We start from the raw sequence: 288,358 nt of genomic DNA, 5'->3' as shown, positions 1-288,358 counted from the left end.
ACTTTAACCTTCTTTTGCTCACCCTTTCCCACCTACCTAGTCAACACCAATCTATTAATTGTAGAAAATTCCCAGACACTAGCTGGGGTGGCCCGGCCAGGAGCACTACGTATGCATGTTTCTCTCCTCGTTCTATCCATTTCATTCCAACACAGTGGCCTCAGGCTTCTGTGTAACCAGAAATGACACACTCCCTGCTCTTAACCATGACATAAGACCTAAAATTAAAGCCCAAGAATCTGTGTGCCTGGACATCTGGCAATACATGGAGGGCCTCAAATGGCCTAACTGGGTGTTCCCCTCCCCATTCTGCTCCCATGGACACAGTCCTCTTCCAAACAATGCTCCTCATCACAGGCACCAAACACAGTGCCTCTTCATTCCCCAGGATTGGGATTCACGTCCCTGGAAGCTCACAGAATTATTCAAACAAGCCAATCATATCCCTCCCTCGGGAATCACCCTTCTGATACCACAGAGCTCCTCCCACAGCCCCAGCTGGCTCACTGTGCTTCTGCATGCAATCAAGGCTACTTTAACTCTTTACACATTCCATCCCATTCTGCCCCATTGCTTATAAATGTACAAGCTATTTAGAGTAACATGGGTACCAAACATTAACTACCCAGATGAGTGTAGGATATTTCTCATCCCAGTGCCATTGAATCACTAGGAAGTCCTCCACTTTGGGACATTACCTCTCACAAACTATCTCAGTGCCTTCAGTTTTTATTTTAACGTCTTAATGTTTTCAGAAACTACTTTGCGGCGATTTTAAATTTTGCATTATTTGTAACAGGAGACACTTATATATTGATATTGTCCCCATTCCTTTGATGGAAGAACTGAGGGCATGTCAAAATCTAAACTGAGATTAAAATTCCAAAGTTTTAGATCCCAAGATTCTGCCCTGGTCATCATACTTCGCATACCTGGATTTCCTTCCAGAAAGAGCTGGCTGACAGGCAGCCATCTGGGATCTTCAGCTGAAGGAATCTATCCATATCCCATACTTGGTGCTGTGAAATGTAAGCCAATCTAGATACCAGCTATTATGACAGGAAGCAAAATTAAAACTTCTGTGGTGTGTCCTATATTCTTATCCAGATAACACATCACTTGCCATTCATGGAGGAGATTGAGTTTAACCCAGGAGGTGATGGGAGAGACTGAACATTAGGGTCATTCAAGGACATTTGTTCCCAGACAGACGAAGCCTTCCTTGCCTTAAAAGAGGATGAAAGCGAGGATCCCTGGGTGGTGCAGCGGTTTGGCGCCTGCCTTTGGCCCAGGGCGCGATCCTGGAGACCCGGGATCGGATCCCACGTCGGGCTCCCGGTGCATGGAGCCTGCTTCTCCCTCTGCCTGTGTCTCTGCCTCTCTCTCTCTCTGTGTGACTATCATAAATAAATAAAAATTTTAAAAAAAAGGATGAAAGCTATTGATGTTTTATCTTGAAAACAAGTGAAACCAACTATATAAAGTCATTTTAATTTATTTTACACAATATATAAGTTATAATTACAAGTATGTAATAATCCTTAGACTCAACAATAAATGCTTCTGGTGTTACTGGATTTTTTCTTTTCTGGAACAATTTTCCCAAGAAGATAGAGCAGGATCAGGTGTCTTTCAACTTTCCACACTATCCTGCAAAGAGCTGTTTTTGCAAAACTGATGGAGGCCTGCCTCATCCCTCCTTAATCACTGGATGTGTCTTGATGCTACTGTGCCCTATTCCTTAGTGAAGACTTTTCTGTAATTTGTGTTGTGGTAAGAGGTGTATCAGTGGCGATGAGAACATCTGTGACAGGTCTTGGATGTCACTGCCATTGACTTATGAGATCCCAGATTGCCTGCAAGGTTCCCCATCCTCTCTGACACTGACTTATGCAGAGCTCCGGCCTCGATCCTCACACAGGTGAGGCCTCTTCTCTCCTGGACAGCTGTACCTGGGGTACAGACCCTGTGCCCGGCCACCATCAGGTGTTGCAAAGCCCCTACAGGTGCACCAGGCTCAGAGAAACAACCCTGACAGTTGTTCTGGCTTGAATTATGTCCCCCCAAAAGCTGTTGAAGTCCTGGCTCCAGTCCCTGTGAATGGACCTTACTTGGAAATAGTCCCTGCACGTGATCCACTTAAGGTGAGGTCATTAGGGTGGACTCTGACCCAGTGAGACTGTGTCCTCACCACAAGGGGAGATTTGGACATGTGGACAGAGACAGACATGTGGGGGGAAGACCATGTGAAGATGAAGCCAGAAATGGGAGTGGGGCGCCCACAAGCCAAAGAGCACCGTAGACTGGAGGAGGCCCTGGGACAGCCTCTCCCTCCTGGCCTTGGAAGGAACCAGCTCTGCAGACACCTTGACCCTGGGCTTCCAGCTCCAGAGCCATGAGCCAGGAGATTCTTGTAGTTTGAGCTGCTGTCTGTGGTGCTTTGTGACAGCCACCTCAGGAAACGCCTGCACAAATGGAGGCCAGTGGCTGGGCTCTCAGTCCCCAGGGATCATTGGGTCTCTGCGGAGGGAGGGGTGCGCTGTCTTATCCCCCTTGGGTTGGCAGTACCCAGAACCCCACTGAGCAACAAGCCACCGAAGAGACAAACAAGAGTCATAGAGGCAAGGAGAGGGTGGTTGGTTCAGAGAATGGAGAGAGGAGGGTCCCCTGGAGCTTGTGGCCAAGCAGAAAGCCAGGGAAGGGCCAAGAAGTCTCCTGAGTGGGGGTCCCAGGGACACAGGGAAATGGACACTGGTTCCTCTCAACAGCTTGTTAGAGGCAGGGCCGGTCTGCAAGGCATCACTTCGGCCTGCTGTGAACCTGCCTTTGCTCAGGCTCCCCTGGTCAGACCTAGGAGCGGTGGGCCTCTGTGCTACATCAGCTTGAACCTGGGTGACCAATTACAGGCAGGACTACACTTAAACATTCTCGAGCCGGTGGCCATTTCAGCTACTCCTCCAACCCCCCCAAGGAGAAAGAACATTCTCCTGGCTTCTTTGCTGGTGTTTAGAAACCATAGATGTCACAAACCACCTGCCCCGTCCTCCCCGAGAGGCAGGGAGCCAAGGAATGTGAGGGCACACGGGCACAGTGCTTGTTCAGAAATCCGTCTGCACCTGCAAGAGAACAACAGATTTTTCTTCTGGCATTTTCACATAGACATACATTCTTCAAGACACACAGAGCAACGAGCCCAGCCAGTCCTTCTGGACGCTTCCACCTGCCTGCTTATGCAGGTCTGCCACAAAGTAAAACTCCAGTTGAGTGTTTTCTCGTAGTTTCTTTATCCCCAAGGCTTCATTTATACAAATATCAACATGACATTTAAAAAGTCTCCATCTCGCTATCATTCCCAGTGAGTTCTGTGCTGTTCAAATCTGGGTGCGTGTTTGTAGAGGGTTCCTGTGACAATATACAAGGCCCTCGCAGAGCCTGAGCGTTTTTTCGAGGCTTTGGAATGAATCCTTCTATAGGATCCATTTTAAACCATAAGCCTGGTTTCGCGGCGCAAGCCAACATCTGGAACAACGGAAGACGATTGGATAACATTGTGAAATATAAAATATGAAACTTATTAACTTTTTCCTGTGTTAAAAATATTCTTAAATAATGGAAGCAATCTGATAGCACATTGAAAAAAAAAAAACTTAACTGCTCAGAAAATCCAGAAAGAAGAAGAATTCAGTCATTTTAGGGTTTATTTCATTTCTTTTTGCTTGAGTTGCACTTTTTCCAATTTTAGAACATCATTACCTTTGCAAAAATGGATTTTGCTTTAAAAGCATTCTCACACATTTGCCTTTTTGTAGGTACTAACATCACATTGAGCCACAAAAACAATAAGCCACATACATCACTGAGGTAATGAACAAAACAATCCAGCAGTGAGAGGGTTCCTTATCATCCTGGTCCTGCTCAGATGCAACTGCACAGAGGGAGGGCAGGGTTTTGCAGTCTTCTGATGGTCTACATGTGTGAGCGCCACGTGCATGTGCAAAGTAGCTCTCACTCAAATTGCTCCAGCAGCCAAGGAGCACAAGGAAATCTTAACCAGGGCTATGACACTCCCCAAGGGTCCATTTGACCCTCATGGGGGTGGGGGGGGCTAAAAAGTGGGCAGCAAGAAGCAAATGACCTGAACAGATCTGCCTCGGGATTGGTCACCCGCCTCTCCTTCCACTACCTGAAACCCGAGCGCCAGCCATAAATATCCTCAAGTCAAGTTCAAAGTATAAAACATCTCAGCAATGTTGCCTGCACACAGTCCCCCCCCCCCCCCCCAAGAAAGATACTCTCTCCTAGAAAGTATGGAAAGACAAAGAGACAAAGTGGCACACACACAAATGGGCTGCAAACATGAGTTCTTTAATTAAACTATAAGAGATTGAATAAATCTTTAGCACAGAAACACAGAAAGCCTGCCTCTTCAGCAAACAGTGAATCAGCAAATTGTTTTTTCTAGCCTTCAAGTTTAGTAAAATCGACCTCTCGCTCTAGCTAAAGCATATCTTTGGCTTCCTAACGTTGCAAAAGCTTTAGCGAATTTATGAGGCAATATTCCAGCCATTGGAAGGCCAACGCCTCCCTGACGTCTGACATCTCAGAGAGCCAAGTGAGAAGCCCATGCAAACGTGTCGCTCTGAGTAGCAGAAAATATCAAGATCACAGACCCAGTGCTGGCTGGGCGCCAGACACCCTGCAGATCCTGTTAGGAGGCTGCCCCTCAATAGCTTCCCCCACTCCCGACGGGACCCTTGCCAAATAGGTACGAAGGTGTCCATTTCATGGATGCAGAAATGGAGGCTCAGGGAAGCAGAATAATTTTCCCAAAATAACAGAGAAAGGAAGAGGCACAGATAAAATTCTAGCCCAAGTCTCTCTACATTCTGCTATGCCCGTAACAGTCTTCTCTAAAATGGTAAGTAACGACATATTAATGACAAACTGCTTTTTCATTATTTGAGAAATAAATTGCTACAGTTATTTCCACCTTTAAGAAAGAATTAAGGACAACAGACACAAATGCCTGCTCATCTTGGCCTGGCTCACACGGAACGGCAGGTGGGCTGGCTGGACGCGCCCAGAGGTGGGTCATGACGGTTGCATTATTGAGGTCACCCACACGGGTGCTTCGCAGAGATTGTGCCACACGTTTTAGCACTGGTCGTTATAAGTGTCCATTCACGTTCAGACAGCGAGTGTGAGTCGTTTTCTCATTTTGCGAAGGAAGAAACTGCAGTTCGGACACGTTAAATGCTTCACCTGAGATCACGCGGTTGGAATCTGAGCCTAGTTCACTGAATGCGAGATTCCGCAACCTTGAAAGAGAATTAACCTCCAGGAGGCATCTCCTCAGTTATTCCCATTCTGAAAGGTTACTCATAAATTCCCGTTTCCTAAAGATTTTGGAAAATATTCTGGGGAAGGTATTCATGCGGTGCATTAGCTCCATAAAGTAATGATTTTTCCCTGGTTATTTATCACTTACAACGGAAGCGTTCATATGAGCCACTGCCTCAGCTGGGGGCATGAGGCAGGTGGCGCTCTGGGGGCGCTCCGCCGCTGTCACCCCTGGGTGGGCTTCCCACTGACACACCAGGATGACTAACCTGCTCCTGCCAAATAAAGTGGGTTCGGGTAAGACTCCATTTGCACCCCTCACACCAGCTGACTGAGGCGCGTCTGCCCGGCACAGGTGCGAGCCAGGCGGCATTGTTTCTGGTTGCACCTACCAGGTCCGGGGGCCTTCCTGACTCTGGAGCACCCGGTTTCAGGTTGGCGCTGCCCATCTCTCCCCATGGGACAGGATCGGAACCAGATGCTTCGCAGAGCTTGGCTCTGGGGGCGGGCGCCGGCTTTTCTGGTGGCAGGTGGGAGCGGGTGCCCAACGGGGGAATGATGAGCACACAGCGGGCCGTGGGTGGGGGCCACGACGTCTTCGTCCGCTCGGACGGCCAGACACCCCGGGGTGGGCCCCTGAGAAACACACTCGACTTCTCACAGTGCCGAGGCTGCAAGTCCAAGATAGGATGCTGCCGGATCTGGTTTCTGCCCAAGCGTCTCCCCTCTGCTTGAAGACACCACCTTCCCGCTGTGCCCTCGCCTGCAGCGCGTGAGCAGCGCAGGAAAGAGCCGGCTCTGGTGTGACCTCCTCTTCCTAGGGATGTCAGTCTGGCTGGGTTGCAGCCCCACCCCAAACCGCAAGATCGGTGGATCACCTCCCACCTCCCACCTCCAAACACAGTCCTGCTGCAGGGCGGGGCTTTAGCGCAGGGCTTTGGGGAGACACAGACATTCAGGCCCAGGCACCGAGAACTCCCACTGCCCCAAACTCGGTGTGTGGGAAGCAGGCCACAGACGTCAGGCGGGCTCTGGCCCCGGGAAGGGCAGGGGCGGGGAAGGTAGGTTCCCAAACCAGGCCTCTTCCAGAAAGACTCCACCCCAGAGGGGCAGAGGCTATCCCCATAGGCTGCTGGGGGGTGGGGAGCCGTGGGGTTCCAGGGTTTGTCCCTGCAGATCCCACTGTGGCCCTGTTGAGACTGACCAAGCCCTCCCCACCAGCGAGACTTGGGGCCCCCCACCAGCGCATCAGCCAGGACTGCACATGGTCATGGTCCCACGAGCCCAGAATTCCTCTAGGGACACAGAAGGGAACTGGACTGACACACCCATGTGTCATTCTATCCCAGACAGAGGTGGTGCCCGTCCGCAAGGGGCCACCCCTTCTCCACGATGCTCACACTTGCCATCCACTGTCCTACCCAGCAGGTGTCTGGGAAGGTGGTAGGAGTGAGTGTCATGTAGTCTGGAAGGGAAAGTCCAGGGACAGTTGGAGCAGAGCCCAGCCCTTTGCTCACTGGACGCTCTTCCTCCCAAGCCCTGGCCCCACGACCACCAAGACAGAGGGGACCCCGGGCCGCCCTCCCTGCACGTCTGCCCCAGGCCAGGGAGAGCAGGACGGTGACCAACGTGGAAGGACAGTGCAGAGGTGTCAAAACACCATCTGTCACACACACACACACACAAACGTGACTGAGGACGTAGCTCGCTTTCCCACTCGACTCCGCCATGGGTTCTGAGCGCGGTAGCCGATTGCTCGCCAAGGCCTGGCACCACCGCCCTGGGCTGGGCCTCCCTCCGCCCCGCCCCAGTGCTGCTCGTCCTCTAGGGCAGGACCGGCAGGTGTGGGCACGTGGGACACAAAACACACACACAGGAGACACACACACACGCAAAGAGGGAGCCAAGCATATGTGGGCAACAACTTTATCGGTGAAAATAAATCACCATCTCCCTGGTCCTCCACTCATTTGAAAGAAACTGTTGTCAGAAGCTACGAGAATTTGAGGGCACGTGGGTGGCTCGGTCAATAAAGTGTGTGACTCTTGATTTCAGCTCAAGTCATGATCTCAGGGTTGCGAGATTGAGCCGCGCAGGAGGCTCTTCCCTTGACGGGGAGCCCCTCCCTCACCATCTGCCCCTCCCCCCTTGTGCTCTCTCCCTTAAATAAATCAATCAATCTTAAAAAAAAAAAGAATCTATTAGAATTTTTAAATCATCTTTCTTTTCAATTTCACCTCTGACTCTCTAATTCCTTTTTACTTTAAGACAAGCACTTCAAGCACTAACTCAACTGATGGTTATGCAGAGATGACCATTGCTAAGAACCTTCTAGAAATTTCCACACACACACATGCACACACACTTCTCAGCAGACCATACTATCAAATCAATGCTAATTGTAAAAAGTGAACAAATTAGCAAATTTCAAGGGTTTAGGGCAGTACTTGGGGCATGGTGGGTACTTGATAAAAGTCATTGTTGCTGTTACATTGTTAGTTTTATTACTCTTTCATTGTTTACACATCATCAATAATAAGGAAGAGTTACTCATTCCCTTCTGGCTCTGTCGCTGACCTGTGTTCATTTTCATCCATTCCTATACTTGAAAACACAGGCAACAGCCACAGCACCGTCTCATACATTCCCACGTTCTCTCACTTCCTGATTGACTCGGTTAACGACTTCCATGCCCACGACATGTGTCCTGAGCAGCCACAGACTGTGCAGGCCGGAAGGGATGACCCACAGGCCAGGGGAGATGACCCACGGGCCGGCGTGTGCACAGGTGCTGGGGTGTGCACAGGTGTTGGGGTGCGCACAGGTGCTGGGGTGCATACAGGTGCCAGTACACACACAGGGGCCAGTACGCATGCAGGGGCTGGTGTGCACACAGGGGCCAGCGTGCACAGAGGTGTGGCATGGACGCAGGTGCTGGCATGCACACAGGTGCCAGTACACACAGGTGCCAACGTGCACGCAGGTGCCGGGGTGCACACAGGTGCTGGTGTGTGCACATGTGCCAGCATGCACACAGGGACCGGCGTGCACACAGGTGCGGGGCCCAGAGGGCATCTGGACTGCTGACAGGTGGGGTTAGGACCCCGGGTGGGGGCTAAGCAGAAGGCAGGACCTGGGGAAGCAGCTGAGTGTTCACTAACCCTAGCAATAGGAGGCAACATGACAACCCAGCCAATGCCACTGCTGCCACCAGCCCCAGACATGCAGCTTGCAGATCAGCTGGTGCAAAGAATCAAAGAGAATCCCTCTGTGGCATCTATCTGTTGTCCTCATGGGACATTTGACAGCAGGTGCTCCCTCCCTCCCTTGTCACAAGAAGACTTGGAGGCCCTGCAGAGGCCTGACCACGACCAGCGGGCAGACCAGAACCACAGCCTGGAGGGAGCCTCCACCTGAGACCAGTACAGGGATAAACGGAGGCTGAATTCATAGTTCGGGATCTTGGGAATGATACTGAGCTGTTTCTTGTCATTGGGAAATGAGTTGACACACCAGCCCTGGATCAGGGCAGGATTTGTATGGAAGGATTTTTATGGGAAACAAAACTACTTGGGGTCAGAGGTACTGGGAAGGGACTCTTGATTCACAGGGTTCCTTTGGGGTGATGGACATGGTCTCAAAGGTTAGTGGCATGGTCACAAAACTCTGCAAATAGACAAACCCCACTTTCAGTAAGTGAACTGTAAGGTGTGTGAACTACGTGTCAGTGGCTGACAGAACCAGTGGAGAGCACATGGATCGCGAGAGGCAGTTAGGGTCCACCCCAAAATGCCCCATGTGGAAGCCCAAGGAGAAGACAATCTTTCCTGAGTGATGGCCTGGAAGACCACATCTCTGGAGCCGCCCCCAGCCCTGATAGAGGGGAGGTCCACCTGCATTTTCAGTCATACCTAGGGCGAGCTGACCCTGCCTGTCCTGTCCTCATCATGTGAACCAGTACATGCCCTCCTCACTTTTGTAAGCCTTAAGTTAGTTTGAATTGAGTTTCTGTCACTTGTGACCAAAAAATCCCATCAAATGCAGTATTATGATGTCACAAAACTTTTTCCAAAGCCCATTTAGCACAGATTTTGTGGTTTCTCATTTATCTTAATTTCTGACTTTAAAATTTTAGAATACCAAGTTCCCATTAAACAGGGAAACTACCTTCAGAGTTTATTATTTTTCTACATTTGATGATACTATTGTAATTGAGAGCTGTAGTGAAGAATTAAAAAAAACACAAACAATAAAAACATGACATAATAAAGAGGATAAATAACAAGATAGAAAGAGCTGAAGAATGAATTAATGAGCGAAAATATAAGATTGAGACATTTTCCCAGAAGGCTACAGGAGAGGCTGGAGAGATTGGAAATATGAAAAGAGTAGGGAAATGACAGTAAAAATACCGATATCTGGGCAATAGAAATTCCAGGAGGGGGGATTGATAAAACCAGAGAGGAACAAACATTTGGAAAAACAATGCAGGCATATTTTCCAGAAAGAAAAAGTTCATAGAACTTTTTAAAAAGATGGAGAGGATAAGGAAAACTGCTAATGTAGATATAATATAGTGAAATTTCAGACGACCAAATACAATGGGAATATTCTAAAAGCTTCCACAAGTAATGAGCAGTTCACCTATAAAGAACATGGCCCAGATTGCCTTCCAACTTCTCAGCAGCAGTGCTGACTGCAGAAGAACAATGGAGTGATGCTTTTAAATAAGGAAAGGAAAATAGATTTGAACCTAGAATATTATTTCTAGAAAAGCTGTCATTCAAATTTGAAGGCATAAGAGAAGCAATCCCCCGAATAGGTCTCTGGTAGTGTGCCATACGGAGACCCACTTCTTGTGAGAAAACACTTGGGGGAAAGTACTAAAAATAAGAGAACTTAAGCCCTAGACAATTGTGACAAAGAGGGGATTTGAAGGAACCAAGCATTTTGGAGACATTTATTCTGTGAGAGAACCGGAAATCCAGCCTGTAGGCGGTGTCAAAATCAAAGGTGCAGGAGGAGAGCACCAAGAGATGTGGAAGTGCAGTGACTTACTTCCTCGTGAGGAAAACAACGCAGATATTGATGAGCTTACATCAGGAAGGATCGATTCACATGAGAACTTGCCTGCAGATAAAGGCAGCTGTAAACACAAAAATGCCGAAGCTTTAAGCCAGCGGAAGGAAACTGGGCTCATATACTAGGAAGCAGAAACAAAAATGAAAAGGAGGAAATAAGAGGTTCAGCAAATTAAAAATATGAGATATCAGAAGTGAGCTTTTTCCTGTGAGTAATTATGATAAAAGCAAATAGGTTAAATCCACCAACTAAAAGACAGATCTGAGGTTAAAAGGAAGAACATACAAGAAAAACACTGAGGACAAAAAGACAAAGAAATGAACATAGAAGAGTTAAAATCTCATAGTAAGTAAATATGAACCTAAAGGTAGTTGTGTAGTTATCTAAATATCTGACAAAATAGACTACAAGGCCAAGAAAACAGTGAGAGCCAAAGGGTGACATCACCTGCTGGTCAAAGACCAGAGACCCAGAGTTACATCCATGGTAAACGTGAATATGGCCCCACCGCGTGCAAACTACAAGTGATGGGACCTCAGGGTGCAGTACCTAAGTCCATGATCATCGATGAGACTTTATTTAGCACACGTATTTCAAAAATGGACAGAACAAAAAGATAAAATCTCAGCACAGCTGACAAAGACCCAAACAATGTCCTCAATCAGCTTGAGCCGTTACATTAAAAAAAGAACTGTGTTCCAAAGGATGCACACACCACATCCGTGAAACATTTACAGAGATAGGCCGAACATGGATCGATGCCACTCAGATTCTGTTCCACAACAACGTTGGGATAAAAAATAGAAATTACAGCAGTGCCTGGGAGGCTCTGTCGCTTAAGTGTCCGACTTTTAGCTCAGATCATGATCTTAGGGTCGTGAGATTGAGTCCTGCACTGGTCTCCATGCCGGGGTGGAGTCAGCTTAAGATTCTTTCTCCTTCTCCCTCTGCCCCTCCCCTTCTCTCTTTCTCTCTCTCTGTGTGTCTCTCAGAAAAAAAAAAAAAATTAAGTGTACCATTCAATTGCTTTAGTATGTTTGCAGAGTTACACAACAGTTACCGTAGTCTGGTTGTAGAGCACTTGTAGCTCCCCAGAAGAAACCATCAGCAGTCACCATTTGCCTCTCCAACCTCACCTCCCCACCTGAGCCCTAAACAAACAGTAATCTACTTTACTTCTCTTTTGATTTGCCTTTTCTGGACATTGCACGTAAATGGTTTTATACACTGTAGTCCTCCGTGACTGACTTCCTTCACTTTGCATAATGTATTCAAGAATTGTCTACATTGAAGCATATGTCAGCAATTCATTATTTTATTGCTGTCAAATAACCTTTGATCATATGGATGTACCACATTTTGTTTATCCATTCATTAGCTGATGGAAATTGGGTTGTTTTCACTTTGGGGCCGTCATGAACAATGCTGCTATGAATGTTTGTGGACAAGTTTTGTATAGACGTATGTTTCATTTCACTTGGATATACCCTTACAAGTACAATTGTTGGGCCATATGAAAACCCTATATTTAACATTATTAGAAACTAACAAGCTGTTTTTCAAAGTGCTTGCACCATTTTATATTCCCACTGGCAATGAATGTGTGTTCTAGTTTCTCCACATTCCCATCAACTCCTGCAATTGTCTGTCTTTTTAATCACAGCCATTTGGGGGAATGTTAAGTGCTATTTCATTACTATTTTTATTTGCATTTCTCTGGGGACTAATAATGTTCAGCTTCTTTTCATATGTGTACTGCTCATTTATATGTCTTCTTTGCAGGAATGTCTATTCAAATCCTTTGCTCATTTTTAAATTATTTGGTTTTTTATTTTTTGCATTGTAAGTGTTCTTCTCATTTATATAATTTACTAATATTTTCTCCCAGCCTATGTGTTGTCTTTCACTGTCTTGACAATGTCCTTATAAAAGCTTATAATACTGTTGACATCCAATTTGTAAGTCTCTCTTTGATCACTTATGATTTTTCTGTGTGGTGTGAAATTGGGATCTAATTTTATTCTTTTGCATTTGGGTAGCCAAATGAGCCAGCACCACTTGTTGAAAAGATGACTCTTCCCCATTGAAGTGCCTTAACATTTGAATAAAAAATCAATGGACCATAAATATTGGATTTTATTTTTTAAATTCAGTTCTGTTCCATTCACTTAATAGCAGTACCATACTATTTTAATTACCGTAGGTTTGTAGTAAGTTTTAAAGCCAGAGAACTTGAATCCACCGACTTTATTCTTTACCAAGATTGTTTCTGTGATTTTGAGTCCCTTCCATTTCCATTTGAACTTTAAGTTAAGCTTGTTAATTTCTGCAAAAAGTCAGGTAGAATTTCACAGTGATTGCATTGAACTGTACATAAATGTAGGGAATATTTCCATTTTAACATCAAATATTCCTCTCCATGGACACAGAATATCCTTCCATTTATTCTGGTCTTTGATTTTTCTTTCAGCAACATTTTGTAGTTTTCAGTGCACATTTTGTAGTAATGTACACCTCCACTGTTAAATCCATTCTTATTTCATCCTTATTGATGCTACTGTATGTGGAATTTTAAATTTCACCTTCAGATTGCTTATTGTCTGTATATAGAAATACAACTCTTTTTAAAATTGATTTTATATCCTATAATATAACTTTGCTGAACTTGTTTATTAATTCTAATGCATTTTTAGTGGTGTGGCAAACTTTTAAGAAATAGTTATGTCTTCCTACACAATTCTTTAAAATAGAATACAGTGATGAATAAAAAGTTGCCCACCTCATTTTTATGAAGCTTATATCATTTGATTCCAAAATCAAATAAAGATAATATAAGAAAAGAAAATACAGTTTTAAAAAATCCTAAATAAAATATTAATCAAAAGATTCCAACATCATATTTAAACAATCATAAACTGTGACCAAGAAAGGTTCATTTCAGTAGTTCAAGGATAGTTGAGTATCAGAAAAGTAATTAATGCCTTTCTTCCACTAATTGTTTAAAAGGGAAAGTTATATGATTATCTCACCAAGTCAATGATGCAAGAAGGTATTTGATGACTTACCTGGGAGGCTCAGCTGGTTGAAGAACTGCCTTTGGCTCAGGTAATGATCCCAGGAGCCCATGTCAGGCTCCCTGCTTGACATGGAGTCTGCTTCTCCCTCTTCCCTGCCTATACTCCTTTCTCTCTCTCTCTCTCTCTCTCTCTCTCTCTCTCAAATAAATAAAATCTTTAAAAAAAGAAACAACTTTAAATGCATTCTTTAAGTTTGGGGGAAAAACAAGAATACCACTATCATATCTCTATTTTAACACAGTAATAGCAGCCCTAGCCAATGGTATAAGGAAAGAAAATTAATAGAAGTTAAATCAGAAGGAAAGAGATTAGGCCTCATTATTTGCATTTGCTATGATCAATTATCTAAAAATAAAAAATACAGTAGATACTAAAATAAGTTAGAAGCTTTAGGGACGCCTGGGTGGCTCAGTGGTTGAGCATCTGCCTTCCACTCAGGGTGTGATGCCAGTCCAGGGATCCCTGTGAGGAGCCTGCTTCTCCCTCTGCCTGTGTCTCTGCCTCTCTCTCTGTGTCTCTCATGAATAAATAAATAAAATCTTTTAAAAAAAAGTTAGAAGCTTTAATTAGGTTGTTGAATATAATTCTACAAAACAGAAAAGCATTTCTCTATACCTGAAATATCAAACTAGAAAATAGACATTTAAAAAAAAAATCTATAATAAGAACAAAAATTTAGAAATACACAGGTACCTTATACCTAGCCCCAAGATTTGGTTTCTAAATACCATTCTCCAATAAAAAGAATAGGAGTTTTCTTGAAGAAAAGGGTGGGGCAGGGAGAATGTGAGATAAGCTGAACATGTGGTGTGAAGAAGTAAGGAAGTGCTCAAGGAATAGTGAGGCATATCCTACAGGAGGAAACAGAAGTCATCTTGTATGGTCAAACCTGGAGCAGCAATAAATAATGGTGGTAATAGATTATTATCCATATACCAAAATTAATATCCATGAGTTCATGCTGATATAAGAAACAATTGAATAAATAAATCAATGGGGAGGAGAACACACAGCTGTTCCTTATAGTAGAATCCCAATTAATAAATATAGAGGGAATGATGGACATATAAATCTCATTTTGCAAACACTCCAGTAATAATTGTTGCAGGCAAAAAAAAAAAATCATCAATGGATGCTAAAATGAGCAGGTGAAAATGTGATGAAAAACAGAATATTTGCACAGCCTCAAAGTATCTCTCAATATGCTCACTAATTAAAAAGAGAAAAATAATAACTTTGCATCAGAGAAACCTGACAGACACCATTTTAACCAAGTTACTAAAGCTAATGAGAACTATCAGAATTATGTGCCCCTTGATCTGATGCCCCAAGAGAGACCCGGAATCATTCATGCACAGGCTTCTCAGATTTGACAAATCAAAATACAGAAGGCATAGTAAAACTTGAATTTCAAATAAACAACGAAACATTTTTTAGTATAAGCTTGTCTCATGCAATATTTGGGTGTTCTGTTTTATATCTCTCAACCATAGTTTTATGGTATTCTTGCATTTGATCATGAGGACATCTGAATTTAATCATGAGGAAACAACACATAAACCCAAATAGAGAGACATTCTACAAAATAGCAGTCTGGTTATTCTTCCTTCATCACTACATCTTTCAGTAGTGTTAAATTTATGAAAGGCAAGTAAATACCAAGAAAGTGCCCTAGATTGGAGGAGACCAAGGAGGCATGATAGTGAAGTGTGATGGGGTGTCCTGAATTGGATCTTAGGCCAGAAAAAGGACCAACGTGTGGGACAATTGGTAGAGTTTCAGTAAAATCTGCTGAGGAGTGACTAGTATGATTTTGATCTCAATTTCCTGATTTTTTAAAAGAGTATTTTATTCATTTATGCATGAGAGAACAGAGAGAGAGGCAGAGACACAGGTAGGGGGAGAAGCAGAGATCCAGGACCCTGGGATTACAACCTGAGCCCAAGGCAGATGCCAACCACTGAGTCATCCAGGTATCCCTTAATTTTCCGATTTTGATCATTGTCCATTAAGTCAACATCTGGGGAAGTTGAGTGATGGCATAGAGAGAACTTTTTATACGTTTTTTGCCACTTTTTTATAAGTTTGAAGTACTTTCAAAATGAGACATTTAAAAAGAAGAATAGAGATATAAATGATATGAATACATCTCCTCTTGGCAGTATAGTGCATTTTAAATGCTTTAAATTATCCTCAAATTATTCTATAAACTCAATGCAATATCAGTCAAAATTCAAGTTGGATCCTTTTAAGGACCTAAAAATTGTATATTAAAGGATAAATCTCCACAAAATAGTAGGTCAGTCTGAAAGGAGTAGGAAGAGGGGAATTCTCTCTGCTTTAGAGTAAGCAAACCCCAAATCCACCAGGGATAGTAATGGATATTGGTGCAGAAACACACAAACCAAAGGGAACAGAGCTGAGGGTCAGCGGCAATTTGTGCTCACCCTGACCTGTGAAGCCATTTTCTGTGTTCCTTAAGTGACCTGTGTACACCGGAGCTGCTCTGGTGGTGTGCTTGGTGGAGCCACCCTGCAGGGCCACCTCGCCCTCCCGACCCACGGGAGCACATGCACACCCTGCACACCACCCCATGACCCAAAACTTGCTCCCAACAAAATGCCCTCTCATTTCCACAAGGGCCTCATCCACAAAGGTGTTAACTATGCACAAGGATATTTATCCAGGTGGGGTCTTTTGGTAGCTGGAAGTTGGAAGGAATCTGAGTGCCCACACAGGAAGAACGGCAAGGTTATTCTGGAAGGAACTCGCGCCGTGGAGCACTCCCCACAGCTAGAAGCTACAGGTGATTTGTGCACAGGGTCAGAATGGGTGGATGTTGAAGACAGAATCCTGAGCCAACGACACAAGCCCCAGAATGAACAGTGTGATGAGAGCCCATTCACACTTATTAGAAATACTCAAATACCAATGGACATACTTTTCAAGAAAACATAGGAACAAAAAGGCACAGGTGAAGCACATGAAGGTGGTCGCCAACTGTAGGGGCGGCAGTCGGGGTCGGGGTCGGGATGAGGTTAAGGATGGGTGGGGAGTGTGGATGCTGCTTAATGAATCACAGACAAGGAAGAGCCGTGGTGACCCGGTGCCACTATGAGGAGGAAATATAATTAACTCAAGGTCTGCCTGGCTCTGCCCAAGCCTGGAGGATTTGCTCTCCGGGGCCCCCATACTGCCTTCGGTTCCCGGAGAGCCCCCAGCAGCGCTGAGCTTGCCCGAGGGAACCCACGGTCCCTGACCAGCCCTTCCACCTTCCACTGGCGAGAGCCGGTAACTCCTTCCATATATGTGGCTTTAGATAAATTTGCACTGTGTGCGACGCAGTCACGCTCTGCCTGAAGATAGACTATTAGTGAAATTTGTGTTTGCTCTTGAAATCTCAAATGTATAGTGAATGGGGGGGGGGGGCAGAGGTTTAAATCCATTTCTATGGGTCTCTCTCTGAGGATGGGATGTATCGAATGGAGCCCTGCAGATTTCCCAGGCACATGAGGGGCCCTTGCTCATTGAGAAATGCCATTGGCCACTCAGAGGAGAGATGGCAATGGGGGGGGGGGGGGGGGCGGGGAGCAGCAGCAATGAGCAGCTGAAGGTTTCCAGAGAGCTGCGGGGAGGCCCCCTCCTGCCCTCCTGGCTCAGAGGAGGGTATCGGTGGGAGTGGATTGCTGGAGGAGAGCGTGGGATCCACTGTTGCATGAGCCTCAGAGGTGGGGCAGTGGGGAGCCGCCAGCTACAAGCCCCAGGCACACAGAGTGTGCAAGAGCCGCCCCCCCTCGGAGAGCAGGACCAGGCAGGAAGGCTGGGCTGCAGGCTGAGGCCCATGACAGCAGTAGAAATACGGTAGGATTACGCTCCTTAATTGAATTCCCTTCCCATCCTATGCTTTGGGCGTGATGACATCATGCGGGATTTTGCTGAGGCGCATGTCCTCAGGTTTAGAATTCTGGCCCGTCTTTCCACGTCAAGATTAATTGCACAGTCACATGAGGCGAGCTCGGGGCTCCAGGGCGCAGACGCTAAATAAAATACAATTCTGTGCCACCGGCCTCCTGATTTCTGCCACGGCCTCGCCATTAATTCTGGGTCTTCCCAGCCCCCCTTCCCGGGGTTTGTGGTGGGGGAGGGAGGGACAGCGTGGAAGCCCTGGCCAAACAAGGTTTGCCCAAAAACAGGAGAAAAGAAAGAATCTGGTTGACAGAGAGGCCTGGGGCAGACAGAAGAGCAGAAGCAGAGCGACTGGACGGGCTGGGCACCGGCGCCCGCCCCGCCCTGAGGTCGCTGGGTCTCCCCCCCTCTCGATTCCAGCCGCCCGGTCTTGAGGCCGCCGGCAGACCCAGAGGGGCCACTGCCTCGGGGCTGGCTCGCGGATCTTGGGCGAGGAGCAGCAGGTGTAAGAGCGCGGTGTGCGTCCTGCAGGGAGGGGCGCCCCAATCCTTTCCATCCCTGGCTCTGGACACATTTAAAACAGAAAACAGGCCTGTCTGCCTGCGCATGGCTGTTCCTGAAGTCCTGGGCGGAGATGCTGAGAGGAGAGAGAGTCCCTCGTGGGAACGATCGCCCCTCGCCCCCCCCCTGGGGTAGGGGACCCCGCTCCGCCCGGACGGCGGACAGGTCTGGGGCAGCAGGCCGAGGGCCCTGAGGAATCGTCGAGGCCCTGAGCTGCCGCCGAGACACGGGGCCCAGGGCTGGGCCTTCCCCGCGGAGGCCGGGAGGGGGACAGAGCACGACACCTCGGGTTTGCTCCCCCGGCTGTGGGAAACCACCGGGCGCCTCCAGTTGATCCCGGTTCTGCTGCACGTGCTGCAAACGAGGCCCCTCGTTAGACACAAGGAAGTCAGAGAAACGCGCCGACGCCAGGTTGCGGGGCAGAGGAGGTGCGAGCTGCGCGTCCTCTGGCCCCGCGCCCCAGCAGCGCGGGTCTCCCCCAGGCGGGGTGGGGGGCTCGGGCAGGGCAGGGCAGGGCAGGGCAGGGCAGCCCCCCGCTGCTTACACCCCGCGGCCCCCACGCCTTGCGGCTGGACCCACCGACGCTCCGAGCCGCTGCGCACACCTGCCCCGTGTGGTTTCCACCGGCTCAGGCCCCCACGGCCTGGCCCCGAGCGCGCAGGCTCTGCCCGGGGCGGGGTCCCCGCAGGTCGGACGGCCCCTCCCAGGGCGCGCGTCTAGAGCATCCCCTGGAGACAAACCAGGCGCACCGGCGTCCCGTCATCTCCACCTGTGGGACTCCCTCAACTCAGGAGTCGTCACGACAGAGTTGATCTTTTTAAAATGGTTTTCACGAGTCACATTTCTTCAAAAACATTGTCCCAAAGGGGATCACCCCCCTAATACTGAAATCTCCGGATTCGCGGTGATCGGCCTAGACATGCGCGTGCGCGCGCGCCACAGGTGCAGGGAGGTGATGGACGTTGTTCAACCTTCGAGTGACTTAGGGCAGCTCAGAAGCAGGTGGACTCTGTGAGGTAGATGGTACTGTCGCCATGTGACCCGCAAGGAAACAGCGGGGACAGGAGGCTGGTGGCCCTCTGGCCAGCAAGGGAGCGGGCGTGGCTTGCAAAGCCGCACCTTTCTCATTCTGCTGCTTTTCAGCACGTCTGGAGTGTAGGACAGTTTATGTGTAATCTCTTTGAGGAGAAGATGTAGAAAAGCAAATGCACACACACAATGACCTCCTGGTCCTCCAGGGACCTTGGAGAGCCATCCGGAGAAGGCAGGGAGAAGTTTGTTGGAAACCTTCCCTCCAGGTTTCTCTGCTCCTCCTCTCAGACATCCTTTCCTTAAATTTATTTCAGCCCTAAAATCCTTCCTGCCTCCTCTGGCCGGCCTGCCCCGGGAGGCCTGAGTCTCAGAGCCAGGAGGTAAGCTGATAACCAGTTCACACTCAGCTGCTACCGGGTAGTAATGACTCCAGAGGTGCCCCCCCCCACCCCGCACGGGCCATGGCTCAAAAGCACATGCCGGCCTACAGTAGCCCTTTTATCCTACCAACTCCATGTTCACTAATGGAATTTCACAAACTGGTGGCAGGTGATGCCACTCAACCCATCCTACATGGGGTCTCAACCCATCCTACATGGGGTCCTCTGCCCATTCATAAAACAAGTCCTCAGGTGAGCACACACACATACTCGTGGGTTCATTCAACACACATTCACCAAATACCTTCGTGCAGTGAGTGTAGGGAATGCAAAGATGAAAGATAGGTCTTGCCCACCCAGAAGACCCTCCTGGTCACGGGGATGACATGGAACTATACACCAGCAAAAATAGGCTGTGATCAGTGAAAATGCACAGCAGCACATACCTCGGGGAGCCCACAATGGCTGTGGGGCTGTGTCTTGGGCACTGACACAGACCTGCCCCCACTGGCGACTCTGTGCACATGCCCCCGAGCCTGACGCTGTCATCACTTTGGGGATCGCAGCCTCGGCCTCAACCTATAACTTGCCTTGGAGGGCTTCTCCAACTCTGGGTTGTGGTGCGTTCACCAAGGCAACCGGCTACGTCGTTGCACAAAGAACCAGACAGTTCCGCTAGAGCCCTGCTAAATGGGAGCCCAGTGACTTCCACATGCCCCTCTCCGAGAAGAGGTCTGTCCCTCTACAACCAAGGGGACAACCCAGCAGGCTGGTCTTTGCCTGGGGAGTAGAGTGCTCATAATATGGGATATCTCCTCACAAAGGCAAGAATGAGAGTTGTGTCCAGATTTTGGTTAAGCAAATAGAAGCATTTCAAGTTGGGAGCATCATGCCCTCCCCCCCCAACCCCAGTCCCGCTTACACCTGTCACACCTGCAACCTGTGTGGTAGCAAGCTAGAAATACTCAGTGGATGGCAGGCCAAGAGGCCCAATGAATCTTTCCCTCATTTCTGTGGTGGTGGTGGGAGTGGAGCTCGGTTGCTTCAGGAGCACGGATGGCAGCCCCAGGAAGGGCAAGCAACCCAGCCCTCACAGTGCAGACAGAGGAGAGTCATCCAAACCCCGTGTGAAATAGATGGGTCCCAACGTGGAAAGAGGGGAGCAACATATAGTTTTTTGCTTAATATTTTAAAGCTGATATTTTTTTTTCGGTCTTATTTATGCTACAGCAGAACTGTGATTTCTTATCTTTTTATATGCAAATCTGATGGAACAGTGGGGCCCTTGTTCACTGGAGCCACTCAATATGCATGTTGTATGAGGGCGGGAGGCCTAAGGATGGGGGCAAAGTACTGAATTGGAAATCAGGAAATAGGAGTTCCAGTCCTGGGTGTGTGATTAACCTCTTGGAGACTCAATTTCCATATCTTAGAAATAATGTAAGATTAACGATCTCTTAGATCCTTTTCAGCTCTAAAATGCAATGACATGGAACATAATGTGAACTGTTTAGAATTAGTGTAGGCACCAATAATTATTGCAGCTTTACATTTATGGCATCATATTAATCGTGGGTACATCATTTGACACCAATTTTTAAAAAGGAATATAATCTCCAACTGAAACATTGCCCATCTGAAAAAAGTATGCACCTGCACCACATGCAATTGCTGATATTTGACCACTTTTGACTTACACAATGGTGATTTCATGTGGTTCAGCTAATATCATCTCTTAAAAGGATCTACTTTAAGACATGATTTCTTGATATAATGTGATTTTTTTTAATTTTATGAACTGACAGCATTTTACATGGAACTAGAACAAACAATACTAATATTTTATGGAACAAAAAAAGACCCCGAATAGCTGAAGCTTCCCTGAGAAAGATGAGCAAAGCTGAAGATTTCACAATTCCAGATGTCAAGGTAAACCACAAAGCTGTAGTCATCAAAACAGTATGGCATTGGCACAAAAAGAGACATAAATCAATGAACCAAAATAGAGTGCCTGGAATAAACCCATGCTTACATGGTCAATTAATTCATGACAAAGAAGGCAGTAAGATACAGTGGGGAAAAGACAGGTTCTTCAATAAACGGTGCTGGGAAAACAGGAGAACCACACGCAAAATAATAAGACTTGATTACTTTCTGACATCATACACAAAAATAAGCTCAAAGTGGATTAAGGACCTACATGTGAAACCTGAACCATAAAATCCTAGACAAGAGCAGGACAGAATGTCTCTGACATCAGTTGCCGCAACATTTTTCTAGATGCAAATCCTGAGGCAAGGGAAACAAAAGCAAAAATAAACTACTAGAACTACATCAAGATTAAAAGCTTCTGCCTAGTGAAGGAAGTAACCAAAAAAACCTAAAAGACAACCTGCTGAATGGGAGAAGATATTTTAAATGACACACATGATAAAGGGTTAGCATCCAAAATATATAAAGAATGGATACAACTCAACACCAAAACAAACAAACAATCTGATTAAAAAATGATCAAAGGACCTGAATAGACACTTTTCCAAAGAAGACATCCAGATGGCCAACAGGCACGTGAAAAGATGCTCAACGTCACTCATTATCAGGGAAATGCAGATCAAAACCACAATGAGATATTACCTTATACCCGTCAGAATGGCTACAATTAAAAAGACAAGAAATAACAAGTGTTGTTGAGGATGTGGAGAAAAGGGAACCCCTGTGCCCTATTGTTGAAAATTAAAATTGTTGCAGCCACTGTGGAAAACTGGGGAATGTTCATCCTCATTGCCTCCTCCTGTCCTGCCCACATTCCTCAAAAAGTTAAAAAATAGAAATACCATATGATCCAGTAATTCCACCCCTGGGTATTTACCCCAAGAAAGCAAAAACACTAATTTAAAAAGATATATGCACCGTTATGTTTATTGCAGCATTATTTTTAATGGCCAAGATACAGAAGCAGCATAAGTGCCCATCAATAAACTAATGGATAAGGAATATGTGGCATATACGTATAAACACATGCACATGCACACACCACACATGCCTACACAGGTGTGTGCACGCAGGAATATTATGCAGCCATAAAAAGATGAGATCTTGCCATTTGCAGCAACATTGATGGAGCTGGAAGGTGTAATGCTGAGTGAAATAAGCCAGAATAAGAAAGACAAATACTATATAATTTCACTCATACATGGAATCTAAGAAGCAAAACAAACAAGCAAAGAAAAGAAAGACACATAAAGACTATAAAAAAGACTCTTAAAAACAGAGAACAAACTGTTGGTTACGAGAGGGGAGGCAGGTAGAGGGGTGGGTAGGTGAAGCAGGTGATGGGGGTGAAGGGTACACTTACTGTGATGAGCACTGAGGAACCTATAGAATCATTGAATCACTATATTGTACACCTAAAACTAATAATCATGCTAGAGATTAATTTCACTCAAATTAAAAATTAATAAGTGATAAAATAAATGATTAAAAATGAGATAAATGAATAAACGACAAATGAAAAGCAGGATTAGACCATAAAAACAGAACAGGGACGCCTGGGTGGCTTAGTGGTTGAGCATCTGACTTTGGCTTGAGTCATGATCCTGGGGTCCTAGGACCGAGTCCTGCATCGGGCTCCCCGCAGGGAGCCTGCTTCTCCCTCTGCCTGTGTCTCTGCCTCTCTCTGTGTGTCTCTCATGCATAAATAAATAAAATCTAAAAAAAAAAAAACAAAAACAAAACCCCAAAACAGAGAATAAACTGGTGATTGGTGGGGAGTGGTAGGGAGATGGGCAGAGGGTGGGAAGGGAGGCGGGAGGTCCAGGCTTCCAGTTACAGAATGAATGAGTCACGGGTAGAGAAGGCACAGCACGGGGAATGCAGTCCATGGTGCTGTCATAGTGCCATCCCCGAGTGGATGGTCGCCACGCTTGTGAACCTGAACGTCGCATGGAGAAGCTGAATGGCTATGTCGTGCCCTTGACACTAACGTGACGTCGTGTGCCAACTGTACTCACATAAAAACGTATTTGAAAAACTTCATGGAGGCCAATAATGAATGCTGAGAAAGGAAAATAATATATTATAAAACAGTCTCATGGGGATCTCTGGGTGGCTCAGCGGTTAAGTGCCTGCCTTTGGCCCAGGGCGTGACCTTGGAGTCCCGGGATCGAGTCCCGCTTAGGACTCCCTGCATGGAGCCTGCTTCTCCCTCTGCCTGTGTCTCTGCCTTTCTCTCTCTGTGTGTGTATCTCATGAATAAATAAATAAAATCTTTTTTAAAAAGGTAAAATTAATAATTAAGAAATTCTACCTTTAAAAAAAAACAAGTCTCACTAGGATTTTTCACACTTTTCACTGTGTACCTTCAATGGAGTGAAGACTTGCCCTTCCCGGATCCTCTAGTAAATAGTCACTGCACGGGGAAGAGACGCTGCCCACGCCTCCTCCTTTCCAGGTTGGCCCTACCCAGCAGCTGCCCAGAGGCCAATGGCCAGGAAGAGCTGCTGACCAGTTATGATCTCCTCTCCCAGGAGGGAGCACTGGTGGCCAGGAAGGACGTCCACACGCCCGGACACCCTGAGCTGGTGGATGCAGTGGGACCAGTCTTCACAGTGTGAGGGCCACACGGCCCCTCCAATCACCAGGCGTTTGTAGTGACCTTGTCAACTAGGGTGTCCAGTAGCTCTGTGATGACCCCCATGTTGCGCAGGAACCATCCTGGGACGGGTGGGCCTGGGTCCCAGGTCTGGGGAGGGGGTGGCCTGCCAGGCTCGCACCGGGGGAGGCTCATGGGGACACCAGCAGCCGAAGTGCAGTGCCCTTTGGGCCCTGAGAAGGCTGAGGTCGGGGCTGGGTCAGCAGCCAAATTCCACTTTGGAGGCGGGTGTGGGCATAAGCATGGTCAGCCATCTCAGTAAGGTGGGGGACAGGGTTTGTGTTGAGTAAATCTGTAGCCAGAAAAAAATTAAAAAAAAGAAAGAAAGAAAGAAAGAAAGAAAGAAAGAAAGAAAGAAAGAAAGAAAGAAAGAAAGAAAGAAAACAAACCATAGAGTGAGTGCTTCGTCGTCTGGAGCAGCTGTCACAGGTCATATTCAATCACCTGCAGGAAGTGGGTGTAGCAGCACTTCAATGTTAACAGAGAGGAAACTGAGGACTGGAGAAGTCATCTGCCCCAGACACCTGGTTGCTGTCAGGGTTCAGACCCCAACAATGGAGCTCCAGAGGTCTTGCCCTCCCTGCTTCTGTGCAATGCTCAGCAAATAAGGAAGAGGTCGCATTGTCGCTTGTCACTAACCAACTGGAGAAATTGCTGGTCCTCATGTACAAACGTGCAGGATCCACATCCAGACCATGGCCATTGCCTAGGATGCAGGTTGCCCTCTGGGGTCCGTGGTGTGTTCTCAGAGCTGGCTTACTCCGGGAGTCCCTTCAAGGGTGTTCCTGGCATAGCTGGAGACAGCACTCTGCTTGCCACCAAAACTTCTCTTTTGGGAGATTGGTCCTGGCAACCGAGGCAGGCCCCATGCTCCATCAAAAGGCTTCCTGGAAGTGTCTCAACAACATGGATTCTGTCAAAGAGACAGTAAATTTCCATCAGAAGAAAATGTGATCGTTTGACAACTCTCTGACTTTAAGGACACAGGATCCACCTGATTGTGTTCATTTGCCACCAAAGGGAGGGTCCAAGGTTGCTGTGACCAGCGCCAAATGTTCATCCTCATTGCCTCCTCCTGTCCTGCCCACATCCCCTCCTCTGCCCAACTCTTAGGGGGAAGGGCCCCAGGGCAGAGCAGGCTGGGTTACCGACTACCCCAGTCTCAAGGAAGGTGGGGCTCTGCCCCTAGGATGCAGTGAGGGGGGGGGCCTGTATAGACCGTCAAGGGTGTAGGGGCCACCTTCTCCCCTGTTCTGCTGGGGAGGAGGTAGTCATTATTTGTCCCAGCCTGGGGCCCCCCATCTGGTTTCCTATTTGCAGTTACTTGAATACAAAAAATATCCTTTTCTGGAAAAAAACAAAAAACAAAAAACAAAAACCTCTACAACTATGAAATAGTGAAATTCCAATTCACAGACCAATCCATGTAAGTAAAGTTCATACCCAGTGGCACCTGAGTGACAAGAAGGAAAAAGAAAAGGAAAAACCCCAATAAGCTCTAGGTCGAGTAACACGAACACCATTTAATGATCTGTGTGGGGCTCCAGCCCCTCACAACAGGTGCTGACTTCCACTCCAGGCCGCATCGGGGGTGCTGTGCCTTGGGCTGGGAGGCCGCAGGACCTCTGGGTAGCTGGGGCACCGTCCCTGAGACACGCAACCCAGGGACCCACAGCCAGAAGCCAGGACCCACACCATGGCCTTCCCCGGGCGCTACCTCGTCTCTACCTTTCTCAAGAAAAGCCCAGCACAGGATTTATATGTGAAACCCATGTCTGACTTGGCACAGATGAGCATGGGTGGATCCCTGGGATTCCCTCTGTGGATGGGCTGGGCAGTTTCCCAGCAGACTTTATTCTGGAATCTAAGACAGGCCTGCCTGGACCCCAGTAGACTTCTATGGAAATAAAGACACAGAGGTCACAGACTACAGACAGTAGATTCTTAGATTCTGGAAATGTGGCTTGCTTTTAAAAAATGGAAAGTAGGGGTGCCTGGCAGGGGCAGGGGGAGGCGGCAGTGAAGCATCTGCCTTCAGCTCAGGTCATGATCTCAGGGTCCTGGGATAGATCAAGCCCTGCATCAGGGTCCCTGCCTCTCTCTCTCCTCTGCCTGCCACTCCTCCTGCTTGTACTCACTCTCTCTCTCTGTGTCAAATAAATAAAGTCTTTTTAAAAAATGGAAAGTCTATTGTGAAAACTCCACTTTAATTAAAAAGATATCAAGTGATAATTCTTTTGAAATGAAATGAGTGAAATTTAAAACTTCTCTGTAAAGATCCACTGATGTTAGCAGATGAGAGCGTCTGCCTTTAAACGTTCATGGTCCAACATGAGAAACAGCACACATGCAAACATAGTCCATGAGAGAAACACAACGTGGTCCTATGCGGGAGCAAGAAGACCCAGGGTGGAAGGACGATGACAGACCAATGCCATAGAACATGCCCCGTGCACCCATCAACCCTGTCTCCCCAGTGGAAGGTCCTCCGCCACCCTGGGCAGACCAAGAATAAGACGCAACCATGCCTTCAAATGTAATGTGAGGAACTCACCATAACAGGAGAATTAAATAATTATTTTTCATCCATGCTTGAAGCAATGTGCAGTGGGTGCAAGCAGGGTAGAGAATTCAATATGATTCACATGCTTATGGAAACTTTCAGAGCAGAGGTGAGATTGAGGCTGGTTTTGGAGGATAGGTAATTTGTCACAGGCAGAGAATAAGGTATCAGAGGTACAATCCAGGTAGAGAGAAGGAGCAGATATAGTAAAGAAGAGGAAGGACTCTGACTCGCTCCAGAACCCATCCACTGCACGGGTCCTGAAACAAGAAATTTTAAGAAGTCAGGGCTCCATGCGGAAGTTTGCACTTTATTTGTCTGGAATAGAAAACCACTAAAAGTCTATGCAATGTGGAGAGGCTTGGTTAATTCAACATTTATTCAGCAAATTTGATCTTTGTGTTCCTTCTAGTACTACGCTCAGCGGGAAATGTCAAGCTGAAATGTTCATGGATCCTTGAGTTTAAAGACTTCTGGGGAGATACAGAGTAATCCAAGACAAGTCAGAAAGTCATAAATATCTTCAGAGTGGTATATACTAAGCACTGTGGACGTTTGAAAGTGAGAAGTCGGCCCTGGGCACCAATTTACAAAAGGTGCCGAAATTCAGACTTAAAATACCACCTTTTTTCTGAAATCGCATGTACCTATTTGTGTAAATTAAAAACATGATTTTGTCTTGAATGAATGTGAAAACTCTGCCACGATTTTCGGAACTGTTTTGGGACTTCCTGAGTCTGTGTGGAAGAGGTAGCAGAAAGACCTTTCCTGTGGAGAAGCCTAAGAAGTCAGGGCCATTTGGACGGGACCTGGAATGATCAGCCCGCATGGATGGAGAGGAGGGCAGGTTGGGGTAGGCAGCCTAGCAGATGAAAACCAGGGTGAAGTACAGCCAGCTCCTGCCCACAGGCCACCAGGTCAACCCTGAGCAGGATGTGGTCACCTCATGGAGAAAAGGACTCTGGCTCTGGAGAATGAGATGCTTGGCTTCGAATCCACCCCTTCCTGTTCTAGCATTCGCTGGACGAGTGACTATTTCTTCATCTCTAAAGTGAGGAATGGTATGACCTAGAAGCACGGTTTGCAAGTGTCATAAAGACTCAGGACAGGGGCCTGTGCTGAAGACATAACCCATACAAAGGACCTCATGACCATCTTCACCCTCTTTGCCCTATACTTTGCTTGTATGAGCATTATGAATCTCTGCTTTTGTTGGGAAGGCCCAGAAGAGCGTACTGGGCCTCAGTCTTGAGCTGAGTCTTTGGAGAACAGGGTGGTGTGGCCTCTCCACGTCCACCCACAAGTGTTTTGCAGGTCTGGTGGATAATGAGGAGTGAATGTTGCATCGCTAAGACAATGCTCCTAAAAATGGTGCTGATTATAATAAACCACAGAGAACCAAGGAAAAGCAAAACCCTAAAAACAAATCGTTTGAGCTCTAAGAATATAAAACCACCTAATTATTTACTTTGCTTACCCTTATTGCCTGATTATTAGGAAAACCAACAGCAATTACACATATCATTAAACATGTGCCAGATTGGCTTGTTACTTTAAAAATCATCCTAAATTTGTTTTTGTAATTTTTATGTGCTTTATAACCCAAGTTCACAGGGGATCATCAGTTATAATTCTGGAATATGCAGCGAGGTCCTCTGGTTGGACCTACAAAGTGTTTGAAAGGATCATTGCTCAGAACCCAGATCGCATGACTAGTCTCTTTGAAGGCAAGAATACCATTTGGGTTTATTTATTTTTTTAATTATAATTTAAAAATACCATTTCCTGAGCAATAAATTCTCAATGAAAAAAACTCAACCACAGAAGAAATCTATTAAGTACAAGTATATTGTCTTGTAAAAAAAACATTAAATGCTCAAGTCTGTTAGGTGACAGGTTAGAGCCTCCCCCACCTGCCCCCATGTGCTCCCCACATATCCCCCGCATGCCTCAGAACCTGCCCATGCTGGCTGTGCCCAACTGTGGCCTTCAGCTCCCTCTGCACCAGCGAGTCTCTAAGTGGGATCTGCAGGCCAGGAGTGTCAGCCTCGCCTGGGAACTTGCCAGAAAAGCAGATTCTCCAGCAGCCCCAAATCTGCTGAGTCGGGCATCCTGGAGGGGACCCAGTGATCCATGTTTTAGTAGGGCCTGCAGTGATTTTAACTAAGCTATACCTGCAAACAACATGAGTACTTGAAAGCAATAGAACTGTCCCCAACGACTGTCCTGTAGCCTCTATCTTGGACTCAAGTTTTAAGGAGGAAAAGAGATGATCCAGGTCTATCCAGTGAAGAACTCTGTAGGGCTTGGGACAAACAGGACACTACCTGCAGCTGGGCATTCAGGGAAACGTCCTCCACGGCCCCACGGTCCTGGGATGCTCCTCACACGTGGAGGAAGATGTATGTGAGCAGGTTCACCTCAACCTGGGGAAGAGCACGACCATCCAATGCCTCTGCTCCGATCGCAGCTGCTCCTTCCAACCTCAGACCCATAAAGCAAGATCTCATCAGGGTTCAGGAGGGAAGCCAGGTTGCCTTCACTCCCCTCCCGTGGAGTCAGCTGACATCATTCCAGAAGACACAGAGCGACAGGGAGTGCCCTTCGGGGACTCTGGATATGGGCTTGCTCCCCCCTGGCAGGGGTGGAGGCTGCAGGGCCAGCAGGACAATCTCTGGGAAGCTGAGGACATCCTGTCAGATGGGACTCGACAGTTCACTCCACAGACTCAGCAGTCTTGTATCAAATAAAATAAAAGTAGCACCTGCACAGTTTGCCTCTTAATGAACCTGAGCTCCATCCCACATCCTCTGCCGCTAGGCATTACTTTCTGTCTGGTAAGTTTAAAGCAAGTTTAAAACTTGCTCCAAACTCAGAGAAAACAAAGATACTTGTGCAAACAGAGGTATTGAAAGTGCAGATGACAACCACACTCCCGGAGAAATCTCACTTGCCCATGTCTGCACTGCTTAGTAGATGACCCGGTGACTTTCGGTGCCAAGAGTCTTGCAGAACCTACAAGGTCTGCATAAGTAAGGGACATCATCTTTTTATGGGGTTTTCAACTAAAATGCTTTTCTCTTGCAGTGCAGAACCTGATTTTGTGCTTCCAACGCTCAGAGCACAAAGGTAACAAAATGGTAAAAAGTCAAACTGTCTATTTCTTGTAAATACACTGAAAATGTCAGATCTATCTATTTTTGGACCTATTTTCCTCACTCACTATTATTTCTTTCCGACACTTAAATTACACACTAGGTAATGTTCTAGTTCCCAGGAAATGGGTGAGATCCAGCAGGGACGTAGGGACTGAGTTTTGCTCTACATACAAGTAACCTCTTTAGTCTGCGTCCTATAAATCCGCACTCAGACATGGACACGTGCAGCCCTCCTGGGTGAGACCCCCTTGCCACGATGCTCGTCTTGACTTTTCAAACATTGGTCCCATATTGAAGCTGACCTTGAAGTGACACAAAATGTGACATAGAAGCAGGGCTAAGGCGGGGGGGCGCCTGGGGGGCTCAGACTCTTGTTTCGAGGTCACAGTCTCAAGGTCATGGGATTGAGCCCCACGTCAGGCTCCATGCTCAGCATGGAGACTACTTGAGACTCTCCCCCACCCCGATCGTGCTCTCTCTCTAAAATAAATAAATAAATCTTTTTTAAAAAAGAAGAGGAAGAAGAAGAAGAAGCAGGGCCAAAGGGAGCATGACTGTATCTCATTATTGGCAGGTGGGGGTCTACAGGTAACATGTCTATTTGGGGCTGATTTACTGAAATTTCAGAATAACCCCAGCTAGCCCTCGCCCATCTGAGGTTTAAAGGAAGTATATCCAGCTGGCTATTACCTCTGGCCATGTCTATGCCCGGGAAGGGACCCCAGGGCGTGGGGAGGGACGGTCATGAACTGGAACATGGATATGGATGGACACAGAAACCCAAAGGTTGGCAGCTTTCCCTCCCTGCCTGACACAACCCTGTCATCCATCACTCTCTACTCCCTGTCACCTCCTCCTCCTGCCCCTCGGTTCCCAGCCAGGGAAACGAGCCCCTCTACCACCCCTCCCCTGCAAGCCAGCCTTGTGTCACCACGTCCCAGGATACTTATTCATCCGCACCAAAGCTAGAATCAGCAGGACTGCGCTGCCCGTCCCACCCAACGGCCACTTTCCCCAGGAGCCTTCCCAGCTCTCGCAGGTAACACAACCCCTTTGCCTCCTCGCAGCATCACTTGCCACATTCCCCGTGACCCCGAACCATGCAACCAGATCCCCACCTCCCTTCCTGGGTGGCCAGCTCCGCAAGAGAGGGACACTATTCCCATTTCCTGGCCCTGCACCCTGGGAGGCATTTGCAGTGCTTGCTGAATACCATATAAACTCCGGTGCACTGCCAAATTTGTACCGGCTGTGGGTGTTTTTGTTGAACTTTACAGAGGATCTGTTCTAGATGGTCCCATCTACAATCCCAGTTAGAATACACCACGCTGATTGCCTCACTGAGGGACCCCAAGGACGGTAAACCAGTGATCAAAAATAGCCACGGCTGGCATGATGAGGCAGATATTGCTCCAGAAATCCACATCTTGGGGTGCTTCCTATGAAATTTTAATGTTGCCTTTGTGTAGGTTTGCAAAGGTAAAAAATGTTCATTTAGGTATTTGTATTTTCCCGGGAGATGTAATGAATCTTTAATATTGTGAGCAGATTCAATTGGATACTCCTCCTGGAATTCGCTAAGACTGGGTGGCATCCTTCGTTCTGACGCCAGTTCTCAGTGGCCCCGGTGGTGATGGTTTGCCACTAAGCAAATCATTTGGGATCGGGAGAGACAGGCTCTGTGTGCTGGCCAGTGTCATACTGACATGTCCTGCTCTCTCCGCAGACAAGCGCACGGCCACTGCGCAGAGAAGAAGCAGTGCCCTGGGAAGGGTCCAACCTGGTGCCACCGGCCCCTCTGGTGGGCCACCTCCTTCCCCCGGGGGCGTGTGCACTGGAGACACACCTCCTTTTCCACTTGTGATGTAGCCTGTTAGCTCCACTGGGGACTGTCCCGAAGAGAAACAAAGAAACATGGGGCACCCGGTGGAGCAGTCAGTTGAGCATCCGACTCTGGGTTTCGGCTCAGGTCATGATCTTGGGGTCATGCTCGACAGGGATGCTGCTTGTTCCTCTCCCCCTGCGCGTGCTCTCTATCTCTAAAATAAACAAATAAAATCTTTAAAAAAACAAGAAAGAAAGAAAGAAAGAAAGAAAGAAAGAAAGAAAGAAAGAAAGAAAGAAACAAAAGCCAGTTATGTTTGATCTGCCAGCATCATGAGACGTGCTCTTCCTTGAGGTTTTCCTGGGGTCTGATTGTGTCCTTGGCCAACTTTTTAGGGAGCAATTAATCCCTGGGTGCCCACACTTAAAGGAATGCCCACAGACACACACGAGCTCTCAGCAACTGCATTTTTACGTCCAGTTTACAAGTACATGACCTGCAATGGCAGGACAGAATGGTTTTCTCCGTACGACAGATCGAGTTTTGGATCCTTTCCTGATACTCTTCAAGGTGTTTGTCATATATCTTCACACCAGGTTTATTTTATTGTGCCTTTCTGTAGCACTTATTTCGTGTTGAGCCTTGTTCCAAATACTTCCAGGACACCAGCTCACTTATACCTCACAGCAGGCTTATGGATCGAGGTACCAAGGTGGCCATGCCATCACCGTCTTCAGAGGGAGACATGGGCACAGCAGGCTCACTCACTGACCCACGGTGGCACAGTTGGAGGTGGCCTGCCGCGCCATGCTGCCTCTGATCAACTAAGCGCAAATATCCACGTTCCCATAAAACTACACCCTGCGCTTCATTCTTGTGTCTTGCATGCAAAAGGTTCTATCCTAACAAACCCATCCACATCAGGCTACAACAAGCGGTGTCCCTCGAACCAGAACAAGGTGAACTTGGGTGCCGGCCTACGCCCTCCCCTCACCCATGCTGGCCTGCTACGGGCCTGACACCGTGGCCCCACCTGCCTGGGCCCTCACCCCAAGATGGCCAGGTCTAGCAGCAGCACACAAAGCCCCCTCCTCCTCACAGAGATGAGGAAAAGGCACAGAAAGTTATTTTGAGGTTGAGGGAGATTCAGCCAGGGGCAAAGGAACAAAACCCAAGAATGACTAAAGCCATGTGGAGCCTAAGAGAAGCTGGGAGCCTGGGTCTGCAGTGTATCCATGGGGCAGACTTGTCCTCAGCTCTCCACCTGGTCTCAGGCTTGAGGGAGGAGGGAGCAGGGCATGTTGGCTCAGGGTGTGCGTGGCTGGGGCCAACAGCGAGGCAGGTAACTGAGCAGGGGCAGGAGATCTCACTCCGTCCACGGTCTGCTTGCTTATGCTTTGCCCCAAGTGTCCAGGTGCACCGTCCTGCTCTAGGCCTGAGATGGGGCAAACCAGGGACCGGAAGAGTGTCCAGAACACTGGAGGCTCTGGGTGCCGTGAGCTGGAAAGGCTCTTGGTGCCGTGTACTTCAGAAACACAGGTGTCCCTGTGGCAACAGAGGGGCAGGTCCCTGCCTATTGCGTCTCCAAGAAAATGAATAGGAGAGACTTTCCATCCCCTGTAGAGTGCCCCGGGCTCCCCCAGTAGCCTGGCCACTGTGGCAAGGAAGCCGGGGGTCCCTGCACCCACAAGCACCTGACTCAGAGCACCAGAAAGCCAGGCACATGTCTGTGGGTGCCCCCTTGGCTGCTCCCAAACTCATGGTGCAGCCAGGCTCGGGTGGAGCCCACCGGGCAGGGCCTGTCCTTACCGTGACGGGCCCTTGGACGCCTGGAATGTGGCCACCTATGCCTTTCACAAATTACAAGACACCAAGAATGTGATGAACAAGAGAAGAGGCAGAAGAGGAAGCTATTAATATTCTATGACAACAACGAAAAGGAAATAGCATGGAACTCATTGCTGACGTGTTGTTGTGATTGGATTTTTGGACAAATTATATTTGTGGAATAAATATAGCAAACGGGGATTTAAAAAAAAAGTGTTGTTTCATAAGATTGTGTGTTTGTGCGTATGTGCACATGTGCTTATATGGCTGTAGCTCCGTCTATATGGGCTCATATATATACAACAAGCTTACAGACACGTATCAAATTACGCGGCTAGAAATTATGTAGCTCACCCTGTTCTTGATACAGAACACTGACCAACAGGAGTCATTGAAAAATGCCAAGTGTGCACCATGGGAGCAAGGAAGACCTTGCATTTGGCATTCTGGAATGTGCCGTGGCTGCTGGCCAGCCTCTCCCATCGTGGCCTGGAGGCCGAGTGCAGAGGCCGGCAGAGTATGGCCCGCCTCGGGGGTGGAGCTCCGAGGCAGGAGGACTTTGCACGAGGTGCGGGTTTTGTGGGTGCGGGGACACCCATGTCACACACTGGGGTGAAAATTACCTGCTGAGTGCAGTTTGGTGCCCACTTTGGCGGCTGCTATGGAAACCTCTCCTGGCAACTGTGTTTTCAGAAAAGCAGGAAGCAAGCCAAGAATATTTGCCAGATTCGTGGCTGGGTCAGTCCAGCTCTGCCCTCGGTCTTGGGACCCGGCGAAGCTTGGACATGGGAGGCACCTGCTCCCAGTGGGGCCCCCGGACACCTCCTCCGCCTCCCCCTTGTCCCTCACTGAAGGAGACCCAGTCTCCCTGTGTTCCTCCTGCCCCTTTGTCCACCATAGTGGACCCATTTCGAATTACCCCTCACTGTGGATGCCTCTTGAGGAATGTCCTTGCCCACAGCAGGCCTCACGGGAGGGCCCGGCCTGCCCTGGATGCCAGCGCCTGGGTGTGCCGGCCCAGCTTGCGGCCAGGAGCCTCCCCACCAGGTGCCCCCCCACCAGGTGCCTGTGCAGCTGTTACTCCCCTGCTTCTGCGCGCCCCAGTCCCTCGGGGGTCAGGGAAGGTCAGGCTTCAACCTTAGGGGTGACAGTAGCATGGAGCCACACAACAGAAACCAAATGAGTGTCCATCCACTGACCACTGGGCCAAGGAGCTGCGGTCTGCCCATACGATGGAATGTCATTTGGCAACGTAAAGGATCGAAGTCCTGACACATGCCGCTGTATGGACCAACCTTAGATAGAGCCTATGTGAGTAAGAAGGCCCATCACCAAAGACCACGGGCTGTATAATTCCACGGATACGGAATGTCCAGGGTGGGCCAACCCCAGAACCAGTGCTTGCCAGGGGCCGGGGGGATGAGAGAGTGGGCCATGGTCATTCAAAGTCCAGAAGGGATTTCTCCTGGGGGCAACACAAATAAATGTTCAGACAGTTGACAGAGCTGGTGGTTGCACCGCACTGTGAATGTATCAGATGCCATTGAAGTGTACGCTCTACATAAAATGGTTCATCTTAAGTGATTTACCTCAATTAAAAAAAAAACACCCTGAGATTTAGGGCTCAGAGAGATATAGGGGGTTGGAGGGTAAGGCTTCAGGATTCAGAGGGGATTGATTAAGGGACTTAGGATTCTAAATATATTTCCAGTGTCACTGGGTCAGCAGGCGGCCTCTTGGGGCTGCCTTGGAGCCCAACCACAGTGAGGAACATTGTTCTCTGAGAAAAAGCATTCTGAGTTTCAAACAGCCGAGTCATAAACTTTTGGGATAGAGCCCTTTCCTTTGTAACTGTTGGGGACGATCTGGAAGTTCATGTCTTGAATATAGTCAATGCTTGGCTCTTGTTCTGAATTAATCAATAAAAAGACATCATAGTGGTAATCTTTGGGGAGGCAAAATTCAATTTAATCCATTTTTTCTATTTGTTAGCTCATCTGGTAATTGGTTTGATGGGGAAGAGGTTTGAAGTTATTGGTTAAATAGAGGTTTTTGGATTATCTGTGAATTTCAATTATCCATGCTTCACCTGGCCCCAATTAGCACTAATAATTGAGTTAACTGAATAGAAGTCATTTCCCATCATATCAGTTTTACTATAGGCTTATTTATTGTTTCACTAATGGAGCCCCTGAAACACAAAGCCCCTTTCTGCAGCCAGCACTCCCACCCCCCATCCCACAATTTGTCAAATCAATGCTGTTTAACGGGCTCCAAGTTAGCCGTGTAGCTCATAGTACGAAGCCAACGCTCTTCCTAGCAAACCCCAGTAGCTCAGGAGGGTGACCAGAAATTTCCAAAGGGCACATGGTAGTGCCAGCATTCCAGCCAGGAGGTATTACCAGGCATTCTACGGTGGCCCTCAGAAACGTTAATCAACATTTCCAACTCATTTGTTGTCAATCTTTCTTTCTTTCTTTCTTTCTTTCTTTCTTTCTTCTTTCTTTTCTTTCTTCTTTCTTTCTTTCTTTCTTTTTTTAAGATTTTGTTTATTTATTCATGAGAGACACAGAAAGAGAGGCACAGACACAGGCAGAGGAAGAAGCAGGCTCAGTGCAGGGCGCCCCACGTGGGACTCGATCTGGGGTCTCCAGGATCACACCCTGGGCTGAAGGCGGCGCAAAACCGCTGCGCCACCGGGCTGCCCAGTATTGTCAATTTCAATGAAGATTGTCGCTGTCTGTGTGTGTCGTCATTTAAATTAGGACAGCTTTCCAAGTGCCGGTGGCATCACCAGGCTGGCACACTCAGATGTGTCCTTTGTGTCCACCAGCCGCCCCTACATGTTTGTTAGGGTTCCAGTTTCCCTTCTTGGACACGTTTGTATTTATATTAAACACAATAAATATCCCCCATTCCAAGAATCTCCTTTTGATCTCTGAATCCCAAGGTCCCCAAAGGCCTCATATGAATGAGCCCAGCCCCTCCCGTAGGGCGTAGGGGCTGGGGCACAGGGGTGCTGGAGCACAGGGCACAGGAGCACAGGGGTGCCGGACGCAGGGGCTGGGGCACAGGGGGCGTGGGGCTCAGGGCCCTGAGGAGCCGGCTCAGCTCTGGGCCTGGGCCCTGACGGGGCCCTTATGCTTTCCCATTGCCATGGAGATGCAGCAGGGCAGGCCCGGCGCGGGGCACGGTCCGGCTAGGTAGGGCTCCGGAGCACTGCTGACTGCACAGCAGGTCCTGGGGGTGCGGGCCCGGCACGAAGGGCCCCCCCCCCCCCCCCCCCCCCCCCCCCAGCTCCCGGCGCGCAGGGCTGCTCCTCCCGGATGCCGCCGACAGGTGACCCTGCGCGGCGCTGGGCTGTGGGCTCAGGCAAGCCCACAGGGAGCTCTCGCAGGTGGGAGTGTGCAAGCTTGAGTGACCCCACATCGCCGGCTTCTTGTGAGTAAAGAAACGGGGAGCCGCTGAGAGCCCTCTTCGGACAGCTGGCTCCGTGTCCCCCCACCCCCCAGCCCCGTGGGGTCGAGTGATGACTGTGCTTTCCCTGACCCTGGGAGACAGCCCCTGGCTGGGGCAATTTCTCTTGAGAATTAATACACTAAATCACAGTTCTTTTGTCTGGTTTCTAAAATAATAAAGCTGCCTCTGCAACCATCTGAGAATCAGATAAACAGGCAGTTTATAAGTTTTGCTTTTCTTAGTATCATGTGTGCCTTTTATTTTTATTTCTTTTAATGATGTATTTGATTTTGGCTAAAGGGCCACTGATCAGTCTCTAAGGGACATAAAAAAGTTGGAAGACGTAAATATTTGATAAGGACGTAGGTGGACATTTTCATTTAAAGACGTCAGTAACATTTTTTCAGATTGGCGAGCTACAGATTTCTAAATGCAAAAATTATATGGTGAAAGCTAAGAATTAATAATTTATTTAGTTACTTTGGAAAATAGAAACTGATGACAGGTGACATCTGAGGCCAGTTGGGGAAGTGATACCCGTCTCCCCTGCACAGTGTTTGGGACACCTCTGGGTCACTCTTCTTCAAAGTGTGAGTGAATTCTATGTGGGCTGGGTGTGCCGTGAGTGTGCATCCTCCTGTGCTCTAATCTACTCGTAGTTCTATTTGATTCAAGGGTTGAAAACCCCAAGGCTGTCTCACACATCAAGAAGACACACTGGTGGAAGAGGGTCAGGTGCCTGACATCAGGCCTTGCAATAACTTTTTAAAATAATTTGCCAGTTCATCTTGACAGTTGCAGAGTACTTTTTGGTATTTATTCAACAGAATTATAGATGTTAGAGATTTTTTCAAGACAGCAATTCTTCTCATGCCTGGAAATAGTTTTTATCCCAATTTTCCACTTAAATTTTAAAGAACTGAAGTGTTCCTAACTTCCCTTAGAAGTTGTTTCCAGGTAACAGAAAACAGTTTAAAAACGTTAAAGTCGACTTAATCTTTCTTTTCTAAGTTAGCGGGTCACTTTTTCAAGCAAGTCGTTCCCTTTTGGTGGGAAGACCTTGTGGGTTTGTCCTAATCAAGATCCTCATCCCAGATGTTGAACCTGGCTAGCTTCTAAGGGAAATGCTTTCTTAAAATGTTGACGTCCCCCAAATCATTGTAGGGCTTTTGCTGGTGCAAAGTTGATAAGCCTGCAGATTTATTTATAAGAGAAGGGAAATCACTAGAAACTTCTCTGCATGGTCTGCTGACAGATCATAACACTAGTGCTGGTGATGACCATCCGCGGGGCCTTGGGAGAGGGGGAGATGCAGAAAGCGTAGTTGAAATTTCTGATTGTTGGCAAATACTCATCTTCACAATTTCAACACCTGTTTCCTAGCAACTAGGAAAGCCCATCCTTAGTTTCAGTTTTCTTATGTATTACAGAAAATAAAAGTACAGAGGAAGAGAGTAGACCATCCTCACTGGGTTCTGGCATTATGGCCCTTCCGCGATAATTATTTGAATAATTGTCAATACTATCATTTTTAAGTGATCTCGATACCATTAAAAAGGACTTCTGGCAAGCATGCATGTATGATGTGGCCGCCGGGACTTGGTCTATCATATCAGTGTTCACCAGCGTCGGGTTCTAGGAATGACGCACTTTGCTTGCTTTCAAAACAAACCGAAAAAGCAGCTTACTGCGCACCGGACCAGGAGCTCTTACCTGCTGCTGTGCCTGAATACAATTTCCACTTAGGCCAGAAGCACTTCTGTGAGTAGAAGGCATCTTGATTCAGCATGAAAGGCCATAGGCCCCCAACACTGAAAAGAAAGGCAGCCTTTTATACAGCAGGGGGTTCACCAGCCCCTTTGCTGAATGGATCTGCTCTCTCCCCATGTCCCCCCAAGCTTCCCTACCCCATTAACCGGCACACATGGCAATGTTCATTACAAATAGAGTTTATTCTTTGTCCAGGGGGTCCCTCGGGTTAGGATGTTGTTTAAAGTTCACATGTGTATCAGTGTTAACAATCTCATGTCATTCGGTGAATGTCATGGGAATCTAAAAAGATGCTTCTGTGAAACCTCTGCCTCCCAAAGCCCTGTATCTCAATGTCCTGAAAAGAGAACCCCATAGATTCCTTTGGATGTGGCTTATGGACACCCTATTGCTTTGAATTCTCCGAAATCAGTTGCATCCATTTAAATTGGCATTGTTACTGAAATAACAAAAGAAATCTCCCGGAAACCATTTAGAGGCACTTTGTCATAAAGTTCCCAGTGGTTTGATTGTACTTCTGTTAGCGTGGAGGCCTTGATCTAAACAGCGACCCCCAAACTTTGCTAGTTGTAAATGTAGGGTGTGCTCCTGATGCAGCGAGCGCTTCCTGGTTGCCCCCCCCCCGCCCACCCCTGCCTGTGGGAGAGCCAGGTGCACCCCTGGGTGTGGCCCATAAAGGCTCCTGGGTGCCCCTGCTCCTGGCGTGGAGCATGAGTGCACCCAGTAAACCCATGTTTCCAGACTGAGAAATCCGTTCAAACAGGGTAGCAATCCAAAAGAAAGCCTCACAATCCATCGTGTACATTACGACAAATAAACCGGCCCAAGAAACCTAGAGCCTGCCAAAATGGTAGGAATGAGATGGTTTGAAAATAGCAAATAATCTCTTTTTCTTTTTTCAAGAAAGAAAGGGACTTTATTTAGCAGGAGAAATGTCAGCTGTGAAGCTTGTCATTGCAATGCAAATACCCTTCATGAAATAAATGTCCCCTCTTGCGACAGAGACAATAGATAAACGGCTCTTTTGAGCGTTGTGGTTTCAAATGTTTTTTCCACTTAAAAAAATATATGATAGTTTTTAACCATATAGTTTAGTGTATATAACTAGCCTCTTAATAGGTTGCCATGAGCAAATACTATTATGTAATTGTTAAGATTCACTGACAAAGAATGCTATTAAGGGCTTAACGAAAGTGGGGAACTATGCAGAGGTTTTCAGGGAAAAGCATCTTTTCCAGTTTTACTCAGAACAAGGGAAGATAATCTTTTCTTACAGAACATGGGAGCTGTAGGTTTGCCCTCTGCTCCCACTTTACTGGCTGGGGCCCAACAGCCAGGCGGGGACTCCGAGTGCTTGGCTGGTGTCAGCATTTTTTACTTTTGGGGCTGAGATTTGGGCCTTGCAGTTTTTAAAGTTAACCATTAACTTCTCTAAGGTCTTGATAGCATTTCAGTGGAACTACAAATATGCTATTTTTTCAAGCAGTCTTTCTTATAGTTTCCCATTTCACCCCCCAAAATCTAGTTAGAAGCTCATTGACCCAAGTCGGTGTAGGTGGAGACCTCCTCTTCTTATTTCAACAGAGCATTTGGGTCAAATAAAATGGGTAACAGGAAAAGCGAGTACCCTTATACTGAATACTTCATTTGCACATTAAAAGCTGATCATTAATCCTATATTTTAACACTACAAATGTCAGAAGCTATTATTTCCTGGGGAGTCTGACAGTTCTACAGATAGACCGCCCTGTGGCAAAGCCCATGAATAAACCTATGAACAGATTCCGTATCAAACTTAAAGACCTTTAAATAATACTTGAAGAATCAGTCTGTTCTCACATTAAGAGGAAGGGTAGAGCTCTTAGAACAAATTATAAACAAAGTAGAATCACAGCTGGAAGATAACGGTGATTAAAATCTGATTGTAATTATAATTATAACATCTATACGTACATATATGCACATATTACAATGTTACAATGTGCGTCTGTAGTTTCATGTCATGGAAATAAAATAAAGATAAGGCTTCAAGTGGCCAAAAGACCATTGGTTTGTTTTTTCAGTGTTTGAGGAAACCCAGAAACAGCTAGCCAAAGGATGTTTTCAAGTGATTCAAATATAAATCAATATGACCAGCAACAGTTTACTTAATTCTGAGGAATCTCAAATCAAATAAATAAAAAAAGCTGTCTTTGGACCAAATTGTAGTTTCTAACAAGACTGCCTACTGAGCATTATGTGCCCGATCATTAAGCTTTGAAAGCCGGGATTCGCTAATGCCACTTGAAAGGGGTGGCCAACATGCAGTCCAAGGACGGCACAATGCTCTCCCTAAGCTTATTAAGTTCAAGTTTTGTACAAATAGCTATTTAAAATGATTTGTTCATAAATGTGCACATGGCTTTCAAAATAACGATCTTCACACACTGTTGCCAAAAAAAAAAAAAAAAAAGTAAAGGGAAAATAAAGCTGAACTAGCAGCAAGAAATTAGGTCGTTGCTGATTTTGTTTTGAAATCAGTTCCTTCGGATGTCTCTCTCAGACCTTCAGATGACTTTTCACACACAGTGGGTCCTGAAGAAAGTTTGTCAACCAACTAATTGCACGCGACACGCAAACTGCCAGTCTGAAAAAGTGGTAGCAGAATGTGGCAAATTTCCTCCTCCAAACATTTGATTTTATAACCTTTTAAACCTCATCAGAAGGCGATGATCTTTGTCAGAGGAACTTTGAGGTTGGGTTCGTCATGTGCCAGGGCTTACGTGCATCCACTGTGTGCCCAGGGATATACATGCTCATCACGCCGAGCTGGCTGCAGGGGTGAAGCGTGTGCTGAGGCTTCAGCTCCTTTCAGGAGAAAAGGGAACCTGTCTTCTTAGCCCAGTGGACGTAGGGGCGGAGGCCAGAAGGGAACTCATTCTGCATCCTGGAGTCCCAGAGCTCAGAAACTACTGGAAAGCCTTAAACTCCCCCACTTCCTATCCTCAGTTCAAGGTTTTATGCAGGGCCGTTTGGAGAGCTGCTTCACTATGTCAGCGATTGAGAGCATTGTTCACAATTTTGTGTGTCAATAAAATGAATAACATTCATGACCCCGCCCCTCCCCCCTGCAAGGCCACTTTACTGCATTTCATCTAGTTTCTCTAATTCACACACCAGAGTTGAGAAACTGGATTCCACAGGTGTTCCTAACTGGTTTTGGACTCTAGCCCAAAATTCTCGTGTATTCCTCAGTTTGGGAAAAGGTATAGAGCTCCAAAATCTTACAGCCAGAATACAACCAGGTACAATCACATGGTGGGGGAAAAGGAGTAAATAAGACTCAGACCAGTGCTATTCTGTCTCTAACCCTGAAAGAGGAAGGAGCCTGAGCCCTTCTCAACAGGGCTCGGAGTGGGGGGCACAGTGGAGGAACCCCTCCTCCCTCCCCAGAGGCCCCTGGGGCAGGAAAGTTGTGATCAGAGGGAAATTCAGCAGAGCCCTGGCAAGGACAGGGCCTGGCTCACCCCACATTGTTCACTGAGTTCCCCTCTCCCTCTCTCACCTCTCAAGACAGATTTTAGTATTTTGAAAGAAACGCAAAGAAAGCACAGAGCTAAATAATTAAAGTCTGCTGTTATAGGCCCAGGCGGCAATTATTAACCGGAGGATATGTACGCCTGTCAAAGCTTCTTTTGAAATACTGAGAGTGTTTTTTTCCCAGAGAAACTGTAGTACTTTCTAGCATTTGCAAAAAACCTAAATATATATCAATTCCCAAAACACTAGGCACATCCGCTTATCTGAAACTCGACACTGCTGTGGCTGTACCGTTTTGTATAACTCACTTCCTGTCTTTATACTTACACAACAGGATATTTGAATAACAAAGACAATGAAGAAGCCAGGCAAAACCGAGGTGCTCCTGACACCAGACACCACGTGTGCCTTGCTTCATTTCCTAATCCCATCCACGTAGGGCATTCTCAGGCACAGAAATAATCAGCAAACACAAAGACAGGTGCAGGGTAGCGGTTCCGCAGCCGCACGACTGAACAGGTGAGGGAGGTGTTTGTCCTGGACCCCTCCCTGTGGCACAGGGCTTCCCTCCCAGGGGAAAAGCCGCTTGTGGTCCCGCTCACTCTGGGCGCGCTGAGGTCCACTCTGACCTCTAGATCAGCTTCCCAACCATCATGAGCAAACACAGGGAGGCCCATGTGGGCAGGTGTTTGTGATCCTCCCAAATCTGCCACGACACTTGCCATATCCAACAATATTTCGATCTTCAACTATAGTTTCCTTTACTTCTTGAAAATCGTGATTTTTGTTTCAAGCTCAAAGAGATATTATGTCATTTCAAATGTCCACACTAAAAATACTTCAGTCAAAGAAAACCTTTTCCATTGAATTAAAGTGCTCTCTGCCTAATGTAGATCACAGCTTCCTGGTTTGGAAATCTGAACTAAAAGGTCTTTGCTGTTTTATTACTTCCTTCATCAGCACATTACTGCATGTATATTGTAAATTATTTTACCACAGCTTTCGTCTTGTCATTAGTGCAGACCTATCGTAAGGAACCAAGTTTTGCATAACAAACTCTCAGATGAAGTATTTTTCTGACTCTTCCCTTCTAGTGGGAAAGATGAGTGTCTGTAAATTAAGTTAGCACAGGCACATACATTATGAGAGGCAAAGTGATGTGCCAAGGATTATATTCAATTTGAAAACCAAGAATGTGTTTAAACAAAGAGAATTTAATTCTGTATAAAAGAATTCCAACTTAAAAAAACACCGAGGGGGGCAGTGCCGGGGCGGGGGAGGGGGGGCGGCAGGGGCTCAGCGGTTTGGCACCACCTTCAGCCCAGGGCATGATCCTGGGGACCTGGTATCGAGTCCCCCATCGGGCTCCCCACAGGGAGCCTGCTTCTCCCTCTGCCTGTGTCTCTGCCTCTCTCTCTGTGTCTCTCATGAATAAATAAATAAAATCTTAAAAAAAAACACTGAGGGGTTTCAAATATCCACTTGTCACTGGAAAATTATAAATGTCTTGCATCTGTATTTATAGATTTAGCAGTCTTGTATTTCAATCAAGTTATCACACTTTAGTGCAATACGAAGCTTTTTGAAATAAAACTTTCCTCCTGTATAATATTAAATATGCTCCCGTAAAGAGGAATTGAGAAACACACATGAGTAAAACACTAATCACCATCACACAAATCAGCCACAATTCACATTTTGTCATGTATTTTATTTTATTTTTTATTTTTATGACTGAAAAAAATTTAGAGGAGGGAGAGAAAAGGAGAATCTTCATCAGGTTCCATGTCCAGCCAACATGGAGCCTGACTCCGGACTTGATCCCAGAACCCTTGGATCATGACCCGAGCCAAAGGCAGAGGCTTAAATCCACTGAGCCACCCAGATGGCCCTCAAGGGTTGGACATTTAACCAACTAAGGCCCACGAGTATCCCAATTTTGTTACATATTGTAAAAAATTCTTAAAAAATTTAAAAATACAGTATCTTTCTGCTTTCATAATTATGTTTGTATTAAATATGTCATTTTAACCCTAAGTCATAAAATTCTAACATAGGAGGATCTATTCAGTTTTGGCCTCTCATTTTTCAAGGTGAGCTGTCTAAAGCCCAGAGCAGTTAGAGACTTGCCACAGGTCACAGCTAGTCGTATCAACATCAGGGCAAAAAGTCATTGTTTTCATCTCTCTCCTCCAGATGCCAGGCTAGCACTCTTCACAACTGTGACCTTGGCCTTTCTCTAAGTGACCAGAAGACCAGGGAAGTTGGGAACACCTGAGAACAACTAGCTTGTGCTGTAACATGATAACTACACAGTTGCATTGTCTTTCAGGTCATTACATTCCCCTTTGGGGCACCTGGGTGGCTCAGCCAGTTAAGCATCTGCCTTCAGCTCAGGTCATGATCCCAGGGATGGAACCCCGCATTGTGCTCCCTGCTCCGTGGGGAGCCTGCTTCTCCTTCTCCCTCTGCCCCTCCCCTCTGCTCGTGCCCCCCCTTCTCTCACTCTCAAGTAAATAAAGAAAATCTTTAATAAATAAACCCCCTGTGCATAAAGATAAAACCATTGGTAACAACTCTGTCAATTTTTATAAATAACAGCCTTCTTGAAATATAATTCACTTGCCCCACGACTCCTGTATTGTATAATTCCACAGCATTTAGCACATATGCAGTATTGTGCAACTATCGACCTCCATCTACCTAGGACCAAAACAGGGTCATCACTGAGCCCCATCAGCAGTCACCCACATTTCCCTGCAGCTCCCCAGCCCCTGGCAACCTCTCGACGTCCCATGTCAATGGCCTCATATGATAGGTGGCCTCTGGTGCCTGACTTCCTTCCCTGTTCTCCAAGGTTCATCCATGCTGTAGCGTGTAAGAGGGTGGCATGCTTTCTCATGGCTGAGTTGTGTCCCATTGTGTGCACAAACCACATTTGTTTATCTGTTCATCAGAGGATGGGTAGACATGGGTTGTTCCCATGTGTTGGCTGTTTGCACAATGCTGCTGTGGACACACATGTATACATTTCCACTCATGTGCATTCTTCCCTGCTCTTGATCATGTACCTAGGAGTGGGATTCTCGGGTCACACAGTAACTCTCTTCTACCTCCTGAGGAACTGCCTGTTTCCCAAAGCAGCTACACCATCTTGCCCCCCACAGCAGCATATGAGGATTTCCTTGCCAACACATGTTTATGTCTGGCTTCCAATTCAGGCCTTTCTAGTTAGGCAGGACACGGTATGTCATTAGGGTTTTGATTCACATTTCCTTAATGTCAAATGATGTTGATTATCTTTGCATGTGCTTACTGGTCATTTGTACATCTTCTTTGGAGAATTATCTAGTCAGATCCTTTGCCCATTTTTAAATTGGTTTGTTAATCTTTAAATTATTGAGTCATCAGAGTTCCTTATATATACCAGATTACAGGTCCCTCATCAGATATGATACATGATTTCCTCATATTCTTCCCCATTCCTTTGAAGAATGTCCTTTGAAGCCACAAGATCTTTTCACTTTGAATGAGTCTAATTTCTGTTTTCTTTTGTGCTTTCGGTGTCATACCTAAGAAGGCTTTGTCCACCCCCAAGTTCATGATGACTTGCTACTTATTTCCTTCCAAGAGTTTTATAGTTTTAGGACTTACATTTAGGTCTTTGATCCATTTTGAGTTAATTTGGGTTCCAACTTCATTCTTTTGAATGTGCATGTCCTGTTGTCCCACCACCACTTGTTGGAAGAACTTGTCATTTTAAATATGAAACAAAGAAGCATGACTTCTGGATGATCTTAATAAAATGTTCAAGGAAGAAACTGTGTATCTGAAGTAGGACACAGACCACAGTTGTCATACGCTCTTGACACCCCTCATGATAAATCTGGAATATGGTAAAAATAATGTAAAAAACATTATGTGAATTAACTGGTCTCTTCATTGATCTTAATCTTTGCTTTTCTAGACCCCGTGACTCTGCTATTTATGGATCCTCGCAGTGTAAGTAGGGAGATCTTGGATTCAGGCTGACTTTCCGTGTGTGCTATCTCTCTCCTCCATGTTGAGTCCTTCCCAGAAACTGTCTCCTTTTCTGTAGGTTTGCCCACAGCCTCATTGAATGACCCTGGCTGATCAAGATATGAATTGACAGTCCATAAATACAGTCACTTCAGCGAATTATGTGGGGGGAAACGGGAACACCCAGAAGGATTAAATGAACACTGTCCACAGCTGACCTTGGCATGAGAGAACATGGCAAATTCCCCTCGACAGGAAGTGTGGGTCTGTCCTGATGATGGTCCAACATGGTTGGAAAGTCCTTGTACAGAAAAAAAAAAAGATTTTTAAAATATTCATATATTTTTTAAAATGGTCAGGCTAATCTCAACCCGGAAAGCTTATACTTCAAACCTCAGTTTTCATTGTTATTCAATCAGGCTGGAGCTGGCAATCTCCTCCGTGTTGCTGGGGCATTTGTAGAAGGACCTTGTTCTGTTGTTTCATTTGAGGTCTTTCCTCCAACATTATGGTGGAAGGTGTGTTTCCAGTTGTTAAAATATTATCTACAGATGTTTATTTCTTTGCACAAAGGGAAAGTTGGCCCTAAATATTCAGCAGTATACTATGGTACAATTGAATACTGTGCATCTGCTATATTTTTTATATGGGATGAGGTCATGACACCAGGTGGATGTGAAAAAGTAAGTCATAGACCCATATGTGCCTACAAGATCTCCTTTTCGTAGACTTCACACGTATGTGTGCATTTGCCTATTTGTAGTAAGAGGTCTGCAGCTAACGGGGTTATTCCTGGGAATCGAGATTTAGATGAAGGACACAGTGAGGAGATGCTCTTTTTACTCTATATTCTTACATATGTTTCACTGTTTTATTTAAAATGAGCATGTTTTACTTCTATAATTAAAAAATAAAAATTTTAAAAAATGACCTGATTCCATAAAACTATCTAATACTATGTCATTTCAAATCAAAGCTCTAGACTTCTTTTCAAACTTTTCCATCATACTTGTCTGTTTAAGGTAACTACTTATTCTTTAGGCTAATTTTGGTAGTTTATCTCCCTTAAAAATATTTAGGAAAAATATTTCTCTTAGTTTATTAAATTTATTGATGTAAATGCATTACTCCATAACAAAAAAATATGTTCATGTAATTTACTCCTAGTTGTTGATTTTGTACATTCTCTATCTCTTGATTAGAACTGGCAAAGTTTATATGATTATCAATTTTTTTAGTTTAAGTCTTCAAATTATTGATGATTAATTTTTTATCTATTTCATGGATTGTGTTTGGCTCTCATTGTTTTCTTCTACTTTTTTGTTTTTTAAAAAAATTTTTTTTTAATTTTTTATTTATTTATGATAGTCACAGAGAGAGAGAGAGAGGCAGAGACACAGGCGGAGGGAGAAGCAGGCTCCATGCACCGGGAGCCTGATGTGGGATTCGATCCCGGGTCTCCAGGATCGCGCCCTGGGCCAAAGGCAGGCGCCAAACTGCTGCGCCACCCAGGGATCCCTTCTTCTACTTTTTTGGATTCATTTCATGTCACTTTTCTATTTTAGATAGCTTTCTGAGTATGAACCCTTGGCTCATACATCTTATAATAAATATATTTCTTAAAATTTTTAAGGTATCTTCCCTACCAGCCTCATCATACTTTGACAAGATCCCACATATTTAATATGTAGATCCTTCATTTCTTTTTTATCTAAATAGTGATTTCTGATTGGTTTTTCCCTTAAGATCTTTAAATTTATACTTCTATAAGATATTTTTAGAATTTAAGGTTTTTTCCATTTTTACTAATTTTTCATTATTTTTTTTCCAGTAGCTAGTTGACTATCTCTGTATTGTTAATTTCTGGTTGTTTGCATTGTGGCTCAGAATAGCGCCTTGATGATTTCTGCACTTTGGAATTTATCAGCAGTTCCTTGTGGCTTTTGTTTATTTATTCTCTCATTTTGTTTTTACAATGACCAGTTCCAGAGAGGCTCTATTCTGTCTTCTATAGTATTCCATATTTTGTTAACTCAACTTTATTGACTGTGTTAGTCACAGCTATTTTATTTACTAGTCCATGATTTCCATTATATATATGTTAAGTCCCCTGTTAGAACTGATGATTTGCCCATTTTCTTGAGATTTGATAATGCTTGCTTTCTGTGTTTTGAAGCTGTGTTGTTGGGTACATAAATGTTCATGACAAATCTTACAGCTTTTATCAGTTTGAAATATCCTTTGAATTTCGGTTCATCGTGACTTTCTGTCTATTGTTTCTATTGTTACATTTTATTTATTTTTATTAATATTTGCCTGATGTCTATCCTTGTATATTTAATCTTCTTATTTATTTTTGAGCTCTCTCTCATGAAGAGCAAGTAACTGGATGTTAAATGCAGCCTTAGAGTCTTCTTTCTCACTTGTTTTTATTCATAACGTGTGTTAAGTTGCTCTGCATATTGTGTGTTCCTCTATTTCCCGTCCTTTCTCAGTGTTTTTATTACCATTTAGTTTTTAACACATTTTTCTCTGATTTCCTTTCTAGTTTCAACTCAGAAATTTCAAACACGCATAATGAACTTTTCTGTCAATATCCAGTATTAATAAACTTTTTTCCACCCAACACAAACAATACCTTGACATGCTTTTTTCTACCTCCTTTGGTTGTGGGATTTGGGGGGGGGATTATTATTCCAGATAATTACTATTACGTGTCTTGTAACTAACGTTTTTTAAATGTAACAATACGTTCTCCTGGCTTCTTCACTCATTCATGCTTCTTCTACTCCTGGGTCTTCAGAAAATTTATTTATTTTTTGCTTCCAATTTTCTTTAGTCTGGATTTCAGAAGAATTCCAGGCCCTGAGCCTGTCAAAACTTGGTGAGAGGAAAATATAAAGTTCCAATTTTACATTTGGAGGGGATTTTCATGAGTGAGGAAGCAGATCGAAGCGACAGCTGATGTCTAGAAGGGGCATCAAGATGAGTCTTGGGCCTGGAGGTTAGATTGGTCCCAACAAGAGACCAAAGGCTTATTTCTGACATCCAGACCACTCAGCAGAACCCTTTCAACAAAAAGTCCCATGAATACATTTGCTCAGAGCAGGGGAGCCTGGCTTGCGTGAGCATGAACATATTTGTAGGTTGTGACCCCTCAGGTGGTTCCATCAGCCAGGAGCACAAAGAGCCTGAGGGCTATGTCCAAGAGGTCTGGATGCCCCTGTGGGGCGTCTTCATTCTCTTGATTTGCCTGCATTTCTTCAGACACCTTTGCATCTGCGTTAAATGTGCTCACACCTCTCCCACTTTCACACAAAGAGCAAGGATGGAAAGACCTCTGCCTCAACACCAAGGCCCTTCCAAGTAGTGACTGACCCAGGCTCATCTCAACAACAACCTTGCTTGGCCCCTGCAGTCTGGCTGGTGCCTCTTGTGTCCCTTGGAAGCTTCTCTCCTGAGGTTTCTGCAACAGCTGGTCGCTGTGACATGCTGCAGGTTCTTATCCCTTGACCACTTCTCTCCTTTTCAGGTGAACTTCTCTCCTCCACGACAGTACTCCCACCTGCCTCTTTCTGCTCCTTCTCAGACTCCTTCAAAACTTCCCTGCCTCTGCCCAGATGGGAGATACTCAGAGTTTTGATCTTTGGGTTCAGTGGTATCTGACCTCCTAATTCTCCTCACTGAGGCCACACAATCTTTAAAAATTAAATCTGATCATGTCCGTCTCCCGTTGAATGCACTCTTGGTGAGCCCTGAAGGCAGGCGGTCCACCTTCTGTCCACAGCCCCTGTGGAGCTCTGCCCTTGGCATGTGCTCTGACACTCGCTGGGCTCACAGGTCGGGGAGGGAAGTCACAGAGCCGAGAGCTACCTCCGAAACAGACTGCTTTCAACTCGAAGACACAGAAATCCCTGACCTGAATGGTTAAAACAAAGAGGACAAGTTACAAAGACAGGGTGTCTGCTCTGAGAGTAGGAGGTGGCCACGGTACTCCTGCTCCCACGTTATCAGTGCTCCAAGTGATGGCCTTCCAGGACCAGTAGCAGAGCCATGTCTCCACCTCAGATTCCTTTCTCCACAAGAAGACCCTTTGTGAGAAGGGCACAGATGGGCCAGTGCCTGGCAAGTACCCTGTGGCCTGAGGAGCATCCTCATGCTGAAGACTCAGGGCCTAGCTCAATACCTCACAACAGATGTGAATTCAATACACATTTCTTGAATGAATGAATGAAGGACTCTATGTCTGCTCATCTTGTGTATTTAATATATTATTAGAATTGTGATAGTGTCATATGCCATGACGTAAGTCAAAAATTAACATGCTAGGTTTTATGACTTGCATGTGGTTTTGCTGATACTGTGTGCACTTAAAGCCAGATGTTCCTCGTATTCCTTTATCCTCTGAAATATTGCTTAATATCATTCATTTTTTGGAAGATGGTTACACGCAATTGACATTGGTTGATAAAGTTGAGTCTATCCAGAAACTATCCCAAATTTGCAGTTCATCATGGACTGCTACATTTTGTAAGAAAATCTTGGTTAGAGTAAGAATCATTGTTCTAAGATTTCTCAGTGTCCATATACCAGGCAATGTAGGAGTTATACAGATTGCAACAATGACACTGTTCTGCCTTAAAACCTTAGGATGGAGCAGTGTGAAATCATACAACCACAAGGGAAACACCTTCCTGTGGTGTGAGAGGCAAATGGATTTTACGAACTCTATGCTTAGACACACAGTTCTTAAAAACATTGAATGAATTCCAAATGGTTCTGCTTCTAACTGTTAGACTGCATCACATAGGAAGTGTAATGACTTTGCTATGGATTTTAGACTTCCTTTTAATTTTATTTTCCAAGTTTATTTACTTTTTTTTTTGCAATCTTGGACCCCAATGTGGGGCTTGCACTCACGGCTCCAACATCAAGAGTTGCATGCTCTTCTGACCTAGCCAGCTAGGCGCCCCTTGAGTTTTAAACTTTTAAATGGTGTTAACGATTTCACTTTGTTATTGTGAGCAGAATTAAAATGGAGAGAGTACCTCAAAACCAATATGTGTAAGTATTATATAATTCGACAGGACAAAGCCCTCCTGGTATTTCAGAAGGAATATAACGGGCATCTACTCTGATCACAGCTTGCACAAGAAGACACAGACACACACATGCAATGGTGCTTTGGCTGCTGGGAAGTTACATGTTTCACAGTTAATGCATTCATTTGATTGTTTAGCTTTTGACTGGTAAATAATCGCCTAGAACTCACTGTCCCTACCTTCCTATCTAGGGCATTCTCTACATATTATCTCTGAGTTGGAAAATAGCATCTCTACACATGGAAAGACTTACTTGTGTCTTTATGGCTTTTACCCTCCATCCTAATGTGGACAGGACCCACCCAGACAAAGCTCCCACCACATTTTGGAAATCATTGCTCTGTGTGTATTCACCAAACAAAATGTTTTTTTACTTGGTTTCTGATAGTCTTTTTTCTCATAGTGTTAGAGAGGCAGACTTTTCACGTTCCCCTTACACACATGCTCCCTGTTTCCTCTCTGTTCAGTGAATCAAGACTAGAGTGGCCCTGAAATGAACAGGAGATTTGCCCCATTAACCTCCCCGTGATTCTGCACAGCAAGGAGGGTGAAGTAATATTGCACAACGGTGTATAGAAACACATGAGTCAACGGAAATTATATTGTTAGAGATTCTTCTGGAGCAGTTTACTTTTTATTATCCTTTTTGTATTGTAGGTAATTGAAAGAAGGTTTCATCAAAATTGTCAATTGGGGGGGGTGGTATAGGTTGAGCACATAATTGTGTTTAAAAATAAGATGAAATTTCCCGTAAAGGTAAGAGTGGTTTAACGCTTACCTCTGTAATACTTTGCAAATAGGTCTTTTTAAAATGTTGCCTTTGTATTGTTCCAAAGAAATGTTTTCTACTATAGAAATATGAGTGAAGTCATGTTTTTATTATTTCCTAAAGCATATGAGATCTACAATTGAAGTTTGTTATCAGTTTGCCTAAAAGTTACTTTTCTGCTCCATCTGGGTGAAATCCCAATGTAAACAATTGATAAGCTCAATTGCAACTAAAAAAAAAATGAAGTGTGGGAGAGGGGTAGGAACGGGGATTATCAGTTTTCCATCCTGTAAGTATGGGGTAATTTACTTTCCGGAAAAAAAGACAAAAGGAACATACAGAAAATGACTTCCTTTTAAGGATTTCTTTATTTTACCAATACCCTCAATTTACTGAGGTATTATAACTCAGAAGCAAACCAGATGAAAAAGAAGAAAACCGCCGCGCTCCTTCTGTTGGGCCACTTTGCACGGTGCTCCCGCTCGACAGGGAGACTGGGGCTGAGTGGCAGCCCCTCCTCTTTGAATTTCCTTGCTTTTGTAAATTTGTCAGTCCAGCCATGAACTTTGTTTGAACAGTTTGGTACTTAATGGAGGATTGTATTGTATTGTAACTCACAGTGTAACACATCTTTCCTGTATTTATTTTAAATAAAGGCTTTCTAGGAGCCAAAGAGCTTAAGCCGTAGGAAATAAAGAAGTAAAGTGTGCGCCCAGACCCTGCGAATGCTCCATGTCCACACCCCAGAAGTTTCTGCAAACTCAGAACCACGGGGAGGCCTCACTGGCTACAGGAGCCCAGTGAGCTCTGGAGTCCGGGATAAGCCCCATCCTGTGCCAGGAAGATTGGGGCACCACTGGGGGCGGGAACCTGACCCTTGCCCCACAAAGAGGGGAGCAGGTGGGGTGTGTGGGGGGAGCAGAATCCCAGCCCGTGTTTCACATCGTGCTTGGGAACACCTACATCAGATCCTGAGTGGAAAGATCCTGAGTTCTTAAACGTCTGTGAATTGGGGTGTGAATCCCAGATTTGCCTAGGCTTGACCTGCAATGACATCCCACCCAAACAAACCCAATTTTAAAAATCGGAAGAAAAATTGAATGGTTCTAGACATGGCCCACACTTCAAGAGAACTTGTACAACCTGGGATAACATTTCTGATGCCTTTGGATACTTTAAAACAATGTATTGGAGCAATGTGGGACTGTATAATGTCGATTCCATCAGCAAGTCCGTGGTGAGGGAGACCCCGAATATTAGAAAGAGAACGGACACGTGTCCACGTGTCCACACTAATGTACTGTTTCACAGCTGTGATTTTACATCATCAGTCCTCTTCTTCACAGTAATGCTGTTCCCAGTTTTCGGATAAGGTAATTAATGCAAATTCTTACTGTATTGCAGGTTGATGTTTTTGCTTCCAAACTATGGTGATCATCACTGTCTGAATATTTTCTGGGTAAAAATAATGTTGGAATGCAGTCCATTCTATCATCCTTTCTTTTGAGAAAGTGTAGGATAAATTTCACTTACGTACTAGAATTAGGACACGCTATTTGTCTACAGAAACATGCGTTTCTCATTTTATAGGTGCTGCAAATTAGTCAAAGTTTAGTGATTCCCTCTTTGTTTTGGATGCTAGGGAGCTCAGAGGAAAACCTGCCACCTCTAAGAACTTGCAGGATCAATGTGCGCTTATCTCAAGCCTGGGGGAGGGTATCTGGACCTGGATTTCATTTTTTTATACTCTTATTTCCCTCACCTAATTCCTCAACTGCTTATCCTACCCTTCTGTATTTTATATACTAAAAGAAAAACAAGACAGAACAAAAAACACTGCTACCACAACAGTTCAAATCCTTTGAGAAACTAAAAGAGATTTTCCTAGAGACTCTTTGTCCACCCATTAGTAAGTATTCCTGCACAAATATGTAAGCCACGCCGTGTGTGTGTGTGTGTGTGTGTGTGTGTGTGTAAGGCCAACCGTGTTCCTCTGCCAGCTTGGGTTACATAGACGGCACGGGAGGTGTAATATAACTTACACAGGAGCATGAGCCTCGGTATGAGAGGTTGTGACAAGTTCTTAAGAAGACTACGAGAAAAGACAGATTTGGCCTCGTCCATCCATAGAATTACTTTGAAAAGAGCCGAGGCCATGGTGGTCTGGCTGGCTGGTCAGTCGACATGAGGGTTGGTGGTGAGGGCCAGGGTGGTCCCCTGGGTGCTGGTTTTGTCCCCTGCAACCCCGGCCTGCACCTGCTTTCAGACCAGGTTGGGGGTACATGCCAGACTGGTCCCTTGGCACCTGTATGAAGGGATGACAGTGGCACCTGCCTCTCCGGATTATTGTAGGATAAAATGCGATAAAATGTAAGCCCACTGAGGGTTTTCTACACAGTGAGCAAATAACAAACATTCCTGACTCTCAACACTGACTCTCAGGCCAGGGTCAGAGTGTGCAAGGTGGGATGACTGGCTGATGGGGGGGGTGGGGGGAATCCACCGAAGGCACAGGTGCTGAGGATGTAAAATCTCCTGAACTCGTCATCATGTGCTTGATTTATTTATATTTAAAGATTGTATTTGTAAGTGATCTCTATACCCAACGCGGGGCTCGAACTCCCCCCCCCCCAGAGATCAGAAGCTGCACCTCCACCAACAGAGCCTGCCAGGCGCCCCCGTCATCTTGTGCTCTAAATCATGTCTGCACACTTGAAATATTTTTTTAATTAAAAACTCTTTGATTTTTTTAAACATTTTAAAACATTCTAAAATTAAAACATTTAAAAACATTTTAAAATGTTTAAAACTTTTTAAAAATGTTTCATTGCATATGAAACTTGAAATATTTTTTAATTAAAAATTCTTTGATTTTTTAAAAAAACATTTTAAAACATTTTAAAATTAAAACATTTAAAAACATTTTAAGAGATCCCTGGGTGGCGCAGCGGTTTGGCGCCTGCCTTTGGCCCAGGGCGTGATCCTGGAGACCCGGGATCGAATCCCACATCAGGCTCCCGGTGCATGGAGCCTGCTTCTCCCTCTGCCTGTGTCTCTGCCTCTCTCTCTCTCTCTCTCTCTCTCTCTCTGTTACTATCATAAATAAATAAAAATTAAAAAAAAAACAAAAAAAACATTTTAAAATGTTTAAAACTTACAAAAAATGTTTCATTGTATAAAATGCTTCAGTAACTTAACAGTGTTAATGTTCCCTCTTAACACTATTACCTACCATACAGAGAGCAAGGCAAAACAAGAGCACAGGAAAGTGTGTTTCTCAGTGACTCGGTAGAAAAGAGACCCAGCTATTTGTCTCTTTCCACAGTTCCACTTTGGCCGCCCAGGTTTAATGTAATGCCGTGGTTTGATACATGTTTGGGGCACAAACACCTCAGTCCATTCTAAATCCAAATGCCTGTTGTCATCCTGGCATGGACGCCCCAGAGCTGCCCATGGTTCTATGGTTCTGACCCACCTCAGCTGCCTGGTGCATGAACTTCCCTGTTCCTTTTGTTGGTTTTGATTTTTAATTTTTTGATTAAAAAAAACTGCAACCTTCATTTTTGGGGCAAGTTGTCTGGGTATAAGGGATAAATAAGCTGTGAAAATACAACCCCAAGAATGTTTGACTGAAATTCAGCCTGGGGTTTGCTCCATGTAGCTTCAGCTGTACTGGTCTCCATTTGGGAAGAAGATGGGGCTTTCCTTCCTATTTCTCCTGAAGCTGACAAGGAGGCAAAGACAAGCCAAGACAGCCACATACTGGATCATTTCAGGGAAGAGATGAAAAAGTGTTGAGAATTGTTTTTGTGGAGACTATACTCACTTTGTTCATCAGTTAATTTGGTAAAGTTCTTGCCTCCATTTGTATATAAACTCTGTGTCTTTTTTTTTTTTTTTGTGCAGAAGACAAAATACTACCTAGCCACGTGCTAGAGCATGGATGGACCTTGAGGATCTCACGCTGGGTGGAGTAAGCCAACCCGAATGGACAATTGCTGTGATCCTGCTTCCTGAAGCCCCGAGGGGGGTGGGGGGGTTGGCACACAAAGCAGGATGGTGGGCTCCTGGGGCTGGGGGTGCTGGGGAGCTGTTTAATGGGTATGAGTTCCAGTTTTGCAAGATGGAGAGAGTTCTGGGGTTGGGTGGTGGTGACAGTTGCACAACTGTACAACAACTGTAAATGTGCTGAACACTGGGCTGAATTGTACACTTAAAATGGTAAAAACGGTAAATTTTGTTATGTATAATTTGCCGCAATAGTCACCCCCTAAAACGTACCCAGCCTCCTCCATCGAGGAAACTTTCTGACATCTTAATTATGTCAAGGACTCATCCATATCCTGACCTCTTATTTCCTTGTTGTTCTAACTCTACCCGACTCCTAAATGCTAAATTCTGCTTTCCTTCAAACTGTCTGTGGGGCAAGTGACTTGCGATCTTGGCCAAAACCTCTGACCAGGTCTTCCTCCTCAGCTTCCCTAGAAGTGTGCCTGGCCTGCCCACAGTCAGGGAGGTCTTGCAGGTCCACTTATGCTAGGATGGTTCTCTGGGCAAACTTTGCCTAAACATGCACACGTAATCAGTTACGCATGGTGAAATGAAATGAGATTGCGGGGCAGAGAAAGTCTATGGTTGTGCTATTGTAAGACAGGGTGATGTTAATAGGTCACAACTTCTCTGTTAATTAACAGACTGTAGCTGATCATGAGAAAATATAATAAGAAAGACAGTCCCTCTGCTAACACGGGAAAACATTCCTGAGAGGAATGTTTCCTGAATTTGTCCTTCCTTAAAGGAATCCTGCTCCATAGACTCCTTCCTTTTTTATTCTTCAAACCATTAAGAACCACATCTGTGGAATTCTGTATCAGCTCGCTGGCAGCCAGCTGTTGCTGAAAGTCTTTCACTTAACTTGAAATTAAGAACAGATTTGAGGGCCCTCTACCTGCTGGGAAGTCCTGAGGTCTTTACCAGAAACTGCACATGGTAGCGAAACGTGACTGTGACCCCTTGAATCGTTGCTGTGTTTTCTACAATGCCCTCGCCACAACTGCGCATCTGCACTAACTCTATTACTGATGTCATAAATGACACCTTGGCCATTGACCAAATCGTACACATGGCAATCAGTAAAAGAATATCTGTGTTGGACTAGTGTCCCGGGTCACCACAGAGCGTGCCTCTGAGCAGACGACGAGCAGATTGGGAAGAATGCGGATTCCTTGGAAAATGGGGGGCGGTGGGGAGGAAGATGTCTGTACCACGTGTATGGGTACGTATTACAGAGAATCTTGGAGAGGTGCTTTGCTGATTATTAAACTATCTGAAAGCTCAGGTACGGCTTCGTGTTGAAAGCACCTTCAGACTTGAATACCTGGAAAAGGTGAAGAAACCTTCATACAAGTCTTGCAACACCATGCAGGTCTCCACCAGGACTAACGAAGCCTAAAGCACAGCCAGTCCAGGGCGCCTGGGCCCGGCAGCTGGTTAAGAGTGGTCTCATGCTTTCTGCTCAGGCCCTGATTTGGGGGATTTGGGATCCAGCTTCATGTTCAGCAAGGTGTAGGCTGGAGATTCTCTCTCCTTCTGGCCACGCCCCCATCCAAAGAAATAAATAAACTAAAACAAAACAAGACACTGCCAGTTTGACTCCAAATTATCCAGAATGTAAAAGATCGAAGAAGAGAAAGCAACTTAGTGAGAAGTTATGATAAATATGGGAGAATCTGGGTATATAGATCAATTAGAGAGGTGTGTGCATGTGTTTATAGGAAATGCCTATTATCTAATTCATTCCTGGAGTTCATTACCTTCAAGGGAATAAACCTAAAAAAACCAAACTAAGATAGTTTCCTATAAACCAAGAATAAGACCTTCTGTTAGTTACCTCCAGATTCATGATGTCTGAAACCATTTTGTAGAAGACTATTTAAAATAAAATCACAACTTTGTGCCCCTTCTACGCAGGGGATCGCCATATGTTAAATTCCCCCTGTTCCATAATCTAAAGATGGTGTATTCTCCCAGTTTCCAAGTTCTGTAAAAAAAAAAGAAATATATATATATATATTTATATATAAAATTATATATTTATATATTTTAGGGGATAAAAGATCAAGTTAGGATTGGGCTGATATTTATGAAACCATCAGTGACTAAACAAAGAGCCAATTTCCATTTATAAATGAAATTGTTACCTACTCCACACAATATAAAGTTGGTCAGCAGCTGTACTGCTCTTATAATGGTCTGTACCTTGGAATATTGTTGACAATTCAATTAAATTTACCCCTACTCCACACTTACCTCTGTAAATTTAAGTTGGTTCAAAGAGTGAAAATTTAGCCTAGGTGCACACTGTCATTCTCCTTTCTCAGACATAATTTAGAATATAGGGTATAAATTTGCACGGAGATAGAACTAACATTAAATATTTACTAATAAGCAGTGCACTTAAATTTTTGAGCATGCATATTTAATAAATATTTTTTAGTTTGTCTTGAATTTCATATCACAGTTTTGAGAGTTTTAGCTCCAGCTTTCAGATAGACGAGGCCTTTTCTGGGGTTTCTTTTTTTTATGTTTGTTTCTTACTCTTAGCTATTCTGTAATGAAACCCCTCCAGAACCTTTCTGATCTATACGTTCACCAACCATGTTGCCTTCTAAGCTACGGAGACAAGCCATTGAACGCTGTTTCATTAAAAAGCCATGTTCCTTAGCTTGAAGGAGCCGAGTCCCAAATGCTGAACAAATAATTCATTAGACAATCACAAGAGAAAATGTGTTTTCTTCTCCATCTATTTCATTAACCAGAATTATCATCTGTTACAAAATTGTAAATAGCCAAGTATATATCCAACTGTTATTCTATTAATATCACTAACTGTTCTCCACCCAAATATTGTAATTAAACATTTCAAACGAGGTGAAGCTCTTTTGAGGGATTTCAGGGATTTGTATTTTGTGCTGAAACAGTGTCCTTAATCTTTCATGGCTACTTTAAATATTTGAAGATATTATTAAACACTTGAAATTTTAGCAATGCTAAATATGTTGTAGGAGTAGTATGGGAACTCTCGCTAAATATTTTATTTTTGTACTTTTTTTTTTTTTTTTTTTTTTTTTTTTTGCCCCTGGAATAAGCTAATAGTGATTGACAAACGAACAACCATCAGTGACTTGGTGTACAAATGATGTAAACACATCTTGCCTGCCACGAATGCCACCCTCACCAGCAACAAAACCTGCTGGCCCTCAAGCTGCTGTTTTTCCAGAATGTAACCCTCAACCGTCTCTCAAATTACATTCTCAGATTCTGCAGGCACTGTAGAGAAACAGAGAAAGGAAATCTTTTAAAAGCACAGTATTATTGTAGAACCGCCCTGAGTGAAATCACATGTGGGTGATAAGCAGGCCACAGAAAGGAGGCAAGTCAAGGAAATCACAATTTTACATGGAGGGTTTTGGAAGTTTTACTCACCGTTCCTTGATCTAACTTGCCAATTTTGAACACATGGAAGTTACTAGTACAACACTCTAGTCTTAAATAGACCCAAGAATGCAGATAAACATAGATTTTTAGCATTGACTCAAATCCTGTCCAAAATATGACAAAAACTACTATTAAAATTCCAAGTATGCATAGTTTAATCTCTGTGGGTGCACAAACATTAATATGCCACTATTTATCTACGTCTGTATGTGCCATGCCATTCATATCTGTGTCATTAGTTCATTTGGGGGCATATTTTCATTTGTGTATTTTTACCGGGTATTGTCGGGCATTTCGGGCAGTCCAATACTTTTCTGTGAAATCAGACTTAAATTTGGTGAGGAATACATCCCATTTAAGCATTCAAACCCAAGCCTGCAACAATTGTCAACGACTATTTTACCATGCCTTGCTATCCAAATTAGTGCAGACCATTAATCCCGAGAAGCTTACATTTTAGTGTTCAAGGATCCTTCCTGCAAAGGTTCTCCGCCCTCTAGCTGCCCCCTTCCTCCACCAACACACACACACACACACACACACACACACACACACACACACACACACACACACAAACCCCACACGTGCAGAATGGCCTCTGTGTCTGAGAGGCCAGCTCGCAGGCACAAGCTCCTCCCTTTGGAGCTCTTCCCTAGTAGTTTCTGTTGTAAATGCCCTAAGTTGGAGGGCCCGAGCTGCCTCGGCAGGGAGTGTTAGCGAGCCGGGGGCACCCGGAGAAATGGCCAGGGCGGAAGGTAGCGCGGGCCTGCAGCGCTGATGGCGAAGCCGAACTACGTCGGTGTCTTGGACAGAATCCATCTCCACTGCGGAGTTATCACGAGGAGAGCAGAACAATATGGCCAGGAGCCTGGTGGGAGAAGACAGTGCCCCCCTCCGCAGGCAGCTCCCTCGGCCTGCGTCATCGCTGATTCAGGGGCGCGCCCCTTCTCTTTCTCCTTCCCTCCTCCTCCCCGCCCCTCCCCCGCCCGCACCCCCTCCCCCCGCCCCGTGGACCGTGGTTGCTTCTTGGAGTCACAGTGGGATTTCTATTCCCAGACTTAACTTGCTGCCGCTAACTACGGCCCCGCCGAGAGCAGCTGGGGGAGACATGGTTGGAAACAGAAAAGCCAGAGTTGAATTTCCCAAGGATAAAAATAAAAATAAAAGCCCACAGTCCTTTTTAAATTGCCACGGAGCAGAATCCTCCCTCCGAAGTCTCTGCAGACTTTGATCTTGAGTCGGGACTTCATCTATCGAGGACCCTCAACACATTTTACCGGGAAGTTCGGGGACGCGCAGCCCCCGGGGCGGTGGAGGGCCCACGCGCCGGGACCTCCCGGGGGATGCCCACGCGGCGGCGTGGACTCGCGGCTCGTGCTCAGGTGCCCGAGCCGGCCGCACACGCATCCCACCCGGCACGTCTGCACGTATGGATGCGTGCGTGTGTGCCCGCGCGCGGAAACAGCTTCCCGTAACGGGATCCGCGGCAGCCCGAGCCCGGCGAGGCAGGGGCGACCACTGGCCGCTGGGCCGTGATTCAGTGCTATTAGGGAAGGATTATCTGCGTCTGAGTCATCGCGAGCCTCCAGACTTTGCCCGCAGTGTGGTAGAACTTTGTGCTGATGAGACAATAGTGGAGCGTGTGCGTTTCCTACAGGGCAGACCATTCCGTGGCTGGGGGAAGCCTCGGGCCTGCGCCCGGCCGCGGGGGCCCGGCCCCCTCCCCCCGCCGCGCAGCCCCCGGAGCCCGGACGGCGCCGGGGTCCCCGCGGGGCGGGCGCGTCCCGGGCGAGCCCGGGCGGCGCGGGGAGGGGGCCGGGCGCGTGGCGGGCCCCGCGCGCCCTCGCGCGTCCCCCGCGCCCGGGCGCAGCTGGCGCGGTCGGTCTAGTGCAGCGCTCGGCTCCGCGCCTCGGGCGCTAGGCTTCACCTTCAGAGGCGCGGGGCGTGCGCGTCCTCCTTCCCGGGCCCGCCGCCTCCCGCCAAGGTAGGGGCCGGGGAGGGTGGGGGGCGCCGCGGGGCCCGCAGGGGGCGCGGGCGCGGGGCCCCTGGCCTGGCAGTGCGGAAGGGGGACCCCGGGGTGCGCCGCGGGGGCGGGGGGCGGGGAGGGGCCCCGGGGCGCCGGGAGGGCGGCTCGGCTGCCCTGTGGGTAGTTGCTCGGCTCGGCAATTCCAGGAGAGGGAAGATGCAACTTCGGGCGGCGAGGCGAGCGCCGGGAGGTGGTTTTTACCGCAGTGGAGGGGCGGGGTGGGGGCCGGGTGGGAGCGCGGAAGAGGCTCAGGCTTTGTACACTTCGTCAAAGGCGACGCGGGAGGAGGGGAGCTCGGATGCGCTCTCCATCCATTAGGAGACAAAGAGCAAATTGCCTTACTTTAAAGTAAAACGCTCCAGCTAATGAAGGTGGGTGATGGGGCTGCGGGCCCCGAGGAGCCGCTTCAATTATTAAGGGTTTGGCTGATGGGATCGATGCCCGTGGGCACGGAGCGCTGCTGCCCCGGGTACGTGTCGGCGTGTGTGTGTGTGTGTGTGGGGGTGTTGGGCCTCCCCCTCCCCTGGCCGCATGCCCATTAGCTGGGAGCGTCTAAGCGACCCTAACATTACAGAAGTGAGTGCGCCCGGGAGGGAAGTTAGGGCCGGGTGGGGGCAGGGGGCGATGGTCCCCTCTGTGACCGGGAGGGGTGGGGAGAGGGGTGGTCGGGGTGGCAGGGACTCCTCGCAGACGCACCCAGCCTGGGGGGGGGGGTCGGAGTGGGGGTGGGGGGGGAGGGCTCCACCGCGGTACACACCCGGGTGTCTACGAGAAAGGAAGAATGCTGTGGGGCGTGTGTGATGGGGGGGGGGGGTTGGAAATGCGCCTCGTCTGCCATTTCCAGGGAGAACTAACAGACGGAATAGTTACCATCAGTATTTAGAATAAACCGCCTCGTCAAGTTTTAAAGAAACTTTGTATGAATAAGTTTGTTAAACGCCAGCCGAGTTGGGTATTTAAAACAGCGGTTTATGCAGGAGGTTGGTGTGCGGTGACAATCGGTGGTGGTGGGCAGGGAAGCCAGTGGAGGCTTGCCATTAGGGACCAGGGAGACCCAGCCTTTTACCCGAAAATGTGGGTCTGTAAGTCAGCCTCATTTATTATCCGCCTTAATAAGCTCCCCGCAGCAGACCGGGATCAGACCAGGAGCTTCAGGGGTTTATGTGTCTGCATCTTACTCATGCTGCTGGCTGACTGATAAAGAATTACTTGGTCTCCGGGTGTGCAAAGATCAACTTGCTCAGCCCTCTTTTTAAATATATTCATTCTGTGCCTCATTTAATCCAGATGCACAAAAAGCCATTTGCTGCTTCATTGTTGGTTTACATTTTTTGAAAAGGCGACTGGTGTAACCTGTGGAATTTGAAATGCAAATAGAAGCCTGTGGGAGTTGAGGCAGAACAAATCAGCATTTATAAAGTGAAAAAGATTTAATGTCTTTGAAATCATTGCAGAGGAAAAAAACTGGAGGGGGGGTGATTTTTCAGGGAGTGAATTGTGACGTCAGGTCTTTTTGGAAAAAATGTTATTTTTAAGGTCTGAATCCCGGGTATGTAAAGTGCTTACAGGAAAAACAGATTACAAGATTAACATCTGTTAACATGATCGTTTATCTCCAGCCAAAAATAGGTCAGTTCTTTCTTAAGGAAACACAATTGCTGGCGCATGCTTAAATAAAAAAATTAAAATCATGAGTTCATAAATGAGGACCAGCGTTTGTTATAATCTGATCCGTGAACAACATTTTTTAATTTCGAGATCAATAAAGGTCAAAGTCTTTTTTGGGCGTTGAGAACAACTCTTCCCACTGCGTCCACCCCTCCGGATGACCCCCTCCTCCTCACCCCTCGCTCCCTCTCCGCCCCCACCAGGGATTGCTAATTTCCCTTTTCATCCATTGTGGAAGTACAAAATATATTTAAATGGATATTGTCTGACGCCCCCGTCGTTAAAGAAAGCAAACTCTCCGCGCAGATGGCTAACTTTCAGGGCTCTGCTGTTGTTTTACCATTAAATGAAACAGTAGGGAGGGAAGGAGGAAAAAAAAAAAAAAAAAAAAAAGGAAACAGCCTCGCAAAGTCTCCCTGCCCCTGGGCGTGAGTGACGGCTCCGCCGGCCAATCCGCAGCGGCTTTCTCCATCCCGGAGGTAATTTGGAGCGTGAGTGTGCGCGCGCGCGTGCACGCGCCCATGTGTGTGCACACTGTTGAGTGCGGCCAGCCCCGCGCGTCCGCGGGGTTCCTGATGGGCACAGCTCTGCGCCCCAGACGCGGAGGCAGCTAGAGGGGTGCTCGGCGGTCCCCAAGGGGACCCTGCCTCCCCCGAGTGTTCTCCTGCAAAGACTGGGCGCTTAGAGGTGCTTTCGGATTCAAGTCGAAACCTGCAGAAGGGGAAGAAAAGAGGAGTGATATGATTATGCTTCTCAGCAGCCGGGGAATCGAAACGTGCGGTTCCCTCCGTGTCTTTCCCACGCGACAGGCGCGCCGTCGCGCGTGGGGTCCGGGTGGCGGGAGCCCACCCGCCAGGCGCACGGCGCACAAAGAACGGGGACTGTTGAAATTGGCGTGAATTCCGCGGAAAAGTGAAGGACAGCACGAACCTTACAACTTCGTATTTTATTGTCTCGCCGAAAGTTCCTACTTAGTCCGTGGCAAATTCTAGAATGTGAGCCGCTCCGGGTCAGTGAAGTTCTGGGCCGCCCGAGCCCGGGGTGCGGAGCGCCTGCCGCTGTCCGCCGCACAATGGGCGCATTCAGGGGCCGAGGCGCCACGGGCCGCGCCGCGGCTCGCCCCGCGGCTCGCCCCGGCCTCCTCCGGCACCCGCTTCCCCGGGAATCCCGGTAGGGCTGTGCGGACGCGAAGGGACCAGACCTGGCCCCGGAGCATCTCCCGTGCGGTGTCGTAGATGCCGGGAGGGATGCTGCTGCCGCCCCGGACGGGTTAAGAACCCACGTGTGACGGCCCCTTCCCCGCAGAGCCCTCGGGAGACCCCTGGGAGGGCGCCGCGCCCCGCCCTAGTCCACGCACCGGGTGTCGGTGGGTCCGTGGGCGACCCCCCGGCGCACCCCTGCAAGGACCTCGCTCAGGGACGAAGTAGCGCCCGAACCCGATCGCCCCGCTCCGGCCGCGTTCGGCCCCCGGCCCGGAGTTCGCCCGGGCTCTGCGCCCCCGCCCCCGCCCCCGCCCCCGCCCCCGCCGCCGTGGACTCGCGGATGGAGGGATGGGCAGCCGGGGTGCCGCGGATTAAATCATTCCTATTTCTGTATCTCGTGGAGAGCGGCGCGGGGCCCCGGGCGCCGCTGGGGGGCGGGGCGGGGCGGGGGCGGGGGGACTTACCTGCCCGCCCCGGGGCGGGGGCGGGGGCGGGGGCTGCTTGTTGCCGGGCGCCGGGGGGCGGGCCGTGGGCGGGGCGGGCCGGGCCGGCGGTGGGGGAGGGCCCTGCCCGGCCCGCGCCAGCGCCCCCGCCCCCCGGCGCCCGCCCCCCGCCCCCGTCATGTGGAGCGGACGTCACTCGCCTGCACTGTAACCCAAGAAGTGAAAGAGACGGGACCCACGGCCCAACTTCGCACCGTAACAAAGGCGGGGGTCCGTGCGGGCCGGGGGGCCTGGCTGGGGAGGGGGCGGGCGGGGTGGGGGGACCTGGCCCGGGCGGGGGTCTGCGCGGGGCCGGGGCGGGAGGGGGGCCTGGCCCGGGCGGGGGTCTCGGCGGGGCGGGGGCGGGGAGGGGGCGTCTGGCCGGGGTGTGTGTGTGTGTGTGTGTGTGTGTGTGTGTGTGTTGGGGGGTCTGGGGGGGTCTGGCCGGGGCGGGGGTCTCCGCGGGGCGGGGGTCTCCGGTGGGGGCGCGGGCGGGGGCGGGGGCGCGGGCGCGGGCCGCGCTCCGGGGGCCGAGGCGCGGCGGAGGCCAGGTAATTGGTTTCTATTTTAAACTTCACTTTGTTCTGGCGGAGGTGGGGCGGTGGGAAAGGCGTGGCCCACGAGGGCGATTACATAAGTATTCACACCTGATCGGCCCGGCCGGGCCCCGCGCGGCGGCGGGTGGGTGGCGCCGGGCGCCCTCGGGCGGTCCCCGCGAGGCGCTGCCGCGCGTGGGGGTGGCGCCCTGCCTGCGTGGCCTCCTTCCGTGCCGGCGGCCAGCGGCCCGCGTGGACGCGGGGTCCGGTCCTGGGAGCCCAGGGGGGCCCGAGGGCGTGGGGCCCGGCCTGCCGGCGGGATCCACCACCAACAAAGGGCGGGGGCAGCGGGACCCAAGGCGAGCCACAAAAGGAACTCTGGACGGTGGTCTTCGCTGACCGTGCCTCGGGAGCGCATGTGCCTCCTGAACCTGCCGTGGAGTCTGCAGTCCCGGTTACGGATGATCTAAAAACCGGTGGCCCTGCGTCCTGTGCCCGAGCACTGAGATGCCTTGGGAGTCCTAACCCGAGTGGAAGCGAGGCTGGATGTTCCCCCAGCAGGATCCTCTCCAGAGTATTTTTTAAGCCTTCCTATTAATATGATTGGAGTATTTTGGTTTAGGAATGTGAGTGCTACTTTAAGGAACTAGGCATGCCTGCTGTTTGATAGGATACTTTCTGCTGCCGCGTAAAAAAGCTCACTTTATCGTTTGTTTGTTCCTCCTTCAATTTCTCTTACATTCTTCGATTGTGGCGTCAAAATAGCTGTGCTATTTATGTTGACACAGACCCGCTAGAATTAAATTTACCGCATGCCTCTGCTGTGCATGATTGGGAGCTTGCTTCCCCCTCTTGGTGAAATTGGGGAGCCAGTGGAGCTCGCTGGCCTGCATCCTGGGTCTGAGAGCTGGTTATCCGAGCAGGACGTCTTTGGTTTCAGCGGGCTCCCAAGCCATCTTGGACGGGCCCAGCGAGCTGCAGCCCTGAGCAAGCCTCAAGGACTTTGCTCATGAAATGAGAATTTTCATGGGCTCAGACACAAGCGAATCAGTCTCGTATTTTTCTTAGTTCATTAGTAGGACCTTGTTTTCTTCAATTAGCTCATTTGAATATACTGAAACATGGAGGGCACATTAACATTCTAAAAAAAAATAACAGTCCCAAGGGATGTGTAATAAAACTAACCCGGAGGAGTGGCAATGCCTCTCTAAAATGAAACAAAGCAGCAAAGCAGGGCATTTGGTAGGTACAGTATTCAGCAGTGGGGGGGGGGGGGGGGAAGCTTTGCTTATTTTTATTTCTGAAAGCTTTTGTTGGTCAGAATCGTCTTTCTAAATACCGAGACACACCAGATCAAGAACTTTTAACTTTGTTGTGTAACTGGTATTAATCACCGGTGAGTATAGCTTACATGATTGGTGTTAATCCCATTGTCATTGGTAAACAACCTTTAAAGGTGACTGGCCAATTTAGAGATTAAAGTTTTCCTGGGACTTTGAAGTCCTACCTGTCTAACTTTGTAAGATGTCCCAGAGACCCTCATGGAGGGAGGAGAGTAAGAGCCAGTCCATGGGAAAAGCCTGTTGTTTCCATTTCTGTAGATCAAACGTTACCTTCATTTACTTTAGTTGCTTCTCTGTGGAGATATTTGAGTTTTATAGGTGACACATTCGATGCGGATGTTGTGCAGCGCAAGTCATGTGAAGAAGGAAAGAGACTTCTTTAGAGAATACTTTAGAATGAGGTATGCTCTCCCAGACGGTTTCAGTCTTACCAAATAGGGAAAAGTGGTAATGTGACCTAGGGAGTTGAATAGAGTTTTAGTCATGGGCTGTTCTTGAAAAACCAGCACTCAGTTTAATGGGTTGTTGTGGATTTTTATGTATTCGTTTTCCAGGGTAACTATTGGTCCTCTTTGTAATTTACCAGAAGGAATCTTTTAAACGGGGCGTTATGTGGGAGTGGCTTTAAGTCTGGCTGGAGATGGTGTGTAGAGTTTCAAGTGCATTATACCTTAATGTCCTAGGAATAGGACACTGGGCTAGAGTACTGCTTTCGTTGAGCTCGAAGGAGCTTTGTCCAAATGCCTGCGTTTTCTTTTTATAATCTGTGTGTTTTCAGTGTTCAACACATGAACAACCTTGGAGAAGAGGGCAAGTGTTAATTATATCATTAAAAGTGGTGTTTTGCTTGCAACCAGATTTCTAACTGAATAAAGCATCTGTATGAAAGGTGAAGGAAACCGAACTTTTTCTTCGGTGTTTGAAGGCCAGATTTAGCTGGAGACATCCAGACTTTCTCAAGGGCATGGACTGAGGCTGAAGTAAGAGAAATAATGTAAGAAAGCAAAAGAAAGTTACATTCATTTGATTACATATCTGCATTATAAATATTTGAATATAGACGTAACATTCCTCCCTCAAAAGCAGACATCTCACTTGCTGTAAATGTTTATGTGTTTTAGAGCTTGGATGGAGCTCTTCTGACAAGATCAAGTAGTTCTTTCAGAAATGCATCTCTTTGCTGCCCTACCCCCTCCCCCTCAAAAGTTCTAGAGGCTGTGGGAAAAGTATAATTAGCTCTTCTCTTAGTGGCTGTGGTCCAGAGAAAGCTAGGGGTGTGTGCCACCCTCACTGAGCTGAGTGCTCGACCCCCCAGTGGACTGTTCTGTACTTGAACTGACTGCTGAACTGGCACCTGGGACTTAGACCTTCTGTGGGTTGCTTACCACTTGGCACCTTTGACCCTTGCTTCCCGAGTCACTGATGTCCAAACGTGCAGGGTGATTGTGTTACTGTCTTTGGCTCCCAGACCATGATTCTCTGCATGGGGAACTATATGCCTTTTGGGTTTGTGTTTTTCAGCTGCAGTGCACATTTGGGATGTGGGTGGTTCTCAGGTCTGATCAGGCGGTGGTTGGACGGCATCTCCACGTGTGTTACAGGGATCGATAGCAGGGTGGAGCATCTACAAAGGTGTGGGTGTAAAGCAGGTGTCAGTGTAGACCACCGATAGGCATCCATGGGCTGCCATTCAGTTTGCCCAGGAGTTTGGATACTAGCGATTATTCAGCTCTTGCTCTGTGTTTGGCTTGGCTCTAACTGGTGGTAGGGGCCAACCGGTGTGACTGTGACCCTCTTCTTCCTCCTATCCTAGCCTCCCTCTGGGGCTGTCGCCACCAACCTTTCTACCCGATGGACAACGACCAAGAGTGTATTGGCAGCGGCCTGTTACGGGTCTGAGTGTGTCTCAGGGCCACGAGGGTGACAACATTTTTCCGAGATTCAAGCTTTGTTCTCACTTCTCACTGGTCCCAGAAACAAGTGAGTTTGGGGTGGTGGTGGGGGGGACCCTCCCCTGCCTTTCTCACTAGAGCAGAGAGAGTGAGCTATGAGCAAGGGGGGTAGGGGTAGATACCCTCTTTATCATCGGACTCTAGCTGGGACTATCTTACAGTTTTCAGGAATATTGGTGACTTGTCACAAACCCATTTTAGGAAAGGACTCACATCAAATGTTTATTTATAGAAAATTTATTAATAAGATTAACCATATGAGAAGAATAAAGAAAAACTTTCACCATGGATTTAAAATGTCTCCTCTAGTTCTTTAAAATGCATGTTTATTTTAAAGCTAATTTTCTTTGACAGAGGACTATTTTAGGGGTATGACTTTAATAGCTACGGGAGAGTACGTATACAGGCCCTATGAATGCATGGCTTGTATTTAAAATGTGTACCCCCCACTAAGGTATATCAAGTATATTTTAGATGGACTGGTAAAAATTAGCAGTTGCAACTGTCTGTTTTGTGTATTTCTTATCCCTTGCATCTGGCTACGTGTGATTTGAACAGCTGAAGCTTTTCTTTCCAAAGCTGGAACTGGCTGTCATATTTATGTCCAGAATGAGATGTTTTCCAGTGGCATACATTCGAATTGTAAAGAAGTGTAATTTTGTGGCTCTCAACATTCCTTAAAAGTAGTTTTCCAAGAAGATCTGGCATTTATTCTTCAATTCCACTGGTACTGAAAAATCACAAAGCAGGAGTAATTAGAAATGCAACTACTCTGAGAACGTAAACATGTAAATATATGTAAAGTAAGGAATAAAACCCCACACAGGAGAGTAAAAAAAATAAATCCTTTAGAAACTCTATTGGGTTTAGATACATTTTACTGTTTATTTCAAATATGAGTTCATTCTGGTAGATTTTTTTTCTTTGTGTGTGTGTGTGTGTGTGTGTGTGTATTTGGTCAAGAATTTAATCAAGTTGTTTAATCGAAATTTCAGGCGTAGGTATTCTGTGTGATTATGAATTTCAGACAGTTCCTCAGTGGAGTGCTGAACACAGGTTAGATTTTTAATATATTTTATTTTAAGACAAAATTAATCTGGCGTGTTATTCCTCCAGAAGCAGGTAGGCTGGTCTCTGGCGGATCTGGCACCCCGGGGAGTTGCTGATGTCAGCTCAGACTTTGGATACAGCTGTCCTGTTATTTTCTTGCTCATTTAGGGGATGGTGAGCTTAGGCTAACATGTGGTGTTAGCTTTTAGGACATAGTTAAAGAGAGACTATGAAAAATTGAGGTTCTCTGTTAAAATTCTATAGTTTTTCCCCAACAGCTAAGAATTAAAATAGGATTTTCAGCATTATTTAGGAACACTTGGAAACCCCTGTTTTCAGCTTTTCCTGTATTAAAGATAAAGGATATTTGTTTAGGAATTTTTTTCTTTGTTTCAGGAAAGGGCAACATGTGTCTGTCTTTGCCATATGGCACTATTTAACCTATATTACTTGAGCTGACTTGGCACAGTGTTAGGCATTGATTGATTTCAGCATTCGAGAATGTTCTTTGAAATTTAGTACAGTGAAGGCTGCATCCAGAGTGGTGCAGAGAGACTGCTCGTGGCTTAAGCAGCTTCCTGTTCGATTGATGAGTAGGGGTAGTGAGCAAGTGTCACTTGTTTCTTTCTGAAATCATTTTTGTGGGAAATAGTTTGATGTTAAATGTTGACTGTGTTAATTCAGGAAAATCCAGAGCCCAGGGGGAGTAGTTAAAACTTCTGTGGGTTGCAAAAGGTCTGCTACTCCCTGTTTAGTTCCTGATTATTTCAGTGATTTTAAGCTAGACCTAAAAAATGTGCTTTTTAACCCCCTTAAAGACTCAGCCTTTTTTTTTTTTTTTTTTTTTTTTTTTTTTTAGTGGTCTAATCAATGAACAGATGGACAATCTGGTTTCACAGTTTAAACTTTTGTGGTGCTATTCTGGAATTATCCAGAGGCAGACCGGGATGCTTTCACTTAGTGATTTGTTTTGTTTACAGATACTGCTTTTGAATTTTTGGAGAGTCTTGTGTTTAATTCACCAGAGTGGCTGCTAAGGCGACATCCCGGGAATTTATGAAGAGGGAACAGCATGGAAGATTATGCTTCCATTGTTAACATCCTCTACGGCTGTGGCCTTGCTACCAGAGCTCACGCGTCTTTCGGTGCCCTTCTCGTTCAGTCTGTCTCATTAGCTTTAATCAGACTGTTTTTCCTGTTTTAAGGGAAGAAGTAAACACATTTATACTCATTCGTGTGTGTGTGTGTGTGTGTGTGTGTGTGTGTGCGCGCGCGCCTTCAGAACAGGGCATCTGTGGACAGGAAGGTGGGCCTGGGTGTCGCTTCATAGCATGTCAGCGGCGTGCACAAACGCTGCTTTTGGTGATGCATAATTTATATTGACATTATCAGTGACACGGAGAGAACATTTTTATGCCAGTTTGAGAAAATATCATCATTCACATTTGATAATCATATTCCCACCAGATTGAGATTCATCACACCAAAGCTTTTCATGTCTTTAGCGTGACCATTAGCATAATGACGATAATTTGTCCCTTTGAGTAACACCATGCGTAATTTACATTAGTGTTATTGTGATGAGTACAGCGCAGCCCAGGTGTTCGAGGGGTGTCCTTATTCCAAAAATGGCTTTTTACTTTTTAAAGTAAGAGGCGAGGAAGATGATCTTATTCCTAGAGCCAACTTAGAAAACACGACTGGTGGTAAATAAGTGAATTCCTCATGTAAAAGTACTTGCCATAGCAACGCAAACTTGGGGACTGTAGAGTCATGGGATTAGTGGTTTAGTGGCAGGATTAAAATTGGCCTCAGTAAATTACCCTGGTGACAGAAAAGCAGAATCTGTTAATAGTTTCACAGAAAGATTGGCTTCTCAGTTGTGTTCTAGATTGATGACAGATCACATGGGATGCTTGGATTCTGAACTTTAGGAGGGAAGGTTAATTTTTATAATAGCTGCGCATTTTTAAGTATCTGTAGGAATTGATTAAAAACGGAAGTGACTGCAGTTAGGATTTGGGATTCTGTTTGCCCACGGGAGATGATTTACAGTCTGTGTGTGGTGTTTGGCTGCAAACGGTAGAGGGGCAGTTGTCAGCATGCATTTGAAGCAGTCATTACATGAGGTCTCCAACTGTCCGTGGGAGTAATAGACCATTTTGGAGAGTGTGTCAGCTCTTCTGAGCCACAAGGGCAGCTTTTAGAAGCGAGCAGGGCGGTGGTTTCCGAAGCTGGACCTTCCTGGCTGGGGCAGAGCCAGTGTGGCTTGTTACTCCAGGGTATGAGTTTCATATCAGTGAAGAGCGTTGAATCAGTTCCATAAAATGACCGTGAAGGACAACATTTATTATTGTGACAATTTACCTTTCTTTGTAAATATATGTTATTTTTCTTTGAACTTGGTTTTAGAAGGTTCATGTTGAGGGTTCTCTTTGTGTTATAGCGGGTAGGAAACTTAGAGATGGTTTGGGGTGAATCCTGACGGTTTACAGGACCTGAAATGCAGATGGATTTAGTGATTCAGCCAGGGCCATGGCTACAGAGCAGAGCTCAAACAGGTTTCTGGATTCCCAGTCTCGACACATGCCGGAGGCTACCCAGCGAGGGGAGGTGGGTGAAAGCCCACCATCAAGGTGACTTTGTCGGCGGTTCATTTAGCTGGCAAGTGACGGGGTGTTTAGGACTGTGGGTAGTATAATGCTCCACTTTAGTTTTACCTTCTGATGCTCAGCACGAGCTCCAGAGAGAAGAAAAAAATGTGGGCTAAATGTTTGCCTCTCTCAGTGGGGATATCGTGTTAGTGTGAGAACTGGATGGGTTATCCCATTCCAAGGTCCCTGCAGCATTGCAGAGCTCAGACAAGGAGGGAAGCCCAGATCACCAAACACCTAGCAGCTGTTTGCACAGATTTCCAGCTCAGCACGGGGCCAGGATATAGATTTTCTTGGGAAACCCAATGGTAGCACCAATAATAACATCCCTTTTTAATCAGACAGTAACCATAGAAAGTAAATGACTAGCATGAGATAGAAAACCCATAAAAGAAAAAAAAAGCCACCAAAAATTTCAGGGAAAGGGACCAGAGAAGATGAATGGTAATTGTGATAAAGCGCCAGCTTCTTGTGGGCATGTGGTCCTAAACGGCAGTGGACGATGGTGTGTAAGGGTGTTGATGGAGAATATGCTAGGTGCTCTGAGAGGTGGGACAGAGGAGGACCCAGACCCAGAAAAGAGCTGTTGGCTGGAGCAGGGTAGGGGGTGGTGGGCACCTTTCCTGTAGCGGCATCCTTGGTGCATGTGGACAGCATGGCAGCTGAGAGGAAGGAAGGTGGGCACAGGAGCGAGCCAAGCACAGGGACACATTTCGTTCCCCTGTTCTTTCTCCCATGGCACTGAGGCGTGAGGCCACAGAGCAGCCCATTGCACTGGCTGGTTGCTGGAGGGACTCTGGCAACCTGACCAGTATGTGAACAGGGCTCCACCCGTCTGCCTGCCTTGGTTAAATTGAGAGCTGGGCCAGAACACAATGAATTTTGCTTCATTATGCAAGAGCTGCTCAGAAAGCCTACCCCCTTTTGCATCCTCCAGGTGAGCAAAAAGGGCTGACATTCTAGCTTTTCACTTCAGAGGGAAAAAAAAAATCAGTAAATTGAGACCTCAGTTTAGAATCTGTTTTTCCTTTTCTGAAGAAGATAATACTGAGTACTTTTTCATTGGTTATCAAAAACTATATACATCCTAGGTAGTTTGGTGCCTTTCTAGAAATAAAAAAAACAAAAAACAAAAAACAAAAAACAAAAAAACAAAACTATTTATGTTCAGTGTAAACTCAGAATTGCATAGATTTGTTTGATCAGTGTTCTACCTTATGGAAAATCATCCATAAAGAGAATATAGGCTCATTTGAGTAACTGGTAATTGAAGTCTTGTTATTTGTATGTTAGTAGAAAGAGTTTGCTGGTTTGTACCCATCTCATTCCATAAATAGGATGAGGTGTACCTGAGGTCACACGTTAAATATATAGTGAAACATTAATAGAAATCAAGAACAAGGAAATGAAATAATAGTCTGTGTGACAAGGAGAAAATAGGATTATATATCCAGATCACAGCGGTCATTTCCAGTGGGTATACTTCAACCAGAATTTAGAATTGGAGCTTTTTTGGTAGCTCTTTAAAACAAATAGTGAAACATACCATTGATTTGTTGAATTGATGACAGGGGCAAAACTCACCAGTTCTGTGGAAGGAAAGCCTCTTTTAGTGCTGACACTAAAGGAAACTTTTTACATAGATTCTCATATTGGCTGTTTTTATACAGATAACTTTTTTTTTTAAAGGTAGACAGTGCCTTCATTGATATTCTTATGGCCAATGCATAGTGACTTTGGAAAGGTTATTCTCATAGTGACCATTTTACAAAGAACCAATGGCCTAATAACAAAGTCCAAAGCACCGAGAGCTGGGTTTTGAATCACCATGAGAATATATCCAAAAAACAAAAAAAAAAAAAAAAAGAAGAAGAAAATATGATCCAAGTTACTGAGCATTACAGTTTCCCATTATATTAGAGAAGTTTAATTTTTATTACTAATGTCTTCTTAGAGACTTGAATCAAATTTGGTGAATGCCTAAATAAGCAGCCCCCAAATAAATAGCTCATAAGTGCTCTGTTAAGGCTCATTTCCTTTCTACAAACATTGATCACATGCCCACGATGAGCAAGGCGGTGGCCCACATTCCTTATGGGTGTCATTTGGTATTTGTAACAGGAGCTAAGGAGTCCTTTTGGCTCCCTGTTCCCCCAGGAGCATGCTGAGATCCACACAGGTGACTTGGTCCAAGCCCATAGCTGGGCTATCATCTTGGTGTATCATCTTGAGTTTATGACTTTCCTCATGCTTGCTAAAGGGTATGTTATTTATTTGAGAGTTGATCTGAGCCATCTGGAGTTTGTATCAGTGTGGAGATCACATTATGGAGGACCTGTCCCTCCACCCTCCAAGCTCCTTCACCTTAAGGATGGCAGGGCTTACCCAGGAACCCCTGGAGAGGAGCTGGGAGCCAGTGTGTAGGCCCCATGAGAGGGAACCAGCTGCCTGAGCCCTTGGGGACTCAGAACATGGTGGACTCAATATGTGGTCCTACATGCTCTGGACAAAGATTTTGAGTAATCTGTCAGGAAACAGAGATTTAGAGGATGGTCAGAGGATTTGAAGCAGGGAAGCTCCTGCATCAGCCCCCAGTGGTTCCAGTCAGCCTTTGCCCATTCTCCAGGTAGACTGAGAAAGGTGAGGTGCTGCCAAAGACCACCCGTGGGGGCTTGAGCTTTGGAAACTAGGGGTCTGTATTTATAAGACTCCAGGGCAGGGGTTGGTGGGCTTTTTCGGTAAAGGGCCAGATATTAAATATTTTGGGCTTTGTAGGCCAGCCCTTCTGTGTTGCAGCTGCTGTGCCTTGGAGCGCAGAAGCAGCCATAGACGGCAAGTCAGCAAATAAAGAAGCTTTATTTATGGACACTGAAACTTGAAATTCATATGATTTTATGTGTCACAAAATGTTATTCTTCTTTTGTTTTTTTCCCAACCACTTAAGAATGTAAAACACATTCTTAGCTCAGAAGCTGGACAAAACAGGTGGTGGGCAGGACAGGACTTGGCCTAGAGGCCGCAGTGTGCTGACATGGCCAGGACGGTGCTGCCTCATAGAATTCTGATGCATCTGTCATTTTAGAGTTTCTCATAACCACATGGAAAAGGTTAGAGAAACAGATAAATAATGTTAATACGTCTTACACAACCCAAGAGAGGCAAAATGTTAGTTGAATATTTAAATGACATAAAAATTATTACTGAGATTTTTTTTTTTGTTCTTTTTTTACACTAAGTCTTCGAAATCTGGCATGTTCTTAACACTTAGGGCTCATCCCAATTTGGACTAGCCCCATTTGGCTGCTGTATAGGATGGTGCAGCTGTAGGGGGTGAGATGACACGCCCCGCTCTCCACCACGGCCAGTCACTGAGGTGAGTCAGAGATCTTCACTCTGAAAGCTCAGCTGTTTTTCCACAAGGACACACCGTGGGGAGATGCTTTGGGAATGTCTGTCGAATCCTAGCAGTTTAATTAAAAGGAAGAAAGCTTGTTTGTCATCCCTCTCAAGACCTGTGCCAGGAGCTGGCAATGGCAGGGTGCTGGGGGGCCAGGAGGCCGGGGGGGGCGGGGCAAGTGGCCGGGGCCTGACCCTCGGAGCATCCCTGTGTCTTTCCCTGGCGTCTGCCCAGGTGGGCTTCTGGGAGGACGACCTCCTGTGTGGCTTGTCTCTCTGCTCCTGTGGCCAGGCCCCTGGCTGGGACCCAGCATGTCAAGGGGCAGGTCAGTCCTGGACCTGATGGTGGCCTTTTCTGAGGGCCGGCGAGGGAGGGCGTGTGGTGCTTGGCAGGTGTGACAGAAAGGGAGCCGGCTCCCCGTGCATCGAACTAGTTACAGGGTCGGCTGACTAGCAGATGAAGCCTGCCGGCCCTGAGACTGGCAGCAAATGGAAGGAGAATCGGGATGCTAGGAGTTCATTTTCTGTCTCATCTTTTGATAATTTTATATCCAGCATATAAACCCTGTGAGTGACTTGGTTATTCTTCCTTTTTGTACATTACAAAACATCATTTTTTTTTTTTAAAGAAAAGAGGTAAGAATTGTTTTATTCAGTTAGGTAGATAGTGTTTATATTGCCTAGTAAGACTTAAACCTGTTTTATTAGAATCTGAGTTTTGTTAACCACACGGGATGAAACTCAGATGGACAAAACGTGGGGTGGATTCACTGCTAGGGCTCAGGGTATATCTGGAGTGGAAACCCGGGCAGAGCTGATTCATTGTTTTGTGGGTTTTTTTGGGGGCATCACTGTAGCCGTGGCTTAGTGACGAAATGCTCTTTCTGTTGAGGGCCAGAATGGTGCACTAAGATGCTGGTTCTGCATACCGTCCCCTGTCCCCTGTTGTTGGAGGAGGAGCTCGTGGCCCCCCCTCTCATGGAGAAGCTCACGGGTTTCCCCAGGGTCCCCCCCTCCCCCAGTTGGAGTAGAGGTCACTCTACGTGCTGCCTTGAGAAAATGCTGATGCTGTGCTTTTCTCGTGTTAGGAGACCTCTTGGAAAGGCTACACTCTTTTTCTTCGAAATGGATCTGGAACAAGTATATGTGATTAGTCCTTTTTTCAGTAGGTCATTTCAATATAATAATGTTAGTAATCATGAAAATGCATATTTCCCACTCCCCCAAATGGGTAGCCAGAATGGTTCAGAAAAGCTGTTTCTCAGAAGGAAGAGCAAAGTCCTTCACTGAGAAGCGAAAGTGAAGTAATCTCCTTTAAGAGGATGCTTCTTTTTAAGGGGGTAAGGGGGAGACATCCCTCATTCCAGCAGTGTGTGGTGAGTGTGATGGGTGCTTCCCAGGTGCCAGCAGGAGCTGTGTGAGTGCAGAGAGGGCTGTGAGGTCCCAGCCCCCAGGGACTTCAGAGCAGGCCATTCTGTGAGGGTTGGCGGGTGTTTCTTGGGGGGGCAGCAGGGGCACAGGTAGAGGCTGGCAGGTGTAAAGGTGCAGGGGGAGCCCACTGTGTTGGTGAACTGGCGATGGGCCGCACACAGACACAGAACCCGGCCTTGTTTTCAGGAGGCAGGACTAGGCTGCCATTGATCCCAGGTGTCCTAACACGGCTGTTCCTTTGCTTATTCAGTTTTGTCACATTTTCAAGGTGAGGCACAGTTAAATTGCTTTGTCATTGTGGGGCTGGGCCTGTTTTTTTGTGGCTTCCCTATTATCCCCGCCTGTAAATCCAGACATTCAGGTCAGCAAGTTTATTATTTTGACTGAGGGTCAAGTTCCATTTCTTGTCCTATCAATCACAGAAGTGCTTCTTTTGAGAGTTAAATGCTGTTGAGACACACTGGGGTTCTATTTACTGTCTCGTGTGTGAGTAGCAGTATCAGTGTTAAGAAAACTCAATACTTAAAAAAAAAATAAGATCGACTAGCATTCAGGTGGAATAACACAGCCCGAGTCTGCTTTGTTCCGCTGTGATAAAAAGTGCTATTTATCTGTTTCTGTTTCAGTGGCTCAGCATAAGGGTGCTTTGGGCGGGTGCACCTTCAGGTGAAGGGGTATTTCTGCCTAACAGAGAAACGTCAGCCTTCACTGTTAGGATTGCCAGGTGCTGGTGTGCTGACCTAAAATTCTTGGAGATGTTTTGCGAATCCGCATGCATCTCATTGAGTTAGATTTCATCAGTGGGCCCTTATCTCGAAAATGATTAAAGCCTCCATAGCTGGTCACCCCCTCTTGGCTGTGCCTCTGGGGGCTCAGGAGCTTAGACCGTTTCTACCCAGGCCTGTGAACCAACATCTGCTGGTTGATGGGACTTCAATATCACGATAAAGCGTTCTGATTAAAATACCCTTTCTTGGCTGGATTTGGGGGTTAGTGGAGAACAGAAACAGAACTGCAGGCTTACGTTGAATCTCTGAGGGCATGGTTTCTTTTATATTTATGTGAAAGTCAGTTTGTTTAATTCGCTTTAAAGTCTGAGATTGGACTAAGAATATGGACGAGATCCTACATTTCAGGTGTCAGAACTGTGGCGGCTGGAAGCAGGCATGCTTCCTTTCCCAGAACCCTGCAGTGTTGATTTTGTTTCTTCCGCAGAAGTCCCCTTGTCGGCAGTGCCTTGATCTAAGTGTCATTATTCCAGGGAATTAATAGAAGCGACATGTGTTAATTATTTAATTACACAGAATTAAATTTTGACAACTAGTACCCAATATCTTACACTGTCTCTTTGTCTCGCGTTAGGGGAGGAAGAGAGACATGAGCACTTTGCTTTTTAGATACAGAGATTTGAAAAAATAAGTTACTCAGAAGTCCACAAAGTGGTAGAAAGAGGCATACTTTTGCGTTAGTACTGTGGAGGGGGCGTGGGGTGGGTGGTGTGCGATTCACAGCAGGTAACACATTACTTGATTTCTCAGCAACGTATTTGAGCAATTTAGTTAGAGCCAAATATGTAGGGTAGTGTTCTCCTTGCCCAAATTAAACTGTGTCTTTGAGGATAATTATACAAAATGCCTAGTTTGGAGACTATGAAGTTTTCATCATTTTTGCCTAGAGGATATTTACAACTTAAAGAGGAAATTGCATTTTGAGAAAAAAAGAGCATGTTAGATATTTCACAATGCAGATACCATTTTACTGTATGCCTGTTACTATTTGTTGAGCGCCTTCTGTATGTCCGTCGCTGTCTTTGGCGTTGAAATACATGAGCTCAATAAACGTATTAAGATTTTTAATGTATAAACTTTAATTCAGAACATTACAATGGGGCCACATGTGAGTTTTTCTGCAACTCATTTTTTTTTAAAGATTTATTTATTTATTTATTTTAGAGAGCGTGTGTGCACAAGTTTGCCCATGAGCAGAGGGAGAGAGAGAATCCTCAAGCGTATTCTCTGCTGAGCACAGAGCCTGACCTGGGGCTCCATCCCAAGACCCTGAGATTATGACCTGAGCTGAAATCAAGAGTATGGTATTTAACCAACTGAACCCCCCCAGGCACCCCTGCAACTCATTTTTTAAATATATACAATAATAATAATAATTGTTCTCTTCAAGAGGTGTGTAGAGTGCAGCTTTTTGCACACATTGCACTGATTTCCAAATGCCCAATGCTCAGTGTGGCCCAGCTCTCCCCCATCTGAGCAGCCAGTAGAGGCAGCCAGCACCCACCCTCCAGCGGGACGTCTGCCCCTCCTCTCTCCTCTGCCCTGTGTTTGCGCTGCTCCCCTTCCTTCATAGGATGCAGCAAACCTCTCTGATACATAGGTCTTTGTGCTTGTGGGAGTATTTTTTTAGGATGAGTTCCCTGGAGTGGAATTTTGGTCAAGAAGGAACCTTTCATTTTACTTATTTATTTTAAGTAAGGTCTATGCGATTAAGGAAGGCATGTGACATGATGAGCACCAGGTGTTGTACTATATGTTGGCAAATTGGATTTAAATATTAAAAAAATAAGATAAATAAGGTCTCTGCCCAATGTGGGGCTTGAACTCATGACCCCAGCATCAAGGGTTGCATGTTCTACTGAATGAGCCCAGCAGGCGTGCCAAGAAGGGGCATTTTAATTGTTGAGGTATTGTCAGATAACTCAGCAAAGATACTGATATGCTATGTTACATCCAGGGGAGTGATGGCTTTCTCTCTGTCGGCACTCCGTGTCATCCTTTAGGTCTTGGCCTTGTTGATCAGGTGAATATCTCGTTGTGTTAAAAATTTAAATATGTTGAGCATTTCCTTAATGTTTCTAGATCATTTGGTTTCTGATGTGAATCGCCTGCTTATTTTCTTGGTCAGTTTTCCACCCAGTTATCCAGACTTTGTTGTTTTCTTAGGACAGTGGTCCTTGTGCTTTGTGCTCCAGGTGTCTGTTTATCTCTTTTATCTCTTACACTCTGAAAATTCCTTCTGCTGCAGCAGCATCGAAATAGCCTGTGTCTTCCATGTTTCTCAAAAGATGTGTGAATTTGACCAATTTCTTTCGCATGTGAGTCCTAGAGGAATCTAACATCTTTTGATTTCTTACATGATTGTTGGTCTGGTTACTTTTTCTGTCGATTGCTGAGTAAATGTTGACCACTTATATTTTACTAAAAAATCAATTATTTCTTTCGTTCATCTCATCAATATCTTCACTCAGAGTTTTGAAAACATTGTTTTATTTCAGTTTTTATTCTTTTGTTGGTCATTACACCTAATACCCTCCCCTATCCTGACTTTTTAAAAGTATTCAAATTAGCGGCACCAGGGTGGCTCAGTGGTCAAGCATCTGCCTTCAGCGCAGGCATGACCCCAGGGTCCTGGGATTGAGTCCCACGTCGGGCTCCCTGCATGGAGCCTGCTTCTCCCTCTGCCTGTGTCTCTGCCTCTTTCTCTGTGTGTCTCTCATGAATAAATACATAAAATTTTTTTTTTTTTTTAAAAAGGAAGTGTTTAAATTAGGCTGGCTAGTCCTTTAACTCCTTTGCTAGAGTTACTAAAGGGATAGTTACTGATTTATCAGTTTGACTGTTTTTTTTTCTTACGTATTGCTACTTTTTATTTATTTATTTATTTTATTTTTATTTTTGGAGAGTGAACCATGTATTGCTACTTTTTAAAATTCAAATTTAAGACGTTTGTTTCTTTGTTACTTTTTGAATTGAGGGTTTCATTTATATGTCTTTCTTATTTTTTAATCTCTGTAGCTAAAGGTTTAGCTTTCTTTGTGTCCCAGTGGGTTTGGACCTGGGTTGGTTGCAGGAGAGGTTTTGGGTGTGAGCTCTGCCCTGGGAGTTGTCGCGGAGAATTTCAGATTTTCCAAGTGGCTGAAGTGTTGTTAGTTTTGGTCTTGCTCTTACTTGCTCCTGTTGGTGCTGTCGTACCGGGTCGTCGCGGGCTCCTGAGCAGCGGAGCCCGGAGGGGCCTTGTCCGTCTGGCGGTGGGGTTGCTGCTCGTCTGGCACGCGTGGAGGAGGCTAAGCCTGTGGGTCCTGCATGCCTTCCCCTTTGCTGCAAGCAAGTCCTTTATTATTTTTCCTTTTTAATCTGTGTTTTGGAGAGTTTCGTCATTTCTCCCAGATCTATTTTCTCTTGTTGGTCTTTCCATATACTCACTGGGATTTATGTATTTTATTCTGTTATTCGACTTACAGCTTTTAGGACAACTATATTCTTGTGATGTTTTTTTTCCCTTTAGTAGATGTGACTTCTCTGCAGTGAGTGCCTTTTTATACTGTGAATTAAACTTTTAATGGTATTTTCATTTTCATTGTTGCTCTTGTTTTTTTCTTTTTCTGGTGTATTTCGTCTCTGGGCCCAACTTTTGTGTACAGTTCCTTAGTTTTCGGTGTCTCTTGGAGAGAGCACATAGTTAGATTTTTGTTTTTCCCCAATCATGGAGTCTTCCTTAATAAATTTGTTCCGTTTATAATTTTATTGAAACAGATGTCCTCTTTCCTAAGTAAAAAAAAAAAAAAAAATTGTCTTTATGCTTTCTTCCTTTTTTCCTTTATTTTCTAGAAGTCTGTTGGTCTGTGGATTATATTTCTTCTTTAATTCTTGAAGTCAGAAGGAAGCCTGCAGAAAGTCTGATGTTTTTAGTTATGCTGGTGGTTATATTTATAACTTTTGCTTAAACCTGTGTTTCTCAATTTATCAAGTTCAGTAACCATATAATTTGACTTCCTCTTTGGGAAAGATGAAGAAATGGGCTACTTCTGTTACCTTCTGCTCTTTCTCCATCTCCTCCCCCTCCACACATTGCTCTTGCAATTCCTTTTCAGGGGATTGAGTCTACTGTTGTCAATTTATGATTTTTTACTTTACATTTTAGTTCAGGAAACATAAGAATTACGTGTTTATTTTCTGTGTAGATCAGTTATTTAGACTTGATTATATTTATGCTGCTGTGCTTGATGTAGTGATAATGATCAGATGTCTTTCATTTTCATTTTTTCTGAGTTTTTTGAGTCATCCTTTATTAGGCGCTGTTACCTTTCTAAGTAGATTGTAAAGGACGTGCTGGTGAGGACGCTAGATCCCTGCTTAGGGAGGGGTGCCAGAGCCTTGAGTGGGGTGTGTGTGTAAGCATATGTGATGCATGGCAGGTAGCCGGAGGGTGATGTTGGAGAGGTCATTGCAGGCAGAATCATGGCTCTGGACATCGGGAGGACTTGGGGCTCCGTCCAAGAGGCTGTTGTCACTAGCGGCGGGGTTTGTTCTGCATGACTCCTCGGTGGCCTGCTGCAGGGTGCTCCCCAGTGGGGAGGTGAAGAAGGGGTGTGTTCTGGGCAGATGATCCAAGGAAGATGGTGCTTGGGGCTAGTCTAGAGTCCGTGAGGCCAGGGAAGAGGAGCCGGGAGTGAGTGGTTCCCATTGGAAGGTGAGGTCCTGGTGAGCTGGCAATGTACCTGCTATCGTGAGGGCGGGGGAGGCCCAGTGGACCCCAGTGGACCCCAGGTGCCAGCGGTGCCTGGCGTGCACCCCCACGGAACCAGCTGTCCAGCTGGAAGAGCCTTACACCCTGCAGGTTACCAGCTCTCACTCTCCTGTGGGAATAGGAGGGGCCACAGATTCAGATGACAAGGCCAAGGCCACACATCCGTCCCGGGATGTGGGCGTAAGGCCCGGGGAGAGCTCCCGCTGTGGGGTTGCCTCTGTCTCTTGCCAGGTGCCAGACGTGGCCGGAGACGCACAGCTCAGCCTTGCCGTGTGTCCCGATGGTGGCAGAGGATGCCTTCCTTGTGAGTTCTCAGGGTAGAGGGTTTGGTGACCGTAATAGTATCTGGGCTGATGATACGTCATGTGTTCTGCTAAATTTTTCTTTAGTAAGAGTTTTTTTTTTTTTTTTTTTTTAAGATTTTATTTATTTATGAGAGAGACCAGGAGAGAGGCAGAGACTTAGGCAGTGAGAGAAGCAGGCTCCCTGTGGGCAGCCCGAAGCGGGACTGGATCCCAGGACAACGGGATCACAACCTGAGCCAAAGGCAGATGCTCACCCACTGAGCCACCCAGGTGCCCCTTTAATAAGAGTTTTTAATAGTATCTTTTTCCTGTTTCTTATTTCTTTTGGCCAATAGATTGATGAGGAATAATGTAAATCATCATCTTTGATGTGGGTAGGATGCAGCTTCAGAAATGTGTCTTTTAATAAGTCAGCTTACAAAAATACTTTTAAAGAAGAACACTGCTCAGAAAAGTAAGGGAAATAGAAGGAATTTCTGAAATCAGGTTTATTGAGCTTTGTGGAAACATTTTCCAGGGCAGGATGGGCCTCACAGTACATAAGGTTTATCGAAAATCATAGGTAAGACCTTCTTAATGTGAATTAAGTCAGAACTTGAGCACTTTTGGCCAAGGCTGCCTGTGAAATATTTGTAACAAAAAATGAAATGGTTTAAAATTCTCAGAATAAACCAGAGAGCACAGAATAGGACTCGTATGGAATTTCCAGGCAGGAAGAAGTGGGACATTCCAAAGCTGATTTTTCCTCAGATCCAGAAGCCACAGTGTCAGTTAAATAAATGCTGGATCTAAAGTAATTTGAACTTGGGGTTTCTCAAGCAGTGAGTGCAGAGAGTGGCTGTGGGAAGGCGTGTCGACGTGGGATGGAGATGCACCCTCTGTGGAACTCTTCTTCATGTTCTTTATGTATATGACTTAGAGTTTGTGTCCTGAAACTTTCGACATGTTCCTGAGCTCAGTGAAAAGCTGAGGGAGGGAAAAAAAATGCTTTTTTAAAGTTTGTTGGCGCAGAGAACTCCCAGCAGAGCATGCAAAGTGCAGCAGGGTGATCCTCAGACAGACCGTTCCAAATCTGGCGCGTGAAAATTGGCGGCCTTGTCTAGGGAGGAAAAAAACCCAAAACCCAACACTTTTTAAAACAGTTTGTGGATTCTGGTGATGACCTCGGACATCTACAAATCTCATCATCATTTGGGACAGTGCTGTTTCAAGATTAGCATGTTGTCCATAAGTGGGACAATAGTTTTAGATGCCTAAAAATGGCATTTATATTTTGTGTTATGATTTTTTTTTCTGGGAATAGAATATGAAGGCATTTTCAGTGACTTCGAGCATTTATAATCTCTACTTTTTAATTTAGCATTTTGTATAAGATGTAGTAGATGCAAAGTAGATGTAATGTAAAAATTGGCATTTCATGATTACTGAGTATACAATTCAGTGCCCACATTGGTTTTTTATAATTAATGAATATCAGTTGAAAGGAACCTAAGTCGACCATGTCTGGTTTTCTGAGGACAGCGGGACTTAACCTGTCAGACTCCAGAGCTTTCTAGGATAAAAATAGGAACTGAAGTTTCTGTGTCATCCCAACATTAAATTATGTTTTTAAAAATATTAAAGTTTCTGGTCAGAGGACTCCCATCACCACCATTCCTTTTATCTAAAGAGTGAATGTCTTCCCTTGGCTCAACCCAGTAATTTTATTTAATTTCTTGTTACACTGAAAGAAAACACTTTTACCCTAAATGCAGTAGTGGAAAGTATTACTAGGTCTTTGGTTATTTCAATGTAGAAGGGAAAATATGTAACTAAAATCATGAGTACTTTCTTGTAACTGTCCCCCGGGTACAATACATACATTCATAGATCTTTGCTGAAACTTATTTTTAAAGAGCCCTCTAAATATAAAGGTATGATGAGGGTCGCTTTTTTGGTAATATAAAAAAACAGGACAGCAAATCCCTCATAATAATAAGTTTGGGTGTAATTTTGGGCTGGTGACCTCACTGCTCTGCACGCTTTGCTCATTTTACATTGTGCTGGGAGGAGGCTTCCCCCCAGTTGGGGCCACTGAGGCGCTGCCCATTCTGAGCACAGAGCTGAACATGGGAGTGTTGGAGGGGGGACCTGCAGCGCCTTTCCTCACATCCTGGGCAGTGGGGGGTCCTGGTGGGGACCTCGGGCCTGTTATGGCTGCAGAGGCCCCGATCGCGTGGCGGGGCGCTCGACACAGTCTGGACGCCCAGGGCTGCCCTTTGAGGACTCGGCCCCCCCGATTCGGAGTCCCTGCTGTACCCGCAGCTTGTGAGACAGCTTTCTGAGCCACTGTGGGCCACCCCACATCACACACGTCGAAGGCCATCGCCGATCTTAATTTTGGTGTCTTTCATTTCAGATAAACTAAACATATTTCTGTGGCAGCTGAAGAAGAGCTTCTGCTTTCTATCCCGTCAGGGCGGGCTCCAGCCAGCCTTGTGGTCCTATGGCCCCAGGGGTCCCCAGACGTGGAGCCCTCCCTGTGGGGCCCAGTGCGGGTCTCACGGGCCCCCCGAGGGGCAGTCTGTCTGGGCCCAAGTTTGGGATACGCTGCCCGCCCCCTCTCGGGAGGGCGGCCCAGGGCCAGGGGGTGCTTGGGGATCCGGGACCGGCCGGCGGCAGGCCGCCTCGGGAGGCTGGATGCGTGTGGTTACTTTCTATGTGGAAATGAATTCTTTTGGGGACAGAAAAATCAGGAATTGAATGTACTTACGGTTTGAACGTGTCTGCCAGTGCAGGAAGTTACCAAACTTCTGCTTCAAACCTGAGGCCGCCCAGGCACATTGCAAAAGTGGGCATCGGACTCTCTCAGTGGATTCGATGAGGCATGTCTGTGGGGGGTCACGGCGAGAGCACCCCTGGACGGGGCCAGGGCGCGCTGCCGGCAGGCGTGCTCTGAGTTCTGAGTCGTGTTGTCACCTGCGGCCGCCGGGGAGACCTGGCTCTTTCTGCCCCCAGGTGCTTGCCATCTGGGGGGGCCAGGGAGGCCGGCCAGGGCGGGTGCTCCGCCGCTTGTTCTCTGAGGCCAGCGGAGCAGCCAACCATTCTCCATTGGTCCCGGCCCCCAGCTTCTAGGAGCGGGTCATCCCCAGGCCCGACCCACGTCCCAGGGCCCTGATCCCCGTCTGCCCGTCACCCTCTGGCGGGCCCCACACATAGCCTCTGCCCTCACCATCCCCTGGTGTCTGTGGCCCTTCCTCTCTGGGGACAAGCTCTCCAGTTCCTCGTCACCTACTCGTGCCAGGACTTGGGTGGCTTCCTGTGGCCTTTGAGTCTGATGTGAGGTGGTCTGGAGGGCGAGGGTCTTCCTCACGCTCAGTTGCTTCACTGCCTGTCCCCTGGCCTGTCTCCCTGGCCCTTCACGAACCCCGTCCTTGCCGCCTGCTGGGGTGGGGGCTGTTGTGTGTCCCTCCAGGGACGTCTTCACGGCACCATCCCCCGATTCAGAGTCCCCTCTGCCCTCTGCATGCTCTCCCTCTAGGCCAGCCCCTCCCTGACCCTGGATCTCTCGTACCCCTCTCCCGCTGGATGGACCTGGACCTCTCTGCCTGGTGTCTGTGGCTCCCACACTGGTGCTCCCAGGGTCCTGGGTGTCAGTGTCTGGCCCTCTGAACTGTCCCACGCTGGCTTCTCCCCCTGGACGCCAGGCAGGGCCTTGTTGAACACCTCCTGTGCAGAGGAAACGGCCTGCAGTGTGGACCCCAGAGTCCCAGAGGGCAGCCCGGCCAGTGCGTGGTGCCGACACGGGGTGCATGGCCCCTTGAGGAGCTCACCGGAGCTCCAGGGGGACAAAAGGCTCTGGCCACAGCGTCTCTGTCCTGTGCTTCTACAGCCTCCTGGGGTAGTTGCGGGGCAGCAGGGCCGGCGGTGGGTGGCGGTGGGTGGAGGGCCCTTGGGGTGGAGCCAGAGCCTCCTCACAGGGTTCTGGGAGAGAGACAGGTGATCCTGGTGGTGGACGCCCTAAATGAGATACCTCACAGGAGCTCGGGTTGGTATTTGCACCCACAGGACCCTGGGAGTTTCATGAGGGACCTGGAAAGTCAGAAGGGGCGTCGGTGGTTGGCGTGGCCCAGGAGCACGGCTGGTGTTTCGTGGAGTTAGTGCCTGTGCTCCTCCAGGGTGGGAGCTGAGGGATGTGGACAGCCTCTCTTCTTACCCCATCAGGACTCTGTTTCTGGCTTTAGAAGTTTCTTCCCTTGGGTCCTCCGGCGGTATTTGCCTGCTGCCCACTCCGTTCCAGCCGCTGTTGTGCAAGGTGGCATCTTGGCCGTGCAGGTGTGGAGCTGTGCTCTGCTGCTCCCCCGGACCAAGGACGCACCCACAAGCCACCCAAACCTCCCATGACCGCCAGAGGGGTCCAGCACTGAAACCCCCTGTCTGGCTACCTCCGTGCCATGTGGCATTCAACAGTGTGCTTACCCTCTCTGGGCTCAGGTTTCCTTGTCCATTATGGGGAGAGTGTCGCCATGGTTACCGCACAGGGCCTGGTGGACAGGCACCGATGTGTTTGGCATGGCACCTGGCACGTGGGAGGCGCTGTTACCTGTGCATCTGAGCAACGGCCGGCGCGGGGCCTCAGGTGAGTGCATGGAGATTCCGGAGGATGCCACGAGGGCCCGTGATCCCTGGACCAGGGGGCAGCTCTGTCTCTTGGGTTGGCCGACGGCTCCACAGCATCGTGCACCTTCCCTTGCTTGGGGATTGGTGTCCGCCCCTCACAGATTGGTTTTGTTTTTTTCTGTAACTTTGTTTTATTGATGTATTCTTAACAGGCAAAGGATACTTTATTTAAATAGGGCAACAGCTCTTTTTTTTTTTTTTTTTTTTTTTACAGAACACAAAAGTGATTTTTTTTTTTTAATTAGGAAAAAAATGCCCTATTTTAACATAAGCTCACTATTTATGAGAACACATACTAAAAGAACAGTAACAAACTGGTCTTAGGAAAAAAACAGTGTGATGACAGAAAACTTGATATACTACATCTTCGAGGTACCTGCAAGCAGGCCCACTGGAAATAAACACACAACTCCGATCACCCCCACACACAAATCTGCACAGGTTCTATCTGCAAACATTTAGAAAACACACTGGAAGATAAGGATGAACTCACCCCCCATATGTGCATCCACATGTGTATATGTGTGGACGATTTTCCAGATGCTCACGTTTTATTATTTTGAATGATCATTTTGAATGACGTGGTGTGTGTTGGCCCAGCGTACAGGGCAGCGCCGTTTCACCACCATTTCACAGTAATTCTAGGTGGACGGAGTCGTCTGGTGTTCCCGACATCCCTGCGCGGACACCTGCTGTAACTACAGTGTGTGTGTGCGCCCCGGGCCTTGTCGGTGTCCTTCCTCGTCTCCTGCCAGGGCCTCTCCTGCCCTCCCGGGACCCCAGGCTGCCTCCAGCTGTGTGCCCCGCCAACGTCCCTGCACCTGGACATGTGGAGGCCTCAGGGCAGCTGATCTGTGGACTATTGTCCATACAGTGCGGAGGCCACAGACCCGCCAAGTGTGCCCCGCAGGTTGTCTTCTGACCTCCTTGCATCTGCTGGTCATTCCAGCACCACTTCCTCTATCTGTGCTGGCTGTGCTGGTCTAAGCAAGGAGGCTGTACCTGAGTCTGTGTCCTCCTGCACATCACAGTTGATTCTGGAGCTTTCCTCCTTTGTGCCATCTGCAAAGGGGCAGCATCCACGCGTTTCTGGGATGTGCATGGACTCCTTGGCCCATGGGAGATGATGGGTCGAGTTTTTAAAATACTCCTTCCTCTGAGTTTCTTGGACTAAAGTATTCCTGCCCGAGAATAAAGGCTTTCATGTTCCTTCCTCCTTAGTGCATCCAAAGTGTCCAGGGACGGCACATGGTCTCTCAGCACTCGTAGCTCTGAAATGCTTGTTCTAGTCAGGGACATAGTCGGAAAAAAGCCAGTGCTTTGGTCAAAGGACCCACACATAGAAGAGCCACCGCCCAACGTGTGGTCTATGAGATTGCCCACTGCATGTGTCGGGCTCCAGCATCTGGCACAGGGCCTTTGGGTGCCCAGAGAACTCGGGGGCCTGTCCTGTCCTGAGGTTGCCAGCAGATGTGGGGGTGGCTGTTGCCTTCCTGGGATACAGCTGGGGTTACATCCCCCTCACATTCCCCCCTCTGTCACTGGGATGCTGGGCCCACCCACACCTGGCCCTGCCTGTGTCCCAAGGGAGCCATGATGAATCTCAGGTCTCAAAAGACATGTCACTAAATATATTTTTTTTTAAATGGGAAAAATAAATGGAAACCTGTGAACTTCTTTGTAAGTGAAGTGACCAAGCATGGGGAGCAGAAGAGGCCTTGCCAGGCTCTGGAGACTGGCACATCTCCCTCCCCGCCCTGTATCCCACATTGCCACTGAGGCTTTGCACTCCTGCCCCTGGTGACCTGGCACCTGTCAGCAGGCCTCCCGAGGTCCCCCAGCTACCAGCCTGAGACACGGCCAGAGGCTCCAGGAATGCTCCGTGACCCTGCCATGAATTCTGGTTCCTGAGCCTGGACACGAGGGCACGTTGCATGACCACAGAAAGATGGAGTGCATGAGATCTGATTTAGGAGGATATCTCCCTGTCTTCCTGTTTTTAGAAACGAATCTGCAACTTCAGGTTGCGAGGAAAGACTTCCATGCGCTGCTTATGGTTCATGCAGCAGAAATATTTTCTTTTAGATGGTAAGAGATGTTTGCAAGTGTCTTTTTTTTTTTTTAAGATTTTATCTATTTATTCATGAGAGACACACAGAGAGAGGCAGAGACATAGGCAGAGGGACAAGCAGGCTCCCTGCAAGGAGTCCAATGTGGGACTTGATCCCAGGACCTTGGGATCATGCCCTGAGCCAAAGGCAGATGCTCCACCGCTGAGCCACCCAGGCGCCCTGGAAGTGTCCATCTTAAAGCTCATTGTCAAGTATACATGGAATGCCTTTCCAGTTGGGTGAGAGCAGTGGCATGCACTGTAACACTTGCAAACCAAGCAAACTGAGATGTCAATGAAATGCTTCTTTTGATTGGCACAGCAGCCTAGTGGATAGGTCAGCATTGGTAGGCACACTCAGCCCTGATCCGAGGATCGGCTTTGTAAATGCAGGCAGCGTGGGATGAGGTGCAGGGCTGCCCTTCAGATCCATGGTCCAGCAGAAGACCAAGCCACCCATGGGGCATGGCATCTCTGGTGGCCAGAGGCATGACCTGTGTGTGGAGCATAGCACGCCAGGAGAAAACCACCACAGCTGTTTTCGGTGGTGATGAGTTGGTGGCCGGTCTAGGCGATCACAGCAGAGGCAGTTAGACACTGACCTGCTGTTCCCACTGGCCACTGTGCATAGAGGGGGCAAGAAGCCTCCTTGTCTGCAGTGGTGGCTCCTGCCATGTTCTACAGGCCTCTGCCCGAGGGTGCTTGCATGTCTCCTGAAAACATCCATGTCTGTGTATTTACAGTAGTTCATTTTTTTCTTAAAAGCAGTAGCAGGGGCACCTGGTGGCCTAGTCAGTTAAGCAGCTGCCTTCGGCTCAGGTCATGATCCTGGGGTCCTGGGATGGAGCTCAGTGGTAAGTCTGCTTCTCCCTCTTCTCCCCCTGCTTGTGTTCTCTTTCTCTGTCAAATGGATAAATAAAATCTTTTAAAAAAATAGCAAACTAAAAAAAAATAGCAAACTTTTCTTAAAAGTATAGTCACTTAATAGAGGAGAAAAAACAAAAATAAATTGGGAAGAAACTAAAAATATATAACATCTCAAAAAAAAAAAGTATCATCACTTGAAAAATGAACTTGGGACGAGCTCAGGCTGTTGGAGAGGTCCGGGGGTGGGGGCATTTCAGCTCCTTTCCTGAGAACAGCAGCCTTGGTCAGGGTGCATCAGGACAGTTTTGTTACTCTCTTGACTTGGTCACAGGAAAGTCAAATTTGGGTTGATTAGGGTGCCTTCCTGTTTAATCTGTTGGATGTGTGTTTTGCAGACCTGGGACTGAGAGTATTTAAGCTAAGACAATAGTTTTCACTTTGACCTTGGCGTGGGGTCACTTTTCCTGACATGGCAGGAAAAATGTTAGAAGGAGTTTGGTGGGAAATGGGGAAATAGCTCGACAAGACCACCTGCCTGAAGCTTACTGGAGCGTCCTGTTTATCAGCTCATGGGGATCAGAGTAGAGTGGAGCAAAAGATCAAGAATTTTTCCTGAGCGCCGGTCATGTGAGCAAATCCTCAAGCTCGGTGCTTGTGTGTGTGTGTGTGTGTGTGTGTGTGTGTGTGTGTGTGTTGAGGCAGTTTCATTTTGTTATCTGGGCAAGTGTGGCCTGAGGGACATTGTTTACATGGGAGCAGCACCTTTGCGCAGCGTCTGCTGCGGGGTGTGCGGGGCGGAGAGCATGGGGACGGCTGACAGCTGCCCGTCCCTCCTGGGTGGCGTCCCCTTGTGTGGACCCATTAATGCTGAACTCCTGGATGTCAGTCCTTCCATCGCTCGTGGAGGGAATGTCCATTGGTGTCCGTGGGGGGAGAGGTTTTGTGTTCACTGGGCGGGTCTGTACCCAGCAGATCCCAGTCTTTGCCTGCCTGCCTGCCGTGTGCTGGGATGTGCATGGGCTCAGGCCCCCATGCTGTGTTTCACCTAAAGGGACATTCTAGAAGCTGAAGTGCAGTAAGCTTGCATTCCTTATAAGGAGATGTACTGGAGCACCAACTCTTCTTTCTTTTTTTCTGGTAATTGTGTGTGTTGTCCTTTGGTGAAAGTGGTGCCATGGTGTGATTCAAATTTGCTGGAAGGAGTCTCCCAAGTTTGGAGAACTGAAGCCCCACATGTAGTCCCCTCCAGCGGGGACCCCAGGCTCACCACTGATGCCTGGAGAGCACTTTGGGAGCGAAAACACTTTGAGAATAAGTTTACGAGCCCAAAGGAGAACACTAATAAGTTTGATTTTAATCTAAAAGATATTTTGATGTCAAATAGGGTGGAAAGGAGAGCTCATAGGTTTTATCTCTGTACTTGGGGGGTAATCATTTGGCTATAGTGCCAGAGGAGGAGGGAGCAGGGAGTTTTCTTAGCATCTCCACCTGGACAGATGAGCCTAGGACCTTCCCTTGCAGGTGTGGATGCCCAGATGTGCCACACGCTTGCCCAGGTGTGAACAGCACCTGGTGGCTGCCCCGGCCTGCGGTGGGCACTCCGAATATCTGTTGACCCCAAGTAAGCAGACCTAGGATGCGGGCCTCGGGACTCCCGTAGCAGGAGCTGCTCCTGTGTGGGGTGGTGAGCGGGTACTGGGTCCCAGGTGCTTCCATGTGATCATTCACACTGCTACTGAACCTCGAAATTGGGGCCTCAGGGGAGGGGCACCTCCCCTTGCCAAGTGCCCCTTATGGCCCCGGGCACTGTTCTAAGGACTTTATGTCCATTTTCTTACTCTGTGTTTGGAATACAAGTCTGCAAACGTCCTTTGAGTACATTTCTGACAACTGTGGGACCGTATGTGGTGAATGACTCCACCTAAATCTCCTTTAAATGCCGTAAGACATAGGGTGGTCTCAAACAGTTGGTTCCCAGCACCCTGGGTCCCCTGGCTGGTGAGGAGGCCGCAGGTGGCTTTGTGCACGCGTTGCCGCATGCCGGACCAGTGCTCCTGTTTCTGGTTTGCGGCGGCACAGACTGCTGGGCATGCCACGGCCGATCCCCGGAGGATGCTGGCAGTTACCTGCTGCATAGAAAGACGGGGCCTGCTGTGGTAGGGACAGCTACCTCTTAGAAGAGCTGTCTCTCCCTGGTTCTGTGGCCGCTGTGAACCATCGCTGGCCACTGGAGTCCAGTGGGCTTGAAAAATCCTTTCTGCCCCTTCCAAAAAAACCAAGCGAGAGAACCAGTGTCCTGTGCAGGTGTCGGGCAGGAACTGCTCATGTGCGCCCAGCCACCCCCTCGGTGTGCTCAGGTCCCTCCTCGGGGTGCCCCTCTGTGACAAGAGGCATGCGTGGGGCGAGGGTCTGTGCCAGGTGGGTGGGTGTGCTGCCAGTGTGCGTGCTGCCGAGAAAACCGGGAACCTCTAGAACAATGCGACTGAGATTCTGTTCTGGAGGCTTCTCTGTAGGAGCGTGGCCCCCGCAGAGATAGGGCCGCACATCCAGCTTGGCCAAAGTGAGTTATTGCTACTGTGTGCATCCTGAGGAAGCCAGTGTGGGCACACAGGCGGCCGTGGTGCTCGCAGCACACTGGCTAGGCGTTTCCTAGGCGCAGATTTCATTTCAAACAAGCTGTGAGGCCCGTAGAGGCTTGACAGCAGGTGAGCGGCTCACCCCCTGCGAAGCAGAGTGCTATTTTCCATGTGTTTCCTAGGGAAGCTGTGCTTTCAGAGTGTGACCCTGGTGGGAATTACTCCATTAGAAGGCAAGACTGGATCGGCATCTCCCGAAAGGAGCAGATCTGTGTTTGAAAACAAGGAAAAAGTTTGCTTTTTCCAGAACCTTCTACCCCCGGCTCCACATCAGAGCCTGCGGATCTCCCCCGAAAGCAGAGTTTGACTCTTGTCCTAATGTGGAAAGGTCCCCTGATGCTTATGCAGGGCCTCTCTTTAGTACAGTTTCCCTTGGGAGACTTTAGCATGCCCGGAGAAGGTGGTCATTACCAAGAGAGCACGTGTTGTGTTCACGTAAAACACCAGGAGGTTCCGCCTGAGGAGAAGCAGCTTGACGATCCCGGACGGGTCCTGCAGCCACTTTCCGAGAGCCTATGAAGAAGGAGGTGGACATGCAAGGATCTTAGGCAGATGTTTGTTCTTTGCCACATGTACGTGGTTGGACGTGTGCGCTCCTGTAAATGTGTGAAAGTCTGTGTCTCTGTGGTGTGTGGTGTCCTACCGGCTGAGCGGTGAGGCCTTCCCGTGAGCCCTGTCAGCTTCCCTGGGTGGCACGACGCGTCGAGTGCGCCTGGTGCTCTTCTCCCTTTCCGTGGCTTGCACTGTTGCACAATTAGCAGCCAGCACCGTGCGCCTGACCCGCCAAGCCTCCGGTGCTCCGTGCCCAGGCACGGTGAGCGCAACAGACTGATTTTGGGGAAAAAAAAAAATCAAGAAACAGAACTTGGTGTAAGTTAGACATGGAAGGTGATTTGCAGTGTACGTGTATGTGAACGGCCTGTCCTGATGTTAAGGGAAGAGCCGAGAAACTCTTATTTCCGTATTTGTCATTAGGACTGGAGTGTCCCCCGCCCCCCACCCGGCCGTGAATCAGTGAATGGAGCCTGTGCATTGCATCAAATGGGTAAAATATGCGGTGGCGCCGATTAAACCAGGTCCAGAGCCCTGAGGGTCAGGGTCGATGGTGCTTGCGGAGGCAAGGTGCTGCCTGCTCACTCTGGGGCGGGGTGGGGGCCATGGCCGCGGGCGGTGACCCAAACTGTGATGTGTGCTGCCCACGGGGTGAGAGTCCGGAGGCCGTGGGGCGGGGGCGGTGCTGCCCACGGAGGCTCCAGGGGCCGCTCCAGGGGCTGACCTGCCCGGAGCTCACGCCTGGGTGTGGACGCACCCCCAGGAGTGGGGTTTGGTTCTGTGCATGACCCGGTTGCTCTTAGTTATTTATAAGTCAGAGACGGACAATTTTTTGAGGGGGACCTTTAGTCGAGGAAGGTCTCAGCTATACTTAGCTCTTTGCCTGCATTTCTCAAACAGTAATCCACACTTCCCCGAAGAGGCACGGGTGCCCGGGGCCCCTCCGGAAAGGCGGGAGAGGTGGCGCGTGGACGGGGTCAGCACCCCGGGAGTCTGGCGAGGAGCAGAGCCAACGTGAGCCTCTCTTGTCCCCGTGAGAGGAGGGAGGAGTCACCCTGTCCTTACCTGCCTTGACAGCATCTCAGGTGAGTGGGCCCTGCCCTTCCCCCCTGGGGCAGGAGGCCGTTGTTGTGGGGGAGCCGGGCACCGGAAGGGGCTCCGCTCCTTCATCGTGACTGTGAAGTAACGGAAAGGAGTTCATTCAGATAATTGAGTTGGAAACACACTTTAAAGCAATTGTATTTTATTTTTCCAGTACTTGGCTGATTTGGCGGGTGAACTGCACACCTTCCACTGTTTGCTCTCCCCCTTGGGGAGGTCTGTGCTCACGAGGGATCCGCTCCTGCAGCACAGGTGTGCTGTGACGTGGCATCTCTGTGCCACCGACTCCTGTTGGCGTGTGTGTCACGTGTGTCGTGTGTGTCATGTGCATCGTGCGTGTCGAAACAGGATGTTTACGAGGAGCTGCCCCTTCCACCAAATTGGCATTTCCAGAGTTTGTCTCCGTAAACTTGAATTCTGGAGTCATTTTCAGGGTCATGTCATTCAGGGTCCTCAGTGCGGATGGCACTGCCCTTAGACGCAGGAGCAGGCCCCCCGGCCCCGTCCCGGGTCCACACCCAGCTGTGCGCTCGGCTCCTTCGCTGGGCCTGCACACCCCTAGAACCTTGGTCTGTCCCCTGGCAGTGCCTGCCCGTCCCCCCGAGGCACTGGACCACTGGCTGGGGGACCTAGTGCGTGCCACGCTGCTGGGTGTTGGAGTGGTGGAGTGGCGGGGCGGGGGCCGAAGGGACAGAGAAGGAGGACCCTGCTGCAGTGAGCCACAGAGACACTACTGTGCCCCTTAAATAAAGCTCTGTGCTCTATCCTCTGATGGTCTCACCCGGGGCCCAGGGCAGAGATGCCTGCGGCCACCCCGAATCTCCCTCCCCAGGGGCCCCCCGGGCTCTGAGATCCGAAAGTGAGCTGGGTTGTATCTTTATCTTACCTTCACTTTTTCTCCAAAGCTGTTGGTGGATAAGATGTTCTGGCTTTGAAAGCATCCCGCCCCCATTTCTGGGAGTTCCTCCACGATCGCTTCACACATGGCCTTTCCTTCAATTCTGTAGCCGAATAACACAATACCATTCTTATGGGGAGTTAACGTGGTATTTTGCATGTTTATCCTTTTTTTTTTTGTTCCTTGCAAGAAAGGTAGACATGGTCTTTTATCTTCAGAAGTTAGAACTTGCAGGGATGTGTCATTAAGTGTGCTTGAAAATATATTTTTAGACAAGCGATGCAGGATAAATCCTAGGGCGATGTGACATCATGTTCTTGTCAAGAATTGCTCTTTGTAAACATTCTCTGACAGATCGCTCTCCTTAAGAGGCTGAAATATCCAGCTGCTCTCAAAGGTGCGTTGTGTGTTGGTGATAAACTAGGTCATGTTACAGTAGTTATTGGCAGTAATGGATCTGGAAAATTTAAGCTGGTTACCCTGTATGTGCTTTAGATCCTAACGCATTTGGGGAAGATCCGTCCGTTTCTAATTTTGATCCTCCTAAAGTATCGATTGGTGTCCGCACAAGGGCAAACAGGGTCTTAAATAATTTCTTGCGTGGCATGCCTTTCTGCCGTCCTACCAAAAGCAGCTCAGTCCAGGGTATCTTTACAGAAAACGTTTGGTGTGCTGTTGCTTAGAATTCAGTAGAATTGATCACGGAATGTTTATTTCTCAGTGTGTGCTCTTAAAGAAGGGATTTTTTTGGTGGGCTGGCTTCTCTGCTAAACAGCACTACCTCGGAAGGTAATGTTTAACAGAATGTTTTATGGTTTACTGCACATAATTATCTCTCTTTGTATTCTTGGGCACAGTTCTTTATTTGACGGCTGTTCACAAAAAGCAGAGAGGAAGGCGATAATGTTCGATAGGTATTCATTGCAGACTGTGTTCTTAGGCTGGGAGAAAAATGTTGGTTTTAGGTAAAAGTCTGGAAAAATAGGTCAATGTGAATGTGTTGGGGGGCAAGTACTGTCTTTTGTTCTTGGTTTCCATGGAGTAAAATACAGTTCATTTATAGGAACTTACTTCTGTTAAAATACGGTTTACAGTCCACTGACACAGATTTCAGAAAGCTACGTCCAGTGGACCAGGAAGTGTCACCTACTGAGAAAACATGGCAAGTTTCTACACGGGATTATTTTATTTTCACAGTTGACAATTTCTGTTAAAAAAAATTTCTGCCAGGCACTGACTAGGTTATCGTTTTTACACTTTGGGGTTTACGCTCAGTAAAAACTTATCCTCTGCTTGTAAATGGGATATATTTTTTTTCCCTTGCAGTTTACTAAAGCCTTCTCGTCTTCCAGGTTTGTTTTAAAACCAGAAATTTATGAGTCTTGATTTTTCTCTGGTATCCCCCATGTTTTCAGCACTTCTGAATTGATCAGAACTTAGGCTTTCATCCCCTTGATGCAGCATGGAAAAAAAGTCAACATAAAAACTTGACGGCTTTTGTGGTTCATGTAATGAAGCGAATGATTTACTCTCTATTTTTGTAAAATGCTGAGCAGCCTCTGGTGGCTGCAGACTTCACCCGCGCGCCCAGTTTGGGGGATGTGAGCTCTTGATGGAAAGGTTGACTGGATCAGTAGCTGTACTGGCAGTGGCGGTGGGGTTCCAGGACCGCATGTGCCCTCAGGGCCCCGGTCTTCGCGCCCAGCCAGGGGTCCAGCCGGACATTGATCTGCAGAACCTTACAGAGCAAGCTCTGGCTCCTGTTATTTTTCATTTTTTTTTCCTCCTTTTTCTTTCCTCCTTCCTTTTTTTTTTTTGTTTTTCCAGTTTAGAGAAGTTCACTTTTTTAGGGACAAATAGATTGATGAAGTCACTACGTCCTATAAGACTTGGACATAGTAAATAGCCAGCGACAGGGATGTGTTGATTTTGGAGAGCAAAGGAAAAAGAACTAGGAAAAGCATGCTTCTTTCTTTTTGGTATTAAAACATCCAGCCCCTGCTTATTTTCACACGGATGCCTCTTATTAAAGTCTCCATGACTACTTTGGATTTTTCTGGATATGTTATTAATGACTGGGGAGGGAAGACCCCCATATCCTCCCCCATCCATTCTTGGGCTTTCCTGCATGTAATCAATAATTAGATTGTGTTCATCTGCTTTTTTCATCCCCCCATAAGGTAAGATTTGACTGCCGGTCTTTCTAGTTTAGTAAAAGGACCTATGGGCAGTGTTTATACTGATGTTAACTCATATTTTCTTTTGGAACTGTCTGGGCATACCGTTGTGAGCGGTGTACTTTCTATTTCCACTTTCTCTTGGGAGGTGATGATGGAATCTCTCTTTTCAGGACCAGGAGTTGATTTGGGTGTTTGACAGATTGTGGTAAACAACTTCATACATAAAAGGGAGCCTCCTCGCAGTCACAGTGAGGTCGGAGCACACGTTTGTGCTGTGCATGGAGCCGGTGGCTGCAGCCTGGGCCTGAACTACAGGGTTGCGGTGAGTCTGGCCACAAGGCCTCGGAGTTTGCGTAGTAAAGCCTTATCAAAGACAGTTAACTACATTTGGGGACTACCGAGTATGTGGGCTCTTGCTTGCTGTGTTGGGTGCTAGAGAATTCACAGGAAACCTTTGTTTGAGAAAATGGGATTTCGTCCTCGTGGCCCTGAGGGTCTGGTCTCCTGCCTTCCGTGCTGAACAAAGCATGTTTGAGACTCACCTTGAAAACAAGGGCCTTTGGCAGAAACGTCCGGCACATTGTTCTTGGCTGTTGGGACACAGACCTGCTGTGCCCGTGGGCGGTTGTGCGTTCCTTAGGCCCCAGGATAGTGGGTTTGTGTCCTCCTTCCCCTCGTGGGGGAGGTGGGGTGGGGCTCCTTGTGAATGCCGCTGATTCTGGTAGCCCTTTATTCATTTCTTCTTATTAGAGTGGAAATGTAGTTTGCTCATAATGGATTATTGATTGGCCTGAGCCAGGCAGCCTCAAGGCCTTGTCAGCGACGGTCCTTACTCGGAGCAGTGAATGCATCACTTCATGCAGTGGCTCGGACTGGGCTGCGGACTATAAGCCTGGGATTGTTCATGTGGGCCAGATTGGTGTGTGCAGAGAGGAACTCCTCATTGTTGTGGGACTTCACCCCATTTGTTCAAAGAATGGGCGTTTTGTCTCCGCAGTAGATAAGCCTGTGCACGATGTTAATGATGTATTTGAATTCCTGCCCATAATACTACAGTGTAAGGAGTAGAGCTCCTGTCATTGTCTTCGGGCGAACAGACGGGCAGTGTACCGAGCCAAGGGGCCCAGCACCCACTGGGGCCCATGTGCTGGGCTTGCCCTGCAGCGAGTCCTGCCCGCCAGGGGCCTCGCCTTCAGACGTGCACTGCCAGGCCAGGCCAGGCCGGAGACTCATTCTTTTTATTTTATGACTTGCCTCTTGGAGCCATAATACTCCCGTAAATATCCCGAGCTGTGTGCTGAGAACTGTTTTCTTTGTAAGGGCATCCTCCCGGCCTCCCTGAGACTTTTCAGATTTCACCAACTCTTCCCTTACCCAGGCCAATCCTGCCTCCCTCCCCGGAACCCAGCCCCTGCCCTGGAAGGTGACCAGGGAGGCAAGACGAGTGACCCCTGGGTGCCCAGGAGAGCAGACCTACTTCTTACTAGCATGATACGGTTAACTGATGAACCAGAACTGAACAAGTACCCTACTGGAGACTTCTTTGAAAAACAGAACAGGCTTCAGGTTCTGCTTCCCTAAACTGAAAACTCTCAGCTCAGAGCAGAAGAGGCCTCTTCCAGTTGTCCAGGAGCCCCTTGGACCCTCTGTATGCCTCCTGTCCAGCTTGGGTGGGTTTAAAGAAACTTGCAGAGTTGTTTTGTTATGCAAATTACTCAAAATATTAGACGTGACTTGAAAATCAGCCTTTGGGTTGCTTGTGCTGCATAAGATGTTGATAGAATTATCTGTGATAGTTTTAGGGAAATCAGTTAAGTACAGAATCCATTGGTGGATTTATTTCACAGAGCAGAATGGCAAGATTTCCTGTAGAGTCAGAGCTGTGCTTACTGTTTAAAAATACAGGAAGTTTTACCTTTTTTCCCCTGGCGATGCCATATTTAACGGGTTAGAAAATGATTGGTTAAAATGTGGGAAAGAAAACTCAGCTGTATGACTGTTTTTTTTTTTTTTTTTTTGCCCTGGGAAGCAGTGGAAAGGGTCACTGTGAGTCCCAGGAATCAGCTGGGGTTAGTTCATGTGGCTGGAGAAGCCACTGTGCTGTCTGCAGGAAGGCTGTGAGCCAGCTTGGCATGGATTCCTGAGTGTCTCTGGGCAAGCCTCTGAAGCATCAGCAAGCAGTCTCTTAAAATACTACTTTTCATCCAAACAGTTTACTACTCAGATGATTGATCTTTTCTTTTTTCTTTTCTTTTTTCTTTTCTTTTCTTTTCTTTTCTTTCTTTTCTTTTCTTTTCTTTTCTTTTCTTTTCTTTTCTTTTCTTTTCTTTTCTTTTCTCTTTTCTTTTTTTCTTTCTTTTCTTTTCTTCTTTTCTTCTTCTTTTCTTTTCTTTTCTTTTCTTTTCTTTTCTTTTCTTTTCTTTTCTTTTCTTTTCTTTTCTTTTCTTCTTTCTTTTCTCCTTCCTTCCTTCCTTCCTTCCTTCCTTCCTTCCTTCCTTCCTTCCTTCCTTCCTTCCTTCCTTCCTTCCTTCCAGTTCTAGAATCAACAAAAGGTAGTGTTCTCAAACTGCATTCCTCAAAGCTCTCTGAGCTTCCTCCAGGACCCGAATGGGGGGAGGAGTGTGGGGGAGGGGAGGGAAAGAAAAGGCGGGAGGGGGAAGGCCCACCAGGCTTCCCCAGAGCCAGTCTTTGAATTGTGTTCTTTACTGGGGTTGCAAGTGGGAGTAAATCTTTTTAAACTTCTTTTGTGAAAAACTTCCAAAAACCCATGAAAACAGGAAGACAAAGAAACATACATAGAGTCTCCAGCAATTAACAGTAAAAAAAAATGATATAGAGGTGCTTCATTTACATTTGTTTACTTTTGACTGAATAATATTCCAACATTCTGTTTTTTTATGAGGTGCAATTGGGATATAACACGATGCTCACATAAGGTGTGCAACATTATAATTTGACATCTGTGTACACTGCACTGTGATTGCTACCAAAAGACGAGTCGCCATCTGTCTGCGCACAGTGACCCCCATTTCGCTCACCCTGGAGTCACTACTGATCTCTGTATCTATGAGTTTGTTTTAATACTGTTTTATTTTTTTCAGATTCTGTATGTGAGTGGAATCATGGTATTTGTCTTTGTTTGTCTGACTTACTTCGCTTGGCCTCATCTCTGAAGGTCCACCTGTGTTAGTGCATGCGGCGAGATTCCATCCTTCACGGCCGAGTTGTATTCCATTGTGTGTGTGTATATGCACCACATCCTCTTGACCCATTCATCCCTCGATGGGCGCTGAGGTTGCTTCCAAATGTTGGTTACTGTCAATAGTGCTGCGTGAACATGGGGGGGGGGGTGCACGTATCTTTTTGAATTGGTTTTTTTGTTTTCTTCATGTAGGGTAGACACCTAGCAATGGAATAGCTGGATCATATCATAGTTCTAATTTTTTTCAGAACTCTCCATACGGTTTGACATTCCCACTGACAGTGTACAAAGGTTCCCTTTTCTCCAACACGTGTTATTTCTTGTCTTTTTGATAATTGCCATTCTAACAGGTGTGAGATGATATCTCGTTGTGGTTTTGATTTGTAATTTTCTAATAATTAGTGATGTTGAACACCGTTTCCTGTGCCTGTTGACCATCTGTGTATGTCTTTGGAAAAATGCCTCTTCAGCTCTTCTTCCCATTTTTCCTTTTTTTTTTCCTTATTCTTCTTATTTTTCTTCTTCCCATTTTTAAATCAGGTTTTTTTTTAATTGTTGAGTTGTAGGAATTCTTTATATATTTTGAATATTAACCCCTTGTTGGATATATGATTTACAAATATCTTTTCTTAATAGGTTGCCTTTTTGTTTCGGTGATTGTTTCCTTCTCTGTGCAGAAGCTTCTTCATTCGATGTGCTCCCACATGTTTATGAGCTATTTGGGGTCTTTTGGATTCCATACAAATTTTAGAGTTATTTGTTCTAGTTCTTTGAAAAATGCCATTGGAATTTTGATAGGGATTACATTGAATGTGTAGATTGCTATGGGTGATATTGATGCTTTAGCAATATTCTTGTGATCAATGAGTGTAGGATATTTTTAAATTTGTATCTAACCATTTGTAATTTTCAGTGTACATGTCTTTATTCCTAGGTATTTTACTCTTTTTGATGCAATTGTAAATGGGATTGCTTTCTTCTTTTAAAGATAGATTTATTTATTTATTTATTTATTTATTTATTTATTTATTTATTTATTTTTAAAGATTTATTTATTTGAAAGAGAGAGAGTGTGTGCACGCATGCATGAATTGGGGGAGGGACAGAAGGAGGGAATCTTAAAGAGATTGCACTGAGTGTGGAACCTGACATGGGGCTAGATCTCACGACCCTTGAGATCATGACCTGAGCCGAAACCAAGAGTCGGCCGTCCAACCAACCAAGCTACCTAGGTGCCCCTGGGATTTCTTAATTTATCTTTCTGATAGTTTGTAATTAACATATAGAGATGCCACAGATTTCTGTATATTGGTTTTGTATCCTTTAATGAGTTCGTTTAAGAGTTTTTTGATGAGTCTTTAGAGTTTTCTGTATTTATATCATGTCATCTACAAATAGTGACAGTTTTATTTCTTCCTTTCTGATTCGGATGCCTTTTATTCCTTTTTATTGCCTTATTGCTCTAGCTAGGACTTCCAATACTAGGTTGAATAATGGTGGAGAGAGTGGAAATCTTTGTCTTGTTCTTGATCTTAGAAGAAAAGCTCTTAGCTTTTCCCCATTGATTATGATGTTGATTGTGGGTTTGTCATATATGGCCTTTATTATGTTGAAATCTGTTCTCTCTATACCTGCTTTGTTGAATTTTTATTATAAATGGATGCTGAATTTTGTCAAGTGCTTTTTCTGCGTGTATTGAGATGATCATGTGATTTTTATACTTCATTTTGTCAATGCAGTATATGTATCACATTGACTTATTTGTGGATGTGGAACCATCCTTATATCCCTGGAATAAATCCTACTTGATCATGGTGTATGAACCTTTTAAAGTATTTTTTTTTTTCCTTTTAAAGTATTGTTGAATTCCATTTGCTAATATTTTGATGAGGACTTTTGGATCTCTGTTCATCAAGGATATTGGTTGATAATTTTCATTTTTTTTGTCGTGTTTTTGTCTGGTTTTAGTATCAGACAAATAAAAATACCCACACTTACTATCTAGATCCAGCAGTTGTTAACATTTTGATGTATTAGCCTTTCTTTTTTTTTTGTAAACCACTTCTAAAATATTTAATAATGTTTCCAAAAAAAACTAAGAATTTATTAGTTTATTAGAATTAGAATATTATCTATATTACCAACCTAACAAAATAGTAATCCTCAAATATTATTTAATATTTAGTTTTTATTCAAGTTTAGTTTTTATAAAGAGTTTGGGAGCTAGAATGTGTTTGAGCATGTCTGCTGTGGGTAGTTATAGCTGGTGGAAGACTTTATAGAGTTGTATTGAGTAACCTTTTGTAGTGGACCCATCAGACCCCACTGAACACATAGGGGTCACTAGTGATTTCTAACTCAGTTTCCTAAGCTTCTATTATTTTGTCCTTATGAATTTATTAAACTGAATATTGTCACTGTCAGTGAGTAGGTATCTTTGCGTCCTGCACTGACATTTCATTTACTTATCTAACAGTTATTAATAATAATATGTAACATGCTAGCCATTTACCATGTGTTAAATATTGTACCTAGAATGCATCAATTTAAAGCTCACAAAATTACTATTATATAGTTTATCATTACCATCATTTACATTTAAAAAGTGAAGTGGACTGAGGATCAGAGAGATTAAGACAGGGGTCATACGGCTCATCTGAGTGAGTGGCATAACTGAGTTTGGAGCTTGGGTAGTCTGATCTGAAACTCACGGGCTACAGCACCTCGGTGACCAGGGCGTGCTTGGCTCTGTGCTTGCACGGGGCATTCTGTGGGGGGAAAACTTGTCCTCTAACATACAGGTGATCAATCGAAGAAGCAGTAACAGTAACATGTACAGATGTGGGCTAGGGTAGTGCTGGGGCCATGCAGAGACCTCGGGGAGGGTCCTGATGGAGTCTCATGGGTACCAGGGGTCAGGTGAGATGTCACGTGGGTAGGTGGGCTGAGAACCATGGTAGGCCCAGAGGTGAGAGGGAGTGTGCATCTGCCTGGGCATGTAGCAGAGCTCACGGTCATTGAGGGGATCTGGCACCCAGCAGCACAGGGGCTCAGGCCCTTGTAAGTCCTGTCGGGGATTTGGGGCCTCATCTTCAGGGCATGAGCGCTGTGAAGGGCAGATGTGTCAGGCCGGCCCAGGTCTGCACCTGGAATGTCTTTAGGCTTGAGATGCAGGGTGCGTGGATTCAGCAGTGCATTGAATGGCCTGCCAGCAGGCCGTCGACGGGTTTACTGGGTGTTGGTGGGAAGAAGGAGAGAGGCAAGGTCACATGGGACCATCGGGATTCCTGGTTGGGTCCCTGCCTCGGGAGAGTTGGTTTCTCCGCTCAGTTCTGCTGCATTCCGCATTCTGGAAGGAGCCTCAACTTCTCTGAAATACCGAGCCAACTCTGTCAATTCAGGTCATCATGTCCCTCCCTGCCCTTCTGGAAACATCTACCTGTCCTGCTGGTGCTTGGGCAGTACTGCCAGTACATTGTTTTCTGTGTGTTGACATGTTTCCCTTTCTGACTTCGGGTTTTCTCGAGCTGAAGGTGGTTTCTTACCTTTGAACCCTTAAGTTCCTGTAAGTGGCCCAGGGCCCTGTAGGCTCTCAGGAACTGGGATGAAACTTTTGTTAAACAGGCCCTGCTGTTGACCTGTGGGGCTGACCATGAGGCGCTCACCCGGGAGGGGGCTTGGGCCGTTAGCAGGGACAGCAGGGGTGCACATGGGTTCTTTCTAGGTCCTTCGGCTGTCCGGCTGTCCCTGTCTGTCCAGGATGTTAGGTGTGCAGGGCTTGCTCGTGCAGGCATCCCTGGAGGGCAGGGGGCTGGGGCCCTGCCTGGGTCCAGGATCCTCACTCAGAGAAGTGATTTACTAGTTGAAACATTTACCCACAGAGCAAATTGATCCCAAATCCAGTGAGTGCAAGCAGTCTTGAGAAAGTCCCTTCATTTCAGTTGTGCTCTGCAGGCCTGTGGAGAGAGGATCTGTGGAAGGTGTGACAGCGACCTTGCGTCTGTGGATTTAGACCTAGTAGCTTATTTATGTGTTCACACAATTGCTCGGTAAAGTTTAGCTGCATGTCTTACTTTCACAGCTTTTCCATATTGCCTCTTAACACCTGTCTCCATTTCCACTGGATTGCATTTTTTAATGTTATGAATACATAATTTTATTTTCTTAAAAACTTTACCTTAACCTATTTTTTTATAAATGTGATGAAATTACATTTTATAAAATGACATTTCAAAAACTGTAGAAGATATTTTTAAAGAGTGGCTTCAGACCATTCTCAGTAGAGAAGCACACACACACAGGGAGTGATCTATTGGAAATCTATTTTAAAACCCTAATCAGCAAGCCATTTTTATGCATAAACAATTAAATTATAGTCTTGCCTGGCAAGTTTCCAATTACAGCCCCGGAAAAAGTTTGTAATACGCGACGACAAGACTGGTTTATTATGGGCAAGCAGTGTGTTCTGATGGGGTTGTGGTTTGTGTATGTGTGTGGGTGCTGTGTTGTCCTGTGTCAGCTAAAATGCATACGTGTTTGCTCCTCCCCTCCTTGTATTCATGCCTCTGGAAGACGGATCACTCTGGTTCTGCATCAAGAGCTCACATTTATTCATACATTTTATAATACAAGTTATCTTTAGGTTAATGTGTTATTGTGGGAGAAGTTGGAATGGTAAATCCTGTTTGGTATGTGCTTGTCCATCTGGGAGAGTCAAAGACAGGCGGCTCCATACGGCCATGTACCTGACTTGGACGGAGCAGGATGACACTGCCTCCCGTGGAGGTGTTGGGACATGACCCGCACCCCATCAGGGAACCAGATGAGCGTGACCATCTGAGACCCCACAGGCCCAGCCCACGGCCATGGCTGGGGTGGTGTTTTCCAAAGGCTGGCAGAGCAGAGCCAGCAGCCCTGGAGGGCTGGTGGCCTCCCCATGAGCCTCCTAACTGGGGTGGCTGCCTGGGGTGCATTTTTAAGTTGAGAGCTCTGATGACAGCATTCTTGTTCTTTTTTGGAAAAGAAGCGATGACCCTGTCTTAAATAGCAGTTTTTGCTTGCAGCTAAAAAGAATATCAAAGATCTGTTGATTTGGCCGCTGATGAAGGAGGGCCAGTTGCTGGGAAATCACTTTCTGACTGTTGCTCTAAAGGTTCTCAAGGAACTTTGTTAGTGGACTGTGGGTGTCAGGAAGGGGGCCATTTAAGGACCTTTTTTAAGAGGAGCCAGTTTTGTTGATGTTACGATTTCCTTAAGATAGTGGCATTTGGGGCTTAAGTTATTACTCCTGTTACAGTGATCCCCCCCCCCCCCCCATTTCCACATTGATATATTTTCACCTTGGTAATAACTCTGAGTTCTTTCACACTGTGCCCGAGCAGCTCTCCCAGGGATTTACAGCAAAGCTTAGTTTTGAAAGGTGGGGGTGGGTGAGAAGAGGAAAACAAAAGAAAGAAGAGCTTGTTTTGCTGATGGCAGGGGCACTGCTCATGTCCTTCCTTGAGGATCCTCCTGGAACTCACAGGCCCCGTTGGCTTGGGGCTAACGCTTCTCAGCTGGTCTTGGAGGGCGCCCGTGAGAACCGACCCTCTGCCGTGTTTGGGCCCCGAGGGAGGGTACCCAGGCCTGGGCGGATCGGGCTGTTGGGAATCAGACACCTCAGGAGGCCAGGCCTGGGGAGGAACCGGCCCTGTCAGGCAGCGAAGATGGCAGCCCTGTGTGGACAGTGGGGGACGAGGACCCTCCTGGAAGGGAAGGGTAGTGCAGTCACTTCCCTTGGACTGGCAGCCCAGCTGCCCAGGCTCTTGGGGGCCTGAGACCACCTGGCAGGTCCTGCGCCTGCGCCCTGGTGGCCTGGTGCACACACCCCTGCGCCTCCCCTCTGCGGCTCACAGGGCCTGGGGAGGCAGGGCATCAGGGTGGCCGGATGCATGTATCCCTGTGCCTCCCCTCTGTGGTTCACCAGGGCCTGGGGTGGCTAGGCAGGATGCCGTCAGATGTCCCATGGGAGGTCTGGCCCCAGTAGGTGCTTGCTGCCTACGGATGGGTGCAGGGATCTGGGGGGCATCCTGAGGAGGGGCTCCTTGGGGCTTCCCTCTCAGCCTGGGCTGTGAGGGCTGTCCCCCAAGAGCCAGCCGGCTGGTGGGATCCCTGGGTGGCGCAACGGTTTGGTGCCTGCCTTTGGCCCAGGGCGCGATCCTGGAGACCCGGGATCGAATCCCACATCGGGCTCCCGGTGCATGGAGCCTGCTTCTCCCTCTGCCTGTGTCTCTGCCTCTCTCTCTCTCTCTGTGACTATCATAAATAAATAAAAATTAAAAAAAAAAGAGCCAGCTGGCTGGTTAATGGGGGACCAGGGCCCCCGGGTCTGCTCTGCTGCACTCCATGCTGGTGCTGGGACCCCGGCCAGCCGCACCCCATCCCTGGAGCTGCCCGGCAGCCTGGGGAGCCTTTCTCGGTCACAGCCCCTGGGCTCCTGAACTTGGGGTGGCAAAGAAGGCAGGAAATCAGCCCACCACAGAGCATCGGCATTTGTGATGATTGGAACATGTCTTCTTGCTAGAAAAATTCACTTTTATTTCCAGGTGCGTTTGTGAGTTGAGCACAGCACTCCGTGAACCTTGTCTTTGTGGCTGGTGTTTGGCTGTTTGATCCCCTTGAATTGAGACCTGTCTGCCTCTGATAGTCGGTCAACCAGCGAGAGGTCCAGTGAAGTCTGTAGGATCATTTCAGAGCCACCAGTTTCCAGTGGTGTTTTCCTCCGTAGAATTATTTCTGTGCACTTCTTTAAACTCTGAAATCTTTATGCCCAGATTAGATCATTGAGCTAAGTGTGAATAGTGTGTTTCTTCGTTCATATATTAGTATATCACAGTCAGCATCTCGAGGGGATGAAATAAATCTTGGGGTAGGATGCAGGAGGATCATTTGCCATGTAACCCATACATAACACACAACCATCCAGAACTGGTGCCAGGACCAAAACAGCTTGAAAAAAGTACTTAAGTTTGCTGAAATCGTCACTGAGAGGTGTTCTCTTTAACCTCATTTGTCCAATTTTACGGGGAATTTTTCTTTATTTCTCTTATTGGAGTTGTTGATTTTGGGGGGGGCTCTCTCTTGGCTGCAGGAACACCATGCACCTGTTAGCGTAAGGAGTAAGCCATTCCTGTGTGCCTCTCTGCTTCCCACCTCTTCCCGCACTTTGCTGCTCTGGCTGCACTGGTTTCCTTAGGTGCCTGGGAAACCCGTGGCATGGCGCTTTGTCAAGACCTGTCTTAGAGTACATAATTTAAAATTTAAAATTTTAATAATTAGAAATTTAGGTTTAAATTTAAATTTAGAAATTTAAGTTTCTACTAAATAAGATTTCTTCTAAGCGTCTCTGGGAGGCGGAGTTTGGAGGAAGCAGGAGGGGTGTGGTCTGTTGGGGGGGGGCGCGTCTGCTAGCTGTGGCAGCTGCACCCTTGTGGCCAAGTGGACAGGAGGTGTCGTGCGCTCAGATCCCTGCTGGTGGGCAGGTTCCCCATACTCATCATTTCCCTGCTCTACTCTCAGGATTCTTTCCTGCATCTACTCTGCAGAAGACAGGTCAGGCTGGACAACCCAGAGCAGACAAGGAGTCGCCACCCAGGGTCTTCTGGGACAGAACCTTTCCTTTGTGAGCAAAAAAATGTGTATTAGTACATTGGTTTAAAACGAGAAACCTTTAACTTCTTCATGCTTTGTAAATTTTACAGTAGGAGTTCTTAGTGTGTATGAGGTTGTGAGTTTGTACAAAACATGACTTCCTTTTTATATATATCATGGCTAGTTTTAAAGAAAATCTGCCCATCTGGGTGCCTCTCTGCAAGTCTAGGGTTCCACCCCTGCCCCCATAGGGAGACCCTGAGAATCCTCTCATTTCTGCTTAGAGGTAAGAAGGATAAACAGACCGCGTCCCAGGGGAGCTGTGGTGTAGCTCTGCCTCCCTTTCTAACCCCTCAGAATACTATTCGGAAAGATGCCCTCTCTCCCATCCTAATTGGCTCACTGTTTTGTTTATTCTACTGATCACACATCAGATGGAAATTCTCTTTTACTACAGATAATTGCTTTTTGGTGTGTACTGTCTTGGGTCCATTTGGCAGCTTACAGGCACTCAGGTTGGCTTTCCTGCGGCATGGGTGGTTGCCTGCTGTGTGCCAGGCACGGCACTCGGCCACGTCCCTTGTCTGCTTTGTCTCTGCTTGTGCACAGGGTGCTAGAAACACCCAGACACCTGGAGGAGTGGCCCCTCATTCTCTGGAAGGTGGGATGGGCATGCACATGACAGTGATGGCACAGTGTGACTCCTGCTGTCTCCAGGGAGAGGCATACCCTGCTTCCCTGGGAAGGTACTATGGGAACCTATGCAGAAGAAATTGGGGGCTCGGGGGGGGGGGGGGGTGACTGCAAGACTCCTGGGGTCCAGAGGGTGTTCTGTGCTGGGGCCCAGACTTAGCCCTACAGCAAGAGCCTAGGGTGCCTTTGGGGGACTGGGGTGGTGGTGCAGGATAAAAAGAATAGGATGGGAATGGGAAGGGCCCACAGGGTTGGGGCTTTAGGAGACAGCGGTTTCATGGCCATAGGCAGCTAGTGTGGTGTCAATTGTGGCCGCCGTGCTGAGCAGCCGCTTCCAGGTGGAGACCTTGCATGAGCTCAGGGTAAATCACTTGTGCTCTCAGCTGAAGTCTTGTTTCCCTGACGTCTAAACACAGCAGTAGGTTTGTGAACTGCCTTTGCGGCTCACTTGTCCTGGCCGCGAGCTGTGCCTCTGTGTCCTTGGCCGCCCTTCTCCCTGGTCCTGTCTCCTTGGTTCTTATCCCCACACTCTCTCCTTGGTCAGTGGCCTGTGTTTCTCACCCCCTCCCTGCCAATGTTACTCACTCTGTCTCTCCTTAAAGACTTGATATCTTTTTTCAGAAATACTATTTTAGGGTGCAATCATGTACAATTATTTAATGATTTAGCACACACTTATCAATAACTTTAATTATTGATCTTGTAGAGGAAAGCAGCTGCATGCACATCTATTTGAATTTGTGTTGATGTCTTCTTTAGACTGGATCGCTATCTTTCAGGAGCCCCCATCACTCCCTGTGGATGTTACTGGGTCCCTGTTTTCGGGGGGAAACCTTGTTCCTAAGATCTCTGTGTCTTTTCTGTTTTAGGTGCTCTCTGCTGCTTGCCATGCTTTCCAGGTAGGATACATGGGCTGTCCTGGCAGGTGCGTCTCTGCAGCTGGGAAACAGGAGCCTCATCTGAAGATGGAGAGATAAGACGTCGTCTGGCAGGCTCGCGTGACAGAAAGTGCCCACCCCGGCCGGGGAGCCCGTGTCCTGGAGATGGATCGCAACCGAGAGGCCGAGGTGGAGCTGAGAAGGGGCCCGAGCCCCAGCAGGGCCAGCAGGAGCCCCGAGGTGGACGGAGACAAGGCCATGAGCCACAGCTGCTGCATCTGTGGCAAGAGCTTCCCCTTCCAGAGCTCCCTGTCTCAGCACATGCGCAAGCACACCGGGGAAAAGCCCTACAAGTGTCCCTACTGCGACCACAGGGCTTCCCAGAAGGGTAACCTGAAGATCCATATCCGCAGCCACCGCACAGGCACTCTGATCCAGGGCCATGAGCCAGAGGCTGGTGAGATGCGTGTGTCTGAGGGCCTGGACGGCTGCACCAGCCCTACCAAGAGCAGTTCAGCCTGCAACAAGATCCTGAACGGGGCCACCCAGCTGGACGACAGCAAGATCCTGCTGAGGAGCAGCAAGAAGGAGGCTGAGGGGGCTGTCTGTGCCCCAGAGGAGGGCAAGGTGGCAGCCCAGTGCTCCTTCTGCAAGTGCAAGTTTGAGCAGAAGAAGGACCTGGAGCAGCACGTGCACCAGGCTCACAAGCCATTCAGGTGCAGGCTGTGCAGCTACATGACCCTGAGGGAGGAGTCCCTGCTGAGCCACATCGACAGGGACCACATCACAGCGCAGGGGCCCAGCGGCACTGAGGCCTACGTGGAGAACGGCAAGCCCGAGCTCACCCCCGGCGAGTTTCCCTGTGAGGTGTGTGGCCAGGCCTTCAGCCAGACCTGGTTCCTCAAGGCCCACATGAAGAAGCACAGAGGCTCCTTCGACCATGGCTGCCACATCTGTGGCCGGAGATTCAAAGAGCCGTGGTTCCTCAAGAACCACATGAAGGCACACGGCCCCAAGACAGGCAGCAAGAACAAGCCCAAGAGCGAGCTGGACCCCATAGCCACCATCAACAACGTGGTGCAGGAAGAGATGATTGTGGCTGGCCTGTCCCTTTACGAAGTCTGCACCAAGTGTGGGAACCTGTTTACAAACCTGGACAGCTTGAACGCGCACAACGCCATCCACCGCCGGGTGGAGGCCGGCCGGACGCGGGCCCTGGCCGGGGAGGGCGCGGCCCAGGGTGGCCCCCCGGACTCCCAGCAGCTGTTCCTCCAGTGCCTGAACCTGCGGCCCGCCGTGGCCAGTGTGCCTGCCCGCGGGCAGGCGGGGCGGCGTGTGGCCGAGCTGGACCCAGTCAACAGTTACCAGGCCTGGCAGCTGGCCACGCGGGGCAAGGTGGCCGAGCCGGCCGAGTACCTCAAGTACGGGGCGTGGGACGAGGCGTTGGCCGGGGACGTGGCCTTCGACAAGGAGCGGCGCGAGTACATCTTGGTGAGCCAGGAGAAGCGCAAGCGCGAGCCCGAGCCTGGCGCACCGGGGCCCCCGCGCAAGCGAGCGGGTGCGCCCGGGGACCCCACGCCTGGGGCCCTGGACCCCAGGCCTGCTGCGCGCCCCAGCCGCCGCGCCGCCGCCCCCGCCGGCCACGGCAAGTCGTCCGAGTGCTTCGAGTGCGGCAAGATCTTCCGCACCTACCACCAGATGGTGCTGCACTCCCGGGTGCACCGGCGCGCGCGCCGAGACCGCGACGGCCCTGGGGACCGCGCACCCCGTGCGCGCTGCGGCTCGCTCAGCGAGGGCGACTCGGCCTCGCAGCCCAGCAGCCCGGGCTCGGCCTGTGGTGCTGCCGCCGACTCCCCGGGCTCGGGCCTGGCCGACGAGGCTGCGGATGAGAGCGGAGAGGAGGGTGCAGCCGACCCTGCACCAGGTGAGCGTGGGCACCTGGGTGGCTGGCTGGGTTCAGGGAGCTCTGCACCCAGGCGACCCCATGTTGGGATGGCCCAGAGCCCGGGCATCCCAGGCCCAGGAGCCCGGCATTCAGGCAGCACAGGTCCAGGGAGCCCTGTGCCCTGGTCCCCCTGTGCCCTGGTCCCCCTTCCCAAAGTGTCCCCAAACCCAGGGAGGTCAGGTGCCCAGGTAACACGTGCCTAAGTTATGCAGGCTCAGGTGGCTCTCTGACCTGGTAGTCCTGGCACTTGCATAACCCAGGCCCAGGTAGTAGGTGCTCAGCCCTGCACCCTCGGGGCCTGGTTTCCCATAGCAGTCTCATACCTGGGTAGACTCTGCACCCAGGTGTAATGCTGTGCTTGGATAAGCCTTGCCTGGGTTTCCCAGGCCCAGGTGGCCCCACAACCCAGCCATTACGTAGCTAGTGTATTCTTAGAGCTCAGGCTGGTGGGTGCAGACACAGGTGCCTGTCAGCTCCACTTCAGGCTCCTTTCTTGCTAATTTGTCCGTATGTGTTCACATTAATTAACACCTTTGGCCTGTTGAATTAATGGTTTCTCTGGGGCATCAGCCATTTCTGAGCAAAGAACAGGTGATGGGACACCTCCATGCACAGTCCAGAGCCTGCTCCCTCACCATGCGGCATGTGCATGCATGTACACATACACACTTTGCTCTTCTCTTTTGCACCAGACGGCCGAGTAAAAGAGTAACTTCAGATTGGTGTGCAGTTATAATTAATCTCCTTGGATTCAAGTAGCCCTGTGGGTTTAGAGATGGCTCATTGGAACAGATGACTTTCCAAAGAGTAGCTATGTAAATATTTAAAGATGCTTGGCTGACTTTGTTTTCATCATTTTCTTAGTTTTTATAAATCTTAAGCGTTTTGATATTTTATTCATTATTTTTTAGGAGAAGGTGATGTTCCAGTTAGAGAGAACTTAGACCTTTCTCTGCATAACTGAGACTGTTCCTCTCTTCTCCCTGGAAACTGGTTCATGGATGTTACTTTTACCTGAAAGGCCAGGGATGTAGAAAGTCAAGTGCTTTCTACAAAATAGCCGGGCTATTTTATATTCTATAGTGAGGAACATGACCCTAGTGCATTTCTCCAAGACAAAACACAAATCTGCGTCATTTTTTCCTTATTAGATTTAGCCAATTCTCTGGAACAGAGTTTACTGTGGGTTTATACAGTGTATTATGTGAGAGTCTATTACACTCAAATTATATTGAGTCAATAAAAGTGTACAAGAAAGTTGTTTGTCTAATCCCGTAGAGAAGCCTCTGCCGAACCTGCACCTCCATCTTATCAGCATCCGTATAGATAACTGAACAGTAACACATTATGCCCTGACCCTTGTTTCCCATTTCCTTTCTTACTCATTAACCTGTGGGACGGAGCAGGAGAATACACTACTCTCTGAAAATGCAGTGCTCATTCTGTGATTCTTGGAACAGTTTGTCACGTAAAGTCTGGCAAACCCAATTGCGACCTTTTGTTCGCATTTTTGAAGAGTAATTCTTGGTTTTTCTCTTTAAAAATTTTGATAATGATAGATTTTACTGATGATATTCCAATAATACTATGTTTTTTTTGGAGCACACTAAACCTTTTTTTTTCCCCGGAAGATAAATATTTTTAATATTTGGAAAAGCTCTTGAGCCTTTCCCTCATCTGTCATGGTGGTGGTCAAATAATTAATAATCTGATTCAGTAGTGCTTTGAAAATCATGATCCTGGAAAGATCAAATGATTTTCTTTCACTCTACGTTGGAATTTACTTTTTTTCATTTCAGCTTCATTGAGATAATCATTTACCTCTTAATGAGATTGTATGTCTTTTCTCTGTGTGATCTGCTTTTTGAGAAACTTGATACATCACGTTTCTGTAACAAGTGCCTGTATCCTAGTTGAGTTCAACAAGTTGACAGCAGACTATTGTAGATCATCCAGCGGCTAGAGAAGGAAGTTTATGTCATGACAATGGCGTAAAGTGTTGAAGAACATGTGAGTCCACATTGGGTACCTTTTATGACTCTGAAGGATAGAATCTTACCGTCTAAAACCACCGACTTTCGAAGCTCAGCAGGCCCTTAACTGGTCTAGCGTGGGTATTAACCGCTGCTTCCTAGATGTTCTTTAAGGAGAGAGATGCACTTTGCATGTATGTAACACCCCACAGACACTCCCATTTGCAGGGTTTGGCTAAGGACTTTGGGAAAGTAAATGAGTATTTTGAATCCTCTGTTGCAATGTGCAGCGTGCCTTTGCTATTACTAAACGATGCCTTAGATCTTTACACATGGAGGCAAAACTTAAAATTCTTAGGGAATTTTGATGGGATAGCTAGTGAAAACTGGTAGACGAAATACATGCAAGTTGAGAACAAAACACTACTCCTTCCCATAAGAATCATCAGGCTTCTGGGGGAGCAAGGTTGACATTAGAATTCTATCTTTGTGACCCTTTTTAGCAATTCCCCATCATGCCCTAATTTTACCCAAAGGTTTCATGACATCTAGGAATGGATTCAAATGCTGCTTTTGGCTCTAGAGAAGCTTTGCATTATCAGATTAATTAAAGATACCTTTTTTTCCCCCATGAAACATTCTTTGTCGAGTATTACCGTGTGCTTGTTTGGAAAGCTCCAATTGTTACATTGCTTTTATTTCCACAGAAAACTGGGTCCCAGCAGCCCCCTTTACTGACCAAAAATGGTAGAAGAACAAACTTGTGAATAAAATTACATCAGATATAAAATTATTGAGTTAGATTTCAGTCCTCCACCAAGAAAGTGACATGGCACTGATGGAAAGGACACTTTTTGGAGCTCATGAAAAAAATAAAACCTTTCAATTAGGGAAGAAGAGCTTTAGAAGGGTGTGTAATTCTGTGTAATTCAAGTTTATAAAAATGAACATTTCCAAACACAAAACAGAGTCAGGGTGTTTTGAGGTCATCATGAGGACCAGAGAGTGTTATTTCATAAGTAAATAAGCCACAGTAGAATTCTGCTCAGGAAGCAGGTGGGTAACTTAGGAATGATGGACTCTGGTGGGCTTGTCAAGAGGTCGGTTCACCACCTGTGCCATCGTAAGAAGCACCTTTGCGTGGCCTGGCTAGTCTCGGCCATCACAGGTGTTTCAACCTGCCTTTGGGCAAAATGCTGAGGACTTCTTTCCTATCGTCTATCTGCATATTGTTTCTGCAAAAGTCACTTATGGGACTACCCAGGTTTTGCCCATTTCTTGTTATTCTGAACTCTGCTATCACATCAAATCCATGTTCTGTGGCGCCTGCTTACTACATTTTTGGATGCTCAGGGCAACATAATCGATAGTAAAACCACAAGTTTTAGATAAAGTCCTATGAAAGCGCAAATACTTGTTTCTGACCCATAAAGATGTCAAGCCCTGCTCAGCCTGATAGAGCAACAGGTTCTTAGAGCAAGTGCCACAATGTTATATGCAGTTTGAAGAATTAGGGAGAGAGTTTCCTGAATGAAGCCACATCATCAGGGAATGGAAAGACAAAGGAAGAAATGGATTTACTTCAGAAAGCCCCCATCTGCCTGGCTTTCTCTGCTTGTTGCCCCCTCAGGCCAACAGCCTTGTATGTCAGGGCTCATCTTCTTCCCATCACAATTGAAGGAAGACCGCCATCTTTTAACCATGAAATAGTAGTTAAGTACAGGCCTTGAGACTGACTAGTGGTCCAAGGAGTGCCCAGCACGATTATGTAGCTGGTACATAGGGTAACAACCATCCTGCTATTCAGAGCACAAGCAGTCATTAGAACAGCTCAGGGAGAGAGTGTTCCCATCCTGTTCATCCATCAGAGCAGGATTTAGGGTGAATCTCACTAACAGGCCGACATGGATATGGGGTGTGCCAGTGAGGGGTGTCTGTGCATGGCCACGGGGTCTGCTGACCTGGGAAGCATTCATTAGTACCTACTCTTTGAGTTTGCTTCAGTGTCGAGCAGAAGGAGCTCTGCAGGATGCTCTGTCCCCACTGTGCTTCTGGCCAGTGCACCTTGGATGTGTGTCCTGAGTGGCAGAGTCAGCCCTGCGTGGCGGCTCCATGCAGAGGGGGTGAGTAGGAGGGACTTCTGCGTGGGCCCCTCACAGAGGCTAACCATGGTACAGCAAGTCCAGGGCTTGTGGAGGGAGGGGACAAAACCAGTGGGGTGGGATGGGGCAGCCCCAGGTGCAGGCAGGAGGCCACAGGTTGTGGTTGACCTGGGGAAGGAGAGCATGCACATTGGGGAACGGGTCCAGCCACGTACCAAAGCACTGCTGGATGGGGCAATGGCAGGTGGTACTTCTAAGGGGCCTGGGTGGTTGGGGGCATTGGTTATAGATGAGCTCGTGGAACTGGGAGCAGCAAACCTCTAAGGGCCAGCTCTCCAGTCACCAGGCGGGTCACCTAGCCTCCCTTTGTCCAGTGTCTCTCTTGTGCTGGCCACATGGAGGCCATTGCCTGCAACATCTGATAAATGTCCCCCCCCCCCCCCCACAGACTGCTGACGGCTCAGGAAGTGCCCTCGTGGCACGCTGTGACACTGGCGGCAGGTGCCAGACTGTCATGTGCAAGGTGTTCTCCACTGTGTGGCTCGAGCCAGGCCTGCCGCGGCTCCTCCTGAGGCCTTGTTCCCCCCAGTGCCATGTAAGCTAGAGAGCAGCACCACAGTGGGGTCTGCTGAGAGTTGATTCCAGTGTCCTGGGAGCCGGAGGTGACAGACAAGCAGGTCTGGTCCCAGTTACAGGAGAGCCGTGCAAGGAAGCGGTTCTTATCAGTTTTAGGCCATGGTGAACACTGAGTTGGAAACCCTCATATTAATGTCTTATTTAGTATAAAAATGCAGTGAAGGGCTTTAAGAAAGCTGTTCAGATGTACTTGGCAGTGGGAAGCAGAAGGCCTTGTGGTTTTAGCCTGCGTCTTAGCAACCAGAAACCACTGTGTGTCTGTGCTGCATGCGTGTACCTGTGAGGGTAATTGTTCACATGGCACCCAGCACCCTGGCTCGCTTTCTGGGTTATCGGAGGATGATTGAATTACAATGAGAATAGTGTCTTTTGAGTATGTTTTCTTCTGTTTTGATTCATCTTCAAACATTGGTATCTATGCATGGCATGCATGCTAATATTTGCTGGAGCAGAATGCTGCATTCCCTGACCTTCCAGAAAGAATTTATTGTAGTGTGAAAGGCATCAGACTCTAGAGATTATACTCTGGGGTTTTCTTCCTATCACTGAGAGACAACGTAACCGGATAGACATACCCGGTATCGTGAAACAAACACCGCACAAACATTTGGATTTGCTAGCATAATTCAAACACTTGACTCTCTCTCTTACTTTTTGACACAAGACAGATTACAGGATTTTAGAGCTGAAAGGGAACAAGAGGTGTTTCGTCTGTCCCCATTTTATCAGGGCGGGAACTGAGCTACAAGGCAGTACCCTGATTTGCCGGGAGCTGTGAGGTGTCGTTGCAGAAGACAGCACGGTGGCAGATGCCGGGTAGGAACTCACCGTTTGCACAGAGGAGTGGTGTGCGGTTGTGGTCCGCTCTTGAGCATCCAATCTCCTGGCAGTGGCGTGGGGCGTGTGGTCCAGCGCCCCCCCCCCTTGGGCTGTCCCTGCCATGTCTTCTGCTGCCTGGCTTGTTGTGGGCATCCTGTGGATACCTCTCATGTTGGGACTTGAGTCAGACCAGAGTCAGGGGCCACAGCTTCCAGCCTGGGAAGTCCCTGTCCTGCTCATTTGTTCCTGAGGCATGGGAGGGCTTGGACCCCGTGCAGGCCCCAGATCTCCAGTCTACACTGAGGCTGGCTCGGATCCCTGTGTGGGGCTTTGGATCCCAGTCTACACTGAGGCTGGCTCAGACCTTGTGCATATATGGATCCCCAGTCTACACTGAGGCTGGCTGGGACCCCATGCAGTTCTGGATCTCCAGTCTCCACTGGGGCGGGACACGGTGGAGGTTGCTGTGCTGCATTGTGCGGAAGCCGAGCTGCTTGGAGGTGGGGAGCTGGTTCCATCTGTCCCCTGGGAGCCTGCCGGCGCCCTGCGTGGGTGTCCTCTAAGGGCACAATGAACGATGTTCCCACGTTCTGGTGAAAACACATGCCATGTCTACAGAGAGTCTCATTTGACATGTGACCACTTTCCAGCCTTTGCGCCTCTGCTTCTGTCCTCTGTTGTGTGACCCTTGCCCTGCCAGGTGTAGCTTCTCTCATTTTGCCCTGGGGACATTGCTGGCTCTGGTTTCGGCTCCGTCCGGGTTCTAGTGTCACCGGTGCCGTTTTGTCACTAAGAGGAGCTGTTGGTCTTTTCCGGTTCACACTTGAAATATCAGGGCTCCTGTTTGTGGGTCTTATCCAGCAGCAGGTTGGTTCTTCCACCCTGGTCCCGGGAGATGCGGCGGGGCATGCGAAGGCATGGATTGCACCCGGTCTGGAGGCGTCTGCAGAATAGGTTCCACTGATTCAGCTTCTGGAAAATCAGCCTTTGCTAGTTGGGGTGGGGGTGATTTCTGGTCAGCTCTGCAGGAGGGTGGCCCGTTCACCAGGTTGGGGGGGTAGCGCACAGCACCTGCTGAAGATGTGGCCTGTCTCAGCGCTGTCCTAGACACGGCCAGGCCTTCCTGTGTCTGCACACCTGCTGTGTGTGCGATGATGGCAGTTCCCCTGCAGCAGTGATGTGGCACCTGTACCTGTGTCCACTGCTTCACACTGCTACCAGGTACTTGCTGGAAGCACAGGTGAGGTAGCAGGTGGAAGACTCTGCTCCTTACGCGGCCCTTCTGGGACCACAGCCATAGCCTTGACTAACTGCCACTGTTGCATCTTTGCTGCACCCTGAATGCCTTGTCCAGAACCCCCCACCTGCCCTGTGCGGCCTGAGCATGCCCTGGACATGGAAACCCATCCCTGCCACGTTGGCCAAGCCCAAACTCCCTGCTGGATCACCTTGTTGCTGCACGCGTCATTTCCGGCAGAGCGACTGCTCCCGCTCTGTCCCTAGAACTTCTATTTCAGTTCCACGGGTGTTTGTCCTGTGCCACACAGCATCCTCGTGTCCCGTGTCTGTCATTGAGTGGTGATCTCACAGAGGACAAAGCTTCACCTTGTTGGCCCTGCCAGCCCCGTGTGGCTTGTGCTGTGGCTGGTGCTGCACTGGGACGGCTTGTCTTTGGTTTGCATCGAGTCACGCTGAGACACATCTCCCTCAGGGAGAGTTTGCATGGGAGCAGTGCACTCACTGGCTTCTAGATGCCACAAGGTCACTGATAGCGGCTGGACTGCCGACTGGAAGGCTCAGGTGAGAGCAAGTATTCACACGAATGAGCATGTGCCTCCAAGATTTTTAGCCATGTGGATGTGGACTGGCAGTGTGGCCTCTTGGGGTGGCAGGAGTGTACTACGTCTGGCCTTTCCCGCCAGCATCAGACTTGGGGTCGGGACTTGGGAATTTGCCTGCCTCAGAGCTCTGGCCCTCCTGTCCCAGGTGGTGGCTGGTGTCTGGGGCATCGCTGCTGCGCTCGGGGAGCAGAAGCGGGCAGGGCCTGTCCGGTCCCTAGCACCCGAGGACACACAGCCTGTGCTCCCCCAGTCCTGGCACAGCTCGTGGCTGGTGTGTCGGGAAGCAGTGACCAAGGTCACTGTGTGGTCCCCACCTCCCTGCCTTGAGTCCCCAGTGGTTGCTACTCAGCATAGGTGGAGGGCATGGTGCCCTTGGCCTGGCCCCTCCCAGAGCCATCCTGCGTGTGCAGGTGGCAGGCAGTCAGAATGTCATTCAGGTGGATGGCCCAGGACCAGCAGGACCCTCCTGATCTGGACGGCCCAGAGTTCCCCACCCTGGTGGTGGCCCTCCCTGTGGGCCACATTCCTCCCCACCCCGCAGCGGCGGCTCGGTGGGCCTTCTCCTCAGCGGGCCTGTGCGTGGCGGGCACACTGAATTATTCAGTGAGTTTAGACTCTTTTTTCAAGCATTTAGCCTTTATTTGGTAAGTGTTTTTGCTGTGCGCCCATCTCTGGCGCAGATTCTTAATGTTTCATTTATAAGTTTAGTTTTTTTTTTTCTTTTTGATGTTTCTTAATGTGCATGTGCTAGACCTAATCCTAATCTGAGGCCAGTTCTTGGTGAAACCTTCATAGGCTGCTGATAGGATCAGTATTTGAATACACGATTTGCATAAGCCTTTGGGTGTTCAGATAGATTGTGGTTTTAGATCTGTATTTTACTAGAATTGAAAGGTGAGGCGTGGTCTTCTCCAGAGAAAGGTTAGAAGGTCACAGTTTCCTTTCCTTTTTAGTCTTGCCTGATTCTGTGAGAGGCCAGTGCGGCCCTCTCCCATTTTGCAGGATGTCTCACCTTCTGTTTTATTTACAAAGGCAGACGTTGATTTGAGACAAGTATTTTCACAGATTAGTAAAGACATTTGGGCTGATTGCAAGCTGCCAAATACATTCTTGTAAAAGTGTGCTAGAGTCTGTGCGGAGTCTTACTCCGAGTCTTCCTTCTGACTACAGAATAATTACTTTCAGCACCGTGAGTAACCTGTTCCAAATTTACCATGATCGTCGTTATCATTGGTGACCTCACAGGTTATTGAGATCTCTCCTCTAAAATGATCACTGAGTGGTCCCCTCTGGTGTGGCAGCTGTCCCGTAGAGAATCTGCTGTGTGCTCAGATGTGGCTCTTGACACCTGCCAAAGGGCATCAGCTTCCTTCCAGGTAGTCAGATCGTGTTGTTCCTGTGCATGAGCATCCTGCAGTAGATTCCTGGGTGAGCATCATTGGAATAGTTCGTTAATTGGGTTGGACACCTGGAGGACGTTGTTTGTGATGTTGAAATGATGATCATTTCTAGTTTTCACTTCTAGTTACCGTAGTTTGTTGATATGAGACTCATCTATAATATTGCTGGTTTTTAACACGTTGATGACTGCACGACTTATGGGATGTAATCTACTACAAGCGGGTTTGGTATCAGATTAGAAATTGATAGTAGTGGGGTGGATGGAACATCTCCATTTTAAAGAAATATCAGGTACTGTGTTCTCAAAAATGACAGAGTATGGTTGGAGAGATCCGTGAGGTTGAAAAGGAGGCATAACCTTTTATCATAAACCTCCTGTATTGGTGGGGAGGATTCGATGAGAATCTCAGAAAGCAGTTCAATGTGTCACCAAAATATGACTTGCCAAATTCCTGATTTTTAAGCGTTAAAGGCATTTCAAAGTTCTGACAGGAGATTTTTGGGATATATGAACATGAAGGTTCTGGACAGGTTGTATGCACAGTGTCTGCAGTTTCCATGGTGATAAGCCTACACACCACTTAGAAACAAATTCTTGATATTGTTTTGAAACCCAGTTACAAAAGGGCATCGTGCTTGCAAGTTAGTTGTGAATAGATAAAATTGCTTCTGCAGAACTGCCTTGCAAGCTGGACAGCACTTGGCAGACATTAGAGACCTTCTAAATCGCCCCTGTTCTGAATATATCTTTCCATTCTAGATCAGAATTCCTTCCTGCCTTCCTGCCTTCCTTCATCTCTCTCTTCCTCTTTCTCTCTCCTTTTTCTCTTTTCATTTATTTTCTCCTCACATTTTGGGTTAAAGATCTTTACCTTTGAATTTTAAGATCTAGTGAGGGGGGTTGCTGTGGATATTCGTAAGAGTTTTCAGAGCTATGCCATGCCTGGAAGCTGGGTGGAGACGAGGCCCTGGTGGTGACTTCCTGTCACCCCCTGGTCCAGCACCGCCCACCCACCTCACAGCTGGCCCCTGGTCACTGTCTCCCCTTCCCGTTCAGCCTCTGTGCCCCTCCTTTCCCTCCTCTTCCATTCAGAATGATCAAAGGCAGTGTGGAAACAGGGCATCATGTAACAGCAAATGCCTAGCACACATGGTAGGTTATGATGTTGGGGAGCAGTAGGTCTGATCTCGGAGGACACCCATGCTTGCCTTCTTTGTTCTGCCCTGAGGCCAGACACAGAATCCCAGATGGTGGTCATCCTAGGAACACCAGGAATGGAGCGCCCTGTGAGCCTCCTCCTGGGAAAGCCCAGTCCCTCTATACCGGCTGCAGCGTGAACCTGACGTATCTCAGCTCCTGCTGCTGCTTTGGTGCGGACAGGGCAAGGCTAGGGGCCCTGGACCTGGTTTTCTTGCCTTAGGACTGCACACCCCCCTGCTGCCCAGGCTGCCTCCCTGGGACAGCGCTGGGAGGTGGAGGAGGAGGAGCCAGACCGTACTGGGCCCTTGCTGCTGATTTTAGAGTTCTGTTCCTTCTTCAGGAAACCGACAGGTTTGTTGGTTGCAAATAACCCACGTTGTCTGGGAGTGCACAGATGAGACATCCTCCTCATGTTTCATGAGACATGATGGTCTCATGACCATCATGCTCCCCCTCACCTTCCAGAGAAACTTGGGTTTTGCCCTCTCTTGTCCTCCTAAATGTGCTTAAGTGTGTTAGTATATATGTGTATATAGATTTTTCTTGTTTTGATACCTAAGAAGATTATCCTGTGTGTTTCATTCTAAAGCTTGCTCTTTCTGCATAGTCATGACTTGGAAATCATTCATGTCCATAAAGGTGTCTGCTTCACTTTTGAACTGCCGAAAAGTGGACCATGGTCATAATCTGTTTGCCTTTTGATGGACGTTCAAGTTCTTGCATTACACATAGTCCTGCAGTAAACCTGCTGGTAATGTGGATCCTTGAGCATGCTTAGGAGTTTCTCGAGACCGATTTCTTAATGAAATTGCTGGTTTGGGGGGTTTGCATGTTTTATATCTCAGTAGCTCCTGCTAGCTAGGTCATAGTAATCCTCACATCCACCAGCAGCTCACGAGCCTGGCCATTGTCCCCACCTTCCATAATGTCAGGTATTACAGATTTTCTACAGCTCCCTCTGTGAAAGATGGAAAATGTTATTTATTTTTTTATTGCTTTAATTTCCATCTTTCTGGCTTCTGGGGGGAGAGAGCGTGTTTTCATGTTTGCTGGCCATTTGCATTTCTTGTGTGATTTACCTGTTCATCCACTTTGTCCATTTTTATAATGTGATGTTTGCCCTTGTCTTATTAACAGGAACTCTGTACATCATGGAAATGAATCTTTAATTGTTAGCTTTACTTTCTTTTTACCTTGTTTGACTATATGAAGTCTTCTATCCTACAAGTTCTCAAAAGTCAGAACTGTTCATTTTTTCCTTGATGGTTTTTACACATGACTAGAAAGACATTCCCTGGCCTACTGTTAAAATATTTTCACTGAATAAAGTGAGTTTGCTTGATTCTGTGTGCTTATTGCACATCGCATGGATCCATGTGGAACTTTTGGTTGGTCCTGGGAGGCGGTTTTTTTTTTTTCCCTTATTGCTATTCTGTGTTTCCAATATAATTTATTCAGTCATCAGTCTTTATTTCTACTGATTTGAAATAGTGGCCTTAGCCTATGCAGACGTCCATGGGCCAGCAGCTTCACCCAAGCATTTGAAGGCTTGGTAAACCCAGCAGGTATAGGTGCTCGTCTTAAGATATGGATGCGGTAGCTGAGGTGTAGAGGTTCAGAGAGACTTTCTTTCTTTTTTTTTTTTTAATTTTTATTTATTTATGATAGTCACAGAGAGAGAGAGAGGCAGAGACACAGGCAGAGGGAGAAGCAGGCTCCATGCACCGGGAGCCCGACGTGGGACTCGATCCCGGGTCTCCAGGATCGCGCCCTGGGCCAAAGGCAGGCGCCAAACCGCTGTGCCACCCAGGGATCCCCAGAGAGACTTTCTTAAGGTTGTACCAATAATACTCTTGAGGCCAGCCTGCAAGTCCCAGGTTGGTGCTCTGGCAGTGAGGGAAGGTGGGGAAGGGGTTTCCAGGAGGAGAGGATGGAGACATGTCCTGTGTGTCCTTGAGCTCTTCCTGGCCTGTCTTCGGCTCCTGGGCAGTCCCGACCTGTCCTGACCTTCGTCTTATAGCCATGCTCTCCTCCAGAGCCACCCAGCTGCAGCTGGGCCTTAAGCAGGGCCCAGGGGTGACATCTCAGCAGCCTGCTCAAGGAAGACGCAGGAGGGCCGCCGGGTCCTGCAGGTGGACCCTTGCACGTGCATACGGGACCTTCAGAGTTGCAGGGCATCCCAGAGGCCCCATTGCACTACAGCCTTCACTGAGCACCTGTGGGTTGGGGCTCTGGAAGGTAATGGCCTCTTCTCCATTACCTGTGAATAGACTATTCTTATCAGTGAGAGAATGAGACTGTGCATAAATGACAAGTAATGTTTCTCTTCGTATGCAATGCTCAGATGTTTCCGTCAGCATTTACACATTTTGGACCGTGTGTCTTAACTCACACTGTGCTTCCTTGGAAGTAATTCATTCAGATGACATGTTTCCAATAAGAACAAGTCGGAGTTGCCAGGTTTAGTAGTAAACATAGAGGACACCTGTTAAATATGGGTTTGAGATAAGCAGCGAATGTTATTTTTTCAGTTTATGTGTGTCCCGTGGAATATTTGAGACCTGCTTGTGCTAAAAATGACTCGTGTATCTGATATTCAGGCTACTTGGCTGGCCTGTGTTTCTTCTGCAGAGTGTCTCTGTGAGCCATCTCTTCTTCAGGCAGGATGCTATTTTCATGCATACAGGAAATGTCTGGTCTTGTTGCCCGGCCTACTTGTTGGTTGGTTCAAGCTTGTTGAGCAGCTCTCTGTTTGTTTACTACTAGACAGGGATGCTCGTTGCCACACACCAGTCAGTGTTCCAGGAATAATTAGCTGAGGAGAAGGAGAGGACCCCGTGGTAGGGCTTGCTCTCTTCAGCAGTTTACACTTGTTGATGAATTAAGCACACGTTAGCACTTGGGAGGGTCAGAACAGTGCTTGAAGAAATAAGGGATTCAGGAGCAGATAAAAATGAACCTCAGTCCATTGGCTCGATTCAGAAAAAAAAAAAAAAAGACAAACACGGTTGTGTCAAGTTTCTGGAATCAGGATGATCTACCGTAGTTGAGTACGTGGTGTGGTGGGAAGGAGCATGGATGGCTGGAGTTTCCTCCTGGTGGCCAATGCCCTGAGGGATCATGCTGCAGGTGCCACCTCTCTGGTACAGGTGTCCGTCATCAGACTGGAAAGTTCTGTCGTGTTCGGAATTTTGTAGGTGAGGTTTCGGTGCCGAGGCCCTGCTGGCACCCTCGTGTGGGTGCTGTTCATGGGCATGTCAGGGTCCCCGGGGTTGCCCAGGAGCTGTAGCCTTTCCCTGATTGGGGGGGGGGGTGTGTGTTGGCCAAGCTGCTGAAGGTCACGGGTGTTAACAGAAGACCCGAGCCTTCAACACAAAAACTCAGGGCCTCTCTCACTAATTCAAAATAAAGAGAGACCCCAGAATCCTTTGTGTAGAGCATACTTGAGATGTGGAGGGATGCTTTGTGATCATGCTGGTACGCGATCTCTGGGCTGTGACTTTCAGAAGAAATAGCTAGCAAGTGGTCCCAGATGGACTCTCTCCCCCACAGAAGAAGAGGCAGTCCGTGTGCTGTGGTTTATTGGGCACATCTCTCTTCTGGTTCTAAATGGATTTTGTCTGCGTATGTATGATCTATTTCTTTTTTTTTTTTTTAAGATTTTTATTTATTTATTTATTCGTAGACATGCAGAGAGAGAGGCAGAGACACAGGCAGAGGGAGAAGCAGGCTCCATGCAGAGAGCCGGATGCGGTACTCGATACCGGGTTTACAGGATCATGCCCCGGGCTGCAGGCGGCGCTAAACCGCTGCGCCACCGGGGCTGCCCTGTATGATCTATTTCTATTTAGCTTTGGTTTAAACAAATATTAAGTAAATATGCATGGAAAAACAAATCCACGGCAAGCCAGCCTCCCCTCGGGATTTCTTTGTTCCGTGTCCAGCCGTGGAGAGTCACTGACCTATTAGCCGTAGATTCCACGGCACAGATGACGACATTGCAAAAACCATAGGCTTCCTTTGTTCCTCTGGCCTCACAGAATATGCAGAGATCTTAGATTCGTTTTAAAAGACGGGTCTGGGGATCCCTGGGTGGCGCAGCGGTTTGGCGCCTGCCTTTGGCCCAGGGCGCGATCCTGGAGTCCCACGTCGGGCTCCCGGTGCATGGAGCCTGCTTCTCCCTCTGCCTGTGTCTCTGCCTCTCTCTCTCTCTCTCTGTGTGACTATCATAAATAAATAAAAAAAAATAAAATACGGGTCTGTAATTGAGATAGAAGGTGCTGGAACCTGGTGTTCCTTGGAGACGAGGCCTCACCTGAGTGCTGTCCAGGTGCCCTGTTGCCTGGACAGGTGTCCATGGTGGAGAGTGCCTGGCACTGTGTTCCCTCCCAGCCCTTGGTCCCGGAGCCTTTTCCCTTGGAACTTGTCAGGAAGCTCCCTGCGGTGTTTTCCTGGGGAGTCACATGCCTCTCCTCTCATGGGAAGACGGTGTGGAGATGCTGTCGTGGGGTTGTGCTGCGAGCCACTGGTGTGAGGGCCCACTGTCCCCGAGCCTCCCTGGGGTCCTCTTGGGCATGTGGCACCCGGCAGCTCGATGGCAAGATAGTCGGAGAAGTCAGCAGGGTCTTGAGAGGTCATCTGGTCTACTCCACAAACCAATCCCAGAAATGAATTATCTGCGCTTTTTTTTTTTTTTTTTTTAAAGACTCATGCAGAAGAGCATCGCTCTAGTTGGTGGTTCTTCTCTGTTCTAGTTCATCACTTGTCACGTGTCACAGGCTAGGATTTCCTTCTCGCCTTTACTGCCTGCAGTGGGACCTGTTGTGGCCGGTCCCTTCAGTGGCAGAACTGGGAACAGGTGTCCGGCCTGCACCCCTGAGGTTGTCCCGCTTGTCCTTCTCGGCCCCCTTATCCTGCACCTTCTGCATCTCTGGTCTGTCTGCCAAGTGTCCCCGGTCCCGTGTCTTTGCAATGCTTGGTGGCCTGTGCTCTTACAGCCTCAGAACTGCCCCCCCCATTAGTTATTTTAATTTGAGCTTGTGGGTGGTGTCACCATTGCCTTGACCAACATTTCTGAATCCCAGGCGACCAAGCAGAGCTGCTCCAGTCACATGCTCTCAGGTTGGGCCCGCTTCTGTGTGTCCCCCACAGTCTGATGGTGTGGACGGATAATGGGGTCCTTTGGGCTGAGCCAGGTGGGGAGCCCTCCAGGCAGACAACACTGTCAAGGTGGCAGGGACGGGCTGTCTCCTGCTTCCCTTGGGGGGCAGCACCGCCCCTGCCTTGGTGCGGGCACACTCTCCGTGTCTGCACCTGATGCTGAGTTAGCCTCCCCAAGTTCTAGGCAATGCCACCCAAAGCCAATTGGGCTTTATTAGCATCTATGGTAACTTGGCAGAGATTTGCCGGGATTTACTTTAAATTGTTCACGTCCTCTTAGCTTGACTTAAAACGACCATAGTAATCATTGGTAGTCTGGTGTATTAATTGATTTTCAAGATTAAAAAGAAAAACCTTTGTCTTAAAATGGGCAACGTTCTGCAGTTTGGTGCACGCCTGGCACAGAGAAGCCTGTGGTGAGTTGGGCGCTAAGCCCTTTGTGTAACTAAGATCTATGGAAATGTCTTCCCTGTGGAAAACTCTTCTTTTCTTCGAAACTATAACTTCTGTGGCACCATATATGCATTTTTAGTGTGAGTAAAATCACAGATATGTGAAGTGTTGCCAAAGTATAAACAATACTTGGTGCAACTTCAAGTACTTTCCATACCAGTGAGCAAGTGTCCTTGTTCCCGACGGTCCTGCGCCATCTGGCTTGGCTGCTTCCAAGATACCAGCAGTTAGCGGTGTGGACCTGTGTGTCCCTGGGCCAGCTCTCGAGCAGTCTAGCAGGTTCTTCCCAAGGCATAGAGAGGGAACTCAGCCGGGGCACAGCTGGATCCGGTGGCCCGGAGTATGCTCAGGGACACATACAAGGGCTTCTTACACCCCCAAAGCCCTGACCCAGGATAGGCGGCTTCGTGTCCACCACCCGCAGGTGCCTCTGACTTCTTGCTTGGACATGGGGGCAGGTTGTCTGCATGGGGTGGCCAGGAGGGCAGCAACTGGATCTGGGGCCCCTCCTGTGTCTTTCAGTCTTGAGGATGACCTGAATGTCACCTCAAGCTGTGACTCCAGCTTCCTTTCCTGAACATTTTTTTTTTTTTTAAGATTTATTTATTTATGACAGACATAGAGAGAGGCAGAGACACAGGGAGAGGGAGAAGCAGGCTCTCTCCAGGGAGCTGGATGTGGGACTCACTCCCGGGATCTGGGATCACTCCCTGAGCCGAAGGCAGATGCTCAACCACTGAGCCACCCAGGGGTCCCAGATTGTGTTTATTTTAGAGTGTGAGAGCAGATATACAGAGGGAGAAGCAGAGGGGCAGGGAGAGAGAGGAGTAGGAAAGAATCTCCAGCAGACTCCTCAACGAGTGTGGAGCCCGACACAGGGCTCCATCCCATGACCACAAGACCTTGACCTGAGCTGAGACCATGACCTGAGTAAAACCAAGAGCCGGATGTTGGATGGACTAAGCCACCCAGGCACTCGTTTCTGGAACTCCTTCCCAGTTGTCTTTCCTCCTTAGACATTTCTGAGTCTTGGGCGGCCGTGCACGTGGTGGTGTTCGTGAGCAGAGCGTGGCTGACACGTGCTGTGCTATGAGTTGGGAGCTGAGACCTCGTCCCTGTCCAAGGGGCTTTGGGCTGCTACGGGTGTCCACAGAATCCCACCCTCTGTTCTCTGCTCTGTATCTCCCCTTGGGAATCACCTGAATTCAGGACTGTGTTTTGACTGTTAGTCATGTTTTCAAAGTGTTTCCAGGCTGTGGAAGCTCCCTTAACCTTTGGTGCTCTTGTGGTGCGAGAACCTGTCTGCAGCTTCGTTGGGAACTTAACTACGAGATATAACATTTTCTGATAAAGAACCACATTTTTGGTTTTGGGTAACTAGCTTATAAATGCTTTCTTAAGAAAACAACGTAACACGTTCAGGAGGGGTAGCCACCCAGACATCTGAAGGCACAGTAAGGCACAGGAAGCTCAGACTTTATAGGCACCAAAATGGACTCTGTGGCCGAGTTCTTTTGAGCATCTGTCAGGTTTAGAATACTTTTGTGGGTATCCCCAGTTTTCCGTGAGCTAACAGGACCCTCGTGTCCTGCCTGCTGTCAGTGAGGTCGCACAACAGTGTGTCTGCACTTAAACTGGGAAACATGCCCGACAATGACTTTGCAGGGGCTCTCCCTCCTGTGTCTGGCACCTTCCCGCTATTGGCAGCCCCGCTGGCCACCGTCCTGGACTCAGGTGTGTGGCTTATGCCCTGCAGTGGCGGGCGGGCCGTGGCAGGAGGCCCCTGGGACCGTGGCTGGGTGGGGTGTCCCCGCCACAAGCATGCAGCCCCAGCATGCTTGCATCAGCCTCAGCCCACTGAGGGGGAAGGACTGGGAGCTGACATGAGCGCCTGCTGGGAAGGGGAGCTGAGAAAGGCAGAGGTTGAACAGATGCCAGAAAGACCCTTGCAGCCCCCGGAGCCGTGTTGTGCCCCTGCATCCCTGACTGGGTTGACTTTCACTGACGACTCGCTTGTGCACTGGGCCTTGCACACAGCAGCGGTGTCCTGGCGTCAGGTAAGGAACGGGGGTGGACAGGTCACGGTTTATGAGATGATTGGTATTCTTATTGTGCATGTTCTCATGGGTATTATATGTAAGTTAGTCGTTGTGGAAGATGCAGATAAGGAAGGAAGGAAGGGATCCCGTACTCAGAGATGATTGGGTGGGATGTTTTGGTCTAGTTCCTTTCTAGGCATATCCTTTGTGTTCTTCACGTACATTTAGCAGGTGCGTATCTTGTGTGTAGTGTGTGTACACAAACACTGGCATGCATCTGGAGAAGAGTAGTTTTATCGACTTTTTTTTTTTTAAGATTTTATTTATTCGTGAGACACACACAGAGAGGGGCAGAGATATAGGCAGAGGCAGAAGGAGGCTCCCTGCAGGGAGCCTGATGTGGGACTCGATCCCAGGACTCTGAGATCATGACCTGAGCCAAAGGCAGATGCTCAATCACTGAGCCACCCAGGTGCCCCTTTACTGACCTTTTAAAAACTTACCCCATTTGGAGCTTCTGTGTCCAGTCTCAAGGGCAGTTCTGGACACTTGACACCCCCAGGGTCTCAGAAAGCCAAGACCTAGTTCATCTCTGGCAGTCGGAGGGTGAGGTTTTCGGGGTCGGACGGTTGTGACTTAGTGGCAACTTCTCCCAAAAGATGGGCTTTATTGGTGGGGCTATGTGGGTGCTGGCTCCAGCGGGACTGCATCATGGGCTGGGGCATCGGGGTCCCCTTGGTACCCCCCCCCCCCGCCTCGGTAGCACCCATGTGCTTCCAGCATGCATTTCCGTGTTCATCTCTAGAAGGAAGCATTTCTGTCCTCACTTACTGGCAAACTGGGTCTGCCATTATTTTTTCAATTTTGGCTTCACAGGTCAATTTTGTATATACTGTAAAGCGATTGTTCATTTTTCTCTTGCATAGTGTTGCATTCTGTTTCCAATAGGAAAGGAGAAAGTAGAGATTGATTACGTTTCAAATGAAGCTATTGATAAAAGATTTTTGTTTCTACCTTAATTTCTTTTTTCACATGTAGAGTAAATCCAGGAAACACAGTCGTCCTTTTTCTATTTTTCTTTTCCTATCTTAGTTTGTTTTAATCCACAATCTGAGTGAGTTACTGTTATTGAAAGATGCCATGCCCAGTGGTGAAACATTGGGGACAAACCCCCAAAAGCACTGTGAAAGAGAAATTTAAAAATCCCCATACCTTACACATTTATTTTGCCAACAAATTATTTATAATTTGATGTTAAGAATTCACAGTCATTTTTGATTTACAGCTTGATAATTAGCTAAACTGTAGGATTTCATGCTTAATGGGTGACCAGGCTTTTGTCTTTTGTATATTTATAGATCACTCCTCAGAGGTTGAGATGATGTCACTTCTGATCATGGAATTTCTGACACCTCTGCAGAAAATCAGTGACGTCAGTAATTCCATAAAAGGAACTGTGAATTTTTTTTTTTTTGGAATAATGAGATGTTTAATGTGGGATTCTCATTGAAGGCTACCAAGTTAATATAATTGATGACATCAAAATAGGAAGAAAAAAATCCTTTCCAGTTTTATCGCTTCGTGGCTGTGAGTGGCAAAGTAATACTAAGAGATAACTCTTGAGATGACAGGATGCAGGATGACTTAAGGTGATAGCTGAAGATAATGAAATTGTGGTCAGGTTATGCACGTATTTAAATATTTTAACAAAACACGTGCTAGAGAAACTGATGCATTTGGCTTGCAGATACACTTGGGAGAGACAAAAAGTCACTGATGTTTTCAAATCGGGTGAAGACAGAAGAGTTTTCGGATCTTAAAAATTTCTTGAGGTTCTTGGCGTCGTCTGTATGGCTCCGGTGTCCACATTGTCACGGGTTAGTAAAATGTTGAAAGAACTGGGAGGTTTTGAGCCAAAATTGCACCCCTGGATGGGTGCCCTTGCGGGGACGAGGGAGAGCCCGCTCTTTGAAGTCGGGAACGGGGACCAGACGAACCACTCAGTGTTTGTTCCAGGGTGGAAGCACTCGGAGTTCAAAGGCGCCTCGTGGAGGGCCTTTGCCAAGTCCCATCGAATGGCTGCAAGCTGAGGAGTGTCGTGAAAATCTGTTTATTTCTCCATATCACAGACCGTCCTGACCTTGTATTCTTTGAGTTATTTATGGAGGTCTTTCAGGCTGTGTTTGCCAAGCCTGAGAACGGCTCAAGATTTCCTTTTTCTCTTTGAGTGCTGATTCACAGCAGCGGTAATTGGAGATGAAAGCCCCCCTCCCCCTTTAATTTGGAGGAGGGAGAGTGGAGAAATGAAATACGTATATATTTGTCTGGAATCCACCCAGGAAAGAGGCCGTATTTAAGAAAAGGAGGGAAATGTGTATTTTCAGAGATTCATGTATCTACTTCTGCCAGGGATAAGGTTTGAGTTTGTACGAGACTTTAAACCCTAGTCTCTGTTAGAGGAGAGGTCGGGTGTGTGGTTATTGCCTGTTGAAGATGGCCTTCCGTTTACTCTTCAGATATTGAGATGTTTCAGGTGACGTCTGAGTGGTAGATATTCGGGAACTCTTGGTTTGTGTTTCATGAGGTCTGCGGGAAAATCTAAAGTGCGGTGTTCTAATCTGGCATTTGGGCTTGGGTTGTTTTAGGATTTGAAACGGGATTAAATATTTGACTAAAAACCAAAAATCCCCAAACAGTAAGTTTGGGCAACTTACACGTCTTGTCCATGGTCATCATCAGGGAAATCTATGGCCCGTGACATTGTGCAAAGCCCACACGCCATTCCATGTTGTCTGTGCCCAAGGGCAGACACATGGAGACGTGACCATGGATCTGGGGAGCCTCAGCAGCTTTGCCCAAATGGAGAGAGACTGCTGTGGTTCTTTCCTAGTGTGTGATGCCTGAAAACACATTATTCCTATGGAACTGGCTGCCTCCAGGACGGCTCAAGTGTGACTTCCAACTCTGACGTTCCTAGTACTTACGTAAAATGTCTTCCTGCAGAGTGCATTTCATCCCTGAGTTAGCAGTTGTGTTTTTTGGAAGTCTCTCCTTCCCTTTCTATAAGATATGGCAATTCTGTATGCGATGCCAGGTGACCTTTTATTCAAAATAATCCCTCATTTAATGTGGAAGGCTGTAATGTTGGAAACAATTTATTCTGTTCCTGTTTATCAGTGAACTTAATTTCTAGTTCCTGAAGGAGGTTGCTACCATTATATTATCAACTCATTTGCAAACAGACCTGGTTGGTAGTTGGAACTGAAGCACTTAAAACCATACCCTTTTCAGTCACTGGGATGCTAGCTTTCCTAGAAGTGCTTTGGGGAAAGGATTTGGGTTTCATTGACAGGCATGGATGCTGAGCCCAGAGAGTCTGTGCTGAGTCAGAGACTCGAAAGTGAACTTGGTCTTTAGGATGTAGAACTGACGTTCCTGATGCTCTTTTAGCCAGTTTCTCTGTGCAGTTGAAATGAGAGAAATAGACTTTCTGATAAGCCATACAGAAGCAGTCATTCCTGGGCAGGTGGAAGTCTGGCCATTGGTTCCAAGGGCCCAACAGACTCTGTTCCTATCATAGTGACTTTTCTTGAAAAAGCCCACTCCTGTCCTGGAAGCCCTCGTCTGAGTCTGAACCATCAGGCATGGCCTCTGTAGGAGCCACCGCCCAGAAACCACAGGGCCTGTGCCTCTGGAGATGTGGCCTCTGCCCGGCACACTGCCCCCCGCCCCCCGCCCCCGGGACATCGGCTGCACCCTCTCTGTGGTCCTTGTCACTGCAGCACTGGTTCGGAGAGCTGCTCTTGGTGGTGAGGACCCTGACACTGAGTGGTGTTAGCTAGGTGTCCCAGCAGGGCGGGTTTGTGCTGTCGTCAAGAGAACTGGTGAGCACAGGGATAGGTCGGCTATGTCCTTGCATCTCCAAGTCCTGCCTTCATGTTTCTGGATCAGTTTTCAGTTTTGTAGTGTCAGAGTTCCACTTTGCCAGCTCCAGAGGATGTGGTCTTAGTAGGTCACAAAGTTGACCCACCACAGTGAAGCGTTTCACTTAAGAGTTTGTGTGTGGGAGTACGTGTGTACCTGTGTGCATGGGTGTGAGCCTGTGTGGGTCTGTGGGGTGTTAATACGACTGTGATTATTTGTGTGTGTACGTGTAGGTGTGTGTCATTTCTTTTGAAAAATAGATCAAGAGCCAGATTCACTGTGGGTTTCAATACAGAATGTGTAGTGGGAACATGAATAGTATATATGCTTCATTAGCATCCTTCTCATGACATGTCATTGAAGAAAAATTAACACTGTCTGTGATTTAAGAACAGAAGTAGAATTTACCAACTCACTTTACCTTTCTCTTAATTCAGTTATTCTAAGTAGGCCAATTTGGCAAGATGGACGTCCTTAGAAAAGCTCCAGTGCTGTGAAGTAAGTAACCCTTTTTAGGTGAAGAAAAATCTAAGAAACCCTAAAAAGAGGGTTTTGGTGGGCAGTTCTACTACATCAATTTGGGCAGTAGGTTGTGGCTTCAACATTGAGCTCTTTTGAGGGTCACCAGATCCATGAAAGCTGGCTGTTTGTGTATGTTCCCGTCCCTCCGCCATCTGGTGGTGTATACGGCAGAGACTGTTTGTCCTGTGATCAGCTAACTTTTAATACCTTACTTAAACTTTCAAAAAAATTCCACAAATGAGGAAAATCACTGCTAGCTAGTATGCCAACCTTAAATAAGATCATTTTTCAGTGAAATCTCGCTTAGGTACGTGCTAGTCTGCTTCTCCAGAAAACACGATGACTTGTTTCAGAATAAATAGGATTTTGCACAGCAGGATTGTAAGCAATCAATTAGTAATGCTGGAAGCCAAACAATGAAGAATGATCTAGTTTATTTAACTTAAATATAGAGCAATATGTGTTATATGTACACACAAGTCTTTAAAACCCTGTGAGAAATGACTTGACAGTGAATTTGTTCAGAGCAAGGGCAAGAGATAATGTGGTTTTTGATGGTGTTGGAAGTTTCTAAAAAAAAAAAACCCTCTCTGCTTCAATGTTTCATTTTTTAGAAATAAAATTTATATGAAATCTTTTAAGCAATTTGGTAGTTCTATAAACTTATATATTGTATCAATTTGAGAAACCATGTAATGAGACCTTATAAATAGGCTGATTTCACTGGTTCCAAAGACATCATGATTGTGTTGGAACAGTTTTGTTCCCAGAGATTCATGAAGAGTTTTTACTTGTTCACTAATATTATGTGCTTATGTCATTCTTTAAAGACCTGCTTCGGTTTTAGTTTTATCCGATCATCCTTAACTTATGCCAGAAGTGGGTTTAGATTAAGGAAGCGTTTTCTGTCTTGGCATAAAATTGGTTTCTGGGGGCGGCAGGGTGGGGATGTGGAGGGTGGAGTACTTGAGAGGATAAAAACCTGACCCAAGTCTCATTTTTATGGATAAATAACTCAGGAATGCCTCAAAAAATGTTAGGAAATATTAGGAAACAGGCAAGTAGAAATCCTAGTCATCCTGCAATTTTTTTTTTTTTTTTTTTTTAAGAAACTTGCTCTTTATCTTGTCCACGCAATCCTGACAAGTGATTTTAGTTCACTGGTGTGCATGTGGTTGTATAGAGAACATGGGTTTTTTTTTTCCCTCCGTTCATCCTAGGATGTGCCTATCAATCAATCGATTGGTTCAGCAGCCCCTCATTGGCCTTCGTGCTGCAGGGACTCAGAGGCAAATGAGGTTCCATGGGGATGTTAAGGAAGTTTTGAGGAGAATTGAGGGGTGTGTCAGTATTTATCCACAAATTATCTGCCTCTCTCACACAGATGTAAATACATGGTTATGTTCTATGTGTGTGTATGTGTATAGAACTTTAAAGTCATATAGTAGCAAGATTTAGTTACTTAATTCTACTTCAAAGAGTTAAGAAACAACTTTTTAATTTTGGGGGGTAAGGTTGTGGATTGTGATGGGGGAGCTGAAGGGAAACCCTGTGCATCTGGAATCTTTGGGCCGTGTAAACAGCGTGCCATGTTTCTACAGCATCATGCTTTCTCAGTCCTTCTTGGAGGGCCTGGGTTTCGACACGCTTGTTTTCTAGATGTGGTCAGAGGACATAGTCCTCCGTGGGCCTCTGTGTAGGGGGCACGTTGGGGCCACAGGTGTGCCTGACCCCTGCTTGACCACCGTGTCACTGTTGGGGACTGAGACACAGGGCTGCGTGCAGTGCAGATAAGGGAGATGTTGGACTCCATTGTGGCTTTTCACCACAACCAAGCTGAGTTCTTAGGGACACGAGTGATCTGAATGTAGCCCAGGCCTCTGTGGCCACCCAGAAATTGTGTCCAGAAGGGTCAAGTCGCCCACGGTGTCCTGGTGCCCTGGTTGCTGTGTCACTAGAGCCACACTTGCACTGCAGGCCTGGCCTCCCGCCTTTTCCAGCCACAGGCCTCCTTGTCTCCGTCTGCTGTCCTCTTTCTTCCCCAGTTAATCCAGTGTTCTGCAGCCCCTTGGAGCAAGACGGCTGTAACATCTGTAGCCAGTGTCTCCCCAGGGCTGACCCACCAGTCACCAAGCCAGTTCGTCTGGTGTGTGCACACCTGTTCTGGTTCCCCTACAGCTGGAGGTGGTGTGCGGGGCGTGACGGGGCAGTCGGGGAATGTAGATGTGGGCTGGATGGGGGTGTCCCTGTGGGTTCCCTGCCCCCCCCCCATCCCAGCAGGGAGCTCAGCCTCCCCACCCTGGAAGCTCTAGGAGCAGTGGGCAGGATGATGTCTGCGGCCAATGACACGGCTGCTGCCGTGCCTCTCTTTACCTCTGTGTGTGGTGGCCTCTGGGCTGCTGGCACATTCTGTCCCCTCAGAACCTCTTAGGTTTGATGGCCTCAGGTTCAGACATTTTCAATTTAAGGTTATTGTTTTTTTTTTTTTAAGACTTTATTTATCCATCACCAACATCTCACTTCTCCTATTCTGTCCTTTCTATGAATTGATAGCCCATGATCATGATTTTGTAATTTTTTTGTAATTTTGCTTTACCTCCTTCCTTCCCCTCCTGCTTCCCAGTGTCAGGGAACATTGTCTTGTACGTGAACTCTGATATCTGTGGTCCCAAATGAGGAGCACGAGCTTACAGTTAGTTACCCTTTGGGTTAACATGTATTTAACTAAAGCAACACCCTGCTTGCTTAATTGTTGGGAAGTTTCCTCGTCTGACCTATGGGGTGTTGGGGACGTCTGTTAATATTTGTGTTTTGGAAGATGCTTACTAGAATCAGGAGGAAGAGAAGTCCTGTCCATAGCTGATGCACTGGCAGATGTTTATCTTGGGGGCATTAGAAGGTGGTAGAGCAGGTGTGTCTGTCCAGGACGACATGCATGACACCTAAGGCTGCTCTGTCCCCTGCACTGGTCCTCAGCCACTTGAGGTCACAGTTTGGACCGGGGAGATGACAGGGCCTGTCTGTCACTGGGGCACATTTACCAGATGGTGCTGACCATGGATGGCTTCAAGGTGCTTGTTGAGCATCTCAAGAACACAGCTTCTCCGACTATGATGTGTCCCAGAGGAGAAGCTGTTGTAGGATTCCAGTTGTTCTTCCCTTTCTTTTGGCACCTGCAAGTTGGTGTTCCACGTAGGGCACACTCGTTCCTCTGGTTGAAGAACAGAGAGGGACCGGAGGATGTGCTGTGCGTGCTCTGGAGTGTGGGCAGGTGTTCACGCTGTGCAGTATTTAGTTGCCTGGATCTGAAACTTAAAAAAAAATTCTCGTGGGAGACTTCTTGCTGGTTGGGTGTGAGTCATGCAGGGTGGCTGCCCGATGGACTTTGGGGAGTGAGCAAACCTGTCCCAGGGGACAGGAACCACCCGGGGCTCCTGAGTGGAGCCCCCCCCCCCCCTTCCCGACCCACACAGCACCATTGGATGTTTGATCCAGCAGCAAATGGAGGGCAGGAGAGAAGTTTCTGTTCCAGCTGAATAATTTGAGGTTTTCAGAGGCATCGGGCTGCTTCTCCCTTGCAAGGGCAAGGCAGTGTTACCTGTCGGGGCTCAGTGCAGGCGACAGGAACCGCTGTCTGTGTCCTCAAGCAGAGGCACATGTAGGACAGGGCTTTACAGAATCGTGGGGCGGGCTGAGAGGGCCTGGCGTGGGCTGGGCCTCCTGGGGTGGCTCCTGGAACGTTCCAGAATTGTCTCCCTGCTGAAATAAAGAAGCCACTGTTCACAGTCTTAAAACTGCTTTGGAAACCCAGGGCTCAGGAGAATGGATGCCTAGATCTGGGACCCAGAGTGGGAGGCTCTGTCCAGCTGCCATTGTGGCCGCTCCTGGGACAGCCTGGGGGGTATAGGGCCCACGGGTCCCCTATGCTCCACATCCTCCTTCCCAAGCCTGCCTGCAGTGCCAGCTGCACCCCACCCCTGCAGGGCGGTGCAAGGCCTCTGGCCTGAGGACGAAGGGCTCACAGTGGGCCCGCCTCATGACAGCTCGGGGGTGGCTCTCTTTTGGCTCTGGGAGGCCACCAACTCCACAGAGGTGGCGGGAGGCTGGCCCATGAACCCTGTGCCCCTGTACCCCACATTGCTGTATCCCCATGCCCCTGTACCCCTGCACCCCATGGCCCTGTACCTCACATTGCTGTATCTCTATGCCCTACTGTACTCCTGCACCCTATACCCCTGTGTCCCACATGGCTATATCCCTATGCCCCTATACCCCTGCACCCTGTGCCCCTGTACCCCACATTGCTATATCCCCATGCCTCTGTACCCCTGCACCCTGTACCCCTGTAACCCACATTGCTGTACTCCCATGCCCCTGTACCCCATGCCCCTGCACCCCTGTGCCCCTGTACCCCACATTGTAGTACCCCCATGCCCCTGCACCCCTGTGCCCCTGTACCCCCATGCCCCTGTACCTCTGTACCTCCATGCCCCTGTACCCCACATCCTTGCACCCATGCCCCTGTACCCCACATCCTTGCACCCATGCCCCTGTACCCTGTATCCCTGTGCACCTCTACTCCTGCATCACTGTACCCCATGTCCCTGCACTGTGTATCCCTGTACCAGCATCCTGCACACAGACACCAGCAAGTGTCTCAGGCTGGCTGGGGAGCAGAGATTTGTCGTCCTGTCCATATAGTTAATTTTGGTGCATGAATGCTTGGTGTTCCCACTGGCACAGTGACCTTTCCTGAGGTGAAATTCAAGTGCCTAGTTTTTTGTTTTATTTTTCAAAATTAAGTTTTACTGTTAACTTCAAGATAATCTTCATAGTTTTTCTTTTTTAAATTTCATTTGGCAGAAGTGTTGTGCGGGTGGTAGGATTTCCTGTAGTCTTGTGGCATGAGGTGAAGGTCGTAGGATTTGATTAATTTTTGTAATGAAACTTTCATCGTAAAATTTGACAGTGGAACATTGGTCATCCAGGAGTTTTTCTCTGGGTCCCCGATCTTACAGAAATAGGGTTTTCATTGATTTATGGTACGAACCCCCGCAGGGGAATGAATACTATAAGGGCGGTGTTAACTTAGTTCTCGGGGCCCCCTCTGCTGGCTCGGGGTTTGTGTGTCTGCGAATGTTGGGGGGGTACGTGTGTATGGGTTCTACTCAGGCCCCAGCTGTGGACGCGTCTGGAATGATCGCTGCCGAGAGCTTCGTGTTCCACAGCCCTCCTTCGTACCTGAAGGTGAGTGGATCCGGTTAATGTTCCCGTGTTGGGCTCTGGGTGCCGACTGCGCCACGGGGCCTCCGCTTAGGGAGCTCTGTTCGGTGTCTCTGCGCCCGCCGTGGGGCTTGAGCTCGTGACCCCGAGGTGGAGTCACCGGCCCGCCCGCGGAGCCAGCCGGCTGCCCCTCGAGGCCCAGGGCCGCCCTGGCCGTGCTTCCCAGGGTCGGGCTGCCCGTGACAACGCTGGCCCGAACCTCCCCAGGAAACCTCCTGTGCCTGGAGCTGGGCCTCCCTGGACACGGGACAGCTCCGTGCACCTGGGTTCCGGCAAGGAGCGAGAACATGCACAGGTTTCCCAGTTTCTTTCTTTTTTTTTTTTTTTTTTTTAATTTTTTTATTTATTTATGATAGTCACAGAGCGAGAGAGAGGCAGAGACACAGGCAGAGGGAGAAGCAGGCTCCATGCACCGGGAGCCCGACGTGGGATTCGATCCCGGGTCTCCAGGATCGCGCCCTGGGCCAAAGGCAGGCGCTAAACCGCTGCGCCACCCAGGTTTCCCAGTTTCGAGCCCCCGCCTGCCCCTGGCCCCGCTGCCTCGGTCCCCAGTCCCCTGGATCCCGGGGCTGCCAGTGGGCACGTCCCTCCCCGAGCCTGGCTGCTGCCTGTTCTAGCGGCAATTGCGGACGTGTCAGAATTCCCACGTGCGAGTGATGCCAGAGCCCTTGGCTGTCTCCAGTGGCTGGTGGCGCGCAGAAAGGACGGGTCCCGGGAAGTGTGTGGTTGGGGGACCCGAGGGGACACGACTTGGCTTCTGGGCTGGCCAGCCCTGTCAGTAGCAGCTCAGCATTGTGACAGTGGTGCGGGGCTGTTGCCAAGGACTGAACTGCGTCTGTTTCGAGGGTGCGTCCTGCTCGGGCCGCTTCTGTCCCCCGAAGGGCCACGTCCCCCTCTCCCTCCAGTCACAGCAGCCCCATCTTCCTCCATGCTCACCCAGAAACCCATGGGGAAAGGCATCCAGGCCTTTCTAGAAACAGCGAGGCCATCCTGCCAGACACGTGCTGTGGCGTGTGGGTGACCCTGATAGGCAGGCCAGCTCAGAGGTGACAGGGGAGTGTCCTGCATCGGGTAGGCTTGAATGAGCCAGGCCTCCGACTAGGTTCTTCTCAAGGGATGCAGCCTGGAAGCAGATTTCAGTGTGCCTCTTATGTGGTGCTTTGTGGGGACAGAAGTGACAGTGGCGTCACTTACTGGGTCAGTGCACAGTGTGTCCAGGTGGAGTGGAAGCCGCTCGTCCAGATGGATCTCCAGCCCGTCAGACTGGACACGGCCGCCACGTGCCTGCCCCCCACTGGGATTACGGGGTGGGGGAGCCCAGAGTACAGGCCGTTGTCTTCTGACCCCAGTTGAGTCAGGGAGGACCGGCCGTCGCCCCTGCACGTGTGGCACAACACCTGCATGCGTCATGTGCTTTACACCTGAGTCACAAACTAACATGGGATGTTTTGTAAAAACACAAAAGGGTTTATGACTGGTTGTCTGTGGAACTGGTGAATCCTTCATTGTGCTTTTCACATGAACTGTGAGCAGACCTGCTGCTGGATCACAGACACTGGAGCATCTGGAAGATAAAGGGGGGCGAGAGCCTCTACGGAGCCCTCCCCTTGCGTTTGGACACCTCCCTGGGGGCCCCCTGTCAGTCCGGTGCCAGCCTCCTGGTCTGCACACCCTCCCTCCTGCTCTGCTGCCGTCCCCCCAGCCATCTGACTGTTTTGAGTGTGCCTCCTCACTCTTGGAGGCCTCGGGGTTCCCCCCATCACCAGGCAGCCTGCTGGTACTGCTTGAGCCCTTGCAGGGGTTCCTGTCCTGCCCATAGTGCCAGGGCTGTCCCGGCGGGGGGCAGGGGCATACCTGGGAAATCTGGGCCCTAGCCTGGGGCTTCTTCTCCTCGTGCTGCTGACTTTCGAGTTGGGGGCTGTCCTGGGCTCCAAGGGGTGTCTCACAGCGTCTCTAGTTTCCAGCCCTCGGTGCCAGCAGCCCCTAACACCAGAAACAACCCAGGCGGTCTGCAGACTTTGCCAGATGGCTCCTGGGAGCCAGGATGCCACCAAGACCCACCATGTTAAGTGTGTGTGTGTGATAGCTCAGGACGGATGGAGTAGGTGGGGTGTGGCAGAGGGGGTGCTCACGTTCACCAGGTGTGTCGCTTCTAGGGGCAGAGTTGGGCCGATTCTGGCATTGAGAGAGTTCATCCTGGCGGGGCCTGGTCGCACCGTGAAGCCACACTGTGAGCGTCTGATGCGTGCCCAAAGTCCTGTATGCAGCTGACTGAATTGTGTCCCCTGCTTGATGTGGTGACGGGTGCAGGGGGCCCTGGCTCGGGGCCCCAGAGAGGACACTGATGCAGGCCTGACCCCAGGCCTTTGCTCTTGTCTTGTGTTCTGGCTGCAGGAGCATGGGGCAGAGGGCAGGGCCCAGGCAGCTCTCAAGTCCTGCCTGGGAGGGGCTGAGGGGCCGCCCCCACCCTAGATGGAGAGCGGGCTCGGCCGTTCTGCCCCCATAGCCAACGTTCTGGCGGGGGCACAGTGGTGAGTCCTGTCCGTGGCTTCCATCTGTTCAGAAACTGTGTGCTTTGTTCACTTGGAAGGTATTTCATTTGCCATTTTGTAGACTTCCTGAGCATGTTTTAGTTTCTACCCAAATCCAAAAGTTTGCACAAAGATTAGGTAACACGCACACTCCTTGAATGGTAAAGTCAGCCTCCTTTCACAGTTAAACCTCTCTGAGACCCTGTTGGAATGTGTTGAAAGTGTGTCTGGCAAGGGGGGTCGGACGTTGAGGTGTCTTTTGACCCGTGGTGCTTTGCGGACCCTGTTCTGGGGGACCCGTGTCCCCTGTGAGCTGCTGGGTGGTATCGTTGCCTTGGTTTCAAGGAGGGAGGCTGCTTCATCAGGCACTTTCCAGGAAAGTATCTGTTGATCCTGTTTCCCGCCCTGCACGCCTAAGCCATGGGTTTGGAGTCTTTACAGATCTTTTCATTTGCTTTCACATTTGCTTAGCTGCTTTTCTGTAACCTCCAGTACCTATAATTGGTTCCTGCCCACTAGGTGCTTTGCAGGAGGCCCTGGGGAGGAGCGGAAGGCCAAGGTCCTCGTTCTTGCACCTGACCAGCAGAGTGGACGTGTCGTGATTTCTGTCCCAGGGCTGGCGAGCTGCAGGTGCTTTCAGACACTGCTGCGTGGGAGTGGGTGAGCCTGTGGCACATCAGCCCACGTGGCATAGGAACTCTCTGGGGGTGGAGAGAGCTGCCTGTGACCCATCTGGATGCGGGTGGTCAGAGCTGTGGTTATGAAGACATTAGCACTGTTGCATGTGACTAATAGGGGTTTTAACCAGATTCTAAAAATAACACACATTTCATTGTTTGCATTACGTGTTTTAGTTTTGGTGTGGGAATGTCGTGTGAGTCACCAAGTGGACGGAGGTCTGTGAATGGAGGCAGGAAGATGGGGCCTCGGATTTCGGCCCCTTAGCTCCTGGTGGCACTGAAGATCCATATCTAGAGGCCCCCTTTTTTTTTTTTTAAAGATTTTATTTATTTATTCACAAGAGGGATTATGCCCTGAGCCAAAGGCAGATGCTCAACCGCTGGGCCACCCAGGTGCCCCTCTCTTGAGTATGGATTGATGCTCTCAGTTTTTTTTTTTTTTTTTTTTTTTTCAAATAGCTTCAACACACAGTTTCTCCTTGGAAAGAATGGTCTGCTTATCGGGATTTTAAATTTTGGACTTTGTAATCATCTGGCTGTGGGAAAAGGAGCAAGTTCTCAGGACTCGGCCCTGTGTGTAATGACCTGGTTGGATCCCTGTGGTCCTCCCCACCCCAACACATCATGGTTCTCTTGTGGGAGATCGTGTGTGCACGTGGTCACATGTGGTGGGCCATCGCGCACACCGTGAGTGCACACGCGTGGCATGAGTGCCCCTGTGACCGTGTGTGCAAGGTGTGCAGGGTGAAGACAGGCAGACTCAGACACACGGTAGAGAGTGCCGTAATCTGGCCTCGAGCCTGGTGATTTCCAGGGTGGTGATAGGATGACTCAGCAGCACTGTAGATAATTAACATACATGAACACAGTCTGTTTTTCAATGTGGTTTATGGCTCTCAACCCTGTGGCTTCAGCTCTGTCACCAGGACCAGTACACCTTGGTGGCCCTGTATGAAACTGTGAGCTGCCCACTTTCTGACAGATAAGGAGGTTATATGTTGGGGGCAGTAGGAACAACGTAGTAGGAACAACGTAGTAGCCAGACGAAGGTTTTTTTTTTTTAAAGATTTTTATTTATTTATTCATGGAAGACAGAGAGAGAGAGACAGAGAGAGAGAGAGAGAGAGAGAGAGAGAGGCAGAGACACAGGCAGAGGGAGAAGCAGGCTCCATGCAGGGAGCCCGATGTGGGACTCAATCCTGGGTCTCCAGGATCACATCCTGGGCTGAAGACGGTGCTAAACTGCTGAGCCATCTAGGCTGTTACGAAGGTGTTTTGAGGTCAGAGGGAAGATGTAGCATGAGACGCAGAGCCAGTGAGGCCACGGCTGTTCTCCAGTGACTTTAGGTGACGGGATTTGGTCCTGTTCTGCAGCCAACAGTCACGCTCACTGCCCGAGCACCGCTCACTGAGCCCTTGGGGAGGGATGGCTTCTGCTGCGTTTCTAGTGCCTGTGGGGGCCTTGGGGGAGAGGGTACAGAGGGAGAAGGCGGATCACACAAGGCCCCCAGAACAGCTCACAGACTTGGTACAACAGGTAAGGCCCCAGGAGCTAGCAGAACCTTCCGGGCCTCTGGTACACAGCTCAGGGAGGCCACGGGCCGATTCGGGGCAGTACTGCTTCCACGCTGCTGGTTCACGTTTGTTCCTGGCTATCCGATAGCTCCCGTCTTCCATGTAGGTAGGTGAGCTTTGTTCGGATGGTGGTGTGTACTCGGCTCACTTGTGAATGAACGAGAGGAACTGGCGACTCCTGAGGTTCTTATAAGGGCAAATAGTATTGACTTCAGTGACACCTCTAGCAAATCGGAAGCTCAAGGCTGAGGTGTGACTTGTGCACGCAAAGTATGTTCTTGGAGCCCTCCCACGTGCACACATGCACACATGTGCGCCAGCATCGCTATCTGGAAATAGCCTGCACAGAGTCCATGTTCAGAAATCCTGGCTTCCTGGGTCACCCTGCAGAGCTGACCATGTTCCTATGAGTGGGAGAAACACAGTAGAGGTGTGAGTCACTGGCCGGGAAGCCGGGGGCAGTTCTTGGCCTATTGGCTCTTCACCTTTGCCCCAGGTAGCTGGTGACCGTGGTGGGCCGAGGTCCGGGCTGGGCCCTGGTGTGATCTCCGTACAGGGGGATGCGTGGTGGTGGTGGGGGGGGGCGGACAGGCAGAGCCACGGGGCCCTTCCTTTTGGGTTCAGCTAACAGAATTTGATGGAAACACTTCCCTTAGTGGTAAAGTTTCAATTCATAGATGCAGGCCTCTGGCTCAGTCACCCAGCTCCTGGTAAACAATCTCAGAAATCCTATTTTGCAACTCCTTCTCAAAATAGCATTATGACTGAAATGATTGAGAAAATAAATGAAGTAATCGGGGCTTTTCCAAGGTCCTCTGAGGAGCATTGTTCCATCAGGCTTGTGATTCTCTCCGTCTTGACTTTCTAAAAACTGGGTAGGCTGACGTGAGCCATCATTCAGGAGCAAAGCTGAAAGTCCACAGGCAGGGGAGCATAGTTACTGCCTGTTTATCAAAAGAGGAGGAAAAATGAAAAGTAAGGGATGGAGAAGTTCACGAAGGAGGAATGTACCTGAGCTCCTTTCTCCTTTTGCGTTTTAACGAAGAATGTTCTAATTACAACCCCATGGCCACAACTCCTAATGTGGTTTAGGGCAGCCTGCCTGAGATTCCAGAAAAAATTCAGTGATGTGATTCAGGAAGAGTTGCTTAAATTATTAAGTGAAATATAAAACAGTTTTTTCCACTAAGTATCTCTGGTGGAGTGGAACTGTTGAGACTTAATAGTTCTATCATGGTTGAAACTCTTTGTATCAGATAGAAAGTCTACGTGTTTTATACTCATTTATTCATTTATAGCCATAAAAGGCTGCAATCACCGGGTCAGTGTCCCGGTGGATGAGACCACCCGCTACACAGGCTCTGGCCAGCTTAGTTAATGTCTCTGCCGCCGCTTCTCTGCTCGTGGCTTTGAGGTTCATGCTACATTCCTAAGCCAGGACCATCCCTGTCTGGAATCTGCTAGAGCCATGAGGGAAGGAACGCTTGATGTTTATTTTATATATTTAGTTTCATGAGTAGTTTTAACTTTGTGGACACTTAGATGGCGAATCTTGGTGGGTGCTCAGAAAAAGCGGTCCCCAGAGCTAATCGGTGCATCTCGTCAGAAGATACACAGGACACAACCCAAAGAATGGAAGTGATTTTAATTTTGACGGACGCAAGTTTCTGTTTGTGGAAGGATGTAGAAAACCAGGCCACCGTGCATGCAGTGGGCCATGCTCCTCTCAGAGGCAGTCTGTCTTGGGGCAGTTGCCCATGGCAGCTGTCTGCCATCCCCCACCCCTGCACCCCCAGCAGGGCCAGTCCCCCGAACCCGGCCTTGCATGCAGCTGCCCCACACGGCCCTGGGTGGGTGAGCCCTCCTGCTGTTCTAGAGTGAGTGTCATGGGGAAGGGCCTGTCCACACTGAGCACACTCATGATTCTCCTGGGGTGCTCAGTGGTCCGTCACCTGGGTAAGTGCAGCAGGGCCCCATCCGGGGGACCAGCTACACGGAAGAGCCAACTGTAGAGACGTTTTCAGGTTATCACCTCCATCCTGCATGCAGTCTTCAATTACTCCTGTTCCTGGTTTTCCAGCCCAAAGCCCAGAGGGCTGGTAACTCATCCATTGCAGGGTGGAATGTGAGACACAGGCCAGATGTGCAGACCTTACTTGTTGAATGAGGTGCCATTACCCAAGCTGGGTTATCCTGGGTGAGGGGCTTCCCACATTAGACATTGGTGGCCCTGCAACTAGAACTTGGGCCTTCAAACTTGAGTTGGAGGAAACAAGGCCAACAGACCCACCTTCCTAGGCCGGCTATGGCGCTTGCGCCCCTAGAACGTGCCTCTGTCTTAACCTTGAAAGGAACTGCTTTGAAGCTACAGTAGAAATACCTGCTGATAAAACTTTTCAAGGCATTTAGTGAATTGCTAGAGTCTTTCAGATCAATCCCTAGATTACTAAGTTAAGTTTCAGCACGTTGGACACTCGTGGGTACTGGGTGGGATCCCCGAAGGCTTGTCTTCATGTTTGCCATGAGATTGAAGGGCTTCATTGGTTTAAAGCCCTCTGCCTTTTACCCCTCTAAAAGTATCGATGAGCAAACACACACAAATGTTAGGTGCTTGGAGACCTTTTGATGGACGACCTGATGAGGCCTTTTCAGAAGAAAAGTGCAGGATTATGTTGACCAGTGTTTAAAGCATGTTCCTGGTGTGCATCTGTTGCTAATAAATCGTGTTTAAAAGTAGATACTTCTCTACTCCCATTTCTGAGCTCCAGGGACCACACAGGTAGCCGAGTGGGAGTGTTGGGGTTTTAGATTGTGAGCAGCTGCCATCTAGTGGTCGGTGGCCCGCACGGCGCGGCGCCTGGCAGCCCGAAGCTGCTGCTGCTGCTGCTGCGGGGAAAGCCCGTCTTCCCCGCCACCGTCCCTGGGAGCGCACACCCTGACCTGGAAGTCAGACACATGTCCTGATTTTAGATCTGAAAACTATTCCAATAAATAACTTGAGTTTTTTTTAAAGATTATAATTTCTTCGCAAATAGAATTAGGTGTTTGTTTTTGTATTTTTTACATAATGAGCAGCAAAGAAGTTTTAAACCCCGTAAATGCTAGCTTGTGTGTATGAGTCTTATTCTTCTTGTGTTAGAGATTCACAGTGCTACTTCTCTTTCAAATCTTACCCATTCCCAATCTCTGAAAACACTTCTTGTGAAAGGGAAAGCAGGCGGTTTTAGTTATGTGTTTTTCACCTGAAAGCAGCTCGAGGCTCTGTCCTGTGAGCAGGGAGGGCCCTGGAGGGTGAGGGGAAGAGGTGTCGAGCTGAGCTGTCCCGCACTTTTCCTTTCTCTGTACTAACGTGGTGACATTTTAGAATCCAAAAGTCTTAGAAGTGCCTTCTTTCCAGCAGTTCGTTTGGCCGTTCTTGGAGGTTTGATTTTCTTTCCTTCTGTTTGTGTCAAATGGAGACGTTTGTTCTGTCCAGAGCCTGGAGCCTGGTTTGTCTAGTTTTATTTCATGATTTCTTTTTGCTTCTGTCTGCATTTTTTTCAGACGAGTTGTAGTTGGCGGCTGGATTTTGGGGGTGAAGGAGGGCATGTAGAGGATGGAAGCTATGAAAATAGACTTGAATTCTGTTCACTTCAGCAAGGATAGGATTTAAAAAAACAAAAACCAAAAAACACAGCAACCACCCCAGTGATGGGTTTTCACAGTTGAGTCAGGAAGCAGTCAGTGAGTTCTAGATTTCTAGGATATGACTGTGTTGATGGCGGGCTGGACTGCTGGTTCATAGCTAAAGCTCCGTGGAGACTCTAGGTGTCTGTTTAACCTTTAAAACCTCGTTTTGTACGTAATGGATAGTAAAGTTTTTGAAAAAGTACTCTTCCAGATTTTTAAAAAAAATTTATTTATTCATGAGACACACACACACACACACACACACACACACACACACACACAGAGGCAGAGACACAGGCAGAGGGAGAAGCAAGCTCCATGCAGGGAGCCCGATGTGGGACTTGATCCTGGGTCTCCAGGATCACACCGTGGGCTGAAGGCAGGTGCTAAACCATGAGCCACCCAGGTTGCCCTCTTCCATATTTTAAGCTTGAGACTTTCTTGTGTAACCTGGTGAATTTGTTCAGACAGAAATCCTGTATTTGACTTGTAATAACCTTTTTTTTCTTCAGCAATCAAAATATGGTTTCCAAAGTGCAAAGATGCTTCCTCTTTTTCTATTAATGCAAACAAGTTACCATTTTGCAAGTTGTTCCTGTTATTGCATTGATTCTTTAACATGAAAACTTGGACACTGTGCTCACCAGAAAAGTAGCAGGTGCATGTCGGGATAAATACATGTTCATTTATATAAGGACTTGAAAATATCATTATTTAGCTGTCACCCCACTATTTTAGTTACTGGCACTTTCCTTATCTTTCAGACTTTCTTCTTCTTTTTGACATTCACGTGGTGTGCATGCATGGTGATGTAAAAGAGCTTTAACAAACGTAGGATAAATTTTTCTGGCTGTGGCACGGACCAGCCCTTGATGGGCACCGGCCCGTCTGAGCCACTGTGTGTTGTTGTTATTGGTGGACGAGGACTTGTCGCTGTGCTACTGCTCCGCTCTCGGCACTGGGGGTACTGGTCCGGGGGGGGGGGGGTTGCATTCTCTGTGCTGTGGCCCCTCCTTGGTCACGCAGCCTCTGGCATGTGCTCTGCTCACCTGCTTTCCTGGCTCCCTCCGTTCCTGCTCTGACTTTGGCTCTTGGTTATTTTTCTTCCTTTTCCCAGAAGGAGAATTTCATGGTTAAACCAGCCTGTGGCAGTGTTTTTCTGTGTTTCCTTTGCTTCACTTGCACGGAACGCCTGAATTATGTTTTTTAATTGAAAGGCTCTGTGGTTTTTACCACTAAAACGTTTCATAAGCATTTTCTACATCATACCCCAAACATGGTGATAATGCTCCACATCTCCTTTCATGCCGAGTGCTAGATCTTCATCACATTTCATTGAAAATCGGTGTTCCTGTTACTGAGATTTTTCTCACTGAAGGATCTTTCCAGGGGCTCTTTTTTTTATTTTTTTATTTTATTTTATTTTATTTTTATTTATTTATGATAGTCAGAGACCAGAGAGAGAGAGAGAGAGAGAGAGAGAGAGAGAGGCAGAGACACAGGCAGAGGGAGAAGCAGGCTCCATGCACCGGGAGCCCGATGTGGGATTTGATCCTGGGTCTCCAGGATTGCGCCCTGGGCCAAAGGCAGGCGCCAAACCGCTGCGCCACCCACGGATCCCTATTTTTTTATTTTTTAAATGTAGACATGTGTGCCGTTCTCTCTTTGTTAACATGTTGCATGTCGATCATCTGAGTAACTCCAGGCTTCAGTTAAACCTTGATGCCTCATTGCTCCCCAGACATCTTACCTTGACTCTGGCCTGTATTTGGTTACTGGTTATCCCTTTGTCAGGCAGGTGCAACAGTTATAAGAGAAGAATCTGCTGAGAAACATTCAAAAACTGTAATGTTCTTGCTGTCACATCAAGGTGTTTGTAACTGGTAATATCATAAAAGTTACTAGAAAGTCACAAATATTAACTGTGGAAATATGAGACTTATTTTTTTCCCTCTTCTGCTTCTGGCAAAGCCTGGTGCACCCCTGGGAGGTGCTGGGGAGGCGCTGGCTGTTGCGGGGCATCAGCAGGAGGAAGTAGCAGCCCTGTCTCTTCAGCATTTGAACCCCGGGAGGTGGGCCGGGCAGTCCTCACCATTTGCTGCTGCTGCCCAGGGTAGACCAGTCGCTGGTGATGGGCTTTAACGTGCAGTCTTTTTTTTTTTTTTTTTTAAAGATTGTATTTATTTATTCATGAGAGACACACACACACACAGAGGCAGAGACATAGGCAGAGGGAGAAGCAGCTCCATGTGGGAGACTGAGGCAGGATTTGATCCCAGAACTCCAGGATCATGACCTGAGCCAAAGGCAGACACTCAACTGCTTGAGCCACCCAGGCATCTCATGTCATTTTTAATTTTACTCATCACTGTGTACTCCCGCTTCCTATCTTGGACAGAAAGTCCTCTTCTAGACTTGCATGACTTGAGGCCATTTGGGTTCCATGTGGACAGTTCTGGAAATTGGCTGCTTCTGTGAGGCCCAACGCTTTACCCTAAGTGTACCCAATCTAAATATAGTCATGTCCCAGGAGAAGCCGAACCGAGCCTTGCTGCCATGGCATCGGATTCTCCCCCAGCAGGTGCTCAGTGCCACACAGCCAGGAGGCGGCTGGCTGACACCCTTCCGAGGTAGAGCTTATCAGACCTTTCCCCTCTGAGATCGCTTCCATCCTGTGGGTCATTCTGCAGGGCTGTATATCTACACAGTGCTCCTGTCTTAACTGGGAAATTTAAAAAAAAGTCAATTTTTTTGTCCTTTGCATATTTCGCTCGCATTCATCACAAAAATCCTATTTTTCAAGAGGAGAGGATGCAGTCTTTGGGTACACAGGTGGAGCCGTGGGTTGGTTCAGGTGTTAGCCCTCACAGCCAGAGTACTGATGGATTGGCCCCCACGGGGCTGGCTCGCAGCCTGATCGATGACACTGGCGGAGCTTATAGGGGATCAGAGCTGGAGTTAGGTCATGGCCGGTGATGAAAACCGAAGTTCTGTTCTCAGGTCTGTGGGAACTTGGCAGTGGAAAGACGGTCTTAATAATAGGAAGTCTTTATGTTTTGGTGAGAGCAAGACAAAGGTTATTGCCCCGGCCAGACCATTGTGCGTAATGTCCGAGCAGGTGTCTCATTTCATTGGTGGACCAAGGAATTCCAGAGGGTGGGGTCACTTTAGGACTTTCCAGGTCTGAGCAGTGCGGGGATCCAGTCGCCACAAACCACGAAAACTGCCATGCATGCCCCTGTTCCCGTAATGGGGTTGTCATATTTCTAGGACACGCACCCCAATGCATGCATTAGGTTGGTAACTAGGTTAGTGGTTTTGTGGCATGTTGCTAGGACCCCAAGGCCTCGCGACTACCCATGCCCGCTTTACTTTTCATCTCTGCAAGCTCTTGAGAAATATTTACTGCATTAACTCATTCATATTCCACTTCATACTTTTCAGGGTGCTTTCCTGCGCACAGGAATCATGTACATTAAATTGTTTGTTTTATTCACTCATTAATTCAGTGTGCATTTGTGGAACATCTACTCCCAACCAGGTGCACTAGATGCTGGCAATCACAGTGTTTGAGTAACACGGGTTTGTGTTTTTGGAGCTCAGATCCTTTTGGGGAGAGGCAGAGAGGACACACACACGTACAACACTGAGGAAGTGTCACTGAGGAAGACAATGCCAGGGAACAGAACAAGTGGTGGGAGTGGGTGTGCTGAGGGGTGTGATTTTAGGTAGGGGGTCTGGGAGATGCTCCTCAGGGAGGAAGCAGAGTCTGGTGCAGTCCTGGGGCCTCAGTGGTGGCTGTTGGCTGTGGGAGGCCCCCTGCACTCTTAGCAGACATCCTGGATTAGGTGAGAACGCCTTTCTCAAACGTTCTCTCCTTGTGGCCTAAGGAGGCATTCTGCAGACCACGGCCATGACTTTGTTCTGTACCTTATAGAACATCCCCGCTGTGCCTTTTGTGACCAGACACTCATCCCTGTGTTTCTCTGAAGCGGTGGGGTGTGAAAGAAACCTTGAGACACACAGAACCTGGCTAGAGCCTTGGTTCCCACCACTTGTCCGTAGCTGCATTAGGGGGACAGCGTGGCACTTGGACCTGATCTGGCGTGGGCGAGCCCTCCCTCCTGGCGCCGGGGCTCCCTGCCCTGGAGCCTTCGCCCCCCTCTCCCCCTGCCGTCCTGCTCCCATGACCCCCTAGGGGAGCTTTATTATCCTGTTTTCCCTGGAGCCCGTTTTTAACCTGGTGAAAGCGTTTTGGCCGCCGAGAGCCTGCTTGACCCAGGGATTCCAAACCTGTTCCTGGGCCTGTGGTTCTGGCGCCTCTGGCCCCTAGCGTGCCTTCCCCTCCGCTTCTCAGTCCAGCTGCTCACATTTGTGGGGACAGAGAGCAGAGAGTCCAGTGCACGCCGGGCGCCAGGCGCGTGGCTGTAGAAGTGTCCTCTCTGGTCATCAGCTGGTGCTGTGTCCGGGTCGGATTCCTTCTGGGGACAGATGGGCTGCACGGTCACTGCCGCAGGACAGTGAGTGGCAGGAGGGGACCCTGCGCTGCTTATTTGCACAGTCACCACCCTTTTGCATTTCTATCGGGCCTCACTGGACTTTGGCCTCATGCTCCTGTGATGTTGGTGCGTGCAGCTGTCTGGCTGTCCGCCTCCTCCCTCTGGCCTGTCCCGCGAATCCGGCTGCGGACCCAGCCCAGCACCTGCCCCAGGGCTGAGGCCAAGCAGATGTGGTGACACCTGAGCACCCAGCCACCTATGGAAATCTTGCTCTGTTTCTCATCTTTCATCTTGGGGGCTGTGGGCTGCATCCCGCCGCGGTCAAGTTTCCCCAGGGGTCCTGGTGGGAGATGTGTGGCCTTCAGTCCCCAGAACCTGCTGTGGGGGCTGGAGGAGGCGACTGTGAGCCATGGAGAGCAGCCAGGAGCCCCGGCAGCCATGCCTCCAGCTCCTTTTCTGAGATGTGGGGTCGGCTCCCCCATAGGCAGCCCTTGTATCGCATGGACCCAGTGCCCTGCCTGTGGCCAGGGGTCCGTGACTCCCCCGGGTTTGTCCTGTGTCACCCCACAGCTCTCAGTCTTGGCCACGGTGTGAATCACCTCGAGGTTTTTGTAGGAAAGGCAGGTGGCATGGCTCCCTTCCACCCCCGGGTCTGGGCTTGGGTGTTTCCCACCTGGATACTTCATGTTTTTCTGGATGGTTCCAGCATGCAGACAGATTGCTGCCCTGGACAAATCATTCCTTCGTTCATCCCACACCGAGTGAGCGTCAGGTTGAAGCAGTGCAACCGTCAGCCCCATTTTCTAGGTGGGAGCATCCGAGACCTCACAAGCCTTGTCCCTCTTGCTCAGTTTCCAGAAACCTCCCCCGAGGAGGCCTTCTCTGGACATGCTCCCATCCATCCCGTGCTGAGGTGGCTCAGCACCGGGGCTGGGCTCCTCCAGAGTGATGTCGGCCTGTGGAGGCTTTCCTGATCACACACGCTGGGCTTGTGGTCATCTAGGGCCCTGGAATCTTTTTCACAGCACAGCTCTTAGGCCAGACCTTTTGCTTCTTGTGCTTTCTTTTTTTCCTCATGAGCTTTCGTGTTCTTTTCCAGCCTTTATTCCATCTTGTTGAAAACTTTAAAGTCTTTCTTCTGTTGCTGAAGCTTTTGGCTGCTTCTCCCAGTGGAGTGTCAGTCTCAGATATGATAAACTTGTCTAGTCCCACTTCTTCATCGAGGTCACTGGTAATAATGATGTCATGAGCACAGACACTATAGCATCCGTCAGAGTCCTTCACCCAACCCCCCTTCGCCTAGTCCCCACACCATCAGGAGAGGCCAGGCCCACGTCCCACCCTATCCCTCGAGTGACTGGCATGGTACGTCTCCCTACAAGGGATCGTGCCATACAGTCCACGGGCTTTTACGGTGCTGGGTGTCTTATTGCCAAACCCAGGATAAAATATTTTGAAACTCATCCTATTTTATAAACGAAAACACCAAGGCATGCAGAATTGACCTACTCTTGCTCAGCAGGTCAGTTTCAAAGTATGTTTTGATGGTGTCACCATTCCACAAGGTGCCTCCGGTGCTGTTCCCTGGGATTCAGGTCCCGCGGGTGTGTATGGGGCAGCACAGAGGTATTCAGAGTCATCATGCAGGTGTGCTGCAGGACCTGATGCTCCTGCCTGCCTCTGTGGCCTGTCCTCGCAGGTAGGGCCGCGGAAACACGGGTTTATTTAGATGTGGCTGAGCTGAGCGCGTGGCGCGGAGGTGAAGGCCCTGTGGTGTGTGCTCCTTGCCGCGTAGCCCGCCTGGGAGCACAGCTGCACCTGCGCAGGCGCTGCTTCACTCACAGGAACCAGGCCGTGTAGGCAGGGGCTGTGTCCTCATGGAGGATAAGTCCGCTCCTGGCACACGGCCCAGAAGGGATAGGAGGGAGCCCTGTGGCACGGGACGACCAGGGGTGATGCGCTCGGGCTCCTGGAAGGCTGTGAGCAGCCGTAAAGGTGTTTGGCTGTGAAGATAAGATGTTACATGTGGACAATGGCATCCGTTTGTAGGGACCCACAGTGGGAGATATGAAGAAGTCAAACTTCTCATTTATCTGTTGAGAAAAGAAATCATAGTGATCAAGGGCTGGAAAGAACTAGATTAAGTCCTTATGAGAGACTGTAGTACGGTTGTCAAAGGAGCCCTTGTTGGCCGTTCCTGTAAAGCCGTTTTGGGTTTGGGTTTGGGTAAAGACAGTGGTTTCCAAGACTCCACTTAGAACTAGGGCAGTGTCACCAGCTTTTTTTTTTTTAAAGCATCTCAGCAATGGGGCTCAGACTTTGTTCCTTGTGTAATTTTAATAGCTTTGAAGTTTTACCCTTTCTTAACCTTGAAGGCAGCCCCCCTCATTTTCCTTGTCAGCCGGAAGCATGGTGAGGCCAACTTTGTATGTGGCCCTGGCAGTCGCCCGTGTCATCATCCACGTCCTGCTCCATTGCTGCGGGGAGCCCGGCATGAGAGATGGTGGATGTGGCCGCTCATGGGTCTCCTGGCAGCCCTGCAGACTTGAGCACTGGGAGGCTGGGCAACAAGAGAAGCCGTGATGTGTATGGAGTCATGGGCATCATAGCTGTCACAGAGATCAGCGAGGACCGTGATGCAGCCAAGTGTGGGGGGAGGTGGGTGCATCCCCTGCAAAGCACCTCTGAGCAGGCAGCTCAGAAGCGCAGCTCGCTCGGGGAGGGCGGGCAACCCACGTGGGAGTCTTTCTTAGGGGAAGGGGGAGCCCGCGGGCGGGCAGGGAGTGTGCGGTGGCCTGTGTGTCCCCTGCCCTGGTGAGGACCCACCTGGCCCCGCGGCCCTGCTGCTGTCGGCGCAGTGAGGACACACTCGCCGGCTCCGTGCTGTGGGTCTGTGCCTAAGGGGGAAAGAAAGGAGGCAGCTACAGCCACTCAGAAGTAAGTGCCTTAACACGGGTGTGAAAACAAAAACAGGCCGTGCAGTGAAACCCAGGTCAGTCACAGAGGTGAGAAGGGACGCAGAGGAGGGTTAAATGGAGGATTTTTTGTTACGCACGTCTCACTGCAATAAAAATAAATCAAAAAAGAAAAAGTCAACAGGGAGTAATCTTTCTTATACCAAGGAAACAAGATTACTCTTGTTTTAGGAGTAGTTGTTTGTGTGCACGTGTGTGTGCATGTGAGTGTCAGGTGTTGCTGCAGGGATTTCAAACAACAAAGTCTCCACCTTCATCAAACTTCAGGGCAGGTGGGCATCTCCAAAGGATCTGCGCACATGTGCATGTGAGTACCTGTGTGTGCACATGCATGTGTGTGCGTATGCGTGTGCACATGCACAGTGAGCACCAGGTATCTCCAGATGTGAGGTACATGTCACGGCTGCAGAAACCTAATCAGTGCTGCACTTTGCGAACCATTCCCAGGAGGGGCCTGTTTAGAAAGAAACCAAGAAATTTAAGGCGTGTGTAGTTCACACACTATCATCTAGGCTGAGGTGAGAGCAGACCCTGGAAAAACGACTCTGTGCATGTGCAGGCGTACATGTGTTACCGTGTGTGCCTGTATGCACACACATGCATGTTACCACATGTACACCCATGCGCATGTTTTCCCATACATGCACGTGTTCATGTGTGCGCACCCCATGTGTGCACATATGTACGTGTGTGTGGTGGCGATGACCCCGTCGTGTGGCACTCAATATGTGGATGTGGGTGGTGACTAGGGCGTGTTTCCCGGGGCCGTGTGCACCTGGTCACCTTGCACAAGAATGGTGCACTGCAGCTGGATGTGCTGGCTCTGGCTTCCTGCAGGGGTGCTGAGGGCTGTGCCGCTCGGAGCCGGTGTCTTTCTCAGCCTCGTGGTCGAGGTTACCCGCAGCCGTTGATGGGCAGGATGTGGAATCCACACTGTGGGCATCCTGCCCTTAGTTGAAGCCTAAGAAAGTCCGTGGTGTGGGCTGCCCCGAGACAGGTGTGGCTCATGGAGCAGTGGGTGGGGAAGTGTGGGTGCCCCATGGGCTGGGCAGGTGTGGCCCATGGGAGGTCCACCCCGTGGGTGACTTGGCCTTATGAACAAAGTCAGAGATGGCACTCAGGAACCCGGGGGCAGGGGCCTGTGGTGGGTGCACCGAAGCCCGGCAGCCACAAGTGACCCTGCTGGTTCATGGGGCGTGCCAGGGTGCCAGGCTGCAGTGGTGACCTGGGGTTCATCAGACCTGGAGCCAGGGAACCTCACGATGGAAAGGGCTCCAGGTCCAGCGGGGGTTGAGGGGGGACGGGGAAGAGCCACAGACGGCTCCTGGTTCGAAAAAGCACCTGGTTGCTCAGCTGCCCACCTTCCCTCTGTGGACGTCAGATCATCGGCGTCCCCATTCTGAACTGCCCTCCAGGAGTTAGAGGCCATTGGGAAGGACCAGGTTCCTTTTTCTCACGACTGGTTTCCTGTGACAACAGCTTTGCTCCACTCCCACCAGTGGCTCCATGGACCCCGTGTGGTATCCTGTGCTTCTCCTGTTTTAGTGTCTTGATCAGAGGCCCTGGAAGTTCTGTCGTGGTGTATATAATCCTTTCTGGGGGTATAAAACGTGGGGACTTGGGCAGGTGTGCTCTGAAACCCTCACAGATGTGCAGTGTTGGGTTACGCTGGCCTCCCTTTCAACTCAGGAATTTGACTCAGAGTCTCTGGTGTGTGTTTTCATAAATCTGTGTTCTTTTAAAACAGGAGACACGAGGGCCCCCAGCCCCCGGCATTTCTCTCTTTGAAAATGTAAAAGTGACTTTGATATTATGAGCATCGATCACAATGAGAGAAGGCCATGAGGTTTCCGTAGGTTTAATTCCAGGTTAAGTGGAGAGTCCCAGGGCTGCACCAGCCACCTTCCAAGGAGCAGGGTGTGATCCTCAGGACAGGTGGGCACTCCCGAAGCGGCTTACCTGTTAGCATCCTGGAGCCGACAGGAGCCTGAGTGCTCATCCCTCCTGTGTCTTATCTCCTCATTCCTCTGCTCATCACTACCTGCTGCTCATGTTTTACGTGGACAGAATCCTTTAAAATTGCTGAGGGTGGTTTGCTAACTACCTCTGCATTGAAACTGCACATTTGTTACTGTGCTCATCCTGACCTGTGTCAAAGTGCGTTCTCTGAAGGACACCTTCCTGCTGCCATGGAGATCCTTCGGCATACATTTTTAAAAAAATACCAATTTGATGGGATTCCTGAGTCTTAGCTCCAAAAAATATACTTAGAAAACGTTTAAAGAACCTTTTTTTTTTGTAAATAGATACATATGTTCTACTGCAAATGTTTAAGTCTCTAAATACTCTTACATTAAGACCATCAAGGGGCACCTGGGAGCTCAGTGGTTTAGTGCCTGCCTTCAGCCCAGGGTATGATCCCAGGGTCCTGGGATCGAGTCCCACGTCGGGCTCCCTGCATGGAGCCTGCTTCTCCTTCTGTCTGTGTCTCTGCCTCTCTCTCTCTGTGTCTCCCATGAGTAAATAAATAACATCTTTAAAAAATAATAAAAAAATACCATGAATATTGGGCCTTGCTGTAAGTAGGCACCTGACATTTTAACCCACCCATTCCAGAGGTGACAGGGTTTTATCTAAGGAGATAAAATATGCCCAGTGGCATGTCCATGATGAAGAACTCGTGTTCTGTAGTTGGGAAAGTTTTAAGCTATCCAGAAGCATATGCACACCTTCCAGGCATTGACCTCACAACACCCGAAGTCATCAGACCCCAGATGTCAAATGGGGTTTTTCTCATGTCATCTTGAATCCCTTCAGGGTGTGGTGGGGTCCAGCATGATGGTGTGAAGGGCATGGAGCCCTGCTTCCACCTGGTGCCGATGCCCACCTGCAGCCTGGTTGAGGAGGAGGTGGGCCTCCTCGTGGCAAGGCATCCAGGTACATCAGGCTATGTGTCTTGCACGAACACTGCAGGTGGAAACTGCAGGCACAGAGAGTCCAGGGTCCCTGACCTGGGCACGCTGTTTCTCTTGGGCATCCCTCCTGGGAGGAGAGGGGAGGAGTAGCTTCACTTAGCCTTCCTGCTCAGGCCTCTGAAGGAAAACTTCGGGTATCACGGTTTTGGACTTTAAGGGAGAGAGTCACGGGGGCCCTTTCTGGATCTGTTTACAGTCAGCCTGTAGCCCAGAAACTCCTGAGGCAGCCATGGGATCCCCTGGGCAGAAGAAGCTGTTTTAGGGCCCAGCCTCTGTGTGACCACGGGCTGCACATCAACCTCTCTGGGTTTTCTTGCCTTAAGTCCACGGGATCCCTAACTATGACTACATTTAGGGAATTATCTGAATGTCACAGTGGGGGCAGAGGGGGCCCTGTGCTATTATAGAGCAGGTGTTTCTTGGTTATTGAGGTAACTAGTTAGCCTCTGTTAACTAGTAGTAGCTGTGTCATTATAGGCAACTAGATTTTATATTTCCTGACAGTCTGCTGAGTTACTTAATTTTCTGAAAAAAAAAAAAGAAGCCCCACCCCAAATGCCATCCTTTTGCCCTTAAATCTGGTTAGCTCTTGACTGTGCTTTGGGGAGTGGCCACATTGTGTCCCCGAGGACCAGTGCGCCCTCTGTGCAGGGGCCACAAGACCTCTGGCTGTGCTGCTCTGTGTCTCCTTCTGTTCTGACAAGAAATGGTAACTTCACGTTTTACATTTTGATCCTCCAGGGGGAAAGCCACACCGCTTCTGCTTTTCTGAAGAGGTAGCACCGACTGTGCTCTCCAATGGAGACCAGAGCCATGCGCCTGGAAATAACATGCCGGAAACAGACACTGGTGAGCCCAGAGCCGGGAATGCATCGTCATTGTCCACCCTTGAAAACAGGAGCAGGGATGCTTCCAAGAGATCCGAGCAGCCCAGGTTTTCTGTGGACTTGAAGACGCCAGGGTTTCACCTGAAGCAGGAGGTCTCCGTCTCGAGGGATGCCGCAAACTTCCCTTTGCATTTGGGTCAGACTTTTCCAGAAGGAGCCGATCTGCAGCTCTTGTCTGAGAGCCCAGCCAACCACCTGAAGGAGAAGCTGTCCGACCTGCTCATGAAGGGACAAGCAGGCGGTGGAAGAAAGGGGCCGGCCCCAGACTTGATCCCACTGGACCTCAGCGAGAGGTCGAGTCGGGATGACCCCAGCCGTAAGGAACTGGCCTCGTCGCTGCAAGCCGCGCTTGCTGTTCACCCGTGTCCTTACTGCAATCACAAGACCTACTACCCCGAGGTCCTGTGGATGCACAAGCGCGTCTGGCACAGGGTCAGCTGCAACTCCATGGCCCCCCAGTGGATTCAGCCCAATGGTTACAAAAGCATCAGAAACAACTTGGTCTTCCTAGCCCGGAGTGGACGCACGGGCCCCCCACCTGCTCTGGGGGGCAAGGAGTGTCAGCCTCTGCCCATCGCTCGGTTCACGCGCACCCAGGTGCCAGGAGGGGCGCCAGGGCCCAAAAGCAGTTCCTCGCCTCTGGGTGTGACCACAAAAGCCGCTAGCATGCCTAAGAGCAAGGAGAGCCACCCCGGGGGCCCCTGCGCACTTTGGGTGGCCAGCCCTGAGGGGCACCGGCAGGCCAAGCCTGGCCATGGCCCCGAGCAGCACGGAGCCCCCGCGCAGCCGCCCCTGCCCAAGCCCAGGCAGGAGGCCAGCCCTAGACCCGGGCCCACCGGGGGCAGCGGCTTCAGCCGGAGTGCCACCCCCACACCCTCTGTTATTGCTCGGGCGGGCAGCCAGCCCCTGGCTGGTGGGAGGCCGGGGGACAAGTACATCATCCCTCCTGCGGGGGCCAGCCTCAGTCCCCCAAATAAGCACAGTGCCCCGGACCCCCTGAAAGCCAAATTCAGCCCTCAGCCTCAGGGTCAGCCACACGTGAAAGGTGATGGGGGCCCCTCTCTACCTCCCCGTGAGCCCCCCTCCAAGGCCGGCCAGGAGCTGCGGCCACCGGCCAGTGGTGGGGCGGGCCCCAGGGGGAACGCAGCCTTGCCTGGCCCGCCCGCCCTGCACGCCAGCAAGCAGGAGCCCACGTCTGACGGCCACGAGAAGCGCCTGGACATCCTCAATATCTTTAAGACGTACATTCCAAAGGACTTTGCTTCTCTGTACCAGAGCTGGGGTGCCAATGGTCCTGCACTAGAGCACAGAGGTAAGACAAGCGGGCCCCTTCCCTACCTGCCTGCGGGAGCGCTGTCACCATGATCCTCATCCGGTCCTCAGGCCTCATAGACGAGCCCCTCCTTAGGAGGTTGGGGTGCTGCCTGTTGGCGGTATCTAAAACAGGACAGAGAGGAAGGAGCACGTGCACCCCTCTCCTGCCCCTGCTGCTCTGCCTGCTAGGGTGCAGATGCCTGGTGCGGTGACCATTAACCTGACGGCCCCTGTAGGGCTTCCCTCCTGGTGATGTTCACTTGGAAATGCTGCAGGTTGACAGCAGCAGGCAGCCTTGACGCCCTTTGTCGTTTTATTTTTATTTTTATTTTTTAAGTGAGCTCTGTGCACAACATGGGGCTTAAACTCATGACCCTGAGATCAAGAGTCATGTGCTCCACCGACTGAGCCAGTCCACTTCACTGGCATCAGGGAGCAGAGCTCTCCAGTACAAATGTACCATACAAAGTTTAGGGGACAACTGAGCTAAAATTCCAGAAAAGATACACATTTAGTGGCCTTTTTCCTTTCCTGCCAGTGTCTAAGTATTGACCTCTCACTTAACAGAGTGCTAGGAAATCTAAGGATTTGCTATTAAAAACTGAAAAGCAGGTCCTCAGAAACCCCTATGAGCTCATTAGGCACCGTCATTAAAATAGGTCACCATCAAAAATGGCCTGAGAGCCTCAAATTCCAGGAAGCTGGAAGGACTTTTGGGGAATGTGCCTCAGGGTTTGGTGGAAGCTGGGTGACCAGTGAGGTATCCCAAATCTGTGTGGGATGCATGGGTGGCCTGGGTGCCTGGCACAGAAAGGCGGGTCTCTCACAAAGTTCCAGGTTTTCCCTGGGGACTTCGGAATCTGCCCGGATCCCCACGTGCACTGGAGCCGTCCTGGCTCCGTTAGCCATGCCTCTGGCTCAAGAGGAAAACCAAAGTGTTTATCAACTAGGAGAACACTCGGAGGTTCCTCAGCTTTAGAGGTTTGCCTGCAGGGCCTTTGTTCGAGGCTGGTGTCTGTTCCTGGTTGCTCAGAGCCAGCACTTCCTGTGAGCTTTCTGGAACAAAGCTAAAGGCCTGGAGGCCCAGGGATCATTGAGACATGGTGTTTGCTGAGGAGCTTGTAGGCACAGCGAGCACCCTTGTGTCTAAGAGTGTGGTCCCTTCAGGCAGAGGGGCTCCGTGCGCGGGCGTAGCCAGGCACGCGCCCCTTAGCAGGTGGCACGGCACGGCTGCCATGTGGCTTAGCGTTTCCACATTTTCATATTTCAGTTAAATTAAGTGAGCTTTTCATAGTCTGGGGGTGTTTTCCAATTGTGCAGATTATTTGCTATGAAATGAGATAATATATCGATTGAACTTCGGACCTGATGGCAACCTCATCCCTTTAGGCTTGGGTTTTCTTGGATCTGAAAGCTGAGACGATGTAGGCACCTGAAGGTGGGCAAGTTTCAGTGAATACCTGTGTTTCTGGCAACTGGACCCTCTGCCTGGTCCTTCCTGGTGACCGCGGCCCCCAGCACCCTGAGCTCCGGGCTCGCACCGCGGTGTCGATGACTTCCATTTAGTGCCCAGACTTGTGACATGTCATGCAGATGGGCACCTACCAGTTGACGCCCAGTGAGTGCATTCCTGCTTCTTTAAAGGCCCTTTGTGCTGCCTGTGGGTCTGTGTTGCTCCTTCCTTAAAAAAAAAAAAAAAAAAAAAAAAAAAAAAAAAAAGGAAGTGAATTTAAAGGTAAGGTTTGGAGAGTTTCAGATGACAGATTTGAAGTACATGGTAGTCTGAAATGTCTTTCTCATTCCTTAAAAATTTTAAATAAATGGTTCACAGGGTTTTATGGGTTTGTTTGTTTTAAGAGAGGTTACATATTCATCTTTTGAATGTGAAAGATGTGAAGTTGTTCGTAATGCAGGTGTGCTCCTCTAGGGTTATTCGCTCTTCTAGCAGGCACACCGAAATACAGCAAGGTGTGAGTCAGCAGTTGAGGGTTTTTACGTTCATGCTGCCTTGGGTTTCTAAAGGGGAGTGTTCTGAAGTTTTTGGCTGTAACATACTAATCAGTGTGTTTTTAGAACTGTGGCTTCCCGGGTTTAGGGAAGAACGGAGATCGGTTTGTCTGGACTGGGGTCTGAGTGGGGGCCGTGCAGCTTGATGGGATGCGCCGGGGAGGGAGTGGTGCTCCCCTGTGCAGCCCTTCCTTCTGAGGCTCCCCTAGGGCTACAGTCTCGACTTTGGGGCCAGGCCTGGGCGCTCCTGTAGGAAAACCTACTGACTCTCCATCACCCTAGTGGGTCTGCCCCCTTCTCAGGTGTCCTACCTGTAGCGGCTCCTCTAGGGCCTTTCTCCTGTTTGAATGTTTATGTGTGGCTCTCAAAGTGCTGTAGGGGAAGGAAATCTGAGGTGTGGACAGAGAATGTTTCCTGTTTTGGAGGCTCTGTTCCCCTTACTGCAGCCTGGGAAGTGTGGACAGCTCCCCCAAATCACACTATTGACGTATTACTGAATATGCCAGGGACTCAGATTTTTAAGATTTTTGCCTCCCACTTGGCAGCTGTGGGCCTGTTCCATGTGGACTGGGCCTGTTCCATTGGTTTGTGCGTCGCAAATCTAGAAAGTTCAGTGCATATCTATTCAAAGCCGTCTCGTTGGCCTGTCTGACCCTACAAGTCTGTCCATACGACTCATTCTGTGGTCTGAGGCATTTGCCGCATGCTCCATCTGCATAAGAGGTCCCAGCTCCTTGTGGAGGCCTCCGGGTGAGCACACGTCCAGCGTCACTGTGTAGTGGGAGAGGCAGACACACACGGGAGAAAATCTTCCAAGTAGAACCATCGTCCGTGTATCCGCGAAGTGTTTGTGAGTGGCTGTGCAACTCTGATTTCTCAGTGCCTGCCTCTTGTTGGCACGGCAAGCACTGCCGTCGGGAGGTGCCTTTGAGACATCGGGTCCTCTTGGAAGTCAGGGAGGATGCGTCTCGGAGGCCTTACCCCGCCTGTCCGTGGACGGGGTGATGTTTGTGCAGAGGGCCTGGCAGGAGAGGCAGGGTGATCCAAGGAATGACCATCATTGCATCCTGGGGGGAATCAGGCTACAGCCATCGAAGTCAGAGACACGCTGCTTTCCTGTGACCGTTCCGCAGCATGGCCTTCAGGTCAGGTTCGCAAACATCGATCAGTGTAGGAGAAGTTTTTGTTGGGATAGTAATAAAATGATACACAATCTGCGTTTCATACTTTGTGGTCAGCCAATGTGGGATGATAATATGGATTTTAGAACAAAAAACTTGAGGATATCGAAAGATGAATGGATAAAGAAGATGTGGTTTATGTATACAATGGAATATTACTCAGCAATTAGAAACGACAAATACCCACCATTTGCTTCAACGTGGATGGAACTGGAGGGTATTATGCTGAGTGAAGTCAATCGGAGGACAAACAGTGTATGTTCTCATTCATTTGGGGAATATGAATAATAGTGAAAGGGAATATAAAGGAAGGGAAAAGAAATGTTGGGAAATATCAGGAAGGGAGACAGAACATGAAGACTCCTAACCCTGGGAAACGAACTAGGGGTGGTGGAAGGGGAGGAGGGCGGGTGTTGGAGGGGAATGGGTGACGGGCACTGAGGTGGACACTTGACGGGATGAGCACTGGGTGTTTTTCTGTATGTTGGTAAATTGAACACCAATAAAAATTAATTAAAAAAAAACTTGATAATAGAACGAGGTTATTCTTTTTATTTTTTTTAACAGATTTTATTTGTTCATGAGTGACACAGAGACAGGCACAGACACAGGCAGAGGGAGAAGCAGGCTCCATGCAGGGAGCCTGATGTGGGACTCAATCCCCGGGACTCCAGGATCACACCCTGGGCCGAAGGCAGATGCTCAACCGCTGAGCCACCCAGGCATCCCTAGAGGGAGATGATTCTAGATAGAATAAGACCTCAGGACCCTGTTACTGGGGCTCAAAGTCTTCTACCAAGGACATGTTGCTGTGAGGATGGTGGAGGTCTGTGCGTCCTTCTTTTGGCTCTGGGCAGAGTCCCAACACAGCATGTCCAGGCTCCTCCTCCTCCTTGCAGACGGGCACGTGTGTGGCAGCCTAAGCGGGTTGAGCTAATCCTCCTTTCTCACACTCCCCAAGTTTCTGGGTCACAGTGTTAGAGCTGTTGCTTACCAGACAGTCTTCGATTTAGATGAAGTTTATGACCTTTTTGATGAGCTCAGAATTGTGGAGTAACTTGGACGCAGTATTATTGACCACTAAGGGCAAAGGGGTCTTTTAAGACTTAAAAAGCAAAGAGAAGACGATAAGGCAAAGTGCACTGTAGGGCCGTGTGTAGGCGCGCGCACACCGACGCATCCTTGATGCAGGGAAGTGTGGTCAGCCAAGCAGAAGAGCTGCAGCCTGGGTAGGAAATAGGCTGCTGAAGAGTCATGTCCAAGAAAGTACTGTGATGACTTAGCGTGTGAAGACAAAGATGGTGGGAGAAGAATCCACGGGTCTGGAGGGATTGGCCGGTGAACGTTCTCGTAGGATGATGCACCTCAGTCGTGCTGCTAAGGGGTAGGGTTGGGCAGCAGAATCGCCTTAGAAGTTGAGCTCTTTGCGGATCAAACACTGAGCGAGGAGAGAGCTAGTCCTAGAAGACGTTCGAGTGCCGTTGGTGAAGCTTCCACGTCAGGAAGGTGTGCTCAGGACCGGTGTGTGCGGATGTCTGGATGCAGGCCTGTGGTCCCCGTGGTGCTTGGGGTCAAACACGGCGGCCATCCCGGGCACCAAGGATACTGGCCAGTGATGCTTCCCTGTGTGAGGGCCGGTGAGGCCTGTGTACCGTGGTCCCTGTGCTGTTGCATTGGTGACTGTGGTGTGAGTGCGGGTTCAAGTGTTCTGGTCCCCTAATGAGGCAGTGGGAGGCGGAGGACGCTGTGGGCAAGCTCTGCAGGGTCTCCAAGGCCCGTGTCCACGACTCGCCCGGTGAGAAACCCCACACGGGTGGCCTGACAGCGCCTGCATGTTTGGGTTCTGATGTCTGCACATCGTCTGCGGCCTAACAGCAGTTTCGTATGATGCTGTCAACGCGCTCTGAGTTGGGGCGAGAATTTGGTTTCAGCTGATTTGACAGAGATCATTTGTCATCCTTTCCATTTGCCTTTCACATTTTTGACACTCAGGTGTTAGGGACAGACGCGCTTGGTGCAGTGAGCATCGTTTATTTCCATAGCTGTTGCTCAAGGCAGAACTTCTCCCAGTTGGGGTTTTTGTATTCCCATCGGGTGAGATTGGGGTGGTGGGGAGCCCCCAGGGAGCTCCCCCGTAGGCGAGCCTTTCTTCAGATGTTGCCGTGAGGCAGGCGAGGCGCACACCTGTGAGGGCCATGTGCACCCCGTTCTCGCAGAAGGGACTTACACCCGGCCCGATTCCCGGGGGTCCTGTCTGTGCCCCAGAGGGCGCAGGCACACAGGTAAGGGGCCAGGTGGGCGGTCGGTGCGGGGCCCCGGCGCGGTGGAGACAGGTGAGCAGGAGGCCGCCTCCCCGTGCCCGCACATGGCTGTCCCTGCGGCGCCACCCTGACCCGCCGGCGGTGGATGGCGGGAGGGCGTCCTGGTGCCCTGAGGCCCCGCACCCCACGGAGGCCCCGCACTCCATGGGCCGCGGTGCCTCGTGCTGCGCCGGCCATGCCTCAGGCCCTCGGGCGCCCCCGTCACCCTGTTGGACAGACTAATGGTGTTTTCCTCTCCCCCTCCCCTGCCGCTGCCCCTCCTGCACCACCCATGGCCACCACCGCCCAGGGATGCTCCGGACGCAGGCCCGCCAAGGAGACTTCGTGTGCGTGGAGTGTGGGAAGCGCTTCCACCAGCCCAGCCACCTCAGGGCGCACACGCAGGCGCACACAGGTACCTGCCCGCCGCTGGGAGGGCACTGGGGGCGGAGCGCCGCTGCCGTGGTGCTGTCCCCAGCCACTGGCCCGAGGCGGGCGCCATCTCCCCGACCCCGTGCCCGCTTGTCCCACCCGGCCCCCCAGTCAGTCTTCCCTTGGCATCTGGGTGTCCTGTGCTTTAATTGGACATTAGCCTGTTTGCAAATGTCCCACTTTAATCAGAGAGTTGAGTTCTGGGTGGTGACTATGCTGATGACACCTGCTGCCCCCAGCAGCACGGGAGTCGCCGTGGCCCTGTCATCCCAACATGCGACTCAGGGTCCCTGCCTGCTGGCGTGGGCAGTCACGGCACCGGGTCCCTGGGCCCCTTGTGCTGGTCTGGGGTGGTGGCACAAGCCCTCGGCCTGTCCGCATGAGCTGGCCCGTCACTGCCCAGGCAAGAGACACACACTGGGACCCCCACCCCGGGAGGAGGGGGCTGGAGGGCTTGGGGTCGGAGGCCCGTGTGACGGGAGCTGACTGAGGCCAAGTGGTAAGTAGTGCAGGAGGAGGGCCCGTGTGCCGGCGCCGATGATGAATGTCGTCACAACGGCGAGGTCTGCGTTGGGGCGAGTGCGCCCCGGCTCCCAGTCTCTGACACTGAGTGTCCAAGGAAGTGGGTGTTTCCGGCCACAGGCTAGGCGCCCGCATGTGTCTGCTGCCCGTGCTTTCTGTTGATGGCCTCGCCTCCCATGGCAGCGCGTCATCACTGGCACACTCCTGCTCATGCGCCCCTTGTGCCCACGGTGGCGTGTGAGTCTCAGGACCTCTGAGGTGCTGGAGACCACGCCGCCTCCGCAGAGGGCCCCGGGCAAGTAGGTCTTCGATTCATCAGCTGTTGGGGTTTCTCGTGGCAGCTGGGAAGAGGCGTGTGTGAGGCCCGCGTCACCAGGGCACCGACGGGCTCGTTCCACAAGCGTGAATACCTGTGCGTTGCTTTGGTGCCGAACCTGGCCCTTGGGGACCACCCTGGACCCTCGCCAGACACTGTTGGCCATTGTGGCCACGAGTTACAAGGACACAGCAGGTCCTCACAGCCACCTTGGGTCCTGTGGGGGGTGAGGCTTTGCCACACTAGACGGTCCTACCTTTCTCCCCACGAGGTTTCTGTGCCAGTTTGTTCGAGAGCACTCTGCCGTCTTCTTCCTTCAGCGTGGCGCTTTTGTATTTCCCACGAGAAGTGCCCTGCTAGCGGCCAGGGCGCCGTGGCCACGTCCCCTCCTTGATCTGCTTCCCGCCAGCACAGCCACCGTGCACAGGTACCCGTGTGCACACACCCCTGATGTGCGTGTTACTCCCGTACACTTGCAGCTCAGCGTCCGCAAGACGTGCCCGTGCTTGGGCACGTGCTGCTGGAAGACTCAGCTTGTGCCCCCCAGGAACTGGGTGCACATATCCTCGTGGCCACCTCACAGGTTGTCCCGGGCTACGAGCCCCCTGCCTTGGTCCCCTCACAGAATGTCACTGCGCCCTCTCCTGCTACCTGCATCCTCTGCGGACCTTCTCACTTTCTAACAGGCCTCCGAGTCCACACACAGTCCCCCTTGTCAGGGCAGAGTGTTTCTGTGCTGCCAGACAGGCATCCAGGCCCTGTCTCGGGGTCAGAGCAAGCTCGCGCACATCCTGTCCCGACAAACGTGACCATCTGGGGGACGCTAGGCTGTTGAGGATGGCGATGGTGATGGAGGCACCCCGGGAACCGCTAGAACGTTCCTGGTCTGGAAGGTTAGCACTGATGCAACCAGTAAGGCCGGGCCGCTCCCAGGTACAGGTGGACCTTGGAATGGCCGTGTCTGCATCGGGGCCTCTGTTCTTGTTTTATTGCAGTTTTAGAATTCCCGTTTGTTGCTAAAAAGCCTTTTCTTCATATGAACTCGATTCAATGCCCTGTTGTGTGTTACGGTTTTTCAGTCCTGATTGTCCACATTTGAGATGGTGACCCCTGCTAGTACTTTTTGTCCATTGTTACAATTGCCTTTTTTTTTAAATAAAGATTTTATTTATTCATCTACTTATTTATTTGTTTGTTTGTTTATTTGAGAGGGAGTGTGCACAAGTGAGGGAAGGGCAGAGGCAGAGGGAGAAGCAGGCTCCCTGCTAGTAGGCATGCGGGATGCGTAATGCAGGATGCAGGAAGCCCGATGCGGGATTCAATCCCAGAACCCCAAGTTCACGACCTGAGCCAAAGGCAGACGCTCAACCGCTGAGCCCCCCAGGCATCCCACAGTACTGTTACCGATGAATCATTGAATGTTCTGATTCTCCACGAAAATTCCATTTCTTTAGCTTAAACCTTCAGAATTCTCAAAGAGGTGTGTCTGTTGAGACGACGGGAAACCATATCAGTCACAGGTAGAGGTTTACATCTTGGTATTTCCCTCATCCTGTAGTTCTCAATGTTTAAAAAAAAAAAACCCACAGCTGCTGTGTTAGGTTTAGGGTACCACAGATCCAGGGAGCCATTCTTGGTTATTTGTCCAGAGCAGGACTCATGCTACTTACCAGCCATGTTCTTTCTCATGTGTGCCATGCTTTCCTAATATTAAATAATGGAATATGTAAGTCAGATTCCTTTCTTGACAGCTTGAGAAGCTGTGCATTGTGGGCTTTTTTTTTTGTGATCGTATAACATCTTGTATTCATGCAGAAATCTTTCGATGTTACACTTAAAGTTAATGGACTTTTACAAATATTCATAATTGATGCAAATTCAGTTTTAAAATTATTTACTCACCCATTAACAATATTTATTGAGCACCTACCACGTGCCAGGCTCCGTAATACTAGGGGGACAACCAGAATATTGGGGACACACGGCAGCAATGGTGCAGGTGAGGGTCCTGGACCTGGACTTGGGCATTTGGAAGACCATGTGGGGGCAAGGGTGATGCTGCCCTTGGGAGCCTGCCCAAGGGTGGAACAGCACATTCCCTTGGAAGAGCCGCACCGAGTTCGCCGGGGGGTAGCATGATCAGTGTGGTGTCCTTAGAGGGGGTGTCAGGGTTCAGATGGGTTACGGCATCCACACAGGTGGCTGAGCACCACTTTGGTGGTGCATGGGGTCGTCTGCATGGGACACGGGGGCCCAAGTTAGGGTGGAACTGGGCATGCAGGTGTTTGGGCACAGGAGCTGAGATGTGGGGGAAGGAAGGGCAAGGGGTGGAGGTGACCCCGATTCTGGCTGCAGGTACCAGCTCGCATGAGGAGTCTGGCCCCTAGCCTGGAACTTGGAGGAGGCGCAGGAGGAAACCCGGGTCATGGGCGCACGTGAGCCTGGGTTGGGGTGCCTCCTGGGGATCAATCTCAGAATGTCCAACAGGAACGCGAATATGTGGGTTTGAAGTGGAGGAGGACGAGGGGATCCTGGTGGTGGTGGCGATGTGTGTGGCTTCCAGCGTCAAAACTCTGCAACGAGGAATGAATTCCGTGTTCAGAGACCTAGATGATACAAACTGATACAAACTGTTGAGATCTTGGGTTCCTGAGTGGGAAGCTCTAAATCTGAGCATCCACCCCAGGCGTGTGACTCCACGCAGTTCCTGCATCCATAAAGTGACTGTGACGGTGACAGCGACGGCAGCGCTCGGCACCCTTTCTGGACTAGTAACATGGAAGCACTGGCTGAGCACTGGCAGCCGCGGTTACCCTGGGCCCAGCCCCTGCCCTCCGTGACCAGAGGAGCCTTGGTGCAGCGTCTACACGGCGCGTGCTTGTGGGCAAGGGGAATAGGGTTCATGCTGCCGTGCAGGTGCCGGTGGGCGGGATGCTGACTCATGAACGAGGCTCAGAAACCAACATTCAGGGCTGTTGCCCTTCCTCTGGGTCTCCGGGCTTTGCCAGAACTCGGCAGCATGCTTCCGAAGGCTCTTCTTCTTCTGTCTTGTTTCGTTTTACAGACTAGTTGTTCCATGAAGGGTGGAGGTATGACTTGAGAACAGTGTTCTCACCCAGACGTCGGGCGCTAGGGGGCTGCCCTGTGCTCCCCAGGGTAGGCAGGCATCATTGTACACCTGCTGCTGTCTGGCCAGCGGCCCTACTCTGCCGTCTTACAGCAGGATGTTCAGTGTTGGCTGATTCTGACAAATCATCATATACTGCGTATCTGCGTGAAAGTCCGTCAGGCACGAGGTCCGGGTCCACGTGTCAGAATTGATCTGATTCCATTAGGTCAGAATGAATGGACACTTTGAGATGTGAAATAATGTTCTTTTGATGTGGTTTCGGGAGCAGTGCCCCTTTACATACCCTGGTCAGCAGGCATTCCTCCGTAGGTGGAATGGAGATGATCTCCGAGCCCCTAGACGTTGCGGTGTGGATTCAATAATAGGACATCCAGACGGAGGCTCAGGGTCACAGTGCATGCTCCCCAGGCATTCACTGGCACCTCCTGTACCGTGCTGGGGTGCTGGAAGTGAGGAACCAACCTCCTGAGTGGGGCACGACCTGGCTGTGGGCTAATTGTCCCTAACCTCAGGAATACGGGGCCCAGTGTTTGTGCTTCTAGTAATATACATTGAATTCCGATCATGAGGGTGCTAATATTTGGAGCAAACTTCTAAATGAGAGAAGGGCTTCATACATATTGTCATTTTCAAGGTGCTTTTTCATAGATTTAGCATGACTGAGTAAATGTTTAATTTCTAGTAATCACCAATATTCATCATTAGGAAGAACGTGTTTTGAAAATAATAGGCTGAAATATTGGTATCATGTCATATGGATGTTGGGGGTGAGGGGAACAAACCTAGGAGGCTTCTTTCGGTGTGTATCGTGAAGAAATTGTCTTTTTCTGTTATGTTGTTAAACATTAGAAATTAAAATATTTAGCACCAAGAAAAATAGCCCTCTCTCCCTGCAAATCCCCCGTCCCCCCTGGTTTTTGGATTTAAAAGACCAGACTGACTTTTGCTGGAATAATGAAGTCTGGTGTTTTCAGTTTGTTTGGATTCCTTGCCAAAATTTAAAGGCAAGGCTGTGATTAATAGTTTATTTCTTATTATTCTAAATATTATTTAAAAATAGTTAAGCTCAGAGAAATAATCCCATTAATCAAAATAAGAGGAAATGAGAGAATAAATGGGACGCTAATCTATCTCGTGTTTAGCCATGGGTATTATAATGCAGATGATGGAGAAGGCACGTAGCAGTTGTACCTGAATACGCGTATGGTCTGGTTTCCCATCGCTTTCACATTCTCGGCGTCAGAGATCAAATTCGAAATCCAGCTCATGTCTAAGCAGCTTTTGTAATCATAAAACCAAGCAAACACTTAAAAACACTTTATCCATTTTTCTCTTAAGTTCAACAAACTATGAAAAGTTGTGGATGTGATGAGTGATTTGTCTAAAGTGATACGTGTGTCAGATGCGTGAAGACTGAGGGGTTTCGTGTGTATCCTGGGAGGGTTCAGGCTTTTTTCATGTTTATGTCATCGACCCCCAACGCATGAGTATATATGCATCCCCTTAACCTTTTAAAGATGAAAAGGAAAAGAGTAGGCCTCATTAAGTTCCAGAAGTCAGTATCCATCCCTAGAACATTGAAATGCATTAAAGAAAGATATTTGTTTCCTTCCGCATTAGCTGAAAAGCCCACAGTTCACACAGCAGCAAAAAAGAAAGTCAAATTTTCTAAAAACATGTTTCTCATTTTCTGAGTACCCTGTCTCATAGGACTGAGAAAGCAACCTGCGTGTGTCAAGATACTATGTGTGCACTTAATTTAAGTATTTCTGTGACTCCTTTCTTCTGTAGCTGTATTTCTTCTTTGCCTGATTTCTTGGATGAATTTCTTTCATTTCCTAAAAGGCCTGTAGGACAGCTGTATGGAGTAATAATAAACTGTTGGTCCCAGTGAATCAGTAAGTGAAAATGACTTCCTTAAAAAAAAAAAAAAGAGATGCTATTTGAACACATCCCTTCAGTTTTAAAGCAAAAAATAGACCTCTCTGTGTCTAGATTTATGGACTGACTTTAACAACCCAGTTATTAGGGTTTTCCAGATTACACAGTCCTTCGAAAATAAACATTTTTTTTAAAAAACTTTCTGACCTTTGCAATTTAAAACTTCTGTCCTTTATGGAGGTGGGCTCCTCCCCCTGTTACTGCTCTAATGGCGTGTTTTCATTGGCCTCGTGCAGGAGTGTGTATGGTGGTCCCACGGAAGAGAAGTCCAGGCAGCTGTTGGGGGGGGCGCAGTCCCTCTTGTATGGAATGCACACTGCTGGGGATCGCCAGCAAGTCTGTTTGCTACACACAGTTAACTTTGTAGAGATTTCAATGACTAACAGTAGCTCCCATTTCTCTCCTGGCAAACACGAAGGCCACCTCTCTTTCTTGAAGGTATCTAGACGCAGTTCTCAAAGTGCCTGGTTGACAATCTCTCTGTGATGGGATGTCACCGTGCAAAACCACGAAACCTCATTTTCAGCTTTCCTGCAGGAAATTCACCTTCTACTTGAGGATACTGAGTTCCTGTGACATGTCACATACACCTTTGTCCGTGCCACCACACCCACCCCCTGAACCCCGGAAAAATTTTCTTTGGGTCTCTTACCAGATGTCCTTTGGTGTTGACTGCTGGATGTCAGCAATGTAGGGCTTGTTTTAAGTGGGAGCTTTCGGAAGTTATTAACTGAAGAGAAGCACTTAATTCATTATGTCACCCAGACGCCCCCCTCCAACCCCGCCCCGCACACATGGCTTCCCAGGGTTCCTGGAGGCATTGCTGGAAACCAGTTAGAACCCAGGGAGTGCTCTGGTTTAGGGATGCATGTTCATTTCTGGCGGTTGGTTTCACTTCATCGAGACTTTAGCTGAAGGTTAATGCGGTTGAGTGAGATTAATCTTGCTCTGTTGTTTTTGTCCTCGGATTGTAAAACCCATTGTTCAAATAGCGATGCTTCCGATGTCGTTGGAGAGCCTTCTCTAAAGGCGGCAGGCTCACGTTTATAGCCCCATTTTTACCTCGCAGTGCACTTGACTTGAGAACACTCCTTTTGTGTTTCTGCCGTGGTGATTTTTTTATGGAAATTAGCGGGAGCACCGTGCTTCTCACAGGCCCCGGTGAGAGCTGTACGTCTCTTACCATGTTCGTACAGCCTCTGAATCTGGCCCTGTTTGGCCCTGTTGTTCACCTGTACATGTGCTGTGGACTACAGAATTCTGCTTTTTGGGGCATCCCCCCCCCCACCTCCCCTGGTTCTGTCTTGCCACCTTTTAACCTCTGGAGCTGGTTCAGATGGTATTATGTGCCATTCCTGGATGCAAAACACAGGTTTGATGATCCTCTCTGAATCCGTGGAAATGATTGTGCAAAGCTGCCTCTGTAGGCCAGGAAGGCACATTTAAAATCATCATGCTTGAGCAAAATGAGCTGCCGCTAAAACCAGGGGTGTTGGCCGACCTGGCGGGGTTGCCGTGTGAAGGTCATGGTCAGCGTTCTGGGGTGTTGATATGGGAATCGATAGGAAAAATGCACTTAGATGCCAAGAGGCAGAAATGAGCTTTTCTGTTGTGTGCTTTCTCTCATCCAGGGGAGAGACCGTTCTAACACAGATCCCGTCCCGACAGTGCCTCTCAGAAAGGGAACCTGAAGACACGTTTCCAGCGTACCCTGGTGCCCCTGACAGCCGTCAGCAGCCCCCTTGCGGATGTCCCCACAGCAACCCTGACCGCCTTGTGGAAGATCAGCCGCAGGACTCCCGCCCGGACACCTTGAATCCTGGAGCCGCTGAGCCGGAGTAGAGACTGAAGGGAAATGCTTCTCCTCCTTGTTAAACATTTCAGAATAAATGAAGATGGTGTGTCTACTCTAGAGTCACCCGTAGATATTCTCTATGCATATATGTGCTCATCGACCATGGCCTCGTGCTTTCTTACCATAAACAGTGGTGTCGGCAGGCACAGGCGTCTGTGCTGTTCAAGACAAGTTTGAGACACTGGAGAGAGGTTCGTGTGTGTGAAGAAGACACTGAGGAAGCCCTGAGCAGGAGCCGCCGCTGCCACCCAGGAGGACTGTCGGGTAATGTCCGGACACAGTGGTGGTGGAGCTGAGGTCGGCCAGGTGTTAACACCACGGCTTCTCTGTGTCCTAGGGGGTACGTAGAGTGGTCCATAAGCAGAAGGTGGTGGCGCAGGGCCGTGATGGGGCCCCACCGTGCGGCAGCCCTCGGGGGTCCGTGTGCATTTCCTGCGGGCACCCCTGCCCGCCCACCCCACCCCCCGCCCCGTCCTTCCCATCATTTGCTCTCAGCCCGCAGAGGAGACGCAGCTCTGGGAGTGCTTCTGTTCTGCTTTGGAAAAGAGCTAGTTGAACACTAAGAAAAGCAGGCTTCTTTGTTTATTCTCAGGACCTTTTTGTAACAGGGCTACATTCTACAAACTGCTCATCAAGGAAGACTGCCCGTCTTAACAGATTCTCTAGCCACTGAACCCTCCTGGTCCAGACCTGTTTTACTGATGGCAGGAGAATCCCTGAGCAGGTTTGGGAGCCCTGGTGCTCTGGAAACTTCTGCTCCCCCTCCCTCCCTCCCTGCCTACCCGCCCTCCCCACCTCACCCCCATCTGTCCCTCCACCAGCCCAGCAAGTAGGTGTCTTTTCTTCTCAGGCCTGGGGACCCCCGCAGGATGAGTACCTTCATCATCCCCAGAGCGTGGAGGTCCCCAGGCCCCTGTGTGGGGGCGGCTTTATATACCTCTTCCTCAGTCCCGCAAATGCAAGTTTTTGTGGTGGGGGTTAAGGCCCGTAACAAAGGATCTTAAACCGTGCAGTGTACGCCGTTAAAATTGTATTCCACAGATATAAATATTTTCTTTTCCTGTTACCGTGACACTATGTGTGATGGTAATATTTCTGAGAGTTTCAGATTTTTGCACATATGATTTTATGCATTATCAAAAGTTACTGCTGCCTTGAATGAAAATGTTCTGTGAAATTTTTTGCAAAAGCTTTACTAGGTTTTTTTTAATTGTGAAATTTTGTAAAGGCAGGAAATGGATTAAAATGAGCATGCTAAATATATTTTTCAAAAAAGCAATAATTTTACATGTACAGAAATTATCCTAACCTTTAATACTGGTGAGAGCGACAGTTTACTTAATACGGTAATGGATTAGTGCAGTTTTTTGTAGAAAATGGGCTTCTGATACAAAGATTTGTTTAAACACGTGTGTGCACGCGCACACACATACACACATACACACACACAAACCCTGAAGTGTGGTTTTCCTGTTCTAATGATTTGTTGAATTATTATTATATTATTATTGTTGATGTTATTAGTTAATGTTTGATTCTGAATTCTACTTGTTACTGAATTTAAATTACTTGAGGTTCAGGTTACTTTGCAACACTTGCAAACAATGCAATGTAACTGGCTAGCTTCTCTATACATACGTATGTATACACACGTATGTATGTGCACATGTATATGTATGTGTGTATATGTAACGTTTCTACTTATTTTTTCCTGATACTTATACACCAGATATGTACCAGAATGATCTGTTGTGTTGGTGTAATTAGGAATATCCATGCAGATTCTATCGAGCAGCTGTAATTGACTGTTTCTGTAAAGTTATTTTGAGCAAAGTTGCAGAGACACATTCCTCTGTCCACCTTAGAAATCAGAATGCCGCCTTTCTGTTGACTTATGTTTGATCATTTTGATAGTTTCCCCAAAGTGATAATTTCTGCGTTTCATTTTCTTGGCTGAAAGTGAATAGTGACAGTTCAGGAATGCACAGGGGTTAGTGATTCAGTCCTGTCTGTTTCTCTGTGTTCTAGTTATTAAAAGCAATTCTGTACCCAAAGTGACACGGAGGTGTCGTGTACATTCTTACTGTTTCAGAAGCAGCACCCGGGAGCCCCACTGGCATTTGGAGCTGCCTGGTGGAGACAGGGGTGCGTGCCTGGGGTCCCGCTGGTGGAGTGTGCAGCCGAGTCATTTTACGTAACCGTGTGTGCTGTGCCGAGTGCAGAAATAGGTTTCCACGTAACTAATCAGACGGAGGAGGACCCTCCAAGGATGCCACCCTCCAAGACACGCCGTTCTCGGGCCTGACTGTGGTTTCTTTCTTCCACTGGTCATCAGTATTGTATTGGTTTGTTAATGCGTTTATGTCAGTTTGACCATAGTATTTAATATGATTTGTGTTTTCTTATTTATTTAGCCAATATGTTTTGATTCGCTTTTTTTTCGAATGGTAATTTCCGCATGATCTCTCCTGTAAGTCACCTTCTGACTGTTACAGACTTTCTACTACCTCTACCGATCTGCTGTTTCCTTGTTTCTTAACAGGATTTTTACAGTGTTGGCGTCTAATGTAACTTAGACAATAAAGGGTTTGGTTGTCTACACTACAGCTTCTCCGTGTATCTCCCCGCCCGCCTGCGCTCTCGCTGTTCCTGGCGCGGCTCTGTTGGCCTGGCTCTCCTCCTCGCCTCGCCCTCTCCTCCTCCCCGCTCAAGTCTCTTACTTGTTGTCGAAGTCAAATAACACGTAAATAATGAGCTTATAGGAGTCTTTCAGGTTATTCACTCATATTCCTTAATTTTGAAGAATGAACATTTACATTCTCTGAAAAATCGGCTGGTACGCCTTTTCTCTGGGAGACACTTAGCTGTTTTGCCACTTTCCTGCCTGCTTTTGGAAGGTCTCTTGGCACTCTCAGACGGAGACATTTCATTGTTGGTCAAAACACAAGTAGATTTTCAAGGCAAGCGGATTTTGCCTTCCCAGTTTTAAAAAGTATTCAGTGCTTTTAGAGGTCCCTCCAATACTTAACTTGTTTTCGAAACCAAGAAAGACCCTGGTTTCCTGATAAAAACATGCTCCAGGAAATCACTCTAGTTAATAAGTACACACGGCCACCGGGTTAGGCGAAGGGCTGTTCATTTTGCCCAGGGTGTCAAGAGCCGTCTTCAGACTTGGCGACTCTGGCACAGGCTACGTACGTTTATAGGAGCATCCGTGTCAGGGCACAAGCGTCCGTGTCAGGGCAGAACACACGCACAGATTTAGTAATCTAGCACTGCTTTCTGACGGATGTAGTGTTAAATGCAGCCAGTAACCGGTGCCGTCTCTCTGACGCCTTCCAGGGCGCTGGCTCAGGGAGCTGCTCAGTCTTCCCACTGGGGAGAGAGGCATGAGAGAGAGCGAGAGAGTGAGCACTCCTGGCTCACAGGATGCATGTCCCCTGGATCGCGGACAGCAACTGCACCTGTCAATCTGTGCCCAAAGGACACTGCGCCTCTTGGACGCTTGTGGCCATATTTCACTTTATCAATAGTCCTGCTTTAAAGCAAAATAAACGATGACTCCCCAAACATCGATGATGTACAAACAAGAGGGACTGTATGTGTTTGACTTTCCCACTTTCCAGACAAAGTAGCATATGCTGTTTTACTGTTTTAACTTTGGTGAGTTCTGAGTGCAGAGCATTTTGTTCACTGAGTAAAAGAAAAATCACAGGCCAGGACTTCAAGAGGTGGTGTAAGTGCACTGCGGAGCCCCAGCACACCTGTGTGAGGGGACCCATGGAGAACGTTCATTCTTCATCAACTTTGCTAATGATACTTTGAGGCAGTAAAATGCAAAAGACCATAGAATTTGTATTTCTTTTTTTTTAAATACAATTTATAACATTATATTTTGTACTCTTTATATTAGAATTTGTAACTAGATTGATGTATTTAACTCTATTTCTGAAAGAATAAATCAATGTTTCAGTTATGTGATAAAAATATTTAGATAAAACATATTCATTCTATTGGAATTTGAAATCAATAAAAAGATCTTGGAGTTCTTGAGATTTGTAAGAGCTTTTTCCCCCGCTTTCAGGAGGTGGCCTAAATCCTTTGTCTTGATCTGTGGTTTTCTATTTTTCTTGGTAGAACACAAAGCAAAGTGTTAGCGCTCTTCGTATGAGCAGGAGAGCTTTAGTGTGATTCACAAGATCATTCATCTAAAACTATGTCAAGATGGCCAAAGTAGTTTTTAAGGTTTTTTTGTAGACTCCAGGGCATACACACTGTTTGTTTTTGAAGACAACAATACCTCAATTTCTCCCCCTGCTTATCTCTTCTTTCCTGCCCCATGTACACACACCATTCTTACCCTTGCTGTGTGAGCCACACAGGATGTACGATATGGACATGCAGGGAACCCCGAGTCAGATGAAATCATTGTATCAAGGGCTTGGATTCAGAGGCACTGATGGAATTTTAATTTAAAAAGATAAAAAGCGTTTTAAAGGTAGAAGGTATAACTATGTCTCAGCTGGTGGAAAGGAGAAGGGGTGTGTGGGCACTTGCACATGGCCTTCTTGCTTAGACAGTAGAGGTCCGCACTTCCCAGAGCCGCAGGCCGGTGCTGGCATCTGTCCACAGGGGCAAGGACCAAACACCGAGTTCAGCCCCTCTGCACTCTAGGGGAAGAGCACCAATTTGAGGACTTTGTAGGCTGTGGAACCAGACCTCGTCAGAGGGGGTTTATGGCTCAGACTTCAGAGAACCTCTGCCTGCTGGGTAGCTGGTTCTATGAGAAGGGTCTTGATTCTAAATGAGGACTTGGCATCACCAGTGACTTGAGAAGGCAGCTGACGTTAACTGAAAAGCGGATGGCACTGTGCTGTGATCAAGGAGAAATCCCCTGCCTAGATCTCTGTGTTTCCCTTGATTCGGGGAACTCTTTCCAGATGACATGGGCATGGAGTTCATTGGTTTAAACCCACATAGACACCCTTCCCCAGGCCTGGGATTTCTACAGGAAGCCATACTCCTTTCTCCAAGAAGGTGGCTTTCCTTTTGTCTATCTGCTGGTTGCTGAATAGCTCATGGCACCCTGCCATGAGTTTAGGGGCTCATTGGCCATTGGGAGTTGGGCAGAAGGTGGCCATTGAACGTTTGCTGGGCTGTAATTTGCCACATATCATGCTGAACGTGGGCACTGGGCTTGGCCATGCTGTGCACACGCACACACACACGCACACGCACACTTGAAAAAGATCCCGCTATTTATGACAGCACCTTCTTTCCCCTGCTGTCTTGCTGTTTGAAAACAATGGTGTGCATTTCTAACCTATGCTGTTCATGTTCTCAACCTTACCTTTTCAAAGGTGAGTTCTCATTCAAAAGATTAGCAGAATTTTTGAAAGAAAATGTAAAATGCTCTGGTCTGGGCCCGTGTGACAGGTTCTTGAGGTGTCTCTCCCCATGGATGTGCAGGGCCGTGGCTGGGGTCCGTGGCAGGGGAAGCACTGTGGGGACCTCACAGCATGTGACCATCATGTCACACACCTTTCCAGGTTCCTTTATGGGAAGAGTGAAGTGAAGATTGTAATGAGAACACTCTTTTTTTCTTTTTTTTTCCAACCAAAGAAGGTACTATGGAGTGTCTCATTCCAAGCCCTCTCCTGACAGGCTTCTGAGGAAGCCCCAAATTCGGTGGCCAATAGTCCCAACTTTAAGAGGGCAAGAAAAATCTCGCCTTTTTCTGTTTCTGGGTTTGTCAGTAGAGGAGCAGGTTCAGGGTACAAGGAATGTCATCCCCACTTGACCTGGTGCTTCACCGTGTTTCCTTATGTCACGTTCTCTTTGGTTCAAGAAATTAAAGAGTGGTGAACTAGAATATGTCCAGGACAGGGTAACAGGAATCGAAAGAGGAGGTGTCTTTTAAAGAAGAAAAACTTCACACAACGCAGGTGAGTGGTTGTGAGATCTCAGATGTCTACCAAGAGAAATAACAAGTCGAAACTTGTGGAAATTTTGCACTGCAGAGCTGTGCCTAGTCAGTGGAAGGGACAGATGGGCTTGGGCTCGACATATGGAATTACCTGAGGGTCAGGCCATGTAACCATAAGACCATCTGCCCTTTAACCTGATAAACTCCCTGACCCTGGAGAGGTCAAGCAGAAGCTTGATGGATGGGCATGTGCATTTTTAAGGAAATAAAGATCAAGGTTCCTGCACAGAGAGGCAAATTGGAACCAGATGGATGTGTAAGTCTCATCAAAAGATTTTAGACTTCTTTAAAAATGTAGAAATTGTACAGGAAGTTTTTGACATTATAGATTCTTCCAACAAATCTTGGGCGCCTGCCACAGCAACGCAAAGCCCTAGGTGCTGGGTGAGAAATATGAGTGAAATGGAACCTGCTCTGACATTCTCTCACCGGGGGAAGGAGGCAGACATCCAAGGAGTTCCACGTCAGATGGATGAAGGCTGCAAGGAGTAGGTGGAGGAGGCACAAGCCCACTTGAGGAGAGAGGATGAGGATCTCATAAAACCAACCAAATGCTTCTGTGTCACCGAGACCCAGTGGCACAAGCCTGAAACTTCTTGAAATGATTTTATAAAATGATTGAGGTGATTACATAGAATTAAAATTTGCATCTGATCTCAAACCTCCGTGGACTTGGGTAATCTACGGGAAGACTTTGATGTGGGCGAGAAAAGTGACACGTGAATTTCAGTGAGGGAAAGTATTTGGATAACTACCCCACAGTACCTTTAGAACATATTTTGAGTTGTCAAGTTTGAGAGAGGAAAGGGACCGATATCATCAATTATTCCTTGAAGACCGTAACTCAAAGTGAGGTGTCAAAGAGATAGGCAGTGTGCCTCAGCCTCCACTCCTCGGAGGTCATGTGCATCTGTTCTAAGTACTGTGACCTGCCGTGTTTCAAGTTCGAGGAAGCAGAGAAGCCAGAAGTGGGTGATCCAGTGGTTGGTTAACGAAGGGGAAGCTTGAACATGAGATAGAACAGGGTTGAGAAAGACATGGGTCGAACAGTTTTGTACAGTGACTTGTCACTCTAGATCTGGTTCAGTCCAGAGAGATAAAATCAGAACCCAGTCACAGGGAGCTGACGTCTACAAGGACAGCCTCTGTGCTGGGAACTGTCAATCCTATGTCAAGTCTCAAAGCAGCCTTCAAAGTTGGCATTATTAATTGCGGTTTATGGGTGAAAATGTAGAAGGTCTAAGAAGGGCACGTTACTAAAAGTGACACAACCAATAACTTCTGGACACACCACTGGGGTCCAGGCCTATTGGGCATGCTCATCCTCTACTCCTGCCTCGATGCTGTGTGTGCAGGTGAGTAATGGCGATAATCTCTACATGATGGGTTACCACCTTCCAAAGCACCGAGACATCCATTACCCCATGGACCATGGCAGCGATCCCGCCAGGTAAGGGGTGTAGACGATATCCTCTGTGTTCCAGAGATGGGCAGGTGACCCATCTGGTTCTGAATCAGAACCAGATGTTTCAGATTTCTGAGCCCTTGTTTCAGGATCAGAGTATCCCTTGGTTAGGCTTTATGTAAGTTCAGAACTAACATGTAGGGATGAAAACACGGATTGGATTTCTGAGACCCTGGGTGTGAGTTCCAGGTGTGTCCCATGCTGAACACGTGCATCTGTCAGCCAGTTTGTCCCAGATTTGGTCTTTACTTCTCTGTTGATTCTTTCCTTCATGCTTGAGACATCCTGTTCCCCTAAACACCACCTTTCGTCCTTTGGTCCTCTGTTCCCTCTCCATTTGGTGTACCTGTTCTGGCTTTTTAAGGTGAATCTTCCACAAAAAGTAGTTTCTGACCATTTTACCATTCCCCACACTAGCTTTGAAGACCATCACCTACTTCACTGAGTTGTTTCATGTTTAGGTTATGAAAGACCTATTAATTGAGTATTGTGATTTTTTTTTCCCCTTTCGTTCTACATGTCATTGAAACTCCTTTGGAGAGCACGCACGTGCACATGCCCATACATTCTTTATAAAACATTTACAACATTTTGCCAAGTTTTGTTGCTGCCTTTCACTTTGTTGTTATGGCTGGGCTTTTTTTTTTTTTTTTTAATAAGTAATTCCCAAACATGATGCTTCCACTGTAAATACTTCATCTCTGAGTGATGTATTTTTAAAAAACATAATTCGTGTCATAATCCTTGCACTCCGTGATGTTTGCATAGGATTTCTTCTCCCTCCCCACTTGGTTTCTCTCACCCACTCCTTTGGTCTTCCTGGCCAGTGTCATGCTCTTCTGTGTGTCTCTTATGCTAGATCCACTGAGGGCTGGGCACAGACCGCCTGCCTCTGCAGTGAATGTGACTCCTGCACTCTGGGAGTCTTACCCCCATGGGGCTTAGCAGGAAATTGTGTACGGGGACCACACATGCTACCTCTCCTCTCAGGCCTTCCTCCCCCAAATCCGTCTCAGTAAATGGCACAGCCACCTGCCCACATGGGGCTTAGCAGGAAATTGTGTACGGGGACCACACATGCTACCTCTCCTCTCAGGCCTTCCTCCCCCAAATCTGTCTCAGTAAATGGCACAGCCACCTGCTCACTGGTCACCCGTGCTAAAAATCAGTGGATGGTCCTGAATTTTTCTCTGTCTCGGTACCACCCCTGTCCATTCTGCAGACCAGAATTGGCCTCTCCCCTGCACTCACTGCTCCAGCTCTGGTCTCTCTCTCTCCTCTGAGCCCTGAGGACCACCTCCTTGGTCTTTCTGCCATGGACTGACTTGCCTTCAATTCACTCTCCCTCTATGGCCACCGCAAGAACCTTCTGGAATGCATGTTAGATCTTTCTATTCTCCTGATTGAATTCATCAATAATTTTCTGTTACCTTTAGAAAAATGCTGAATTCCTTTGTGTGCCATGCAAAGCATCAAACAATATCAAGTAACTGGTGTTTTGTGAGGGTGCCTTGCTCTTGTATACATTCTTTGTCTTCTTTCCTCCAAGCCTTGGGTCATGCAGGCCCCCCCCCACCCCCCAGGAAGCCTCTGCTGGGTCTACCTTCTTTCCTTGTACCTCCCATCTCAAGGTGGTAGCTACCTCTCCTCTGGGCTCCCTGCAGTACACTGGGATCCCTTCATTTGAAAGTAAGTAGACCTTTTCTGAGCCCTGAGCTGTTGGAAGGCAGAGAAGGTGGGCTGCTTGAAAGTCCCTAGTAGGACCCTAGTGTTTGTTTCTTCAGTCACTATCCAACCTTCAGTGCCTGCCTCAGTTTCCACAGCCATACAGGGATGACCCCTCTCAATCCCATCTCTCTTCCACTGTTGCTGTGCCAAATGGTGTTATGTGCTGCCTTTTATAACCTTTAATGTGATACATAAATGCAAGTTGGAATTACTTTCAAGAAATTTCTTAAGAATGATTTTTGCAGTTCCATAAAATCATCATTAAGTAACATGGTCTCTATGTACCAGCTTTTTAAAAAATTGGTATTGCACTTAGGAATCAAGAATTTTCCATTACTTACTTGAGATACTAAAAATGGATCATTTTCCTTTGTTCGCAAAGCTTTGGGACCAGCCAAAGATAGTTGGGTTCCTTGTATCCACAAGGTTAAAACTAATAAAAGCAAGCCTATCACACACTTAATGAAATAAACTGTTTTATTAGTAGTAGTATTGGACAATAATTGAAGAAGAGCTGATTGTACTCTCTGTAGACAGAACTCACTTCATGAAGACCAAGCGAACAGTCTTGGAGGGTTAGATCTGCGTTTTAGGTCTGCGGCGTGCCTTTGGATTTGTCTGCTGGGGTGTGTTCTGTTGTCTGGCTCTTAATAGTGCTGTTCAAGGGAGAAGCCTAACTAATTTCTTCACATTTCATGTAGTGAGTGCAGCAGCTCCCGCGAGGGCCTGTAAGTCAACCAGACCACTCCACATGTGTCCTGGTCATTCAATGGTGGCACACTCTGAAAACAGGCTTTTTTTGTTAATTCTCATGGGCAGGGAAGGTCAGGCCATTCCAAGGGAGATGGGGTGCAGTTCCTGGAAGCTCTGTGATCACCACTGTGGAGCATCAGGGGTGGAAGTTTGCTGGCTGTGCAGCTGCCTGGTGGGGGGCCGTGGAGAAGGTGATGGATCTGGGGCCTGATGGGCAATGAGAGCTGGCATGGGCTGGCTGAGGATGTCAGGGTGCCAGGGTGCCCCAGTGACCTTGAAGGGCTCTTTTCACACCCACTGAGGGTTTCTGTGCCAGCCTGGATGTGCCATACGAGCATTCGGTAGGCGATGGCCCTGCTCTGTGGTTCTAGCACAAGGACATATGTGAGCGATTACCGGCTTTGAGAGTGTGGGCGGGGGGTGGGGTGGGAAGTGTGGGAGGGGGTGCAGCTCAGAAACCCACTCCTTCTTGCTAATTTCCCAAAGAATCAAACTGGCTCCTGTCCCACAGTCATATTTGTGGCCTGAAGTCAAGGAGATGCCTGGGATTTATTAATGCACAGGCTGAGAGATCACCACGGAAAGCGTTTCTCAGTGCCTACGTGACATGTGATTGTCCCTGCAACGCAGCCTGCCCGCCTTTGTGCCCAAGGCCTTGACACCCGTCATGTACCAGGTCTGCTCTTAGACACTCGTTGCCTGGATCCCCGTGTGTCTTCAGCTTTGTTGAACTTCTGCAGGTCTTCACAGAAGCTGGGTGCAGGCCAGCGTGGTGGTGAATCACATAATGTTTTGTCCCCATCGCCACCTTCGGTTTGGGATGAACCCCCATAGGAAGAAAGCAGTGATTCAAGGACATAGCGAAAGGCCGTGTCCTTGTTAGGAAGAAGATACATTAAGGTTTGGGGTAGGGATTTGCCTTAAGTTAATTTAAAATCAGACAGTTAAAGAACTTGAAGGTTGAAAAATCTGTTTGAACCATGTTGTCCAAACTTTTTGTTCTTACAGATGGAGATGGGTCTGGAGGGGTTACTGACTGCCACACCTGACGGCCTGCAGGTTTACTGTATTTTGTGATCTTAGGCAGTAAGTGTGGTGTTAGTCTTTTTGACTTTATGCTTGGGGGTGGGGGTGGGGGCTTTGTCATTTCTACTGCATTTTATCCTGTTCTTCCCCTCAGGTTTGCATTCCTCACAAAACATTAGTTTATTTTAAATTCCCCAAGTTCTCTCAAGCCTTCTTTCTCAACTGAGGAAGCTGGAAACAGCATTCCAGCATTCTTCAGCTAAAGCTTCTCTATGGATCTGATCTCTGACGCATCAGAAGCAAAGCACAAGTCTCAGGACTGTCACTCTGAGGTATCAGGTGTAACTCCGAACACAACCTCCCCATGGATCCCCTGGGAAGCTCACATCTGCATTTCCTGCTGGGCCTTCTTATCCTCCTCAGCCATCCCTTTACCTCCCCCAGGAACGTGCACAATCCCTAGCACTTGCACTAAGGCAGCGGCAGGGCCCTCCCACGGGTGCTGACCTGCCCCCGCCTCCTCCCTGGTTCTTGTCCAGAAGCAAACCACCCTGAAGTTGCCTTCTCCCACCACTAGATGGTAGGTGGTGGTCACACATGAATGTAAAGTAACCCTGATTTCAAATACATGGCTTCTTCATTATTGTTTCCAGCAACCACGTACTGAGCACCCACCGCATGCCAGAGAGCGGGCTGCTGCTGGCTGAGGGGCTCCCAAGGTGAAGACAGGTGAAGGGGCTCAGGCTGCACAGCCCTTGGCAGGCGAGTGGCGAGGGTAGTCCTTCCTCCCTTCCTCTGGTGCGAGCACCTGCTGCATGTCTCCCTGGGTCTAGGCACCTGGAACGCTGAGGCACTTCAGGTGCTGAGCTCCCATCTCTCAAGGGCCTTTACCTTCTTCTGGGTATACACGATGGCCAAATACACACACAAATCCCCAAATGAGAGAAGTGCAATGAGCAGAGGAGGGCCAGGGGCCAGGAGGACGAGAACACAGGATGGCTGTTAGGGCCTCTGGGGGACGTTTCCCCAGTCTGGAAGGATGACCTCCATGAGAAGAGGGTCCAGGCTGAGGGAGAGAAGGACCAAGGGCTGAAGGGGAAGCCACTTTGGGTACACAGACCAGGAGGCCAGAGAGGCTGAGCCCCGCTGGCAGGGGAGCAGGTCCAAGAGGGCTCAGGCAGGGGAAGGCCCCAGGTGCAGCCACAGTTGGGGTTAGGGTTCCCACGTATGGATTTTGGGAGACACAGTCCATGATAATGAACATCTCCCCAAGAAAAGGCTGGGGAGGAAGGGAGAGGGCAGACTTGGGAGGGTTGCTGGTCATGCAGAGACATGACCCAGGGATAGTGGGGAATGGAGGGAGGCAGAAGCAGCTGCCCTTGCTTAGCCTGGCATCGGCCTTCTGAGGACCAGCTCTGCCACAGCTGAACGTAGCAGGAGCAGGCCATGAGCTGTGGCCTCAGGGCCTCACCATCTGGGTATGTAAGGGCCCACAGGGGGCCGGACAAGTGCACCCTCAGCTGATTGCAGAGTTGACATGGGCTTAACAGGGGCCGGGCACTTCATATGCTTGTCACAGGCCCTGGGGGGTGTTTACTCCTAAATGTTTCATGAAGAATGTGCAAGTTAGTGAGTTGTCTTAAAGGTGAGAATTGACCATTGAAAATAAGTGATGGCAAAGAAGCGCAAGTGCCAGGCTGGGGTATTGGGGCTCCACGTTGTCTGCTCTTTCTGCCAGGCAAGTGTGTGTGATGTTTACCTTGCCAGCTCTGTCCACTTGGCTCCACCAACATCCAGGATCCTGGCCAGGGCAGTCTGGTGACAGGAGTAGAGGTCCCCTGGGATTTCACTAAGGAGAGGCAGAAAGACGGCTACTGTTCTAGGGCCACAATCCTGGGACATGGGGTGGAAGGTCCAGGGACAGGACACAGGCCCCTCCTTCGAATCAGGAATTGGTCTGTGATGAGTGACTCCAGACAACTGTGGGTTTTCCTCACTGTTTTAAATGACAAAAATCACAGGAAGATTCTGGAAAGCAGATATTAATGAATAAGTCAAATGTAGGTGATTAAACTTATAAGGTCTTCCTAGATTTTCAAACTTAAGTATGTTTCTAGATGAAAGCTTGACAGTAAATCTACCCATAATCATAATTAATTCCACTAATGCTAGAAATATTTCTGGTTTGGAGAAAGACTCGTATCTAATGTTTTTGGTCATCATTTTACAATATTGCTGAAGCCCAATATAAACCCTGTATTTTTCTATATTCTAGTCAACAAACATGCAACATCCTGGGAAGTATGCAACCTGTTTGTGGTACATAAAACATTATCCTTGGCAAAACATTTGTGCTTCTGGAAACTTCTTTCCTTAGATCTTTCTCACTGTGTGTCCTCACTTCAGTCAGCTCCTGGCTTGATGCCCCTTTCAGAGGCACCATCATCACCACTACCATCAACACTATCACCACCACCATCATCATCACTAACACCATCATTACTATCACCACCATGATTATCACCACCAACATCACCACTATCACCACCATCACCACTAGAACCATCACCATCACCACTATCACCACATCATCATCACTATCACTATCACCATCATCACCACTATCACCACTGCCATCATTATCACCATCATCATCACCACCACCATCACCACTATCACCACCATCATCACCAACACCACCATCAACCCACATCGCCATCACCACCACCATCACTATCATCATTCTCATCATTGCCATCATCCTCATATGTAAATGAGTGTCCTAAAAGAAAAGAAAATAGCTGAAAACTTAGAACTCAGATTTAGGGAGGAGGTAAGTTTAAAAATGAAGATTTGTGTGTGACTCATTACTCATGGCTAAAGCCAGGGAAATGTGTGAGCTTCCTAAGGAAAAAACAAAAATAAAAAAGAAATCAGAGTATCAATAGGAGATTATGCTCCTACAGGAGTGAAGGGATGTAGCCAGTTATAGGTTCAGAGAGAGCTGCCAGGGAGGGGAGCTTGAAATGTAGAGTGAGATCCAGGCACACACTAACTACAATGAGGCCTTATGCTTTTAAGAAGACCCATCCTTGTTGAGGTGAGGATGAGGGTCTTGAGGAGCCATGGAGATGGATTCATTAGGTGGAGCACACCTACTGCAATAGCAGATATGGCAGGATGTCCACCATCCACCTGCCTGTGCACCTCCATGTTGCCCATGGAAGTCAAGCCTTTTGCTTGCTGGGTATCTGCTGGCTTGTAATCAACCAAAGTAAGGAGCCCCTTCTGAGAGGTTTGCTTGGAGAAGTAGAATTCAAACCTGCACTGTTAAAGGAAAGCATTTGGGAGCCACTTAAATCAGTGATGTAATTGGCAAATGGTCTCTTGGCAGAGGGTTGTCATTGGGGATTTCCAGATTATTTTCTCATAGCACTACTTCAGGAGATGATAAAGAAGGATCTGTTAAGGGTGAAATTGCAGGGGGGAACGTAGTGACCTTATTGCAGGAATGATAGGCATACCTGAGAGATTCTGTGGGTTCGGTTGCAGACTGCTGCAATAAAGTGAACATCGCAGTACAGTGAGTTAAATGAACTTATTGGTTTCCCAGTGCCTATAAAAGTTATGTTTACGCTATACTAGTCTATTAGGTGTTCAATAGCACTGAGTCTAAAAAAATAATGTGTGTACCTTAATTAAAAATATTTTATTACTAAAAAATGCTAACCATCATCATTGCTTTCAGTGGGTCATAATCATGGATCACACATCACCACAGCTAGTGTAATAGTAATGAAAAAGTTTGAAATATTGCAATAATTACCGAAATGTGACACAGAGACACGAAGTGAGCAAATAAATGCTGTTGGAAGAAATGGCGCTGATAGACTTGCTCAGTGCAGGGTTGCACAAACCTCTAATTTGTAAAAAAATGTGCTACCCGTCAAGTGCAATAAAGCAAAATTCAGTGTATCATGATGTATTGCAGTGAGTTTATCTTGTCACCTAAATATTTTATTAAAATAATTGCAAGGCAAATAGGTAAGTGATTGTCATATAAAATGGCTGAAATCGATAAGCTTGTTTATTATTTTGGGATAAATTATCGATTTTCTAACCATGAGCTGGTATGTTGGGAAAAGCCTCCCGACGGGAGGCAGAGCTGTGTGTATGTGTCTGGTACCTCACAGCAGATGGGCCCTCTGGCAAAGGTTGGCGGGGGCAGCAGGCAGGGGCAAGAGGGAAGGAGAAGGAGGGAAAATGAAATTGTACAGTGTCTCCAAAATAATCTGAAATGTGCTTACATGTCCTAACACTGGATCGATTCCACCTGGAGACACAGAAACAAGTTGCAGATGAGAGCACCATTGGTGACCTTAGTAGGGTTGGGAAAATCGAGGAAGTGCCAGGAAACAGACTCATGTCGCTCTGATTTTCAAAAATAATAAGGTAGGTGATCCGCAGAGTGCCTACCGGTTTGCTGGAGTAGTCTTCTGGAAGACGTAATTAAGGAGATGGCCTGAGAGCACCTAGAACAGAAGGCAGTTCACTAGGAGCACGTCATGGCACCCCCCCTTCACCTCCCAGTCCAGAGCTGAGGTATAATTGGCATTCTGGGCTGTCTCTTGAATAAATGAAAATTGTCTAAACAAGTATTTTGAGTCTGACTGCATTTCCCTCTTTGAAAACTTAAAAAAAAATTTAGGCAAAGAAAAAAAATTGAGAGGAATTCTGTATTTGTCCAGGTATTCTCATAGAAAAATAAAAAAATATATAAGCTGGACTTGAGTTCAAATGAGACCTCTTTGTGGGTTATGTATTTGTTCACACAGACTATATCTTTGTTTATTTGGTTTGAAAGTTTTTATTTTTTTTATTTTTTTATTTTTTGAAAGTTTTTATTTTTTGAAAGCAATCTCTAGGGGCAGCCCAGGTGGCTTAACAGTTTAACGCCACCTTTAGCCCAGGGCGTGATCCTGGAGACCTGGGATCCAGTCCCACGTAGGACCCCCTGCATGGAGCCTGCTTCTCCCTCTGCCTGTGTCTCTGCCTCTCTCTCTCTCTCTCTCTGTCTCTGTGTCTCTCATGAATAAATAAATAAAATCTTAAAAAAAAAAAAAAAAGCAATCTCTACACCCAACCTTGGGCTTAAACCTACCACCTCAGATCAAGAGTTGCACGTGCTACTGGTTGAGGCAGCTGGGAGCCATTAATATACTTAATGAATATTTATGCAAATACATTTAAAAATGGGTGTTCTGGAGGAACCTTTATCCGAAGTAGTGTTGAAACTGAGCCCAGAAGGGTGAATAGGAGTTTGCCAAGGGAGGGTCAGGGAAGAGCGTCCCAGAGGGAGGAATTTGGCTTAGCAGGGGAAATGGGAGGCTGTGTGTGCAGGGGAAGAATGGGGAGGTAGAGTCACACGAGGAGCCATCAGAAACACAGCACGTAAGGGTGACAGTGGGGCAGGACTTCTGCTCCTAAGGCTCAGTGAAGACATGAGACACTGATACGTTTTTTAAAGCAGGTTATGACACAAGCTGAATTATATTTTTTAAAAGCCCGTCATGCTGCTGGGTGAGGAGTGGGTTGGAAGGAGAGACTCTCAAGTATGGGAGCGGGGGGAGGACAGCCAGTTGCAGGCCAGGTGTTGAGGGGGCAACACGTGGCCAGAACGGCCATGTGTTTGGGAGGCAGACAGGGTAAGACTCTGTGATGGATGGGACGGGGTGGGGACCCGGCTGAGGGAGGTGTAGGGCTGACTCCCCACATGTGCAGCGGGGTGGCATGGACACGGGCTCTGTGTTCTTCATATTCACCTGATGACCGATGAAGATGGAAAGACATGCAAGTCAGATTTTTTAGGTAACAGATCCAAATAGCTTGAGGACCCCTAGCTCCCTCCTGGCCCCGACTGCAGGCTCCCCTGGGAACGTTAGCACATGGCTCCAAAGAGGAGAAGGAAAGAAAATACACCAAGAAAAAAAGGCTTGATCCCTTGTAATCCTCACCCCAAAAGTCCCACAGCACATAGGGATGACCCATTGCATTGACAACGACCCAGGGGTCTATCATGTGCCCCTCTAAAGGGCTGGGGGTCGGGTGGGGGCTCCTGGAGGCTGCGAGCTACCTGAGGCCTGCTGCTTCCGTGACGTAGGTCTCCAGAGCTTTCTAACCTCTATCATCGTACATGTGGGCCCATGGGGACACATCGAATCAGAGCAAATGACCACCTCTCTCAAGCAGCGGGAGAGTCCCCGGGGCTGGCAGGTTCCCAGGGTTCCTAGGCTCCCATGCTTTTTTCTCTACCACACTCATCTGCTTTCCTTGTTTGCCCATGGGCCACCTCCCTGGGGTTCCAGGATGGGCTGGCAGCTGAGTCCTCATCTGGGGACTCGTGCGGGCCGGTGAGACGCAGGGACCAGGGAGGGATGCCCGTGGCCGGGGAGGCGGACACACATGCACCTGTGGTCTAGCATTTGTACTCACCTCTGCCCCCAGAAACACTGCGCCCTGGGCCTGCAGAGAGGGAGATGGCTTGCCGGGTGAGGCCTGGAAGCCCCTGGGTGACGTCGGCGATTCTTTGGAGATGGGGTGGCCCTCCCTGGGAGGCACTGACCTGCACACGATCTCGATAAGAAAAAAGTCAAAGGTAAAACAGGTTAGGTAACGCAGTTGTTATCGCCCTTCTGGATCGTCGGAACGATCCAGGCCCTTTACACAGTGTCCTACGTCGCTTGGTGTGTGTTTTCCCACGCAGAAGTGGCTTCGTGCTGTGTCGAGTAGGGAAGCTCTCCGGCTTGGGGGTCAGGGCGAAGCTAGGCTAATTCTTTCAGGGATGTGGAGGACGTTAGCTAACATGCCTGAGAAGCCCCTCCCATGGGGCAGAGTGCTGCGGGCCCAGGCACGGGCCCCAGGGCTGGACTGGGACTGGCACAGGAGGCAGGGCTGGCGTCTGGCACACCCGTTAGAGCTGGGGCTGGCTCCCGGGGACTTCACCCAGGAAGTCCCTGTTACATTCACGCAAATCCTTTCTCTTTTGAAAAATGATCCTTTTATAGGTTTGTCTTGGCAGCAACACCAAAACCGTGCAAGGGATTTGAAAAAAAAAAAAAGTGGACATTTCCAGTAATGTGCTATGGAGAAAGCAGGCTTACACCAGCCCGCTTTCAACTGACTTGACTTCACCATAGAAATGAGGTTAATGAAAGAAATACTTTTCACATAGGGAAATATCATGGCAATGGCCTTAATATTGATGAGGTAGAGAAGTGACGAGGGGAAGTGTGGCCGACATCCAGTGGCTGTCCCTACGCCAGTGTGGCCGGAGCCTCTGCTTTGGCTCACATGCCACCAGCAGCTTTTCCGGGAGGCGGGCGCCCGGTGCATTGGGACGGGGCCACCGTGTCCCTCCCCACCGTCACCCTGTGCTGCCAAGAGTTGCCCAGCGGCCCCGAGCCCCTAGGCTGTCTGGCGTCCCCTCCCGACTTCCCCGCAGGCCGCCAGCAACCGTCTGGCCGTAGATCCGTGTGTGGCTGCTTCATGCTCACCCCGCCGTTATTTCAAGACATGTCACCGTGGTGAGGGCCAGCCTGGCTAGTGAGTAACTATTGTCCAGGCATGTCACCTCCCCTTGTAGATGGAGTAACAGTATTCTCTTAAGTGAATTGGTAGGAAAAGAAAAATCAATGGCTGGGCTGTTCCGTGCGCTCTGTCTCCGGCTAATGATGAACCATGTAACCTTGCAATGCGCCTTCCAGAGCCCTGTAGAATCTCCCAGCTCCTGGCAGCTGGGACACGGGAAATTTCCTGTTACGCTCGGGGACGGAGGAGGCTGCGACCTGCACTCGGGGTCACACTTCGAGAACCAGTGGCCAGGGCGATCACAGGCTGACGGCCCATCTGTAGCCACCGCAGCCGCATGCCTGCAGCTCTCCGCCTCTGCCCTGTGCTGGTGGTGGGTTTCTTCTGCATCGGCTGCTTCTCTCCTTCTCTCTCTCTCTTTCTCTCTTTTTTAGCTTTCACTAGTATCCACCATTTTTTTCCTTTCATTTTATTTTTTTTGTATTCCAAATGGCTTCCCTCTAATATCAAGTGAAATATGCTAATTTTATAAAAAATGAGAAAAGACAGGTAAACAAGAGAAAAGGTAACAGCCCGAAATCCCATAATGAGGAGACAACTGCGGTTAGCATTTTGGTAAATAGGACTCCAAGCAGAGTTTATATATGATATGATAACTAATATGATAGGATATGATAGACTGTGTTCTCCAAAATGAACTATTTTACATACTGGTTGCGAACCTGTTTATTTCATCTATGATGTAAACATCTTCCATGCTTAAGGATTTTTATCTATGATATCATTTTAAGTGGTGGCAAAGTGATTTGTATTGTGGATATATTATTTGCACACTCACCTCTGTTTTGATGGGCCTATGGGTTATTTCCTATTTAAAATAATATCAACAAAGCTCTGATAAGCACCTTTGCTCCCCATCTATGGGCACTACTTCATTCTTTCTCTGGTAAGTTCCTTGGATACGAAGCTGCTACTCTTTTTTTTCAATGCTGCCCATACATCTTGTCAGGTGACCCTTAAGAAAGGCTCTTTCGCTCCATCTCCGCTCTGGTCGGGTATGGCAGGCCCATCCCGACACCTGTGCAGTCTCCCCCAAACGCCGTCATGCAGGTCCTTTGAAAGCAGTCTCTTCTTTTACATTTGGTCTGTACTGACTGTATCAGTCACTGTCTAATTGCTACCCTGGTTTGGGGCCTGTTCTCTAATCTCTGGTTAAAACGTCCAAGGTGCCAATTTGAATACTTACTGCAATCTCTGCATTCTAGTGACTATGAATGAATCCAGCCCAATAACCTGGAAATTGTCTCCTTTCCCTTCTTTTTAGCACACCAGGGCCTTGACCTGTCTTCTCAGACCCTGCACGGAGTCATTTGCAATCCGAGTTGTAAATTGTGTTGAGATGCTCCAAACCCCAGATATCTGAATGGTAGAGGAGTGTGTTATCTTGGCTGCACTCTTGCCAAATCTTACATTCCTGATAGAGGTTTTCAATTCATTTTTCAATCAAATTCCCGAAAGTTTCCACTATTTTTCTCCAGGTATTAGATGCTGATGGTGTAGACATTTGCCTCTACCCCATAATTTGTTTAGCTCTTTGTGCAATAGATTTCATTAAAAAAAAAAAAAGGTTTATTTGTTTTGACAGGTCCATGTGCCACCATCGTGTCGTGCCATGAACATGTCATAATATAAAATGGTCCCCGCAATTAGCTCGGTGGTACAATGACGTAGAAATGGCTGTCTTATAATTTCTGAGATTTTGAAACCCAATCCCAATGCTCCCTATAAACACCCTCATTTATGAGATGGCTGTTTCTCTGGTTTCAGTAGGGACAGGAGCCAAGATAAACTGCCAGCCTCTATCGTCATCAGTGCTGTAGAGGTGGCCAACCTGCAGAAGGGACAGCGGGTCCAACAGGACAGTGCCCATGGTAAGTGAGTGCCCATGGGGTCACCTGTCTACAGTGGGTTGGGGGACGCATTCTCCCCTAGGCCACATCCAGGCAGAAAGGCCTTGAAGTTTCTGTATCCTCCGTAGCTTGGCCAAGACTTGGATTTATATCCACAGTATACACTTACTAGCACTTCTAGTAATTTCTTCCAGAATAGTAATTCTTTTTCCTATTTCTTGACATTTTGGGTTCTATTCTAGCTTTGGTTGGAATTTTTTTTTTAAGTTATGGGATAAAGATTCAGCCAACAGCAAGATTCAGCCTTTCTCCCTACCTGCCCCCCAACATTTCTCTGGGTTCTTTGGAGGAGGTGTGGTAACGTACTGACTCTGTGGATGTAAATCATGTGCTGTGCTAACAGCAGGAACTGGATTCTTCATTTGCTGTAAAGCACCATCGAAACATCTGACTGTGTCAGACCATCAGGAGGCTTGTTTTATGTCTTTGCAATTGTTAAGTAAAAATAGAGACCATATTATTGTCTGTGTTTGGTAAAATGTCTTACTCACTTAACATGCTTTATAAATAATAACATTAATAATAGTGCAGTTGGATCACTAAATGTCTTCTGATTTTTTTTTCTCACTGAGTTTGGAGCTGGCTTTTCATTCTGTCCTCTTCCCACTCACCCGTGCTTTTTGTGGCATTTTAATGAGTTATTTTAGTCTTAAGCATATTGTTGTGCTCTTCATATACTCATCTTGTTTTTACCTACCTCTTGAGGATGATTTTTGTTATTTGCACTTTGGAGATTCAGAGATACTAGCATCACCAGTCTAGGGTTCCACAAACTTTTCAAACTTTGCCAAATTAACAAGTGGCAGAAACAGGATTTGAGCTTGGGTCTGTGTGGCTCCAAAGTGTGATTGTTTTCACTATGGTGTGGTGATGCTCTGAATGGACCAGGCCAGACAACATAGAGACTCCGGTCTCGTCAGCGTTGTAGGGTGCCCAGCTGCTCACAGGTAAACGATGTGAATATTGCTTTTTTTTTGGAAATCAAAGGAATTGTTAATAAATGCAGCCAGCATAAGCCTTGTCACTTTATCATCGGTTTTGCTGATGGGGTCTGGGAGTGCCTACCACATGCCACACACCCAACATCATGGGCGCACAGGGTTCAGGCATATGCAGGTGGCCTCATCCATGCATTAAGATCCTGGCACACAGACACAAGACAGATGTGGGTTCTGACTCAGGGAGCCCAGAGTCCAGTCAAGTAGGGACATGTGGATCTGTCCTTAGTCCACACTGTGATCTTGGAATGGACCAATGCTGGGTGTGAGTTGGCCATGGTAAAGTTGGGCAGTGCACCAAGAACCCTGTATGAGACACTCCAGCTCTTTCCAACTAGCTCTGTGGTTTAAGAAAACCACAAGAAGAAGCAGGAAAGGAAAAGGAAAGAAAAGAAAACCAGGCCCACTTTGTAAAACCTACCCCTCCCAGAAGCTGGGTCTGAGCATCTGATGGGGGTGTTTTCTGAAAATCAGAAGCTGGTGCACAGATGCAAAATCCTTTACTATTACCTTTATGAAATGTGGCTATTTGAAAGCTTTAAATGGTTAAACTTTGAATAGATTTGTATAATTAACTGTAACCATTTGAGTCTTCAGAAAATATCAACTAAAGTATTTGAGCAAATTTTTTTTTTTTGTACCTTGAGACCTGATTTGTGGGCCAGCATGTGATCTGTGCTGGAGGATGTGCTGTGCGCGTGCATGAAGAATGTGTTTTCTGCTGCTTTAGGATGAAGCACTCGGAATATATGTGTGAAGTCCGTCTGGTCCAGCATGTCATTCAACACCCTTGTTTCCTTGTTGATCTTCGGCTTAAACCATCTGTCCATTGATGTGAGTGGGCTGTTAGAGCCCCCTACTATTATTGCAGTATTATCAATAGGGTATCTTCAATTTTGTTATGAACCGGTTTATATATTTGGCTGTTCCCAAGTCTGGGGGATAAATACACAACACTCTGACTCCTAATATCTCTTTGTCTTTGTTTGGTACTTTGATTGGTTTTCCTTAACAAGGTTGAAATGTGAATAAACTCTTCATCAAGCCCGAGTACTGCTTGATGCTTTGGCCAAAACTCTGGTGTTAACATAGGGATCCTTGAGCTGGCTCCATGTTGATTACCCTCTCCCCATGTACATAAGAGAAGAGGTCTATGCCAGCAGAACTTTAGAACGTAGAACACCAGACAAATGCCTTCCAAATAATTTTCAAATAAAGCCACTGTGCAAATGTTTTGTTACCTTGGGTCAATTTTGAGCCCCCACTGACTGTCTTTCCTTCCTGATTGAGATTGTGGCAAATGCCATGCCCTGAGTTCGTACTTCCTTCCCATCCTCAGCCCAACGATAAAAAGACGGCTATCTCGAAGGGTTATGTGAACCGCTCTGATTGACATGGTGCCTCATAAGAACAAAATATGACAGCAAAAAAAGGTGAGCTGGTCACATTACCATCTATTTAAGTTCTGGTCAGGTGAATGAGGGAACGTTCAATTATTGAAGTGATAAATCACACTCAAAATCTATCATTTGGACCTGAAACGAGGGTCAATGTGTCCAGCCAGTGATGTGAACTTTCTCACATAGGCTTGACCGTGCATGTACTTTGGTGCCATGCGTTACCACCAGAAGAGGGGGCACCAGGATAGGCCATCCCTGGGCAGGCATTCCCATCTCAGATGGTCCCAGAAAACCTCAGGTGAACCAAGCCGACCAGGGTGGATGTTCTTACTGTTAGAACAGTTAGCTAGATCATTGCTTTACCAGGCTTGCTCCATGGCCACAGATCTTTACATTTGAAGCTAATGGAAACATAAGCACACACGTCTGTGTAACCTGTGTCTATATCTGTACCCGAGCCTGTACCTATGTCTGTAACTAAATCTGTATCCTATTAAATTCTATCTGTAGCAACATGACATAGATACAGGACATATGTTTGACAATAGGAGGAAGCTAGGAGGAGGAAAATAATTAGGATGGTTATGATGCAGTTTTGTTTTTTGCATTTCAAAGTGAAGGTCATTTTCACGTTTCCCCTCTGGGTTCAGAGACGATGAATGTGAATTCCGGGCGTGATGGAAGCCTCTGTGCAAGGAGTGGATTTGGGGAGAGTCACTAGCAGGTGAGCTGGGGTGGGAAACCTCTGCGATTCTCTGTCTATCTCTTCACTTGGCACAGCCCTGCTGCTTCCTGAGGCAATGGCTAGCAGGACTTGTCAGTGCCTTTAACCAAGTAAACCAAATGACCCCACCCTGTGATAACATGGCTCGGTTTACTTCTGGCAGCCTATTGCTGTCAAACCCCCAAGCTCACATAAGCCCACGTGAAACTAGGGCTAGCAAGGCCCTGTTTTGTCTTCTATTTTAGTTTCTGCATCCTCACCTTCTTAGGTTTCCAACCCTCTCTGTATGTAACTTCCTGCTCAACAAGCAGAGGGAGAGAAGAAGCCCCGAGTGCCTCCTTGCCTTGTTCGGGCTCAGTGAGCAGGATTCAGCCTTTGGTGTGGGGCTGGAGCAGAGGGTCAGAAGCACGTGTGCCAGGAAAGGAAGGGTTTCATGAATCCGCAAAGGAACAATGACTGAGCTTCCTATAAAACTATCATGGGATGAGTCGACATCTGCTCAAAATGCTGAACTCCCCACTGGTGGCACCGAGGGAAGGAGGCCTCACTGCTCAGCTATGGCTCCAGCCTTGCACGTACCTGGTGCTCACAGCCACCCTGTTCCCCATGGCCTCCCCATTCCGTCTCCAGTGCTGGAACCTCCCCAGATCTGATCCCTCTCCATCCGTATTTCTGACTTATGCTGTCACCTCAGAGGTTTTAGTCGCATCCCTGCAGGGGACACCCCAGCACGTGCTCCTATTGCTGAAGCTGGCCCTGGAGGGACTGTTCCGAGTGGTAGGTTCCAAGTTCCAGGTCACCTTAGAACCAAGCCCTTCCCTGCTGGGAATGGGGGTCTTGGGCTGGCAGGGTGGGGGCTGCCTGGGAATAAAACAGACATGGCGACAAATGGTTTGATATGTTCGATGGGCAGAAAATACAGTTCTCGGCTTTCACCCGGGCGGTGACAAGGCCTTGAGGCAGATCCTGGGTGGGCCGCAGCCTGAGCATAGGTCGGGGTGGAGCATCTGTCATGCAAGTGGAAGGCAGAACTTCCGTTGTGTTTATGGTAGGGTTTTTGTACTTAATATACAAGAATTTGACAAAGCACTACAGTCTAATCATCTAGTAATATCTATTTTACCCCTTCAAATTATCATCTCTAGTCTTAAAATGTTAAATATGTCACTATCCTAAGAGAGTAACATAAAACTCAGTTTATAATATTAAAACTCTTATGACACAATGGTATCAATCACATTCCCTATAACATTAAACTTTTCTTGTTTTTCTTTAATTCTGCATTTTTAGTGTAACAAATGGGGAGTAAAACAGCAGCTTTTGTTCATAATTTCTCGGCAGAAGAGTTATAAGCCGAATGACGATGATGACGACGACAACCGCAGAGTCACAAGGGTCCTGATGCCAGGAAGGTTCCAGGTGGATGATGGAGCTGGTGGTCGGGGCGGGAGTCGTTCGGGCTCAGGTCGGCCCCAGGCTGCCTGCAGGGGACTGAGGGCGATTGGGAAAATTGCAGACCTTGGAAGAATATGAGCTATTCCTCTAAGGTTTCATTTTTTTCTCTGTCGATTTTTATGCGCTCTCTGCATATTTTACTTTAAAGGCAGAGTAACCTGTCCTAGACTTGGAATTATTTTTTTAATAAATGTGCTCATATAGCTTAACACTTAGCACGATGGCTGCTCTCTGTCCCTTTCCCTATATGTTTAAGGGGCAAAAAGGGTTTCCCTGCGCGAGTCGTTAAAAATGTCTTGGTGCGCTCACTCACGTTTCTTAGGGAAACGGATCTGTTAAAAGTTGCCTTCTTGAAAAAAAAAAAAAACCCACAAAACTAGTGATTTGGGGAACGTGTTTTAGAAATCTCTGTGGTTATTTCTGAGCTGAGGGCTACTGGACGAGAGAGTTGTAAGAAGAACGCCGTGTACTTAGCCAGTCTGTCCGCCTGCCCATCACCACGCCGGCTCCGCTGCGGGGCGACCCGGCCCGGCCCCGGCCCGCTCTCCGCGGCCCAACTCACTTCGCGGGCTCAGCGTCAGCGGCGTCGGGCTCCGGTAGCGCCGGCTCCCCCGGGGTGCTCCTTCCCCAGGGGGCTCAGGTGGCCCTAGTGGAGCTGCTGTGCTCTTTGACCAGATTTGCTCACTTGCCAAAAGGATGCGCTCTCTCCAGGCAGGAGGAGGACCCTCGAGCCGTTGTTTCCGTGTCGAGTGCCTTCTGCACGCGACCTGAATGTATCCACGGTCCCCCAATGGCGCGTTCTTTAGTGCGTCTTAAAAATTTTTATTAGATGTTTGCAGTTCTCTGAGAACTGGTTTCACCAAGAGGTAGAGGAGTGGACGACAGTGTTGTGGGAGGGCCTACGGATTTCTCCTCGTTGTGTACCCAGAGCCACCTTTTTGTCGTTGCCAAAGAAAAGCCTCCGTCGGTCCACGGAAGAGTTAGTAGTGGTTGCACATAGATACATAGTGAGATTTACCAAAAAGCCTGATAACTACTAATCTGAATGGCCCAGGGTCCAGACAAGGTCTTTCATTGCCTTTCCAGAGAAGGCCGACCTTCTGTGCCTCTGGCGGTATGATTCCTCCCCACTTTCTTGCCCAAATGCTTTGTGCCTCGTAACACCCATTGATAAGAAGGCGGCCTGGTATGAGGTGAGCTGTTTGTGGCCACAAGAGAATTCAAAGTTAATCAGTTGGCATGGAAGTAGACAACAGTCCCTCTTGGAGTCTGCTCGATGTAACTAGTCCAGTCCACTGGGCAAAGGGACAAGCACTGCCTCGGCTACAGATTCACTTTGGGTGTAAAAGTTATATTCATGACTCTTGCTGTGCACGTTATGGGCTGCAGGAGCATAAAGTAGAACTCTCAAAGGTCTATTTCATATCTTCTATGCACAAAAAGCCATGAGAGAGGGACAGAAAGTATTCAGAGAACAGACAGTATCTATATAATAGTTTTGAACTTCCGCACCATGGTAACTTCCTTTCGGGTATGTGTGTTTTTTTAGAGGTGGGGGAAAGAAGACAGATGTTTGGGGGAAAGGGTACATTTGGGTACAATAATTATTAGCACTGTGGTACATTTGCTCAGCAGACATCTGAGGGTGTCATCTGAGGGCGTCTGGAGCGGGAGCGAGGCTGCCCTTCCACCTGCTTGTTTAGCTCACTGCCACCACATACATAAAATAATGTTTATTTTCACTTAATCTTTAAAATCAGCTTGGCACACGTCTCCACGGCAGGGTTATTCCTGTGTAGGCATCTTTTTCCGAAGGATGTGGGGCCTGGTCTTTGATGGGAAATATTTTGAATGGGAAACAAAGTATCGGCACAAAATTTAAGTCTGTATACACAAGCTTTCTTCCAGAGCCTCAGCCAAAAGCAACATGGAGCCTCTGCTAAATCATGGTAATGAGTTAAGTGTTGCGTGTGGTTTTGTTTCCATAAGCAGATGCATTAGTATCTGTTTCTGAAACTGTCAGGTCAGTCAAGCAAATATTCCTGTGGAAGAGAAAAATATGTGTGCACAAAACTCGACTGGACTGATTTCTCTCTGTGGTGAGAAGGGCTTGTTCAAGACAAGGCTGAGCCACTGGGTTCATCCCTGTGCAAAATAAATACATCCTTCCTTTCTACATCCGCACCCAGGCACTTTTTATCAAATCCATATGCTGCACAGAATGAGCCACTTCTCCTCTGAAAGCAAGAGAACTCAACCGGCCAGATGAGAGAGGTGATTGGAAGGGGTCCTAGCTCCCCGCCTTGTCTCTGCCATTAGAAGGAGAAGGGTGATGGCCACGTGGAATGGATGTGGCTGTAGGTCCCAGCTTGTCTGCGGTGCCGCTTGCCCTGGGCCTGCCACCCACCCCGGCCTGGAGGGGGTCTGCACACACCTGCCTCTCCCTTCCTCTCTGCAAGCTTACCCTTCAGAGAGACTTTCCTGGCCAACGTGGAGGTAAAATCCTTCTCCAGAAGTGATAACAAATGCTCATTTTCTTTTCAACTTGATGCTAGAATTTCACTTTTATGAATAAGCAAACAAAATAGTGAAACTATTTCCATGTGGGCAGCCAGCAGGTTGTTGGGAGGTGCAATCAACGTTCAAAGTTTGGTTTGTGCCTCTCGAAGTCCTGTTTAGACCCTTAACAGAGTGGGTGGCTCCTCTCGGACTCACTTCTGCAAGTCCTCCTTTCCTTCTAGACGACATGCTCATTGCCTGTTTACTTTTGGGAAGTTCAAGTTGTTCTGGAAAGGTTTACAGATTGCTCAGCTGCTGCTGGTGTGTGTCATGAGGTCTACAGGTGGTGGAGGGAACAATGTCCAGTTTGCTGGATCTTGGTTTAGTCATGTGATCAGATATTTATTGTTTTCCTTTGCCTGAAAATTTTTGACTTTGGCAGATGCTGTGACTCCCCACAGTAATAAAAATGTGCCTTTGGGATAATCCCAAACACTGGATGATCCTGCAGCCATTCCATCTGCTTTGGGAATGCATGTTTGTACCTGCATTTTCAGAGGCCCATGAAGGGGACCAAACAAATAACAAAGCTTGGTAAGGCTAGTCTGTTTCTGAAAGCATTGTGGATAGAGCCTGTTCATTTTATTTTCTCATTCAGACATGATTTATTGTCCCCCTTCATGCCTGGGCAGCATTAAGCTCTTTTGGTTCAGATCTTTCTCAGAACAAGTGGTCCACCATGAGGCCATCCCCTCCTTGGCCGGCTCCATCACAGCTGAGCGCCAGGCGTGACAACAGATGGAGAGAGAGGAGGTGCACGTCTTGAATAAGCTCATGGTTAAGAGCTTGAGGTCAGACCCACGTTCAAATTCCTTTCTTCCACCACCAACCTATCCATGATTGCAGACAAGTTGATTTCTCTCTCTGAAACTTGGGGTCTCCAGCTGAGAACAAAATCTCGGCCCCAGGGAGGTAAGCAGAGTGACTATTAATGATATGGTACACATACCTTGGGCAGCCCCAGGACTGACATCTAGTAAGTAAGAGCTTGCAGATGACAGCTGCTGAGGTTACTCTGCAAACCAGCTTCCTGACGTGACAAAGACATGTCGCAGAAGTTGGGAGAAAAAGTCTGAATGCTTCATATTCCAAAGTGAAGATTCATTGCCAAGGATATTTGTATTATCTCAACCATACTTGTTTCTCTAACCAAGCTAAAAAAATAGCACATTTTCCTAGATGCTAGGGTGAATGGGCTACATTTTATTTTAAAGATTTATTTATTCATGAGACACACATACACACACACACACACACACACACACACACAGAGAAAGAGAGAGAGAGAGAGAGAGAGGCAGAGGGAGAAGCAGGCTCTTTGCAGGAGATCCCAGATCCCGGGATCACCACCTGAGCCAAAGGCAGCCGCCCAACTGCTGAGCCACTGCGGCATCCCTGGACTACTTTTTAAAATATTCTTTTAACTAATAAAATGCAGAGATGATATTCTTTCTGTTTTGATGGGTGGAAGTGTAATACTGTTATTTGCTGTCACAGATGTTTTGGAAATGTGGATATATTAGATACCTATAATTTTTTACATGTTTTTGCGTGGACCATCAGTCAGAAAGATGGAATACATTTTTGAGGAAAGAGAAGAACAGGATTGGAAATGGTGCGTAAGAAGGAATATCAGGTGAAAGAGTGGAAGCAGGTGTGGATGTGACCTGAAAGGGTGAGAGAAATCCCGAGAGTTGTTTTGAAGGGGGTGTGAATTGGGTCCAGCATCATAAATGCCCACAGGTCACACCCACTTTTGGTCTCCAGCCTCTTTCCTATTTCTTAGCGCTGCACACTCATGAGCCTGTCCTTTTACACATGGGAAGATAGAGTCAGGTCACGGCAGGCAGCTTAAAACCCTACAAGTGAAAAATACAACTCTTTCTTCATCGAACACCAACATATCTTAAATGATGCTCAAAGTTTCAGATGGGGGTTAGGATAAGTGAGAGAAAAATGTTTTCTGAAATTTGAACTTACAGTAGGCAAGCACATGTGCAATGTCCTGGGGTGGAGGGGAAGCCATTTTGGGGGGAAAGTAACAATTACACTTCTGTCTTTTCAAAACCACAGTGCAGCTCTGAGTATCAGATTAAGGGAGGTTTGTAAACTCTGTTTCTGAAAAAGTACAGTATATTCCTTGCTCTAGAGGGTAGAGAAATGCCGGTAAGAAGGCTGAAGTCTGATTCTTGATGAGCTTTGGCCATAGCTCTGGACAACTTTTCTAGGTTACATTTTATTTTTAAGATATCACTTTGCAGAGTAACATTGAGTCTATAGAGCTTTGGGGGCCACTATTTTAATATGGGAGTTTGGCAGCCTTGAACTAATCTACCCATTGGCCAAGGCAATAGGCCAGGTGAAGGCTCAATATAGCCATTGCAGCCAGTGGAACAATGGAGTTTGGCAAATTAAAAAAAAAAAAAAAAAGAGGGGATATATTGATCATGCAAAGGAAACAGGAGGTGCTCCCTTTTTATGGGAGATCACAGAGTCATGATTGGTGATCTCTTTCTATAAGGTGATGATGCAGTAATTCAATGATGTTCTTAAAACTTCCAGTAAATTTCCACCATTTCAAATCCTATGGAGGCCATTAAATCAAGGCCTGATTTGGACAGGAATATTTCTCTTCTACAGAAACATATAAATGGGATCAGATGGTCAAGGTAGTTCGGGTAAGTGGCAACTATTAATTTTATTGAAGAGACCTCCCTCGATTGATGTTCTTGGTTTGAAAGGCTAGCCCCTCTCCTAAAGGGTTAACTGGTGTCCCATTAATGGAAACGCTATCACAAGACAAAGTAATATAGTTTAATGCACCCTGCTTTGAATTCAGAGTTCATGCATAGTCTAGACTAAAGGCCAAACAAATTTACAGCACTTCATGCATTTCTATGGAGGAACATTTTTTCCTGAAGGATATGTAAATATTGCACTAATCAGAGGTTCTGGAATTCCAAATGCCATAAAAGGTTATGACCTGAAGCCCTATTAATATATGAGTGAGGGCGTAGACCGAATCCTTTTGAATGACAGCTAACATGGGGTGTTTTGCATGAAAAATAACCTATAATAAATGACCTCTGCTTTTTTCTCTTCAAATCCCTGACAGTAATGAACGGGAAGGGGGAGTTTCCTCCCCATCCCGTGTTATTTACACCTAAACAGATGAAAGTCTTGCCTGAGTGTTGGCGTCCACTCAGGAAGATGGAAGAGCAGAGGATTGATCGCAGAGAACTGTCTTTTCTTTTTCACATCTGGGCTTCCCAATGGACTCCAAGGAAGAGAGGGACAGACAGACAGACAGACACGTGCAAAGTTGTTAAAAAGGAGTGTTTCATTTCCTAAAGAATCCATTCCGTGAGAGGGTGTGTGTGGAATCTCCTGGAATGCTGATAAAACCCTGCCCGCTCAGAGAGCCCGTGACCTTTAGCCTGTCAGAGCAAAGCTGTGTCTCTCGTGGGGCCTGGGGAGGTTTCAGCAGCTCAGCATCCCTGCCAAGAAGCTGTATTTTCTTTGGGGGCTGCATTCACACGAGCAGACAATCCTGTGATTTTCCCAGATTCCAGCTGGATCAAAAAAGCAATGTATCGCCTTAAATATTGGAGGTCTCCCCCTCCTCCTCCGATAGTGCGAGCAAGTCTTCCCCTACCGGGTCTTGGAAGGCCGGGAGCCTTCCCTCTCTCCAAACCTCTGCCCAGGGCTCTGTTTGGTCTTGCGGGGTGTCGGGCTATGACCCTGCCGGGTGGTTTCGCCCCGGGTTGTGGAGGAAATACCTCCTGGTGGCTGGCCCGGTGTCCCCTTACAAAATTAAGATCGGACTCCTCCCAGTGACATCCCTTTGAATTTTATGTCAGGATTTGTCTCCAAACCTCGTGTTCCTACCGGGGTTAGTATTTTCGGATGTTGTTCTGGCTCCTGGTCCCCACGTTCCCTCGCAAGCTCTTCCCGTGGCTGCATGTGTGACGGTCCTGAGCTCTGGCCCTGCCCGCACGCTGAGCTTGGGCTGCGCACGTTCCTCCTGCAGCCGCTTGTTCTCTGCGAGCGGCCCTTGTACTTGTTAAAATGTTCCTGCTTAGAACTAAATGGCCTTTTTTTTATGTGTTTAGAGAAACACGGTGTAGGGCTTTCCTTGCCTGTTGCCTGAAACCTCCCCTCCAGGCGCAGGATCTGTGAATCCGTTTGAAGGAGACTGTGCTGGAGTTGGCAGGGAGTGAGGACCCCCCCGCCCCCCCCCCCCCCCCCCCGACGGCAGGGTGAGGTCCCACTCAGAACGCAAACCAGCAGGGCCCAGGCTCCCGCTTACTCTCTCGCCGAAGCTCCCTCTGCCCTGCCCAGTGCAATCTGGGGTCCAGCTGTGTCCCACTTGGTGGCACGCCCCCAGATGTCATCCCATTGGCCCAAACAGCCTTTTGTTTCATCCACTCACAGGAAACTCTCGCTCATCTTCAATAGCCGAGACGAATACCACCATCTCGGTAGGAATCGTGGAGGCATGGTGACCTGTCCCCCCAGCCCCAGATCCCTAGCCCAGCTCTGATGCCAACCCTGTCCTGCCCATCCATAGCATGTGGGTTATATATTTCCAGATCTCTTTGCAGGTTATCAATCTGGGGTATCAGCGATTCTATTTTTTCATATTTATATCTTTGATGACTGGCACAGGGCCGGGACCCCATCTGTGCCCCTCGGAGGAAGAAAAGCCTGCCTCAGGGGACAATGAGCTGCCAACGGTTCTCAATGGAGGCTTGGGAGGGGTCAGGAATATGCTCTTTCAAGTCTTGAGTTCACTTCATGCCCAGGTTCCAGGACTGTGCCCTGGGCAGTCTTGCAAACAGTTTTCCATAGTTTCCAGAAATGCGCCTGCTCACAGACAATCTGCAGGTGAATTCTAGGTGGGCACAGCTGGTCCTGAAGCAGTGGTATCTCCGTGGAGCACTCAGGACCCCCAGAATCTCCCCATCTCCAGTGTCGGTCGGTTCCACATCCATCCCCAGCAGCAGCCCCACACTTGCCATCGTGCTGGACAACAATGCCCTCTCGGGAGGCTCAGCTGATGGCACTAATGGCGCTCTAGGCACCAGGATGCACACAGGGCACTAGACACCTAGGATTGCTGGGGGCTGGAGATGCAGACGCGGCTGCCTTCTAGGACCATCTCTGGAACAGTGGAGCAAAGCTGCTCAGCAAGGGAACCTTGGCTTCAGGCAGGAAGCCACCACTCTGCTTCGATCTCTAGGATGGCACCTGCTTCACCACATTCTGCAGCCCCGAGAGTCAGCGCCATGCCTCTGGTCTCCAGGGCCACAGTGTCCTCACTGTCACCAAGCACCAGAGAACCGCTCTCAGAACTTTTGGCCGTGGAGCCAGATGGACCTGCCAAAACTGCTGCGTGAAATAGCAGCTGACCAACCCGTGCAGAGTACTGGGGGGATGCTGGCATGCATGCAGTGCAGGATCTGTTGTGACATACGTCGTCCTGCCCTGCACCCCGCTCTGGATACCAGCCCCTTCTTGGGAGCTGCGCACGGCCCGGAACCATGTGCCCTGGAGATCTAAGCCCACCGCTAGGAACCTGGCCATGCAGTGTGGCTGGGGCGTACAGCCAGCAGCTCATCTCAACAGAGGACCGAGGCTGGACTTGAGGCAGCCTCCTGGAAGGAACTGGAGCTCAATCCCACCTTGATCTTTAGTTGGGATAGACCTGAGCTAGAGGGGAATGCAGCTTTGTCATGCTGGCCTAGCGAAGTCTCAGGTGAATGGTGTGGGGCAGTTCCTGGCCGGGGAGGGGGGGGCAGGGGGCAGCTGGAGGATTTTAAGCGAGCATCTGTGGCCTTGGGCATGTAGAGGAAGGAGCCATCTATGCCACCTTACTGGGCGTGCCTGTTGCTGAGAATCACCTGCTTTCAGGTGCTTTATCACCGCAGCCCTCCTGCTGGGAGATTCCTCTCATTCAGAGGTGGACAGTGATGGTGTTCATCTTCAACCTGCCCTCTGGGTGTTTTCTCCACCAATCACCCACTCCAGCGGGCATGTCTTACTCCAGAACCCTTCTCTTCCCATTTGTCTGTGGCCCGACCTGGGCCATCTGACCGTGTCCTGAAATAAGAGACTCCAAGTTGCAAGTTTTTGGAGCAACACAGATCACCTGAAAATAAAATAAATGTGAGGCAATTATAACATCAAAGAGCAAAGTTACATTTCCTTGGGACTGACTGCCTGGTTTTATTGCTCTTTAGCCTTTTTTTTTTTTTTACCCCTTCAGCTTATCCCTTCTTCCTTTTGTGCCTTGGGCATTAGGTTACATTTTCAAGGCTCACAGGTTTGTGACACTCCCACCTCTCAAAACAATCTTGGTGGGTTTTCATTCTGCTCAATTTTCTCAGCAACCGGATCCAAAAAAATGTAAGCAAAAAATAAACCATTCCCAGCTTCCATTTATTTGAATTTTAGTTTTTGAGTCTGAGAACTCAGGGAAACTTCCCAGCACAAACTGGTAGAATGGGAAAGAAAGTAAATATCAAAATAAACACAATACTCTCAGGCTCTGTTATCATCTCGGTTTGCACAGAGCAAGATATTGCAGCTTAAATATTTAACTAAACTTTACTCCTCTTAAAGCCACAAGCCAAAAATCTTATTTTCCTCTTTTTTGTTTTTTTTTTTTTTTGTTGTTTTTTGTTTTTTTTGACCAACTGGTTTAAGTACAGATAAGGAAGGAGAGGGAAGGCATTTCCTTTGGTCAGACTGGGAGCCTGTTACAGAGGTACCTTTACATTGTCGCTTCCATATTCTTGTGACGGGGCTTCTCGGTTAGACATCTGCATAAAAATTTAATGACCATGTTGGCTGCATTCATTCATGACCCATGTCCTCCGGGGGAAGCGAACATCTTGAGTCCCATGCAAGTTCCATGTTCCCCATCCGGAACCGTGTTTAGATTCAGTGAGCGTTTAGAGAGTAACTCTAGCCTGGCTGGCACCAGACCAGGCACTGTGCAGCGGATGAGGAATGAACTTCTTGTCCCTGTGAAGCTGGGTCATCGATTCTTGATACTTTAGGTGGACGAAAATAGTTATCATCAAACTTAGGCTGAGAAAATGTTTACATTCTGATTTACCCTCCATCTTTCAGAGTGAACTAATCTGTGTATTTGTTCTAATTTTATTTTATTTATTTATTTTTTTTTGTTCTAATTTTAAACTTACTTGGATTTGTTGGTGGAACATCATGATACATAATATTCCAACTGTACATATTTGGAACTGTTAAAAATTTCAACTCAAGATTCTGTTTTGAGAAAGTAAATAGCAATCAAATTCTATGTCTGCATGCAGATAATTTTTCTGTGGGCTCTACACTGTATAGTCTTTATCCCAGCCTGAGGTCTTGTCATCGGCGTGCTTTGTTTTGGAATAATGCAAGCCAACTTTACCATTAGCTTGAATAAAGCTTCATTTTGATGGTAAATCTGCTACAAAATCAGTATAATACAATCTCAGGACAAATAATTTGGGATTATGCACATGGATCTTTTTAACTGTTTGAAGAATCTGTGAGCCGATCAAATATATTGGCTTGGTAAATTATTTTTGCATAAGAAATTTGGAATATTCTGTCCAAATAATCCATTTATTCTCCAGTGCTCATATTTGTTTTATTATGTTTCCCTGTTCCTCCTTAATTCAAACATTCATATAGTTTATTTTCTTATAACTAAACAAGTAATGGAATGCAATAGATGTTTCAGATTTGTATTTTCACTTCAACCTTTTTCCCTATAATCATATCTACTCGTGTGGTGATGCTGGAAGTCCTCAGTCATGTGAACAAGATACTAAGTGGTCAGTTGGAGACAAATTTTATCTTGGTCATTAGGATTTGCTAAAGTTATCCTCCAGAACCAGAAGCAACCTATAATTTTATTCAGAGATGCAAAATGTCCTCCCTACACCTCTCTAGTCGAATTAGGATTTTGGTGACAAAATGACTTCTGATTGAGAATCTCTGTCTTAGATCAAGGGAAAAGACATGTCTGACATGACATGTCCCTGGGGGGCAAATCTTTTTAGCTGGGACACCAGAATAAAGAAGAGAGTTGAGCAGAGATCAGTAGAACTGCAGTAGAGCCACAGTGACATGTAGCATAAGCAAAAAATAAACCATTGTTGTTGTAAATCCACTGAGATCTTGGGGATTGTTTGTTATGAAGAATGACCTGCAAGAGCTGATTGATGCAAGGAGTCAGCACAGGCCTGAGGCACAGGCTCTTTCCATGAGTCAGAAGACAGTCAACTCTATAGGATTAAGTGGGTGTGAATGGGTATGAAGGCCTGCAAGGGGCAGGCCTTCTGAGATGACAGTGAGGAACTCCTTAAATTTGTTTGTGGTGGGCTGGACAACAGCTCCCCAAAGATATTTGTCTCCCAATCCCTAGAACCTGTAAATATGTTACCTATCCTGGTGAAATGATGAAAGGGACTTTGAGGTGTGATTAAGTAAAGGATCTTGAGGTGAGGAGATTATCCTGCTTCTTTGGGTGGACTTAGTGTAATCACAGGAGTTCTTTAAATGTGGAAGAGGGAGGCAGGGGAAACAGAGACAGAGGAAGAGATATGACAATGGAAGCAGAGGTGAGAGAGATGTGATTGATGGGAAGGGGAGCATCTTCATTGCTGTGAAGATGGAAGGGGCCACCATCCAAGGAGAGTGGGTACCCTCTAGGATCTGGAAAATGCAAGAAAACAGGTTCTTCCCTAGAGCCTCCAGAATAAATGCAGCCCTGCTAATATCTTGATTTTAGCCCTGTAGGACTCATTTCAGACTTTTGGTTTCCAGAACTGAGATATGATATATGCATGATTTTAAGCCACCACATTTGTGGTGAGTTGTTATAGTGGGAAAGTAATATACCAGTCCTCTATGTAAGTAAGGAAAAATACAGGCAAAATCGTTAAAATCAACTTTTCCAGAACTGCAGAAATTAACTAAAAGCTGCAACTAGATCTAAGAAGTATTTATTAAAGAAAAGCTACTGAGACTTCCAATGGCGAGGTTTGTGGTATTTTAATATGGTTGACTCCCAGAAGCTTCCCAAGCTCTGTTGCAGCCTTGAACACAAGTAGCCTTGCAACCATGAATGCTGTGGAAACCAACAGACTTGCAGCTACCAAATAAGGATGAACACATTTGGAATTCCAAAAGGTCCATTCCCAGAGTATTCCCACCAACTGAGCAGCTGCCTGGAGGAACTGCATTAATAGGTTGTTATAGTTGGACTTAACTCAGACCTCACTCTGCTGGAAAAGCTCTGTCCCCAGGGCATTTGTTGAAAACAATCAGCTCTAACTGTTTAATGACATAGTTGCCTAAGACTGTGATATCATTTGGTGCAAACAAGAGTATGGCCAAAAATCTGAAAGGACAATCCAGAGAATGAATTGTCCGTGAAAGACTGTGAAAAACTCTGCTCTTTTCTTGGTAGGCTGCAAGACCACATGCATGTGCAGACTGTATGCACAGCTGAGAAAGATAAGGACCTCATCTTTCAACTCCAAATGACCTATAGTCCATAGGGAAGTAGGGAGTGAAAGCTAATGCATGCTTATCTGCACCCTAAGTATTGAAGTCATGTCCCTACATAGGAGCCAACAAGGTGCCTGCTCCTGGTTCAGCTTTCCAGAACCTGCACACCATCTTATATTCCACAAATATTTGCATACAGATGTTGGAACTTCTGTGCACTAGAGCTCTTTGTCAAAAGGCCAAAGACGTACTGGATTAAAGCATTTAAAAAAATCTCACCAATCATTAGCTCACGTCTAAACTAACCAAGTAGAGACTTAGTTGGTCACTCACTACAAAGAATACAGATTTTGAAGAATTAATCCATCCTGATGAACCATCCAGGTGCAGTTGAAAATATGAATAGATTATACTTGTGTAGTTAATAGTGTTATCTAATTGTCCAGTAACTTACTAAGAGAGTACTGTCAGAACCTCCAACTCTGATTGTATGGGTGTCTATCTCTCCCCTTTAGTTCTTCCAGTTTTTGCTTCAGGTATTTTGAAGCTCTTTTATTAAGTGCATGCATGTTTAGGGTTGTTTTGTCTTCCCAATAAGCGGATTCTTTTATCATAATGAACTATGTCCCTCTTTATCTCTGATAATACTCCTTGCTTCAAAGTCTATTTTTCTGATATTAATATAGCCATTGAAGCTTATTTTGATAAATACATATACATATAATATTTTACTTTCAACTTGTATATATTTTATATTTCTTTTTATATTTACAGGTATCTCTGGTAGCTAGCACATAGCATCTTTAATAACATTATGTGTAGGGTTAGCATTGTATTATTTTATGTAATAGCTAAGAAATTTACAACAGTATAGTTCTCTTCTTCTCATCCTTTGTGCTGTTGTGATTATATATATCACAACTACATATGTCTATAGTATTTGCTATAATATTTGTTTTAAATAGTCATGTGTCTTAAATTAATTAAAAAATCATTATTTTAATAGTAGCCCTTATAATTACTATTTCTAGTGCTCTTCTTTCTTTGTTATAGGGTCATAGGGCCATCTAGTGTTATCTACCTTGAGCTGAAAAAAATTAGGATTTCTTGTTATGCAAGTATGTGGAACAAGAAATAAATGCATTTAAGTTCATTTTTGAAGAATAGTTTTTGCTTGGTAAAGAATTCTCAATCTATATAGTCACCCCCCCCCCAACACTTTAATGATGTTCTATTGTTCTCTTGCCCTTGGCCTCCATGGTTTCTGATGAGAAGGTAAATATCATTTATATTGTTCTTTTCTTATATATAACATATCATTTTTTCTCCAGTTACTGTCAGTATTTTCTTTTTCTTTTGCATTTTACTCTTAGGAGTTAACTGAAAGTCTTGAATGTTTAAGTTGATATCCTTTGCTTAATTGGGAAAATTTCACCCATCATTTCTTAACTTTTTTTTTTTTTTTTTTGCTTTTCCCATCTGAGACTCCAATTATATGTGTGTTAGACTTGATATTCTCCCTCAGGTTTTTGACTCATACGGCCCACCCTTCCTTCCTTTCTTCCTTCCTTTTTTTTCTTTTTTTCTCTGTTATTCAGATTGCATTATTTTATCTTTTTTTTTTTATTTTATCAATTCATTTTCAGTTTTTGAAACTTCTGCTTTTGTTTTTTTCACCATATTCAATATAATTTTTATTTGAGTTAGTATAGCTTTCAGTTTGATAATTTCCATTTGGTTGTTTAATAGTTTCACTTTCTCTGCTGTTTCCCCATTTTAAAAAATCATTATGACCATATTTTCCTTCAAGAGTTTGAACATATTTGTATTTGATTTGAAATTATTTCCTGCAAATTTCAATATTGGTGGTCATCTTGGAGTTGGTTTTTATTGACTATTTTTTCTCTTAACCTTGGTCATATTTTTGTTTATTTTTTATGCTGGTCTACTAATTTTTTATTGTGTACTGAGAGTGTAGATATTACATTGCAGGGATTCTGTACTTCATATATTTTTTTTGAAGAGTTTCCCAGCAGTCAACTAACCTGACTAGACTCAAATTCCAAGCCCTATCTTCTCTATGATGGGCATCAGCTAAAATTGCCCCCCCCTTTTAAAATATTTTATTTATTTATTCATGGGAGACACATCCTCCTATCTGTGTTTCCTCCCTTAACTTTCTAACAATCTGACCACCCCGGAGTTTTTACTGACTTCTCATGCTAGTAATGCTTGGCTTTTTGTTTGAGTCTCAGCTGCCTCATTTGACTCAGTTGGGTGTGTGCTCTCAACTAAAAGTCACATCATCACATTTATCACTCTATGCAGTTCCCCTCCTTCAAGGGCCAATTCTCACCTAGTTTATGCTTTTTTTAATCACTCCCTAATTAGACAATTTTTATATTTTTTTCAGACTTAAAATTTCTTACATGTAGGAGGTTGGTCTAATATAAGCTATTCTGTCATACTAAAGTAGAATTTATCGTCTTATTTTGTTTTCCATTTTTCTTATTATTGGTAATAATGATCATATTTTTCTGAATTTTGTGCCATTTGAATCTCTTGTAAGCTTATTTATATCCATTACCTTTTTGCCTAGCTTTTTCTCATAGATTTGAAAGAGCTCCTTGTATTTTATGAGTATTGACATTTTGGGTCTGTTTTGGCTACTGTAAGTATTTTCTATCTTTATTTATAATGTTGTTTCTTAATAAAAAATATAGAAATTGAGAATATCTTTTAATCTTTCCTTTCATAGCTTCTGGTTAATATTTGTTTGATAAAAATATCTCCAGCTGGGATTATAAAAATATCATCATATTTCACATTAATATAAGATAGCCATCCTGAATTTACCACGGGAAATGAGACAGCTGTTCTAGTGAGTTTATTGAAGAGTTAATCTTTCCCCATTGATTTTGAACAATATTCATTTTATATTTAATTGCTTCAGAGAAAACTTCTATTTCTGGATTCTGTTTCTTCTATTGTCAGTTCTTTCCACAACATAATCTTTTTCAATTACTATGCTCTGTTATGCTTTTATTATCTGCTGAGGCAAGTTGTCTCTTATTGGTCACTTTAAATTCAATAGTTGTCTTGTGCATTCTCTCTGTTAGCTGTACTTTGGAGTCAGCTAACCAGACTTAATTAAATTATCTTGGGATATAAATTGAGATTTTTTATGGGATTCATTAATTTATTTCAGTAAAGATAACATATTTAAGCATTGAGTCATCACAGCAAAATGATTTTCCATTTATTTATATTTTTTATGTCTGTCAGTAAAGTTTATATTTTCTTTAATGTTGGTATTGCACATTACTACCATTCCTGGGAATCTGTAGTTTCTTTTGCATTAAGAAATTAATTTTCTTACCTTGGGGACCCTGGGTGGCTCAGTTGGCTAAGGGTCTGACTCTTGATTTTGGCTCAGATCTTGATCTCAGGATCATGAGACAGAGAGCCCTGTGTTGGGCTCCACACTGGGTGTAGAACCTGCTTAAGATCCTCTCTATCCTTCTCTGCCCCTCCTCCTCCCTTTCTTGAAAAAAAAGTCAATCTTCTTCCTTTTATTTACATTTTTGGGTTTATTTTGCAAAATAAACCATATATATATATATATAAACTTTTATATGTAGGATGTAGTAGGATGAAGTCAATGATAATTTTGATTTATCATTTGGATTTACTAGGAAGGCAACTATGAGTTTGCCTTTCTCTGTATCTCTCTCTCTTTCTATTTCACTACATGGACTGAAAAAGCAACATTGAATAATGGTAGCAATGGTACCTGTCTTGTTCTGATTTTAATGGGCAATGGTGTGTGTGTGTGTGTGTGTGTGTGTGTGTGTGGTTAAATAGAACTTTCACTTTTTTACTCTATATACTTATACATGGTTATATACGGAATAAAATTTCCAGGGTTGGTGGCCAGGAAATGAAATTTTCAGAAGCACCTTTAAGTGATTCTAATATATGGCTAGTTTTGGAATCAAAACAAAGAGATGTAAAATTAAAACTAATAGCAGCTTAGCTCAGGATCCTTGGATTTCTGGTCTTAGGCAAACATTTGCTTTGAACAATTATAGAAAATAAGAGAAACATGCATACACAGACACACGCACACACACATTTTCTCTAGTAAAGGTCGAGGTAACTAAGTGGAAGGAGACATCTCATATTAGAAATGTTAAATACTTCATATTCATATACAGTATTCCACATGATTATCAATATGTGGCCCTCCCTGGGGTATAGCTAACTGGGGCATTCCCTATCAATCAAAGGGTCACCTATGTCCACAATTAGTCAAAGATAGGGTTACGAGTTGTGGCCTGGTGCTCAACCTCAGATTTTCTGTAAAATGGGATAAAAATGGACTAATTTATAGGATTATTGAGAATTAATGACGGAAGTAACTATGGGATAAGAATGTGAGAGACTTTGGGAATATTTTTTGCTATGTATAAACACTAGGAAGTGAATTGACTTTCCTTCTGTATCTTGACCCCAAGTAGCACAGATGTTTTTCTGTAAATAACCTGTCACAGGTGCAATTATTTACATATATGTTTCTGCTATTTGAAGGATGTGTACACAAACAGTTATTTGTAGAAAAAGGAAATCTACCATTCGTTAATACAGCACTGATTTCCTAAAGTTGTTTTTTCAGAGTTAAGAAAATAATTTTAATTCTACCTACTTCAAAGGATCATGGGATATTGGCATGAAAACTCTATAAATGACAACTGGGACAATAGTTTTGAGAATAACCTAAGGTAACCTCTTTAGTTTGTGAACTGGCTGGAATAGTTGCAAAGTTTTCCCGTAATAATAAAAGATCTTGAGAAATGGAACAAATAAACAAATGAACAAAAACTATTAGTAAAAAAAAAAAAAAAGGAGACACAGGAAAACAACCTTGAAATATTGAGTGTTATTAAGATTGGAACATGCTACCAAGGGAAATTATAGAACACTCCTCTCCAAGGATCCTTTGAAAATACAATAACTTCCCATATATTTGAGATAGTTGGTCTAGTTGTAGTATAGTCCTATTTGAAAACACGGATAGGAGGCACAGAATATGTAGCTTAACCAATTCTGCAAACACTAACTCATTCCAATCATTGTGGCTTTGTGCTGAAAGCCCCCAGAGAAGCTGAACCCCTGAGGGGTAAATGCTGAGTGCCAAGTCAGCCATACTCAGCCGTGTGCGGTCATTTCTTTCCCCTTTTTGATTCTTTGGTTGTCATCCTTGAGAGAAACCCCAAAATTTGTGCTAACATTTGCTTTTGGTAATAAGCCCAACAAGCTTTTAGGCTCCTTCCAATGATCCTCAGGCTTTGGGGAGGGGCATGGAGGGTAGTACACTGGCCAAGGGCTGTACAAAAGCAGCAAGTTTGGTATGGAAACTATGTCTCCCAATTTATACCAGCCTGGGAGTAAAACCAGTCATATGCACAGCAGCAAACAATGGTGCTCAGTGCTTGCCTATGCCTGAGACTCCTATGATTCTGGAAGGTCCTGGGAGTTGGTGGGGTAGATAGGGCAGACTGGCCTCTGCTTGAGGTCTTCACTCCTTGCCATGCAGTAGCTTCCCTTCCTTCTCTGTCCTCTGGGCCCCAGTCTGATTTCTTTTTCAGACTGCCATTGCTTGCTGCTGAATGCCATGATGCTCATTGCTCAGCCTTGCCGGGCAGAGAGGGGATTGAAGTGCAGCCTGAGGGAAAGAGGACTCTATAAGAAATACAAGAAATGTGTTTACTGTCTCATCTGCTTCACTTTGACTTCCTCTCATTCTTTATGCACTGAGGTGTCTCTGGGTTTTTCTAACTTGAAGCTTTATTCTCCTTACCTCTGGGTATCAAGTTGTAGTGAGCAAAGTGATAATACAGGATCTGTGGGATATTCATTTTCTTTAAAAAAAAACCTGTCCATTCCCAGAAATCATATAAACATTGGAATAAACTCACCATTTCTGAGAGAGAGAGAGAGAGAGAGAGAGAGAGAGAGAGAGAGAGTGTTTCAGTCTTTGAAACTGAAGAGATGGGAGATATATTAGGGAGATAGCCCGTTCTGCTTTTGTTGAACTGCCTGCTAGCAAGTGGCCCCATCCCCCCATGCACAAGGTCTACCTTCCTTGGGTATTTCAAACTAGCATGTAGGGGAGCGTGGGGGAGAACTACCTTCCTCTGAGCATGTCCTCATCCAGCGATGCCTTTTTAAAAATAGAGGTCAACCTCATGTAACATAAAATTAACAATTTTAAAGTGAACAATTCACTGGAATTCAGTGACAATTCAGACTACTCTCAGTAGTCTGAAAAGAATTTTATCACCTCAAAAGATTTTTCAAACCCATTAAGACATTTCTCTCTCTTCCTGCCCACCTCTAAACCGGAAACCACTAATCTATGTTTTTAATTCCATTGATTTATTTATTCTGGATATTTTGTATAAATGGAATAATAAAATTTGTGGTATTTTGCCTCTGACATTTTAAATTTAGCATTATGTTTTCAAGGATCATTCATATTTTAACATGAATAAGTGTTTCATCCTACTTTAAGACTGAATATAATCCCATTGTATGGATTGTATTAAAATCCAAATTTGTTTATCCATTCATCTATTCGATGTACATTTGTGCTGTTGGCACCACTGACTATTGTGAATAGTGATGCTATGTGTGTGCTATAGACTTGTTTGAATACCTGCTTTCAGTTCTTTGGAACATATACCTAGGAGTGGATCAAGTGATATGTTTTGATTAATTCCTTGAGTGAGAATAGGTGGTCCTGATGCTTTTTATATCTGTGATGAAAAGAAACCCCCTTCCCTCACTGTGAGTTTTTTGATGTGTCATTTAACCTTGGCTAAGTGAGGACAGATGGGAGGCACGAGCTGCCATTTTGTAGCATGCACACACACCTTGCCCACTTAGACAGGGGAGCACTAGGGTACACCTGCTGTGAAGGGACTTTACAGATGCAATTGAGGTCCCTCATCAGTTAATCAAGTAAAGGAGATTATCCTGGTAGGTTGGCCGAACCAGTACCAGGGGAGGTCATGTAAAAGAAGGCTCAGGCATTCCTTGCGCCAGACTCCAAAAGGCAGCTAGGTTTATACCTGCAATTCCTTTGTTGGATCATCCCTCCCTGACTACCTGCCTTACAGGTTTTGGATCTGTTTGGCTCACAATCATGTAGGTGGATTCTTGTCATAAACTTCTTACAGGTATCTCTCTATCTATCATCTATCTATCTATTTATCTATCATCTATCTATCTATCTATCTATCTATCTATCTATCATCTACCTATCTATCTCTCATCTATTTATCTATAATATCTCTATCTACCTACCTATCTCTCTAATAATCTATCATTTTTCTTTATCTCTCTCTAGGTTTCTATCAATCTACAAATCATCTCTCTCCCTATTATTTATCTATCTTCTATCTATCATCTATCTCTCTATCAATCTATCAATTATTTATCTATAATCTCCCTCTCTCTCTCTCTCTTTATAATTTATCAATCTATCCATATATCTTTTCTACTGGTTCTGTCTTTCTGGGTGGGCCCTGACTGATACTGACAACAAATCAGACCCTCCCTTAAAGCTTGGCTGTGTCTCTTCCCACAGGACCAGGCAGGTAATGGAAATGGGTGAATGTATCATTGGCAACTGAAGGAAATGGAACAACACTGGACCAAATGTAGGTCTTACCAGCTGCTTCTCCCAGGGAAAAAACTTATGATTTTTCAAAAAAAAATATAGAAGTAGACTTACAGATAATTTTGTAATGTTGACAACTAATTGGCACTCTTTAAAAACAGTAGACTGCTACACTTAGGTAAACCTACTTTTTTCTGTTGAATACAACTAAAAAAATTGCATGGAAAGCACACTTAAGAAGATAATGAAAGGTAGACAGAGAAGACAGACTGGCTTGGGACTGTGGTCCCACGGAAGGACTCTGGTTTTCCTTTTGCCTCATGTATTCAAGACCTGGAGGCGAAGAAGCTTGTGACCTGGAATTGCCATGTCGCAGACAAAATCTCAGCTCTAAGAGAAGTGCTGTCCCTAGCCAAAGGGGCAGGGAAAGAGGCAGCTGGGTAAGACAGACAATTTTGAGCAATAACTGCTGGCCAAACACTGCAGCAAACTGCATTGCTCACCCTTTTACCCTCCCAGGAGAAGCCTAGTTGGCTGTCTCCATGACTGCATTGGCTACGCTATAGGGAAGGCCTTCCTAACCTTGCCAAACAGGGTGACATGTCAGTGGAGACCACACTAAAGCCTGGACTTCCAGCCCCAACATAGCCTGAAATGGGTCCCCCAATTCATATGTTGGAACCTTTTAAGGGACTTTAGGAAGATGATAAAGATTAAACAAGTCATAGGTTGGAGTCCTGATCTGATAGGATTGGTGACCCTATATGACAAGGAAAAGGGACATTTCTCTCCCCTGCAAGTAGGTGCACCAAGGAAAGGCCACGTGGGGACAGAGAGAGAAGCCACTATCTGCAACATGAGGAGAGAGTTCTCATTGTAATGACCCTGCTGGCCCCATGATCTTGGACTTTTGGCCTCCTGAACTAAGAGAAAATCATGTCTGATGTTTCAGCCCAGAGTGTGATACCTTGGCATGGCAGTCTGAGCCAGGACAACCCCTATCATGGATCAGGTGGTAACAAGATGTCCCCAGAAATCTCCACTGGTTTGATGTCAGAGCCACTGAGTACAGAGACAAGACATTCATCACTGCCTAGGAGTAACAGGGCCAACCCCTCCCATGGTGTCAGGTGAGGCCATGTATTAAGTGGTCATCACACAAAGCACCTCTCTGCCAGGTGTGGGTCCAAGGGACCCAGAACTACCTCCCACTCCCTGCCAGCAGTAATGACAGCCCACCCTTGGGTGCCCATGGAGTACAGTTGAGGGACCCGCACTGCTGCCCCCTTCTGGCAGTGATGGGGTGGTGGAGCAGTGTAAAGGAAGCCCACTAAAACCCAAGTTTTAGATAAAATCCTGACCTAACATGTTACCCCAAATGTCCAAGTTTCAGTTGAAAGTCACTCGTCACACCAAGAATCAGGGAGGTGGGTGGGAAGGGATAACTGGATGATGGGAATTAAGGAGAGCATTTGATGGGGCTCAGTGGGTGGCTCAGTGGTTAAGCGTCAACTCAGGCTGTGATCCCAGGGTCCGGGGATTGAGCCCCACTTTGGGCTCCCCTTAGGGAGCCTGCTTCTTCCTCTGCCTGTGTCTTTGCCTCTCTCTCTCTGTGTCTCTCATGAATAAATAAATAATATCTTTAAAAAAAAAGAGGGCACTTGATGTAAGAGCACTGGGTGTTATAGGCAAATGATGAATCACTAAATTCTACTCCTGAAACTAGTACTACTGTGTATGGTAACTAAATTGAATTTAAATAAAAAAATAAAAAAAGAATCAATGAGATCTCAAATGGAATGAAATGAGATAGTCCATAGATGCCAACACCAGATGACAGGGATGTTAGAATTACCTAAAAAGATTTTAAAGAAATATCTGGAAAATTGTGTCAATAAGCTATTATGAACATGCTGGAAACAAAGGAAAAAAGAGGAAGTATGAGAAAAAAAATAGAGAATCTCAGCCAAGAGCTAGAAAGTCTTAGCAAAATACTAGAAGATATAAGGGAGCAGATGGAAGTTTTCAGATGAAGAATATCATCAATGAAATAAACAACTCGATGGATGGACGTAACGGATGAGGGGAAGGAGGCAGGATCTGTGAGCTGGATGTAAACTCAATGGTAAGGAAACAGACAATCCAATTAGAAAATAGGCAAAAGTCATGAACAGACAGTTCACCCAAGAGGATATACAGATGGCAGAAAAATGCCTGAAAAGATATTTAGCATCATTAGCCATTAGAGAAGTACCAGTTAAAACCACAATGAAATATTCACATTCATCATAATGATCAAAGTAAAAGAATAGTGTCAACATCAAATTCTGGTGAAGATGTGAAGAAACTGGGTCTTTTGTACATTGCTGATGGGAATGTAAAATGTGGCAGTCCCTCTGGAAAAGGATTTGGCAGTTTCTTAAAAACCTGACGTATACTTGCCCTACAATCCAAAAATTCCACTCCTTGCCTTTACCTCAGAGGACTGAAACTTATTTTCACATGAACATGGTACATGGATGCTCAAAGTAGCTTTATTCATAGGACTCTCCAACCAGGGACAATCCCAAATGTTCATCAATGGGTGGGTGGTGAAACAAGCTGTGGTCCATCCACCCAGGGAACACTCTTCTGCAACAAAATGGACTTTCCTTGATACAACAACCTGGAAGAATCTCCAGGGAACTATGCTGAGTCAAAAGAGCCAATCCTAAAAGTTGCGTACTCTTTGATTTCATTTATATGACATGGCTGATAGGATAAAACTATGTAAATGGAGAGGAAGTTGATGGGTATGGGGGAACGGACCTGGAAGGGTGAGAGACTGGCTGTACCCAGGCAGGCAGGGGCTGGCATGTTTTATGTTTGGCTGAATCCATGTCACCATCCTGCTTGTGCTATTGTGCTATGGTTTTATGAGACATTACCTTTGGGGAAACAGGGTAAATGGTCCAGGAGATCTCCGTTATTTCTTGCAACTACCTGCAAGTCTACAACTACCTCAAAATAAGTTTAATTAAAAACAACAACAACAGAGATATTGGTATGTGAATTTGCAAGATTTGCTGCAGGATGTCTGGGGCCCCTTTTAACACACCGAGCTCCCAGTGCAGGGACAGTGGTCTCTGTCCTTTCTTGCTGCTGATGGACATCTAGAAAGCCCACCATCACTGCAGGCCCTCAGATGAACATTCAGCATCAGTAAGAAATGGGAGACACTGGCTGCGAAGACACCTCTGTTTCTCTAAACTGTTGAATCCATTTCTGGAAATTCTCTTTCCTTCATGAAACCAAAATTTGGCCCTTGCAGTGGAAGCACCACATAGGGAGGTACAGCCATCATGGGGAGATTCTAAAATGCATCTGGTCACCCCAGGATCTCCTCTGCTGGGCCACGTATGAAAGGCAGCAGGGGAAATTCTAAGCTGTCTTGACAGATGGACCCCATGTCATCAACACATCCACACAACAAAGCATGTGAGCAGGGAGACTGGTGTCATTATTTCACAAGATAGAGAAACTTTCAGAGACTTTTGCTCAGTTACTGTTCCAGTGAGCTAATTATAGTATATCAAGTCACTTGGCAATATCTTCATGAGACTAAGAGACACAGTGTGATTTAGCTGGTGACAGTTTTGGAAACACAAATTAACCGTAACTTGTATCTCAGCTTTTAAAGACAATATATTTCTCACATTATGGAACCATGTAATTTGTTTATGCCCATTGGTCATCTATTTATTTACTTATTCTGCAAATATTTGTCAGACACTTAATATGTGTTCTTCTGACCCAAGGCCTTGTATTTACGCATCTACGCTTTTATGTAACACTTTAACTTTTGGGAAATAGTCATCCCAACGTATTGAAAGAAGTGAAAAAAGAAAGTATGTCTCGAAAACATATCCTTTATCTTCTACTCATGCTTTTTTGATATTTGGCACTAGGAGAAATGACCCGTAGGTTCTGCGTGAGGGCCCTTTATAGGATAAAGGAAAAATTTCCTAAAGTCAGTGCTGTGCTCCCTGCATGGAAGAATGAGATATTTTTGCCCTTTTGTTTCAATGACTTCCCTATGCTGATTCCATATTTGCTGTGCCTACAGTTTTATTTTCAAATAAGTTATCCTGTACATGGCAGATCTCAGAAAAGTCTTCTTGTTTTCCTGGTTATTTTCATTACTTTTATTATTGCCTTTCTGTGGCTGTTGAATCGGTTAAATTGTCCTCAAATTCAGCTTAGACTGAAATGCTCATACTGAAAAATATATGCATTGAGGAAGTAATGCTTACTATGAACTGTTTCTTTTTTTTTTTTTTATGAACTGTTTCATTTGTGATCATGTCCTTTCTTTTTGTGTGTGTGCAAACATTTATATTCTGTGCAATAATTTTCTTTTTTTCAGATTTTAATGTTTAATTGATTTAATCCACTATCCAAAAATTTTCATCTGCAAATTTTGTCTCCTTCTTGAACCAAACTTATTGGAGTTGAAGTGCTATTTTCTCTCCCTCCCCCAGAACTCATCATGTCGAGAGATGCTAACGAGACATGATGGAAGAAGGGCACACAGGTGTATTATGTGGGCTCAGATTGGCAACTCTCTGAGACACACAACACAGGCGCACACGCTCACGCACATGCATACACAGAGAGCCAGGCCTGATCAAAGACTTCCATTTGGTTGAACTTGGCAATGATTTTGAAATGTTGACAACTGTCAAATTAAGATCACCCAAGCCATTTCACAGGCTCAAATTTGGATGCAGGTCTCAGAACAGAAGGAGATAGCTACTGGCTACTGCCCAAGTGACTTCACCATCTATCATTCGGTTAGCTGTGCTTTATGAAACGAAGCCACAGAGAGATGGGGGAGGTCAGCATCCAACTTAGAAATCATTTCTTTCCACATTTGCCTTGATTTACAGGAAGAAAATACATTAGTCCTTTATTGAAATGTCCAAATAAGGAGCTTGGTTATGTTTGTTCAATGTTTCCTTTTCATTTTCCCCCTGGCTTCCCGATGCACCCTGAGAGAAGCATCGGTGTCCTGCAGTGAGTTGGGGGCTGCGACAGGGTGGGGCATGTTCATTCTTCAAATCTCCAAAGTGCCGCATGCTCGGTATTTGGTCATGGTGATGTGTTCTGTTGCTATGCTCCAGGGCCTGTCTTCCCTGCCAGTCCTGGTTAAAATGCCCATGTTTTTATTGCCTTCCCTTGGTTTTAAGCTATTTAGAAGCCATGACTGCATCGCCTCGATTTGGGCTCAGTGTTTTGGCACCCAGGACATACTCTGCGCACAGTAGGGGCTGCCTAATAAGTGGCACCAGTGCATTGAGAAGAAGAGAGCATTTTGGTGCCTGAGAATTAAGTACCTTTTTTTCTGGCGTTACCGTATTTATTGGAATGGATAGCAGAACAGAGACAATGAAGTTATTCACTGAAAACTTTTTCTTTGTCAAGTTTGGTAAATCTTTCAGCAAGTTACTCAGCTAATGTTTGAATAGAATCCTTTTGAATGGCGTGGAAAGTCAATATTCTGAGCGCTTGCAAGAGGGGTACTTCTCTGTCCAGTTGTCCCTGGGAGGTCAGTTTAAGGCCTGGGAAGTCCTTTGACCGAGTAATGGATGTCAGTGAGGGTGCAGCCGCCAGTGCAAGGGCTACAGCATGCGCTTCCCAAAGCCCTTCTATCCAAGGGAGTAGTTCCAGTCTATTGGTAAGTTTATATCCAGGGAGAGGAAACAATCCAACCACCAACTAACTTCAGAGTCTGCTGTGAACGTACAAAGCAACTGAAGTCAAAGCTGAAAGCTAGTCTGATGACACCCGAATGAACATGCTGCTGCAGACCTCCTTCTGGGCTCCTGGACAAAAGGGCTGCAACCCCATTTGGGGCTGTTTGGGGTCCAGACCAGAGGCCAGTGGGCTGTCAGAACAAAATGTGTGGGTAGATCATCAACACATTTAATATTTTTGTGATTTCTTTTGTGGAATAGAATTGATTTGGGGACTGTGACAATAAAATGGCCCCATGATCAGTTAAAAGCAGACCCTTCAATTAAATGGTCAATTTTTCTTGCCCATAGTTTGCAAGATCACAACTGTGAGAACACTGCATGGCTATTTTGGGGTGACGCTGGCCCACGTCTTGCCCGTGTGTAACACACAGGGGACTATGGCAGTGCTTCAACACATAATAGACTCCTGTATTGTGCAATTCTCAGGTTCTAGGGCATTAATTGAATGTTTTTTAGTGGGGAAAAAAAAATCTCTGCCTTTTTGTTTCTCACTGTCTTTTGAAACTTGAATAGGAAAGGGAATTCCCTTGAGGCATCAGCCATCAAATTTTCTTTTATCCTCCATTTGGGAGCCAGCATCTAGGCCAGTAGTGAAGGTAGGAGTACAGAAAGAAGGCTCAACCTGACCCAACCCCTGCCGTGCCTCTCCCAGGCCATGAGGCTAAGTACAGAGCATCGAACATACCCAGAAGCTGGTGTTGATAGCTGTGCAGGCTGTGTACTGCATCACATCGGGAGGGGCTATCTGTGTACACAGGTGCATTGTACAAACTGAACATCCCATATGAAGGACACAAGGCCGGGTGGGCTCCTTCTCTAGGAGCTCTGAATTTCCTTCTCTTGGGAAGCACCAGCTTGGGCTTTTCTGCATCTGGTGTGGCTGCTACTGCCAAATAGTGGGGACACGGTTGTCCTGAGGTTGTTGAGAGAAAGGATTTGAATTTATGGAAGTGGTGCTAGGCCCAGCAATAAGGGAGGGGGGTCTACTAGTTCTTAATATATCATGAGTTGAATAATTTTAGAGAAAAACTCTATCTTTCCATTTACTCTACAGAAAAAAAAATGAGTATGGCAATGTCTCCATATCCTACCTTGAAAGATTGTCCTGAAAGTAGATTATGCAATAGTTAGGAAAACGCCTGGAATGGTAAAATTGGTGCAGTCAAGATGATGTGCTGTAATAATTATCTTTGCAAATAATGAGCACCAATGCAGTATGTTTCATAGATTAGATTTAAAAGATAGTATGTACTCAAAGTAAAACAAATTCATTTGTATTCGATATCTTGGTGGCCTCCAAACATGAAATGTGGTTTCTTTAAAAGAAATACATCATCCCATTTGCTTTGATTAAATAATGTTATGTTTTTCTGAGACTCAATGCCTCAAAAATTATCCAAACTCATAACTCACTGTTTATATAAAATGTCTCTTAATTCATTTGAATAAAATGTAAGTGCCGGGAAGAGCATGGGGGAAACACTAGGTGTCTCTCATATCTTAACCTTTCTTTCACCTTCCCTGTGTCACTCTGCATGGGAAGCACCCAACTCATGTCGCTCTGAGGACGGTCCTGCTGGTGTTTCCTGGAATGTTCTCATTGAGGGGCTCAGGGTTCTCAAGTATTGACTTCAGCGACACTAAAAAAAGAATCTTTTTGAATGAATTTAACAAAGATTACAACTATGATGTGACAGCGACCAACTACTCTCCAATTCGAGGGCTTTGCGGGGAGAAAGAAGCTGGCACATCTGGGAATCGAGAGGCTCATCAACAGGGAAGGAGAGAAGGTTCCAGCAGGTGCATGAGCGGATCCTGGCAGTGGCCTATCCACGCCCCGGGTGCTTGATGCCCCTGGATGGCTTGTGTCACCAGGGCGAGGTGTGAGGAGCGCTGTCGCGGGCTGCAGCCACAAGATGTCACTAGCACTGCTCCGTGTCCTTGGGTACCATGAGCACGTTGCTCACAGGATTAGCCCGGTTGCCTTCAATTGTTTAGACACTGTTCTACAGCATCTTTATTGAAGGTGACGACACAGGCTGCTGAGGGGCTCCGTTTCTTGTCTAAATGCATGCAAATCACAGGGCCGTGTAGGGATTGCTTGATGCCCTGGAAACACGGATAGGCAAGCAGAGACGAGCAGTGTGAAGGGGCTTAGCGAGCAGTGCCTCGCACCCAGACGGGGCAAACAAACACACGCGTGTGTAGAGGTCACGGAGCGAGCGCCGACGTCTTGTGTCATACCTTGGTGGCTAAGACCAGTGCTAGCTTGCCCTCGCTGCCAGGTTTCAAGTGCTCTGGGTGTGTGAATGGTTTGCATGTTTCCCAGGACTGAGTGTCTGATCCCATCAGAGGGTCACGACTTTGGTGTCGCTGCCATTCAGATACTAAGCCTCCATTGCAACAAAACTAAACTCCCTTGTAAGGGGTCTGGGTGCCAGAGAGAACCCACCCTCTGCCGGAGATGCTGCTACCAACATCCAGGTGCTTTGTGCCTCCAACCTCTTCGAGCCTCTTTCCCGCAGGATCTTCTGACACTGGACATTATTATGTATCCTGCCCAAGAGCCACAACTGTTCAAGCCCAGTTTTCCCAGGAGGCTGCAGAATGGTTTTGTGGTCTACCAGCTGCCTCGATGTTGAGGGATCTGTGTGGAAGGCTCGAGATCCAGGTCCGAGCTGGCGGCTGCCTCTGGGCACAGGGGAGGCCGCTGCGTGATGGAAGCACTGGGGGCCCAGGATACGTCTCCTCGTTATTCCCCTCTCTGCACTGTACATCATACCCCCCTGAAGGGCAAGATCTTCCTTCACACTTAACACAGACCCATACTTTGAAGCACGTCTTTTAAATGGATCACCTTGACAGAACAGATAAACTTTTGGAAAAAATGGCTGCACACTTATCTGTATATCTCTGCAGGAAAAGGGGGTGTGAGCACTTACATATTTATATGGCAGGTGGGCCGGACATTGGACAGGGTGTCAGGGCACAGAGTAATGTCCTTCTGAATGGGGAGTGCATGGGGGAGGTGCGGGCAAGGGGGCTATATAAAATATCGTATGTTGAACATGTTAAATTACAAAAATGTATATATTTTGTGGCTTGAATATTTGAGCAGTGTATTCTTTCTTCACGGAGTGTGAACTCACAACCTGGAAATCAAGATCTGAGCTGAGATCAAGAGTTGGACGCTTAACTGACAGAGCTGCCCAGGTACCCCTGAGTGGTGTGTTTTTATTAAAATTTATCATCGGGGGTGTAAAATAAGTTTTTGTGCAGTTATGTGTTTTCTGAAGATTTTAATGCATCTCGAAGTGACAATTGCTCAGTGAGACATAAAGCCCCTACCTCAACAGTTATGAGTGGTTCAACCCTAAGTAGAAATTGGTTGGGATTCATTTTGCATGGAAGTTATACGGTTTTAAAAAACCCTAATAGATATTTTTAGGCCTAATGTACATGTACTTTGATGGAGGAACTGTCACCTAGTGACTATGCAGTAGGAGTGGAATCAAAACCTGAATATGTAATAGTGCGCGGGGCTTCGCTGTGGCATCTTTGGAGTTCGGCTGTCAGATGGGCTGTCAATATCTGACGAGAGCATGGTGGGCATGGATCATGCCTCCTGCATTGTCTCGACAGGACTGCCATCCTCCCCGTGGCCACCACGGAGTCATTCTCTGGTTTATCACCTCACAGGGTTACGCAGTGCTCTGTGGCCCAGAAGCCGTCCCTACAGCCCCTGAAGTACCATGGAGAGTGGTTAGCGTTCCCGGGGAAGGTGATGGTTTGCAATGCTGCCCCTTCTCCAAGCCTGTCCCCTTTCCAAGGTGGGGGCTAATGTGAGTAAGGAGTGAGCTTCTCACAGTGGACTGGGGTGTTAGGATGGCCCGGGGGGTGTGAACAGGGACATCACTGCAAGCCAGCCCACAGCCCTCTGCTAGCACAGCCTTGCACAGCATGGCCCAAGCATCCTTTACATACCTGTTTCCTGTGTGTCCTTGCAGTGGGTTGAATTGTGCGCCCCTTCTGCCCCGAGAGATTTATTGAAGCCTCAACTCCTGGTATCTATGAACATGAGCTTGTTAGAAAAGATGGTCTTTGCAGATGTCATCAAGTTAAGATGCCATAATTGACATGTAACGTTCCATTAGTATCATGTGCGCATCATAATGATCCAATATGTAGAGGTATTGTGAAACAATTTGTTAACTGTACAATTAAATACCTCAGGTACACACCAGTTAAAAAAGTAAGATAAAAATTTTAAAAATTGTGAATATATTATGTTCCTTGATTATTGTAGCTTTTCTTATTTATTTGTTTGTTTATTATTTTAGAGACTGAGAGAGAAAGAGCATGAGCAGGGGTGAGGGGCAGAGAGAGGGGGAGAGGGAATCTCAAGCAGACTCCTTGCTGAGTGCAGAGCTCGACCTGGAGCTCCATCTCATGACCCTGAGATCGTGATCTGAGCTGAAACCAAGAGTCAGACGCTGAACTGACTGAGCCACTCAGGTGCCCCTGGATCTTCTTTAAAATAAAATTAAAATAATGAAGATGAGGTCATCCTTGAGTAGGGTGGATCGTAATCCAGTGACTGGTGTCCTTAGGAGAAGACAGACGCTCAGGGAGAAAGCCTGTGGAGACAGAGGCAGAGATTGGAGGAATGCAGCCAGCAGCCAAGGAGCTCTGAGGACTTCCTGAAACCACCTGAAACTGGGGAGGACCTCAAGGCGGGACCCTGCCCCAGGCCTTTGGAGTGAGCATGGCCTCTGGAGCATGAGAGAGTGAACTTCTGCCGTTGTCTGCCGTCTGGTTTGTGCCGTTTGTTCTAGAAGCTATAGCAAACCAATATACTCCACTAGACACGCACATACTCTTATAAAACCCACATCTGTCCTGCCCTGGCCAGGCCTCCCAGGTTCCCATCCAGGCACCTTCCTCCTCTCTTCTCTCTGCCCACCACCACTCGTCCTGTAGGAATCCCACCCACCACCCATGTTCCCCCCTCACTGCCTCTGCTGCGGGGCCTCTTCTGACCTGAGATATGGCTGGTGAGTTTCTCTCCTCTGAATTCTTGAAGGATCCTGAACTTTTTTCTTTTCTTTTCTTTTTTTTAAGATTTTATTTATTTATTTATTTATTTATTTATTTATTTATTTATGAGAGACGAGAGAGAGAGAGAGAGAGAGAGAGAGAGAGGCAGAGACACAGGCAGAGGGAGAAGCAGGCTCCTCACAGGGAGCCTGATGCAGGTCTCGATCCCAGGACCCCACGATCACACCCTGAGCCAAAGGCAGATGCTCAACCACTGAGCTGCCCAGGTGTCCCCTCCTGAGCTTTTCTGATAGCATTTATATTTGTATTTTATTTCTTTGTTTATTTCTTGCCTTTTCTCTACTAGATTTAAAGCTCTTTGAGGGCAGAGTTTGATATTCCCTGAAGCATGCAATTTAGCTGGCATGTAGGATGCTGTCAAAATATTATTAAATCAAAATAAATAGTTTAATTCTAGATTGATGGGCTATTTGGAAATTGTTGATGCCTAAGATTCTTCCAGTATTCCTTGAGCATCTGTCTAGTTCTGGGCTCCCTTGTACCTGGCTAGTACCATGCAGCATTAGAAATGGACCATCCAGCACAGTGCTGGGATGGGACAGATGCAGAATTTATTGAATGCAGGAATGCATTTATGCCAATATGACTATCCCTCCTACCCACGAGGAGTTTATAGTCAAGCAGGGAGTGAGTAACCAGATATTTTAGCCATCTGTAGAGCATGCCCCGAAACCGTGTGCACAGAGTGTGTGTAGTGCAGAGCCAGGCATTTGGTGTGGCTCCGTGAAAGGTCGGAAGGTTCCCAGAGGTGCAGAGTCTGGAGCTGAGTCCGAGAGACAAGGCTCAGAATGAAATGAAGAGGCCTCGGGGGCGGGGAAGGAGGGGCAAATGCTCTGGACACATGCTTGAGCACTTTCCAGTGTGTCTCCTTCCCTAAGACAGTATTTTTCAATTTCTTGTCTATTTATTTGATTCGATTGACATTGGACATCATTGGGTTGTTGGAGATGAGACATGATCAGCAGTACTGGGGGCAGACCGCAGACTTTGATTATTCTGCTAAATACCCATGTAAGATAAGGGTGTGGTTCACAGGACATGGTTAGAAATGATTTCAAAATCATATTCTTGTTGATTGCTGTGTAAAATCTACACAGATTACTCTTTGGGCCAGAGGTATGAATCTGAGTGACCTATCCTGGCCCCGAGCAAAATAATCATGATAATGATGATAATGGTGATCGTGATAATGATACTTCTAGCCACGAGCATTTGAAAAGCACTTAAATGTGCCAGGCACTGTTTTAAGTGCTTTTCATAAATTATGCCCCTTAATTCACACACAGTTTTAGGTTGGTAGTATTTTAATTTTAGCTTAATTTTATTTTATTCCAATTTAATTAATCTGAATTAATTAAATCAAATTAAACTTTAATTTAATTTTATATTATATTAAAAAATTAAATTTTAACATTTTACTTTAACTCACATGCAGCTTCTGATGGGCAGCATCCATGCCCCCATTTCATAGATGAGGAATCTGGGGATGACTGCACCTTATCCGGGGCCGCACAGCTTGATTTCCTGCTCCCTAGCTTAGGAACGAGGCTCAGGTGTCCTCAAGGGTCATGGCAGCTCCGGGACAGAGTGAAGAGCCCATCTGAGGGCCAGTAACCCTGCTTTTTAATTCTGGCTTGTGTCTGGTTGTGTAATTCCAGCTTCTGTAAGAGGAGGACCGCTAGAGCATCTCCCAGGCTGGTGGGAAGGAGGGAGAGGAGAACACCTAATAGTCACCTGTGGGGGACGCTGTTTCCTAGCAGGTGCCCCGAGTGTGTGTTTCACAAGTAACCACTCAGAACGTTGCATTATGTGAGCTCGTGGTCAAGTCTAGTTTGAAATGCTTTATTAAAAGAATGTAATAGGGGCACTTGGGTGGCTCAGTTGGTTGAGTGGCTGGCTGGCTCTTGGTTTCAGCTCAGGTCGTGATCTCAGGGTTCTGGGATTGAGTCCTTTGTGGGCTCCCTGCTCAGTGGGGAGTCTGCTTCTCTGCCTCTCTCTCTCTCTCCCTCTGCCCCTTCCTCTGCACGTGTGTGCTCTCTTTCTCTCTATAAAATGGATAAATAAATCTTACCAAAAAAAAAAAAAAAAAAAAAGAAAGAAAAAATAGAGTGAAAAGAATGTAGAGTCTGCACACAGAGGCCAAATTCTAGTCCTTGGCTCACTGTAGCTGGGTGACCTTGAATAATTATCTACCTCAGTATAGTGAGTGCCCAGAGCCCTCACCACGCTAGGTTGTCTAGAGTAGCCCAGGTGGGTTCTCAGTAGAACTCAAAGGGACTCTAACTAAATGGCAACTGTTTGTTGCTTTATGTTTATATCACTCCTCTCCATAGCATCCCTTTGGGGTAAGCAGGGAAGATGCTCTAATTTCCATGTAGCTGATAACAGACGTTTCCTCCAAATCTCCTAAAAAGTAAGCATGTCTACCCTTTAACGGTGCTGAGTGGTTTTCTGAATTTATTTCTTCAGTGGGCCCCATATTTTCCTTGCTTCATGGTGCTGCAGGCCTTTGTATACACGAGTGTGGACAAATGTTCATTGAGGGTCTGGGACAGGACTGCCTGTTACATCAGGACCTTCTGATCACTAGAGATCCCCTTCTGTGGGTTCTCTTGCTAGTTCACCTTCATGGTCAGCACTCTAGTTGGCTTTCACTGGCTACCCTTTTTCGTGGTCTGTACCACATTTTGGGCCATTTATTACATAGCATTATTTCTTCCACTAATGGTTTGTGATGGTTGTTTGGCCTATTTTGAGTGTTCTTTCGCTTTGCTTTATGGACAGGGGCTATGCCTCATATTTCTATGCGGTTAACTCACTTTGACCTATAATAATAGGTTCTTATACTTTTCGATCATGACCCAGAACTTACACTGGAACTCTGACCTTGCCCAGCACGGGTGAAGGGTGGAGGTTTCAGGAGAGGTTTGGATGTTCAGTGAAGTAGGTAGATGAACAACCACACACCTAAGAGAAGACATTTCACTATGGAGCCACTTTCTCAATGATTAAGATCAAGTATGTCTTATGAGGCAACACAATCAGCAACGTTTGAAGAACTTAGATCCAAGTAAATTCTGGATCCTCCAAAGACAACTCATGGAAATGAGGGCCTTGCATTGTTCCAGGAAGAGGAACTTAGTGGGGGTGGTTTGAGGGTAGAGGGTGGCTCTGAAGTTCCCTCTAAGGCTATGAGACCACCTGACCCAGCCACAGACCCTTCTCATGAATTCCTACTCTCCCTAATTGCTTCTTGCTCTTCCTCGAACCCTCCCGGCCTGAATGTCAACAGTACAAAGTGGAATTCCCTTTGTAGATACAGTTTTGTTTGTCCCTTGACAGATAAAAATGTAGACTAGAACTGGATGGAGAAATCCTAATAGTATGGGTATTTTCTTCCTCTCCTTGCCAGCCCGTCCTCTTCCCGTTTTGTGGCTGTTGTGTGGGGCCTAGATGAAGTACAGGGTACTAGGGGGCCCCAGAGCAGCAGTGGTACATGGTGCCCCCCTGGCTGGTGGTGGAGGCTGGAGACTGTGGCTGCTGTCCCTGCCAGCTGGGTGCCCTCCTCTGTCCCAGACGCTGTGCCTGGGCAGTGGGATAGCTGGCCAGGGGCCCTTGCCATCTCCTTCCAAGGGATTTCACGGGATTTTTGCTTTAAATGCAACCAGGAGGAAGTGCAAGCAGCTTTTCTTCTTGGAGAAGTCCCTTCCCCCTCTGCACCCCACCCCCAGCCTTCGCCAGTCAGTCTCCCTAACGGAGCTTCAGAGAGAGATCAAAGTCAGCAGAGAAGTGCTCTTTTACACAATGTTCGTGACACTCCATTTTGTAAACAGATTTTTTTATTTTTTTGGTTTAAGGACGTATAAACATGCCGAGGGAGATGGATGGACTGCGGTGCTCTTTCATTTTCTCCTCCCTGACTCGGGAGGTGACAGCGTATCCAGTTGCTGCGATACCCCCCCCGGCCCCCCCCCCCCCCGGGCCTGCCCCAAGCAGGAGGGGAGACTGGCCCACGAGGATGGGGATGTCAGGGGAGGCCACACGAGGCCATCCGCATGCCCACCTCCTTTGGCACTTGAAGGCAGCCTTGCTTCCTTCCTCTGTCCATGAATTTTGTAAGGTAAGGACCGCACGATGGATCAGGAACAGCATCCCCACCGCTCAACTCTCTCTGAGAAAGGAAACACCAGACAAACAAAAACTCAGAACAACGGGGGACTGAAGGCTTTGCTGTTTTTTCTTAGTTTCTCCAGAAACATGGGCTAATCAGACACACAGACATAAAGCCAAAGAGCACCGGTGAACACCTCGGGGACAGCTCTTTCAGATCTTTCCCTCTTTCCCCACTAATTGCAAAGAGGTTTTGATTACTTCTGGTGACCAAGGATTTTACCTGCAGGGATCTGGGCTCTGGCACCCGCGACCCTGTGGGCCGGGGCTGGGCACAAACTTCTATACTGCCCCCCGAGGGCAGGTTTTCAGGAGGGTTTCTTTCTTTTATTTATTTTAAAATCTGTAAAATAGCAGGTAACTTCCTGGGGCTTGGGGGCGAGGGAACGCGCGGGGGACACGGGTCATCGGGCCTACACCGCTTCCCGCCTCTGGCGCAGCTGGGCCTCACCGGAGCAGGTGTGACCATGCCACGACGGGAAGGGTTTCAGGAAGGGGACTGGCTGGCCCTGCTCTCCAGGACTCTGCAGGCTCCGTATGTCCTGGGCCTTGCAGGGCCGGGCCATTTGCTCAGTATCAGTGAGGACTTGGGGAGAGCTTCCAGGTATGGGGGAGGAAGTGCAGGTGGGGGGCTTACCGAACCCCCCATCGGTGGGCCCGCGCCATGTCCTCTGGGACCCCCCACGCCCCTTCTCTGCCCTGAGGGTTGCGGGTCTCTGCCATCAGAAGTTGCCGAGACGGGGTACCGCCCCCGGAGGGAGTCTCTCAGCCCCCTGCCTTCTGCGGGTTCCCCTGAGTCTCCTCCATTCTATCTTGATGGCTTGGAAAGAGATGCTTTTCCTGAGACGCCTACATCTTCTGGAGTCCGCTGACCGGTGAGAACCTGGATATATCAGTGAGGCCTGCGAGCCTTTCCGAGGTGCTAAATCCCATTCCTTGTGAATTCCCAAATTCCTAAGTGAGACAAGTCCCCCTGCCTTGTTTTTACGGACGACCCGTCCTTAGGCCCAGCCTTCCCCCTGGGACCAGGAGACCCGCTGCCTGCCCGCACCCAGATTCCCAAACACTTCAAAGTGGCTACTGCTTCCACAAGATCTAGGCCCTTGATGTGTGCAAGATCTGATCCAGTCACTCCGGCGTCAAAGACCTGGTTCTGCTATTTTGCATGAAAATTTTTCATTAAAAAAAAAATCCAAAGAGCAAAGTTGCTGAGTGAGCAAAGGACTGATCGGCCTCTCCGTGCTGGGGCTCCCTGCAGACCAGCTCGCGGCCCTAAGAAAAATGAGTCGATGGTCTCAGCTCAGTCCCTAATGAACAGTAGTAGATCACATCACAAAAACTGGACACGCATAATTTGGCACCATTGACAGCAGCCTCCCCACCAAAGCTCGGCGCTTTCATGTCTGAACTAATGTGAAGCTTGGAAGTATGTTTGACCTTAGTGTGTGAGGAGGGAGCTGGCGGGGGAGGAGGAGAAGGACACTGGCACCCTCGGGGATGGGGCTGTCCTGGGCAAGGAGCCCTGGGGCCCTTCGCCGGCCTCCCCCCGGGGAGGGCGGGCACTCCACCACCACCAGCACCCCAAAGGGCACGCTGCCCAGGGTCCCCTCCCCGCGGACTGGGCCATGGGGACAAACAATCATAAATCAGGGCCCTGGTGATGAAATCAGGCATGGATGGCAAGAAAGTTAATTGTGGCAGTGATACACTCATTTTTGCAATGTCTTTCAAACACCAGTTGTGATGGGAAACAGCTGTTAGATCCAGGAAAAAAAATGAAGGGAAGAAAAGAGGAGAGCTCGGGATTCAAAATCATAATCACGTCTGTCTTCTCCATCCCCCTCCACAAAGGCTGCGAGCTGCTCCCATTCTCCCCGAGACAATCGCTCGCGGCAGGGGGTCCGAGGCTGAGCGCGCTATTGCGCTGCAAGTTCATCTGCCGGGACGAGATGGCAAGAGAAGAAAGAACCCGTCTCCTAATGTGGGAGAAATGGCATGTTTAAAATAGGTTAGAGACTCAGGTTAAAAGCGGGAGAAGTCACAGGGAATAGGGGCAGAGACGGCGTCAGCGGTGCTGCTTGCCTGCTGGCTTCAGGCAGACGAGAGAGTGAGAGAGCCAGGCTCCTGGGGATCTTCACCTGAGGGAGACGTGAAGTGGATAATTAGGGTGTTCCGAACGAACGTTTGGGGAGAACCCGTGGAGGGAGCGTTGGAACCGGCCAACGAGCCAGGGGTCCGGGTCCTGTCCCCTCTGGTGGTCACCGCCAGGCCTGGAAAGACGGAGTGGGGAGCCTGCCCCAGAATCAGCCCTCTCCCCGCGTTTCCTGGGCCCCAGTTGTTCTCCAGAAATGTTTATTTACAACATCTTGCAAGACATTTCTTCAATTTATAAGGCCTGTGTCATTACATAATGGGTCGTAAATGATGTAGCCCGCGGTGGAGACACAGAGAGTCGTCTGCCAGCATGTGCCTGTGAACAGGCCCCCACTCCCGGAGGCCCTCGAAGCTCCTGCGGCCTCAGAACCGGTGGAGACCCTCTGTCCCGCGTGGGCCGGGGTGGCTTACTCTAGCCTGGGGCCCCTTAGTTGTTCTAGCAGGCCACTAAATGAACTTGAAATGTGGAGGCCTGAGACTGGATCCTTTACTTTTCGGATCTAACACAAAGCGTGCCAGAGTGTTAAAGATGTACAGGTAAGTAGAGGCCACAGATCAGCTCCCTTGGGGCTCCCTGTTTTGTCAGCCCTGGGATTCCTGTCCCACTCCCACTTGCCGACTAAGGAACCGGCCTCAGAGACCCCCACCACCCACTGCTGCTGTGCTGTGCTGTCTATGGGGTCAGGGTTCACCCAGGACTTCTAGAATTTTCTATATCTGAGCTGTGGCAGGTGTGGGTGTGTGTGTGGGGGAGTGCCTTATGGTCCCACACAGCTGGCTCTGTCTCTCTCCATCCCCTTGCTCCAGCCGGCCCCTACAAAATGCCCAGAATTCCAGAAATGGGGCTGGTTCTCTCTCCTTTGGACCAAGGATACACCCCCATGCACCCTGAGAGGTCTCTCTCCTTCCCACAGAGCAAGCAGCAAATGCTTCCTGGAGTGTCTCCCTTTTGGGCTGGAGAGTGGGCCATCCTGGTGACCCATTTGCTGGGTGGGCTTCTTCCCAAACAGGCATCCTACAGAGTGTGAAGGAGGACCCTTGCTTCCACTTCTGCTTTTTTAGATCTTTCCCTACTCTGCACAAAGTTGCATCCCTCAGCAGGCCTGATAGCCTTTAATACACTTTAATAGACTTATAGATATGAGTACGAGAGAAAAATCAAGATTCTCTATTCTACGATCTCGAGTGTTTCTCGATTTTTAAATTCCTATTAAGGAAGCGTCCTGGTGCTCTGTGGCTGCCATTCGCACAGTGCCTTCTAACCCAGGCCCAGAGCCCAGGCCTGGAGCAGGTGGTGCCAGGCTTGCTGGGGCGGGCGAGGTGGTGGGGGGCTCTAGGACACCCTGCCCATCCTGCTGGGCTGGAGGGGTGCTCTCCCGCGCGGCGAGGTGCTGGCTTTGCCCCGCTGGGCTGCAGTGACTGGGCCGCATGCACCTGCTGGCTGCCCCACGCGAGATGGTGCCGCAGAAACCACATGTTTCTGTGTGAGAAGCATCTCTGCTCCCCTCCTGCAGCCAAGAAGGGCTGCCCCAAATGCAGTGCTCCTTTCAAGGTTCAGTTTCTCTGGCTTTCAAATCCACACGTTGGGCCTGAAATACAAGGATGAATAAAATTGAGGAAAACATAGTGGGATCCAACCAGAATTGATGGAAAGGATGCAGCCACTCTGACCCTTGCGAGCTGTGCCCATGCCTGAGATCAAAATCGAGGGCATATTAGGGGTGGATGTCTTCACACTCAGAAATCAGGGTGAGCCCCACACCCCAGAAGGCAGTCTGCTGTGTGGCTCCAGGCATACACTTTTTATTATATACATTGTGGCCCTTGTAATTAGTACGGTGTTAGAATTATGATGTATCAATGGCACAAACACATTTGTCACACTCCAAGGGTGGGCATGTGCTGCAGACACCGGAGACACAGAATCCCCTTCAGATGCGGATCATGTGGAACTGCCTTTAGGATCTCCCTCATTCCTTCTGGGTCTGTAACCCTTTTATCCAGCTATTAGAGAAAGAACTCGCATCACCACTTTGCCAAACGCTCAGACACTTGTTGGTGACAGAGGGTGCCGGTGTCCTTACACATGGGCTAGACCAGAATTTGGATAAAAAAACAGGGAAGAAGGGGGATCCTTAAAAAAATATTAATTGTCCTGGAGTTTTTTTAAATAACGAACTTCGTGCTTCCATCCCCTTCTTTCAAAGTGAAAGAGCAGTGGAATTTTGTGTTCTGTTGGTAACGAGGTGAGTAGATGTTTGCCCTCTTGATTGTGAAATGCTGGTCGGGTGCTGCTCTGGCGAGCCCTCGTTTATGCAGCCGTGGGTGCCATGCAGGCAGCTTCGATGAGAGTTTCAGCTCTGGCCCCTCCATGACCTCAACTGCACCAACCCTGACTGGCCAGCAGGACTTTCTCAACCAGGGGGTATTTGCTCGATTAGGACTGTGTCTACCCCTGGGGTTCCTTTGGCAGCAGACAGGATCATCAGCACCTGAGGCTGTCACACTTGGGGGGATGTGTGTGTGCAAATATTTTTTTTAAACAGGCAGCAACTTGGCATGCTGTACGGCGAAAATAGCCCTGTTAGCAAGCTCTGTGCTTGCAAATAGAACTCCCTATTCAAATCAGAGCAAGAGGCAAAGGGATCATGAGGCAAAATGAGCCGTGTGTGTGTGTGTGTGTGTGTGTGTGTGTGTGTGTGCGTGTGTGTCCTGAATAAATGAATCAGAGATGCAGCAGGGCTGGCCGTCTGTCCTGGGTCTCTGGATCGTTTCCGAGGGTTAATGCGGCAGAGGCGGAGGAGGCCGGGTGAGGGTTCCCAGCTGATCTGCTTCAGCTGGTCCCTGCCAGGCAGCTGCTGTGCATTAACCCCCTCCTGCCCAAGCTGCAAGCTGTGGACAGGCCCAGTGGGCACCAGCAAGCGCTGGGATTCCCTCCCAGGATGCACAGTCCTATACATTCAGTTCTGCGGTGGCCGCCAGGCTATATCAACACTCTCGTGACATGGCTCTTTTCTCCAGGTGGCTGCCGGACACTGCGGGTACAAAGCTAGCTCGTTGGGATGAGTTCAGATGGATTCTCCCCCAGAGGAAGGCAGATGACCCATTGAGATCCGTCATGCCAGGGCTCTGTGAAGGATTTCCTCGTGCTTTATTCCACAGCATTGGGAAGCTGTGCCTTGCTCCTTCCTCCTGTGCATGTAGGGGATACAGTGCACTGGTTAGCAGATATTTGCAACATGAAGATAAATTCAATTTTCCCAAGAGAGTCTCCCTGGCGATTCCTTAGGAAGGTGCAGTTCTTACCTGTCTGTATGTGACTTGATATAAACTAAAGAGCGAGCTCCTTCAGCTTGCTCTTGCTGTGTCCTCCACTTGGCACATCACCCCTGAACGTCAGGATCTTAAACTATCAATTACAAGTATAGAGCAAAATAACACAGTCTAGAAGGTACGTATTTACTATTTCTTAGGGCAGAGAATAAAGTTTTATAGTGCTAATTTCACTTTTTCTATTCTTGTTCTCTTCTATAACTTGAAAGAATATTGGCTTGTCTAACAGATCGGTTTTGCTGACTCTATGTTTTGAAACTATCATTCCATAAACACTTTCTCCTGAGCTTCAAAAATGTTCCAACCATTTGCTCGAAGCCAGAAAGTAAGGACGTACACCTAATGACATCAAGTCTCCATCTCCCGCAGGTAACATCAGCTTGAACATTTGTTCGTAGCATGATTTCTAGGATAGATCCTGTCTCTGGTGATTGGGAATCCATGCTGATTTGCATAGTTTTGGTCACTACAGGAAGCAGTGTAGCATACAGCTTCACTGCTTGGAACACATTGGCATTTGTGTGTGTGTGAGGATGGCCTAACTCAGACCCATTGCCGGCCCTGGAGAACACTGAGAGCCCTGAACCTACAGCTGGCAGCCTCCAAGTATCTCATTTTATTTTTTATCAAATGTGCAGATAACTAAGAGGTTTTTCTGGCAAAATATTCTAGTGGCCATTTTTAATTTTATTAATTTTATTATTTTTATCTTTATTTTTTAAAGACTTTATTCATTTATTCATGAGAGACATACACAGAGAAAGAGGCAGATACACAGGCAGAGGGAGAAGCAGGCTCCATGCAAGGAACCTGAGGTGGGACTCGATCCCAGGAGTCCAGGATCACGCCCTGAGCCCAAGGCAGACGCTTAATTGCTGAGCCACTTAGGCGTCCCCATTTTTTTTTTTTTTAATGTGAGAAGAGGACAGGTAAGTGGAGAAACACAAAATAAGCATGTAGGCAGTTAAATAAAGATCTCATTTGGATTCCCAGAAGCCCAAACTAGAGAAATCTCACTGCGTCTTTGTCAACCTCCCGGAAACTGGTAAATTCACTCGGTCTTTGAGATGTCTTTTCATGCACAGAAATTTTCTCCACACTTTCTTTTTTTTTTAATTTTTAAATCAAGTAACCACTTTCTTATCCACATTTCAAATTTCCAACCTCCTTACAAATACAGTGAAATAGAATTCTGAAGATGGAAAAAGGACCTGCAGTAGAAATGTCCAATTTCACACTGTGGCTTCTTGGGCAGGAACAAGAGTCATTTGACTATAGCTTCAATTTCTGAGGCATTTTTAGCTGTGCATTTGGTACACATACATGGCAGCCAGACTGACAAGACAGGCCCTGATGGCTCCGAAGGGTCAATAAAACACACACCATGAAGGATTTACACAACAGACAGTAATGGCTTCTTTGGAACTGTTATGGTCTATTGGGTCAATAATAATCCACTTTTTAAAGAGTGCCAAAATATGAATTTACACAGCTGACTGTAATAGCTCCTGATCTATCAGGTAAATTATACGAATTCTCAGAATTTATATATGTGCCATGGCACATGGATGCCTATCGCAATGCACCGTTGTGTAAAACAAGCATGCTGTATAGACCAGTATGCAGATTCTTTCCCAATCGCTGGTAAAAATGATGCACTGTAGCTCAGGAAATGGAAATATTTGTTACCATTCAGAAGTTTAATGCCATGATTTGTATTTCATATTTAATTGACTATATTTTGATAAATATTCTGTATTGCTTGCATCAGTGTAAACCCTGTTTTCCCTAAAATGAAGTTATTTTCAATCCAAACTAAAAATATCCTGACTACACATTTTTGGGGTAGGTTGACACATAATATTTAATTTACATGTGATGTTTATCAATAAACATCTATTCTACACATTTACAATTTCTATTTTCCCCTGTGATATGAAAATAGGCATCCCTGAGTGCACAGTGCCTCAGCTGCTCTTAACAAAGATGCTCACATCTTTCCAGCAGGTGGAGGCATTCTGCAAGAAGCTCTACAAGAAACAACTAAAAATATTTTTCCCCCAGCAAGCACTGACATTTAGGGGAAAACAAAATATCTACAAAAGAGGGAAATTAAATGAACAGTTTCCAACAGGAATGGTGGTGTGACATAGTTTTACCTAATAAAGAATCTAGAAGCAAAGATATTTCAGAGCCCCTCCTTGCCATAAACATTCTTCTCTCTTGGCTTTCTTTCTGTTATAGTTGGAAATTTTTCCAGGAGGAAAGGCTAGTGAATTATTTAATAAATAAAATCCTTTAAGACAACCATGTTCAAAGATATCTTCTCAAATGTCCCCCAGATAAGGGGGGCAGGAAGAGTGCCACCGGCAGCTGGCACACACACATAGGTGTATGGGCTCACGAGCGCATGCACACACACTTGTGCATGCATGCTGATGCACACGCCCGCTCACAATGAGAAACTCTAGGCTCGCTCTTACCTTGTTTCTTGCACTGCCAGTGTGGATATTCGATTCTTTTGGCTAACACAGTGATCGCTCTGATTCTTCTGTGTTGGTGTGCATGTACCTGTCTGTGCATTAAAGCCATAAAAAAGAATTTAAAGCAGAGACTAACTAGGAATTCTCTTCCTGAAAATTGGGCTTTCCTAGAGGTAGAGAGATTTCTTTCAAAGATCACGTTACATGGGTTGTCCATTATGGTGCAATGATATGGCCCAAGAATGTCTGTGCACATGTTAGGATGGTCTACCTGGAAGGATCTGGATGTTTCTGGATTTGTGGTGTGATAACACTATATGACAAGTTGTAGGTCTGACCGTAGACCAGAGCTGAGAGCAGGTGCCAGCGTGGAAATGCTTCCATCCCCACCCCCCGTTCTTTTCACAGTGTCTATTTCCTGCTGGTATCTACCATCTGCAATATTGACTGGTTTATCAGGAAGCAGGTACCATTATCAGTTCCTCCTGAATTGTCATCCAACGGAAGATTAAAAGCTGCCTGCCTCCTTCTTGTGATTTTCAGTGTTCATGTCACAAAGTTTTCAATCAAATTTTAGCAGTGTGCATTTAGCTCACAGAACCCTGAGCACTTATCTTCCCAAAGCAGGGGATTTAGACCATGTTTACCTCGCACAGTTTTGAGATATCTCCCTGCAAACCTGTCCACATATAGGATGTCAGATGGCTCCCAAATCTGGTGCGGGCTCACTTTCTTTCATCCCCACACAACTAGGCTCTTGGCTGAACAATGACCAATAAAAAATACGAATAAAGGACGAGTGCCAATTTTCTGAGGAGTGATTCCAGTGCAGTGACCCAGTGTTGTTAGTTTTCAAGATGAAAGGACCATAACTATGGACAGCATTGTTCTAAATGGCTCTCTTATTACCAGTCTTCAGGAGGCCCCGATCACCATGGCTTTCCGATTGTGCAGCAGCCAGAACAGACGGGGGATGTCAGCTGTGCACTTCTGGCCGCACCATCGGAAGCCTGGGAGGAAGCTGTGGTCTGGGAGGGATCCGAAGGCATAAACGTTGCCTCCGTTTATGAAGAATTGGGCACAAACACGTTGACACCAAACCAGCATTTATCTGCCATTGAACCTCTTTGATGCTTCGGATTCCCAATAAATAGATCAAGGCAATGTTGGATAAACAGCAGCCAGAGCAAAGGACGCATGTGTTCTCCCCAGAACGGCTGCAGGAACGTGTTCACGGTAAAGGCAGATGGGAGCCGGGGAGGCCCAGCTCCTGTCCTGCACGGACACAGTCATGCTGACCAAGATCCATCGACAGTCATCCCACCCCTATTGATGTTTTTTCATTAAATATTGGAGGATGGAACCTGTCCAGTGGGGACAGGGATGGGTTTGCAGATGGTCAGGGGCATGTGCAGAAGAATCGAGATTCCTGAATGCAACACTTGGTTCAAGAAAGTGCTGGAAACACTCGCCCTGGGTGCTACTTTCCAGCTTCTTACTATCTCTCTCGCACGTATGATGCTCATTCAGCGTCTCATAGACATGGGCAGAGGGGCTCATGCTGCTGAAAAGGCAAGTATCATCCCCCACCAACCCTTTGGAATTTTAAAAACCTATGCTATCGCTCAGACACGTAACGGTGGAATCGGAGTTGAGGAGAACGGCCTAATGCCATCCCCCTGCCAGTGACTTGGAAATCGGGCTACAGTTTGCTTTGATGCCTGCAGCCTGTCATTAGTCTACTGCTGCTCTCGCCCTTGGAAATTGGCTCTATTATGTCACAGGGGCTGGGGCTGGAGCTGGGGCCACGCCAAGGCGCTCATAGCCCACTCAGACATGTGGGTTATGGGTTGGAGACGAGGGTGGGCCTTTTACTCTCGAGTTGGGTTCCTTCTGGTGAAACCAGCCTTCAGGTTTTCCAGCAAAAGGGAATAAATCTTTTTATTTTTATAAAAGAGAGGCTTTGCTGATGATTGGGGCCATCGGAGCAGGATCGTTATGCTTTGTTGAGTGCATGTTTGGGACCCCATTTCTGCTTCTGCAGCATCAAAATATAGGTGGAAGGTAGAGCCTATGATGGGGTAGAGTCCTATCCACGCACAGGCCTTGAGTACATGGGGCCAGAACTAGGACTTTCGTTGACAACATGATACACAAATGTCCCCAGAGCAAGGGTGATGTAGGCTAAATATCAACCTTCCCGCCACATATCCATGAAAACACAGGCCTTGCAAAAAGTTTCCAGGTGGTTTCTGAAACCCCAAACCCATTGCCTACACAAATAATCTCACTGGCATTAGGCTGCCTGACCCATGATACTGACTGAAACACTTTGTTTTTAATATTCACCGCCTAGCACTTAAAGAAAAAAAAATCATCCATCTTTAGGTCCTTGCTGTTTATGGCAAACTTTGGAAAGGTTGAACCATATATAGTCACCACAAAAACATCATTAATGCCATCAAGTTTACACCCATTTAAATGACCAGAGGTGTGAGGAATTAACAGCTCAGTAGAACAAGTAGACCCAGATGAGGTTACAAGCAAGTGACGGAAAATTTCCTGTGCGCGTTCTCCTGTGTTAATGCCTTAAACTCCAGGAAGTGCCATTTCTGGAGCCAGGGGGAAAAAACTTATCTTAGAAGAATGGATTTACCTCTCACTTCCAGGTTCTTTGCAGAATTCCTTGTGTCTAAATTGCAGATGCTTGCATATGAACTTGATTTCAAGGGGGAAGTATCTTAATATGGCCTCTAAATTGCATAAAAGCCATCCTATTACTAGGAAGAGGGTGGTGAGAAATGGCAGGTCTGTGCGTCACATTGCATCTCGAAACTAGATGCAGAAATCAATATTTGTTGAATTGATTTGAATATATATTGATTTAATAATTTTTCTACCTGCATGGTATATAGGTAGGGAGATCATTTGCAAAGGAAGGGGCTGGGTAATATTTTGTTTTGGAAGGCTGCTATAAAATTTGTTCACTTAATAAGCTTTCATGTGCTAATAACTGGAGATTTGTAAGCTATAGCATCCGATTTGTAAGCTATAGCATCCCATCTCTGTCCTGTAGGATCATACAGGCTAAATTTTGGGAGTGGAGAGGATGGGAAATTGGCATGAACACAGGGATGAGTTAATTGAATTAAGTGTCATAGTTGAATGTGTTTGGTGAAAATAGATGCATAAAAAAAAGTTAATAATTATTAGTTTTATCTGGAAGAGCTAATAGAACAAACAGCATTTGGCTAACATCTTGTAGGATGAGTTGAAGTGTTGGCGGTGGATGAGGAGAAAGTGGAAATTACGCATTTTAGACAGAAGAGCACTTGTTTCAAATTTGTTAAATGTGCGTTTTTGCACTGGCAAACCCAAGAGCCATTCCTGCCATTTTACACTGATGAGAACAATTTTGTTATGTTTGCTCTACATTTTTCTCTATCAGCAAACCAGAGAGGTTTTCCTGGCCAAGATGCACAGGGCACCACAGTTGGGAGACTTTACTTAAAAAGCCTTCCCACCTCATCCTATTCCACAGCCACAGTATTTGACACAAAGCTCTCTGGTGTGGGCCTTTCCAAGCATTTGCTTAACTGCTCGTAGCCCACACCTGGAGGGTTTAGGTTAGCTATTTCTTGGACCAAAAAATAAAGCAAAAGCCTCAAGGATCTAGAAATTCACTTTATGCAACAATCACAAAGAGTAGCATGCAAAGTCCCTAAAAACTGTGTTCTCCACAGTGTGCTTTGTGATATGATGGTTTTGAGGTAAAACAAAAACAAAAGCAAAAACAAAAATGTGGTTTCATCCCCTTCTCCCCATTAATCAGAGTTGGTGTCTTAAACATAACTTGTGATGTCTCTGAGTGTCAGTCTTCTGCTTGTAAATTTAAGCCAATAGTCAACGAATCATACTGCAGTTTATTGTACCATACGTGGTAGGAGGTATGTGAAAGGATTTCAGAAACGAAGAATATTATCATTAACCTTATTACATCAGTAATGATCACTATTATTTTAAATTTCGGTTATGTCAATCCAGAAGTATTTCTTAATTAAACATGCCAAAACATGGGAGACTTCCTTTTCTATCAAAGTCCTGGATTGGATTTACTTTATAAAAGTTATCCATTTACCCAAGTATGAATGCAGCTACGCCTTTACACATTGTAAATAGAGAGACTGTAAAAATCAAATATGCATATTTTAGACTTTTAAATTTGCAGGGTGTTAGATTTTGAATTTATCTCTCCAAAGCGCCATATGGGGATGAGATATTTAGATATGAAAAATAACCTGCAGTCTTCAGAATGTTTGGTGTAACAACGCTAATTCCCTACTCAGTTGATCAGGATGCAATGATTTCATGAAAATGTCAGAGCAGGTGTATGGAAAAGACATTATGGTGTCAAAATGAGATGAAACGATGTTAATTTGTCTGCGGAAAGTCCATGCCTCTGCCAAGACGAAACCAAACCCAGTATTCAGCCATGTTGAATCTTGGCACTCCGATGCCCAGAGACATTGAGTGGAAGGCCCCAGCACGCTGGGCGATGTGACAACCCACAGGGAACAAGATTTATCTCCCTCTTCCTGCCTTGGGGCCGAACATAAAGTAGGCAACACGGTTGGAGGGATTAGAGTATTGTAGAAAGGAGTCCAGCCCTCCAGCAGTCTCTCATGCACGGCATAGCACAAGCACAAGGAATACCCAAGCTGGGGGGGGGGGGGTGAGAAAGAGAGAGAGAGAGAGAGAGAGAGGAGGGAGGGGGATGGAAATCCCTTTCTAGCAGCCAATACAGATTAGGATTTAAGAGTTTGAGGGTCCCACCTCTTGGTAAATTGGTGTGTTTTTCTGGTGTGAAATGTTCTTGAGTGTTAAAATGTGTTCAACACCTCAGTAACATCTGGGAGTCTGAGTCTGCAGAACAAAGGTGAGCATTAATTCCAGTTTGGATGTTAATTTGGCCTCAATAAAGCATTCCAGTAAAACTAACATTTGAACAGGACCCAGAATTCAAGAAGCAGCCAAGGATATGAAAGGCAAATAATAATTCTAAGTGCTTTGAAATGTATAGCAGTTTGGTTTTTTGTTTTGTTTTGTTTTTAAATGCCCCCTTCCCCTCAACCCTTAGCTTTTTTGCAGCCCTGTTCCCACGTCATCATTTAATATGGCTTGTCTGGAGTTGACCGGTACTCTTAAGAATGTCAAGTCTTCATTTTCCTTTCAAGAAATAAGGGCCTCCCAGGACCTTCTAAACATTTCTGTTTTCCATCGAAAGAGAATTACCATCTGCTGTAATGGAGCGAGGGCCTGGCTGGTTTCGGAGAACCTGGTTGATGGGCTGGCTTTGACAGGGGCTGATGTGAGAAGTCCTTTCTCTAGACTGTGGCTTTTCATCTGTAGGTGTGGGGCAGACTGGGTGTTGGTTTAGATGACCCCTAAGGATGTCTGCTACGAAGCTCCTCAGTTTTTTGTTTTTTTTTTTTAAGATTTTATTTATTCATCAGAGACAGAGACAGAGACACAGGCAGAGAGAGAAGCAGGCTCCATGCAGGGAGCCTGACGCGGGACTCAATCCCGGATCTCCAGGATCACGCCCTGGGCTGAAGGCGGCGCTAAACCTCTGAGCCACCTGGGCTGCCTGATGCTCCTCAGTTCTGTGGGACTTTGCTAAGTGCAGGCATCCGCTGGTAACATGTAAATGGATGGCTGTGTCATTAGTGAATTTGTGATAAGCAACACGGCCACACAATTAATGCAAACAGCAAAAAAGAGCTTATTACTGAAAAAGTGGTTGTTGATGGGGTTTGATTCCAACTGTGAGGGTGCAGGCCAAATGTGCTTCTCGGTGCTGGGCTTCCATTTTGGAAGAGGGGGTTACTAAGTGGACTCCCAGATTGCCTGGTTTCATGCACCTTTGGAGGGGCCACTCGATGCTGGGCGTGCAAGGCCATGACATCCAGCTTCCCATCCAGCAGTGTGGGGATCTAAGTTCCCTATTTACCTGGAGAGTGTTTTCTGGGGGAAGAAAGTTCCCTTCCGTGTTTCGAGATGTATTTATTCTGGTGCCCTACTACATCTCGTCTTCTTCCTCCAGTACTCCCGGGAGACTTTGGATCGAAGGTGTTTCCTTCTTATGGTCATGTTCTCTGCTCTGCAGGTGGAGAGAGTTGATGTGGTGGAGAAATGGCTTTCAATATTTTTAAGTGCAATATTAACTCACATCGGATATAACAAGTAACAGTGCAATGAAATGAAGTCAGGAACAGCAAAGCCATTAAGAAAATGTGCCATTAGGGAAAGGCTAGTGTTTTCTATGGAAGAGATTCACCAGGTACACACGGCACACATTCAAGGAAATGATTAAAATGTTTATGGCCCTTCTAATTTTGTTCCTTTTAAGAAGTAGAGACTTTCAGAGCCAGAAACATTTTCTTAATTCACTTTATTGGTAATGAGATCTAGTTTTTTCATTTTGATGTGATGGAATCTCAATTCAAATGTACATATGTAATATGTGGACATAAGTACAATCTGTACAAAGGGAAACCTTCTTTTTTTTTTTTTTTTTCAAAGGGAAACCTTCTGAGGGAGCCATCGGCCAGATTAGAATGTTGGCTCTGTTTTACCCATTCTTCTTTTTTTGGGATATTGGAAAGCTCAAACTTCAGGTTTTGTACAAACCTGAAAAGCACATATCAAATGTTTCCTTGTTTCTTTTTATGATATCATAGGACAGGCTGCTTTATCCCTTTTTCCTGAAATTTAACATAAATAGAAATAGTCGACAATCAATAGTTGTTTGTGACGTTCAATGATGAAGTGCTTGCATTGTGGATCATCCACCATACTTGCTTATCATAAGCAATGCCTCTTGAGTGTCACAATAGCAAGAAAACATGCTAAACTGTAATGAGAAATACAATAATCTGGAGGGTGTGGATAGGATGTGAAAGGCGTCTGGTGTTTGCTTATGAAATACACCCTCTGCCCCCAGACTCTGCCCCTCCTGCAGGAGTGCCCTGTGGTCTGAGGCATAGAGGCCTGGGCACTGGTCCATGGGCCAGGATGATCCTCATGCATCCCTGGGCTAGGAGGTGGGGTTCCCTCTGCTTCTCTCTGTGTGTCTTTCATGAATAAACCAATAAAATCTTAAAAAAAAAAAGCTGCTGCCACCAATTGTGTGTAGGTTTTATGTGGATACAAGTTTTCATTTCTCTAGGATGAGTGCCCAGGTGTGCAATGAATTATATGGTAGGTAAATGTCTAGTGTTTTAAGAAACTGCCAAACCATTGTCCAGAGTAATTCACATTTTACACTGCCCCCATGTATGAGAGGTCCAGTTTCTCCCCATCCTCCCCAGCATTTGGTGTTGTCACTGATTTTCACATTTGCTGTTGTAACAGGTCTACAGTAATATCTAATTATGGTCTCAATTTGCTCTGACTATTGGTTATTGATGTGGGACACCTTTTCATGGGCTGGTTGCTATCTGTATATCCTATTTGGGATCATGCCTCTTACTGTCTTCTTCTTGTTTTCAATTTCAATTTTTTTCCAGTTTTGAGAGTTTTTCTTTTTTTAATTTTAGATATGTGTCCCTTCTCAGATATGTGGTCCACAAGTATTTTCTCCCAGTATGTAGCTTGTCTTTGCATCCTTTTAACAGGGTCATTTGTAGAGAGTTTCTAATTTTGATCAAGTCCAACTCATAGAAAATTTTCTTTTATGGTGAGGGTATCATGTCTAAGAACTTGTTGTGAGATCCTAAATCCTGAAGATTTTGTCCTGGTTGCTTCCAAAAGTTTTATAGATTTACATTTACATTTCAATCAATTACTTACAAAAATTAATCCTTGTCTAAGATGTGAGGTTTAAGTTGCATTGCCTTTTCCTTTTGTTGCTTGTGCATATCAAATTGCTCCAACACCTTTTGCTGTAAAGGCAATTCCTCCACTAAATTACTTTTGCAAAAATCAGTTTGCATACTTGTGATGGGTAATTTTGGGTTCTCTATTCTGTTTTATTGATCTATGTGTCTGTCCCTCTACCAATACCATCCAGTCTTGATTATTGTAGCCAGATAGTAGCCAGATACATGATATCATGTAGTATGATTTATCCTACTTTAATTTTCAAGATTGTTTTAACTATTCTGTGGCCTTTTGACTTAAAAGCTAGATTTTAGAATAATCTTTAAATATTTGCAAAAAAATCTTGTTGGGATTTAATATAAATTGTGTTAAATGTGTATATCAACAAGAGGGCAATTGATATCTTTACTTCTGAGTCTTCCAATCCATGAGTATGGTATATCTCTCTTTTATTTAGATGTTATTTGAATTCTTTCCTCAGCATTTCTTAGGTCTCAGCATACAAGTTCTGTGCATTTTTTGTTGTACTTACATCTCAGTATTTTTTGAAAGACTAAACTATTATTTCATTTTTAATTTGCTTCTCCTTGCTGATTTGTACTACATAGAAATACAGTTGATTTCTGTATACTGCTCTCCTATCTTGAGAACTTGCTGAACTTAACTGCTGGTTTCATCAGTTCTTTTTGTAAATTCCAGGAGATTTCTACATAGAAAAATCTGCAAATAGGGATTTCTTATTTTCCAGGCTGTGTGCCTGTTATTTATTTTTTTCTTGCCTTACTGTGCAGATAGAACTAAAAGTACTATGTTGAACAGCAGTGGTGTGAGCAGACATCCTTGCCCTGTTTCCAATTTTATGTAAAAAGCCTTCAGTATTTCACCCTTAAGTATGAGGTTAGATGTGGAGATTCTTGTCGATGTTTTTTATTAAGTTGAGGAAGTTCTCCCCTTTATTCCTAGTTTTATGATAATTTTATCATGAATAGATGCTGAATTTTGTCAAATGCCTTTCCGGCATTAATTCCTGTGGCCATATGATTTTTCTCCTTTAGTCTCTTAATATGGTGGGTTATATTAGTTGATTTTCAAATACTGAATCTATCTTGCATCCCTGAAATAAAATTTACTTGCTTATCATAAATACATAGGTTCATGTATATGAATCATAATAGTAAAATATAATGTAAATAATAAAATTGCTGAGTTCTATTTGCTAATATTTTGTTAAAGATTTTTATGTCTATATTCATGAAAGATATCAGTGTGTAATTGTCTTTTTTCATACTGTCTTTGTCTGATTTTATTATCAAGGCAATACTAACATTATAAGATGAATCAGGAACCCCCTGAACTAAGGGGTTACTGGCCACATACAGGCGTTATTCCCTTTAATTGTCTAGAGGAAGTATTCCTCTTCTTCAATATTCTGTAAGAAATTGTGTGGTTTGGTTTAAATTCTCCTTTAAAAGTTAGGCAGACTTCACTAGTGAAATGATCTGGGCCTGGAGGTATCTTTTCCAAGAGTTTTCAAATAAGAAACTCAACTCCTTTAATAGTTATTGGGCTGCTCAAATAATTACTTCATATTGGATGAGCTGTGGTTATTTTTACTTTTTGAAGAATTGGTTATTTCAGTTATCAAGTTTATGTTGTACATTGTTTGTGATGTTCCCTTGTTCTTTTGGTGTCTGCAGAGTCTGTAATGATATCCGCTGTTCCATTCCTAATGTTAATGATTTAATATAAATATTTCTTTTTTTTTCAATCTCACTAGAAGTTTGTTCTTTCAAGGAACTATCTCATTGTTTTATTGATTTTCACTATTGTTTTTCAGTTTTTATTTTTATTTATTTATTTGTAAAGATTTTATTTATTTATTCATGAGAGACACCACACAGAGAGAGTCAGAGACACAGGCAGAGGGAGAAGCATGCTCCCTGCAGGGAGTCTGGTATGGGACTTGATCCCAGGACCCTGGGATCATGACCTGAGTCAAAGGCAGATAGATGTTCAACCACTGAGCCACCCAGGTGCCCCTGTTTTTCTCTTTTTAATCTTACTGATTTCTGTTCTTGTCTTTATGGTTTCCTTCCTTCTGCTTGATTTAGGTTATTTTGCTCTTTGATTTTCTAGTTTCCTGACACGGGCATTTAGATTATGGATTTGAGAATTTTCTTCTTTTTTAAGCTAAGCATTTAGTGCTACGCATTTCCCTTATTGTGTTGCTTTAGCTACATTTCACCAATTTGGATATATTTCTGTTATTATTCATTCAATATATTTTTAAAAATTTCCCTTGAGACTTGCTCTTTGACAAAGACTGTTTAGAAGTTTTGATTAGTTTCCAAATGTTCTGAGTCTTTCTTGTTCTTACTGTCACTTTACCAGCTTGAGTGAAGTATAAACACTATTTCCCTCTATGTCATCTGTTGTCCCTGATTTAGACTGTACCTGTCTTTTTAAAAAAGATTTTATTATTTATTCAAGAGAGAGGCAGAGACGTAGGCAGAGGGAGAAGCAGACTACCTACAGGGAACCTGATGTGGAACTCAATCCCGGGACCCTGGAATCATGACCTGAGCCAAAGGCAGATGCTCAATCACTGAGCCAGCCAGGTGCTCCTAGACTTCAATTGTCACAAATATTTTCTCTACATACACAGAAACTACATTGTACAATACTATTATTTTTGTTTCAACTGTGATGTATAATTTAAATGAGAGGAGAAGGAAAGTCTATTGTATTTACTCTTATTTTTTGAATCTTTGTATTTCTTCCTTTCTAATGTTCCAGGATCCACCTTTTAGTATTTTATTTCTGAGAGCTCCTTCAGCCATCTTTTTTGGGAAGGTTTGTTGTGTTTCTTCATTCTCGTAGTGTTTCTTCATCTTAAAATACTTGGTTCCTCCTTTATTCCCAGCTATAGAATCACAGGTTGACAGTTCTGTTCTCTCAGCGCATGAAAAATGTGGTGGCAATTCCTTCTGGCCTTCTGAGTTTCTTATCATATATCTGCTAGCATTCTAATTGTTTTTTCCTTTAGGTAAGATGTCATTTCACTCTTTGCTGCTTCAAGATTTTTTTTAAAATTAGTTTTCAGAATTTGACTATGATGCATCTTGTCACGGATTTCTTCAAGGTTATCTTGTTTGGAGTTTTTTCTGCTTCCTGAATATGTATGTAGATTTATGCCTTTTTCCAAATATAGGACATTTTCAGTGATTAGTCTTTGACTACTTTTAATATCCTACCTTCTTCTCTCCTTTCAAGACTGACACCACGCATGTTAGATATTTTGTCACAGTCAACAGGCTCTGGCTACTATTATTGATTTTTCTTTTCTTTTTAAATCTACATTCTTTCTGTTGTTCACACTGGATAATTTCTATTTTCCTGTCTTCAAGTTCATGGATTCTTTCCTCCTCTTCTAGTCTCCTGTTGAGCCTATACATTCAGTTTTTTTTTTTTTAATTTTAGTTGTTATTGTCTTTTAGTTTTAAAATTTTTATTTGGTTCTATTTTTATATGTTCCATTGCTTTGTTGAAACTTTCTATTCTTTTCATCTTTCTCAAGCATGTTTGTAACTTCTCATTGAAGTATCTTTTTGATGATTGCTTTCAAGTCCTTGCTAGATAATTCTAACATCTCTATCATTTCAGTGTAGGGGTCTATTATTGTATTTTCTCATTGAAATTGAGATTTTATTGGTTCTTATTATGATAAATGATTATTGATCAAAAGATGGGCTTTTTATTTTTTGTTTTATGTCACGAGTCCTGGATCATATCTATCTCTTCTGTTTAGCAAGCCTTGTCTGACATTGCTCTCTTAGGGCGAGGAAAGGTAAGGATGAAAATCCATGCTTCTCACTTGGCCTCTGTTGATGTGGGAAAATGGAGAGGTATGGGCCCCTTGTTACTGTTGAATGGTGTGGGGGGAACCTGGACTTGCCACTCAGCCTTTGCTAATACCACTTGGCTTGGAGGGGCTCCCCATGTGGTGACCATGGTGGGTGACTTTGCTCTTCCTGTTCATTCCTGGTACCCCCCTGGTGGGGAGGGGGAGGGTTGCCTACTACTCTGAAGCAGGCTGGAAGTCTAGGCTCCCCAAGTGGCCTTCTTTGATGACACTGCAGGAGGGGAAGGTGGGATGCCTTGTTATAGTCCAGCGATGATGGAAATCTAAACTCTCCACTGACTGGCAGGGATGAAGTGGGCCACAGTTTTTTTCTGTAGTATTTGGCTGGAGTTGAATGAGTTTTGTCAAAACTTTTCACCCATATTAAACTGACCCTTTGTTTAGTGAGAACAGGCTCTTTCTGTCACTAGTTTTTTGTCTGCTCCAGTTAGTATTGCTGGGTTCCTGGCTTCTCTAGTCTAGTACCCAGTCTAGTAGATACGAGAAAAAAGATGCTGCTGCTGCTGATGGTGATGATGCTGATGGTATCAGCATGATGATGCTGATGGTATCATCATACCATACAGTGTTCCTTGGGTCCCAAGGTCCTGCTGGTATGCTTACACCTCTCTAGCCTTTACTCTCCTTGTGTACAGGTAATATGCAGTTTGTTTTATAAGTGATTAGCTGTTCTTAGTGAGAGGGACAAGGAAAAGCATGTCTACTACATTTTTGGAAGTGTAAGTCTCTAGACTAATGTTTAAAAGTCTGATATGAAGCATCATATTATTTGCTGAATATGTCAGTACTTCCAGGTCAACTCAATGCTATCCTTGCAGCTCTATAAGGAAACCCCTCCCTCCCTTCTGTGCTCCTCTTCATTACTTCTACCTCACTGTCTCTCAATTTCTTTTGAGCTTTTTCTTCAAAAAGAATTTAAAATACGCAATAACATGGGACACCTACGGCTCAGGGAGTGAACCCAGATCTGGGGATTGAGTCCTTCATCGGGCTCCCTATGGGGAGCTTGCTTCTCCCTCTGCCTATATCTCTGTGTCTGTCATGAATAAATAAATAAAATGTTTAAAAAATAAGCAATAACAAAAGACCCTAATGTAACTGTTAAAATTTTTTTGGAAGTTAAAAATGTTTGCATTTTTCTAAATTCTGTGAATGTTCTCATCCCAGGTACTTCCCACATTTTGAAAGAAATCTGGATCTACAATATACTTTCTTGATGTGAAGCTGGAGAGCTTTAAATACAAGGAGAGAGAAAAGATGTGACAAAATGATCACCTTCTAACTCAGGGAGACTTTTATCACTGTTTTTGATGATGGTTGATGGCCTATGACTATTTTTGTGCTCATAGTCCTGGCAGCTTTCCCATTCAGCATTTTCTCAATCATCTCATCCATGTGGCCCTTGGTAAAGTAGAAAGCCCCCTCTATGTCATGTTTTCCTTTCTATGAGGAAATAAGCTGCTTTTAGATGTAAAATTCATACTTGCTTTGTCCCTGGGATAAGATCAGCTGAGTGCAAAAAGAAGTTACATCGGTACTGGGTTTACCCCTGGTCATAAGGAAGGTCATAGACAAGGAGGATTTTGAGAGGTGGCTTCTGCTTTCCCTTCTTCATCCCACCGATTTTCATTCCATCAGTTGCTTGGTCACTTTATCATTGCTTTCCTGGGTTTGTGTTCAAGCTAACAGCAGTGTATTCTCTCTGCCAAGAGTGTATACACCTCAGGAGGTATTTTAGCAAGCAGGTGGGGAGATGCCCATGTTCATCATAAATCCCTTCCTCACTCCAATCATGCCATGTCACAGCCATAACATGGGGACAGCTTGTCACTTGCCCATGTGTTGGACCTGTCCTGCACACACAGTGAAGGCCACATATTGAGGGACCATTATACATCATGAACTAACCTACACTCTGAAGGGAGCCCATTGTCACCTGCATCCCATTCCAAGGGACAGTGCTGCGGTAACACCGTGACCAAGGATAGAGAGCTTTGTGAAGGTGCTCGTCCTCAGATAAACTGCCCTCAAATTCAAACCGAACAGCAGCACACATGTGGGATCGGTCTGTTTAGGAATGAAGTGTCCTGTTGCCGGCTACCACTCATGGATTCATTATTTGTCCAGTTCACAACCTCAAACCACATGGAAGTGAGAGGGCCAGGAGAGACCTCGTTGTAGAAACTTTGGTCCAAACGAAGAGAACAACCCTTTTTCCAGGTTGCTTTCATATTCAGGCATGAGATGCATGATTCTTCATAAATAGAGAAAAAGGGGACACAATGCATATAGACCTTGTCATCTGTCAAGCAGAATCTGACTCCTGCTGATGGGCTTCGGGTGTTAATGGTGAATGAGGTGCACATTATGGGTCTTGGGCATCCACAGGCCGGGAAGAGACCCTTCTGAAGAGGAAGGGGACATTGTGGAGATGTGACACTGGCCACCTGCGTGAGGCGAGCCTGGCACACAAAGCAGGCTCAGGGAGGACACATCATCCATGAAAGGAGCCAGCCATCAGGCGGAGAAAGCCGCGAGCAAAGGCAGATGCAACCCATCTCCTGTAAATAGCAAGGCCTCGGAAAAATAGTCAATGAGCCCGGTCCCTTTTTGTTTGGCTTTGCTGCCATTGACTGGTTGTCTCAAAGTAAGCGATTGTGCGGAGCTCGGTGGTGGGAAGCAGGCCAATGCCCCGAGCCAAGAGCTCCAGGCAACTTATCAAGAAAAGCTTTTCTTCGCCCCCCCCCCCCGCCCTCCCCCTTTGCTTTTTTTTTCTTCTTTTTTAAATTCAAGAACATTTTATTTAAAATGAAATTCCCGTTAAGTTGTACATTGCCTTTTATTTAAAGATGTAGTATCTCTGAGAATAAAGGAAGGAAAAGAGGAAATTAAAAAAGCAATGAGGGAAGACGTCTGGCAGCTTGGCCTCTCACCAAGTGACCCTTTGATAGACCACATGGGATGCAGAACTGTATGAGCCGACCAGGGAAGTGAGCGATTTATGGGCCTTGTTTGGGCATTTGATAAGTATCTCTGTAAAGCAATGCAAGGAAAAGCAACCCTGGGCCCACTATCATCGCAGGATTCCTGTAAATTATTTTAAGATGAGAGAGGCCATCAAGATTAGAGAGAAATAACCCCCAGGCTCAGGATATTTATGTGTGTTTCATTTTAAAAATCGGTGCCACAATGTCCCAATGATCATTAAGCAACCTGTCTGGGTGTCCTTCGAAAGCCAGAGGATTTGTTCCCTGGGGAGGATGAAACAGTTAGTCATAAGGCAGGAGGTGAGCACCATTGGGCCACGTCCCATGCATGAAACATGAGAAACCCTGGGACCATTGGGATCACCTGGTTCGTTTGGAAGTTCTCCTATTGGAAAATCTCTTGGAAGAATGTAAGGGATTACCCTCCCCATCCCCAAAGCTGAAGTGTCCTAGTGTAAATGCGTTGGTTCATTTAGTTGGGAGACAGGCATAGACTGGTATCTGATGTCACAAATGAAGGAGACCTTCTTGTTAACTTAGGGCAGGGGTTCCCAACAGAAGGCAGATTTTGTCACTCCCACCCAAAGGACACTTGGCAATCACGATGGACATTTTGGATTGTCATAACTAGAGGGTGCTACTCGTGTCTGGTGGGTAGAAGCCTGGGATGCCGATAAGCTTCCTACAATGCACAGGACAACCACAACAACCAGGAATTATCCCCCTCAAAACGTCAATAGTGCCAAGGTTGAGAAATCCTGATTTAGGGGCTCTTTTGCAGGTCATTGATCTTACTGTCAAGGACTTAATCTTCCAGGACCACTGAGAACATTCTGTCTTCAGAATATCTATGTTGGCTCTTTTGGAAGGTCCTGGTTAGCCCTGGTGGTTAAGGAGAACTCACATTGAGTTGTTTTAGCATAAAATTACTTTTGCTTCTTGGCCAAAGCTTATCCCCTAGAAAGCTACATCACAAATTTATACTATTTTCCCTAAAAGGGCTTCAGAAAATCCAACACCATAGTTGAGAAGCATCATTTTATCCCAAGTACAATGGGCTGTTACTACAATTGACCACCTATTGTGATGCTGCATCATTGCTGGGATGAAAATCTCTTTCTATTTTAAAATATTAATGCTTCCAACTTCCTGAGATCATTATAAAATAACCACATCATAATCTGGGAAGACCCGCCAAAAATCCTCCCAAAATGAAGTTCCGCATAAAGTGGCCCTTCTCCTGCTGTCATCCTGGAGCTCACCTGCATACTCTGCACCCTCTGCCTTTGCAGTGATGCTCTGTGGGCACCCCAGGCCCCCGAAGGCCCCATCCATTTTGTGCTGCAGCTTTACACATGACTTCTGGCTGCTTATGGAAAATATCAGCATCGGGTGTTTTTCTGCTAAAGCAGAACTAAGGTCGAGGGAAGCAGGAGCTGCCTGTTCTTGTTCAACTTTTATCGATGAAAAACTTTGGGCCTTGTCTTGTCAATCTCCACACAAGGCGCGGCTCATTAGAGGCCCTCTGTGGACGATTCCAGTGTTCCTGTGTGTTTGATCTTCGGAGATAAGTAGAACCAGCCCTGCTGACTGGCTCTGTGGTGCGGCGTTCTTCCTGGCAACGGGTGTCTTCTGAGACTGACGTAATTCTTTCAAGATTGATGTTTCCATTATGACACAGGAGCGCTGCGTGTTTGAGGTGTATTGAACTCGGTGAACTACCACCAACCTTGCTCTCTGGTCTCTCTCCCTCTGTTTTACTTTCAGGCACGTTGTCTGTTGAGGTGAGTCATTATGGGCAAACAATGCAGTATTCACTGATGACTGGTGGCAAACAGGAATATCATGGCAGAATTTAAACCCTAAGATTCCCTAACTTTTTTAGCATTGCAAGTGGATTAAGCAGCCAAGGGGATCTCCTTACTTAGTTCTGCTCTGCCGTTGAGTGGTCCCCGGGAAAAGGATGTATCAAGGCCAATTTGACCTTTTGTGAAGTGGACTTCTTGGTCTCCAGAGCTGGCTGCCTCACAGCTTACCTGACATGCCCTCTTCTGGGCACACTGGGACACTCGGCCTTCCCCTGAGAGTTTCCAGTGTTTGTAACTCCAGCTGCTTGGTGGTAGACAAAGCGTCATGGACGGTACCATGGCACTTACAAAGAAATACAGCATGAGGTGCCCTTAGCAATCCAGTTAGAGGGACTGCATCACATCTTAACATAAGAATGCATAAATGGTATTTGAAGAGTATATGTGTCTGTGTCTCAAACAAAAGTAACATTCAATTAAGGCTGTACACTCCCAAGCGAGGGAGATTATCATAGATCAAATTTGTGTGGAAGGCTTCCTGGTGGTGGTGGATATGGTCTGGTGTTTCAAGGAAGTAAAAGTAAGATAATCGTATGAACATTAAAGCTATCATTTATTGAGAATTTACTACAATCCATTAAATGCTCAATGTGAAGAGTTTTTGTTTGAACCTTGTTATTTTTCAAGGTGAGTGCTATTATGATACCCTTTTCATAGGTGAGGAAATGAAGGCAGAGCAATTGGCAGGGGGACGTTTAGGTGGGGACCACAGAGAAGCAGGGGCATGGTGTCAGGACCTGTAGCTTTGGAAAGGAAAGAGGTCCTAGAGAACATCTGGTCTAGATGGTACCAAGGCACATCAGGGATACACAATTGCCTGAAGCCACGAGGCATCCCCAGAGAGCCACGGAGGAGGCTTTTGTCAGCCCCTGGCCCTCCCTCTGTGTGAGAGGAGAGCATATTGACTGGTCAGGTTGGAGCAGAGAGTTTATGAAAGAACAGGAGAGGTTTCTGCACAGAGAGCTTGATCTACCCGTGGTTGGGCAATCAGGAGTGGCAGGATACAGGCAGCGACTTGGTTCCCAAGTTGACCGCAAGAGCAGGTGGTACTGAGGTAGGGCTGGAACACAGGCCTGAGACAGTGGCCGCCTCAGTTCCTCGGGCAGCACTGGGATGGGGGTGGATAGAGCTGCGGGAAGACCACTCACCGGTCCCTGATGCACCAATCAGAAGGAAACAAGTCTTCACTTTTGATCAATTCAATGCAGATAATTATCATTACAAGAGGAAATGAACAGCAAATGAACTTGAAGGAGAGCAAACAAAATACAGCAACAACCAAATCAATCCAAATGCTCTGGCTTCATGATTTGTCTGAGTAATTTCCTAAAGAATGTACTGGTGAGGACCAGCGGCTCTAAGTTGGTTTTTGGCAGTGATTCTCCTGGAGGTTTCCATGACCTCGTCCTTCCCCCCAGTGCTCAGGGGACACGTAAAGTGCCACTTTAGGAAGGGAGGGCAAGAGGTTCTCCGCGTACAGATTAAGAGATCACACTGGCTTGGAGCTCCCAATCCCTAACTGGGGGTGGCCTCATCATCCATCACCCGGGAAGCACATCCTTAGGAAGGCTTCCCAGCTGGAACAGAGTGGTGCATTTGGAGGAGAGAAAGAGCTGCCCTTTCTGGCTCCAAGAATTCTTGGCTTGGAAAGGAGATCTTTGGGAAGCTGTCCTTCCCCAGAGATCTCTCAGTGACATTGTTTAATTCTCCAGTTAAGTCCCAGAGGTAACTATTAATAAAACCATTTGTGAGGGGAAAATGAACACTAAAGAGGATTAAAGCAGGCCTCTGAGGGAAGCCAGTGTTCTGACACAGGTGTGACCCCTGCCCTCCACGTCTGCACTTCCTGATCTGGTGACTCTCCCCACAATATACACAAGTAACAAATAAGTGGCTGTCAGTCTGGAGGTTAAAGAGTGTGGAACAGAACATTCTGGTCTGTGAGCATTGGCGCTGTCAGCCAAGGCATACTTTAATTTGGGGATTGTTGTGTCCAGAGATGAAAAGGTGAAGCTCATTTGTGACAGTGAGTTGATACCAGCTTTAATACTGTTGAATGTTATTTACAGGAGGTACAACTCTTGGTTCCCAAACTCTTGTGCAAGAAGTAGAAAAATCCTAAGTTTTTTTGGTAACCTGATTTAATTTTTGATTCAAGTTACCCTTTCTCTGAGAGTGGCAAAAACTTATTAAGAGTCAATCAGTCCTACAAATACCCCATCCCCCCACCCCCCAGGATTGCCGGGATGCTGAGGAAAGCCTGTGGTCTTCACCCTTTGTCTAGGGCCACCTGCTAAGTCCAGAGAATCTGCTCTGGCCATTGTCCCATCTAATTGTCACACTGATCTCCAGTGTGGTGCTTGGAGTTGTCTTCTTCTCAGCATATGCTCCCTGCTGGCTCTGCTGATACTTCCATGCACTTTATGGTTTACTGTTGCCATATATGAGAGGATGGAAATCTCTGGAGGATCATCATGGGCTTGTTTACCCAGACTGCAGACCTACCTCTGAGGATGTCCCCTCCTTTTTTTTTAAATTAAAAAAAATTTTTAAGATTGCTTTTGGATGTTCCCTCCTCGTCTTCTCCCTGGCACTCTATCTCAGGCATTGGAGAACTCTGTGTCTCACAAATGCCTTTCTGGTTGTGCAGGCTCCCAGGAACCTACCTGAAACTGGGCTCTCTCCACTTTTCTTCTCCACCTTTCTTTCTTCTCTTTTCCTGCAAACCATGAGATTTTTTACCTCGTCTGAGAATGTGTTGGGGCAGATGGCTGGGGACAGTAGTCCACTTAGTTTAAAAACCTTCTACATGTCTTGGCTTACTGATTTGTTCCTGCAAGGGACTAGAGTTCTGGAAAACATGAACAAGAAGACTTTCACAGATTCTTTCTTTTCTCCTTTGCAAATTCTTTCACTGGGAAGGCAATAAACACAGAACAGCATAGGTGCTTGAATTGAGTAAGAACAAAGGAAGAAAAGGGATTACCAGAAAAAAGAAATAGGGCAACATTTAAAAAAATACTATCTTGTCATTGCTAAATATGATATTTGGGCCTATGATGTATAAAGAAGTGAAGGACGCATGAAGGTTTTGCAGCAATGTGAAATCAAGCTCTTTGGACTTCTGGTCCATAGGAAATTGATGTAATGCATGGACTAGCTTGCTTCCAAAAGAAATAGCTTCAGAAAGTGTACCAAATGCAAATTTTTCCTGTACCTAGAACACTTTTTTCAAAGCAATTCCAACAGGGAGGGCCAGATTTTATTTTATATTTTTACTAAAATGTTTGGTTATCTGAAATCTTTTAGGTTTATGTATCCATGAAACTCTGGGTCTATAGTGATTTGCATGTGTTTCTATGTGGAAGGTGAGCTGAATCTTTGATCAGGATTATAAATTAGATTTAATTTATATGTATACATACATAATCATATATATTTATATATTTTAGATATATTTTACATTTGTTGTTTCTTTTATTTTAAGAAGAATAATCAAATACATGCCAAAGTCAGAGACAAAGTACAGAAGTCCTTCTGATGGGACAGGAAATCTCTATTTGGTTAGGCTTCCCTTAAAAAGATTTATGCACTCTTTTTAAGAAACGTGGTCATTTTCACAGAAAGGAAACTGAACTCTGGCCTAGCATCACTATAATAATTGACTCCAGAGGAACCACAAGCTGTTTTTTGAAAATCTTATGAATAAACCTATCAAAACAGACCCAGATTTGGCAAAATCCTAACACAAATTTATCTTCCTTTTCAGGAAGTTGCTGTATTCCATTATTGTGGGTAAAATATACCCAACCTAAAATGTACCATTTTAACCATTTTAAAGTGAATAATTCAGTGGCATTTAGTTCCTCAGTTGTGCTAGACACATTTCAAGCGCTCAAGAGCCCCATGTAGTGAGTGGCAGCTGCACCTGGTGCTGCAGATAGGGGGCTCTGTTGCACAGCACTGCGCTGCTGAGGGAAACCCGGACAGGTGGTTGATATTTGAGAGAGAGACAGGATGGAGTGTTTGAAAACACCCCTTCTAGTTTTCTAGGCTCATTGAGAAGCAAAGTCTCAAAGACAATATCTTTAATGAACTAAAACAAAATTCTGTCCTAGAAAAGAACTACATTCTATTTACTTTTGCAGGGTAAGAGTATTTTACAATAATGTATTAGTTTTGGAATTTACAAAAACAATGAAATTAGGCTTTTGATTTTATCTTAAAGGAGATGCTCAAATAATCAACATGTTCTCATGTTCTAAAGAATGTTGTTAAAGACTATTAACAGCGTTATTCAGTGTCTTTTATATTAAGTGTAGAACTTCATAGTGGGGAAAATGTTTGCTTTTTTGACAACTGTAATATCCTTAGAAAACAATAGGTTTCATTTTTTGACTCAACTGCCAGGAAGCTCAAATTCAGTTAAGTATCCAACCCCTGGCTGCTTTTATAATTAATTTACTTTCACATTTTTCATTTTTCATTTTGAATTTATTTTCACATTTTTCAGTTACCTGACTTCTTTCTTAAATGCTTTTTCCAAAAATGTTCATGTGTATATATATTTTGCAATTCTAAGCTCCCTGAAAATATTTAGGGAAGTAGGCCATATATGTGTAATAATACTGCATTAGTATTATTTCAGAATTATCCATGCAGTCTCAGAATTTTATCATCTTTGAGGTCTTCATGTATAAGCTTGTTGTCACTCATTAAAAAGAAGTGTTTGCATAGTTTTTGTGGGCAGTATCATTTGGAAGCTCAAGAAGCATTGGATTCTAGGATATGACACAGTCTTTGTTGAAGAAGCAAATGCAGTTCCCCATCTCTCCTACCCTTTGTCCCACCATGGGGGGCACTCATATTTATGCTACACGGCCATGATAGAGCCACCAGAGGCCATACTAAGCTCTTGGTCTGTATTTCTCCATAGGCCAAGGCTTCTTTTACCTTAAGTGCTTCTATTATTTTGGTATCATAAAATATTTTTCCTAAAAGTCTTTGAAGAGCCTCACAGAGCACTCTGAAAAATCAGGTTACCTGAGAATGTGTGTGTATGTGCTCCAGTGCGGGGACAAGCCTAGCAGTCAGCACCGGGTATAAAAAAACAAGAGCAGTCGTTTCATAAAGCAGGAGATACATGAGCCAACGGCACATGTAACTGAAGTCCACACTTTCTTGGGTGTGTATTATGTGTCAAGAATTAAGACAAAAATGTTCATCGGTACAGCAAGATCCTTGTCCTCAAAAACTTTGTTTGCTGGAGGAAACAGCTGTTGTAATATAATGCAATCATTTATTTATGTGAACAATGTTTAGGGAACACTGTTTAGGTGCCAGGTGCCGCGATGAACCCTGAGAAAAACAGAGTCTCTCTAAAACACCCTTTGACCTTCAGGGAGCCCAGAGGAAAATGAGGAAATGCGAAGAGTCCTGTCATATGCGGGGCATGCACAGTGCCCTGCTGGGTAACCCAGGGACAGGCATCCTTGTTGTCACCTATTTGTTGATTGGGATATTGCCCCTTTTGGCACGTTTTCTTCCATTTCCTAGTCCCAATATTAGCTGTTTTCTGAAGATGTCCTTTGTGATGAGGTTTCCAGACAAACATGAGGGAAAGTTGGCTGCCACCACCGCTCTAGGGACCCCAGGTTGGAACACAGCTCCTCCTGTGGGCTGGGATTCTAGGAAATCTTCCCAGGTCGGGACTGTAGCAGCATTCCCACATGAACAGAAGATAAATCTGTTTGAAGAGAGGAAATCATTCATGCAGAGAACCCGCAAAGCCAACCTTGCTTCAGTGCCATGCCGGGCTGGGTTTGGATGGGGCCACGCCGAAGCCCAGACTGGTTACGCTGAAGAAGTGGCATGAACTTGTTTGCAGCCAACCCCTCGTGTCTGCAGCCATGGCCTCCCCACCTTCCCCTGGGGCACTCTCGGTGCCCTGGGCCCCTGGGGGACCAGTCATCATCAGAGCCTGAATGTTTCTGCGTGCTTTCCTCCTCTGATTTGAAGACAGGGTTGCCCTACTTGGTGGGGTGGGGACAGCATCCATGGTGTTGCAGCCTGTACCCCACCACCCCCTTCCCGGGACGTACCTGTCGGGAGGGCCGCTGGGCTGGGCCATGGCTCAAGCAGCTCGAGGACCGGCGTGTCAGGCCATTTCAGAAGCCCTGAAGGAGATATGAACCCCCACCTGCTACTTCCATGAGTTCTGCTGTTGTTTGTGTTTGGTGAAAATATTGCAATCATTTGGCTTTTTAGGCCACGTGTCCTGAGGCTTTTAAAATTATTTTGCAAGAATGCCTGTAGCTGCGGACACAACACAGATGTACCCAAGCGGGCTGACCCCCTGAGTGCAGGCCAGGGCCAGGGGTGCAGCCCCCCTGCTCCCCTCTGCGGCGGGCCCAGCACCGGGCGGAGGGCCTCTCCTGCAGCTGGCGGGAAGCACCTGGACACAGTAGTGCCCCTGTTCCCTGGTTCCTGAGGCTTCCGGCCACTTGGTTCTGGATTTTTTTATTGGTCGCATAGCAATTTTCTTAGCAGATGGAGTTAAAAGAAACAAAAAGTCTGTGGCAGCTCCCACTAGGAATGAATTCCCACTAGAAATGCGGGGGGCTGCTCGCCGGGGAAAGTGGGCCTGTGTTCCCACTGACTGGGTTGAAAACATCTCGTCGAAACCACTTCAGAGCCTGGCTTGATTCTGCTACCTGATTCTGTTTCCTTTCTTGGAAGGTCGGGATCCGGGTGAGTGGCCATACGTTTTCTTAAGTTGTGAAACTGTTGAGCTGTACCCAGCTTGGGCATGCGGAAGGGAACATTTGGGTTTTTTTCTATCTGCTCCTTTTCCAATGCTCAGCCTCCTAGAAGCTCTTGCCCACAAAAGAGCCAGGCATCTGCCACACACCACTCTGGGAATGAGACAATCGGCTCTGGAAATCCTGGCCTCTCAGGATGCTGTGGTGTTTGTTGTGGTGAGTGATTTGCACAGAGGTCCTGAAATGCCAAAGCCATACGTGGGCTACACTCTGCATTTGCACCAAACTGTGCAGAAATTGGGCTGCGTTGCGCAAGAGGTGTGGGTGACTCACATGCTTCCTGCCAAGGTTAGAACACTGACCTTGAGTCAGGTTGATTGGCTATTATTTCCAAAACTTTTCTGGTGAGAAGAATTGCCTGGGTGCCTGCTACAGGCAGACCTACAGAGCCCTACAGAGCCCTGCTCCTTCGCCAAGGACAGTAGTCTCCAGGGAGAGCACCTGATGCTCTGGGGCTTGATAAGCAGCCCAGCAGTTCCCATCATCAGGGAAGTTTGGGAAGCCTGAGGCAAGCTTGTGTGGGACCCAAGAAGGTTTCCTAGACCCACGTGCCTCAATTCCCGGGCTGAGGAGGGACAGCCAGGGACACTTTTCTAATGGCTTCTGCCTTGGAAATAGGTGAGCTGGGCTTCATGTGCTCTTGCTGGGAGACCCAGAACTCACTGAGCTGTCCTTTGTGATATGAGGCTAAGGTATTGTAGACCTGGAGCACCTACTGATGTTGGCTTAGCCTGTCCAGCAAAGAGAGTGCCTCCCTGTCTCCTTGGGAGTCTAGTTGTTCAGCTGTCCTAACAGGCTCAAGACAGGGTGAGGGCTACTGAAGGGCAGTTCAGCGCACGGGGTGAATGGGTGAATACTTGATGTCACCTATAGAACAGGTGACACTTTTTCTGATGACAGCTCTTGTGCTGATGTTTCAGGCCCTGGGCTGATGGGAGCAGTGTCTACACTGCATAGACTTTTGGGCAAAGGTTGGATGGTGGGGAACACAACAAGGGATTATGAACCCTTCTCTCAGTCATGTGACCATTTGCCCATGATCTGGCCAGGCTTCTTGTTCCTTGGTTTCTCCATTTGTAAAACGCCCACCTACCTCCAGGGTAGTTGAGAGGAGCCATTCAGAGAATGATGTTAGAGTACTTTTCAAGGAGAGACTGCTGGGGAATTGCTTCATAATAGTGAAAGTTTTCACTTGAGTGGGTATTGAAAACAAAGGATTGACCTTCCAGAAAAAGGAAAACACTCCTAATCTACTACAAATAGAAACAAATACATTGCTAGTTTGTAGCTGTCAGGTCACTGGCTTGCAGCGGCCGGAGATTGGCATCATGAAATAACCACAGATTCATCTCGCCAACTGTTTAAGTTGGAGCAAGTTTAGAAACACTCCATCGGAATCTCTTGAGGCCATCACCCTACGTTCTGTACTGTGGACGTGGTTTAAAACAGGCACAGCTTTGAACACCCCTTGGTTAACCCCAGGGATACAAGTTCTTTAGTGGCCATAGTTGGCCATAGGCTTTCCTAGAGTTCTCACTATTGGATATTGTGGTTATTCCACCGTGTTGGGTAGATGTATATGAATACCATAGAAAAGCCGATTTTTTTTTGTGTGTTGGAATTAATTAGTATGCTCATCTTCAGATAGAAAGGAGACCCATTCATTCCTTCCCTGTGAGGACTATTGCCTGGTCAAGACCTCTTATAAACTCAATAAACTATGGGGGTATTGTCACCCTCATTTTATGGATGATAAAACTGAGGCCAGAATATCAAATAATCATGTAAGTGACACAGGATTATCAATATAGAAGCATGACTAGTGGCTAAATCTGAGCTGAAGTGTTCCCCATCAGATTCTGCTGCCTTAAGTAACTGATTATTTAGGTATTTGGCCAAGTGTTCTTGTGGCCAACAAAATAAATTAAATTTAGTCCCTAAGAGAGAGGCTATGGGAAACAATCAAGTTGTCTTGTCTAGCTTTTTTGGGTTAAATCTTACCTTAGAAAGGAAATGCTTTCTTATTTGTTAATGTCAACATGATAAATAAATGTACCCTATTGGCCATGAACATCAGCAAGTAACTGGAATTGACATTTTATAATTACGAAATTTAAAAATGTTCTGGTGTAAGAGTGACACTGATAATATTGATGTGTCATGGTCCAAAGGCACTCACTTTAATGTTTATGTATCCCTAATACATAATAATAAAGTAAGTGGGCAAGCATGGGGTTCTAAGCATTTTTCTAATTTATATGATTAATAAACAAGTACTTCATCAAATGGGATAAAGTACTGGTTTAGAATTATGATGTTGCAGAATTTTTTTCTGTAACCCCTTGCAAAGACCCCTTTAGTAAAATTTTAATCTTTGCTTCTAGAGGACTTTCGTTTTCCAGACAATGGTAATATACCTCTGGCCTACTGGGAAAAAACGTCTACCTAACCCTTAGATATTTTGAAAGAAGTCTTGTGAATAGATGATACATCTATTGTGATTACTGACGTTTGTCATCCACACCTAATTCTGCCTTTGTCCCGGCTGGTTGAGGAACATATTACCTTACCCAACGCCTCGTCACAAAGGACCCTCTCTGTTTCTGCTGTAATCAACGATGTGTTTCTCAGTTCACACAGGTAATCCCTGGGCTGTTAGCACAGGGCTGCTGAAGAGGGAGTCCATGGAGTGTCATCCTGTATTTTTTAGTGATTATTATTATTAGTTTTTCAAAATACTGATGGAAATGTTTCTTCTCCTTTTTGGGGGTGGCCAGCATCCCTGATCTCAGGGTGTGCAGAGTAGAGCAGATCCCTGAATGGGGTTGATGAGCTCCATTCCTGGCCAGAGTTAATTTAGACACAGACTGCCCCCCCGCCTCCGCCCCGAACAGACCTGGGGCCCATATACAAGTCAAATCTGCTATTTTTCCTTGGGCAATGATTTATTCCCCTCTTAAATTGGCTGGACCAGTTAGTTTTTTATTTTTATTAAGTCACACTATTCTTAAATGAAACTATTGATTTAAAGTCAGCTTAGTGAGGATTTAATTTGTTTTCACGGGATTAGAGCAGGTAGCATGGGATAATTTTACAATAAAGTGGGACAGAAGCGCTCCTTCACACAACCCGCGCCTTTTTATTCTTGCCAGGCTGCACAGACATTACAAATTTTCAAGTAAATTGTGGAAATACATTCATAAATCAGTTCTAATTCCTCTGCCTGCTTAAGAGTGATTCAGAGAAGTGTTTTCCCATGACCTTGTCCTGTTGTCCTTCAGTGATGGCCCCAGGCTTGGGGCGAAGGCCACCCATGTGCACCTGTGGACACACATGAGTCGCCTCCCCCAGGGCCAGCACACCGTTCCTTCTACCTGTACCTTCCTTACTGTGTACCATTCTCTCCGTGAAGGGAGTAGAGGAAGAAGAGCTTGGTGGGGGCTCCCTAGTGCTCCCTCTTGTTACCTCCATCCTTCTCCATCCCTCTGCTCTTGCTTCCCCAGCAGGGAGTCTGTGGGAGTCTGCTCAAGGCCAGTTCCAGTTCTGATGGTGGGAGGGCAAGTGGAGAAGGGGAGTATGAGCAGCCCTCATGATGGCCTTAAAAACCAACTGACCGAAACTATCCAAACAGCTAGAAAGGTTTTCTGTTGCTTTTTTAAAAGAAGTACAGCCTTGTCACTGCCAGTCTGTTATCTCTGAACTTGGCTGTCACTATCCATTTCAAAAGGAGTCTTTTCTTTCTATCGAAATCAAATAGACTCAGAGCCATTTTCAGATTAATGGCCCTTAGTCTAGAGATTGCTAAACCATTTTGGTCACTCATTCTGAACATTTCCAGTTGTCCCCAGACCCCTCCCAATAGAGTAGCTGGGATGAGTTTGCCAAGCATGAGGTGACTAGGTGCATCTGCTGAACCCTCACCGCCATGTCGGGTTGCCCGAATTGCTCCCTGACCAGCCCCGTCTAGCAGCTGTGCATCCTTAATCCCCATTCCTTCACCGCAGTTTTGACTTCCCAGGGAAACAGAAAGCCAGGGTGGCTTTTCTCTGGAACCACAGGTGCTCAGTGGAGCATGGCATGCAGATTGGAGTTGTGGCTTTCAGTGATGGGATGAAGGGAGATGGCAGGCTTACACAGCAGACAGAGGCACCAGGGGTTTCTGGGCTTTTGACATGCTGTGACATTGTCTTGGGCTGCAGGGAACAGAGGAGTGCCTGAGTTGTGAGACACGAGAAACTGGAGACGTGGTGAGGCCCAGGACCTGGGAGTGCAGCCACGGATACACGTGGCCCATAGGACAAGAAGAGGGCCTATCCCTGCCAAGAACAGGCCACTGGAAGGCTGGCCCACAGAAATCTAGGGACCCAGCTACCAGAAGAAAAATACAAGGGCACACAGTACAGTAGTCTCTGTGGCAAGAGGAATCTGAGCTGAGCAAGGATTTGTGCGGGCGCTGAAGATGCAGAATCGCTAATGGATTAAAATAAAACTTCATTTGTTTTCTGAGTAGTCAGAGAAAAGTGTCTACTCAAAAGTGTCACAAAAGCAGAAAGAAACAGACAGGAAATGCCAAGAGCTACAGCATGCGGATAGCAGCAGGAATGGAGATGGAGATTGCAAAGTCACAAGGCCCAGCACGGTTCCAGAGAATTCCAGCATCAGAAGGGGAACTGAAGAAATGGAAGGTGCTAAAGAGAACATCCATGGGGGAAGTCTCACAAGGAAACTGGGGATCTGCTTGTCTGTGTTTCAGAAAAGATGCCAACATCTTACCAAGGAGAACCTTCCAACCCACACCTCCCTCTCCCCCAAAAGAATGGTTGGACAAATAAGAAAAATGCTTTTTATATACATATCAAGGAGTTGATGTGTATGTGAGCTAATGGTTCATTAAACTGTCTGTTGGCCATTTGTAGGGCTTTCCTTTTAATTCTTCATAATCAGTTGATTCATTTTTTTGAAGCCTATAAACAGAAATGAGTCAATAACTGAGAAAGTAGAGGGATACTTGGTTAGCTCAGTCAATTAAGTGTCCAACTCTTGATTTCAGCTCAGGTCATGATCTCAAGGTCGTGGGATCAAGCCCTATGACAGGCTCCATGCTGGGTGTGGAACCTGCTTAAGATTCTCTCTCTCCCTCTGCTCCTTCCCTCCCCTCTAAAAAAAAAGGAACTGAGAAAGCAGAGCAACTAAATTGTCTACAGTAATCTTACCATTAAATTCACCAAATTCCAAACACTAGACTTAATAAGTAGGGAAGGATTACTCTCATCAGCCTTATTAATCTCAGGCCCTGAGCCACCGTTACCTGACAGGGGCTAGAATAGGCCGTGTTCCTTGTAAGGACTTTGTAATTTCATATATTCATGAAAGGAAAGGAGAATGTTGTATTTAAGAATCCTTATGACCAATTTTGTCTTTTGGAGCAGGCCCCTGCAACTGGCCAACAAATCTTTCTAAGTAATTTATACTCTAGAAAAATGTTAGTACTCTTGAGTCAGAACAACAACAAAAAATCTATAGACTGAGCTTCAGAATTAAAAGCTTCTGCTCTTTCGAAGACACCATTGAGAGAAGATGATGAGCCATCATCCTGGGAGAGGGTATTTTTAATACACATATCTGATAGAATATTGGTATCTAGACTAGATTAAAAATCTCTCATGGCTTGAAAATAAGAGAAACATCCCAATAAAAAACATGAGCAGAAGATTTGAATGAGCCTTCCTCAAACAAGATAGACAGTTAGCAAATCAGCATGTGACATCATCCATCATCAAGGAAATACACCTTAAAATCATAGTGAGATGCTAGTGCACACCTTAAGATGGTTAACAAAACAATAGCATGGGGTGCTCGTGAGGATGTGGAGCAACTAGAATTCTCCTGCATTGCTTCTAGGGATGCAAAGTGGTACTCCTCTGGAAAACAACTGAATAGATCTTTACAAAATCAGACATGTATTTATCACCTTACCCACCAGCCCATCCCACTCCCACATATTTATCTAGGATAAATGAAAATATAATATGTCCACAAAAAAATCTGTCTTCTATTGAGTTTGAGAGGACGGAATACCCACCTTTGAGCAGTGGACGGTCAGGGATTTTATGAATGTGCATGTGGCTTTGTTCATAACTGCCCAAATCTAGAAACAAATCAAATATTCATCAACTGGTAAATAAACAACCAAGGAATAGCCCCAAAGATGAGAACGCACTTCGCGTGTGTACAATCCGTAGACGACTCTCAAATGGATTATGAAAGTGAAAGAAACCAAGTTCAAGAGGCAACACACTCTGTGATTCTGTTTATCTGAAGCCTTGGAAAAGACAGACCTATAGAGACAAGAGCAGGTCCGTAGTCGCTAGAAAAGGGTGTGGAGAGATTCGCTACAAAGGGGAGTAAGGGCGATGGAAATGTTTCATGTCTTGATTCTGGTGCATGCGCTCATTGAAGTTGACAATTGCCAAATGATACCTCAATCCATCTGACTTAAAACCTGAAACAAAAGGGAACAAAGGAACCTTTTAATTTACCTTAGGAATTTTGTTAGCTCCACTATTTTTGTGTGGTTAGGAATGGCTGATTTTGTGATAAATTTATACAGTTTCTTCCAAAATACATTTCTTCTAGTCAGGAGTGTGTTTCCTATTACCAATAAAACAATAGCCAACTTATTGAATGACTTCCATTAGACAGTGCTCGCTGCTGTAAGTCTCAAGGGATATTTTCACCATTACTTTGCAAATTAAAAGAAGGAAGTCAATGTAATGGTTTTGACAAGACACAGCCTTAAATAACTGGGAATTTTATAGAATGTAGACTCGGTAAGGCCAGAAGCAGTATAATTTGTGGGTTTATTGGCTCCCCCCCCCCTTTTTCATCACTAAGTTTTTGAGACTTAACATGACTTCATTCTGTTATTATTTTTAAAATTTGCTTTTATCTGTATGAATGACTTTTAACACGTTTTTAAGAAGAAGGGAAACTGGATGTAGTGTTTGCAGTTTACAGAGTGTTTTCATACCCGCTTGATTTTCTCCAGCCCCTCATAAGCTAAGTCTAGAATCTTCCTATACTAATTTTATAGAAGAGGAAGCAGGAGCTCAAAGATATTAAGATTTTTCCCAGTTAATGAGCAGCAGGGCAAGTGCTTGAACCCAGGCCTCTTCAGACCAAATCCCATGCGTGTGTCCCTTATTCTCTGTCATCAGGGCTTTTTTCACTAAGTACAGATTCTTACAGCACGAGGTATGAGGGGAATGAGAAATGACCTTTACCCTAGATTATTTCACATGGAAATTACAATTTAGAGTAGTCTTACTCGGATGTAAGCAAATGGAAGACCCATCCTATTTGAATGTAAAGGTTAACTGGAGTTTATATGTCCGAGAAGAGATATAATGAACGATTGGTAATTAGATGAGTGAACAAAAGCAAAACCTGTGTGTGTCTGGTTCTTGGGGAGGTCATCAGACCACAAAGTGCTCATTGTCATCACGCACACCACCAAAACTGTTACTGCCATCAGGGGAAGAAGAAAGAAATCAAATAACCCAAGGCACTTTGTCCAGCTCTTTCAACAGAAGAGCTTTATAATACAGAGTGGCTATTATACCCCTTTCAGCTTCTCCACACTGCTTTTATAAATAGGATGTGCTTCCCTATAAAGAGTATAAAGGCAATATACTGCATAGGCCTTTGTGAAGCCAGGTTTAGTGAGGGCAGCGCGGGATGCAAGGCGAACCCCCTCCCTCTGTTGCAGCGTCGTCCCAGCAGAGGCACCAGCCAGGGGGACACCTGGGGATGGCTGCCTTGGCCGTCCCGAAGAAAGAAAATAGATGCAGGTGACCAGACCCAGAAATCTGGCAGAGGAACACGAGGAAACCCACTTGCATATGATGAGCGATCAGAAACGGTTCTCTGGCTTGTATTTGGGTCATGGGGGTTTCTGCATCTTCCAGTCTCGCTTTTTGCTGGCCTGCAGTCCTTTCTTTCTCTCTCTCTGTTTCTCTCTCTCTTTTTTCCTTCTCTCTCTCTCTCCCACTCTCATTCTTAAGCAACAAAAGATGTTTTCTGTAAACCGAAGGAGGAAGTACAGTTGGCCTGCTCTCTGGCTGATGTACCCATGTGTAACTGTAGGGTTTAATTTTGCTTTACATTAATCAAACAACAATAAGAGCCATAAAAACCCCAGGATGAGGCATTTTAACTTAAGACTCAGTGCTACCCACCCAGGGACTTTACCTATTGTCTTCTCCAGGGCCCCTGTAAAAGCAAGTAGATAGCAACAGAAAAGAAAGAAAAATTGAGCCACATTCTTTCTTTCTTTATTTATTTTTGCATAGAAAGGGAGAAAATATGTAATAAATTAAGGGTAGTGGGAGTGAAATCGGGCCAGAGGTAAACGACGTTTAATTGTGTGAGCGGCTCTCCCTTCTGGTCCCTGCCAGCTGCTGCTGTTACTCCTACCTTCCTGTTTTAAGATGGAAGCAATGATGGTAGACACGTGCAGACACACAAAAGAACCTATTTGGACTGGCGTGTCAGCTCATCTTTATCAAATGTTGCACAGGTATATTTTGTTGCCATGCTTCATTACCCCAGAATGGCATGCCTGAAATGTTTGTCTCTTCTATAAACCCAATAGCTTTCCCAGCCAGGCACATCTGACAGAGCAATAGACGGCTGTTTCTTTCGCAGGCATGGGTTTGTAAAGGCCGGGCAATTAAGGAGAGAGAGGGAGAGAAGGAGAGAGGAGGGGGAGGAAGGGAGTGAGGAAGGGAGAGGGAGAGTGGGGGAGAGAGACGGAGAGGGAGAGAGAGAAAGAGGTGGGGGATAGAAAAGAGGGAGAGGAATTTATTTTAAAAATGAAATGTGTGCTATGTGTGCATTTTCCATGTGCTGAATAAATAAAAAACACACGACGAGCTGCACGATGGGTCTGGAGTGTGTTGTAGAAAGGGTCATCTCCCCACGGTCGGGAGAAATCTTATTCAGACACCCAGGTGGTTGATTTAAAATACAAAGTTTGAAAATGATTTATGTGGGACAAAAGGAGATGGGGGCCAGTGTCAGGGAGAAGAGCCACGATGGTAAACACGACAGAAGTCACCAAGAGCGAAATGTGACTTCCCGCACATGTGAGATCCCACCTCGAAATCCACCTGCTGTCTTCCAGTAGCCTACTGGAAAATCAATATTTTAATCCTGTGTGATATAGATTAAGTTCTTGGAAATTAGACCTGGGTAGGCCTATATTTTATTCCCCCCCCCCTTAGAGGAACCGTGGTAATGGCTTTTGCAAATCAGAGAGGGAGGCATGAAGACGTGGTGGAGGGGGGTGCATTTGATTTCCAGCAGTTCCCCTGGGGATACCCTGCCCATTGCATCTGCAGGTTTCTGCATCGCCCCCTGGAAGGGCCCCAGGGCTGTGTCATTGGGAGCTCACTCAGTGCTCCTGGCACAACTATTGTTAACCAAGACTGTTACAGAATCTCCAGGAAAGAAAGGAGAACAGGAATGGATGAGCAATTTCAACACGGGGGTGGGGTCCCAGAAAAAAATCGTAATGAACTCCGTGTTCCTTTTGCAGTTTTTTTGTCTTCCCCAGGAATAATGGGATGCCAGCTGATGTCTGAACAGAAATTTGCAGCACCCTTCATATCTGAGGAGGAAAGAAGGGTAAGCTCCGTAAGGTCTGGTCCAAGACCGTCCAGCCAGGTGTGTTTTAGAGTGCAGAATCTTTGTGATTTGAGAAAGATGCCACAGTGCATGGGTATTTTATACTCCATAACTTCTCGAGGAGTCAGGGGTAGTGCTCTGGAATCAAATGCATGAGTCACATGTAGGAATCTTCAGTTTAAATGGGATAAATAGATGCTATAAATAGGCTCATGCCAGTGAAGGTTAGGTCAGGTTTTGTCACTAAAGGGGCTATAAAAGTATTTCCAGCTCTCAAACATCTTTGGATTTTGTAATTGCACAAAAGGGCTCATACACCTGCACTCTTTTAATAGAAAACACCTCTCTGACATTGTGGAAGTGATGTGGCCCTCTCACGGACCCACTAACCCCTGAGGAATGTGGCAGGCCCCCCACCGAGGGGACAATGCACCTCAGCAGAGCAAAGTTGTTCTATATGCAACATCTCCACCACCAGCACATGTGCAGTCATGAACTGCATCACAGTTACGCACAATGTGGGCATGTGGCATGGTGACGGGACCCTAAAATAATGTTTTCCGTGGTCTCTGAATATGGTAAGCTTGTTTCTATTGCTAATTTGATATGTCCTTGGCCTGTCCTTCCCCAGGAGGGAAACCTACACTGGTCCTCTGGCCTGGGTGTTCAGGGCTCCAGAGCATGGACACTCCTTTCCTCCTGGCGCCCAAGGCCTGTCCTCCCCGTGCTTGTAAGAGACACAGCCCGAGCCCCTCACAACACCAGGTCCATATCCCACGTTTACCATCGACTTGCTTTTTCTCTCCCCATGCCCCATGGAGATTTCCCTCCATGGATCTTTTGCTCCATCCTGAGCAGCTCGCCCCCTAGGCTGGCTTTGCCACTGTCTGGGTTGCAAGGCCTTAGGTCGCATGGCCACTCTGGGCCTTAGCTCTTTCTGGCCATGAGCCCCCTCTGAGCTGTAGTGGCTCTTTGGCTACCTTCCACCCTGGAAAAAAAGGTATGTTATATTTTTCTTTTTCAAGAATTGAAAAAGGCCGACTGTGTGTGTGTGTGTGTGTGTGTGTGTGTGTGTGATCTCCCTACAGTGGAAGAGAAACATATTTTTGTAATTTATGAACAGTTCCGGATGGTGGCCTAAGTTTAAATTCTGGGCTTTCCATTAAAACTTTTAAAGGAGTCTATTTATGGCCCATCAAAGAAACACACATCCTAGACCCTGGGATTGCACAGGCCACGAAGATTCTATCACAACAAACGCTTGACAGTCTCCTTCTGGGAGCATAACTAAATATGGCTTCACAACAAAAGTTTCTCCAGAAGAACTCTCTTTGTGGTCAGGGTTTCAGGGTTTCCTTGGGCTGAGTTAATGAAATGTTCACCAGAGGCAGACACAGCATAAGGAAAAACGTGGGTCATTGGTGGAGATTCCTTGTGGGAGATTCCAAAGCTTCATATAACCCAACCATTGCTGGATTACTTCATTTTCAAGTTGTCTGCATTTACAGGAAACGAAGTGGAAAACCAATGTGAGATCTCAGACCCTGTCCCCGAGTGGGGACAGTGGGGCTAGCCATCCAGCTGCCCACGCACACTTCCCAGTCCTGGTTTGCGTGTGTGCAGCTTGGCTCTCAGGTTACCCATGGGCTTATCCCTGAGCATGAGCAGATCAAGATGTGTTCTTTGCACTCCAGGCGGCATCCTACCCTGCCCCATCCTGCCCAGCACCAACCACTTCTTCTTCCCTCTCCAAGGGAGCCAGCCGTGTGAACTCCAGGGGGAGAAGAGAGGAAATGGAGTGCCTGTTATTTCATCCAGTAGAAAAAAGCAACACCTCGGAGGTGAATGATCGATATTATTATAAGCGAGGTGTAGCTCAGGGCAGGTGAGCAGTGTGTTAATGAGGCGCCACCTCCTGCTTTCTGACAGATGACTGTCATTGTTCAAGCACGCGCCGGTGTGATTGATGGCTGGGTCATCCTGCCCTGCAGTTGGAGCGTACTGTCTTCTTTCTTCTTTCTTCTGCTGGTGTCTCTAATCTGCTGACCTGAGAATGACCCAGCAGAGGTGGATCTCAAATTAACATGCCATTTTCTCTAGTTAAATTTAAAAAAAGGGGGGAGTGGGGGCAGAGGAAGGGAGGAAGAGAAAATCTGAAATGGAGAGAATGTGTATCACTCAACAGCAAACACACGAATCCTGCAGCAAGTCCCTATGGTGTTTTAGGCTAATACATTCCTAATAAAGATTGAAAACATATGTTAATGCTCACTTATGTCATGTCAGTTTAGCCCATATGAAGAGACACTCAATGTCTTCTCTGAATACATAAAGGGAAGGTGACACGGGAGCTCTTGAGCAGCTGTGCGCCTGCGTCAGCAGGGTCCCTATCAGGTCCACACTCTTCTTCGCTCAACAGTTTATGTACTGAGAACCCATCATTTGCCAGTCATTATTCTGTTTTCACCAAAATCTGTTTTAAAAAGTATTTTCACACTGCACATTAAATTCAAAACATAGCAAATCATAAAATATTGTAGCTGGAAAGTCCCAATAATTTCATTTCATGTGTAAAACTAACGTCCTACACCCTCTGAGGTTGTCTGACCTACACGGCTAGTTAATAATGAGTGAGTGGCAAAGCCGGGTGAGACCAAATCCTTCTAAATGCTTCCTCTTGATTTTCTCTGGAAGGTGGGCTTGAAATGTTCTTGGCCGCCCCATCCCTTCTGTCCCCAGTTAGATGCTCTTTCTCTAATTTCCAGACAATAGTAACTGGTTTTTATTTTTATTTTTTGATATAGACCCTTTCTGGACAGCTAGTTTAACACTGTAATAATTGGCTGATTTGTGTACTTCAGAAGTAAGGAAAATGTCATGATTTCATTATTTCATTAAACATCCAGAGACTTTTTATGTCATCTTGATATAATCTTGATTTGGGTATCTATCTAACATTGTGAAGGTGTTATCTGGCCTTTATGTGTTCCATCTCAGTATTAATAACAGAACACGACACTTGATTTTAGTAGGTGTGAAGGTGGCAGAGATGTCTACTGGAAAAACCACACAGTCTTTGTGCACACTTGCAGATTGCAAGATAAACACTCAGAATGGATCCACAGGCTAGGAACAATTAACAAGAACGGATGAAGCAATGTTACTACATTCTGAATGAGCTGGTTTCCCCCCACTTGTAAGAGAAAGATGATGTCAGTGGCAGGTTATGGTGGCTTTACCATAATCAATTAGATCATTGATCTTCTTCTAAACTGATCCATCTGGGGAGTTATACATTACATGGTAAATTTGGAGACAGTGCAATTTACCAAATCATATTCCTTTGAAGATGAGAATTACTCAAAATGAGCATCGTGAAGTCCAAGTTGTTTGGCTCTGTTTGTGATTGAATCTTTAGACCTTGCCATACAGTTATTTTGGATTTTCTGAGGCTGTTCTGAATTCAAATAATTTAAAAATTTTCCAGTAAAGTGATTCACTAATGGTATAATGAAATGATGAATATTTATAAATTAGTTCATAAATCAGAAAAAAAGTCTGTTGTTAGACTTAGCATTCCAAGATTTGGCTCAGAAATGGTCATGCTAATTCTATAACAAATTGCCAAACTGTATTATCCCCAGTAGGGAAGTTGTCAAGGTCCTATTGGTATCTAAGAATCATTTATGATTGGGACTTCCAATGGGATCAAAGGGGGTTCTCATTTGCCTCACTTTCAGGAAGAATTTAACACATATTTTTTGGTATCTCTTGTACCTCAGGCACGGTTCATCCACATCTATGATTAGCTACGTGGGAAGTCTACCTGACCTGAGCAAAGACGAGTAAGTGCTGGCTAGATTGAGGGGCTCGCATTTCTGTGTGTAACAGCTACCAAGCGGTGGGACGTGGGGCCCCAGTCTGGAAAACCCGACTGTGTAGGCTCCCTTTGTCGTGATCTGCCCGCACTCTATCCGTAATATCAGGGAGTGGATGAAGATGTGTCGACGAATCTTTTCTGATATGGATGTGGATCCAGATGTGGATATGAATCTTTTCTGCTGCTAGGACAATGAACAAGCTTTGTTAGTAGACTATAGAAACGTTGTGGGAATCTCTGCCCACGTCTGCTCAGCATGCATCATTCTGCCCTACATTAAAAGACCACAAGAAAGAATTCATAATTAATGAGTTGCTCAAGGATATTTTGTCCTTTCTGGATTAGAAATACAATAAAAAGTATGGACATTCAAATTTGGAGTGAATGTTGGGCACGACAGTGCAACTCACAGAGTAGGTAATGTATTTATGTTTGGGCTGGAAGCTGACTTTTTTATTCCTGGGACAAGCCACTTAATCACATTTGGGTTAAAAAGTGTGGACCAGTGAGGAGAGGACCCACTCAGCAACAATGAGCGCACAGGCTGTCTTCCTGATGGCATGGCCTTGCTTCTTCCCGCTGATCCTTGATGCATAGGCTCAGAGGAGAAACCTCGAGATATGAGAGAATGAATCTGTCAGATCCATTTTTCTTCTTTTTCTTGAGGGTGAATTTATTTTTCATGTTTTGAAAGGAGTGTGTGACCATGTTGCGACAAAGTCCTTTTTCCCCTGGAATCATATTTCCATTTTCATTTCTAACAAAGCACATATCTGGGTCTCAGTATCTCATTGGTTCATCTCTCTCTGTCCTAACAATCCTTTGCATTTCAGACCTGATGCCAAAGGAAGAAATGTTGTGAATGCAGCTCATAATGATGATGGATTACAACGTGAGGAATCGTGGCCAGCGAGTTGGCCAAATTACCCGAGCCTGCCGTGGTGCTGACTTGGGTCTGAATTATGGAGAAGATGAATTTTGGAATCTTTTCTGCTGCTAGGACAATGAATAAGCTTTGTTAGTAGACTATAGAAACATTGTAGGAAACAGTGGTTGTGAAGAATCAGAATATAGCAAAGAGGGGGCCGGCAAGATTTGGGCCAGTGTCCAAGAGCCCAGAAGCATGTGCAGACACAGGAGGCAGTTGGAGGAGGCAGGCGGCTCTTGTGGGGTCCATCCTGCAGACTCTGCCACTCACTCAGCCCCCTCGTCCCCTGTGCAAGATCTTTGACCTCTGCCTGAGGGGATGCCGGACCCTGCAGAGACTACAGACTGCCATCAGCTCAGCTCTCAGGGACACCAGAGGACTACTTTGTCCCTCCTGGATAACAACCTTCCTCATGACTTTCCTTGTACCTTTAAACCCTGTCAATCTGCTGGAAGCCTGTACTTCCCCTAGACTGGCTCTTTTAACAAACAGCTGCACACACAGAGTCAGATACCCTGAAGTGTGCTTTGAATATTTGAGCCACATCCATCTTACCTCTGACAACCTTGCAGTGGAGGCCTCCCCTCTACATGTGCCCTACACCAGCTCCCCTCATTCCTGGGGGTCCTTCCATGAGCAGTCCCCTCACACTGTGCTTCTGTTTTGTTTCTGTCCTTCCAGGGGTTTCTTCCTCTCATCATTTCCTCAAATTCTTTCATCCTATCAGACCCTGTGTTGGTCACACCTTTGCCCTGTTCTCTCCTCCCATTCCTCACCTCACTCCCATTCCTCACACCCTTGCCACCGCCACCCCAACCCAAACCACCAGGGACATGACTTTCCAATGATGCTCTACTGACAAGAGTACTCTGAAGAGCCTGCTACTGTTGACCGCCTTGGGCAGGCTTCCTGGGGATCCAGCCAGTGTTTACCCAATGTGTGCTATGTGCCAGGCGCTGGGCTAGGAGCGAGAAATTCACAGTCCCATCCTCAAGTGGTTTATTGTTTAGCAGTTGGATTCTTTTTTTTTTTTTTAAGATTTTATTTAATTATTCATGAGAAACCCAGAGACAGAGAGAGAGAGAGAGAGAGAGACAGAGACATGGGCAGAGGGAGAAGCAGGTTCCATGCCGGGAACCTCATGTGAGACTCGATCCCAGGATTCCAGGATCATGCCCGGGGCTGAAGGCAGGCACTAAACTGCTGAGCCATCCAGGTCTCCCTGGATTCTGCAGCTGGATTCTGACAAGAAGTCAAAAAATCATAATATATAGTCTTGTGAGGCCATGGTGGTGGTGATGACTGCATGTGATGGAAGAGCCATTTGTAATGGGGACTGTGCTGAGCCTGCCAATACATGAGGGCTCCCTTGCTTGGGTCTTTACTGATTTCTTTCATCTGTGCTTTAAATTTGTTCAGTTTATGGCTCCTGTATATGTTTTCTTAAAGTTTATACCTAAGTATTTATTTTTTTGTGTGTGGGGAGGAGGTGATTGCAAGTGGCTCAAATGTGGTCAACTTCTGTGTGTTGGTCTCCCTCCAAACTTGCTGAACTCCACTTTTGGAACATTTCTCATGAATTCTTTGGGATGCTGGAGAAATAATGAAGGAAATAATGTCATTTTCAAGTAGGGATAGTTTTATTTTTCCATTTATAATCTATGTGCTTTGTATTTATTGTTTTCTGGCCTTACTGAAGTTGCTAGAATTTCCAGTAGGGTGTGGTCATCCTTGCCTTATCTCCAATTTTAAGGGAATATCACCAAGTCTTTCATTATTAAGTATAATGTTAGACAGAGTTTTTGGAGATATGCTTTATCAAGTTGAGGAGGTTTTCTAGTATTTCTAGTTTTCCTATTTTTCTGAGAGGTTTCTTTTGTTTGTTTCATTTTGTTTTTTAAATCATGAATGGATTCCATATGGTCAGAGAGCATACTATGTATTATTTCAATTTTTAAAGGTTGTTTTATGGCCCAGCATATCAACATATGCTCCTTTTTCTTGGTCTCATGGATGTTTGGAAAAAAGTCCTAAAGATGAATATTCTGCTGTTGGGTGGTGTGTTATTGGTAGGTTCTGTTGGTTGATTTTTTTTTTTTTTTTTGCTCAGAGCTAAAAACATGCTGACTTTCTGTCTAGGAGTCCTATCATTTGTATAGAGTGTGGTGCTGAAGTCCTTAACTGTAATTGTGGATTTGTCTGTTTCTCCTTTTAGCTCTCTCAGGCTTGGCTTCATATATTTTGAAGCTCTGTTGTTTGGTGCATTCACATATAAGATTATATATCTTCCTGACAGATGGATCCTTTTTATCATTATGTAATATCCTTCTTTCTTCTCTGATAATTTTCTTTGCTCCCAAGTCTACTTCTTCTGATATTAATATTGCTACTCTTGCTCTTTGGGGAAAAATGTTTGTATGATATCTTTTCACATCCTTTTACTTTCAGTCTATGTGTTTGCATTTGGAATGAATTTCTTTTAAGCAGCATATGGTTGGATCCTTTTTTTTAAATCCACTGTGTCAATCCCTGCCCTTTACTTTGTGTATTTAGACCATTTACTCTTAAAGTAATTATTGATGTAGTAAGGGTTAAGTCTGCCATTTTATTATTTGCTTTCTGTTCTGTCTTTTGTTTTTTGTTCCTCTATTCTTTTTTTCTTGCCTACCTGTGAGTTACTTAGGATCCCATCTTGATTTATTTACAATGTTTTTAAATGTGTCTCTTTGTATAGTTTTCTTGGTGTTTGCTCTGAGTGTTACAATATACATATGTGACTTATCACAGTCTATGATAGATGAGATTGATACCTCAACATTTTACCACTTTGAGTGAAGTGTGGACATCTTACTTCCATGTAGGTCCCTTCTACATTCTAAACACTTAAGTGAAATATTCTTGAGTGTCTGATTATCTTATCATCTTTGTTTCAATCATCACATGTTATTTAGAAAATTCACAAGGAAAAGGATAGTCTATTACTTGTTCTCATACTTTTGCTCTTTCCATTGTTCTCTTATCCCTTCTGATGCTCCAAAATTTCTTCTTGAAGGATTAACCTTAGTCATGCTTTCTGAGTAGATCTGCTAGTGAGGAATTCCTTTTTTACCCCTTTCATCTAAGAATGTTTTTATATCTCCTTCGTCCTGAAGAATAGTTTTACTGGTTCATAATTCTTTTAGCACTTGAAAAACACTGTGCTACTTCCTTCTGGCCTCCATGATTTCCACTGAGAAAATATGTTGTCACTTGAACTCCTGTTCCCCACTAGGTAATATATCATTTCTTCTTAGTTTTCAGTGGTTTAATGATGCTGTAATTCAGTGTAAATTTCTTTGGGTTATTTTTTTTTTAAAGAATCCTTCCTCTTTTTAAATTTTTTTTTTAATTTATTTATGATAGTCACACACACACAGAGAGAGAGAGAGAAGCAGAGACACAGGCAGAGGGAGAAGCAGGCTCCATGCACCGGGAGCCTGACGTGGGATTCGATCCCGGGTCTCCAGGATCGCGCCCTGGGCCAAAGGCAGGCGCCAAACCGCTGCGCCACCCAGGGATCCCCTCTTTGGGTTTTATACAGCTTTTTCAATCTGTAGGGTTAGGACATTCACCAAATTTGAGAAGTTTTCATACATTATTTCCTCAAATATTCTTTAAGCCTTGCAGTTTTTCTCCCCATCTTCTGAAAGGATATGATGGTCTTTTATCAGCCCCACCTGTGGCATCAGTTCACTTATTCATCTTGTGTCTTTTCTCTGTTGTTCAGGCTGGGTATGTTTCATTGATCTGTCCTTCTGCTCACTGATTCTAGCCTCGGTCTTCTCCATTCTACTATTGAATACATTACTATTTTAAAAATTTCTCTTATTGTATCTTTCAGTTCTATTATTTCCATTTGGTTCTTTCGTATGGCTTCTGTTTCTCTGCTGACATTCCTCTGCTTTCTCATTTGTTTCAAGTTATATTGTAGTTTCTTACTGGAGCATTTTTATGAGGGGTATTTTAAAATTCTCAGATAGTTCTAACATCTGATTCATCTGAGTGTTAGTATCAATTGATTGGCTTCTCATTCAACTTGTGATTTTCTGATTTTTGGTATGATGGGCAATTATTTTTTTATCTTGGGTATTTTCACTATTATGTTAGGAGTCTCTGAGTCTTTTTAAGTATTTTACATTAGAAGAGAGTCATCCTATTTAGGCTTTGCATGTAGGTCCTGACTTGTCTTTGTAGGCTGTCATTCCAATGACAATCTAATTTTCATCTCTGTCATGTCATTTTGGTATTCTAGGTTTATTTTGTGTTGGTGGGGTTCAGGTTGGTTCCTATCAGTGCTGCCTGAGAGGGCAGAAGACAATTCCCCAGACTGGGCCACCTGGGAATTTTGGGTAGAGAGGGAGAGTCTGACCTGCAGGGATAAAGAGGTTTCCTAAGTCTGGCCACTTGTCATGGTAGGATGCCCCTTACTCATGCTGCCTGATGTCACAGTGAGGGGGAATGAGGTGAATGAGAGTGCCTAGCATAAAATAATGAAAGAAGGAAATAAATAAAGGCAATGTAGTTATGATGGAGAAGGTAGGTCAGTAACCAGATAGATGAACAAGAACCCAGAGACAAAGAAAGAGGAAGTTAGGTGGACCATGACTGTTCATTAACTAAGATGATCTACCCTGAAGAAATAGCAGAGGGTGGGACAGCCAGGTATAAAATGGTCAGTCTTGTATTAGACAAATTAAGTTTAAAGATCTTTAGAATATTTTTCTTGAATTTCTTGAAGTTAAGAATTCTAAGTAGCTACCTCAGGTTTGTGTGGACAAGGCCATATTGGCAATGGGTGAATGTAGAGATAGCACCACGGAGAAGAAGAAGTTGAGGATTCAAGATTGTGAATCCCAAGCCAGCCAAGTTCTGGGGAAGCCATAGCCGGAGAGACACACTAACTATAAATAGCATTGTATCATCAATAACAAATGAAGTCAATTCAATGTGATTGGCTTACTAAGTTATCTGAGTGAAAATATTGGAATAGAGGAAAATTTAAGGCATTTAGATCTATTCAAGATTAAATATAGTTTTAATGTAATTAAATATTTGGTTGATTCTGTTCTCAGCAATTCCAGGATTATGTATTGTCTTTTCTATGAGCTTCATGAAAAGAACTCTACATTTAAACCATGAATATGAAGTACATAAAGCTGTTCAACTCTTTTAATGGTATGATTGCCTTGGATTGAGCTTAAAGTCAATCCATTCTAGACCATATTTAATTTTATCAAATCCTGTGTTCACTAAGATATCCATCATGAGACTGGGAATCATAACATTAATTCTCCTAGAAGTTCCTTTGGACTAATTGCATAAAATTCAGATCTTGAGGAAGAACCACTTTATAAAAAAAATTGCCTTTAAATATAATGACCTAAGGCCTCAAAATCTAAATACTGTTAATATCAGTATTGGCAAAGGTGAAACACAATGATGGGACAGTAACTAGGTACATTTCTGGAAGGAAATATACCTATATAAAATAACAGACTTAAAAGTGTTCATGTGCTGTTATAATACCTTAAGAGGTTATTCTAAGGCAAGATTTAGAGATTATTTTAGAAGAAAATTACTGGCATGTTATTTGTTAAAATTGGAAATTCTGTCCATAGTTTTTGTGGAAATTGCAAATTCAATAGAGAGGACCTATTCCTTACATTTATATTTACTTGAGTGTCCCTCACAATTTTGTTGAGTATGTGAGAACAGTGGAGGAGTCTTCAATGTACATGGTGCAAAGAGCAAGTGCTCAACATAGGGTCGTGCTGGGCAGCTTGCCACCCTCAGTTTCGGGGCACCTCCAGCTATCTCTCCTTCCTTTTCTTTTCCCTCCATTCTCTTCCTCCACTCATTTCCTTTGTCTTTTAATTCCTTCTTCCTAAATGGTTTTAAGCCTAGGCACAGTAAAAATTTAATAATACTTCTTGATTTTGAGAAGAATACAGAAGTGAACTAGTGGTCATAAATTAATTAGGTCCTACTTTAAGGGCTCTAAATACAGTAACGTGCACATTTCTGCACTTCCAGGGATTTGAATTAAGGAGCACTTAAAGCTGGGTAAGCCGCTGCCTTCACGTGAAAAGTCTCTTAAGCTCACCATGCTGAATGACTCAGGGAGTAAGTACATGCTAGGTCTTGTGAGTCACACACCCAAGGAAATGTACTAGCTGTTCACATTTTTGCTAGATCAGAAGTGTCCCACAGACTGGCCAGCGATGTGCTTGAGCACATGATAAGGGTCTTGAAGGTTGAGTTCTTCTGCAGAGACACTGAGGGCTTTGATGTCAGCACATGAAAATTGTTGCCTGAACAGGGTAGCATCATGTTTATGCTATTTGGTGGTAGGCAGGTGGGTAAAAATTTGGGCTGAGTCCATGGTTTAAGGAGGGAAGGCTCTTTCAGTCTCTCATTTTTTGTGTTTGTTTTTTGTTCTTTTTCTGAAAGTAGGCTTCTCAATCCATTAAGTTGTGAGAAATTATTTTTAAGTAAAGAGCTGCAACATTTGAATTCAACTTCAAAAAAGCTCAGAAATTCTGGGGGAAGGCAGGATATCATGCTCACGTGAGCTTTGGCCTCTACTGGTAGAGCAGTACCAGGAAGAAATGGTACATATGGCATGTAGGCCAGAGCACTTCTTGGATTTTGTAAGGGTGGTTCTGATCTTGGTTGTTGCTTTAGGAAACTGTAAGTTAAACCCCTCAAGGCAACATGGTGAGTGACTGTCGTGTTGTCTACACTGAAGGCACAGGTAACACTATGTGTGTGTAGACACAGAAGCTACCGTGTCTTAAGTTCTGGCTGTTGTACGGAGATGGTCAGGATGGGCCCACCACAAAACACTTTGTGTTCAGAGGAGTGTGGCTTGCCAGTCTTTTCTCACTTGGACATGGGGATTTTAGAATGTCATGTGGGTCTATCTTGTAGCACCTGAGGTGCCACCTCTTCTGAACCTGCCAGAGGTGCCAGCACTTTTTTTGCTGATGATAGACATAACAATATGGTCATTGTAGAACTCTTAAATATATGGAAGTATACAGTAGAGAAAAGAAAGGCACTCATGCCCCAGCTCGATGAATGAAAAATAGTATTTCATTATTTTCCCCTTTTCTGATAATTACTGAGGATTATTTTTTCATAAGTTTACTAGATGTTTATCTTGCATAGATGTGTGAAAATTGTCTGTTAGCACACAGTTTTCTATTGCATTTTATATTCATGTTTTTGTTGTTCTGTTACAACTTTAGATATTAGGACTATTCTCTTGGTTTGCCATACACGTCGCATAGGTGTGCACATACACATGCATAGATTCTTCTTTTTCCCAGAGAAGTTATTTTGCTTTTAGACTCAGTAAAGAATGGAAGCATTAGTTTGAAATAGATAAATCTGTAAATGGGTGTACATTACATACGATTCATCAGCCACAACAAGGATCACCGAATTTTGGGTCTGGGTGAACCTCCTTTCCTGTCTCTCTGGGATGTCAGGATTCCTCATCCAGGGATGCTGTTATCTTTTCCCAAAGCCTTTGGTGTCCTTCCTGGGGGTCCCTGATCTATATTTTCCACCTGACCCCACACAGATCCACCTCAGTCTCAACAGCCTTTGGAATTAGAACATAGCCTTTGACATCAAACAGGCATGGGCTTGAATGGCCTCACCACTTTCTAAGAGCAGTGTATTCACCAGAGCCCTCAAAGTCACAACTGTGTAAAGGGAAAATGCCAACTTTACAGGAATGATGTCAGGATACATGTATGTATACACACGTGCATGCACACACATACACACCACACACACATAGAC

General features: G+C 46.8%; 1 protein-coding gene and 2 long non-coding RNA genes across 11 annotated transcripts; all 3 read left to right on the top strand.

Moving 5' to 3' along the window:
* The first annotated feature begins 61,401 nt into the window (after nt 1–61,401).
* ZNF516 (zinc finger protein 516) lies at nt 61,402–178,667 on the top strand. Of its 8 annotated transcripts, XM_072758134.1 has the most exons (7): nt 65,038–65,147; nt 94,846–95,030; nt 98,295–98,446; nt 110,518–112,450; nt 159,471–160,928; nt 166,729–166,833; nt 174,391–178,667. In XM_072758134.1, the coding sequence occupies exons 4-7, from the start codon at nt 110,692–110,694 to the stop codon at nt 174,405–174,407; spliced, it is 3,339 nt and encodes a 1,112-aa protein (XP_072614235.1). In that variant the 5' UTR covers nt 65,038–65,147; nt 94,846–95,030; nt 98,295–98,446; nt 110,518–110,691; the 3' UTR covers nt 174,408–178,667. The 8 variants fall into 8 exon arrangements, with proteins under 8 accessions (XP_072614234.1, XP_072614237.1, XP_025853546.1 ...); XM_072758133.1 differs by lacking the exons at nt 65,038–65,147; nt 98,295–98,446 and adding an exon at nt 61,402–61,522; XM_025997756.2 differs by lacking the exons at nt 65,038–65,147; nt 98,295–98,446 and adding an exon at nt 61,848–61,935.
* LOC140599012 (uncharacterized) lies at nt 66,762–81,857 on the top strand. The gene is made up of 3 exons (XR_012001589.1): nt 66,762–67,196; nt 67,574–68,775; nt 70,778–81,857. It is a non-coding gene; the product is annotated as an uncharacterized lncRNA (long non-coding RNA).
* Nucleotides 178,668–185,590: 6,923 nt separating the features above from the next.
* Nucleotides 185,591–204,689, top strand: LOC140599013 (uncharacterized). Of its 2 annotated transcripts, XR_012001591.1 has the most exons (6): nt 185,591–185,632; nt 194,987–195,090; nt 196,858–196,961; nt 197,467–197,560; nt 198,143–198,251; nt 199,542–204,689. It is a non-coding gene; the product is annotated as an uncharacterized lncRNA (long non-coding RNA). The 2 variants fall into 2 exon arrangements; XR_012001590.1 differs by lacking the exon at nt 185,591–185,632 and having other exon boundaries at nt 192,716–195,090.
* Nucleotides 204,690–288,358: the final 83,669 nt, after the last annotated feature.

This window comes from Vulpes vulpes, chromosome 5 (assembly GCF_048418805.1).
Source record: "Vulpes vulpes isolate BD-2025 chromosome 5, VulVul3, whole genome shotgun sequence".
Taxonomy (NCBI): Eukaryota; Metazoa; Chordata; class Mammalia; order Carnivora; family Canidae; genus Vulpes; species Vulpes vulpes.
The sequence above is the reverse complement of the archived record's forward strand: the minus strand, read 5'-3'. Positions and strand labels throughout refer to the sequence as shown.

Excerpts from the sequence above, each read along its gene's own strand:
- ZNF516 (XM_072758136.1), top strand. The coding sequence starts at position 110,692 with ATGGATCGCAACCGAGAGGCCGAGGTGGAGCTGAGAAGGGGCCCGAGC. Across the intron at positions 112,451-159,470 it reads TGCAGCCGACCCTGCACCAG|GGGGAAAGCCACACCGCTTC; the intron begins GTGAGCGTGGGC and ends TTGATCCTCCAG. Across the intron at positions 160,929-166,728 it reads TCCTGCACTAGAGCACAGAG|GGATGCTCCGGACGCAGGCC; the intron begins GTAAGACAAGCG and ends ACCACCGCCCAG.